The following is a 287,544-nucleotide window of genomic DNA, read 5'->3' on the forward strand; positions in this document are numbered from 1 at the left end:
CTGACAGTCGTCTCTCCATCGGTGCTCTGACCTCTGTGTTGGTTTGGACGACGGCCAGGAGGCCTCTCCCCGCCAGCACCCAGAGGCATGATGGGAAACTGGACATTTGAGGACTGGATTCACATTCACAGAGTTTACCTGCTCACAGACGGGAGCTCTGGTTGTTTTCAGAAATTAATGAAAACGTGATGTCCTCAGCGCTCATCATGTGATCTTCCGCAGAGGCTGGCGGTCTGAACCAGCAGCGACAACAGAATCTCGGGTGGTTTGGTCCAGTTCTGGTGAAGGTGACTGAAATAAAGAGAATGAACAATAGGGAGAATGTAAATGAATGTTAACAATGGACATGGTACTTAAAGAGACAGGAATTAAAATGACATTGTTCCTTCAGTGATTTGATATTTGGAGTAAAATAATCTGTTACTAAGTTTAAAAACATACTTCAGACACTGGTATAAAGAAATTAGATTAAGATGGAGTGATGGAGATTTTTATTTTTTTATTTATAGAGCATATTTCTATGCTCAACATACCTTGGTTACACAGTAGTACAGTAGAACAGTTTTTCTGATTTTCCGATTTTCCCTCCAAGCGTACCATGGAGCTAACATTTGACTTTTTTAATCATGTAATGTTTGTTTTCTTAATTTCTCAATTTCTTTTTTCCTTTTTTTGGTTGTTGTTGTAATGGGTATTTCTTTCAGATTATCTAAATTTCAAATATCAATTCTGAACAGTTAATTGCTTTTATGCACTCTGGTTTCCTCCCACAGTCCAAAAACATGCAGATTTGGGGATTAGGCAAATTGGACACTCTAAATTGACAGTGAGAGTGGGTGGTTGTTTGTCTATATGTGTCCCTGTGATGGACTGGTGGCCTGTCCAGAGTGTGTGATTGTCCTGGTCCAGACCTGTCACAAAAGCACTGGACTGGTTGCAGGTGATCTCCACTCTCATCAGGTTTGATATCTCCATTGTAAGTTGCTTTGGATAAAAGTGTCTGCTAAATGACATGTAATGTAATGTAATGATATAGTCATTGTTGTGTGGTCTCAGGACTCTGTGTCTCTAATAATGATCAGTGTGGACTCTGGATTTCAGATGATCTCTGGCCCCTGTTGGATCTGGGGCAGTTTTGGACCTGGGCTCTCAGCACCAGGAGTGGGAGTTGACAGTGTCCTGAAGTGTCTGTGGAGGGTCTGATCAAAACCACATCCCACAAGAAACCTCGAAGGCGAGGTGGGTCTGAGCTGAGGCCAGGTTTATTTTGATCCAGGATCCGGATCACGGTGAAATCAGCAGCTGGGTCAAGTTCCGGTCGTGGCTTTGTTTGGACAGATGCTCCTCTTCTTCTCCTGCTACTAGGAAAACACCTCTGGGTGGCGCTACCTGCGGACCTGGACCCAGAGGCCTCTGGAAACCCAAAAGAGGTCTGAGGGTTTGTTTATGTGGTGAGAACAGAGCCGGAGTCCTGCTGAGGTCACAGACCGTCCGTGTTCCGATAGTGAACTGTGTGAAATCACACTCACACTCACACACACACATACACACACACGCACGCACCTCACCCCGCCCCTCCGGACCAGCCCCACTGCAGCGGCAAGCGCGCTGTCCGCGAACTTCCCTCAGTTTGTCTCAGAGCCGAGCGACAGAACCTGGACACTGAGGGACCGATATCACCTGGTCCTGACACAGAGGACACACGAGGACAAACTCACAACGGTTGGGCTTATCCGGGACGGTTTAAATCTTTTTTTTTCTCCGCGGGCGCGCGGCGGTTTTACGCGTGTCCAGGTCGTTTCCACGGGTCTAGGAAAGTCCTGAGGGTTCCGGGTTCTTTTTAATCTTCTCCTCTCGAACATTGTCCTCGTGGCGCGCTCACGGGCTGACCGACCAATGACTTATTGATTGATCGATTGACTGATTGATGAACAGATGCGTCATGTGTCGGATCTGAGTCCAGTTCTCATCATGGTTCCTCTTCAGCTGCTGCTGCTGGTGATGATAATGAAGGTTAGTTCATGAAATCATTGAGTCTTTGATGAAGTCATGAATCATCAGAGACAAAGTTCCAGAGACAAAAGAGATAAGAAAAAAAACAACTGAACTGTGAAGTTAAAGTGGTCAAACTTGTTTTAGTCAAAGATCAAACTGAAGAACATTGATAAATCACTTTTTTTTTCAGTTATTGATAATCTATAGCTATGGTTCTCACACTGTGGTACGTGTAGGCTACCATCAGTGGGGTAGAAAGAATCAGTGGAGGAAAATCATAAATACTGTTCTACTGTTATAAACCAGGGTATGTGATCAGAGTGGAGCTGAGGAATTTTGAGTGGAGTGTGTAGAAAATTAAATTAAATTAAATTAAATTGAATTAAATTAAATTAAATTAAATTAAATTAAATTAAATTAAATTAAATTAAATTAAATAATAATAACAAGAGTCACCTTATCGCTCATTCCATCTTAATCTAATTTTACTATACCAGTGTGGGAAGTATATGTGAGGGAGAGGAGGATGATGAGAGAGGGATTTATCTTATTGGGAATATATCTGCCTCCTGTGAGAAGTCTCTTTGAGAGCTCAACATTTTCTAAAAAGCGTGAGAACCACTGCTTTATATGATTCTGCAAATTCAGCACAGACTCAGTGCGATACAATACGATACGATACAATTATGTTATACTTTATTTTTTCCATTGGGAAATGTGATTTGGGCTCAGTGTTGCTGCATTCAATAAATACAAGCTATACTCTTCATAATCACAGTTAATAATTAAGTAGAATAGGAAAATAAATTAAAACCATTTACATTCTAATTATCCAGCCAACAGCATTGCACAGACCTCAGTACTGCACACTTATCTCAGTACTGCACCGATCTTAACGTTGACAGCAAAATAGATGGCACAAATGAGTTTTTAAAAGGATTTATTCCATTTTTATTCTATTTTACTCTGTATCTTCCTTTGGCTGGTGAAAGCTCATACTCAGAGGGACAGTCAGAGTACAGGCTAAGACTCAGTATGGACTTCAACTCACTACAGACTCAGTACAGAGGTCCCAACTCTTCCTCCTCCACTGGTAAGGAGGGCACAATCTGGGGCACACGGCCTGCAAGGTGAGGACCCTCGTGATGCCATCTGGGCTAAAGGTGCTACCGTACCTGCAGAGAAGGAAAAGTTGGGACTTCCTAACCCAGGAAGACACCGTTCATGTCATGGTTTCTTCTAGTTCCATCTATCTGCAGTTGTCTTCCCAATTCTCCCAGCTCCTCAACAGGGATGTGGATGAGAATACAGAGATTGTAGCGGCTCCATTACACCCAACGACCACTGGTTGTGCTCCTGATGTGTGCATCGGAACTAAACCTGCTGATGCGTTTAGGTTAGTGCACTGACACAAGGTTACACTTGTTCAGGCTAGTTCAGGTGTAGCATCATGTAGGCTTTTGTCCTGAGACTACATCCACTTTTTCAAATATGTGAATTCTGCTCTAGATACACGTAGCTGTACACAGCTTTTGATACACAGCTGGAACACTTGTCTGGATGCAGATGTAGATTCTTTTATGGAAAACATGTTTTTCAAATGTATATGTAGTACAATGGATGTAGCCTGAGTCTGTTCTGAGCTGTGAAACTGTTGTCTGCTCAAACAAGAGTTAGAGCAAGGAGGAGGAGGGGGGAGCCAGTTCACATGTGGGTGACAGACATCTGAGAGGAGGGAGGGCGGGGTCAAAGGAGAAACACACCAAAGAGTGAAAAAGAAGACAGTGTTTCACATATGTGAACATATGTGTATGTGCCACGTTGACACCCACAGGAACACACCCAGGTCCAAGTCCAGATACAGATTCAGATTCAGATTCAGATTCAGATTCAGATTCAGGTCTGGGCTCTCTGACAGTCAGTACAGTCAAATTCACTGCTCAAAGGAGTCCGAGTTTACAGATTATAAACAAAGATCAGCGAATGCCGCTCATTAGTTTGTCTGTTTTCAGGTGTGCGGTGGCAGCAGAGTGACAGACTCACACACTGAGCGCCCAAGAATCAAACGTTACGCCATCAACCCGGTGGGACACAAGTGGACGCACCACAACATTACATACAGGTGGGAGGGCTTGGCCTACTGGTGTGTCACCAGGTGACCTGTAGGTTCAGGTGATTTTTGCCCCAAAAAACTACAGTTTCCATGATGCTCTGCAGTGCAGCAGTGTGTTTCAGCTGAACCTGCCTGATCAGCTGCTTTTTGATTAGACAGCCTGGATTTATCGATCAGATTCCTGAAGGCCGGTCAGTCTGCATAGAAAGTGGAGCTTTGGTGTTCAGACTCTGTGTTAAACTCTGCCCTATTGTAAATAAATGAAATAACCCAGATAGTGAAGGGGCAGAGTCTCTTTTTTGTCTTAGAATCATCAAGTTTCCCAACACTCTCAACGCTGATGACACAAGAAAGGCCATCAGCATCGCCTTCACCAAGTGGAGTGATGTGTCTCCTCTGACCTTCTGTGAGGTCACTGATGGAAATGCTACTGCTGACATCACCATAGGTACAAGCAGGAGACGGGGGAGTTGAGGTTTGTGGTTTTATGAATCTAAAATCATGGTCCCTGTGTCTGTGTTAGGTTTCTACACCTTCAACCACACCGACTGCTGGTCGTCTCCTCTCCACCCTTGTTTTGACGGTCTGAATGGTGAGCTGGCTCATGCTTTCCTGCCACCACGAGGAGAAATCCACTTCGACAACCACGAGTTCTGGATCCTCGGCAAGTCCAGGTTCAGCTGGAAACAAGGTATGAATAGAGAGAGACTCAGAGACGTAGAGTTAGGGCAGAGACAGCGACATAGAGATAGAGAGACGCAGTGACAGACAGTCTAGACACTGTGTTACGGTAACATAAGTACCACACAACATTGTCAACATAGACTCAACACCCTGAGGTTTAACGAGAGAAATGGAACAAGAACCAGGATCCACCTCAGGTCCAGGTTCTGTTATCTCCGGTGCTGCATCTCAGACACCTTTGTTTGTTCAATAATCTGGACTCGGGGTCAGAGATCCTCTCAGTGAACTCTCTGAACTAACTGCGTTCTCCTGTAGGTGTGTGGCTCAACGACCTGGTCCAGGTGGCAGCTCATGAGATCGGCCACGCTCTCGGCCTGTGGCACTCCAGAGACCCCCAGGCTCTGATGCATCCCAATGCCACCTACACGGGACAGAGGAACGTTGCTCAGGACGACATCTGGGGCATCCAGCGTCTCTACGGTAACCGCAAACATCTTGCTGCGCATGTGCGTCTTACTTATTGATGTTTTAGGTGTTTGGGGCTATCTTGAATAAACCTGGTGTGACAGAACTTTTTCACTGCAGATATGGGTTGGGTCACACTAATTACATGACATTTTCTGGGAAAATGTGTTATTTTATACTGAATATTTGTTTCCCGTGTTTTCTGGAAGTGTGCCACTAAAGTGATTGAGAAATATTTATCCTGTATGGTCATTATAGCATTGCTAATGACCATAACAACAAATCTAATGGTGGCCTAAGACTTATGAGCAGTACTGTACATATTACTTATATAATTTCCACTTGTCCCACCAGTAGGGGGCAGCCAGCATAATCAGTTGAAATCACAAAGGACTCAAGAAGGGTCCAAAGTCTGTTGTTTGTGTCTGATAAATGGATGTGTGTTTGGAGAAGAGAACAGGAGACAGAGGTGGGTGCCGTTGCTCTGAATCCAACATGTTTACATGAACAGGATATATACTGTAGTGAAGAGGATTAGGCTGCTACGTGAATATGGAAATCACGTAAGGCGATCCGTCATCCGTGATAGACTGATCTGATTCTGAGCGAACTAGTGACACGCTCTAATTGTGTTCTACATCATGTTTAGTGTTGAAATGTAAATACAGCACAGTACATAGTTTAACATTTTAGAGGAAGCTGAAGCTTCATTTGCTGTCTTAGAGCAAGGATAGGACAACATGTACTGTGGACATGCTGTTGTTCTATAAGTGGCTTCTTTGTGTGTTTGTGTTTAGGTTGTCTGGACAAAAAACGAGTTTGTGATCCTTGGGCTCGACTTGGCTTCTGTGAGCGGAGGAAGACTTTCATGAAGAAGAACTGTCCTCAGCGCTGTGACCTCTGCTTTGGTGAGTCTGACCACACGCTCATTACCTCCGAGTGTCGTATGAATCTCCACCTGCCTCTGGTGGGAAAGTGACTTTCTGTCTGTACTTCTGTCTCACCTACAGAGCCTCTGGAAGCAGTTGCCACGCCAACGCCGCCTCCAGCCAATGTCAAGATCAAGATGGTTCCGCGAGGGAAGGTGGTCGGTTTCCGGTGTGGAACCAAAAATCCGCGCTCTCCGCCGAAAGTCAGGTCAGTTGACTATCAATGTGGAATCAATGCTGAATCAGAAAGGCCGAGCCTGACTCATTGATGTCACTTCCTGTGTCCCGCAGCTGGTATAAAGACGGCGAGCAGATCCTGACCTCCATCCCTGGCTACATCATCATGAAGGGCCGCGACCTTCGCATCGTTGCCAATGAGTTCAACGAGGGTGTCTATACCTGTCGCATCCATCGTCGTGGCGACATTATATCTGCAAACTCCTGGGCGATCCGACTTAAACCAGAGGAGCCGTCCAACAGCTGAGGACAATGACAACAAGTGTCCTGACACATCTGTCCAACAGCTCAGGACACAGGCAGAGGAGGAGGACAACAACAACAATGAGTGACAGCAACAAACAATGGCAACTACAAACAAATTTAAGAGACAACAACTAACAAACATACTGACTCAACAACCAATTTTCAGAGATACTGTACAAAGGAGATTTGTTTACTCAAAGAAAAACTAATACAGTATTAATGGACAAGCCCTGGTTTGACTTCATGTCCATGTAACAATTTCAGCATCATGTCCTTGTGTTCTCATGTTCTTCAGGAAAACTCCTGGACATCATGACCTCATTCTCCCGCTTGGATCACTGCGTGTCTGTTTACGCATCCCTGTAACAGTTCAGCGGGCTGTCTTTCGTCCAGGACATCATGTCTTCGGTGTCTTCAGTGGGTTGTCCACACGAAGTAATTCAGCTCTGTTGAATTTAGACCATCTAATGCTGATGACATCATCCAGCAGGGCTCATGTGGTGGAGCTTAATCTCCCTGACCAATAATGTCAAACACCTGATCCTCTTTAAACTGATATTGCCCTCTGCTTGTCAAATGTGAAAACACATTTTGTATTTAGTTATTACATTTTTTTCTTTCTAGATATATATATATATATATATATATATATATATATATATATATATATATATATATATATATATATATATATATATATATATACATATACATATATATATATATATATATAGAACAATTCATAACGTTAGAATCTGATCATCGCTCAGACTTGGCACTGACTTGTCTCTTGAACTTTTTTTTATTAGTAGTAAAGTTTTTAATAGAAAATGCTGCGTTTATTGAAATTGATACAACCTTGTTGTTTTGAAAACTGAATCCATGATCATAATCTTCAACATTTGTCCGTGTCCCCCTGTGTGTTCCTACATATGAACAGTTACAGACGGAAGCTTTACACATGTCCACTGTTTGACTTCTTTCACCCACAATGCACTGCTAAGCTGTTGCCAGAGGGGTTTTCCTCTGGGGAGGAGTTTGAGCATCACTGAGATTTCATTTCACCTTTACACCACATGTTCTGTCTGTTCTACGATTCATATTAAAACAAAGGTCTAATTAAATGTCGTTTCAATATTTGTTGTTGCAGAGCAGCTGCAGACAACACTTCATGTGAGGGATGAGGATAAGAGACAAGAGGGTGTTTGAGGTAGGAACACATGTATCATATTTAAAGAACAAATGAACTGCTTAAATTCACTGTTAGCCAGCCTTTTCCAACAGGAAATTAAAGTTTGTTTGAACATTCTCCCACAGCAAAGTCATTAAAGAAAATCTGCGATTTTGCAACTCGGCTCAAGTTCATCAACTAGGAGTTCTTGATCTACCGATACATCTGTTAGTAGTTTTCAGGTGACTTAGGTGGTTAGGATCCTTAACCTCAATCTCCTGTGTCACAGTGAGCGAAAAGTGCTGATTTCCTTTATGAACTTTGGTGTGGGAGAGTGAGCGGATTACAAAGGGACACAAAGCTGTCAACAGTGAGATAAAGAAATGAACATCAAGATGCATCATTTAAATTTTAGTCATGTGATGTCATAAACAAGTAACCCTGTCTCAACAGCACCACCATGCTGACACTCCGAGCTACTGCAATGACATTGAGCTGAATCTGGTTGGTCCTGTGCTGTCATTGAAGAGAGCTATGGGCCAATCAGAGCACAGGACTGAAAGAGATGTGACTTCATCTTTGTGTCCCTGAGCCATGTCCTCACACTGGACATGTGGACAGTCCTGAACTATGACATATGAGACAAACGTGACATCCATTTTCAAATCAAACTTTATTGTGTGAACACGATTGTTCAGATGAGGCTGCACACAGTGCAGGCACACACCTGGTCAGCATCTCCCAACCTTCTGATTCAAAAGACCTTCATCACCTTCATCACATCCTCTGAGAAGGAGGAAGACAAGGACACCGCTGAGCTCAGGTCTGTCCTCATCCCCCCCCCGTCTTGTCCTCTTGTGGAGAAGTAAGACGCATCATTCTCAGAGGAGGACATACCTGAGCTCAGGTCTGTCCTTGTCCTCTAACTTGTGTCTGAGGAGGAGGAAATACCCGAGCTCAGCTCAGGACCAACTCTCATCACATAGAGATTCATTTATTTTGGCTGCGGAAAAACACGAGCAGGTTGGACTATGACTCTGCCCGCACCCCCCCCAAAGTTTAATCAGAGGGGGCGGGGCTTAAACACAGGTAAACAGAGAAAGGCACATGTATGGCTTGTTTACAGGCAGGAGAGACACTGAGAAGGTCAGTGGGTGGCAACACATTAAATCAACATAGATAACAGGCAGAGACGCTGGTTATCAGGGGGGTGATGTTCGACGGGGGCGGGGCTGGTTCTCAGGGTTTGTTTGGTCAATTCTGGGCAGGAATGTCAGAGTTCAGGAATGTTCTGGTGGTTCAGGTTCGGGTGGGAACACGACAATGCGTCTGACGATGCTGGCTTTCATGGCTCAGTCTTCAGCTGCTCTGCGTCGTTGCCCCGCCCCTTTTGGTGACATCACTTTACATGCCCATCCTGATGCTCTGGATGATCTGGAAAATGGCTGCAGAGAAAAGAGTCAGAAGAAGTAGCATTAAAAGGGATAGTTACATTATTTTTTGTAAATGTATAGTTGCACGATGTTCTCAGACACAAGAGCTGACTGCACTTTGATTAACTAGACACCAGAAAAAGTAATAACTTAAGTCGATATCACCTTACATCTACAATATGTTCACAAGAAAGAAGCTGCTGTTTGTTGATATTTTATACACCAAAGTCGTAAAATAACACAACTGAAATTACTATTATAGAGGCAGCAGTGGATCAACAAATCCTGAGTGCAAAGATGTAAAAATCACTCATTTTACCTATGGACTTTAGTGTAAGCGAGTGAGTAGTGAGCAGTCTAAAGAGAGATAGAAATGTTAGTTTCCTGTTAAAAAAATGGCTGTTTATAACAGCAGAATTAAGGAGTGAACACACTATTAAAGTATAGTAGACTTGGGCTGATGTAAAGTTTATTAAGTCACCATTTTGCTATGTGGCCAGAATTGAAACTTTTGAATTTGACCCCACACCACAAAGTACATAGTATATATACACAGGAATGTGTCAATTTCAGCTGTCAGAGTGAGCCTTCTGTTCACTGCCTCGTCTTTTTCACATCTGGTCTGATAAACCAACTTTATCTTTTAGCCCTGAGTGTATGTGTCCACACAGACACACAGACACACACACACCGGTTTTGCCAGGTGATTTTCTGTGTGAAGTCAAAATGACATTAATTCTGTGGTTAAGACAACAAACTGACCCAGGTCACATGAAATGTTAACAAAAAGCCAAGTGGTGATGGTGTTAGACAAACAAACATCAACTGTATCTCAGAGTATAAGTTAATTAAACACTTTGATTTAAGTAATCGCTATACAAAATAGACAAGAAGTGGAAAACTTACCGGATCCACAAACAACGAAGAGGAAGAGAGCAAGAAGCCAGGGACCAACACCTTTGTCCTCAGTCATGTTCCTCTGTGACACACACACGTACACACACATTAATTATACTAATCACAGAGAAGAGTCAGAGTAGTGACGTTGTTGTTCTTATAAATTAGGCGTGTGATTATTTATTTCCCTGAACTTTCACAAGACTCATCACAGCATTTGTAACTGCTGCTCTTTTCCAGCTTGTGTCCCCATTTAACCAACACACATCAAAAACGTATACACTTGTTGATGTAATCGTCGACTGATCGATCGTTGAAGTTTGTTTGTTTGTTCATTCAGAAACAGACCCATGACTCATCACACACAGTTGAAGTGATTACACAGTACTGATCACACACAGCCAGAGTATTGATGAGGTGTCAGTCCAGAGGAGCAGATAGTCTCGGTGTAAACCGGACCCGGACTCAGCCCCTCACTGTCCCTGGATCTCTAGAACATCCAGACTTTGATTACAATCTCGGTGTTTTAAATAGTTTATTTTAACCGATTTCTCAATTTCCGAGCGCGTTGTAATACTCACGTTTGACTTGGCCACGTTCCCTCGCTGAGTGATGTTCTTGCTGTGCTTCTCGTTCGCCATGCGGATTCTTTGCTTCGCCACCATTTTTGCTTCTGTCTCTCCGGTGTTTGACTCGCGGATTCGGTTACAGGTCGGTATCGGGTCGGTGTTCACTCCGGACGCTGACGGACTGAGAAACTCTCCAAATTGTCTACGTACTCAAAAACCAGAGGCCCCGCCTCATCTCCACCCCCAACGTCCCACAACTCCCACAGACTTCCGCGTAAAGCTGATGCCTCCCAAAACGAAATGTCCGGTCTTGTCCTTCAAATTAAATCCAGAGTTATTATTCTATTTTTAAAAATATTTTTAATTAAACATCGTACCAAGAGTTAATTGATTGTAAATCAATCAAATACAGGAAAGAAAACAGGAAAATATGAATTTATTTTTAAAGTAAAAACAGTGTGCCGTGCTGAATGCAGTATTGGTTTATGTAATCTCTATAATAATTTGAATCAGTTGTCAGTTATTAACCTAATGTTCTGCTCTTGCGTAAAACTATTTTTTGTTTGTTTAATATATTTTCTCCATCGTTTTTGTGACTTTTTCCTTTCAATTGTATGTATATTTGGTTGCAAATGTATTAGACCACTGCACAATGTAAGGTTTATGCCATAGCTGCCCTAAATTTACAAAATGATTTTTTATGTTGCTGTAACCAGTATGTAGAAGCTCTTTAACCGAAATTATATTTTTTACTGTTAAAATGTAATTATTATTGTTATCTATGAATTCTCAAATTTACTGTTTTATTAAAAAAACAGGGGAAACTTTTTTTTTTCTTTATTAAGATAGTTATTTACTTGTATTCCTGAATTAGTTTTTTGTTTTAATGCTTGACTAATTTCTGACTTCTCAGAGAAGCCCAGTGAGCCCGCTCAAATTTAGGTATAAAAATGTGAATCCAGTTTGTTATTTGACAAATAAATAATAATAAAATTTTAAACAAGTTTTTTGAAAGATTTCTAAAAATAGTTATGTTTTCTCGTTTTTAAGACACATGCACTGTATATTTCTGCTCTTTATGATGATGAATGTGAAATGATTTGCCAAAACATAATCTGTCGTTATAAGACGTGGAATACAACAACAAAGTAATATGTATATTTCACCTTTGACAGTTATGTGATTTTGTCCTCTCTTAACCTAAAGTTTTTTGTTCCCCTGCGTTTGCTTTTATTTTGAAAACGGAAGTTGTTTTACTCTCCATTGTTATAAAACAACTTGACGTAGCTGAAAAATGTATACATTTATTTTTTTTTAAAATGTGTCATTTTATTAAAAAATAAACGTGGTGTGATTTCAAACATCAAATGTGACGTCAAAAACGTTGTTTAGAAGATGTCCGTGTAGTTTTATTGACGACGTGTTACACGGAGAACTGTATGTACGCTGATGTGGCACTGACTGACCCGCCCCTCGCTGCCGTTACGTACTTCCAGGTCACGGCTCTTTCTTCTTCCGGCACACGCACGCATGAAAACATGGTGCCCCCAGTCCCGCTGTTAGCAGGTGGGTGATTTCACTTTTCATTAAATACTCTTTGTGCAATTGCAGTGAGATGAACCGGAACACCTGCGGCCACACGGTCACACTCAAACACTGGCCCGCGGCCCCAAGCTGACCCGCTGTGTCAGTGGAAAACAGGCTAAACCAAACTTGGCAGACATTCAGTCAGGCACATTTCAACTTTAATGCATTTTCGTCTTTGACACATTCGCTGTAAATGTTCTTTTAAGTGGCTGCACCCAACAACTCTGTTTATGTGGGTGAATGTAGGTTGTAAACAGGTAATATGCTGTGACGTCACGTCTGTTTTGGGAGTTCCCACTATCTGGGATTACAATTGCAGATTTCTGTGACGTGATTCTTACTAGTCAAAATTACAGTTTCAGGAAAGATGCAGCTCCCTGTTGGCACATTAAAATAGATCACAAGCACTGTATGCTGGTGAGTTGGACAGGGTTTTTAAGTCACTATTGTAACTATTTTTAAACCCCACGTGATATCGTATATTGTCCCTACACTAGACAGATATTTAGCTATCTGAAACTGAATTGTAGATATCTATAGTGAAAAATCCCAAACACATGAATGGCAATAATAGTTTGGATCTTACTAGCAAAAAGTGAATATATGTGGATATATGTAACCGTAGTAGTAACAATGACATTGCAGATCTTGATAGTGAATATCCTGTGTAGCGATTAAATGTGAAAATGGTTTGCTGTATAATGTTTGGGGAGATAACCTATTTACACTGATGTGTTAAGTTACAAACAATAAAAGGGTATATATAAATACAGGTCGTGTATCATTATATTTGGAACCTGATAGTCATCAACTGACTCAGCTTTCAGCTGGATCCATGCCCCTCATCAGAAACATCATCAACACAGATTGAATTAGCGCTACATTAGTAAATAGCTCAGTGAGGTAGGAAGTGACCTCATCAATGTTCACCCTCAGGTGACCATGATCACCTCACCTGTTTCTGTGTGAGCAATTTTTTAAGTAACGCTCTTTCCACAAATATGTATTGTTTCAGTGCGCGGCTCACATGGTACGTCTCTGCTCCATGGGCCTCCACAGTGTGAGCAGCATTCAGCCATCTTCAGGTAAAGACCACTCAAATCATCACCATCATCATCATCGTCATTGTCATCATTATCATCACCACACAGTGATAGAGCATGTGTTTGTGTGTGTGCTCTTTGTTCAGGGTCGGGGCCAGCAAGTGTGTGACCTTCAGTAGAGATGGGACGCTGTTCTCTTGCTGTGACGGAAACAAGTAACTATCAGCATGAACATTCGTGCATCATCTGTTTGTGAACAGGAGACAAACGAACATGAGACAGAGCTGACATTTAAGTGATAGTACAGGTTTTATAAATATGGACTGCCAAGGTTTCTGATAGGGCAAACAGTTGTATCTTAAGCTGGTTCCTGGTTATGGTATTGTGCACAGTGAAGTCAGGACAGACAATGTTTCAGTACCTCATACAACCAAACTTAAAAAACGTAACTATCCTTTAAGACCTGTTAATCACTTTATACAAGTCTGTCTGTTTTCCCAACTCTATGTCTGTCCTGTCTTTCTGTGTCTCAGAGTCTCCGTGGTAAAATCCTCAGATGGCTCCATCGTCTCATCCCTTGAACGCCCAAAGACGATTCTGCTGGAATTGTCTCCTATGAACAATGTCCTGGTCACCTGGCAACCATACAGCAGTAAGACGCAGTGAGATGAGTGAGATGAGTTGAGAGTTTACTGGATGAGTTTAGTGCAGACCTACTCATGTTCCACCAAGGTGACCTCGTTGCTATTGCTTGTTCAACCTGGGAACCATTTAAGAATCGGACTTCTGCAGATACCGAAAACACGTTTTCACTTGTAAAATGTCCAACTGCACAGTTTTAGGGACAGATATTTTACACTGTTATCAGGTCTTGTCTGGCCCCCAAACATTCTTGCTTCTACAGCAACAGAGATCTGGTGCCAGAGTGGAACCGGTTTTTCTGACCTGTAGTCAGTTCTTTGGTCAAAAAAACGTGAATTGCAAAATAGGTACAAGCTCGGACTGGCCCTGATGATGATGTTGGTTTAATGCAGTGGTCGCCAACATGGTGCCCGTGAGCACCTGTTTGTCCATGGGCAGTCAATAAGGTGCCTGCACAGTTTTAATGACGAAGATTTTACCTGACTGAGACAGAGTATGTGTGTGTTTGTGTGTGAAAAACCGATGAAGAGACAGTTTAATAAAACAAAAATTATACATATTTTGATTTCATAGGATCACTTGCATGTTCATATGATCACTCAGTAAAATATAATTGATATTGTTTAGAAATAAAACTGTGATAATTGTTAGGAGTAAGCACTGGAATTAATGTGCATGCAATTGAATGCATAATATTCATCATTTAGATGGTAAATTGCATAAAATGCTAATATGGTAGCCCTGTGTATTATTCTCTACCCACTCTCGGTCTCAAAAAGGTTAGTGACCCCTGGTCTAATGTGTCTGTCTCTCTGTCTCTGTCTTAAAGAGACCAAGGACAATCCTCAAGGTGAAGCGAATCTCCAGCTGTGGCAGATACAGAGCGGTCAGCTGATCAAAGCTTTGTATCAAAAGAAGGTCGACTCCTGGTCAGTGAGTGTGTGTGTGTGTGTGCGTGTTTGTGTATTTAACAGCTGCAGCTCCACATGATAAATGAGAGATGATAAAGATGTGATAAATGTATTCATAAAGTTTTTTGTTTGTGTGCATGTGCAGGTGTCCTTGTTGGTCTGATGATGAAACGCTCTGTGTGCGAAGTGTCAACAACGAGCTGCACTTCTACGAGAACAATGACTTCAGTAAGAAATCACACTGATTCTTGTTTGCCTTGTGTTAGCTTTATTAGCCTCCAGTTAGCTTCGCACACAAACTAATTGACAGTCGCCGCATTCACATTAGCTGTGCCTGGAGCAACATATGTATTTCTGCTCACATAGTTGTGGGTGGAGCGGAGATGCATCTTCATTGAGGCTCGGGTGTATTTACACCTGTGCCTACAAGTGGTCAGGCGCTATCTGATTGCAATCGAATCACAGGAAACTCATTTTAATGCCAGGTGTAAAAGAGGCCCTTGTGTGATTGAACACAGACCCAGTCTAATGTTGTCACAGGAGACCCATCCAGGATGCATTTTAATGCCGGGTGTGAACAGTCATACTTTGTTCCCCTATGAGCGGATCACTAAGATCTGACGATCTGCTCAGCTGTGTCCACACTCATCTCTCTGTTCAGACGTCATCTTTTTGTCATTTCAGACACCATCGCCAACAAGCTTCACATGCAGAAAGTCTCAGACTTTGCCTTGTCACCTGGAGTTCAGCCCAGTAAGGTAAAGGACTGCAGGAACATCTGTCTCACCTGTGTCCATCTGTCCCCCCTTATCTCTTTTTCCTGTCTGTCCAGGTAGCAGTCTATGTCCCGGGCAGTAAAGGAGCACCCTCATTTGTCCGTCTGTACCAGTATCCTGCACTCGGTGGACCAACTGCAGCACTTGCCAATAAGAGCTTCTTCAAGGCTGACAGAGTGGTAATGCAGTGGAACAAGAAAGGTGAGAGTCAAGGTCAAAGGTCAGACTGGAGTGAGACAGTGACACTAACTTGTCTTTGAACCTCTGAACACCGTCACAGCCACGGCAGTTCTGGTCACAGCGAGTACGGAGGTGGACAAGACCGGGGCTTCCTATTATGGTGAACAGACACTGCACTACCTCGGGGTGAATGGAGAGACTGCTCTGGTCCAGCTGGGTGAGTCCACTAACTGTACTGTACTGATTGTGTGACTTGTCCTCATATTACAGTCTTTGGCTGGACAACGGCATCAGGACTGATGAATTGTCTTTGTTTGTTTGAAACAGCAAAGAACGGCCCCATCTATGATGTGGTGTGGAGTCCAAACTCTGCCGAGTTCTGCGTGGTGTATGGCTTCATGCCGGCCAAAGCCACCGTCTTCAACCTAAAGTGTGACCCTGTTTTTGACTTTGGAACGGGACCAAGAAATGCTGCCTACTACAGGTGAGAACCAATATCCTGTCACACGCTTGCACACACACCCACATCTGTGGGATGATTCTACTTTCTCTTTCCAGTCCTCAGGGTAATATTTTGGTCCTTGCTGGCTTTGGGAACCTGCGGGGTCAGATGGAGGTCTGGGATGTAAAGAAGTACAAACAGGTAAGAGGAGAGGCTAAATTGTGACCTTTGTCCTTTACATCCATTCTCCTCTGACCTAAATCGTCTACGGTCTGACCTCGCTTTCTACTCTCAGGTGTCCAAACCTCAGGCTCCAGACTCCACCCATTTCTCTTGGTGTCCCGATGGTGAGCATGTCGTCACGGCAACCTGTTCTCCGCGGCTCCGTGTCAGTAATGGTTATAAGATCTGGCACTACACGGGCTCTGTGCTACAGAAGTGGGATGTGGAGGGAAGCTCAGAGTTGTGGGAGGTTCGGTGGCAGCCTTTTCCTGACGGGACCTTCCCAGAGCGGCCCATCAAATACCAAGCGGTACCCAGTGAGCTGGGCACCACGCAGCCCCCTCCCACACAGGCTTATCGCCCACCTGCACTGAGACACCTGCCGGCCACGCCCAGCACCAAACTGGTGAGGAAAGAACCATAACAAGTCAATGTGAAAATGAGCCTACTTCTCACTTGAATTATGATATCAGTAAACATTTTCCTGAGGACTTAAAGGTCTCAATTGCTAGTTCAGCTCTTCGTATGAAAAAACGTCCGTTTTTTTTTTTGTTGTGTTCCTATTTAGAGGAAGATAGATAATGAAGCACGACACATTTAAGTGGACGCCAGTGTAACTGACTGCTGGTGTCTGGTTGCAGTTGATGTCTGTAGTCTGTCTCACTTGTATATGTCTGTCTTACCCATCTGTCTCACTTGTCTGTCAGCATGAAGAGGAGCCTCCTCAGAACTTGCGTCCAGGTGTTTCAGGGGAGAAGAATCTTTCTAAATCAGCTCTTAAGAACCAGAAGAAACGAGAAGCCAAGAAAGCTGCAAAACAGGTCAGCTGACACACTCACCTGCTGACACACCTGGTATATGATGTGTTTTGATCATGTGTGTTGATCCCTCTGTTTGGTTCTACAGGAATCAAAGCCGGAGCCTCCGTCTGAACCCTCCCCTGTTAGTAGCAGCCAATCAGAGCCGAGCAGTGGGGACCCGGAGATGGACAAGAAGATAAAGAATTTAAAGAAGGTGACAAGAAGACTGGTCACATGACCCAGCGTCAGACTCCTATACTGTGCTGTGATTGGTCATTGCATGTTTCTGTGTTTCAGAAACTCAAAGCCATCGAGGAGCTGAAGGAGCAGCAGGCATCTGGAAAGGAGCTGCAGAAGAACCAGGTAAGTGACATCATCGTGACATGTGGCCTCTTATGTGGTTATTTCCCGCACTAGTCGATCTCCCTGCTTTATTGGTCGGTGATCAGTAGGAAACCAGAGGGCTATGCTACGTAGCATGTTCAACGATGCTAGGCTCTCTTGTGTGAGCTCACTTGACAAAACCTTACGTTCAAACGAGAGGTTTTGACCCAGTCAACCCAGGTTTTCTTCATCAGGCTATATGTGCATTCCAGTAAAACGGGGCATTTGTGTCACTGACTCCATTTCCACACAAATTGACTGAGCGTGTGTGGCTTTCTTTAGTCAGGAGTAACAGGTTATTATTATGTTGAGCTATGATCAGTTTAAAACATATCACAGCCAAAAAACACAACAGCTTCTTCACATGGCAAAATCTGGCTTAAACCTCAACATACCATGCAAACCCACTAATCCTGCTTCGTTGTACAGAAGTAATCAGGTCTGTCTGTGTGTGTGTGTGTGTGTGTGTGTGTTTTCTGCAGCTGGAGAAAATCCAGAAAGAGGTTCAGCTGCTGAAGGAGCTGGAAGAGCTGCAGATTGAACATTAGGCGCTGCAGGATCTACAGGCCTCTCCAAATCCCACAACTCTAAGAAAATTACAGGAATGCTTCTTCTTCTTTTTATAATACAAATGTTTAAGGTTTCATTTACATCTGACAACAGGTGAGCAGTGTGGGGCTAATGAACAGACTAATAATGTTCATGTCATTGTTCAGCCTTTGAAATCCTGGGTAATGTAGGTGAAATGAAGAATGAATATCACATATTCTGTCAGTTTAGGTTTACACCACATTAAAGTAAATAAAATCTTTAAATGAGTGTGTGTATATATCCATTTTGACTTCTTTTAATTTTATCAAGATAATAAATGTTGGTGTAAATCCCATGCAACTTCAACCTTGTGTGCCATTTAAATAACCCAGTTTTAGAAAGGTGTTATCTGTTGGAGCTCTTCCTGGTTGGTTATAAATGCTCTTTGGATGGGAACAAGAAAACTCAATTTTAAACGATAGTATGACCAAGACTTTTCTTTAAAATTTAGTTTTCTTTAAACTTCAAAGGGTTAACCAATTAAAAAAAAACTTGTGCCACACGAGAGTTCAGGTGAGATAATTATTGTTTTTTAGTTTCTTTTCTACATTGTTTAATTAAACCGTTCCTATACTTATTTAAATATGTATTAATATTACATTGAAAGTTGATTAGCATGGTCCCCCTAATCCCCACCATTCCATGAGAAATATTACAGCTGCTGTTGGGTCATGTAAATAAAAAAGACATGAGGTTGTGGATTTGAGAAGGTGTGCAGAGCAGACACAAATACACTCCTGAGCAAAATTTTAAGACCAGTTGAAAAATTGCAAGAATTTACATGTTGAACTGTTGGATCTCAACAAGGTTCAAAGTTAAAGACCACAGCCTTTAAAAGCCTAAAGCTTCCGTGCCATTTTCTGTCAGGTATCCACACTGTCATGACCTCCTGACGGCAAAGGTAAAAAAGCTTTCTCTCTTTGAACGCAGTCGGATTGTTGAGCTGCATCAGCAAGGCCTCTCGCAGTGTGTCATTGCTGCTGAGGTTGGGCGCAGTGAGACAGTCATTTTAAACTTTTTAAAAGATCCCGAGGGTTATGGAACAAAAAAGTCAAGTGGTAGAAAGCTTTTTTGCCTTTGCCATGAGGATTTTGAGAAAAGAGCCCCCCGGGGTTTAGAGCGAGGCATGGAAAAGAAGTGATGTTAGGGTTAAGGCCAAGATGACCCGGTAAGGCCATGTAACAAGTAAAAATATGTCACGATAAAGGCTATATTTCGTAAGCTTCGACTGCTATATTATTCAAGTCATTGGGCCTCAGTACGTCACTTCCGGCACACAGCCTCCGCCCCGTGTTCACGATGATGTCAATCTCCGCTCCTCAATGAATCCACACAGCAGCCCGTTAATGCATCGATAATAAGTTTGAAAATAAATTCTGATGAGCGACGAAATAACTCAAACCTGCTTTATCATAATATTTTAAAAATTGTAAAAGAAATCCCATCATTGCCTTCATGTATTCACATTTCTCATACCGTGTTCATATCGTAAGGTTCCCTAACAGTAGCGACGTTCCCGAGATGCCACATGACCGCGCTTTGCTGTGCTCGTACACAGCTGACAGAGGGGGTGGTGCTCTATCCAGTTCTTCTAACACGTCCATGGTGTGTATGCTCGTTTTTTATTACATGGGCGGTTGAAGTGGGCGGAGCACTTGACTTTCTTTCAGACTGGTGCAATATTCGTACTCTGACGGTGTACATAACAAACTGTCGCAGCGACCACGTGCGGAAACACAGAACCACGAAGTGAGGACTCTTGTGAACGTGGTTGTACTGTCGATTTTATTTTGTGTTGGTTAAAATCGTCAGACTAATCAAGTTCAAACTACATCGGGATCAGTTTGTTTTTCAGTCGTAGCGCACAAGAGGGGGCGGCACCTGCGTTGATGGCCGGTAAAGGCGTAAGTTATGAACAAACAAATACTAAATATCTTAATGTCTCATCAAATCACAGATTTAATGATTGATGATCAATGTTGATCTGTACTGTTTAGTGTCTGGTAACCAGGATCTGATGATGGAGGAGGAGAATTCCACGCCTGATGCTGTTGGTCTCAGTTGGTGTGACTCCTCCCCCCTGCTGTGGAGGATCGAGGACCTGAAGTGGTTCCGGTCTCAGGGTCTGGTGGGTGCTCTGCTGGGGTCTCTGCCCAGGACACCGCGGCAGAATGGACGAATGGGACGACCACTGCTGCTGCTGCCAGAAGAGGAGCGTCTGCTGACTGAGCGCTGTGCCGCTGCTGCACTACCTGCTGCTAAACATGTGAGTTAACCTGCTACTAATCGGATACGTCCGATTAGGCACTTAAGGGGAAAGTTAGGGGAAATGAACTGAACGTGCAGTGCGACTGTTTGTCCACTGATGGTCTGTTTTTGTGACACTTATTGATGTGAAAACATAATGGTTTTCTGGTCTAATGTGGTCTAGGTTTAAAACAAAAACTCCCTAGCATTTACATAAATAAACTAAAAGTTTCACAAATACAGTAGTGGGTGTCAGGCAAAGTTAATGTCTTATCTAAAACGTCTAAAGTGTTTTCACATCAAGAAGTTTCACAAAAAACAGATCAGTGGACAAACAGTCGGAATTCAGTTAATTTCCCCTTAAGTGCAGAATCAGATGCTAACTTCAGCGTTGTGTCAAACTGCTGTTAACCAGGCCAGTCAACCTGCTGCAAATCATCAACCAGGTTAGTTAACATGCCACTAACCAGGTGAATTAACCTAACACTAACCAGTTAAAACATGTGAGTTAACCTGTTACTAACATTGTAAGTCAAACACTGACCACGTCAGTCAACCTGCTGTTAACCAGGTGAGTCAACCTGCTGCCAAACACTAACCATATCAATTAACGCACCACTAGGTACGAACCAGTTATTTAACCTTCCCCAAGCCAGGTGAGTTAACGTGCCACTATCTAGGTGAGTTAACCAGGTGAATTTGTTGTCTGATTTGTCTCCAGTGTGCTGTAGAAGGGGCGGATGTTCATCAGTGTGTAAAGCAGTATGAGGCAGAGCAGCAGCAGAGTTATGAGGAGCAGAGGGTTCTCGCTCTGGAGGACAGGAAGTCTGCACTGCTCCGGGCGATGACCTCATCACACACAGGTGAGAGACAGTGTCACGACAACGACGACCTGACATGTCACCTGTAATCTGATGTTCTGTTTCAGACCCCCAGACCTCAGACGAGGCCCTGCAGCGCCGCTTGGAGGCCCTTGACTGCAGCTTTACTTTCCCTCTGTCTGCGCTTGCGGTCCAGCTGAGCACAGCGAGGGTGGGGCTAACTTACTGCCATGAGGACCGGGCATTCCTGCAGGCCAATTGGCCAATCAGGAAACAGGACAACCCGCGTTGTGAGGTTAGGTATCAGGTGTTCAGCGACCTGAGGGGACGGGGCTTCTACCTGACATCAGCAGGGAAGTTTGGAGGAGACTTCCTTGTTTACCCAGGTAAGCTAACAGGGTTTTTAATTTTGTCCATGTTGACATAATTGGATGCTTCACCTCACCTCTCATTTGTGGACCTTTTGTGGTATTTTCTTGCCGTCTGTCCTCAGGTGATCCTCTTCGTTTCCATGCCCACTTCATCGCCGTCTGTCTGTCCCTGGACGAATCTGTGTGTCTGCTGGATGTCCTCGCTGTGGCGCGTCTGGGCTCTAATGTGAAAAAGACGGTGCTACTGTGCTCTGCAGCGACGGACGGTAACGTGCTGTACACGTCGCTGCAGTGGAGTGGGATGGTGTGAAGACACGGAGCTGGACACTGAGGACCTGACCTGTCCACCTATCTTGCTTGTCCTCAGTGGTTAATGGTACAAACTGTAAGAGGAGACAAAAATAACTTGGACCTGGATTGCTTGCTGGTCTATGTCTGGAACAGTCCTACCTCTTAGTCCACACTCCAGATCTGGAGCCAGGTTTTGCAGCACAGGATCAGCGAAGAAGTGGAGACAGAAGTGTGTCCAGCAGAGGGTACACTCCACATTTGTCCACCCGAGAACAGAAGAATGTCATGATTAGGTGTCTCAAAACCTTGAAACTTAAAACAATATAAGCATCCCTTTTATCCAAGTGTAGACTGTTATATTTAACATCTGGATTATTCATTTCATTATTAAAAACACATGTTAATGGAATTAACTTGATATTGTCATATTTGAAGCGTAAACATGGACAAGTCCAGTCTGAGATTTACTGTTTTTTGCTATAGTGTAAAAATCATTAATTTAACAATGAGTGAAAACACAATAAACAAAGTCAAAGTTGAAACTGAGTGATTTATTTCATCCATAATGTACATAATAATTGGTAACATTTAAGAAAAAAAAAAGTTTGGTGTGGGTTCACTTCTTCGTTCTAGTTCAGAGTTCCAGGTGTCTGGAGGTCAGGGGATTGGGGGGGGGTTGTGCTCTGGGGTTATGAATCAGAGATTTGGGCCTCACAGTTGTGGGGTCAGGGCTCTGGGCAATTTAGGGCCAACCTCGTTGCTGTGGCAACAAGTTTCATGGTTCCACTGATCCACTTCAGTACAAGAGGTCGATGGCACCCCCACTAAGCTCTGCCTCCTTGTTCTCCCTGAAGGGGAAGTGAATACCTGTCAGACGGATCAGCAGGATGTTGAGTGCTTGGAGGAGGAAGATGATGAGGAAGAGCCAGAAGCAGCGGTCATAGCGCTCTGTGTGTGTCTGGAACATGAAGTTGACCTCGTTGAAATTGGCAATGCTCTCTGAGAGACGATGGAGCTTCACCTCGGATGAAAACAGGATCATCACCAGACAGCTACATACGCCTGTGGGGCAGGGGCAGATCAAATATCATGGATGTGACTCTAATTCTATCATATCCTGAGATTTTGTTGTTGTTGCATCTGTAGTGAACAGGTGTGATCAAGTGTTTCCTTACAGCAGATGAAGCTCCACAAGTAAAGTCCCATGGGGCCTTGCAGCGTCTCGTAGGGGTGGCCGAAGGCGTTGAAGAAGAAGAAGCCAGTCGCCACAGAGGAGAAGAGTATCACGGTGCCACAGAAGACGACGACGGTCACGTGGAGGCCGACGGGGAAACCACCCACGAGGTCTGGGAAAACTGAGAGGAAGAGACGAAAAAGCAGTAAGGACGCATAGAGGAAGCTGGAAGACACAGAGGATCACCTCATAAAATATACATGAGTTTAAGTCTATGATACCTTAAGAATATGTTCATTGCTTTATCTTAATACTCGAAAGCTTTTTCCAACAGGAAACTGAAATCATTTTACAGTGTCTTCACAGGGACAGAGCTCCTGTGTTCTCTCATTAGTTCCAGTCAGGTGGAAACCTCATTAGTGAGGAGGCAACAAAAGACGGCAGACTCAGAGTCCTGGACTAAGATCTGGACAAAAGATGGGACGTTATTATTATTATTTATCACATATTACGCAAGTACTCAATAAGTTGATCTAGATGGATTTCCATTATCGAGATAACCAAGAGCAATGAAAATTGCTTTTTATAAATGTGGTCAACATACCCTAATGATTTCATTTGAGGTGCCACAAGGGGGCGCAGGGATCATTCCAGTCATTAGGGAACCCATACTGATTTATAGTGATATTTTGAAAGATTGTTGTTTTTTGTTTTTGTTTGAATAATATATAGTTTGTAATATGTTTTTCTATTTACAAGTGAATATTTTTTGTGTTGTTTTAGTAATGTAAGTATTTGATAACATTTTGTAACATTTTTTGGCGTGAATAATTTCAGTAATGGACTTCATGAGCTGATATATCAGAAATGCTTGGGCCCATAACGATATGTATATTAAGGTGTCCAAAATGTGATAAAAAAGTCATACTTTAGTATGTCGTCCAAATTGTGACAAAAAAATCAAACTTTAGTATGTCATCCAAATTGTGACAAAAAAGTCATACTTTAGTATGTCGTCCAAAATGTGACAAAAAAATTATAGGTTAGTATGTCAAAAACAAAAAGTCATACTTTAGTATGTCTTCCAAAATGTGACAAAAAGTCATACTTTAGTATGTCTTCCAAAATATGACAAAAAAGTCATACTTTAGTATGTCGTCAAAAATATGACAAAAAAGTCATAACTAAAATGTCATAGTTTAGTATGTCGTCCAAAATTTGACAAAAATGTCATAGTTTAGTATGTCTTCCAAAATTTTACAAAAATGTCATAGTTTAGTATGTTGTCCAAAATTTTACAAAATTGTCATACTTTAGTATGTCGCCCAAAATTTGACAAAATTGTCATAGTTTAGTATGTCGTCCAGAATTTGACAAAAATGCCATAGTTTAGTATGTTGTCCAAAATTTGACAAAAAGTCATAGTTTAGTATGTTGTCCAAAATTTGACAAAAAGTCATAGTTTAGTATGTCGTCCAAAATGTGACCAAAATGTCACGAATGTGGACGACATTCTAAACTATGACATTTTTGTCACATTTTGGACTATTTGGACTATTTATTATTAATGTCTCTTCTTAGCTATGTAGCACAAAGAACACTGCTATCGTCTGCTGTTGGTTTATTGGAGGTTCCACACGAAAAGTCAAAGAAAATTGGGGATACCGCCTTTGTTACTTACAACCCTAATCTTGTGAACACACTACCCTTACATATCAGGGAAGCCAGCTCACTAGATATTTTTAAGAGGAGACTTAAAACCTATGTTTTTATTTCTTATTCTACCCTGGGTTGTGTTTCATTTGCATTTTAGTTACATTTTTTATATGAAAGGTGCTATACAAATAAAGTGGTTTTATTATTATTATTATTATTACTAAGGAAATGTTTGGCTCAACACTGATAATTGGTGTATCAGTTAAAAGTTGAATAACACATTCTTGTAATAAAAAAAATCCATTTTCCTCTATGAGGCTCAGATCAAAATAGATCTTCTAGTACATGGAGGTTTTGTTGTTTTCATATTTGTTGTGTCAATTTGTGTTGTGTGTGTTTTTACTGCAGCTTCCACACATGCCTCACATCAGTGAGTGTCTAATGAAGAGGAGCCTGAAGCCCACCGACTTGAGAGACATGACACTGGGCCAGCTCCAGGTTATAGTCAACGACCTGCACTCCCAGATTGAGAGTGAGTTGACCGCACGCACATACACACACACACACACATACACACACACAGGGAGAGAGAAAATCTACTTTCAGTTGCAGAAATGAGCAAGAGACCAAAATGGGGAATAACATGTACATGCATACTGACCCCTACTGTTTTCAGTGGATGTGAAAGTACTTTTATATATGTTAGTCAGTGAACAGCTCTCCCTCCCCTCTGAGCATTTACTGTCACCACAGTGTCCTGTACACATCATTGATCCTGCTCTTCTTACATTAAACTGCTCCAAAAAAAAATCCCCCCCGAGTCCAAGAAACGATGACCTCGTTTGCATTACAAAAACAGATTTCCCCCTCAAAACATCTTATTGTTTGGAATTTAGAGGCTTCTGGCAACAGCTGAAGGAAGCAATTTGATGTGTGTGAAAAATTACCGCAACCCTTGACATAGACATTCACTTAACACAGTTTATTGATGATTTCCTAAGTGGACACATTTTTTGACGTTGGCATGATTATTTACGCCATGTTTTATTCACTCACTTCAAGCTTTTTTTTTACACCAAAGAACTATTAATAAACTTAATAATAAAACAGAAAATGAATAGTAGGCACATTATGAATTCACTGTAGCGGCCGTTTGAAACCAAAATGATATGCTTTACTTTAATAATCACATGTATAATCCCGATTAATCAGAAACCCGGTTAATCGTGACATCCCAAAATACGACTGTACGTGTGATATTTGTGATATATGATCAAACTCTTTGACTGTCCGTGTCTCCAGGTCTGAATGAGGAGCTTGTACAGTTGCTGCTCATCCGAGATGAACTACACATGGAGCAAGATGCCATGCTGGTCGACATAGAGGACCTCACCAGGTGATTCATGATGCAGTCATCTGTAAATAAATCAGAAGTCATTAGAACAGGGTTTCTGTACTACTTATTGGACTACTAAATTCTTCCAGGTTTCTTATCCTCCTGTCCATAAGTTACTAAATTACTGTCAGACTTAGGATTTAATTACCAAAACACTGCTGGTGTCTGTACATCATGTATGTCATTAGTCCAACCTCCTGCAGCCATTTTGTTTTGCGAGTGATTGTACGTTGTGTTTCCACCTTTCCATGTTGCCAGGCGACGTGAGAATCAGAATCAGGAAAATCAGAAAAACCACTATACTGAAAAATAGAGAGAGGCTAAATCAGCATTGTGTGAAATCATCATTTGCTGATGGCTTGAATGTTACGCATGTTTGATGCAAAATTTGGACAATAATGGCACAAAGATTTGTCCGTGGGATTCGTGAGCGTTGCAAAGTCACACTCTGAGAAAGTGAATTCCTTGATTCAACAGCAGTGCCAGTGTTTGTGTGCCAAAGTCTACTATTGGCTTTGTACAAGAGACTGCACCATAGTTGTCTGCTTCAGTATTTGAGACACCATGAAGTACACTTAATGTCACAGAGGTTTGAAAAAAAATAGGTTATTTTCACTTGGGGCCCCAAAGTATCTTGAAAAGCCCCTTGTGGGATTGATTCAGGCCTGGGTTTTGTTCTTCGCTTGAGTTTTGCTGTCAGTGACGAAAATACAAACGACTGAGTCATTGAACGTATGTTTTCTTTTCTCTTTCTTCTTTTTTTCCCAGGCATGCTGAGAGCCAGCAGAAACATTTGGCTGAGAGAACCCTATCCAAATAAAATGCCCGTCCCTGCACTGCTCTTGTTCTCTTCTAAGCTTAGCCCTCGATCTGAAGCAGACTTTTCCCCTACTGGCCACTCAACCACTGTCCTGAGTCAATCCAAATCCTGCCCGCTTGTCCCAAGTATTTTGCTCCTCTCTGCTTCCCCTGTCTCCCCCCTCCGTCTCCCCCCGTCTGCCTTCTTGTCCAGCCCACTGACTGCAGTGGTGATAACAGCACAGAAGTCGTAGACCACTCTCGTTCATTTGCTTCTGTGGTTTTTTGCAGCGCTAAAGAACTGAGAAGCACTTCCTACTTTGTGGGAGAAGAGGATTGTGTGTTGTCATGGATTCTGTCCCCAGCTTCCTGTGCAGTGATCGGCCTTGCTTTGCTACTGTTTCTTTCAAACTTTCTACATCCGCCACTGAATTATAACTGTTCAAATGCAAAAATTGTGGGGGAAAAAAATAAAATAATAGCGAAAAACTTTAGTAGAAAGTCATTCATGCGAGAAAAAAAAGAAAAGAAACAACACTGTATAAAAAAATTGAAAAAAACTAACTTCTTCAGACCATTTTAAGTTGGACAGTAATTTAAAAGTATTTCAAAGTTGACCTGTTTTTATTCTGCACAAATGGTAGTTTTCAACTGAGAAATGTTTATTTGAAGGTGCTAAAAGAGTGTAAAGGAAACATGCCTGCCTTGTAGTGGAGTCGTAGCTTTTGGTAATACATTCACTCTAATTGCTCTTCAACATTTTGTGAATGTTGATTTTCTGACACAAGTCATTTGAAATGAATAAGTGTGTTAATATTGTTTTCATCCTGTTGTATTCAGAATCTTTATTTGAGGGAAGAAATGTTATTGTACAGATATGTAAAATAAAGAATAAACTTTGTTTCATAGACGCTGGTGTTGTGCAGTATTGTGGAAAATAACAGGTTTTCAGGCACAAATTCATGTACTTGCTCTGTACTCAAGTGTCCTTTCTCAAAGGTGTCTCGATAATTATATATATAAACATATATATAACCGCCTTTTTAACATCAAGATGAAGACACAACATGAAAGACCTAACGATACAATACCAATTCAGAGAAGCAAGACATTCCCCACTGGAACGTTTAAAAACAATCAATAATTTATGCTTTAAAATGTGAGATAGTTTAAGACGTTCACGAGAGAAAAACAACAAACACAGAAACATTTATTGGCAAACATGGCAATTGTGTGTCATCTTATGAGGTGTGTGTGCAGCAGTGGCGTGCACAGACGTTTCAGGGACCAGGGCCTCAAGTGAAAAAAAGGGGCACAGTTTCTGTGGCAAATCTTGTACTTAGAATAACTCTTCACTCATGCAGATGAACAGGCCAGACAAAAGGACGATATAAAAAATAATTATTGCACACTTGTTATGGGCCACTTAAAAAAGGAAATATAGAAATAGATATTAAGAAAAATGTCTTTTTCAATGACCTGGTCAAAGGGCAAAAAAGAAGAAATTGAAGAAAATTGTATTACAATATACACAAACTTCTCAGGCCACCATGAGCTGTAATTTGTTATCCACATTGCTATAATGAACATACAATAATAACATACAAAACATAATTAAGGTTTAAGTATTTAGTGTGACCTACCCTTACACTTAACAACAGCACGACCTTAGCTCTCTTGTTTATTGTTTAAGGTTTATTCTACTATTTCATGTCAACAAATATCTGCTGTGAAAATGGTTGATATCACCAGGTTTATTCAAGACACACACGTGTAGTAAGAGACCCCCCCCCACACACACAGCCATGAATTTACCACGACACTTAAAGTTGATTATGATTCACTCGCCATCATTTTGTTTTTCCCACTCAGACAAAGAAGAGACATGACTTTAACTCATCAGTGACAGTAACACATGATTCACTTCCACTATGATTGTCAGGTTTGCACTGAGGTTTATGTGCACAATGTGCATATTGTTTAAGAAATAATAATAATTATTATCTTTAAAAATCTTGGATTGTGTGCACGAAGAGTCATCATTATGTGTTTTACATAATAACATGTTAATCTGCAACTCTTACTCATCTGAGCCGTTAGATTACACTGATAGTTCATATGCATCATTCTATTATATTGAGTTTTCTTTGTCACACTTTCAGCCCACGTTCCTGTTCCTCAGAGAAAAGTTATTAGAGTTAATGAAAGCTAAAGAAATAACGGAAACTCAAATTGGGGAGAAAAAACGTCTTTGTTAACTGAAATAAAAAAATAGAAAAATAAAAAAGATAACTAGCTGAAACTGAATTGTGTGTTTACAAAACTAACTATAAAACAAAATAAAATTGGAGTGAAAATGTGCTTCATTTTTTTGTCTTACTATACACGTGTAGTATGGCTTAAACCAGGGGTGTAAAACTGGTCAAGATGGGGGAAAAAAACAACTGTTCAGTAGTGGGCGGAAAATATAACCTTAAAATTATAACGCAATAAAGATATTCATGAGGATATTTCACTGAATTTCAAAGTAAAAGTGCTTGTTTTGACATGGAACTGTGTATTGTTCACAATAATAATAACATTCAATACATCCAAATCAATAATAATAATGAAGTGCACAACTGTGATTAAAACACCTGAGAAGCTCATATATATACATATATATGTATATAGATATATATATATATACTTATATATATATATATATGCAATTTGATGTTGAATGTAATACATTTAATAATGTGAAAATTACAAACAAATGTCTTATTACTTTTATAGCAAATACATTTAGTATTATGTCTACACTCTTTCACCTTACTGTGTTTAAAGGAAGATTATAATTGTAAAGGTTAGGGTTATCGATTGGGGAGCCACGTGTGTATATATATATATATATGTATATATATATATATATATATATACATATATATATATATATATATATATGTGTGTGTGTATACAAAAATAGACTCTGACAGACGTGAAGACAACAAAGCTGGAGATTCTTTCTTTTTCACTTTTCAGAACCTGTGCTTTCTGATTCTTACTTCATTAAAAAAAGAGTTGAATAACTCATTTGTATAAGTAAAAACCTGTGAGTCCTTTGCCACCTATATGTAAATCAGCAATCTGCTGTAAAGAATTCAGATGCGCTTCCTCTTTCGATTAAACCTAGGAAGTGTAATCGCTGGTCGCAACTGCAGTGAGAAAATAAAACACTACCACAGCACACACACACACACACACACGGTAGTATGACTCAGGAGCACTCTTTGTTTCGGTATTGCCTCATCACCATGTCTGTCTTTCACTCATTCATCTGTGCTATGTTCACTGCTCTTGAAGGGAGTCCATTTCAGCGTGGGCAGTGGGAACGGTCACTCGTGGTTCAGAAAACTGAATATGACTGGACAGTTCAGTAATGATTAACATGTTATTTTTCATGCACAATATGAGGAAGCCCCCACACACACACACACACACACTTAGTGGGTCACTTGCCTCAAGGAATTCTCAGGTACTCAGTAATACACAACATGATTAATGTCACTGTGAGGAAGTCCCCACATCAGCTGCCTGAAGGAATACTCAGCAGTGGACGATCCTGCGGCGAAGCCAGTGAAAGGCCAGGAAACCACTGCAGTTTCACACTGTGAATGGATCAAATGCCCTGAAAAAGTGGCACAGGAGGCTGTGAGAGAGCTGAAGAGCATGACATCATCCACAAAAGTTTCACACCAGGGACATTCTTGCGCTATGACAGAGTGAAATTCATTCTAGATAATGTCACCTCACCCAAAGGTACAGTGGGCTTTAGTCATATCACAATGTTATTTTTCAGGTTGTCGCAGAAGAGAGTCACTTATCTGACTTTTGTGATGGATTAAAAGGTAGAATGAAATAACCAGAGGTGTGTAAGAGACCCCCCCACACACACACACAGCCATGAATTTACCACTACACTTAAAGTTCATTATGATTCACTCGCCATCATTTTGTTTTTCCCACTCAGACAAAGAAGAGACATGACTTTAACTCATCAGTGACAGTAACACGTGATTCAACTCCACTATGATTGTCAGTTTTGCACCGAGGTGTACATGCACAATGTGCATATTGTTTAAGAATTAATAATAATAATTATCATTAAAAATCTTGCATGGTGTGCATGAATGTGTTTTACATAATGGCATGTTAATCTGCAACTCTTACTCATCTGAGATTACACTGATAGTTCATATGCATCATTCTATTATATTGAGTTTTCTTTGCCCACTCCTTCTGTTCCTCAGAGAAATGTTATTAGAGTTAATAAATAACAGAAACTAAAATTAGGGGAAAACAACTTCTTTGTTAACTGATTCTTTTCTTTTTCTTTTAAAGATAACTAACTGAATTAAAAAACTAACTATAAAACAAATTGAAATTGGAGCAACAATGTGCTTCATTTTGTTGTCTTTGTAAATGTATTTCATTCATTCATTCATTTTTCTCTTTTGTTGAAAGGTTATATTTGAGACAGAATAACTACATAACAACATTATGTAGTTCAATGTGAATCAAACCTCTAGTTTAGGGGTTCATTTATTTTAATTTTGCTCATGTTTTTCCTCAGATTGAGCTCTCAGAGGTTACATTGTTATGTATATTATTTACTATTTATTCTGCAATAGTCAGGTCTTTAATCTGTTGGCTATTTGATTTTTTTTTTTCCTGGCACCCTATTATGCACATTTTGTACTTCAGGCTACTTTCTTGTAGACTTGTATTTAATTCAGTGATGGTTGTTTATCTGACCTCATACATATTTTAAAATGGCATCTTTTGCTGGGTTTTAAGTCAAAACTAAATAAAAACTAAAACTAATGAAAAATCCCAAACTATTCTAACCACTCAAAAAAAATGAAACAAAAATGAAACATTTTTTGTTTGTTTGTTTGTTTGTTTTGTTGTTTTACTCAGCTCATAACGTGAGCTGCTGGAAGCTCGAGGAGGAAATAACGTGGAACGTTTTAGTTTTCTTTTTTCTCCTGCAGGGGGAGGAGATGAGGAGGGAATCCCCCGAGAAAACATATAAATCTGTGAGATAAAAGCAGCAGCAGCAACACAGTCCTGCTCCTCTCTCTCACACACACACACATCTTCAGTCTGAGCAGAAACAACACGATGGTCAAGTGTAACTTGTGTAAGTCCGACATGAGCAAACTTTGTTTTCATGCAACAACAAAGAAAAACTGCTTGACACTGGTTTGAATGGACCTGCTCATTGTTGTTGTTTTGCTGTGCGCAGACTTCACCAGCTGCTGCTCCCTCCTCCTCCCGCTGCTGCTGCTGCAGCTGCTGACCCTCAACTGCCGCACCACTGCGGGACTTCCGGTCAACGCGGACAGGTGCGCGCACTGCAATCGGCTCTTCAAGACGCTCCTGCTGAATATCACAGAGCTTCTGAAAAGTGTGAGTACACATTATATCACCAGTCTTATATTATGGATCGGGATTAGGGCCAAATGTGAAATAAAAAAAAAAAAATGGATTTGCATTTTGAGATTTATGTCAGAAATCTGACTTTCTCTTCTCAGAATTCTGACTTTTTTTCCCCTCAGAATGTTTTAATGTGTTGTTTTTTTTTTAAAAAAAAAATTTATTTTGTCATTTTGCATTTCAGGATGATTTATGCTTCGGCATCCTGTCTGATAAGGTGGTGTTGGGTAAACCTGAGACATTAATGTCCTGCACACCCACTCCGGCTCAGGTGACAATTGTTTGTTTATCAAAAAAATTTAAATCACAATTTTCTATTTTATGTGTTAACTCCTTTTCCATGAATACAAAAAACACATTTGTGCTTATCTTTGAATGAGAATTGAAAAGTTTTTTTTGGTGCCAGAAACAACTTGTTCATGTTTAAAATGATTCCCTCCACAGAACTCAAGCTGCATGATGCAAAGACATTCATCCTTCAGTGAGGTACGCTGATAACACTTTTTTTTTTACTTATTCTCCAGATGGAATACCTATTTAAGTATACTTAAATAGCTTAAATAGTAAATAAGTACTGTGTGTGAAGTGTTATATGGCAAACCAAGGTTCATAAGTCTCTTATGTTTACAATGAAGTCATCCTGTCCCAGCTTTGGGCATCAGATGAATCTTGAGAGTCTGCCTTACCTTTTCTTGCACCATGGTATAAAAACTACAACATGGTATAAAACTACAAGTGCACTTTGTTTATTGTTTATTGGTCAGTTTGTCTGCATGTGCTAGGAATTGTATCTGTATAAAGAAATTCATAAATTCAAATATTTTCTTGAACTGACTTTATCATAGAAATAAGATTAAACATGTGTTGACAATAAAACAGACAGATTACAGATGACCTCTCTTATCGTCACTGTCTTGACAGAGTGAATGTTTGCGGAACATCATGAAGGACCTGGTTTACTACGAAGCTGCCATTAAATCTTACCTGAACTCCACGCTCAGAAGCCCTACAGAAGAAGTTGCTCTTCTGAGTCCAACTCTGGGAATAATAAAGAGCTTGAAGGTGTGTTCATCATGTATATGTGTCAGTGGTTGAAAAGGTGTGGGGGAGAATAGAAACAGGCTGGGAAATAACATTTTAACACAACCTAATGACATGTTCTTTGGTTTAACGCAGAGCTGCTCCCCGATGCCAGCTGAAGAGAACAAACCTTCAGAGGTATTTTTCCCAATTGCTTCTTTTTGAGTCTCCTGTTTACTCATCTCTAAGTCTTTAAGAGGAAATAAACCGGCACACGTGAGTGTGTGCACAGTTGCAGTCGTGGTCATGTCACATGTACTTGCCTGTGGTCTTTTAGGAAGACGCAGCTCAGATGTGGGGAGGGGACACCTTCAACAACAGACAGGAGATGTGCAAGATGATGAGAGGCTTCTACGTGCGAACCATCACCATCAACCGAGCCATGGGTTACATCGCTTCGGGAGACCACAGGAAGTAAACATCATCGCCATCACCACCGCCGCCGCCATCTCTCCAATCAATACCACATTGTCGTCTACACTCGTTTAAATGATCGCAACATTCACTACCATCACCTGTACCTGCAACTACTGACCACATAGTTCTCTACACTGCACCTGTCTGCATGATTTACTGCTCAGGCATAAGCTCGTCGTTCAGCCTCAAGTCAAAATATTGCTAAGGTTACAGCAGTGGAGGCCATGTTGGCCCTTATACACCTATGAATGTATTCCAATATTTGGGGGAATGTATTTATTTATTTAATATCTATTTATTACATTTATTTATTTGATGGTCTGTGATGTTATTTATTGCTATTTATTATTATAATATTTGATTTTTTTATATGTGGAAGTTTAAAAAATAAAGAAAAAAAACTTTTATTCAGTCAATATTTGCACCGTTGCCTTTATTCCAAATGTCTTTTGAAGGGACACAGACCTACAGTGATACACAAAGGCCTGACTTGGTCACTGATATTGAACGTAAACATTACCGCATCACATCAGCATGGAAGACCTTGACAACATTCACCATTCTTCATGCAGTTTCTGCAGTTATTCCAGAAATAGTGTTACGACACCCACAGCATGTTATCTGAAAAGTGGTTCCAACAAATGATTCTCAACTAATGATGAGAAAATGCATAATTGCGACATGCTTTCCTCAAAGTTTATCTCTAATTTCTACATCTATGAAATAAGCTTTGAAAACATAGGCATGACGCCTGGTTTCGACTCACACAAGAAGAAAACTTCAAAGTTGTCGTTTGTGCTTTCTATGAGTTCTACACGTTTGTACTACACACAAAAAAAGTGTATACTTAAACACAGGATGTGTGTTCCAGTCCCCGAAACAGCAGGAAATGGTTCATAATTCAAGTAACGACCAAAGACAAAAAAATAAAAAAACATAATAATGACACAGACAGTTTTTAAAAAAAACATTTGAAACAGACGTAAAAAATAGATTTGAAAATGTTGGTTATAAAAAGATATGTACAGGACATAATATACAAAAACATAAAAAAAACGTACGAGACACAAAATCGTACTTCAGTCTTTAACGCTTTGGAATGTCTCGTATGTGTTGGAATGCCTGATTTTTCTAAAAACTCCCAGAAATATTGTGTTTAAAAGTGAAAGCAAACACAAAGATTCCAAAGATTTGTCCTGATGTTTGCAGCGTCAACACTGCAGCACCTACATTTAGCTCCGTCACTGGCTACACAATTAGCTGCTGAATATCTTATTGCCCTCCACACATCCACCTACCTCTACTGGTCTTTACAGAACATGATGAAAATGCCTTGAAGTACAGCTTCTCTGCACTCACTAGATATTCAAAACGTTTGAAAATGAGGACAAATGCCTGTCACTGGCCAAGTTTATGACGTCTTCATGAAATGCAGAAATAAAAAAACAACTTATGATTAAGTTTCATGTCCAGAAATCAGCAAACAGGGGGAAGAGCTGATGTTTGGTCCAGAGGTCGACTCTGCCTCGCTGTTTTCCTGAGAGGGTTTTCTCTGTGATGCCGACAATTCGTCTGAGCAAAGATGTTTTCACTTAGCTGCTGGGTTGTTTATCATATCTGCAAACAGACACAACAAAAATCATTGTCTGTTAATGATCACCACAGAGCTGATTTAGTTGAGGAATGGTGCGTGCATGCATGCGTGGGTCGCTCAGTGGTCGAGCGAGTAATCTCTCGACTCGAAGGTTGAGTTCGATTGCCAGCTCCATGTCTCCATGCCAATGTGTCCTTGGGCAATACACTTAACCCCATGTTGCTCCTGAAAGTAGTGTGAAGCAGCTTTGAGTGGTCTTCGAGACTAGAAAAGCACTAAACTAAAGGATTTTTAAGAAGTGGCCATTAAGGAGGCAAGAAGTATAACTGTTTTTATATGTGGGAATAAATTCAGCATGTTAGGACTGAGTTTTGCCTTCAACCTCACGTTACATTCGTGGCAACAATATGTGATCTCAGGCTACATTGTCTGTGTGCAAGTGTTATATGTATCTGTTGTTTTTAAATGTAATCCTGCTGCTGACCTCAGACTCTGCTCAACTGTGAATCGTGGGTAAAATCGGGCTCAAGATCTTATGGCGCGTCAGCAGCTTTAGGTGACGTGTATGTCCCAAGACTATCGTCACAGCATTTGCTGCCATATTGATTATGTAACTCCTGATTTAATAGTACTTCAATAATAGCGTACCTCATGATACTCTGCGACATTGCTTCTTTTTTGTTTGACAGCATATCTCATTCTTTACTGGATGTCCACTAGTTCCATGGAAGTACAGTGATGAATCTCTGGAATACCCCTTTAAATAGGGTGAACTTTTTTAATTCTTCTTCTCCATATTCTCCTTGTGTCTGTGTATGTTTTCTGGTTTCCTCCTGCATTCCAAAGATTATGTCGATAGGGTTTAGAATGAATGCAAGTGTTAAAGGTCCTTTGTCTCTGTTTTTTGTCTCCCCTGCCCCTCCCCTCACTAAATATCTGCTAGGATTATCTGGTCCCGCGAGCCTCTTTTTGTGACCGTGATGAGTACTATCAGGTGTGTCTGCTGTTTATTACCTTGCAGTGTCTGTCGGACCTCGTTTGGCAAGTCATCCAGCTCCTCCACACTTTTCCACAGACGGCTCGCCGTGGCTTCTCCCGGCAGCTGTCTGCCCTTCCACTCCACCAGCATCTTCAGCTTCTGCATGGTCACATCTTTCTCTGCCGCCTGAATGTCATCCAGGTGCCTGGAGTTCAGGTCGAGATAGATGGCCACCTGTTTCCACTCCCTGCCCAGTTGCTTGGCCACCTGTAATAGCTGCTTCTCGGACAAGTCCTGAACCTGAGGCATTCCTGTCTTCACTCCGTCTGGAAAAAGACAAAAAACATGGGTCAACATACAGGTGGATCTGGAAGTATGATCAGTTCTGGACTGGTTTCTGTTCAGTCAGTAGTTGGGGGCCACATGGTTGGTGTAATGGTTAGAACTCTTGTCTTTGTAGCAAGAAGACCCAGGTGTGAGCCATGGTTGGAATAAGGGTCTTTCTGCATGGAGCTTGCATGTTCTCCCCGTGTGTGTGTGGGTTTTCTCTGGGTTCTCCGGTTTCCTCCCACAGTCCAAAAACATGCAATATGGGGATTATGTAAATTGGACACTCTAAATTGACCATAGGTGAGAGAGTGAATGGTTGAATGGTCATTTGTCTCTATATGTGGCCCAGCGATGGACTGGCAAACTGACCCAATCTATGTCTATATGTCTATACGCCTATGTCAGCTGAGATTGACATAGGCACCCCCGCGACCCTCCTGTGGAGGATAAAGCAATAGGAGATGGATGGATGGAAGTCAGTAGTTGGTAAATGATGCAGAAAGTTACCTGACTCGTCCTGCCAGCGAGGCTTTTTACAGAAGGCTTCGTCTTCTGATGGACTGCTGCTCCTCTTCCTGCCTGCAAGAGACAAAGGATACAAAACTTAATCGATTACTAAATTAATAATTTTTTATAAAATAAAAACACACTTTCTGACATCATATCTATGGTTTGTGGATTTAAAAAAAAAAAAAAAGACCATTTCAGGATGATGTCATTTTGGATTTGTTCAGACTGCTATAGATTTTATAGAGACAGATATAATAACACACCCTCAAATTTAATTCAAATGGGATTCAAATCAAACCGCTGATGTGCTGTGTCTCCGTTTGAAGGCTCTAGCTTGTTAAAATCAGAAATTGAAATTGTCCCTTGCATCACTCACAACACAATATACACACCGGCAAAGTCAGAGTACAGTGACAGCACTGAAACACCGCAACATATACCAGTCTCCTACATCGCACAAGACATGATGTGCCTACATTTTACCTGCACCCAGGACTGAAAGCTGAGCCACAAATATGGACACGATTATGTTGATACCAAAGCAACCCATGCACACTGGTCGGTCTGGACCAATAATTGTTAATCGCAGCCGTAATGCGGAGTCTGTCCTGCAGCATAGGAGAAATGTAATTAAAACAAGAAATGAGCTTACTGTTAGTCCTTTTCCTGGGCTTCTTTTCTGTCGTATCCACACAGTCACCTAAGAAAAGAGTCAAAACATATATAAACATCACCACTGTACAGTGGAAACAAACCATGTCCATGTCCTAATTGGTAATTCAAAGATGTAACATGCATTAATACCTTCTCTGATGGTGGAGGACCATACAGTCTGATCAGACTCAGTCTCTATAAGAGACAACTTAAAGGGCGGAGGCTGCTCAAAGTAAGCTTCAAAGTAGCCTTTCATCTTTGTCACCGCGAGAGTGAATTTCAAATCCTGTACAAAAACACATGAAGACAATTTACCGGCAAAGTCAGTGTGTCAGTTTGTGTTTACACTTTAAAGTCGACGCACAAACCTGGGGTTTGATGTCTCCCTCCGGCTCGCTCAGGAGACGATACGTCCCCTCGTCCAGTTTACACGTGGGAGGCTTTTCGATCCGGATGTAGCGATTCTTGTAGCCCCGCACTTGTTTGCATATATCCTAGTTTACATCACAACAGCAGAGAGGGAGGGAGACGACATGGGAGCAGGAGGTTAGTTTGTTTCTCGTGGGACCGAGCAACATATTGCACACAGTGATGGGGAAACAAAGTCACTAAGACACTAAAACTCTCTTATACAACTCAGCTCTTATACAAGGTCAGGAAACACCAAGGAGAAGAAGTGGGTTTTTAGTGGAGATATTAAATCAGGCAGTGTGGGAGCTAGTTTAATGTTTGTGGGGCAGTTTTTTCTACTTCAGAGCCACATCAGCAAAGGCTCTGTCTCCCCGCTGTTTTAATCTTGACCTAGTTACCACAAGAAGAGACCTTTCTGCAGACCTCAGTGATCGTGACGGTGGATAAGGATGTTAAAGATCACTGAGGTTAGATGTACAGTAATTGGGGCAAGACATTCAAGGCTGTTCAAGTAAAAAAAAGCAGAATTTTAAACTTCCTTCTAAAATGGATACGGAACCAGTGCAGAGATGTCAAAACAGGAGTGATATGCTCTCGCCGCGCGAGTTCCAATCAACAGACGTGCAGCCGGACTCAACACCGACACCGAGGACATTACAATGATCAAGTCTTGTAGAAACGAAAGCATGAATGATCCTCTCAAAATCATTCAAAGATAGGAAAGGCTTGAAAAAAAGCAGGTTTCGATCACTGAATTTATCTGCAAATCCCTTCTTGGTCAATTTTTTCTTTTACACCCAGATTAGTTACAATAAAAAGCCGCATTAGTGCGTCATCTGTTCCTCTGCACATGTGATGTTATTATTCACCACCTGCATCCTCCCAAACACATAAGCTCTCACACACACCAATACTCTCTTCCTGAGTCATTATAGAAGTTCACTGAGCTGACTGTTGCAGCTGTCACAGTTTAGTAATGCACTTACACACACACAGACACACACAGAAACTACTGGTCTCAGCGCTAACACCTCTTTCTTCTTGACCACAAAGCCTATTCTAAAAATAAATATAGATATACAAATTACGATAACATATATCGCAGGGAAAATTTTAAGGTCACTGAGTGACAGTGAAAGATGAAACAGCTGTATTTTAATTCAATCTTATTCAGTTAGATCTTTGTCTCTGTGACACAAACCTAGAAATTTGGTGCCTTTACCAAAAAAAAAAAAAAAAGTCAGCCAGTATCAAAACCAGTGTGAAACAAACAAGAAGTAAAACTTGCACTCTTTCTCTACATCTGCTCTAACTCTTGTGCATGTTGTAGGTGAGGCATTTTGCTGGAGTTTTGTCCAAAGAGAAACCACCAAAAACTTAAGGAGACTCAGGTGACGGTCTCATGAATGGAATATTTTTCGAGTTGTACACGTAAAACTTTTTCTTTTCTTCCGTTAAAAACAAATAATGTGGTTTTTGGAGGTTGATGAACAAAAAGTGGGAAATGGGATTTTTTTCTAGAAAGAAAGTTTGTAGCACTTACACATACAATTGCATAAATGAAACAGGTTCCTGTCTGAAGGTGGGATCACAACTCTCACATGTACATACACTTTTAAAAAATGAAAGTAAAACTATGACGGGAGAATTTCTGGAACACCCACCGTGAGGGACGGTGTCTGGCTTTGAACATGCAGGAGGCAGGACGGACACTTGCCACTCCTTCTCTGCGTTCTCACACACAGTCCCTTAGAAAAGAGGTAACAGGTTTCAAAAGCAACTACGGTGATCTAAACCTAGATTGACTGAACACTAACAACCATCAAACGCTCCGAGATCATGATTGAAAAGCCCTGTTTTCAACAAACAGTCTGGTTTGGGTCAGCTCTGTACATGACGTGATGCAATTATGAGTTTTAAAAAAAAATGAACGTTTGTGTTACAGATGTTACAGATCTAACATTCTACTGTAATTTCCAAGACATTGGATTTTGTCTTGGAAATTCCTTCTGCATGTGGTCTAACAGCATTATCAAAACAAACCGTTATCCTCAAAGATTCTGAATCGATTCAAAACTTCCAACTTCCACAGGTGCCTTAGTTTCATTTCAAAAGACCTGCACCATTACAGCGGAGCACAAAACAAAAGCCTCAGTTTTATGGTTACAATTGAGCCAATGTGTGTCATACCCTAACTTCTTATTCTCAGAATACTCTTGCAAGTTTAGCCTGAATAAATGTTTAAAAAGAAAAATGTTGGATTTGGTCTATTCTTGCAAACACTTGACTCTGATTTCAGGACAACAAGACATTTCTTAGACCTTTAAATTAATCAAGCAGCGCTATGTAGTGAATCAATTTTGCATCAAGAATCGAGTCGTATTGGGAGATTCTGAAAAATTGACACCTTTAATTATCATGAACCAAAAACATCGATGATGCAGAGAGAGCACTAATGAATATGCTGCTGCATTAATATGCTATTTTGATCATCACTAAACCAGTCCTTAGATTTTTCCCATTACTCATACTCATATATCGCATACACATATCGCTGCTCCCTACTCAATATAAAATGAATCATAACTTTGGTTAAGCCTGAAGATGTGACCTATAAACACACAAGCCAGGATGTCCATATAAGGACTTATTCCCACGGCAATTTATCAGTGTTGTGTACGCACTAAGGGTTAAGTTTTTTTTTATTAAAACAACTTCCCCAATTTTTCAGCGTCTGAAATGTGAACATGCTCTGGGGGTTTTTTTTTGGTTATGTGAAGGGTTGAAACTAGAAAACCAAATTGCTGTTTTGTGGCTCAAACAAGACACATTGTTTTGGAAACACCGCCTGATATGTTGTTCACGAACCCGAAATGGTATAAACCAAACAATCAAGTGATTAAACAGGAACATAATCAACAGATCCGTTATGTAATTATTAATCGTTAGTTGCAGCCTTACAGAATTAGCCGTCCATCTGTGCCCGAGAACGTCACCTTCCAAGCAAATAACACAAACCAAGAGTGGTGTCTGACAGCGGCAACTAAACATTAACCCTGTTTACAATGAGGAAAGCTCATACCTTTCCTCCTCCCTACCTAACCCACGGTGGACTTTCAACAGAAACACTGAGGTTACACGATGTCAGATGTCTTACTTACTACTGTCATTACTTGCTCTTTCAGACGAGACTGCAAAACAATCCCTGCTCTAGGTCAGCAGTCAACAATTTTCCTCTTTTTTTTTTTTTATAAAAGGCCACGAGTCACAACATAAGAAATACAGATCAGACGCTGTGTTTGTGATCATTTCATTCAGAAAAGGCCAAAGGTTTCTCTGTCACAACTTACTCCCTGTTACCAGAAAGGGTACGGCCAAAAATGCCACTGAGATGAAAGGGCACAATCCTGCTGGTTCAAGTCCTGAGTCCAAATACACAACAGGGAGAGAAGCCTTGAACATAGAGTGTACAGAATTTTCCGACAAAAAAAAACAAGGTATTTAATCCAAAAATACACCCTGTCAATCATCTTTAGTGACCCACTAAAAGTGTGTGGTGCTGTTATTTGAAGAGACACTGCCCCCTGCTGGTGTTTTCTCTTTGTTTTGCTGTTGAGCGGCAACAATTTGTCCACCGTGTTAAAAACCTCTAACCCAGGGGTGTCAAACTCAGCAGACACATACAGCACGATTTGATCTCAGATGGGCCAGAAAAAAATGTTTTTCCTTTGTTTCACATTTAATGAAGTCTCTTTCTACAAAACAAATTATGAACAACCTCAAATTTCTTCTTAAATGGGAAACTTAAGCATAATGTTGTTGAAATTGCACTTATACGTACAGCAGATCTACAAAGGCACAAAGAACTGAGAAATATAGTATTGTGTGAAAATGTCAACAAATTCATCCTGCGGGCTGGACTGGACCCACTGATGGACCGGTTCTGGCCTGCGGGCCATACATTTGACACCCCTACATGTGGAGTGGACAAAAGCTGTTCAAGAGGGAATGAAGACGTGGCTTCTTTTCTGTTTGAAGTCTGAAGTTGAAGAACTGACATTTCTCCAATAAATGTAACTTAACTGAGACTTAAGTGGAGTTACAAAGTAACCCTGGAGGTCTACAGTGCTGAGTTTGAGCTCTGGATCATTGGTGTCACCACTTCAGCTAATGCAAGGTAGAGCGTCTGGGTCTGATTGAGTGTGACTGACCTAATCTTTTTAACACGCCCCCTATGAAAAGCTTCTTTTCCACTGTTTCTGGTATAGCGGGGAGACTCTGTGTGGATGTTGAGCTGTAAGCAAAGTCAACTTCATTTATATAGCCCCCCCACAAAACTTGACAACAAAGTCAGACTCAGCAAAGCTTGATGACCAGAGGGATGAAGAAATTTTACGCCTACGACAAACACTTACTTTGATGTCAGATGAACTGTTAGTGGCCAGGTACACATGGAAACTGTAGCTGTTGTTGTCGCCTCCCAGCTGTTTATAGACCAGGACCACGCCGTGGTGCTCCACAGACTGGCTGGTCTGGATGATGGGACCCACAGGTGAGAGCGACGTCACGTTCCATTTCACGTGGCTACCTGTGTGGTCCACTGTCGGCTCAATGAGAGGACGGTTGCCCTTGATGTGTAGGACGCTGAAGGTCATGTCCTTTTCTGGGTCTGTGTGAAGATTATAGAAGTTTGAATAGTTTTCCAAGAAAACAAGTCTTTGTTAAACACAGGCCTAACAAAGTCTCTCTTCTTACCAGCGAGGCAGATGGAGTGAGGGAACTGAATGGACTTGAGAACAGATGCGTCCTTGCCGACTGTGTCCACATTGAAGATGGGTCCCGCAAACTTCCAGGAGTCTCGGAGGAATGCGCCAAACTTGGACCAGGACAAGACCGAGTACCTTATGAGAACTCGCTCTGATGCTTCAAACACCAGACCGGTGACCGAACACTCGTACGCTCCCTCTCCTTCCAGCTGCACCCTAAAAAAAAAAACACATGGTATTTTACGCCAGACTATTAAGGCCAAACAACAAAAAATAAAGTCGTAATATTATGAGAATAAATAATCCATATGCCATAAAGTGCTGGGTCCACTATTATTGGTTTGTAGTTTCACTCCTTCTGGTATCAGATGATTTCCTCCAAAACAGAATCAGTTTCTTGCACAGTCTTGATGCTAAAGATAATGTGGTGTTGATGTGACAAATGATTAAGTATTTCCTTATTTGTGAAGCCCAAATCAAAATATAACTTCACTAAATGCTCTGCGTTTGCAGGTTGTAGCTAATGACTTTATTCTTGTAACGTTGGGCTCTATTCTCGACTGTTTTAATGCTATGAGTTTATTCTTGAAAGATAATTAATACTAATACTCCGTCACAGTATAGCGATGGTACGGTATCACTTTTTTGTGTCCGATACCGATATGGACAAACTCTAGTATCTACCGAAACCAATATTAGTCTGACACAGTCATTTTAGACCATTTATGAACGTACAAAGCGGTTAACAACACATTTATGCTGAAAATAATTCTCCAACTGTGTAACTTGTGTATGTAATAAACAAACCCAAACATGACTCAGCTAAAATGATATCCGATTCAGTGGTTTTGGACCGATACCGATTCTGGCCGATACCGATCCCTAACACTATACGGAATCAATAAAGATGTGCAGCAGAGGGGAAAATATGGCACTCACTGTAATCGTCCCTTGGAGATCCTCCTTGGAGTAACGATGTCATTGCCATGGCTCTGAGAAAACAAAATGACAAAAGTCTATAAAACACTACAGTCAACACATAAACACAAACACACCAAGTGCAACTGTGGAAGGTTTCTGAGCTCACCTGATGGATGGCTCTGCATTTTTCACAGCATACTTTGAACTGCCTCTCATCTGTCACAGAGCACGACAGCAACCCACCTCATGTTATTTACAGAGCAGGTGCCACCATCTGTGATACAGTGCTGCACAATCATCTATGATCTGCTCACCTTTCCCGTTCAGAACGTCTGCTTCACGTCCAGCGGCTGACTCTAAAGGAGAAAATCATTCATATGAAAAACTTAAAGACGGAAGTGCATTGGCAGACATTTCACATCATTGGCTGCGAGTGAGGGTGGAGCGCTGCTCAGTCCAACATTTTGCGGCATCATTTTGTTTTATGGCTTTCATTAAGCTGCGGTTGTGGCCGCAGTCCAGTGAGTTACAAATACAGCCGCAACAAACGACGCAAGCAAAGTGACATAACATGGAAACAACAAACTGTTGCTTTGCCTGAGAAGGCAGATATGAATATGTTTATGTATATATATATATATATATATATATATATATATATATATATACATATATATATATAATATATATATATATATAAAAATATTATATTATATATTATCATATATAAACTGTTGTCTCACCGTGTTTCGACTCCTCAGCATGAGCATGAGCGTCTTCAGCTTCTGTGAAGAACATGTGTTTAAAAGATCTTCATCTTGTTAAAGCCTTGGGTTATAAGGATTGATTATAGGTTGTTATGTTTACCTTCTTCTTCTTCTTCTCCTCCATCCTTCTCAGCACAGCCTTCAGGGGGAAAAAAACAAAAAAGAAGGAAAAACAATGAGGAAAGAGATATAAAAAAGGTGCATTTTAACATTTTGGGGAAATACTGTAGGATTAGTCTGGGTTTTTCCAGCGTGGCTTTGTGTGAGAACATAAATGACATTTTCCAGACATTTCTCTACTTTGTGAAAAATTACAAAATACAGACGCAAAATCTCTGGTTTTGCCTGCTGCACGCTCAACCTGAACCATCACCTGAATATTCTGAGATGTTCCTGCTATGATGAACTCAAACAAATATCCTGAGCCAATTACCAAGGATATGATATTAGAGTACTGTAAATCATTTTCATTTTCGATTAATCTGATGATTATTTTCTCGAAGAATTGATTCGTTCTGTCCATAAAATGTTAGAAAATGTTAAAGATAATGATCTTTCTTTCTTTCTTTGCGATGTGGAGCAAAGAAACCCGACATTATTCACACAAGAAGCTGAAAAATCAAAGAAGTTGGTTTCATTATTCAAAAAAACAGAAACTGACTATCAAAATAGTTGACAATGAATTTAGTGCTGAGCAATTAATCGAAATGTTATCAAAATTGCGATTATTTTATTTTCAAATCACACAGTATTTCTTAAAGTGTGTCAAATTACCATTTGAGATTAAATATTGTCCTGATCTTTACACATTATATGCTACAAACTGAAAACAACATCTTTGTTTCTCACAGTAATCATTTTTAATAGGTTTATCAAATGAAAATGAGAATAATTATGGAATAATGACCATCCCTACTCATATCGCAATAACTGCAATTCGATATTTATATAACCTAGTAACCAATAATAATAATCAATGAATGGATTGATCCTTGTGTGTCTCTCACCGGAGTCGTCATCCTCCTCTTCATCCTCATCATCTTCCTCTGAGCTCTCGTCAGTGGACGTTCCCGTGTTATCTGTTTGAGAAAAATCCACATGAGAGCTGAAGACTTTGTCATAAACTTCCAAAACAATGACAAACAATGTGTAGTATTAGAATTAACATGTGATTTAAACAAGTGAATTGTTTTTTTTGCTGCAGATGAAATGTTGTGGAGAAAATGAGCGGGTTTTTCAGTGTTTTGTTGAGATATGTATGCTCACCTGAACTACTGCTCTCACCTTCTGTCAGATTATCTGTAAGAAATTAGTAAACGTTTAGAGGTTAGTGCTGTTTCAAATGGAAAAATGTGAAAAGGGTCTTGTATGTGACTAATAAATGGACTCTTAAACGCAGAGGTGGAAAGTAATGAAATACATTTACTTGTGTTACTGTAATTGAGTAGGTTTTTTTGTGTACTTGTACTTTTTTAAAGACATTTATTTGGGTTTTTTGGAAGTGCTGCACTTTGCTACGTTTTAAATCACATCCGTTATGGAGTAAAAAAAGATGTTGGCCTGAATTTAAAATAAAAATAAAAAATAAAATCATGCACCAGAAACTTTGGCAATGAATGATGGGGACATTATGTGATTGCTTTCTTTTATTTTGTCAGCACTTTCATTTGTACTTCAGCAAAAATCTATCAAAATAGTGATACTTTCACTTGAGTAGAATATTTCAGTACTCCTTCCACCTTTGCTTATAAGAGTAAAGCTGTTAGTCTGAAAAAGCATAACTCTGCAGTAAAAACAGAAAAGAGCTCCCAGTATGTAAATTGGGATCACAAACATCTAAAAAAACTTCCCTCACATTAGGCAAATAATAAAAGTTGAAGCCTCTTCCTTTCGATGTAGACATTTAGGTTTGTGTGCTGTATGTTTTTTCTGTAAGTCTTCCTCCATATTAGTCATTAAAAAGCCGTATCCATCCTTCCTCAGCTGCTAAACTGTGGCACCCTGTGAAGAAGTCTGGGATGAGTGCCATGCCTTAACATTCTGGCACATTTACACAGATGGGTCCAGAGGAAGGTGCTGCTCCTCCTCTCTTCGCAGCAGTGCAGTCACTGTCTGAGGACCGGGGCCATCTGGCAAAGTGCCCGGGCCGGCTAATGGATGGAACCCATCCTCTCTGGCCCACAGAGTTTTATCTTAGACTAACAAGCAGATGCTGCCTCTGCTCGATCTGTCTGCTTCACCTCACTTTGCACTCACACTCTCTCTCTCTCCCCATTTCTCTCTTCTTGTCCTCAAATGCCTCCCATGGCCACTCTCTTTCTCTCTTTCTCTCACAGCTGAGCCAGCAGGCTCTTCTCTTCACTCTGGCACGGCCCATTCCCTTTATCAGACTGACAAACAAGGTAGAGAGCAAACACCAGCCACATCAATGCAAGTGCAACCACACACACTCACACCTGTTTACACAGATTGGAGTGCTTTCATAGGCGCTGCCTGCCACCTGCTGGTCTAAACTACTAACAACACAGCGGATGTCCGTCACTATTTGTCCCTCCTTGTACTAGTTGCAAAGGTAAAATCATATTAATCCCAAATGTCTGGTTGTATTGTATCAATGTTTCATTGTTTAAGATATGTCTGATGTTTTTAAGATGGGGCACGGAAATAAATACATGACATACCAAACATATTTCACAAAAAATGTCATTATTGGAAAAATTAAGGCTCTCAACTTGAATTAAATTTGTTAATAATTCCAGTGTGTTTCACACAATGTAGTATACTGTATATGTTTCTAAAAACATTTTTTTATTGTAATTGGTAACCTAACCCATCAGGAGAGAAAAAAGGTCACATTGCCGTACATCCAATCAAAGACGGTTGCATGTCTGTCTATTATTACCAGGTCAACAACAGGCAGTTGTTTGTTTTTACTCTGAATGGTCAAATTATTTGACACTGATTTAAAAAAAAAAGTTAAAATCACTTTATTTTGATAATCATTGCAATAAATGTCAGACAAGCTCAAGAAATTGAATGGTGATTTTAAACTTGTTCATGAGCAGAAAATGACATGTCATACGCCTGAGGTCAAATATTCACAGAAACTGCGTGTTAACACTATACAACAATATACCAATATAAAGTCACAGAGATGAATCCATTAAACTGTGTGTTAGAAGACAGAAGACACAAGCAAGACCCAACCAGCTGCCATTATGTTATGTGTCCCGTGTACCTTATAAAATGGCCAGTGATTACACCTTATATTGACCCTTTTTAGATTATTATTGAAGAAAATTATTTAGTTCAATTATTATTCATGAATTGTCTACCGCTTTGTCCGCCACATGAGGGTCACGAGGCGGCTGAAGCCAATCCCAGCTGACACATGGCGAGAGGTGGGGTCACACCCTGGACAGTCCACCGCAGGGTCAACACACTCTCTCACATTACACCTACGGGCCATTTAGAGTGTGGGAGGAAACCGAAGTACATGAAGAAAACACGCGCACACGGGGAGAACATGCAAACTCTATGCAAAAAGGCCTTTATACAGACCAGGTTGTGAACCTGAGTCTTTTTGCTGCAAGGCAACAGCGCTAGCCACTACTCCTCCTTGTGGCCCTGTCCTAGTTTAAAAGAAACGTACTTTTGCAGTGGTTTGCTGTGTTAAAAATAGAAAATGCAAAATTAGGGGATGCAAGTTATTGTATGACACATGCATAAATCTCGAGCTCCTTTAAGGCAAATGATATGTAAATCAGGAAAAGCCAGGCAGAAAATATGGATGCAAGAAGAAAGGCAAATGAGAACATGCACTTTTTAAATGTCAAAAGGGTGCGAGAGGAAAAGAAGGATTCGGCAGAGAGCAAGAGGGAAGAGATGAAAAAAGGCTTCATGTTTACCTTTGTTTTCAGGTGCAGGGGTGTCTGCTTCTCTGCAGGAGAGACAAGGGAACATTCAGACAACTGTAAATCACCATACAGCCATGCACGACATGTGTCTGCAATGTGTGATGGAAAGAATGGAGTTTGGTGGCTGATAAACATTGTGCAGCTGCAGGCTCTTGTGGTTCATCACTTCTGCTTTTGTGTGAATTACAAAAACAGGAAGCACGTAGAAAAAGTCACTTTCTCACACTTATGACATCAACCCATCCTTCCTGTTGAATGACAGATGCAACACCTTTCCCACCCACACTCTTACGGCCTGACCCACTTTCTTTCAGAATAACGATGCAGGAAATCAGGCACAGACAGAGAGTGGCTGGGGTCATTAAAAACAACAATGCTGGTCTGGTTTGTGTGTGGACATATGAACACATTAATAATTCAGCAGCAGACACAGCAGAACTGCTGCGTGACTATTAACGTAACAACGTCTGTGTCCCGCTCTGAAAATGTGCTCTACAAAACTAATGTACAATAGGACAATAACAATCTGAGACATCCAGTTAAACTAGTTTATTTTATTTGCTGCTCTATGACAGGAAACTGAATATTTCAATAATGGTGAATATTTAAGGGTGTTGTGTTGAGGTTTGGAAGCAGCAACAGAACATTGTAATTCTTAATCAAGAAAATAAGGGAGAAATTAATCAGTAAAGCAATAATTGTGATTTGCAGCCCCTAACATGTATAAGAACAGTGATATTGGTGTGATACACTGTGTAATGACTGAACTGAGAAGTGAAATAACCTGTTGACACAGTCTGAGCTTGAACAAGAGTCAACACGCCTGAAATCCATCAGGGTGAAAAAATAAAAAGGAGAAAAGACGAAGAGCCAACCCCACAGGAAGAACAAGTTCACCAGCAGCAGGCGCGGAAAATTAGGTCACATATCACCTTGTGTCTTTTCCTGTATTACTACCTCAATTGTTTAAAGGCAGAACTGAATGACTGAAAACATAAATTACCCGCTCCAAATAAACGGCCTTTTATTTGGTGTCTGTTCTTCATGATAAGACGCTGTGGTTTTGCAAACATCTGTCCAGGAAACAGTGTGTTTCTTTGCTCCAAGGTCACTCTGTTCACGGCTCTGTTAGACACTCACACCAACCACCACCAACAATAACACTGAGGCTCATTAGTTGCCATGGTAGTCATGGTTTTTTTCCTTTGAACAGAGTTCTGTTTTTCATGTCTCATCAAACAAAAAAAACACACTCCCTGCATGAGTTTTCACTTTCTCTGCTGTCAATTGTTTCTAACTTCCTCTTATAAAAACACACAAAAGCTAAATATTCAGTGAGGATTTAAAGATAAATCTTTAATTTAAAGATTAAAGATGTGCTCAGATAAACAACTGTCAGTTCGTCTGTATCTACTACACACTCTCTACTCATTATATTTATACCTTTACAACATTCAAAATCTAAATGTTTATGTTAATCATATCCGGGTATAAACAAATAAACTCAAACACTAAACTACTCACATGTCCCGCATGAATAATAACTTGTATTGTGACTCAACTGAATATTTGAAAAGGTCTGACTCGAGTTGCATTCACCAGAAATGTAACCAGCTGTCATTATTAGTATTATTATTAATATCAGGTGAACGATACCCAGACAACAACACAATCATATTCCCATGGGGACGATGAGTCATCGCTGTAATCTCACCCACCTGTGGTCACCACACGACTGGTAATAAATACACTGTACAGTCAGACTGACATGAAAACACCAAGCTTCAAATGAGTTGACGTTGACGATTATCACAGGGTAACGTCAGATAATCCAATATGAAGTTTTGCTCTTAACCGAAAGTGGAAGAAAGTGGTTAGTTGTGGTTTTAAACCTTTCTTTGAGAGCAGGATTAGGATTAGTGTGTTTCAACATGTGTTTTACTCAACCTTTGCCATACTGACATTACAGAGAATTATATTGTGATATACAGTGCTTAGCAAATGTATTTTTTATGTTCCTGGAATGGTTAATACACTAGTATGTAGACGTTGTTTAACCAAAATTACAGTTTTAATGCTAAAACATGATTCTTGTTGTTATCTGTGCATTGTCAAATTGACTTTTTTTACTAAAAAAAGACAAAAATATAGTAAAGCACATTATTATTTCTTGATGTGGATGTCAAATTATAGTTATTTACTTGCATTCCTGGGCAGAAAAAGAAGTTATAGGGGTCACTTTGTGTTGTTATTTGCCAATTAAATAACAACTTTGTTTAATAACAACAGTTTTTGTTTCTTAAATATTAATTACTTAACTGTACGGTATGTTTAATTATTGTCAAGTTCTTCTGAGAAATAATGGGCCCTTTAAATGTGACTGCATGTTGATCAAAAACATGGCCCTTTTTTATTTGCATTAAACTACTAAACTGTAACAAAAGGTTAATGTTGTTAGTTACATGAATACTAAGGGTGTCTCAGGTCTTCTTTATCCTAAAGACACACACACACACACACAGCCTTGTGTGCAGCCTGGAGACACATTACTCCGCGAGTGAGTCATCACAGTGTAACAACAAAGCAGCAGCGTGCGGCGAAGACAACATCAACATCACGTCTTTGTCCCTTTCTCTGTTTACATCTACAGATAACGAGGAAGTCATAAATGACTGTTTGTTAATATTTCTTTAAAATGCACACACAGATGATTCCCAAAGTGAAACGAAAGACACCACTTCCTGTGTTGACGCGAGGCAGAATCCACAGCTGGTGCCATCTCACTGTCAGAGTTTTTACGCGCAAAAAAACGCACGAAGGCAGACAAACACTTTGTTTTCTTAATGGTAACAAAAAAGAATTCTCACCCGTCCTCCAAGTGACATGCCGCTCCGCAGCTCGCCATCTCCGCCACCATCCCTCTCTCTCTCCTTCACCGCACTCCGTTACACTGTATCCTTCCTCCAGCTCGTGCAGCGGCGGCTGCGCGTAAAAGCACCTGAAAGGCGATATGTTGCTCTCATCTGCCGATCGGTGTCTCGTTAAAGCGCTCAACTGTAACTGGCGCAATATCGATCACCGGAGCCTCGTGTCCGAACAACTTCTCCACAACACTTTTTCACCTTTGCATCACTTCACTAACAAAACAAAATAAAACGTTCGGATTTTGCGCATGAAGCCGCTGATAGTTAGCCAAAATCCATCCCGAAAACACTCCGTCAGTGTGGATGCATTGTTTCCTTTTTCACAAACGCTGTCCTTGTGTGTGTGTGCATGTGTGCGCGCGCGCGAGTGAGTGAGTAAGTGACGCAAACAGCGCAGATCTCAACGTCACGATGTTCCGATGCTGCGCAGTGTGTGACACAATGGCACCGCTTTCAGGATCAGCGGCGCTGCGCAGCTGCGGCGCAGCGCATGGACGCTCACCACTGTGCGGCACACGTGGGCGGGGTTCAACATCCCGCCTCAACATGTGTTTTTAGTGTTTTTACCCATCAAATATACAATTAAGAGCACATTGGAAAGCCAGTAATGAACAGATGTTTCCTGTTTACACATATACAAAAAAGCAACAGCATGGTCGTCCTTGTTATGTGATTTAAATAATAATATATGTTAAAGTTAAACAAATAACATTTTAGACATTTATTAAATCTACAGAAACTATCACACTATATGGTGTACTATATGATATGATGATGTATATATGTGATTAGCAAGTGTTTCATTGTTTTTTTCAAAATAAAGTGTCTGCACTGGGAGGAAATGAGGTTGTGCCACTGAACAGTCTTCAACCAGGCCAGTTTGAGCGGGAAAACACGCACACCACATAATAAGCAGCCTGCAGTATCAGGAGGCACCACTAGATGTCCCTTCACACAACAAAAAACATGCTCCACTCTAACGGTAAAACAATGACTCTGCAAAAAAAAAAAGGAGAAAAAAAAGTGGAGACAGTATTCATGTTCAGAAGACTCCGTTTCTGAGGTGATGCCTGGTCTGTGGCTCATGTGGTGAAAATGACATGAAAATGAATCACAAACACTGAGATCTCCCTTTCCAGCAGGGAGAAACACAGATAAGGGAGAGTCTCATGTGAGCGTGAGTGAGATCGAGTCAAGTGGGAGGAATGAGTGAAGGATCAAGGGCTTTCCTATTGATCTTCCACACATTGATCTGTTCCCTTTCTCCTCTCTCCATCCACCTGTCAGTCTTTTACAGATGGATGTGTAGTTTGAGAGGAGAGAGGGAGGGAGAGAGGGGGAGAGAAAGAGAGAGAGAGATGCCTGAGACAAACAGGAACCTTATCCAAGTCTCAGAGTCTAAAGGGAGAGATCAGCTCCACTGTGCAAGGGGAGACGGCACACAGATGAGACTCAGTGGCGAGACAATATCCCCAATACCACAGGAAATGAGAGGAGATAAATTGAGAGCAGTGGATCAAAGGGTGGAGGGAAAAAGAGAAGAGGGTGGGAGAGAGGAGAGGATAAGGTGACAAAGTGTTTTTGTGAAAAGGCTGACTGGGGTAAAGAAAATGAAAATGCAATATGAAATTGGTGAAATGATGCTTACTATTGGGAATAATTTGAGCTTGAGTTGCAAAAAAAGTATTGGCTTTCAAGAGAAAAGACCTGGGATCAATAAACATTTAGCAGGAATACGAATCTGCAGGCTGTACCTATATACATGTACATGTCTGTTTGCCAAAGTGGACAAATAAAGGTTTGATCTTATGATGGGGGTTAAACTTAAGTTACGCCAATTAAAGAGAAGAAGAAGAGAATATGAACACATGAACAGATCATCGTCAAAAGTATTTTACTCACAAGCACAAACGTGGACAGGATGATGGCACTAGGGGGACAAAATGAAGCAGAGTTTATTTCTATAGCACATTTCAAAATAACCTCAATTGACCAACATGCTGCACAAATAATACAGAAAAATCAAACAATAAATCACCAAAAAAGGAGAAGCTAAGTAGCTTTTAAATAAACAGTGTATGCATCATGGAAAATGTATTGCTCAACCAGCCAGGGACAAAAGATACATCACAGGAATGTTTTTATTTATTTATTTATTTGGACAAGGGTCTGGATAGACTTCATCCTCTGAGAAACATGAAGGTTTATTCACGTTTATGCAAAACCATCATGTAGACAGTGAGATATTGCTCAAGATATATACGTTTTTATTATTATTGTTTAACCTTTATTTTAGGATAATCCCACTGAGATTGCAAATATCTTGTCCAAGGGCGTCCTGGCCAAGAGGCAGCAGCAACAAACACACATCAACAAGGACGACTCGGCCAAATTTCAAAAAAACAATAACAGACAGACATTAGAGAACCAAACTGACAGAATCATAAATGCAGTGACAGACCAGTGATTTAGTCCTCAGAATGATTTTAAAATTATCCAGAGCAATTTTCTTTGAGTTTTAGGGATTGCATGTAAATTCTCCTACAAATTTTAGTCTTTAATCTAAAAGGTGAGATCAAAAGTTCATCTATCTGTGCATTTTAGTTTGAAATTAGACACCAGTCACTGCACTGTTTTCAAATGATAAAAGTAGCACACGCTCATGGTTTTGTTGCAGTAAGCATTTACAGACTGGAAAGACTGGTTATTTCTCTCTGCATATTTCTCTCTGCATGCGTTATTTCTCTCTGCATCTGTGTCATGTCAGATTATATGGTTTATAATAAATATTTTATATAACCCTATCTAGCTATAGATCTATTTTTAGAACAGTTCGTTGGAGAGGTCAACTGACTTTTGTGGCTCAGTTCGTCTTATTTATTGCCCTGTTTGTGTGTGTGTGTGTGTGTACCTGGTATTCCTTATGTTGTGGGGACCTAAATCTGTTTGCACAGCATTATGGGGACTTGTCTTCCTTATGGGGACAAAAATCAAGTCCCCATAACATAAAAGACGAGATTTTAAGGTGAAGACATGTTTTATTTAAAGTTAGGCTGAGATCAGGATTAGGTTAAGGTCAGGGGTCAGGGGTCAGGGGTCAGATTAGATCAGTAGTAATTATTATGGTTAAGGTCAGAGTAAGTGTCAAAACCAAACCAGTGTGTGTGTGAGTGTGTTGTGACTAAGCTTTTTTTTATATCGACAAACCTGTTTGGAAATGATGATGTCACGCACCCAAGAGGGTTAATATGAGCCCTCATTGTGCAGACTCATTATCCAACACACACACACACACACACACACACACACACACACTTGCACAGCACATACAGTATGAAGACAGTCAGGGAGAAAGAAAACCTGTTCATTAGTGCTCAGACATCCTCTAATATAACATATATGTATTCTCTCTCTCACACACACACACATACTTCATGTTGCTGTTCTCATCACATCGTCACAAAAGTCTCGCCCGCATCCACTGCTGTAGACCCTGCGAGAAGATGATGATGGAGGGAGAGAGAGAGAGAGAGAGCTGAACACAAGACAATTCAGAGCAACACGTTTGCAGAGAGGAGAGAGAGAGGCTCTGGAGATCGATTTCAGTGGCAGCGTCATTCAACCTTGTACCACCATTATGTATAATGCATAGGGCCTAAGGGTTGGCAGTCGTCAAAAATTCTTTTCCAGTGCAATCGATAGGTTGACCTCACCTATATGAGGACACAAAAGCAGTGTATGTATTGTGATTGGATTTACTGGGACCTGTTACTCCACTCTGTGGCCTGTGCTTGTTTCTTCTCTGTTATCTTATTGGGGTTTTTATTTCTGTTTTATATGTATATGTCTGGATAAACTGATATATTCACATTCTCATTCCTAAGTGTGCTTACATGGCAAAGGTGGTCCATTTAAAACCAGTGTTCCCAATATTGTCCTGTGTGAAATAAACGTGTACTCATATTTTCGACAGCATCACATATTTGTATTGATGAGCTAAATTAGAGGTCTGTGAACATGAGCGATCTCTCTGTATAACATCTTCCATTAATGATGGATCTACCAAAGAGTACATGAAGTTTTTAATGTTTTTAATGAAAAGCTTTTAAATATAAACTATGTCTGTTACATTCAAACTAAAGTCATATTAGTTCACACACAGATTCTGTGTATTTTCCATGTTTTCTTGGCACATCTGTCCTTGATATGGTCAGTGTTTGGATTTGACACCTACACAGTCTTACAAAAAGATCCTGGGACAATTACATTGTCCCTTATCACCAGATGGGGTTGGCCTTTATTGCTACACAGTTTTATATCTTAGCAGATGTCCTGTCTGGATGCTGGGATGTGACAGAGGAATAGAGGCCACAATTAAGGCAATGTCTACACTGTGGACCCTCCTGTCACATCAGTTTAAGCTCTTGTAAGTCTTAAACTAACCCTTCACTTTCGTAAGTATACTATTCCCAGTCCATAAGCATTTATTTTCTTGTCTTTGTCCTTTTATGTTTTTTAAGTGCCGCTTTCTCGCTGTGCTGTCAACTCCTTATTTCAGAGCCCTCAGGAAACTCCAGCACCACAGAAGGACGAGCACTTGGATGTGATGTGGGCGTTTGGTGGGAGGGACAGAACTGGAGGCCGTGGTATGTTCACCTTCTGCGACACAGACACAGACACACACACACACACACGCACACACACTCTCTTTCCTTTTAGAGTGACTCAGTGGAGTAGTGCGGAGGCAGGGGGTCAAAAATCCCCTGCCTCCGCCTCCGCTCAAAACATGTGGGAATGGGAAAACTTTGTCCTATATTTAACCTCCAGGTGTTTGGTGTTTGGTGTCTGGTGGGAGTGTTTACTGTATGTGTGTGAGACCCAGGATCTGAGTCACCTGCAGGCGGGTTTTGGTAGACAGGTTATCTCAGAGGGAGAAAGTGGCTGTTCCTCTTGTTTGGGCCGGTTTGTGGATTTCATTAGCCATGTGACATTAATGTGTCTGCATCTTAATGTCACACACGGATATAAAAGTTGAGAGATGATGGAAAATGTCACTTAGTGGCTATAATTGTGCAGCTACACAAGGTCACTGTGTTTTACCCTATCAGCAAAGTAACAAACCAGACTCGCTTAATGCAACAGAAAAACAACAGAACACTATTAATTCCTCTACTAATATTAATATAGATATATCTTTAAAGACACTCATGTCCTGACGGTCTGAGCAGCGTGAAGGAGCAAGGCAGCAATTTTTTCCAAAGGACTAAAGAGATGGGAGTTGATCTACAGCATATGTATAAAATGTTTCCTGGCAACATCATGTTCTCATTTGAAAAGAAAGCAACGATGCTGAGTCAAATCACTTAGTGCAATTACCCATTAAAATGGTATAAATAATAGCAGCGTATTATGGCTTAAGATCATCGCGAAGCCAACTGTATATGGTTATTCAGCGCAAAATCAAAAAGAGCCCAGCTCAGCACAAACAGCTCTCAACTCGTCAGATTTATTAACAGCACAGAGATTGATTCCTCCAAAGACATAGAGTGGATTTAACCCCTCTCTCAAAAAAAAAATGGCCAACAACAGAGAACAAGTTTTTAAGTGTTTCCTCTCAAATGTACACAGGATTTTGATTCATCTCTGAGCCAAAGAAAACAATGCTGGGAGAACAAGCTGCATCAAGGCAAACTTTCTTTCAAACATATTTATTAGAAGGGAACATCTGCAACACTTGTTGAGTCGAGATCTGACAAAAAGCATGTTATTGTCACGTTGTGAGTTTGAAAGTGTCTATCTATCTATCTATCTACACTCTGAAGTGTATTCCATGGCCAGCGCTACATGTCCTTCATTCTCGCCTCCCTCTCCACCACATTTGCTCCACAGAATACATAAATCAGGAAAAAGAAATGCGTCAAACTTCACAAAGACACCCACACAAACAAACGGAGAGACAAATATAGTTGCCCTGTACTCTCAACACACACACAGTCCTGTAGACTCCAGCTGAGCGATAAGATTAGAGGAAGTACGTGGGTGTGAAATAGCTGTGGTGTGGGACTCTGTGGATTCACACAATCTACACTGACGGCAGGCCCTGCTTTTTATTAGAATTCAAGCTGATGGGAATACACAGGCGCTGACGACACCCACGCACGCATCCTGCAGTCGTGGGTCTAAAAACTGCACACAAACACAGCAGTTACACGCAAATTAAACAAAACACTTGTTTTAGACAGTCAGACAAATCCATGCCCACAATCCATGAGATTCTATGAGCTCACAGCGCCTGTGATACTGTAGTATCACTCGCTGGCTGGAGAGGCTGAGCTTGGTCTCAAGGCCGTGACCCTGAGGTTGTGACTTCTGCTCTGGTGCAAACAAAGAGAAACCGAGAGCGATCAGTGGGTCCATTAACAAAGCCTGCAGCCTGACAAGGCTTCCTTTGTTTCATAATTAATGCAAGCGTAATAATCGTGACATTGAGCGTTGGGCGGTCCGTACATCAGTGTCTCTGACAGATGAAAATGAACGCTACCATTCATCATTGCACAGAACTAATGGACCCCATAAGACTAAATTATTAAGCACAACACAAGAGACCTTTATGCTAGATTAATGGAAGCAGCCATACACGACATTTTAGCACAGTCAGTGTGTTATCACTTTAATTGTCAGCCAAACAAGAGGCTACATCTTCTGATTATTGGGTTAAGTGAGCAAAGCTGGCTTTGTGTTGCTGCTGTTCACAGATTGTCTGTGTGTAAACTTGTCACTGTTTAACCTCAATCCTCTTTTCTCAGTCTAAGAGTGTAGATCCATGCTTGTACACCGCAGAGGCTCACAGACGTCATTGCACCTGATAGAGCACAGAAACGTTCTGCAAATGTCCAATGCAAGGAAAAAAATATGCCATTTCCTGTGGGATGCAGTTGCTCTCCAATTAGTTTGATGTGTTTCCTGAAAGCTGCTCCTACATGGACAGACAACGAGAAAGTGTATGTATGGAGGGGGTGGGGGGGTGTTCATTCAATTAATCTTACTCACACACAAGAACAGCACTTTGTGGTGTATTTCAGGGGAAGAGAGGGGGGAAAAGAGGCAGGATGTGGTGGATTAGAAACAGACTTGAGAAAGAGAAAATAAGAAAGAAGGAAAAACAAAAGCCAAATGAAGGGAATTTCTTTTTTTAAAATACAATGTCATCAAATCCTTGAGATCGGCGAAACGGTGTAAATACTGCAACATTATCTTATCATCATCGCTGCGTTGTGTAATTTAAACGCTGAGCGGTGTCAAGTTTTCCCTCCATGTTGTTAGTCCCTGCTTCGCAGACACTGTAGAGAGTGAAACGATGTGCTCGAAAATAGCTTTTTCCGTTTTACAGGTCAATAGTAGCCCTGTGAGTAGCAGAAAAGCACAAGTGCTGGGAAAAATCCTTGCAAATATGGACCGAACTCAGTGTTTTCTGGGCTCAACACTCAGCCAAGATCCACAGCTTATTGATTGTGTATTTGTTTATTTGGTTAGAGGGGCCCTGCGAAATGTGATGCTGCATAAATTAGGCTGCATGATGCAGCCCTTCTACTGAATTTCACATCATAATGCGCCAGTAATTACATTTGTTAAATAGTGCATTAGGCCTTGTTTAGGGAGGAAAGGAACACACAGAGGCTATTAGCGACATGAAGACATTTGGAGCAATAAGGGTTCACTACATGATTAACACCGTGATGACCTGGCAAAGATTGTCAAGGCTGTATCTCATCACTAAGGCCCCCCTTTTATTTAAAATATTGTTACAGGCTGTAGGCTTCTCTGTTCTGTCTCAACGTCATAAATCCTGCTCGCTGAGGAGAAAAAGTCATAATCCTTTCAGATCATATGAGGAAATATGGCTCTGAAAAGTGACCTTGTTCAATCTATGTAACAACCACTGCAGAAAACTACTTATACAGTCCGTCATTGATTCATTGCGAGACAACCGAGGATGCAGACTGGTTTAATTATTCAGTTAATATTCAGTACTTGTGGACCAGCTTACTGCTATCTGTCATTCTTGGACGTTATCCAAAGGGACAGCTTTAGTGTAAATTAACACTGTGGGCGAGGAGACTATCGTTTAAAGTGGAGATTTAGTTTTATGGTTATGTTCTTCTGGGCTGCAGACACACGGTTCTCTAGGATGCGGCAGGACTAATGTGAATCCAGACACTCTTCTAATGGGGCCCATTACAACCCACACAGCACCAACTATTCATTTTTTATGAAGGGGATAGATCTGTTGGCGCCTTATGTCAAGGGCATTCGTTACATTTTTCATTGTGTACATGCACAAACTTCAGTAAATTAGTGGATTTAAAGCACACTCTTGCCTTTTGGGGACGATGATCATCAAGTGGACCCTGAGGACTTTCAACGATCCTTCAGAGGGTTCCAGGTCTCCACTGGAAAACTGCCATGAAGAATTCTGTACTTTATGTACACGTTTAAGTTTACTGAACCCAACTGCTCTCTTTTTTTGTTGTAGCCTTAGATGGAGAGAAGCTATTTTACTCCATTGTTCCTACACATGCGTACATAAATACTACAAAAATGCTATTTTAATCGTTTTCCATGAAGCATTTGAGGCGCTGTAACAGATTTAAAGATACAGTGTGTAAAATAATTTGCAATATTTATTGATAAAGCTGCATGTTTGAGCTGAATAACCCTCATTCACCCTTCCCTTCCAAGTATACACTGGAGAACATCTGTATCCTTCCATTAGCATCAAAACTAAAAAGATGTTTAGTTTGTCCATTGTGAGCTTTTGTAAAAACATTCTGGTCTAAAATGGTGGACTCTGTAGAACTGACCAAACTCCTGATATAAATAACTCCTGGGGCAATAAAAGAACAACATAGAGTATATAATCAGGTGGAGGTACACTTATATTTACAATTTTTCTCAACTTCAACTACTGCCTGGCATTTAAAATCATAATTAGCTCCACCAGAACTGACTACATCAGTACATTAACTCAAGAATGAACCAGCAACAATTATCTAATAACCTTATATAACATTAACACCCATAAAGAATATTTCCAGCACAAGGGAAACATTACATTTTGTGTAACTGAGTACACTTAGTACTGCAAAAACACCAGATTATAGTTTATGAGCTGTATCAAGATCTCCTAATTTAAGTAAAAGTAACAAATAAATAGAGCAATTGAAAAAAACTTCATTCCAGGTAAAAGTACAGAAAGTATTAGCAGCAAAATGTAGTTTAAGTATTAAAGAAGAAGTTTGCTCCCTCTGACTATTATATGACATCATAAGAATTAAGCAGCATGTGGCTGTTTGAACTAATTAGTTCGGAAACAAAGTGTGTGTGTGTGTGTGGGGCGACTAAAGCCGTCCAATCAAAAATATCCCCCTCTTATAAAGTAAGAGGGTTCGGTAACTTCATTAAAAGGCCATCACTAACTCCACTGAAGGCATCAGTGAGAATGGAGGAGACAGAGGCCAGTGCTTTTAAATCACCTGTGATCCAAACCACATCCTGCATGGTGAGTATGATCCGATGCAATCAGGGAGAAGTTAAAGGTTATCAAACTGTAAGTCACACAGGTATCAACTCTCTTTTAATCTATGCTCGATCAAACTGTTGTATAAGATAACGATATATGTCTGTCTGTGTGTGTGTCTGTGTGTCTGTGTGTGTCTGTGTGTGTGTGTGTGTAAGGGTGCACAGGTGTGAGGACAAGTGTATTGCTTGATACCCAGTTTTTTTTGAGGGATGTGCAATATCTCAGTGGTAATCTGTGCCACATGGTTGAGTGGGGGAACGTGCAACGGGTGTGACATCTGTGCAATAGTTAAGATTATCGTTTGGATGCAAATGTGGCAGACATCTTGGCCGACGTGTGTGTGTGTGCACTATTTGGTAGGACATCGGTGCAATATTTAACATTGGTAGTTCTCCCTCTCTTGTGTGTGTGTGTGTGTGGCTGAGGAGGTTTACATGCCGCCCTATATGGTTAAAAAATGTTAAGTGTAGTTTGATCGTGTATATTCTGAGTATGTGCAGCAATCTCCCCTTGAGATTGAGGTTTTCTCCCGGTTCTCTGGTTTCCTCCCACAGGCTGAAAACATGCAGATTTGGGGATAAGGTTAATTGGACACTGTAAATGGACTGTACATGTGAGACTGGATGTTTCTATGTGTCACTGTGATGGACTGGCGACTTGTACAGGGTGTGCCAGCCTTTCACCCTATATCCTAAGTCCTAGGGTAAAGCGGTAGAAGACGAATGGATGTGCAGCAATGAAAAAACCTATCTGAAAAGACTGTCGTGGGGCAAGGAAGATCATTATTAACCGTTTACATTTCTTGTACTCACAAACTGCTCCTATCAGGTATGAAGATGCTTTCAGGGTCCAAATTAAATGCAGGAGGAGATACCTTAACAGTTCTAAAAACAACATTATATCATTTTAAATTCCAGAGTTGAGCAGGAAGTGAGTTACTGTGTTACATGAACCTGAATGCACTCATGTCATTTATTTATGCCCTTCATATGTGTATGATTTCTCATTTGGAAGCCTCTATGCCTAAGAATAATTTCCCTCGGAAATTCACAAATTCATCTCGAGATAAAGGCTTATTATTTCATATCGTATCACATCTCAAGTATAAAGTAGAACTGAATTGAAATTCAGGTTTCAAGTACCTCGAAATTATATAATACTCGAGTAAATGTATTTTCCTATGTGTACATGCTTCTCTAGTAATTCTATACCTGCAGTAAATGTTACACTTGGGGGAATGAAATAGTTGTGACACTGCTATCAGACATGGACCGTGTCAGTGGATTGTAGTCTTATAAGGACATTGGAAGCATGACTGAAACTCAGACTTGTTTTCTTCCATTTCTTTGGTGTTTGAGTCCATGTTTGTCCTTCAGCTGATGTGTGAGACCCATAACAAGTTTGGTTGGTTGATGGTCGTTGTATTAAATGACTCAATTGGCCTCATGACTTAACCGACACATGACTTAACACAACACAGACTTTCCTTTGGAAACTCAAACTGGACTCATTGGTGACTTAGACTCTGACTGAATCACTGGGGTCTCCGGACTGAACTTGGTGACTCAGACTCAAACACTGGGGACTTGACTCTTTGCACTTCATGGTTTTTCTTTGGTTTCTCTAGTGGAGACACTGGAGACCAGACTTGGACTTTGCTTTGGTGACTCTGAACTTTTGTTCAGTGACTTGTGAGTTTAGTAACTCCTACTTTTCTTTGGCGACTTGACACTGACTTTTCCTTTGGTGGGACTTGACCACAACAGAGTGGCGGAAAGTGATTCAAATGTTTTCATGTAAAAATGATGCAAGATTATTCAATGATGTCCATTACACACTGATGTTGCTCCCGTCTGTGCGCACAGCAGGCAGACAGACAGAGGGACAGACGGACAGGTCGTCCCTCACCTGCTGTCCCGCTCTGCGCTGCAGTGGCAACAGTATGAGAGCACATGATTCGTGCACAGCTGGACACAGAGGGAGATCTGCCTCAATCGCACCTTGCCACACTTGGACATTACAACATCACACGCATGGGAGACGCAACGTGCAGTACTTAAAATCCGGGAAGATCCAGGAGACATGATGCCCCGTCTGCCGGGCGGCGGCAGGACAACGAGCGGAACCACTGGCACCCTGCTATCGGCTTGTCTGGTCTCCGCTTGTGCTGCGCTCCGGAGCTGCGGGGAGGTCCAGTGCGGCGACGGCCAGCAGTGCTGCCCGCCCGTCGTGGCCAGCAACGGCAGCGCCGGTACCGCGGTGCGCTGCTGCAAACTCCCCATCCATATTTTTTTCGACAACGTGGGCTGGTTTACGCGGAAGCTGTCGGGAATCCTGATCCTGCTCCTGCTCTTTGCCATGGGCTACTTCATCCAGCGGATCATCTGCCCGCGGCCCCGCCGGCACCCGCACAACGACCGCGGCGAGGAGCCCTCCCTCTTTCACGGACACGCGTCAGCGTCCCAGGACTCCCTGCTGGACCGCTACCCAGAGTACAGCCTCGGGGACTTCACCTCCCCGAGTCTGCCATCTTATGACGAGGTGAAATACTTACCCACGTACGAGGAGAGCATGCAGGAGATGCACAGAGACCGATCCGACGACAACTTGCTGTCGGAGGCTGAGCAATGCGGACCGTGCGATGTGGGCAGCAGGGGGACAGCTGCGGGACCGAGGGCTGCAGACCAGAGGCGGGATGTCCTGCTGGAGGCGCCCGCACCGCAACACAGCCCTGCAAGGACATCACGGAACTCTGTGTGACGGGAAAAAACAAAAACAAAAGCTGCAGAGACAATATAGCATTCTTATTTTAATACCACCAGGGTAATTATCCTGCTGCAGAGACACAAACTCAAGTGCAATTATAATCCTGAATGTCAAGAATAAAGAAGGAGGCTGAGAAAATCTACGTGTTTTGTTAGATTATAGGGGATTATTGGCCTTTGGGATGCAAATGACCGCTTGGGTTAAGTGAAGGAGGTTATTAAATATAAGGGAGGGCGTTGAAATTGAGGCTCTTTGTGTTAGAGACAGATAATGTGGCTCCGCTATACAATCCCATTAAGTGTTATTTCAGCACTGCAATTTTTGGTGGCACCGTGAAACAGTTTTCCTTTTGTCAAAATCCTCGTCCTTTCTTCTTCTTCCTGCTAAAATATTCTGCTGGATTTATGAGATCTCCTGAACTTTATTTATTCTTTGTTGAATTTGCATCCAAAGGGGAAGATTTTTTTTTCCTCAGTAACCTCAGTGACCCCTTACGAGGGCTGAAAGTGTTGAATATCATTTTAAATACTTCACCAGTCAAATTTAAACCATGCTGCTTTCATTTTAATAAGCAGAAATTTAATATTCTAAGGAAATTACGCACACACACATGCAGCAGGCTTCAACCACTGGTATATTGGTTGGCCTAAAAAGCTCGTGAAAACTGCTCATCATTATAGATTCTTCAAGCCCAAGGTGACATCATATCCAGCCACTGTAACAGACAGGCTCAGTCCCAGTCACACTTATATTTTCAAGGCTGGGTGAGACGATTATGTATTAATTTATAGAAATATTGCTTTAAATCGTAATCAAATGACTAATCAACAATCAAGTAATTTACTGGCAAGACCTGAAATGGAAATTCAACATCATTTACAACTTAAGCAAAAGCACAAGCAGGTGCCAAACACAAAACAGTGGCCTCAACCTTTCAAAATCCACACAACCTATCAATCTGAGAAGCTCCATGACGGTTTTCTACCGTCAGAAAGACAAGAGTGTACCCTCACTGCGACAATATCAGCATATTAAAGTTGTCCTTTGACCACAATGAATCAAACTTAAATTTTTTTTCCTAATGTTTTGTGATTAAAACACAGAGGAGGCAGCTTGCAACGCATCGGCATATGCGAAACTACAGACGTTACAAAGAGAAACATCAAGCTCCTCGAACGCTCCTCAGACCAGAGGTCTCAGGGTGACTGTGGTGGCTCGTGTAATCCAACACTGCCAGATGCAGCAGCACTGATGGCTTTGCCTTCCAGAAGGACATTTTGCGGGAGGGTGGATTTTGCACTTGAACGCATTAAATCTATGTTTAAAACCTCCACTGATGGGAGGATGAGGTGGATCATGTGACCCCAAAATGCATGGATGAAGCATGTGAATGTGTTAGGTGTGAATATTGCTTGTCACTCTCCGAATCAGAAACATAAAGCGAGGACATGACAAAGGAGAGTATACACTAGTCGGTGTTCTTTTCCCAAAACCCAACATATTAAGGTTTCAAAACATCGACTGTATGTGCAGAAACTTATAGCTCACAGAGACAAACAGAAAACCACACAAGGATAAACACAGGAACAAATACGGTACAAACATGCACACGCACACAAAATGGATTTGTCAACGTCAGAATCTGCGTCACTGATCCAGATATTATATTGCCCACTGGACCAAACAACAGTTCAACTTTAAAGGTCAAATCAATGACCATTATCTTTCTCATTAATTCTGCATTATGTCCAACAGTTGCATTGGGCTGGCCATCAATTTCAAATATAAGAACTTCGAGTGTGCAATTACAGCCAAGTCAATTTGGTGTTTTGTAACTTCAAAATTAAGAAGAATATACAGTGTTTATTGTTCAGTAGTCATCACTGATAATTAACATCTGGAAAAAAGACTTAAATTATGTGATGTAAAGTGCAAAACTAGGCAGGAATACAACATATAGGTTGAAAAAAATCTAATATGTTAATATGCATTCAAACGTTCAAGAGGGATTGTTACGAGGCTTAATAATACAGAAAACCACTCTGATACAAATTCCTATTGTCATCTGCCGTGTGTCATCGACGATCTGCAGTAATGCATTTGAAATCTGACTCCCCGCCGAAAAGTCTTTTCATAGATGAGGGGTGTATAAGGCCTGGGCGAATAATGCTTTATCACACTGGGGTTATAGGTTTAGTAAGAAAGAGGATGAGAGGGGAATAAAATGTGAGGAAGATGAGGTCTAAGAAAGATTAGAAGTGGTTGAGATATGTTCAGGAAAAATAAAGAGTGATTTTGTCATTTTTTTTTCTGTTTCTGTAACATTTTTGGCATCTGTGGCCACTCACAGTTTCAGGGATCACGCCAATCACGTTTCACTGCGTCTGTTCACACCATTGTGAAACAGTCTTGCTGTAAGATCTTCTTCCTAAGTCCACCCTCTTGGTCCACAACACAAGACAGATGAAGGTCTGCTGATGCACTGGTCTTCTGCCAACCAGGGGGTGGAGCTGCATGGCAAGCAGTTGGTTTCATACCTCAGCAGAAAAGGAAATACAATAATAACTCACACAGAGGTTCACACAGAAACATTAGTCTGTAAAACGCAGACATCCAGAAATACAATCTGATTTTAAAGCTGACTTCAGATTAAATTCAGTGACAAATCAAGTGATTAGAGAAACATGAAGAACAGGGACAGCAATATAACAGAATATAACTTACATACTCAGAATTTCTGTTTTATTAGTTGAGATTCTTTACAGAAGGCATTTGAATATATATGTAAAACATATCAACTGTAAAAATATATCTTGATATAAAACAAACAGAAACAAAAGCAAGCAATATGCTAACATACTAAGTTACTTTTGACAAATGGAAAAAAAAAAGATTAGACTTAATCTTGAGCTTGATTTACTGAATTTCTTTTTGAGTTTATGATACTATGGACAGTAAAATCAGTGACCCACAGCAATGGGATGTCATGTATAAATGTGCAAATGTTTTATATTTCAAAGCAAGTTTATACTGTAATAGTGTGGACATGAAATATTCTACATTCAAAGTTTTCACACCTCCAAATGTTCCCTTTACGTTTTTCAAAATTAAAGCTCTGATGCCACCAAGAACCGATCAAGAACTTTGAACTGTGGACGGCGGCATTATTATTATTAGAAGAAGAACAAAAAGAAGAACAAGAGCAAGAAGAGAGTGCAGATGAGAACTGTGATGAAGGAGGATGAGAAGACAACTGTGATTATGAACTTTGAACTGTGGAGGGCAGCAACATTACAGCACTCACTGTACAGCCTGCTGGAAATTATTAGAAGAAGAATGAGAAGATTCAAGCAACACTGTATGTACAGTACTTCTCTGAGTAGCTGTGCTTAGATCTCATCACCTGGTGATATTCCTGCACTGCACACAGGAGGTGATTTGACAGAAGCAGGTAACAACAACAACACTGCACTAGAAAGTGGGTCAAACAGGTTAAAATATGACTGAAAACACAAAATGATTCAGAGGTGAAGTCTACTACTCAGTAAAACCCTTGTCATCCCAACCATGCATTACCATTGTACTCATATTCCCTCAGTCAGGTCTGATAGTATTGCTCGACAGATGAAGGGCGCAGTGTATAAATAATGTTACAATGTTTGTATCCATTGAAGCCCAATCACATATCAACAACAAAAATCACAAAAAAGTTATTCAATGCAGCTTTAACATACTTGTTACTTTTGAAGGACACTGAACATCACATGTGGAGTGGGGAGCTTTTATCCTGAGGGCAAATCAAACTGCCCAATGACCCAAAACGTGAAAAACACATTGGAAAAAAACATTTTTACAAAAGCTGGCGTTTCAGAGGAAAGTCTCCTGCACATTAACGGCGAGCTGCCACACTGCTCCTCACAGAGGCGTTTGCGGCTTTCTCTCGTTCTTTAGACAACTCCATCTCTATCTTCGCCTGGATTTTCTCCCAATCCACCTCCACCTGGCAGCGAGACAGAGGGACAAGATGAATTGAGCTTGGTTGAGCAATTTTACTTTGTTCAGATGAGCTTGGGACTGAAAATGTAAGGCAGCTAAATGAGGTGAATAACATGATAAAGTCATCATTTAGAGCTTTTTTTATTTTTTGGTTCAGCTCTGCATGTGACTGGATAATAGAAGTCAAATTTCCTTTCTGCAGACTGCATTTTCTTCTGCAGCCAATCAGAGAGAAAGCAGTGTATTAAAAGCTCAAGAGCTAAATCCATTGAGAAAAATAAGAAAAAGACTGCTAAAAATGGATCCTGTGTGGTCACAGCCTAAATAAAGTACTGCGGTAATCACGTAAAGCAGATAAGCTGGCCTCACTTACCCCTTCAGCATACTGCAGGAATCTCTTATTGGTCTCCTTTCTGCCAAATTTCTTGAGGAACTTCTCTCTATAGGCCAGTACGGTGTCCACATGAGTCTTGTGTTTGACTGCCAACTCTAGTGCCCTGGATACAAGATGACATGATGTAGATACACATTAATCCTGTAACGACAAGCATGCTTCTTCCAAACACTCACTCGAGCCCATATTTTTAACCTTTTCCTGAAAATAACCTTTACAAGGTCGTGTAAAGCCTCCCCTCCCCAAACAGCTAATACTGTCCTGCGCCCCCTCCAGGTGCAAAATCACACACAGACACACTTGTGTTGTACCTCTCCCAGTTGAAAAGGTCAATGTTGACTTGGATGGCACGGTAGATGAGGCCGGCTTGTAAAAGAGTGGCCTCAGCCTCCTTGACCTGACCACTGAACAACAGCATGTGGGCCAAAGACGACTCCTTGGACGGCTGCTCCTTTATACGTTTGATGTACTGCACTCTTGGTAACTAAAAGAAGAGACGGGGGGAGAGAGGGGGGGAAAAAGAGATGATGAATGAGGTAGCTTATAATTGGTCCCTAGGGCATAATTCTGCCAGAATCATTGTTGTTTAAGTAAATTCAACTGTGCGCTGTTGTGTAGAAAGACCTGGTGAAAGAACAGGGTGCTCGACTGAATTAGCCATTTACTAATGCTCTTACCTCTCCAATGGCAGCATAGGCCATCTCTGCTGTAGTCAGCTCCCTGTTTGCCAAAGACATTGCAGCAAGACACGCCCACAGAGACTGGTCCTGAAGAAAAGGTGATCAGAGACAGTCGGCAACACAACAGGACAATATCTCACCATTGGACACAAAGACTGGAGACAAGCTTTAGAGACAATGTTTTCTTTTTTTCACAAAGATTTGCTATACTAATACACCTACATATGTGATGCACACACAGTACATAACTTTCATTTACTGCAAATATTGTTAATGGTTTCAGACAACAGTGATTACAAATGAATGAATTAAATGGATTTTATCTGGACCTGCTAATAGAAAACGTATAAGATATATAAAAGAAGCGCATCAATAAACAATCACATACAGAAATCAAAACAAAACAACAGATCTAAGCTAAAGAAAAAAAACAACTCCATTGTTCCAACATAGACAGACTCAAAAGTGAGGAATATACAGTACAACACGAGTGAGTGTGTATGAGTGTGTACAGGGATGATACTGTTTTTATAGCACCTTACAACCTGTTCATAACATGGCAAAGTGCATTGATGTCATGCTCCAAGCTTTTAAAAAAACATGGATGACACATGCAAAAAGAATCACAAACAGCAACATTTGCAGGACAAAATATAACAAAAAAAACCTCTGTCACCATGTTATTTACCACGCAGCTGTGAAAAGTCTTAAACAACAATTGACCAACAGTTGAGCATTCTTCACACTAGATTCACCACAGTGACTGAGTAATCCCCCACCTCGAATCAATGCCCTTCACAAACGCAAACGGCTCTAATGGGAAACCACTCCTGGAAACAACAAATAACACTGACAGCAATCACCTGAAGCCATAATTTGAATCTCTGTGCATTGTATGTTCTATATTCCTGTATGTGTGCAGTGCATGGCTCAAGAGTGCTACATGTATTCTGTCTAATCAGCGAAGTGCTTACCGACAACATCAACCGCGATTCTGGGAAAGCCACGCTGCCACCAAACTTTTACCAGAAATAGAAGTGGGGGAAGGGTTGAGGAGAAAGCTCTTAAGAACTCAGTGCCTCTCTCCCTACTGTCCCACCCTCCTCTTCTTACTAGCGTCCATTTCTTCAGGGTTGTGGTTATTGCATCATCGCCCAAGCCAAGATGCAGTCTCACGCTGCGTTCAATGTGTGTGTGTGTGTGTGTGTTCATGCATGTGTGTGGAGAGTTCAAACATGTATATAGAGGAGTGTGCATTTATGAGTGGGGTCTAGTGGGGGCGGGGGGCTAAATCCGGTAAATGGTGTCACCAGGCTAATCGAAGGCTAATTAAAGCCTGCTGGTCTGCTCCCATAAACCTGTCGACTACCTTCTTATTTCACACTCTCTCTTTATACATATTTGCCTGCGTGCAAGTGACAGACACCACAGGATCCTAGACTGTGCAAGAGCCCGAGACTGTGCAATATATCACACTGTCTACATCATCTTATGCGCACACATACACCGGCCACAGCTGTTATTATGAACACCTGTTCAAAGAAAATGTTGATTGAAGTGACTTAGAATGTGACGTGGTTGTTGGTGTCAGAGGCCGGTGTGTGAATATCAGAAACTGCTTATCTACTGTGATTTTTAAGCACCGGCATCTCTTGTGAGCAGGAGAGGAGAATGACCAGACTGTTTCAAATTAATTTACAGGCAAAGGTAACTGGCAATAGTAACTCAAATAACCACGTTTTACAACCAAGGTATGCAGAAGAGCATTTCTGAACACGCACCATGTCAAACCTTGAAGCAGATGGGCTACAGCCACAGAAGACCACACGAGTGCCACTCCTACCACTATATTAACCTAATAAAGTGGCTGGTGAGTGTATACAGTATGTATGTATGTATGAGTAAATTATGGCTGTGAGTGACTAAAAAGATGTTAAGAAGTCATTTGTGAAAACAAATATTTAGTATGAAAAAGGATGTAGGGCAATGAAACAAACATGACCAGATGTAGGAGTAATGTCAGAGCAGATATGACAAAAAGTTCACTGGCACAGTTAATAGATAATTAGTGGAACCTATGTACCTTGGCGAAGCGGCAGAGGCGCAGCGCATCCTCCCAGCGTGCAGATGTGCTGTATTCGTGGAGCACGGTTGAGTAGGGAGGTACACTGCTATACACCAATGAACCGTCTCCTTGGCGTAATGTCACCATGGTACCGACATAGCTCAGTATGTGGGGGGCACGACTGAACTCACTTTGAAGAGGGCAAATACACACACATCTCAATTAGTAGAAGTATGTGGACTCCATACTACTGCAGTATAGAGTATATACACACAGTACAGTAATCTATAAGAGTTGATTTTGTAATTGGGTCCATCCTGCTTTAGATAGCAATTGTACTCATTTATAAAATATCTCTTGGTGTTCATCATTTGTACACCGCACAAAAGCCAATGTATAAGCCAATGCTAACAAAATACAAGCAAAAATAATAAGACAAAAAAGAAAAATAGCAATTTGATTTCAGGTTGTGTAAACATAAGCAGCCTACAAACTTGATTAGAGACTATCATTCACTATAATAAGTTTGTATTCCAACACCAGCAGCCACAAACCATGTAGAAATGCATTAAAAATAAAAATAAATATAAACTGTAAGTACAGAATAAGCATAAATAATAAATAAAAGTTAAGATGTATGTAGCAGAGACATGCAAAAGTAGTCCAGGACTGCCTGTATAGATATGCAGGCACACTGCCTTAGCACCTCCTGTACTGGCTGTAGCTGAGGATGTTTGGGCAAGAAGCTTTGTACAGTCTGACAGCTGCTGGCAACATGGAGCGCCTAAAGTACTATGTGTTGCACCTTTGGGAAAAAGCTGGAAGATACAAAAACCTGCTTCTATCGCTCTCTTTTCCCTGTGACTTCTCCTCCATGACGAAAGCCACATTTCCACCCTTTGCTGTTAAAAGCCTGAAATATTGGCCAGCTTTGGATTTAAAAATTAACTGCCGCTTCTATGATAACAGCCATCCATCACCCACGTGAATAGTGTGAGATGTTTATGGTAAAATGTCATAAGTGTAAGGGACTGTGAAAATCTACCTGCCATCCTTTATGTAAAGTGTTTTTGGCAGCAGTTCTTTGTCAGTGAAGACCGCACTGGGGTAGTACCACACTGTGAACTGGCTGTCTTGGATCCCACACAGGATGTTAGCGGTGTCATTCCACGCCATACTGTGAACCATGCTACCTGTGGTGCAGAAAACAGTCAACAATCTTCTTCATCCAGCGTTAGACGCATGTGAATGAACATATGAATACAGAAAGAGAGTAACTACACTTCATGTGAAGTGAGTTCCCTCCTTCCCGTCTCTCACCAATTTTGCAGATTTTGGGTTCTCGCCCAAGATGACGCACAGAGGTTAAGTAAAGGTCACGGTTCTTGTCTATAAGGGCAATCTTCCGTTCTGTGGATGGGCCACACTGGTCCAGAGCTATCTCCACCACCTCCAACTATAAATATATATGAACACACACACACACACACACACAGACACATAGTCACAGACATGCACACACAAAGGTAAGAGGGAAAAGTGGAGTGAATGATGGAAGGAGGACAAAGGATCAGAAAAAGAAAGGAAAAGGAGGAGAGTGGTTTGTACCGTGACCCAACAGCCTTCTGCCAAGAGTGTGTATGTGTATGTGTGTGTGTATGTGTGTGTGTGTGTCAGAGCCAGTTGGCCTTGCTGCAGCGTCTTGGAGCTGTGGAGTACTGGCAGACAAAGTCATGCTGACAAACAGTAACTACAGCTACCCCTACTTTTTTCCCTTCTCTTCTAATTCTTTCCTTCTTTTTGTCTCTTTCCCTCTAAGTTTGACCTTAAAGCCCTTCCCCCATTCTCTTTGTGCATCTTTATTGTCTCTTCCCATAGTATATTTTTAGCACAATTTCTATATAAAAAAAGCCTTGGGAAGATTGATTCATCTCCTGATTCAGCTCTTTTTTTAATTTAACTTCCAACTTAATATGTTGTTAGCTAACTTAGTCAGTTTTTCAAGAGCAATATGCTGAAATTAAATTTGCATGAGTGGTGGAACACAAGTAGAAGTGAAGTAAATTAGTACATTCATTTGAAATGGAGTTCAATTTAACAAAACCACACTGATGACAAGTGTGTGTCAAACTCTACTGACGGCACTGAGAGAACCATACATTGTACAACAGGTTACCATCATCTACTGTATTTGCAATGACAGAAAATTTATTTTCACTGTCCAACTTTGCATTTTTCTCACAATCCAGACCAGCAAATCTAATTGAAAACCTTAATGTAATAATGATATATTTTGGATGGTGTCTCACCCTCACAGGTATAGTGACAATCTAGCAATCTGTAAATACTCACACAGCCCTGAAGTCTAATCAGGCAAATAAGAAAATATGTTTTTGTTGTGACAACAGTGACAGTTGGTAACAGTGTGTGGGACATTTGTAATGACAATTTTGTTTATGACAAATAAGAGATTGTGTTTATGTCATTAGAACATACATGCTATTGTTAAAAGAAGGACACACATGACCCTTTGATAAGTCCCACTGCCCGTAGTTACTGTTGCTCTTTCAGAGCCAACATGGGGCTCCACCTGTGACTAACTGCACGTCCTGGAGAAATATTTTTTCGAAAAATGAAAACACAATCTCAGGAAGAAGTGGACAAAAGTGTCTACAGTATCTCAGCAACAGAATCAACATAGGATGAGATTAAGGAGCAACATTGTTGCTGTAACACTGGGTAGGTCTCTGTTAACTATCTAAATCATTAAAAAGCAAATATAATTTAATGATATATAAATATATCATTAAAAAGGCTGATATAATGTATAATGGTTAGATTAGATCCTCAGGTTTCCCTGCCAATCACCTTGAAGCAGACAAAATTCTGTTTGTTCTGTAAGAGCCCCTCCTAAATCTGCATTGTGGGGCAGGTCTTAGCAAAGGGTCAATTAAAAGGAACATTTACATTATTAGTTTTTAAATAATGCAAAAGGATTAGTCACCTTGTGGGTCAAGGGCTTCCCGTCACTAAGGGCTTTCCCAGTCAAGGCATCAAAGAGAAGGATGACTGTTGAGAAGAAAAGAGACTGTAGTAGAGGCACAGTGACAGTTCATCCTATTTATAACGTTTCATAGTGACAGAGGTTCCCTCACCTTTTTCATCTCGCTTATCCCGGATGGCAATGGTGTCGTTACTGAGCGAGACACCCTGGGCGTTCAGGATGTCAGCTCTCATGCCAGGGAACTTGGGGGACGATATCAGTTGACCCTCATAGGAAAACATATACAACCCTGCTCCATCCACAAGAAGAAAGTGTCTGGGTGGGGGAGACATGACGATGCAGTGGATGATAGCTGGGTAAGTGCATTGCATATACAGTATATCATATGAAATGTGGGGGAGTACAATTGTGTGCGGAGTGAGGAAAAGGGGGAAAAGAGAGAAATGCAATGGATGAAATCTTAAAGGTTGAAGAGACTTTAATGCTTAATGTACTGACACGAGCTGATAATTTAAACATGCTCATAAACAGCTTTAACTTACTCAGAAGGACTCAATTGTGATCACACGATGGTCACTAATCTATTTAGCTCTATGCTGAGATTCAGCACTGGAGTATTACACAAGAGCTTCTCTATAACAATCTAATTACCCTCAGTGATTTCACTCTCAGCCTTATTGTATGACAGTGAAGGGCAAGCTGAGCTACAGCACAGTGCCTGCGTGTGTGTGTGTGTGTGTGTCTGTGTGTGTGTGTGTGTGTGTGTGTGTGTTGGCTACTTGGTGAGTGGTCAGTGCACAGTAATGAAGCATTAGAGAAGCTGACAGATGATATGACAGACCATTCTCATACTCTCTCTCGTTGCACTGCTCCTGGAAAAGAGACTCACTTCTCTGCTTGCTGGATGAGGCTCACGGTTCCCTCCTTCAGCTCAAAGATGAGTGGAGTGTTCCAGTTTCTTGAGCTGCCACAAATAAACAAATACAAATTAGTGACAAGACACTCATTTAATAGGATTACGATTATAAGTGCTACTGGGTGACTACAACCAAAAGAACAAAGATTGGGGTAAAAAAAATATGAATGGATTTTTAAAAAGTCAGGCAAGTATATTGGTTTGACATTAATGACTTTTATTACAATTATTTAATTCAGTTACATTAGCCTTATTAGAAATGAGGGCTGAGCTGATACAACCCAGTGTTGGTTTTATTCTGATACTGGTCACAGTCACTGAATTGGATATCGGAAAATGAAATACTAAACAACTAAATGTTGCACAGACTGTAAAGATGTAAAATAAAAACACTTACTGCATTTCTTTTTTATGAGAGCAGAATATTTGTTTCACAATATTAGTATTATGAAATTGAAATGGCTGGTCATAGATACCTGCTAATGCATCAGCGCACATGTGCTGTTAACAGGTCAGTTGCTTAAAATATGTAAAGCAGTTTAATTGGCGTGTGTTTTTCTTTCATTTGTTTGCCAAACATTTGAGACTAAAATATGGCTACTTTTCTACATAGTTGCAATGAATTTTGTTATATTACAGTTGGGAGTACCTGTTCTATAAATAAAAAAAAACATTGGTTGCACAAAACCCTAACGAGAACAATTGTGAAATCATTAAATAAGACACTTCATGCCTGTGTGAACAGAGGAAAAGAAAGAACAGAGAAGGTTTGGCCTACTGACTTGTAAACATAGCACTGGAGGGAAGTGGCAACGACCAGGTGACCATATGCCAATGAAGCTTTGATGACTCGATCTCTAAACTCTAATATGTCCACCGCATCGTTGGTCACATTCCTCACCTGGTGGGGGAAAAAAGATGCGAGTTAAAACAAAGGGCTTAACATTCTCAGCAGGAATCAACTTTACAGTTCTGAGCAAACACCTTACATTTAAAGATGCAGGCAACAAAAGGAGAGACGCTGGCTCCACTTGAACACAGTCTCGTAGTGCGAATACTGCTGGGAGTGTATTTATTCTTAATACAGTATACACAGGAAACAGTCTACAGTATGTCCAAGTATACATAGGGCCAATGTGGTCAGAGAAAGACTTTTTTTACTGATTTTTTTTCACCTGCATAGATAAATACTTCCTTCCAGCTCTTTCTGCGTTTGAATGAAAGGCCCTTATCCAGCGCCAGGTGAAAGGTGGGGCTATTTTTACAGCTTTACAAATCTTCCTTCTTTGCTCCCTCCAGCAAGCCAAATTTACGTGCAACACAACCAGGAATAAAAAACATTTGACCGCAAGGTGGTAAATTTAGCTGGCTGATTCACAAACCACTGGCAGATGTGCACGTTTAAAACGGACTGTGAGGAGCAGAGGGGGAGGAGGGAGACAGAAAAGCGCCTGCGAGGCTGAAAATAAATGGATGATGATCCGAACTTTGTTTGGTTTACACAAACTGCACTTGGTAAAGATGTCTATGACAAATGAGTGCACATGTTTTAGCTCACATGCATGTGCATGACCTTGTTTCTGTAGGTGTGTGTGACCCTGTCTGAAAGTATACAAGAGTGTGTGTGTGTGTGTGTGTGTACATTAGGGTGTGTTAACCGCATTTAAACACTACCTTGTGGTTAGCGCAAGTGTATACAGTAGAGAATAGTAGAACATGGGCAGCAGCTAGACAGGCTGGTCATTGTCATTGCAGAGCTGCACAGTGGCACACTACTATAGGCTCCGACTATACAACGAGCCAAGGTCTGGGAGGCGTTCGCTTCTCTACATTCTCACTCATCTCTTTACAGTCTTCCTATGGCATCCATTGCAATGATTCCGTCAAATCTGTGGTAACACAGTCTTAGCAAAGCTCTGTCAATGTTTGTTTTTTTCTTTAACATGTCAGACTTCACTCCTTTCACAGACCAGGAAGCAACACAAGCATCCAGTCCACCAATATTCTTCGAACATGTACTTTAACTGTGCCATTTGTTGGTGGGCATGGCTTTAAAAGCGGGGAGTCATACTTTAGAGAAATACTTTAGTAATCCTGTTTGTTTTAAATGAAAATAAATACATTTTGTACATAGTCTTCCTATTTGATGTGCAGCTGCAGTGTTTTCCACTTATATGTACCACAAACATTTCTCAATTTTGGGATCAAGAAAGCACTTCTGTCTGTCTCCCTGTTCTGTATGCATGGAGAGAGGCAGGGAATTCCTGAATTTTTCACCACCACCTTTTGTTCAGTCAACACAATTGAGCAGGGTTTAAAAAAAAAAATTAATTAAGGGTTTTAGAAAAGAAAGGGCATATGAATAATATCCATTAGGGCAAGGGCTTTAATTTGTGATAGTTGAGGTTGAATATGGACAAATGACAATGGACATCCTCACAAATTAAGTGTACGTGTGTCCATCTACCTGCATGGTTCGCCTCTTTGTAAGAGTGACCACAAAGTTCTTCCACTCCCAGTGCTGCTCCACCACATGGGCAAAGATGACATGCCCATTGCCACAGGCCCCAGCCAGTTGAGTGCCATCTGCAGACCAGGAAATGGTGAACACACTGCCTGTGTTGGGCTTCTCCAAGGCATAGGACCACTGGATGAAGGGGGAGAGAGAGAAACAATATGGTTAATGGCTACAGACAGTTATCTACAATCTTAAACAATTACCTGGGGAGGCAGCTGAGGGACTATAGAAACAACAAGAGGCTTAGAAACAAGAGAGGGGGTGAGAGTATATGAGAGTGTGTATATGTGTGTCTGTGCGGATAATGTAAACTCTACTAGAAAGACAGGGGCCCAGTCAGTCAGTCAGTCAGTCATTGAGCTGTGACGACCTGTAAGAACTGTGAGACATTGAAGGCTCAGTCTTGCCAAGTCCAGCACTCATGCTCGTAAACTATACACTCTGTTATCCTCATCTGTTACATACACAGGGGGCAGGGGTACGGGGGTTGGCGGGTGGGGGTGTGTTATACATGAGCCCCCAAATTAAAGCCAAAAGCTGATTAACAAGATCTCTGCCTTCGTTTTATAAGAAAAGGTTTTGAAGAGGTAAAGAGAGGGAGGGGAGAATATACAGAGACAGAGAGAGACAGACAAAGGATTTTTCCCCTTGTCTACTGTGCTGTGTCAGCCAAACTATTCCACTCTCATCATCAGTGTTGGGAACTATCAGTATCTAATACGCCACCTTTCCCATCTTTCCATTAATTATCAATTTTTTCTCGGTATAACTGCACTCATGTTTTGATCTGTTTCCAGCACATCTTTCTTCTCTTAACACTGTCTTTCTACAGTCCTGTCCCAAAGGCATTCTGTCAACTATCACAGCACAGATACATTTTTCTGCTTTTACTCAATGCAGACTAGTTAAAACTGTCTGGATCCACCATCAGATAAATGCTTCCCGATTTACTATTTGCTAGAATGATCCCTCTAAAGTTGAGGTCGACATATGATTTATTTGGGGCCAATTTGTTTGAATATGTTATTTTGCTTTCCTCCAGCTGATAAAATAGTTTTATAATAATAAATGTCACACACAACACTTATTAACTTGCCACACTCTCTGCATTTAGTGTCTGCACTGCATTGTCTACTCCTATACATTTTAAGTAGAAATAATGTATAAACTTAATATTACATATGCACTTTAATGTAATTAATCATCAGCCAATCATTTAAAAAAAAAAAAAAAAATTGGATGATGTGAATTATTAAAAACTGGCTTATTAATTGGTCGACATCTACCCATGAGGTCAAAAGGTAGCAAGATTGGGAAAAACAACAAGTTTCACTTAACATCTTTCAGTTATATTGTAACTTGTGCTGATATTCTAACACGTCATCTTCCATTATGATCTTCAAACTTCCTCATGCTCCACCTGGCCCTCCTTGACCTCCATCTTGCCCAGGGTGCAAGTGGCTAGCTGATGGATCTGAGCTAGGCTAGGTGGTTTCTGTGCTGGGGAGGGGGGTTTACCACACAAATACCCCCATTCAGACTGTAAAATGCTTATGAAGGGCGAAAACTGCTAATGTTAGCCTACGCTGCCTGCGATGGAGAGACAAGTGTGGTACAACAGGCCAAGTGCTGTGGTGAAGCTCGGAGAAAAGGCCTCAGTGTGTTCGCTGCCTCATATCCATGCAGCTGCGGGATGTGAGGTGTGGCGCTATTTCCTCTCCGGTCCTTTTGACAGGGCTAGAGGTAACAGTCGGCAGGCTACAGGTTACAGGTCCACTGCTTTGATCTCGCTCCCTCTCCTGGTCCGTCTGTCGGCCTAATACACACACCACTCAGCTGGTTTTGGTCAGCACCCTCCCAGCAGTTAATGTCATATCAGGACCAAAATAGTTGTGGGAAAAAAAGACCTGCAGTCATTTGAACAAGGGATAGTTTGTTAAGTCAAATTAATTGCTGTTTAACTTATTTTCCCTCCTTTTCCCCATTACTTTCTGCAAAGCCAAGCGTCCCTTACTTGAAAGTTCTGTAAGAGGAATAACAGAAATTTGTCTTACTTAATATAAACATACTGATTTTTTTTTCTTTTCTTCAAACCTAAACAGAAAAAAGTGCTCCACAGCTAAGCAACGCAGGTCAACATTTAAAACAATGAGAATTTGCATCTATTTTTTGGCTAACGTCTTGAGATGGCTCGCTCCGTGTTGAAGCTCCCTTGCGTAAAAGAAAAGAGGAGAGATGGAAGAGGGAGGGATGAATAGATGGAGGGTCGGTGATGCAGGTAAATGTATACAGCAGACTGTGATGAAGCAGGACATATGATATCAGCTTGACGAACACTGCTGGATCCATGCTTACCTAATGCTTTTAACACATTGAGCCATTTGACTTCTAGAGCCAGCCGGCAAGTGTGTGTGTGTGTGTGTGGGAGAAGGGGGTCTGTCCTTGCACCGTTTTCTGTGCACACCCATCTGTGTGCAGTTTGTTAAGTTAGCCAGAAAGCAGAGATAAAATGAAAGTGAAAATTGATGAAAATGAGAAAACAACACATGAAGTCACACATTCATATTTCTCTCGTCAGTGTCCACTGACTAATGTGAGGGTGTGTGTGTGTAAAAGAGGTGAGAATCCTCTGGCATGTCAGAATTGTCAGCCAGTGTCTGACTATGGGACACGGTGTGTGTGTGTGTGTGTGTGTGCATGTGTGAGAAGGCGAGAGAGAGGGAGAGAGAGAGAGAGAGAGAGAGAGAGAGAGAGAGAGAGAGAGAGAGAGAGAGAGAGAGAGAGAGGGTGAATGACTATAGGGGTGCAGCAGAGGAGAAACCTGGGTCCTGACAACCTTTTTCCACACAGTATTTAGAAACATAATCTTCTTTCCTCTTTAATTCACCTTTCTTTCATTTATTCCCTCTCTCCTTACAGGTGACGGATTCAGATTTTCATGTGGCTGGGTGTACAATAAGAACCAGATCAGGAGAAAAACTCTCCGGGATGTACAGTAGGGAGTATTAAAGACGAATGGTCAGCACTATGGCAGATATAGAAAGACTAAACTAAAACATTTTCACAACCAAATTGTGTTTTACATCCACCATTTTGAAGGTGCTGGTTAGGTTAGTTATAAGCTCATAATCATAATAATTTATTCTGACTTTGCATGGAAAACATATAATTATAAGGTAACAATTGTATCCAAAGCCACACATGCATTGGGTGTGAAGCATCTATTAAGAAACATCTGAACTGAGGGGCAGCAAAGTCTCTGTCTTTTTTCATTGTAATTCCCAGCATGTGTCTAAGCATGATAGGTGATATGGAAATAGGGATTTCTTTTTAAATTTCAGACAAAAACAATTCCAATGTGAGTGAGGTGAGAAAGAGGTGGTAGGGATGAGGTTGTGGTTAGAAGAGAAGGGAAGAGCAACTGGGTGAGATGAATCAGAAAGTGGTGGTAGATTTGGCAACTGGTTTTATTGCAGCCAAAAGGGGGGTTAACTGAACAAGGCTGGAAGGAGATGCTGAGCTGAGGGGGAGATAGGTGGACCCTGAAAATTACAGTGAGCATACACAGAGAACATATACACATAGAAGCAGTGCATGGCCTTGACTTTATGTACACATTGCGATGCAGACAGATGTTCTTGTGGCAGAGGACCATATGTAAAAAGTGGATGTAGTTTTAGATTGAGAATAGCCAACAGGGGTGGCTCTGCTGGCTGCAACACAAAGTTTGTTTAAATGGAAGTCAATAGGGAAAATATGCCTAATTCATACTTTATTTACAACATCAGTTAAAGTGACACAGTGTAGGATTTCTATCATAAAATTGTGTCTCCATGATTATTTTGATGGTACATCAACTTACAACAGAGTGAATGGCTCGGGTCAGTGTACAACACTCTCCCAATTGCATCAAACCTGCACAGGTGGGGGCTGAGGGAGGTCCCACTGTGCAAGTTGTGCGGGGAGAGAGGAACAATGGCACACATCCTGGCAGGATGCAAGATTGCATTCAGCCAGGGAAGATACAGGTGGCGTGATAAGATCCCCACAGCGCTGGCAGACATCTTGGAGTGGGAAAGACAGAAAAAACAACAGACCCATGAGACTCAACTGCATCTATACAGTTCATCAGGGAGGGTGAGAAACCATCTTCCTCAAAGAAGCTGGAAGGTCTGCAGGAGGCACAGTCATGGGAGACAAGGGTGGATCTGGGGAGGAAACTTGTCTTTCCCCAGGTCCTCCAAACATCCCTGAGGCCTGACATTGTCATCTGGACTAAGGTGGCATAGAACTGACAGTGTCATGGGAAGACGTGAAGAAGCCTCAGAGAGAAAGGCCATAATGTACCATGACCTGGTCCATCAATGCAGGTCTGGAACAGGCTTTAGGGGTAGCTGTTCCCAGTGGAGGTGGGCTGTAGGGGTTTCCCCTTGCAGTCATTATGGAGGATACTTACAGGCCTGAACGTTGCAGCAAGGGAGAGGAAGATGGGGGACATGCAGGCTGGGGGAGGCAGCAGTAAAAGCAGTGATCCCCCAGTGAAAGCTGATTACCACCCGATGACATCTTCACTTAGCAGAAAGCTACAATCACTGATATGTGATTAGAGGTGGAGCATCTTCAGTAGATGCTTTCAGCAGAGAGAATGTTGTTCTTCCATCTGGTTCATAAGTGATGACCTACAGGCTGGTTTGCAGTAAGAGAATGCATCAAACTATAGGCCCAACACGCAAGACACACAAACATGTCTGCACACAACAATATATTTCCACCCACACACACACACTCTCTGTATACTTTATGTATGCATGCAAGCACTCAAAACTCATCCAATCTGTGAGAACACAGCCTCTGTAAGAAGCATGCTCGCCCTTTTCCCTCCTCCCCACTCTCTCTGCATTTCTCGACATATGTTTACCATTAAGACTGGCAGGTGTTATGGGCCTGCCCCTTCTCTCTATTGCTGCCCTGCAGCCTCAGCCAACACGGGGAGGCCTGTGAAAAAGGTTACGTAAAAAAAGCCATCTAAACTTTGAGATATATATACTGTATACACACACACACACATATATATATATATATACATATGTATATATGTATTATTTCTGCTGTTGTCACAAGCAAATTATTGCAGTAGCTACAAATGGAGGCCGTGCACACACAATCACAGGACATCAGAAAAAAGAAAGTTAAGCTGGACATGCTCTGTAAACATTAAACATGATGTAAAGAGCTGGGTGGAAAGTGGGAGAAAACTTGTGGTTTTTATTAACAGCTAAGTTGTTAATAAAGGTAAAAGACTGTATCGGACTGCAACGGTAAAAGTTCAAGGTGAAAGTGGTATTAAGCCATCACTATTTCATACTTGCACTATTATAGCCCTTTCCTTGGGGTCAAAAAAATTTTTTAATCCTGGGTTTTAACAGGTTTTTCATCAGAGGGAATGTCCTGAATCAGCATTCACTCACTGGTCAAATGCACGCAGGTTTGTATGAGTTTCAGCTACGACCGGTATCAGCGGGAACATAAGACCAGGGTGAACAAATTCATTTCTTCCCTCTGTGACGTCAAAAACATGTTTTTTTAGTGGCTTCATCTGCATTTAATGATGAAGCAGACCCAAAGATGACCTGCTGTATATCTTTTTATTGTGATGAGGATGTGTGTACTTAATACATAAAATATAGATGTGTTGTGGAGCACACATTTAACTCTTTCATCTTATATTAACATGCTGTGGAGAAGGTTATAAGGAAGACTTGCCTGGTGTAAACTGCCTGAAACAATGCTTAAAGCAAGCAAAGATAATCTCGAAACTAAGCACAAAAAAAGGGAGAAGCCCAATGACCGAAAGGGGAGCAGGGAAAATATTACAAACAAAGTCAAAGGGGAAAATTAAAGTGTGTGTATGTGTCACTGACTTACCCCATCCCCCTCTTCTTATATGCACTACCTGAAACAGTGCTCTGGTCTTCAAGACCTCAGCTGAGGGGAGTGGGGGTTGGCAGGGGTGGAGCTCGGGCCAAGGAAAGGGTTAATGACACATGTCTGGACTAATGGCTCCCAGTGGAGCTATCTGCTGATTCAGCCCCATTACTTCACAAACATTAAATATGTCTGCCCTGACCGCTCTCTGCTCCCCCCCAGCACTAATGCAAGTCAACAACTGACTAATCAGAAGGGGGGCATGGGATTTCCAGACTTTCTGTGCTTATCTAGCCCCTCATCTCTGACACTCTTGTCACACTGAGGCAAGCATCTCGGAAAAACTTGCAACTTTCATTAGTGCTGCTGACTGCTGATGGGTTAACCCGAGTCTGTGCCTCTAATAAAAGTGCATTTTATGTAGCTAGGTACAAAATTATGAAGGAAAAGAGTAATGTATGTGATTCCTTGACGGTGTATAATACTAAATGCATACTGTATTGTACAGTCACATTGGACTAAAACTAACAGTGATCTGTAGCTGTGTTAGGGGCTGTCAACATGTAGCACCCATGTGTGGAAAAAACCTGCGTCTGTGTGCATCCCCTTTTTCACCAACTGGTTCTGGAACTTTGTCTGGATAATGGAGGTTCAGAGTTTATTTCAGGGTCACCAGTTTGACCCACTTCTTTGGCTCCAGTGTCAAAAAACCCAATGCTTGCTGTATTCCAAAAGCTGAGATATTTTCATCTCAGTGATACATGGAGGCATTGCATGTAAATCGCCCTTAAAACTCCCCTTCTTTCAAATGTTTGGATGTGACTGTCATGTATAGGTTGCATGAAATTGTACATGATGTTACATAATATCACATGATATGTAGGTAATATATACAATAGTATTTGATGCATATACATATTCTACTGTATATATATTGTTTGTCCAGATGTTGTGTCATCATTGTGTTTAATGAAAGTGTGTATTGATGACCAAAACAGAATAAAATGTGCTCAACATGCCAGATCCTATCAACAATAGTGTATTTACACGCATGTTAAAAGTCCAGTTTTAGTCAGACTAAGACAATAATTAGATTTTCTTAATGTCACGTAATCATTAACTACAAGCTAGTCTTAGTCAGACTAACATATCTGGATAATGCGATTCATAGTCCGATTACTCCTGCATGTATATGCTTAGTCGGACTGAAGTCGGACTGAAGTCTGACTTCGCATTCTGCACATTCACCAAAAATACATCTAATTTGTATTACGATTAACATGCAGCTGGTACGAAACATACAGAACCACAGCACGATCCATCTTACCATCCAATTCGGCATTTATTTTTCCATGACAAAAAGGTCAACAGAAAACAGATTCAATACTCACTATCTTATGGTGTATCTTATGTCGTATTCGGCAAGTTGTCCGATTGCCTGACTCAGTCGGACTACGGCCGCAGCTCGATTAAACTGTGCATGTAAACGTACTGACTGTATGGTGATGTGTACTGTATTAATTTGTTTTATTTTAAAATGGTAAAGCGTGTTTTGATAAATCTTTCAGACACAGCTTTAGGGATGTGCCACTATGATCACACACTCAGTATCAGTCCTATATCGGATACAACCTGTAAATACTTTAATAAGCACAGGCGACATGAAGACAGACGTTTATCATATGACTCAGAACATGACTGAGAGCTGTACATCTGTGCTCATCCCGCTGCTTCACGCTGCAGTCATCATGTCAACAGTGTGGCATTATTTCAAGCGTAAAGAAGATCAAAACAAAACAACCATGCGCAACAAACCAATTTTGGTAAGGAAAACTTTAAAATATTTACATTATTTCTAAATTGATGGTAATAGCTAGGTGGTAAATGCATCATCTAAAATGTGTTCAACAGTTTCAAAAGGGGTTACAGACCAATATCTGTACTGGGTTATACTACAGAATGTGATATTGATATTGGATGTGAAAGGTGATATTGTGCCATGCCATCCAGCCAAGTGTTGAAATTATATATATTTTTTTATATTGTTCATTCCTCCTTTTGAAAATCTACCTTTGACTGTTATAAATGTGGTAAAATATAACATACATTGCCACAAAAGTCCCTAAACCAGTGGCTAAACTTGTACACTACTTTCTCGTTAGTTTGTCACTGTGCTAGTGGGGGCCAACCTAGTCCAGGGTTAACAGTCTTACATAAATCAGAACAGATGGCAGACTCTCTGCAAAGCCAGCTGGCTTCAGTTTGCCTGTGTGCAGCACAGGACCTGGCAGTGCAGGTACAGTGCGTAACTCCCTGCACATAATAAAAACACAACACACATGTTTGAGTGTAATGGACATTAGCCATATACAGGCACATATCTCACCATAAACAGACAGACACTGAGTGTATATGTAAAAAGATGCTGCCACAAATCTAGTGTCCACAACACAAGCCAAACAAAAGTGAAACTAAAAGGAAAGGCATTTGTTTTGAGAACAGGAGGAGTCGTTTTTTTTCAGATGAGACTTCATCAGTCTCTCAGAAGATTTGGAGACCTTGTAAACTAGCTTGCAGTGACCTCCTTCAAGGGGGATGGGGTTGACTTTATGAATAGGGAGAAGCCAAGCCTATGTCCAGGATTGGTCAGTATGTGTGACAACAGCTCTGTTTCAGAATATGCGTCTACCACCACAACTTTTCTATAGGTGAACCAAACAACCTGTATATGAGTGTTTGTTCGTTGCTACACACTCACAGATTTGTTAAACAGCCAGCTGTTCATGACTGCATCAATCAGTATTTTATGGCCTACACTGCAACGGCTACGTTTACGTTCATATCTTGGTAATTAGTGTAATCAACAGGACTGAATGCACAAATGTCGTAAAGGTAAATGATCAAGATTCTCTTTTAAGGGAGGAAAATTGGGAGCATCCATTTCACTGCAAAAAAGCTCAGCCCCCTGTATCACATTACATACAGTATTATCAAACCAAATGATGACTCAGGCATGTAATAAAAACCCAGCTTTCAAAGCTTCTGTAGTCCCAAATTAACACACACACACACACACACACATTTGTTTTTATATCTTAGTGAGGACACATTGATTAATTGAGATAATGGATTCCCTGGCCCCTTACCCTAACCTTAACCATCACAGCTAAGTGCTTAACCCTACCCAAAACCAGTCAATCCCAAACCCTAACCATAACCTAACCACAATTCAAATTGTAGCCCTAAAGTAAGTGTTCATAAATAATGTGCAAAGTAGAGTTCAGGATGAAATACAAATGGAATCTAATTTATTTGTATTATTATTATTTGTTCACAACACAACACATTGAATACACCCAACTGTTAGAGAAGAATCCAGTGCACATAAGCAAACTTAGCAGCACTTATGGTGTTTTCTCTGCCTGCTGCACAGTAAATCATTTGCATTCACTGACTCTGCAATAACACACAATAACTATAGCAATCATAAAAGCCCACTTCTAAATATAGGCCAGTGAGTGGAGTGCTATGAAATCTCTGTATTGAAATACCCACTTGGCTCAACCAAAGAGATACAGAGGCTTGGCCTGGGAGGAGTGTGGAGTGGCACAAGTTGGAGCTTAGGCAATACGACGGGAAACAGAGAGAGGAAGAGAGCGGGGAGTGTGAGTGAGGGGGAGCAACACAAACTAGAAGATAGCAAGAGAGAGAGAGAGAGAGAGAGAGAGAGAGAGAGAGAGAGAGAATAATGATCTACACATGGTTTCATGCTAGAGCCTCAACATAGTAACCATAGACACATGCTGGGGCCTCCTGGGACTCATCAGCAGGACACAGCTGTGCAATGGACAGCAGAATTCTATTAGTACCAACTATGCACACATGGGCTTGCAAATACACACACACGTGCAAACACACACAGAGGTAATTTGGGTATTTGTCTATGTTTTGACATGCTGCAAACGGAACAACACATCAAATCTTTTTACCTTCCAGTGGACGCTCTACACTTGTAACACACTCTTCTACAAGTCTTCACACAGGTGGAGTAAAAAAAATACTTCTACAAGCTCTTTTCAGACCCCAAAAACAACTAATCTACTGTAAACTTCATTGATCCGTCACCTTGGCTAATTTGAGAAAAAAAAAACCACAGGTTCCACCATGCTTAAATTAAACACAGGTATCCATAATGCAATGCAAACAAACAAACAAACACATTAAGCCAAGTGCATATGTGATGATAAGACATTTGGCTCCCTGTGTAGACACAAATTTCTAACAAATTACACTCAATGAAGGAGCCAGTCAGAAATCAGTAAATATCAAAGCCTATAGCACCATTCTGATCCACGTGGAAGCTGGGAGAAAGGAGGAGGAACCCTGAGGCACATCCAAAATGAAACCCTTTCTAATCATCCTTTACTGGACTTTGGTCCATTGCCTTCAGCCCAGCGCTTGTCCTCAATAACACCTCTAAATGAACTCTGGGTTGGCAGAATGGCTTCAAGCGATACCACAGTCCCACACATGCTAGGGTATTTGCTAGGGTATCGCCAACATCATCTCACAGTATCACCTTTTCACTCCTTATTCCATTTTATCCCACTTTCTGCTTTTTTTTCTGGAGTGTGACGTGTTTGCTGAGCTAGTAGAGGTGGTGATTTAGTGCCGTTAAGAATGATGACTCTGCCAGAGGGGCTGGCAGAGCAGTGTCTTGCTGTCACATGCTTACTCTTGCCGCGTGGGAAGGGTGGGAGGGATGAATGGAGGGATGGTGAAGCAAAGAAAAAAAAGGGAGCGGGACGAGCAGAGTGAGAGAGAGACTTGAGGGAAAGAGAAAACCACCGTCGTTTATGGAGACCAATACTCCAAGCCTCACTGCCTAGGCCAACTTTACAGGATATATTGGACAGTTCCACACTACCCTGCCCCCAACCCCTCTCTCTTTTCTCTGCACTTTTTCATGCTCCCCTCCTTTTTGGTTTCCAATAAGGCAAGCCTTTAGCCGAACTCTAGAGAGGTGTAAAAGTAATCCCATGTCAACAAGTGCCTTTTACCCTAACCCACTTCATGCACACAGGCACCGACTCAAACGCAAACACACACATACGCTAGCACAAAAAAGGGGGTCAATCATGTGAAAAAGGGACCGTAGTATACACACTGTTCCACAGAGTGCGCCAGAATAAGTTCAGCAACACAGAGAAGCTGAGGTTGTTGTGCACAAAAGGACCTTGAACACAAAGGAGAAACCATTATCTTCACATTCTGGGAAAGTAATGAGCTTCTTTGGGTGACACATTATATGTAAACGCAGTACTACATCATGTGCATTCTGCACACTCTAAACTCAGCCTGAACAGACCTGGTAATCTCATCACAATGTGTTAATAACAATGAGTTAAAGAAAACATATACATACAACATATTCTCACAAAAGCAAGAAAGAAAACAGCGGAGTGAGAGAGTTCTTTAAGGGTGAGACAGATCCAAATTGCCCTTTTTTTGGAACATGTGCTCTTTCTACTACTTCCCAGTGTACAGCGGGAGCTCCCTTATTACAGCTTGAAAACAGAAAGGAAGCATGCAGGGAGCAAGAAATAGCATGCAAAATGAGAGATTTTTAAGAAGGGAGGGAGGGGTAAAGCAAGTGGGAAAAGAGAGCAAGAGAGAGAGCGAGAGAAAGAGAGAGAGGAGTAGCCCTGCCCAGTTGCCTGGGGAGAAAACTGCTCTGCTGCTGACTCAGGACTCTCTTTGTTTGACAATGCTCCCTCGCTCCTACTCTCTCTCTCTCTCTCTCTCTCTCTCTATGACACACACACTCTCAGACTTACTGACTTTATACTCAGTCACCATTTTTTCTGATGTGCACATGCTCTTTCTTTGTCAGACTTTAGGCCAATAAGTTTACTTTGACTTATTTTTCATTTCCTCTCCCTGTCCCTGTTCTCGTGTGACGAAAGCAGACAAAGGCTCACGGTCTAATAAATCTACAGTTGTTTCTTTTGCCTTTTCATGCTCCACAAACAGTGGTCTGCAATCAGGACCAGAACTCTGAGCTGTTCTATTCTCCTCCAGCAGCAGCAGCAATTTCCAGATGTTGGCCAGCCAGTGGTTGGCAGCAAACTGCCGGTACAGGCTCAGGTATACAGTATCCTCCACAAAGATAGAGAGGGGGAGAGTGCTGGAGGGACTCATTGAGAAGATGGGGAAGAATGAAGTCTGGCAATTAGGGTGAAGGTGGCCTGTCATATCGCATGAACATCTACAGCTAGGAAAAGCATGAAAAAAAAAGACCACAAGTAGACCGGCAGTCTAACAGACAGTGAGAAGTGATAGACTCTCAGAGAGAATAATGGCTGGCAGCTATGGGGATACAGACAAAGATCCTATAGAAAATGAGGCTGTGTGTTAAAGACGGAGGGGAGGAGAAAGAAAAAGAAACAGAGCAAGAGCAGAAGTGGTCAATCCAGCTGGACATGTACCAATTTACAGCAATGCTGAGCAAAGCTTACGTATATCCTGAGGGGAAACCCCTCCACCCCACCGAATACACACACACACACACACAAAACACTCATCCCAAAAAAAGAGAGGTAAAGGGGACAAGGGGCCTTAGGAAAGCACTGATAAGCAAACAGTAGCACACCCTGACACAGGGAGGAGGCAGGCGATAGCAGTAAAATACTGTACAGTTAAAGGTTCAGGGTGATAGCATTAAGCCTCTTTCACACTAAAGTTACCCATTATTTATAAACCCAGGAGAAAAAGACAATTCACACTGTTGTCAGTGGTTTTTCTGGTGTTTTTTTTGTTTCCACTGTGTGTATGTGATGTCACGGATGTGCCTGAAACAAAACAAGAAGAAAAACAATGCCATAGCTCTCAGTGATAATGTCACAGTGGTTAAAATTAAGCATATTTTACTTTGGTCTCTTTAAATCAACAGTAATATTTACAGTAATTAAAACTTAATTACAAACACATTTGTTTATTTATATTAACTGACCTTTCACGGCCCACCTGCCCACACTTTGGAAATCACTGTTTTAGATGATTCAATTGATGAAATACTATATTGAGTACTGTTCCAAGTTTTAAAAAGCAAGGATCGCTACAAATATTATTGCTATTGGCTATGCTAACTGCCAGAAATGAATGCACGTTGCGGTGTTACACTGAAAATGGTGCATCAAAGCAAAATGAAAGCAGATGAAGAAGAAGTTTGTGTGTTCGTCATTTAGAGTCATTTAATCTGGGAGTGAATGGCGAGTAAATATAGTCCCACAAGTGTAAAACAGAGAATACACAGGTTTTTCTGACCACTGGCAATGGGGTATTAGTGACAAAAAAGTCACCCATCCCCTTCCCAATCGTACTAAAGTGGCCTGTGTGTACCAGAAAGGATGCAGTTCTTCTCCGTTTAAGTAATTTAGTTTCCACTTCAAAATGTAAAAATGGATGCTCTGCAAACAAACTTGTGTATTTGATTCCTGACAGCAAAAAAGTGACAAATTATGAATAGATTTAAAATTTAGCCATATGTTATGAGAACCTGGAAAAAGGAAAAAAGAAATACAACAGTAAATCAGTGATAGTCATCATTGTCAACAGTTGTGCGACTGTACAACAGTGGTTTTACACATTAACAATCCCTGCTCTTGAAAACAGTGCTGCCATTATGAGTAAAAAAAAATTAGATGCATAATTTATGACCATGCATCATCCAGAACTTTTTGAGGGTGACAGCTGTTATTACCATTTGGATTGAAAACAGCAAAGAATTCATTAAGAAGTAGGACTTAGCCTGGAGCCACCATAAAAACAGATGATTCTAAACAACTTGCCAGTGGTTAATTATAGCCATAAAATTAAAGACTCGACAGGAGAGTGACAAAGAGAAGATGTACCTGATTCATCAGGAGTGTGACATGGATCTGGATTCTACCAAATCTTCCATAAGGCAACATTTAAAACAGACCAAAAAAGAGAAAGGAGTAGCAATAACCAGCTTCGATAAAAATGAGGCATGGTTCTGAGGCTGTGTTTAGAATGACACTAGCCCTGCATGAGAAATACAGGCAGCTCATTCATTTGAATGAGGCAAGTTCAAAGGCAAATTCAGCTCAAGCTGAGCTCAACTTTTGCCACAACGCAACGTGACATCTTCTGGCAACGCAGAGTGATGGCCTGTGTTGTTTTAATGCAGGACTGATTTTTAGTCTGAATGCCTGCCTGAATGAGTATCAAAACATGGAGAAAGAGAAGCAAAATATCCCCCCCTCCCCCCCAGTACAAACTTCTTTAATTATCCGACATTTATTGTGATAATTGTTGATCAACTAGTTGTTGATAACCTTTTTGGCCATAAAGCCCCACCATATAAAGAAATATGGTTTTGACATTTTATTAAATCTCTCACGGCTCTCTTTTCATTGATTTGAGAACTTCTAATCTTGGTTTCAGTTCTTTAAACTCTTATGTCCTAAAGTTTGTCTATTCTGTCACAAGAGTAGAATGTTATCGCCTTTTTCAGCAATAAGATTTCTCAAACAATAAAAAAATTTGCAGAGCTGTCACTTAAAAACATTATTGCTGATCCAAGCCAACAAGTTCCATAAAAGAAAAATATGCCATATACAGTATGAGAATAAGCAACGTAACAGCACGCAGCTATATGTGAGTATGGGTGTAGAGTGGAAAGAGAAACACAAGTACAGGGAAAAGAAGGGGGAGGAAAGGGGAGAGAATGGGTGGGGAGAAAGAAGCAAGAGGGTGCTCGCTTGGCACAATGAGTCCTACTTGTTAGCCAGTGACAGTGTCAGGGATCGTGACAGGGTCCAGACGCTAGACACCAGCTGCAGCTCCTCGTAAATAGACTGCTGTCTCACAGGCACATTTGCACAGCAATAGTTGCACACACGCACACACACACACACACACACAGAGGCATGTGGGCACATGCATATACTATGGCAGGGCAGGCACATAGACAGACACTGACTTATTGTCTCTACCAAATCTTGTAAAAGGACAGTGAACCTCTTTGTGTCCTGTTGAAGCTCCTGTACTTCATGCACATGAACCGATTCAACAGAATTCCATCCAAAATAATGTAATTTGTATTCATAATACAATAATATATGTAATAATAACTGAATGTTGACGCTTCATGGAAAAGAAAACAATCTGTGTTTGTGACTATGTGGAACTACAAGGCTTAGCTTTCTTTCCCAGTGCTTTTGCGTTGATGTAAACTTTGTGTTGGTCTGCATGCGAGTGTGCATTCCCTTTCCCTCCACAGTGATAATGGGGGGCGGGATATGCTACATCTTCTCTGTCGTGCATGGAGGGAGAAAAGGGAAAAGAGTAGGAGAAAGTTTTGGGGGGGGGGTGCAAGCTGGACGGGAGGTGAATGGGTTAAATGCGCAAGACTGATCCTGCTGAGCTAGCAGCAATACGTTAAAGTGCAAGGTTTCATTGTAGCAGATACAGAATGAAACTCCTTCCCATTAGTCACGCCTGTAACTGAAAAGAGTCTCTGCACTGCTTAACCCTTACTGCGCTGCAAACGAACCACAGCAGTGACACAGGTGATGCTTTTAATTAGTCAATGCAGTTAATGGCTTTTTGTGTTTGTGTGTAAAGTTGCACAGACACTGATATAACATGTACACTACACAGTGACAAAGGGTGCATGTGCAAAGAAAGACACACACACACACACACACACCCTTGCTCCCTCTTTTTGAACAAGCCTTCTACGCCATGCAACAGTGCACACCGTCTCTGAGGGGCTTAGAGAGGAAGAGGCAAGCAGACCCTTCCTCCAGTTAGAGCAGGGCAGAGCCATAATCAGCATAATTATCATCATCATCATCACACTGCCTTAACCAAGACACACTACAGCAAAGTATGTGGTGCAGTGACGAAACAATGGAACAAACTAACCACATAAATGAGCCATAATTGGGGGTGGGGGGCGTAAGGTGTATTGGTTTGTTAAAAAAATAAACAAACATATATTATATTCATATGTCTGTGATAGTCTCACTAGCACAATCATTTTTATTTAAGATATTGCTGATGCAAAGAAAATTGATAGAAACCGTCTACACTTTAATGAATTCATCAACCCATGTCTATATTTGGACAGCTGCCCCAAACACTACTGAAGTTCCTGTTTCAGAAAACCAAAAGTGTGGTAAAGGGGGACAAAGAATTTCCCCAGTGACCCTGTGGATGTTCATAGAGTACACATTACATTAATGTAATCTCTCCAAAACGTACACCTTAACCTCTGGGGGATAATGTGTTAGGTCAGACCTCGCTCCAGCCTGTTTTTGAGCTCCAGGGAAAAAAAGCCATCAAAAAGGAGCATGATCAGCACAGAAAACCCCAGCCCCAATGGTTTGTTTTTACTACAACAGGCCTGATACAGCCATACACTTACAACTCCACATAAACTTGAAGAAACTTGAACATTTCATGAGGGCAGAGCAGGGGAGCTGGTGATATTGTTCCTGGCCTAAAGCTTAGCAATAATAAAACACTTACAATTACCATTTATTATTCTCTCATTTCTCCACTCATTGCATCTCCTGGGACCATAAGCACCAGGCAATAAGAACCACTGACATGCAGCCTCATATGGATTGTAGAGATGAGCAATGCAGAGAGTAGCATTAAGCCTGCACTAAGAGCTACTCAACCTTGTTGGTGATGTTACTGATGTCAGTGATGATGACACTTGTGAAGACAAAAACTCTCCCTTGTAACAAATTCAACAGTAATCTCGTGACCAAAAAAAGGCAGGGTTAGCAAAATTTGTTACGTCTCTCAACAACAGTATATCCAAGAAAATGTGGTCTTGTAACTCAATCAGTTAAGATGTTCCCAACTGTAATTATGCTTTTTAACACAATTGCCTGCACTTTTCTATTCTTTACACACATCATGATGATTGTCAGTGATGACATGTAATACCGATATCCTGAGCATGATCTGACAAGCAAATGGCTGAAAGGGACCACCCTGACGCACACTACTACTACTGCTACTGCTACTACTATTTGTCATTGTTGTCGAGAGAATTGTTTTGTTTCATTTCCAGACGTTTCCCACCCCTCATATAAACCCAGGGGAGAATTTGTACAACAGATATTGTATATTATAGGGAAAGGACATGCCTAACCACATTTCAAAAATGTTATAAAGGCATATGGAAATACACAAAACAAATAATTCCAATATAGGAAAAGTACATAAACTCCAATCGTGTGTTGTGCAGTGATGTATCACTGAGTATATTTGCTTGCTTTTATTATAAGGCCATAACCACAAACAGGTTTTTTTTGTGTGAGGCTTTAAGAAATACCTTCAAAATAGTGTAAACCTACAATTGCACAATTTAATCATCTCACAACTTAAACCACAGAGGAGAAACTAAACACTGGAATTGCATGGTGCAGCCTCTGACAGAATCAAAACATCCATTACCTTGTCACACTATGGTACACTTAAGTGATTGCCATCACACTTTCAACAGTCCTTGGTATTGCATGAAAATGGTATTAGACTGAGGAGGAAAACTAATTGCATTGTTAATGCAAGAGCACTTATTTTATTATTGGATGGATTGCCCGGATGACATTGCCAAGCAATATTGGTGTTTGGGATGTCTCAGTATCTGATGAAGTGAAAAAAGCAAACTTACACCATAAAAGAATTCACAACCAATCCGATTCCTTAACCAAGTCTGGCAGTTGTCAGTTCAGCAACTCTATAATGCTACAAAGTTGTCCAGTTAACCTGCTGCACCCTGTTTTATTGAGTTTTGAGTTCCTACACCTGCTAATTGTCAAAATTCCAATAACACAATAACAAAAGAATATGACATGACTTACTCCAGTCTTGTCACAGAGCCGCAGGGTGTTGAAGGAGCCCATGGCAAACACCTCTCCGTCTGGAGCCCAGGACACAGAGGTGACTGGGTAGTCGTGAGATGATGAGGAGTAAAGCAGACGGCCAAAGCTGTCCCATACCTGTTGATAGACAGCATGTTTTCATAAGTGAAACTAACAACAGCAACAACACACACCTGGACATCTAAAGGTAACTCTTAAACACTGCTCACCTTATATTTACAGTCTTCAGCACCTGAGAGAATGAAGTCATTGACTGAATTCCAGTCCACCTTCAGGATAATTCCATCATGAGCCTTCCACTAGACAGAGACAGAGGGAGAGAGTAAAGACAGTGGGACAACTGTATTTATCTGAACAACATAATGACACTATCAGGGCGAGTTCTCAAACAAATTCCCCATTTTAACGCGTCCAAAACAGTAAACATAAAAATAAACAACATAAGTTCAAGATGAGGAGCATTTATTAATTCTGGGTCTTCATTACAAGTGTATGAATTTTTCACATTGGCCTCTTTAAGGGCTTAATTTCCATTATGTATCATAGTATAGCTTTTAACTTACTGTGTTTTCTGTATTGCCCTTGCTCTATCTACATGCCCAGGGAGACACACACACACACTCATAACTAAAAGCACAAGGGTCGTGTGGATATTTAAGAGGCCATTTTCACCCATTGTATAGGGGATAAACATGCCAGGCAATGTAAAAACCCAGGTTTACCTGTGGTTTACCCCAGGTGGAACTCATATCACCGTGTTTTTCTTCGGGAGCGCACAGGGAAAATGGATGAAGTTGAATGTGTGAGAGTTTGTGTGTGTTGAGAGCAGGGTTGAGAAGGCTCACATTAAACACTCCACTGTTTATCTAAGGTCCCAGGCACTATTTAGTTTCAAAAAGAGTAATAAACAAATGTATATGTGAACAAACAAAAAAAATGTTTGCTGTGCGAGGTCCCCAGTGTACTGTATCTCGATTGGTAACTAAATTAAAGAAAATAATGTTACTTTATGAACTTGACGTTAAGATTCATTCATCAAGTGCAATAACCCGGAGGCAACACAATGTAAAATCTAACATGATGCAGTGATTCTGTGACACAGAGAGGCAGCAAAATGATGTGTCACTGTCTGTGAGCTAATCTTATTCATCTCACTTTCTGAATGAGTGATTCAAGAAAAAGAACCCCCCCACACACAATTAATGCATTTGAAAAAAAATTATTAATTACACATAACTAACAGGTTAAACAGCCCTGATGAAAACTTTGACTTATTTGAATATTAAACCTCTTAGAAGAATACATAAGATCATACCTGTAAGACTTTTGCACTGGGTTGCAGAGGCTTGATGACTAGCTGTTTTCCTGATGTATACAGTATTCTGTCTGAATCCGGACCCCAGGCCACAGAATACACAGGAGACCCTAGAATATATGCAAAGACATAGGTAAACATAGGATTGGCATGTCAAAAGCAGTGGGATCAGGGCAAAAGAGATGTAATATTTATTTAGATGTGAATTTCATGAGCACATGTGAATTGAGTGAGTTGGGCTAAACAATAGCTCAAAGTCACAGCAGTACCAATTCTTCCGGTCACAAGGTATCATATTCCCTCAAGAGATCCCACTTGATTCAGCATTTAGATTGAGGGCACACCCGCTGAAAAAACCTGCCTAACATCTACAGTTTAAGTGTGCCCACATGTGTTCCTGCTTTGTGAGGACAAGTTTGGCTACTAGACCTTGAGGAGTAAAAACACTTTGGGAAAGTGAGGACATTTTTGCAGGTCCTCGCTTACTGCAACAGCTTCAAAGGTTTGTTTAGGGAACGTACTGTATGTTTACATGACACGAAAGAAAATGAATTAGTCCAACAAAAACTGGGCTTTTAATGGTCTGACTGAAATTGAGCTAAATAAAATTTGATCAAACTACTACTGCATGTATACCTTCAGTTGGACCCGATTCAACACAGAGGAATAACACACATGTGAATAAAAAACATGGTGAAATTCAGACTGGTCCATATTTGGACTGATGAGCAAACATATGTTATGCTCTGTCAGCTTAAAGAATTGTACATTTTTAAGTTAATTGACGGTAGGACTAGCCGCAAGCTAAACCAGAGACCACCAAATATTAACAAGCTGAAAGGGAGCTTATCGTCACTTAGCATAGAGAAGGCAAACAAACGTCATTCAGTAAATCAATTCATCCCATTGGTGCTTGTCAACTGGGAAAAGAACAGTCGTCCAATTGAATGCTGTAGTTGAGCTACAACTGCAGCTTAGGCATGGGACAATACCACTTTTTTGTGTCCGATACCGATATCACAAACTCGAGTATGTACCAAAACCAATATTAGTCCGATAGAGCCATTTATTTTATAGACCATTTATGAACTATGAAGCTGTTCACAACACATTTGTGCTGTCATTTCAAAGACACAATTCTCCAACTATGAACAAACATTGTTCTGCCAAAAAGAAATAAACAGCCCAAACATGACTCAGATAAAATGCTTTTGATAGATTATTATTTACATAGTGATGCATGCAATATAAAAGATATTTGGATTGTACTGGACTTTACATTTTTATCTGTCCGATTTACAGATACTGACCGATACCGATTGCCATCCCTACTACAGCTCAACTCACAGAGACAGTCTTATAAGAATGCATTATACATATGTGTGCTGATGTTCACAGGAGGAGAGCTGTCTGTACATGAGTTACATTGTGACAATATGCATGTGGAGGGAAGCGGGACTGACGTTTAACTCCACTGCAGGTGCATGTGGTTTTTCACCAATGCCAACTGGTCACATGACCCAACTCTGGCAAAGACGATAAGAGGGGTTGAGACAAGTTCCGCTTGCTCACTCACTCCCAACCTCTCTCACTCTCTTAAAATGGGTCCCCGACAAGAGCAGCCCTCTTCTTGTGCCGTGTGCTCTGTGCGGTTGTGTGTTTGGAGTTCAAAGCTTCTGAAGAGAAGCAACACCTGCAGTGAGCCGAGTGCCATGTGGAGAGAATGGTTTGTATCTGCAGCAATGCCACTGTAATCCAGATGTTATACAAATCTGTACGTCTGTCGAGCAGCCCACCACAGCAGCTCAATCTACAAGCAGCAAGCTCGGGGGAAATGTTTTTACATACTAGGACTAAATTGCTGTCCCCCTGCCAGTTTTTCCACTGCACCCCTCATTCAGCACGAGTGTGCCATCCATTTTCCCAGAAGCCAATTTTCATCCACCCGCCACCCCATCTTTTTTTCTGTCCCACATCTGAGGAGAAATATGTAATAAGTCAAACAGGGCAATGAATCAATTAATAAGTCTGCCATAATGCTGGAGAGAGAAATGTATCATTAACACAGAGCAGGAAGACCAATTATGGCTACATTTTAACATCCTTACACATACAAACTGTGCATTCATACATACACATGTCCACACAATCACAAAGTGAAAGAGAAAAGAAACATGTATAGAGGAGGATATTAGTAATATGAACATTAAAATAAAAATCAGATGGTTTTAGAATAAGCCACAGCATTTTAGAATAAAAGCTGCTGAATAAGTCTTTCTAGACATAATTTAATCAAGAGCTTTGCTTTATGGAGGCCTTCATCTTGCTCTGCCAATGTTCATCAGCATCACAAACAGACAAACCAGCCAGTGTGAGCATTTCACATTTTGAAGTGGAGGCTTACTAACAAAGAACAACATCCTTTCCGGTATGCTAAGGCCACTGCAGTTTCCTGATGCGCCACGTAAAAGAGAGCGGTGGGCAGAGGAGTACTTTGTTTACTGCAATCTATAGTCTCACAAATAGATGTCAATAATTCTTACATACTGGCCCTTCAAATAATCTGGTTGCCGATATAGACAAATAATTAAAATCAAACAACATCTAAGAGGCACTTCTCTTTATTGTGAGATCTGGGATATTGTGTAAATAGTGGAATTACACTGTTCATATTCTGGGAGAGTTATTTTGAACACAGAAACAAACTGAAGCCAGATAAGGAGGTGAACATGTGAGTCATAGCACCAGAGGTAAAGTAAGGTTTCCTTGTGAAACAAGTCTTCTTAATCAGGCCTCTGCTTCTTGCTCGTGTAATCTTGAGTCCAGTAGGCTCAAAACAATCAGTACTCTATGTATATGTCTTATATGCATATGTGTTACTCTCTGTATATATGTACAGAGTACTCTCTGTATATGTGATATGGGTTTTCCAATGGGTTTTTTTCTCCATCAGACAAAATATCACCATTTAATGATAACGCAATATTTTCATTATTATTATTATTATTATTATTATTAATAATAATAATAATAATAATAACAATAACAATAATAATAATATTAATAACAACAATAATAATAATAATAATAATAATAAAATGTATAAACAAATACATGGAACAATTCATCAAAAAGTAAAATAACTTCAGAATGACAAAATAATGTTTTAGTAACTTAACATTTATTAACTGGCCAATTAACAATTAATAACCAGCATTACTAAAGATAAATAGAAAATATGTGTGTGCATCTCTGTAGATGGCGGTAAGGACAAATGTTGATATAAACATTTTTTGTGAGGACATTTATGGCTGGTCCTCACAACTTAACTTTGGATCTTTTGAGAGTTAGGACTTAGCTTAGGACATAGCTTAGAATTGGGTTGAGGATAGGATTAGCTTTAAGCATTTAGTTGTGATGGTTAAAGTTGGGGTAAGGGGCTGGGGAACTGCATGATTTGAGTGTGTGTGCGTGCGTGTGTGTAAGATAAACCAGAAATACAGAGTGTGTAATTGGTGGCAGAGTGTTGTGTTGTGTTTACTAAATGCCTGCAGCTGGCAGGTCAGTGACTGGCTTCACATGGCTTCTGCTACTGGTTGCCAGCTGCTATGGTTATGATCTTTAGTTTCAATCAGTTCAAAAGATTGGCTCTTTCACACACTGCCGTCCAATAAGCAACGACCACTTTACACGTACAGGTCTAAGTTTTTTTTGTTCTGTACATGTTTGCATGTAATGAGGAAAAATTAAATGCCAAAATACAGAGCTACTTAAAATTTATTTTAACTGAAGCATACCCCTGACAGCAGCTTTGATGATGTACATTACAGTACACACAAGCTACTAATTCACAATTCCTTATTATTCGTTACCTACCATGCTGGAGCCAAAGATGGACCAGTCCATCACAGACTACTTATAATGTAAGAGTTATTTGCAGTCCAAAAGAAAGACCTGTTGGCCCCGTAAATTAATGTAACTGGTGAACATACTGAAATACCTTTCACTTGCAAAATCAGAGAATTATTATTTCTATAGCTTCAGCTAATTAAATTGGCTGGCTGCAGCCATTCATTCAGACAGAAATCATGTCACCCACTAAAATTTCACCCCGTCATCACGGCTGTCATTTTCAATAACAATAATTGCTCATTTTTAGCCCCACTGCTTCTTTTCAGTCTATCACGGGTTGAAAATTACTGCATCTGCTGACATTGTTTAAAAAAAATCACTGTGCAGAGGATTTTACATTTTTAAAAGTGTGCTTCACTGTTTCTATGTAAATGTTTTGATGATAATTAGAATTATTGATAACAATATCAGCAACAACAGTCTTTAGTCTCACCTTGGCTGGTTAGTGTTGAGCGCAGCATACCACTTTTTGACCAGATCTTGATCTGTCCATCTTCTCCAGCTGAGTAATCAGAGAAACAGATTGAAATTAAATTCATGGTAAACGACGTACATAAGAAGCAAATTCACAAAATTTAAAGTTTAATCAAAATCTTTGATGGCAGTATAGATAAAAGAAAAATGTGTGAGCCCTGTTATCTTTACCTGTGATAAGAGCAGTGCCATCATAGTTCCATCTTCCAGCCAAAACAGCTCCATTATGTGCTTCAACACTCTTCTCAATACGCCCTATCTTTGAGACCAGGTGGAACTTTCCTGTAAAGAGACAAAAAAGGCATATTGAATAGAATTTCTACACTGTAGGCCTGGTTTAATGTGTGGGTCTATAGTCTGTATTCAGAAAAAAAAGTGCCTGCTCTAAATGTGCATCTTATATACACAATAAAACATAAATGTTCAGGTTGCTGCTTGAGGCAAAGTACAAAACACCAGTGTGAAGAAAACATTTACAGAAAGTACTATATATATATATATATATATATGAAGTAAAATAACTGAATCCCTTTACATACTAAGCAAGGTTATACCGTATGTTCCCCTCCTTGCTAAATTACAAACTATTAACATAAAGTAAATGAGTGAAAGTGAAGGTTTCTGTTTGTTAAATTAGGGCAATTTTCTGTTTGCTAGACACAGGGGGTGATCATGCATGGAGACAGCTATCAAAGACGCTAGCTCAACATATACTTTGTGGCAGTGTGTATTAAAGAAATTCTGAAAGTGCTGTGTAATTTCTGTTGGCCAAAAACTGCAAATCAGCATGCTGTTGCATTTTCCACTTCTAATTTTGGAAATCTCAACAAAAGTGGATGGTATCGGTCAAACAGGTAGAGAGTACACCTGGTGTGTACAGCTTTCAAATTCTACTAAGCTGAGCCACACCGGTACCCTGTGTGCGAAAGACATCATGGTCGCAATGGTCACAAGTTCAACTCCACCCCTGGCTGATGACATGTAATGTAATGTAATATAATTACATGTGCACACACATTTTCACACACTCTCTTAACTGAGCTGTTGTGAATGTGTTTCCCCCCTGGGGGAGGAATAAAGTCATTCATTCATTAACAGTCCTCGTCAATTTAGCCAAACAGTGTGTGAGAAAGGTTCCACTTTGTCATATATCTGCATACTTTTATGATATCTAATGCTGATGAGATATTAAACCTCTGTCATTTTATTTTTTTATTGTTGTTTTATTTATTCATTGTTGCTGCACCTGTTAAAATAAAATAAAATTACTATGACCCCACATTGTATTTACTCAAAGGTGATGAGGCTGTAGAATCCTCCCCCATGCTTACTGTGGTACTATATGAGTGAAGTCTACTTCCAATATGATATTATGTTGTATAATGTCAAATGATGCCTCAAATAAATAAAGTATACTAAAACTTAGATGTTCACTACAAATATTACGCTTTGACACAGTGTTTATAATGTGTTATCCCACTCAGCAAAAGCATATTTTTCCCCCTTGATAAAAAATGCTAAATTTTATTCTGAGCAATAATTAGATAATATTTGTTTAACTGGAAACAAGGCAAGAAGCAGAAGAAAGTTGCAAGTGAATTGTTACAAGAGTCTTCCCTACACTTTGGTCTGCCAGAGAAAATTGCTGCTTCAGTTTGTGGGTGTGTTTATGCAACCCAACACTGCCATTAGTGTTGTGACCACACGCTGCCTTCCATAACAGTACATCCATATTCTGTGTGTTTATATCTAATATAGGCCGGAGAACAGATATACAAAGCCATATAGATGTACGTCACCCAGAATGTTTTGCCAAGCTTCTGATTACAATGATGGAAAAACCAAAAAAAAGTGATCTGTACATTGAAGGTCTGCTTCAAAAAGAGGAGGGACTGACATACTTTTTAACAGTACCACTAAAATAATTAACTGAAGTGAAAATAGTAGAATTTACATGCTTCTCTCAGACAAATTTTATCTTATTTAAAGCAACTCCAGTTTTACTGTATAAGCATCAAACTAAAGTATATGATTTCCCTTTTTAACCATGAGGAATGACTACTGAATTGTTTGATTCATACAAAAACAAAACAAAACACTGAACAGAAACCAGTAAAAGTAGCACTTGCCAATGTCCCACAAAGGTACTGGAAGTTCTGCTTATCAGTGCTATCTGCAATACAAGGTTTCGTAAAGTTATTTTCGGTTTAACTTTAAGGGTCACATTTATCCTACTGTATGTCCTGAATGTCTCAATGAACAGTGAGCAGGAAAAGAAAACATATTTTACTTGGCAGGGGAAATTAACTAACTAACTATTTCTGTTGTACATATTATGTCTCACTGCCAGTCTGACATGTGATGTGCACTGAAATGTGAAAATATGACTCATATGTTATTGTCTAAGAAATGCATTATTCAAATTGTTATAAGGAGGAAAAGATCAACGCAGTTATTGATACTATCAATTGTAATACTTGTAGAATAAGTATTTGTAAAGCAATAAATCAGAATTGCTTAGCATAGCATCACAGACCTAGATCAATACTATTCTACATAACAGTGAAAAAATAAACGCGTTGGTCATGTGCCTGTTGACTGCCCGGGTATATTTTAATAAAACTGACATTGATTCTCTGATCGAACTCAGAAAAAAGGAAACTTGCCATCAGAGCTGGTAAGGACAAAGACCTCAGCCTGGGTCTGTTTCTTGACACCAACAGTTTTGGGGAACCAGTGAAGATCAATAGGGTAAATTTCCTCTGGCAATTTGACAACTAGACTGGTCTCACTGGACAGCAGGTTCCATTTGAGGATCTGGTGGTCCTCACTGCATGAGTACAGTTCATCTGCTGTGGTCCAGCCAACACAGCTCACAAGTTCCTCATGTGATCTACTGTTAAGGAAAGGAATCAATGCGTGTTATTGTTTCAGTTACATTCACTTTTATTTGTAGAGTGCCAAATAACAACACTTTACACACAGGGACTTTACATAGACCCAGTGGCACAAGGGGGCATATCCTCATCAGTTTTATTTTTCTGCCCCCTCTGTATTAGCTTTAAACATCTATAGTATAGAAAATACTGTTATTAGTGCTCTGTTAGTTTCATGTGCTCTTCAGTAGCACACTAATTACAAATGAAACTTTGAAAAGATAGCTGCTATTTAGACTTTCTGAATATATTCCAATGTTAAATCAAGAGGTTCTGTTTTGTTACAGTAGTTGTCCCCTAACAATTGTTAAAAACCTGGTTCCAGGTGTGACTTAAATTTTACTTAAATTGCTCATATGAAATCTAATGCATTTAATAATCTTATCGGAAAAAAAGGAAGGAAATTGTAGTTTTGGCACAGAAGAGGATTCGGGTCAAGTCATACCATATTAGGAGTTAACCAATTACATCAAAAAGTCTAACAACGACGATTTTAACAATATTACTCTTTAAAACAACAAGGATATGTTTTGGTTCCTTTAAGAGCCATGTTTTCAGTCTCATCGTGGATGTTTGCTCTTGATCCCTAAACAGAGAAGACAATATATATTCAGTTATACCACCCTGTTATAAAGCAAACACACGGACAGAAACAATGCGGAGAATGAAACATTTAAATTAGTATAAACCGTACCCTGTAGATTAGACGAGGCTTCGGTGACAGCAGCAGTGGATGAAACAAGCGTCTGCAGTTGCTACGTTACCTACCACTGGTTGCTAACGGGAATCCTAGCTCAAAGTGCTACCTAGCTAAAACAGACACTGCTCTGTCGTTACCGACTGCACCGTGACACAGTCACAAATGTATGCGTGCCATATAGTCCAGCAAAAGACACTCGAGTCGAGTCATCATTACAGGACCAAAGGAAGTCTGTCTACAGCTGTCGAGCTCGCTTGAGTTATACAGGCTAACTTTTGGTAGCACTCTAATCTGGGTCATGCTAAGCAACGTGAGTTATCGCGAGAGTTGCAAATCTCACTCTTTTACAACCAACATGTTTTGTTATTTAAAAACACAAAGTATATATATATGTGTATATGAAATGAAGATACATTTTTTAAACTCGTGCTAAAGCACAATAACAGAAATCCACTGACCAACCGAATAACATTTCATGAAATATAAACTTATCGTCGGGGCGGGACTTCGTTCTACTGTAACCAGGCAACCGTTTGAATACGTAGAAACATCAGGGGTTGAATGTGACAATAACCATACAGAATATTATACAACTATGTGAAAGATGAGTTCTACTTTGTGTGTTTTCGCCTGGTTATTCTTATCGCATCGTCGTTGGTTTGGAGAAGGGCGGAGTTGGCTGCGTCCCCTTTTTTGAATTTCGTGTTTTTTCTCCCCCTCCTCCTTGCCCTTTGAACGTTCCATGGTGCCTTGCGTCAGTTGGTAACGAATTTGGTTCGACAGCGCAGTTTAGGCGCCATTTACAAGTTGGAGTTTTCAAGTGAGAGCGAGTCGGGATGACACGGGGCTGAGTATTTGTGGATATATTCGCCTGATTTTTGGATTTACGAACAGCGTTTTTAACCATAATTTGGTGCAGAGGAGTCTTTTCACAGACCTTGTTCACTTTGTGGAAGGTACAGCGGAACAGTTTGGCTAAGATCAGTGTCTGGGTTGTGTCTATTTGCTAAAATGCACAGCGTTAATTTCAAACAAGACTTAAGAAACAGCATGCTAATTTGACTTTCAATGGAGGAAAAAAAATATTGAGGAACTTTATCAGTATCCCGAAATGTAAAGAGAGTTACTTGTGTTTGAGGTTTTTAACCGCGTCGTTGTTGTTCTTCGTAGTTGGGCACTTTCATCGCTGTAACACCGCATTTCTGGTTGTATGAGCAGGAGTTTAGTATTGCGTTAAGCTTGTGCCTAACGATGTCTTTGTCTGGTTGACGTACACGACGTAACATTTACATGACATCGGCTGAAGTTGAGCGCACGTTTCAATTCCGATAACCCCGAACTGTGCGTACAGGAAACGTTACAGCGCTGCTTTAGCATTATACAGTTAGCCGATATGTTAGCTTTAGCTTCGCAGTGTATCTTGACGTCAGATACGATAGCGATATCATTCTACGACCAGAAAAAAGGGTGCGTTAACGTGGCAAAGTTGACGGCGCGTTCATATATAAATAGATATTTTTCTGACTTTAATAATTTGTCACAGATGGCGAGTCCAACTTAATTGTGCCTAACAGCGTTACAATCAGATTACACTGGCTGTTTGAATGTGCTTTCCTGTAAACTAGCGAGTTAGGTTGCCTCGTCTACACCTCCGCCCCCTACATGAAGTAGAGAGGATGAGAGCCTGATGTTGGTGTCACTTTTAGACTTCGATCCTTTTACGACGGTGTCCTCTCTCTAGATAGCCAGTCAGACAACCTATGCTAGTTTGGGGACTTGTGTGCATGATTTCTTTTTCCATATGGGTTCTTTTTTAGGATTTTTACAACATTACAGTGGTTGTTAAGCGTTCATGTTTGTAACGCGTAAATAAAATACCCCCATATGCACAAGGCTATTAAAGCTACGCTGTTAGAGGAGGAGACTGTGTATTTCAGTCTTAGAATACTATATACAGCTGTAAAATGACCTTTGTCAGACCAGAATATTTTTTTAAGCAACCTCTTATTTTTCAGGTCACACACTTGCATTTAAATGTTGAATGCATGTGTGTAAGATATACGTTCATTTACTTAAAAATAATGTACTGTTTAACCGGTATATGGACGACAGTGGGATCTGACTGGGGGTAATGATTAAAGACTTACAACAGGCTGCTGCTGCTTGTGTGACCGACCAAAAGTGGAGTTTGGGAGATGGACAAGCACCACTCATTATGGATTTATTTTATTTTATACCTATGACAGCCTTCAGATTTCAAATCATGCCATCCAAAACTGCAAAGAGCTCAACTGCCGCCGCTAAGCCAAGAGGGAAAGGGTCGCAGCCTCGGGATGACTCGGAGGACGAGCCTGATGTAGTAGCCCCTCAACAAACCAAGTCTAATGGCAGAGAGGAGGCACCGCAGACGACAACTGGCAAGTAACAAAGGGTGTTTTGATGTCTGTGAATCTAAATAAGTTGTGTTCACTCAGTGGTGTTGCGTGTTTTGCTGTACTGGTTGTTGTAGTAGTAGCCAATTGGCGCAGCTGTGAAGCTCTTTTTTTCCTCCTTTCTCGGTTTAATCTCAGTACGTAGTTAGAATGGCTGATGTATTTTTTCTTCTAAAGTTTCACTCATCAATAAACGTATGGTGATTTTTGAGATGATTTTGAATGCTTATTTGAGCGGACTTCTTCACCGAAGCTCCACGACAAACGAGGTAATTTAATTTCTATATTTGAGTGTTTTGTGTAGTTGGAGGAGAAGAAAAAAAATACTAAATTCGTGTAACTTGATATTAAATGATGTGAATGCGAGGCTTATAGGATGCACAGTGGCGTCAAGTGGTTGTTTGTGTTTTCATAGATGTATTCAGATGTTGTCTGAGGATATCAGTGACAAACATCGACCCCCTTCATTGGCTTGTTTATGCTTATGTGAGCACAATAGATTTTTGGACAGGTCGTTGTGACTTGGAAGTGATGGCTTCAACTTTAAATACATGTGCATTTTTTTTCGCTGCACGTTGTTTCCACGTCTGTGTTTGGACTTCCAGTTCAGTGTTTGATTGAAAATGTGACGTTAATGGTGGAAATTCACACTTGAGTTATTTACTGTCGACGAAATTAATGTGGGGCGCATCCACTCTCGTATCGACGCTTCTTGTGGACATCGTTTGTATAATAATGTGGCTCCGTCATAAGCGACCATGGTCTCTTTCTGTTTTTCTTTTTTATATGTACATATTTATGGGTCTATGTTTCTCAGAACAAAGACAAATAACGCCTGTCAACTTTTCTCCTCGGGAGTCGTTGTTTGACCGCTCTCGCGACTTTGCCTGTGTTTTTGTTTGTTTGTGTTTTTCTGCTCCACCACCCCTCCCCCACGCACCACTGTCCCCCACCTGAAACGACTCGCAGAGGGAATAAAAAGTTGCACTTTTTTTGTCATGCCACAGATCCGTCTCACGGAGAGGCTGCCGAGGCGGTTGATAACCGAAGTTTGGAGGAGATTCTCGGCAGCATCCCTCCACCCCCGCCCCCAGCAATGACCAATGAACCGGGCGCTCCTCGCCTCATGATTACACATTTAGTCAATCGCAACTTTAAATCGTACGCAGGCGAGCAGATACTGGGGCCTTTTCACAAGGTACGACCGAAACTACCCACAAATGTTCAATAGTATGTGTGTGCGTGGGAAGTGCTCTGTGTATGTGTTAAGATAACTGATGAGCCACCATTTGTGGTGTTTCTCAATTTAAAAAAAAAAAAAAAAGAAATATTTGTTTAAATAAAAATGTATTGTCTTGAGCTGTGTGTGGTTTTAAAAAGTAAAGAAAAAAATATATGGTTGTGTGATAACATTTATTGAGATAAAAATTATTTTAAATTGGGGAATTGGAAAACACACTCCTCCATTTTGATTTAGTGAATGTATCTTACACAGGGTAGTGATCTAATGGTGTGCTGGCATTTCTCTTAAATTATGTCTGTCTTTGAAACTTATGCTTTTCACCTTCCTCTGATCCCCCATTTGTTTAGCAAATGTATGTTTATTAAAATAATCCTTAACTACACCCACTCATCCTACAGCATCCAGCACAATCTTATTGTGCTTAAATGTTAAGATATGCCTTCTAATGTTATTAAATTTATGGTAGTTGTGTTTGGATGCAGTATTTATTTATATCTCTATTGTATTTAATTTTTTATTATTATTGTTATTCTCTCTCTTGCCTTTCTCTCAGCGCTTTTCCTGCATCATTGGTCCAAATGGAAGTGGGAAGTCCAATGTGATAGATTCAATGCTGTTTGTGTTTGGATACAGAGCTCAAAAGATCAGATCAAAAAAGCTCTCAGTGCTGATTCACAGCTCTGATAAACACAAAGATGTCCAAAGCTGCACTGTGGAGGTGCATTTTCAAAAGATCATTGACAAGGTATATATATATATATATTTATACATATACAGTTGTGCATATCATGGATCTAATTGAAATGAGTGATGAGAAATACTTTCTAAAACACTTTTGTTTTTCTTGAATTAAAAAAAAAAAATCTTGATGTGCTCATGTGATGATATTGATACTTATCACACCAGTGACTAAACTCACATTGGAATCAGTCATGAGAGTTGCAGCCTAAACACCCACACATACCATAGTCAATTCATAATGTGATAGAAGTGATTGTGCTATTTTGAGTAATTTATAAATAAAATGTCAAGTGACTGCTCTACTAAATTTATTTTACTGTGGAAAGTCAGTAAAATAGGTGAGAGTATTAAAAGTCAAATCAATAGCATTTGGTCACATAATGTCACAACTATATGTAGTTCAGAGAATCAGAAGGGTTTTTATGTGTGATCTTCCACATTAGGTGTAAGTGTTACCCTGATCACTGTTAAATGTACTTGTCATTCTGTTTGTTAAAGCAGAAAAATTTAATTTGAGTTTTTGAACCTACAATGTAATTTTTGAACTTTACTGGTAGCACAATCTTTCATTTTTGACACTTATATATATATATATAATATTTTCAGGAAGTGGTCTAGTTAACTTAAATGATATACTTAAACATATTTTAATGAAATGTCTTTTTTTTACCCCAATTGAATACAGATATATATATGTATACTATAAAATGTTATTTTTTTTACCCCAAATGTAACAAGATAGAAAACACTAACAATATTGATTTTTCTATCTTTATTTATTTATTGTTGGTTTAGTTAGCTTAGATCTGTTGTGTGCTTTTCGAGCGGGCCTTCTTGATGGAGACTGTTTTCTTCTAACCATCCTCGGCTTATTTGTCAGTATTGCAAGTGTTATCATTTGATGTGTGCAGCTATTTTGAGTTTCTTCTGAACTGTTGTGCTCTAAGCTGCTCTCTCTTCTACCCCTCCCCCCTCTGAGCCAGGAAGGAGATGACTACGAAGTTATTCCCAACAGCAAGTTCTATGTTTCCAGGACTGCCAACAAAGACAATTCCTCAGCCTACTATATTGATGGCAAGAAAGCCACATTCAAAGAAGTGGGTGCCTTACTCCGAAGCCATGGTATTGACCTAGACCACAACAGATTTCTGATCTTACAGGTAATTGTAATTTTATTTTATGTATGTTCCTTCTTAACTGTTAGTCAGCTTTATTTTCTTCTCTTTCTTTTTTTAAAAAAAAGAAAAATCCCTGCTGTGATCATCCCATTCTGGCACATAATTCCTGCTCTTCTCCCTCTGCCCAGTTCCCAATTTTCTTTTAAATCAAATGTTTTGTGGCTACCTCAAAGCCAAGCCTTTCTTTGGGAGTAACCTGTTGCACTGGAATTGGAAGGGAGAGCGTGTGCCCTCTGCCAGCCCTTAGACTGCTATAGCAGCGCATCATGGTTTGAAACAATGTGGTAAAGTTGCGAACCATAATTTGCTGCTGTAGAATTTTAAGGAATAAATGCAGTTTTGTTGTTACATGGACCTGGACATGAGGAGGTGTATTCAACACATTTAGTTAAATGCAGGGTAATCTTTGATTGGGTTGACCAACCAGAGGGGACAGGTTGGATCTCCTTTCCCCTCTCTTCCCCTCCCCCATGTACCTGCCACGCTTTAGCAGCACGTAAATATTGGCGTGTGAGAATAGACCCCAACCCCAATATTAGCAGTGCTGCTTCAGTGCGGCTGGACCAAACACCCTCCATTACCATGGCTTTAATATTGGTTCAACATTCTTTTTTTGATTTTTATGATTTTTCAAGTTTTTATGAATTTTTTAATAATTTTTATTTAGCATGATGTTGCGCTGAGTTTCCCGATAGTTCACTTGTTACATTCCTACCCCCTTCTGATTGTTTTACATAGTGTGTGACCTACCCATTATTACTGATTAACCCACTGTTTATGGGGATGACTCATGTAAAAGCAAAACAAAATGGCTGATTACTTAATTTTTTTTATTTTTTTTTTTATTTTATTACATTTTCAGTTGGTGTAGTTTAGTGAATATGTCCCCCCCTCCCCTCCCCCTGTGGTTTTGTGGTTAGTTGGTTGACTACATGTGTTGTGCTTGACTTGTTGCGTTAGCATGTGTGCATGTTCCATCTCATTCTCCTTGGATGTGAAAGAGTTGTGAAATATTCAGCTCCCTGTCTATGACATGGGCTGCATGACTATGAGAAGAGGTTTTAGCTTGTTCTCCAAGGTCACTTTTCCAGGCCTCTGGCTAAGGGGAAGCTGTCTATTTTGTGCTCTCAGTGCAGTGGATGACATGGGGGACATACCCCCCTCCCCCTGCTCTTCAGGCTTCTCCTTCCTTTCGTGTAAATATAAATAATATGTGAGCTCCCACCACAACGATTGTAATGTAATTTGTAGTTTTTATATATGTATCCATATATATAACTATAGAGAAATATTATTCAAATCCAGCCTAACTAAAAATTAATAAAAAGGGACCCTGGTCAGATAAGTTGATTATTACTCTAGAGATCTCCAATGTGGGGCCAAGTGTATACATGTAATACTTAGAAATTCATGAATGGTATAGCAGCCAATCACTGTATGGTGGGATGATAATATGTAAGTGCTGTATTAAATGTCCTAATGTATGTTAAAAATATGCCATTACACTATCTACTTATTAATGAGAATACATCATTTTTATGTTTGATAAAGTAGTCCATTATCTCGTTTTTACTTTGTTTCTCAGGTGGGGAAAATATTTTGTGGTTTATAGTACACTGTGTGAACGTGTGGTCAAAGGACACTTTGTCATCACAATTTATATATGGATTAACGTGTTATTGTAACGCTCTGTGTTTGCTGTGGATGATTGCATGCATGTCTACTCTGTCCATGTGGTGTCGTGGACCTTACGTAGGGTGAGGTGGAGCAGATTGCCATGATGAAGGCTAAAGGTCAGACAGAGCATGATGAGGGCATGCTGGAGTACCTGGAGGATATCATCGGCTCCTGTCGCCTGAAGGAGCCCATCCACACACTGGCCCGTCGCATTGAGCTACTGAATGAGCAGAGGGGAGAGAAGGTGACACACACTCATCATCAGTTAACCAGCTTTCCCTACTACCGTGTCCTGACTCTGTAGACTATAGAGGTATTTTTAATGTGATTGTATGTTTAGATACTTTTGATGCAGAGATGAAACTAATAACTAGGTTGGTATTATACTATGCCAACTACTTCCCACATACTTGCATAAGAAACATCAAGTAGCATCTTTAATTAGAAGATGTTTTTTTAATTTCAGTTGAAAAATTTTAATAATAATAATAGTGTACAACTGTCATTGGAAATAACAAGGTACAATGTATTTGAAAAGATGAATAATATAGTTTTTCTGAAACGTGGGAGTAATATTTATTATGTCATCTCCTGATATCTATTATTGCATTGTGTTTACTCTTCTAGCTAAACCGAGTAAAGCTTGTGGAAAAGGAGAAAAATGCTTTGGAAGGTGAAAGGAACAAAGCTGTGGAGTTCCTCACCCTGGAGAATGACATTTTTAAACACAAGAATCATCTTTGCCAATATTATGTGTGAGTGCACAATATCTTTTTTTTGTTTTTGACAAATTCACCATTCAGTTTATGTAGAGCCAGCAGAGGCATAATAAGAGAGAACCTTTCACAAGGGTAGTGTGACCTTTTGATGTGTAAATAACATCTTATCTCTCACTGTTTGTCTTGATTTTTATATTGCCTTCAGTCACGATCTACAGAAGCGTGTGGTGGATAAAGAGCAGGAAAAGCAGAAGATTTTGGAGGACACCAAGGAACTCATGGAGAAAACTGCAAAGATCTCACAGGAGATGGAGAAAATGAACGAAGAGCTAAAAAATGTGGAGAAGTATGACTTTTTTGTTCTTTCCTTCTGCTTAGTGCACTTAGAGCTTATTCTGATTCACTTATAATGAGGATGTTGTCAGGGTCTGACTTGCTCTAAACATTAGTGTTAGGAGGCAACATTTCAGTTCAGGCTTCTCAACATGTCTTTCTTAAAATCTGAATATTGTTGCTTTGTTCTTGTACAAATTTTTTATTGAGAACTGAATTTGTTTATTTTATTCTAATTATGTATTTGATTGTTAAACGGCTGATGTGAATGTACTGGGTAAAAAAAAATGGTTTTCCTCCTCCAGGAAACAAAATAAGCTCAACAAGTACATTGAGACTCAGAAGCAGAAGTTCACCCAGCTGGACCTGCAGGATGTTGAAGTGCGTGAGAAGATTAAACACTCCAAGAGCAAGAACAAGGAACTGCAGAAGCAGCTGGAAAAGGACAAAGAAAAGGTGTGTTAGCCTTTATATCATGGTCCACTATTGTACAGTTCAACTTACTTACATTCATTTGTCATAAACATTTGCTGCTCTCTTGCAGTTTGGTCCGATTGTTTCTGTTTGACAGTATCACAGTGGGTCTTCTTACATCGTCTTCAGAGGCTTACACATTTGTTGGTAGAGAATTTCTAAATTTGCGTATATTTAAACTCAAGGTTACTTGTTTGTTTTTTAAAATGAGAAGCTTATGTCATATTTAAGCAATATATTGTGACACTAGTCTCTGAATTTGTCACAACATGTAAGAATTATGGGCATTAAAATATAATTCCTGTTGCTCATAGGAAATAAAAGCACTGATGTTTTGTGGTATGGAGGGAAATGGTGAGGATAAACTCAAACTACATTTTAACTTTAATTTATGTGACACTATTGATGTTGAGTGATTGTTTTCCCTACAAAGCAACATCACCTTACAGGTTTGTGTTTTACAGTTGTCCACAGAGCTATAAAAGAATTTCCTTCTATTTTTGTGAAAATTAAGCCCTCTCATTTTTATCAATTTAATACATTTAGTGTTTTTCCTTTACACAAGGCATGGCTTCTAATATAGATTTTTTTTTCTTTTTTCTTTTCTTTTTAATAAATGTGACTTGATGGCAAAAACAAGGCTCGAGTCAGTGAAATTGTGAAATCTTACTGTCATGATGTTAAATATGACTGAAAAAAAACCCTGCTGTGTCATTTGTAAAAGTGTGGAAAACAAGTAAATATAATAATCCATGTATTGCCTCTAAAATGAATTGATATAATTGAGAGAGATAAAAAAATGGATCAGATTTTATCAGTCAGTGAAATTTTATGGCAGGAAGGCCTGCCTGCCCCGAATTAACCACTAGGGGGCTGTGAGGTATCACACAAGTTTATTCTTCATGAGTGTTTGTGTGTGCCGTTTCACTCTTAATCAGGTTCCTCTCTCTTGGGCTAATGTTTCTCTAACTTGTGCACTTACTGAAAAAAGTTTGCATGCAGACCTAGAGTGAAGAGTCACCCTCACTGTAGATACACCTTCTCCTACCACCTACAAAGGCTGTACTCTGGACATGTCTGAGGGGGAGCTGGGCAGAGGCAGGCAGACCTCTGGGGAGCAGTGTTCTGCTGGGTGGCAGTCAACTATGGCCTGGCTTGTGTAACACTCCCAGCAGCCATATTCACATTTCACCTGCAGTTAACCCTACAAAACATAGACTATATTCACACACACACAGACCATTCCTTCCCTTGTTTCAGCACTGCCAAGCATTGTGTCAGTTTTCAATGTGTTTATAGTTTGTTACAGTTGTGTGTTTTGATCTGCTTCTGAATGTGTGGCACAGTTGCTTGTAACTGATACTGGCAAAAAAAAAGCACATTCGATCCACTTACTTCATACCTCGTTTTCAGAAAGTCATTACTAATCTCTTTCATCTAATCTCATTGAAGAATTAAAGTCCTATTGGTCTGCGGTCAGCAGGAGTGTGTATTAATGGACTGTGTCTTCAGTCTCAACAGGTGTAGCTCCTGCTGTTGTTTAGAAACCAGTCCGACACATCTCGTCTGTTTTTGTTTGTTTTCCTGTCTGGTTCGTCTTCCAGCTGGAGAAAGTGCGCAGTGTACCAGCCAACAGTGAAAAGGCCATCTCTGATGCAACAGTTCGCAAGGAAGAGCTGGAGCAGCAGAAGGTAAAAGAGGAGGACAAACTTAAGGAGGTCATGGAGAGTCTGAAAGAAGAGACCAGTGGCTTGCAGCAGGACAAAGAGGTGTGTGCACCTTGGTGCTTGCTTTCTTTAACTCAATATAGAAAACGTTTCAGATTGTTTCTATAAAATTCCTCATTTCACAATCCTTACATCTCATCTTGTATTGTCCAGACCAAAGAGAAAGAGCTGATGGAGCTCAGCAAGGCTGTAAATGAAACCCGTTCCCGTATGGACCTGGCTCAGTCGGAGCTTGACATCTACTTGAGCCGTCACAACACAGCTTTGACGCAGCTTAACACAGCCAAACAAACGCTTCAAACCACCTCAGACACTCTGCGAGAGCGCCGCGCTGCCATCAAAGATTTAGAAGTCAAAATACCACAGACAGAACAGGAACTCAAGAAGGTAAAACTAAATACAAGAGTGTTGTTAAGATGGCATTTTGTCACAAGTTGTGATGGAACCTAGAGTACTAACTACACATCTGCCCACAGGGTATTGAGATTTGTATGAACCTTTTCCTGAAATGCTTTCCCCTCTGAAGGATGAAGCGGAGCTCGAGCAGCTGATGAAGGTCGATAACAGCACCAGAGAAGTAGTGAGGGAAATGAGGCAGAAGGTAGATGAAGCCAAGAGTTCTCTGTCCTCCAACCGCAGTCGAGGAAAGGTCCTGGATGCCCTCATGCAGCAGAAGAAGAGGGGCACAATCCCTGGCATCTTGGGAAGATTGGTAAAAAGCCATACGTGAATATACAAGAGCTACTGAAAAAGAAGTCATGTAGCTGTGTTTCATTTGACTTTTAATTTTTTTTATTGCTCATTTGTGTTTCTAGGGAGACCTTGGTGCCATCGATGAGAAGTATGACGTGGCCATTTCCTCGAGTTGTGGTGCTCTGGATAACATTGTGGTGGATACAATTGACACGGCTCAGAAATGTGTAACGTTCCTCAAAGAACAGAACATCGGGGTTGCCACCTTCATTGGTCTGGACAAGGTAAAGTAAGACGTACTAAATCAACAGGTTGTCTTTGAAAAGCTTCTTTAACCTTAACAGAAATGTCTGATAAAATGAACGTGTTATTTAATAACTCCCTCTTTCTCTTGGCCTCCTTTTTCCAGATGAAGGTGTGGGAAAAGAACATAGCTCCCATTAATACTCCAGAGAACTGCCCTCGTCTCTTTGACATGGTGCGAGTGAAAGATCAGAGTGTGCTGCCAGCTTTCTACTTTGCCCTGAGGGACACCCTGGTGGCCCAGGACATGGAGCAGGCTACACGTATGGCCTTCCAGAGAGAAAAGCGCTGGAGAGTGGTCACCCTAAAGGGACAGATCATTGAGATGGCTGGTGAGTGTTCTATAATGTATGTCATCTGTTTACACAGATCTATCAGTATTTATAAATTAGATAATCTTAACGTCCCTGTGGTCTGGTGTGTACTTCACAGGTACTATGACTGGAGGAGGAAGAGTGTTGAAGGGCAGGATGGGCTCTTCTATTGGCACCGAGGTCTCCCAACAGGAGGTGAGGTGAAATTAAATAAGTATAAAATTGATTCTCACTTGTTTATTTGACTTGACACGTTCATGTACTTTTTACATGTAATGTTTGTAAAAAGGAAACCAATCTTTTAATTTTAACATATTAGATTAGACTGTGTCTGCTCCTCAGAAAACATTTCTGTAGTTTGCATTTATTGAGGCCATAGACTGTGTGAAAAAGTGGAAATAGCCTGGCGATTTGAAATGTAGGACATAAGTAATAGTTAGCCACCAGGGGGCGACTAAATAACTCCTGAGCAGTTTCAACTAGTTTCAACTCTTCTTCAATAGAACATAATATTTTTCCCATTTAAAAGGTAAATAGAAGAAGTATCGCAGCACAAATAAGTGGACACAAGGGTGATGGACACACAGGAGGGATTGGCTGTGAATTTCAGTTTTATCAACAACAATGGTTTGTTTTGCCACCAAAGGATTACATTAATCTTTATACACAAGCTATGCTGTAAGCTAATAATGCACCAACAATGATTATACACAGTCATGTGACCGATATAGGATACAAAATAGGATAAAGATCAATGTTAAATTATTAATATGCATGTGATTCACTCTCAGTGGAGACATACTTACTTTGTCCACATTTGGTGAAACAAGTTTCATAACTGTTTCCTGCTGTAAACTAAGAACATTTTACCTTGCACTTGAAGTGAGTTTGAGACGTCGGCCCTCTTCTGTCAGACAAACCACCACAGCAGGCCATTAGTGTACAAGACGTGATGATTTTCATGTGTTTTCTGCAGCTCGATCGTATGGAGAACAAGCTGAATGAGAAAGTGTTGAAGCTTCAGGGCTGCCAGGAGAGGAAGCTGCAGCTGGAGGAGAACATCCAGCGCCTGCGGCCACAGCTCCGAGACATGAAGAACACTCTGGAAAAATATGCCAACAGCATGACTGTACGTCAGAAACACATTCATCATTTGGTGATCTAGTCAACTCTCTTTGCAGTGAGCACACCTGTGTGTAACAGAGTATTTTCCCCGTTACTTTCCTCAGAGTCTTGCTGAACAGGAAACTCACTTGAAAATTCAGATCAAGGAACTCCAGGCTAACGTGCTGGCAGCTGCTCCAGACAAGGCCAAACAGAAGCAGATGGAGAAGAGCCTGGAGGCCTTCAAAAAAGGTAGGACCCTCCTGTAAACGGGAAAGAAACCACTGAGAACAATATTGTTGTTAGCTGATGAATACCAAATATAATGGAATGTGCAGCAAATGGCAATGACACCACAGTCACCATCCTTGCTAACTAGTAGTTAGTAGTACTAAATATTCCCTCCTCACTCTGATGTTTTGTAGATGTTTGCCCCTGGAATTTACAGCAGAAAGGGCAGTAAATTAGATAAAATAATGAATAATAATTAGAAATGATCCATTACCTTGACTAGAAATACAGAGTGTTGGAAAATGTACTTGCAGGTTAATCTCACTTTGGAACACGAATATTGCTTTTCTATCTCACCATCCATCGTTGCTCTGTTTTCTCCCCACCTTGCTTTCTCAGACTATGAGGCAGCATCCAATAAGGCTGGGAAGGTGGAAAACGAGGTAAAGAGACTCCACAACCTGATTGTCGAAATCAACAGCCACAAGCTGAAGGCTCAGCAGGACAAGCTAGACAGGGTCAACAAGGAGCTGGACGACTGCTCGTCCACCATAACCAAGGCCAAAGTAGCCATAAAGACAGCTGACCGGTGAGGTTAATTTCATTTAAGCTGTCATTTAGTCAGTGAGATTCTTATTTACATTTCTTAACTGTCTTTGAAAAGTGTTTAAATATATATATATATATATATATAGTTATTAGCTTAACATTTATTTCCAGGGTTTTATTTTACGAGTTATGAATACCTGATGTGATAAAAGGTTGTGGAGGCTTGTTTCATGGTTTCAGTCTTAGGTTTAGATTTGTTTCAGCCCTGAAAGTCTTTTCTCTTGTGTCTGTTACTGCTGAGTGTCTGGAAAACCAATCATCAACATTTTTGTCTTTGTGATGCTAACACTAGTGCCAGGTCTGTGCCTCTTTGGTCTCTGTTCTTCATGATTATTGCCATTGCTTTGTTTTGACTTGATCAGTGTTGAGGCAGTAGCGTGTAAAGCAAGCACTCTCTCTCTCATTGGTATCTGTAGCTGGAAAAGAGAGATTGATCATGTGACCACAGAACAGGCTGGAAGTCGTCTGTGGCAAAAATGTGTGATGTGGTTTGTTTGGCTCGATTCTGTGTCCAGTCAATTCAGAACACAGTGGAGCTTGTGAAGTGAAGGTGCTGAGGCAGCAGCGTGTTTGACAGCAAGTCTTGCTTTGTCTCAGGAGAACAGTGCAGATCTATCCAAAAGCTGCCCAGTCATGTTTGAATTAAGTCAACATAAATCAGGAGGATCTTGCCAAATCCTTTATTACTTCTCCAAATACTTTTTGGTTAAATTGACCCTAAACTAGAGTACTGAGCAGAAGTCTTAGGCCACTATTAGATTTGTTGTTTTAGCAATGCTAGAATGATCATATAGTATTTAATATTCTCGTTTCATTTCCTTCCGTATGCAGAATGACCATAAATGCCTGAGTGGCTGCTTGCAGAAGTATATAAAATAAATGAAAGAATGCTGAATGTGGGTGTATTTTCCTGTCCATGTCTCCTCTATAGTAACCTTAAGAAGTGTGAGGAGAGTGTGGACCGTGTGAAGCTTGAGCAGGAGGAGAATGACAAGTCGATGGCTGAGCTCACAGAACAACTGAAGAAACTTGAGGATGAGGCTGGAGAAATTATGAAAGCCTGTCAGGAGGCCGAGGTCAGCACACTTCACTTCATGTTCAATAAGAATTTTTTTTTCTGCTTCGATTAAACATTCTCAGCAGCTCTTTCTTTTAAATGTAGATAATCGAGTGGTGTTGTTTTTTAAGTATAACAAGCTCTCTGATTTTTAGGCTTCTTGAAAGTTATTATTTTCAACAAAGAAATCATTAAAACAATAAGAGTAATTGGTTGATAAAAATGATCGCTAGTTTCAGATATCAGATATCTGCACTTAAATAAAATACAATTTATTATTTAACGTAACATTTTACATTTTAAAAGCTGAGACTATTAGTTTAGTCAACGTAAACATTTAGGACCATGATTCTCGTCCCCCCTCTCCTCTGATTGCATCTCTGAAATGTAAATGCATTTAAACACTGACAGAAATAAAGGAACAACCTTTTGTTTTGTTTTGTGTTGACGTTTTCCTCGTTGTCTAGGCTGCACTTCCAGAGGTGCAGGAGCAATATCAGGGCGTGTTGAAGGACATAAAGGTGCTGCAGCAGCAGGAGCACGCCATGCAGGAGGAGTCACTCAGCGTCCGGTTCCGCATCGAGCAGATCGAGGCCAACATCACTGAACACAACAACAAGATTAAGTACTGGCACAAAGAGGTGGGTGTGGTATATATCAAAAATAACTATTAATTCAATCAGGTGATCGTATTCTTAGTAAAAAAAAAATCCCCTTATATTTTACACTCTGGACCTTGTATTGAGTTGTTGGAAGAAAGATGTCGACACTGGTGTTGGTGACTGTATATGAATTAACATTTATAACTGCTGACTATTGCTTGTTTGTGTTTAAGGCCGGTAAGTTGTCCCTTCATTCCATTGAAGACAAACCAGCAGAGGAACTCCCTGTTCTCACTGCTGCTGAACTTGAAGACATTCCTGATGCCAGTGTCATTATCAACAAGATAACCATGTTAGAGACCCCGTGTGCTCAGATGAAGCCCAATCTTGGAGCCATCGCCGAGTATAAGAAGAAGGTGTGAATATTTGTATTTGTATTTCTCCCTCTTACCCGTGGAAGTGGTCTTAATTAAAAGCTTAAAAATCTAACATTTATAATAAACTAAGCGCAGCTGAATTGTGTGTTTTTAGGAGGAGCTGTACCTGCAGCGTGTCGCTCAGCTGGACGAGATCACCACAGAGAGAGACAATTTCAAGCGTGGCTATGAGGACCTGCGCAAACAGCGCCTCAACGAGTTCATGACTGGGTTCAACATGATCACTAACAAACTGAAGGAAAACTACCAGATGCTTACACTGGGTGGCGACGCCGAGCTGGAGCTGGTAGACAGTTTAGACCCTTTCTCTGAGGGCATCAACTTCAGGTAACATTTTGGTTTTATTTTTGTGTCCTTCCAGTTGACATGCGTTTGTTTTTAATTAAACACAAATTCTATTTCCCACTTTTCTAGTGTTCGTCCTCCAAAGAAGAGTTGGAAGAAGATCTTTAATCTGTCCGGAGGAGAGAAAACACTCAGTTCTTTGGCTCTGGTGTTCGCTCTGCACCACTACAAACCTACACCTCTGTACTTCATGGACGAGATAGATGCTGCTCTTGATTTCAAGAACGTGTCCATTGTGGCCTGTTACATTTATGTGAGTATAGCCTGGTGGGTGTGATCTGTGACCAAACAAGCTGCAGGTTTCGCTTAAAGGTTTACAATCTCTGATGTTTACAGGCTGTTGTTTAGTAGCAGCGTTAATGTCCAAGTGATGAAAAATCTTAAAAGTTACTGTCCTTGAGGAAGCCTCTGAATAAGCTGACTGTCGTGGGTCTAGCTCTACCTATACTGTATTAATACTCTGGTACCACAATGGAAGGGTACTGAAAAATCTAAGTTTTCTCTCATATCATCCTCACCTCTGATTGGTTTCATTTTTCTGTGCAGGAGCAAACAAAGAATGCTCAGTTCATCATCATCTCTCTGAGGAACAACATGTTTGAGATCGCTGATCGGCTCATTGGCATCTACAAGACTCACAACACCACAAAGAGTGTGGGAATCAACCCCAAAACCATCGTGTTCAAAGAGCATGGCGCTGTCACTGCTTAAATCCGATTAATCTTTGCTGTCTTTTATTTTCCTTTTCACACATGTAAATATGTCTGTATCTTTATCTTTTACAATGGAAATGCTGCTATCATTTTACTGTCTGACTCAATAAATGTTTTCTATTAAGATATTTTCCTTCATTATTTTCATGATGTATTCATTGAAGTTTAATTACATTAATTAGTAAAGCGGCATCCTTACCTGTTCCCTTGCATTTCAAAGTCGGTACTGCGCACACACACTTGGTGTCACCCGCCAAGTTTGAAGCCTTTAAAGGAACCTGTTCAACAGATATGTGATTAACAAACATTTCATACATTTCTAATTCAAATTGGTGGGGGGATTCTTTTAACAAAAAAATAGACATTTGTCTAAAGTTAGTCTACATTCAGATTACATTCACAGACTTAATAATTTTGTTTAACTTTGACTGGATTTTTAAGTGTCTTAACAAGATGTCACTGCTCAGGTTTTATGTGGCACTTGCATGTCATATTTCACTCTACACACACAAAGTGTGCAATCGTGTTCATGGAGCTAACATCAACAAGAACTGGTGCCTAAACTTGTACACTGCATGGCTTACACATTGAATATGACAAACGCTAACATTTCAACAAATTTATGGTAACATTTTAAAATATATTTTAATCCAAAATGTATAAAACATGTAACCACTAAAAAGGTATTGCTAACATGTGTTGCATACGATTCATTCTGTAGTACAACTATTTCTGTAGAACAAGAGCACATTTGTAGATAAAGTGTCAGATGTATTGGTCCAGATGGACCAACAGGTCCACGGCAATAAAGCCATCAAGTGTGAGTAAGGTAAAGGTATCGTGGTGAGAGATACAGTGGAGAAGGAACATGATCTGTGGAAGCCTCCGGTGAAACCCACTGTGTCTGCTTCCATTCAGCAGGTTATACATTTCACACACTGCTCCCGTCGCTGTAAATAGTTTGTGTGTGTGTGTAAGAAGAGACACATGTAGCTGCACCGATGTCACCAGGGAAGCTACTGAAATGTCCCACTGCATGATGGGGAAAGTCAACTCCAGTCTCTGACAACAAATTTAAATGTAAAGCACATTTCTGCTTAGATTATGGCAAAGCAATGCTGAAAATGTATGGTTAGTGTTAGATGTAACACATTCTTAGTAGTTAGTTGGTACAAATCTACAGATTAAACACTTAATATCATAATCTGGTGTATGCAAAGTTGACACAGGGTGAAAGATGGAGTACACCCTCATCACAGGGCCAACACACACAGAGACAAAGAACCCCTCACGGTCAATTTAGAGCGTCCAAATAATCCACGCACACACAGGGAGAACCTGGGCCTTTTTGCTGTGAGACAATGGTGCTAACCACCATTCCACCGTGTCTGCTACGTCTGTGGCATTTAGATTGGAATGGTATGACTGAAAGATGGTCTTATATATTAACACATACAGTACATCATGTGCATGTAAAGCTCCAGCTTGTCCTGAATAAACCTGGTGTAATTGACTTTTTTCACAGCACAGATTTCTTAACCCTTTAACACCAAGCATATCGAAGACGACACATTTGCACAAGCGCACTTTGCATTACCATAATTACGCGATGGTATGTACTATTGGGAACAATTCCAACAGTTTCTGAAAGATGATAAGTTGCAAGTCAAAGCCAAATGTGGTTATTACGGTAATTCACTCACGCTGTTGCAGGAAGCTGGCGAATCAGCGTCTTTGTCACCAGAGAGGAGAGAATTGGAAAAAACACTTGTACAGTTTCCACTTTTTTTAGACAGTGAGACAAAAACTGAAACAAATGTTATACTATTTTCAAGTTTCAAATTTAACACAAAATCTGGTGTTTGTGTACAATTGCAGTGGGTTTTTCTTCATTTTTAAATTGTTAATACACTATTTTAACATACAGTAAACTGTAAATAACTGCCGCAACACACTTACTCACTGGATAATTTTCTGGCCCTTACATGGCTAAAACAACATTTTTGAGGCTTAGGTGTTAAAGGGTGAAAAAGTCAGACAAAAGGTTTTATCAGTAACATTACTTGTTACTGGGTTTCACTCCAGGTTTCTCCAAGAGAACCAGGGCCGTGCTGTAGTTCAAGCGTAAGGAAAGGTTGCACTGAACACTTGACATTCAACATTCCAATAAAGTGATACTGAATGGTGATAATAGCATTGCTATAACAACAACTCTTACGGTGGCCTAAGACTTGTGCACAGTATTGGAAAAAGGTTTGAATTATGACTATACAATACATGTTTTAAGAATTTGCCAAAAGCCTTTTTTATTTGCAACATTTTTGTGGTGTCACAGGGGTTGACTGGTCCTCAAGGAAACCCTGGGAAGTGAAGCTAAAAAAATGTTTTTAATTATATTCAATATCCGGTCCTTCACTTAAGCTGAATTTCCCAATTTACACATGCTCAGTCTTTAACAAAAACATGGAAAGGACCTGAAATATCACAACTGTCACCTGATAAGGATTCTGTGTTGGGCTATGTTTTAAAAAGTGTTTCAATGTGAAGATACAGGATGTTATATAAATATGTTTATAAAGTGCGACATCCAAATAACAAACAACTGTTTATATGGTATTTTACAGTTTTTCTTTTTCTTCAGGAGTGTAAACATTGAAGGTTTTACTTTTGTCTCTTTCAGTGAGTTTTAAATAAAGCCATCAGCTGCTGAACAGCCATGACCCTGAGTGAGGAGAGCTGTGCGCTCCACATCTCTAGGGCAGCCTCCATCACTGAGTACACCGACCGTACCAGGTCCCATATGGGAGAGATGACCTCACTGTTCAGGCAGTGGACTAACTCACTGAATGGAGACAGTAGAGAGAAGCCAAGTGATGTGGCTCCAACTGGGTTTAACCACATCACTGCCAGCAGCAGCAGCAGCAGCACGGGGGAATAAGGCTGCAGGTCACGCCGTATGCCCCATGCCCATCTGTTGGTGCCATGTCTTCCTGACTCGGCACTGCCACATCGGGAACAGCAGCTCACCTTGGGAACAGGAGCTTCCTCCAGGCTGCCTATGGTCACAGCAGACCAGTGCTGCAGGAGGAACTCAGCTGCCCGCGGGCTGATGGAGAGGTTTATCAGCGAGGGCAGAGGGGTTGTAATAAACTCCTCTACCCTCTCTCTGAGCAAATGCACCTTCTCCAGGAAAACCAGCGGGGAGTCCTGTGTCACTGATGTGCCCAGAGACACCAGGTCCTGCTGCTCCTGCTGCAGCAAACAATACTGTTATCAGTGTTGTAGTGCATCAGTGGTACCGTTCAATATTAATACCTATAAGTTGGAATAATTGGGAGTATTTTTTTTTCAACAAACCCATTTTCAGATTGTTTGTCAGACAAGACTAATCACTTTGGTACAATGGCCTGGGAGTTCAAACCATTACAACAAAATGTGAAACACTTTTACAAAGCTCGAGACAATGTACTTTTTTGAAAACAACTTTACAAAACATAAAACTTTCACAAATCCCAAGGATCCGAAGGTTGTTGTGTAGTTACTTTTTAGTAAGACAAACTGCCAAGGCAAGGCTTGTGGAATGACATTAAAACGTTTATTTTATTTTACAGAATTATCTTACACAGTGAATGTTACGGCAAAGTAGTAAAAAGACAAAGTCAGTGGCTCTTATTTTGAAAGCCAGGTTGAAAGGATGTGGTGCTATATAAGATGAGCTAAATGACTGCTGTGTTGAAAATGTAATATAAATGAGTAAATCAAAAACATAAATTAGTCTCAAACGTTGTAAAAGTGTTTCACATTTTGTAATAATGATTTGCACTTCCAGGCCACCGTATTTTGGACAATATAAAAAGTGTGTAAATGAGCCCTGAAACGCACCTGTAGTTCCTGCACTCTGTGGATCAGTGGTTCATATGCCCGTGATACCTCTGCTCCAGCTTTATCGAGGGCCTCCAGGTAGGCCTGTCTCTTCCTGGCCAGCACCGAGTCCAGTGACTGAAAAAAGTGATTCACTTCCTCTCTGTCCTGGCTGAGCAGAGCTTCACAGTGAGCCTTCTCCTGCTCCAGCTGCTCCCCAAGCTCACACACCTGGAGGAGGAAAAGACGGCAGTCAGCACAACTGGAAAGTTAATATATTGAATTATAATAACATACAACATTGTTCCCAGACACTGAGGCTGAGGACTGCCCACCTCTGCCCATCTCTTCTCAGAGAGTGTGGCCAGCAGTGACGACGGCGTCTCTTTTTCTTTGACAAAAGCCAACTGCAGGTCATCTATGCAGTGCCCTTGGTGCTCCCCGACAGTCAGACAGAGTCCACAGATCATCTGTCGATCGCGGATGCAGTAAATGTTGAGAGGCTGCCCGTCATGCTCCGGACAGGAGGGCGGGCGTGACACACTGTCCCGCTGGTACTACAACAGCAAATGAACACATGAGACAACAAAATTAAGCAGCAAAGAGACAGCCTAGCGAGGGGATTTTCAAATTGACAAAGTGTTTCAGCTGGAAAAAAAGAAAACAGTGGTTCTCTCCTACTTTCTCAATGATGGCCTTCAGAGACATGTTGGTGGGTAGAGCATCGACACCCCTGGGGAGCAGCCCCGTCATGCTGCGACAGTTGGGGCATTTAATCTGAAGTGGAGGCAGCCACATGCCGTGGTTTGTGGACTCTTGGTGTAAGCTGTTCAGGCAGGCCTTACAGAAGGTGTGTGAGCATGGCAGGATTCGCGGGTCAGAGAAGAGACAGTAGCACACGGAGCAGGTCAGGTCCTCCTCTATGATGTCCATGGTGGAGACAAGGGTAGTCTGGTAGGACTGCAGGATGAATGAAGCCCTACGTGTCGCACCTGTTCAGCGGAAACATATTGACTTGCTTCAACTGTACAGTGTTTACATCTTCAAGATAATACAAAAATGGGGCACTACGGGATCAAATGTTGAAAAACCTTGTGTCTGACTTTGTCACCCCACAGAAAAGTTTGTTAGTCACCACTTCACGCACACACATACTGGCCTGCTCCCTGTGGCAGGAACCACAGTCCATGAATATTGCTGTTCATCAGTGTTTCTATAGAATATGCATACATTTCCTGTTTAACAAACATAAAGACTAGCGACGTTCACCCGCTTTGGTCCCATCTGGTGTGTGTGTGTGTGCTTGTGTCTGCTGGATGAGTCAAACACACATACTGGCTTTTGTGGGGACCAGGGTCCACGAACATCACTGTTTGTGTTTGTACTGAATATTCAGGATGAAGCATGACATCACTTGTGTCCTAAACTGATACCACAACCTTGAGTATCTACCGATACTGATATCAGTCCAATAGTCACACTTTTGTCCTAATGCATTTACCAAGCTATTACAACGAAATAACTCTCCAACTGTGAAATTGAGAATTAAGTAGATTACAGCATGTGATATGTAGAATTTTTGGATTATATTGGATTTTATAATTTTATTTTTCCCTTATCTGTTCCAGTGATTTAGCCAGTATCAGATCATCTTTCACAGCAGGGGTCGGCTACTAATTCTGTTCTTCCCTACTTCATTTGCTCATCTTTAAGCATTTTAAATAAAGCGGCAGAGCTTTTCTGTGTGAACAGGTACAGCTATCATTATAGCCTGTCTTTGTAATTTTCTTTAGTGACCTGGACTTTGCATTTCCCCAGGCATCTCGTTTAACATTACTCGCTCATTGTTCTGCATGGAATCTTGTGTCAACAGCAAAGAGAGACAGTGGACAGTGTCTACAACAACACTTGTGATTACGACTCTACATTAGTTCTGCATAGGCCTAGTTTATGTATGTCAAGCAATCACAGGACACATGAAAGCGTAGCCGAGTAACAAACAAGGGCACATCAGCAGCGGGAGACATTTACCAAAACATCAATAGTTCTTTACTTCTACTTTCAAGGACCTATGGTAACCCTGGAAACAGAGTTGTTGTCTAATGAAATTCATTTTCAAATATTTTTCATCATTAATAACCTTTGTTTAATTTGGAGCAAAATCACAAACACAATCACCCCCAGTTGCAATATTTATGCACATTTGGAATGAAAACTTAAACACATTTATCTCCATCCTCTTGCTTTTGTAGTAGTTGTTACTGTACCTTACATGTGATATTCTGACAGGTCACAGTTGGGGGAAAAACAGGTTGAAATAATCAAATGAACAAAGGCCAACTTCCATTCGGCTTCCTCAGTTTGACGGTGCCTGCTGGTTCATGGTTACACTGTCCTGATTTACATGAACTGAACAAAGATGTAATTAATGTGATCAAAAAGGGGAAGTGTACTTTGATGTCTTGAAAGATATTTTATCTTCCATCTCGAGGTACTTTGAAGAGACAGAAGTGAGGCAGACCTCTCAGTGTAAAACCTGCTGAAGAATAGACGACGAAGAAAGAAGTTCCTGTGGAGGGCACCTCTTGGTGTACAGCCGGCCTGAGGTTATTATTTTAAGAAAAATAATTCTGATTAATCTCCTTACAGAGTTTCACAAAGATAAATCTTTTGTGTATCGTCCCATAACTACTAGACCTATCACTAATGGTACATAAGTGCTTCACTTTAAAACCGTGAAGACTGAAGTAATTGATTAACTGCAAATTTAGCTCCTGTTACAGGATCAGTTGTAGTGTGTGTTCTACAGTTACAACCAGTACCACACTGACAATAGGAGGCCTTATGTCAGCAAACACACAGGCCCAACTCCCACAGACACACACTTTGTTGTTGTCCATGATCATCTACACAACAAAATCTGATGTTGCCATAAACTGAAGCCAAGAAGGCGCCAAAATTCAAACAGGTAACAAACAGGTGGTCTGCTGCGACTTCATCAATATATCAAAACAAAAGCAGTAACTGAAGAAAGATAGAGAAAATAAATTATAAAAATTATATATACACACAGTATATTATAAAGTGTATGTCTGAGTTTCTCAATCCTGCTGACCCCCTGCCCTACATGTGTTAGATGTTTCCCTGCTCCAACAGTGCTTGATGAGCTGACATTTGAATCAGGTGTGTTACAGCAGGGAAACATCTACAAACATGCAGGGCAGTGGGTCACCAAGACCTGGAGTGAGAAACCCTGGTGTATGCTGTTAATGTTGCACACAACTTTAAATATGGAGGAAAATAACTTCACAGCTCATTTTCAATAAATGTCATTGTGCCACTCCCCGCTGTTTGGACAAGTTTGTGTGCAACCGGTACTAACCAATCTAACCCATCTTACTTTTTATTTTTAATCTACTGTTAAACGACACCGTCCTCTTTTTCCCTTAACAAAATAAAAAATAAAGCTCTTTTAGGTTAATGTTGCAAGACTTCTGCCACATTACAATCATTAAGCAAAGAAGAGATTCCCATTTTATCTTAACATTTAATCGAACACGCCCGAGTTCTAGAGATGCAACTTTGAAAAACGTGTCGTTTGTACTTCTAATGCAACCTGTTCGGCATTGGCTGTCGTCTTTTTCTTTGAATAACACGCATATTAAACTAGTAGACATAACTGTAAACATTTTTCAGCGCGTAACATCGGTTACTACTCACCGTTAGCTCGGAGTAGCGCCTCAGTCTGCGCCATAACAGAGCGTTCATTTCCTCCTACTTCTCGAGCTGCGTTCAAATGCTCTCAGTAAATTCCTACGATTTACAACAGGAAGCGAGCGAGCATTTGAAAAACACACACGCCCAATGTAAACTCCATACATTTTACTTTGGTTGATACTTTGAGACTATAAATAAATCAGTATATGTGAATATAGAAAAGAACGGTCCTGGTTTGTAACAACTTACATACAAGTGCTTCGAAAGCATCATTTTTTCCACTTGTCGTAACACGCATGGGTGAGGACGGTCTCACTGGCCAATCTGGATCTAGTTTCTCGAATTTGAATTCAAGCTCAACCGTTAGGAAAACCTGTACGTCGGCCGTTATACGTACACTCATCATCGACCAATTTATTAGGTACACGTTTGACTTAAATATCTGATCAATCACATGGCAGCAGCGGTTAACAAGGGCTGCAGGAGTTCAGTCAGTCATTATCTACCGCTTTATCCTCCACCAGAGGGTCGCGGGGGGTGCTGTGCCAATCTCAGCTACATCGGGCGATAGGCGGGGTACACCCTGGACAGTTCGCCAGTCCATCGCAGGGCCACACACAGCTAGAGACAAACAACCATTCAAAGTATCAGAATATTAAAAATAAAAGGGTGATTTAAGTTGGTTTGAACATGGTTTGGTTGCGGGTGCTCTTACAGAAACTGCAGTTTTAACGGATTTTTAAGGGGAAAATGACCAGACTGGTTCAAAATGGTAGGAAAGCAAGCAAGGAAAAGATGAAGACAAACTGAACGCACAACACGTCAAATCTTACAGTGGCAGAAGACCATGCTGGGTGCCACTTTCTTGGGCGTCCTGTGTACCTAATAAAAGGGCCAATGAGCAAATTTTAAGAAGGAAAATTAGGTATTTAACAGGACAATGTTAATCATACCACTTCTCCACAACAGATCACACACACATACAGTCTCACAATTCAGGTTTCACTATTTATTTTCTCAAAGACAACCTATCCTGTATAGCCTATCTCCCCAAAATAGTTCTTTTTTAGGGGGCAAACCACCTTTTTCGTCTTCTTCCATTTAATAATTTTAGATTTGAAACCACATGTTTGCGAACAAGGAATGCTGCAAAAAAAAATACCCCTATGTTCAACAGAAGGTTTATGAGCACAATGTATAATCATTTACTACAGTGTTCGAAGTTAACACAAAAATGGAAAAGGGTAAGCTTGGTACACCTAGCTGGTATAATAGGAAAGAGGAGTATGGGGTTAAGGACTGCAAAGTACTAAATGTACAGCAAACTTGTTCATGGGTTTATTTATTATTCAGGAGAACCCATTCACGACAACTCCTCAAATCCCCTTTTACCTTGAGAAAAGGGAAGTTCGATCCCCTCTAAGTCTAGCCGAGATAAATTAGCAGATTGATTACTGCTGCTCCTGAAATCCAAGTCATTATTTTCTCAAGTATCAATAAGAAGCATCATTGGATTACTCTAGAAATACAACAAAGATTGTGGTTGAGTGATGCATAATGTAAAGGCTGTTGGCCGGTCAAAACCCACAAAACTGTCCAACACCTTCAGAAAGACTTCAGGCCTCACTTTGCAGTAAATGTGCAAAACCATAAAGATTATTTAGCAAATTGGACACTAGTGAGGGGTAAGGGAGGGGGAAACATGTAACATTTAAGCACAGTTTTACTTAAAATGAAAATTACACTGTATCCACAGCCTAAGGAAACTAAAATATCCTAAAATTAACTGTGCTATTGTTTAGTACATGCAAAGGTTATGATTCACAATCCTACGTGAAATGGCCATTGTTCTCTTCTCCCTTGGTGATAAGTCAAAGCTATGGCAACAATACTGCAAAGCAGTGATTTTGCTGAAAATTGAAGGACAAATAATTAAGTGTCACAAGGAGAACAGGCCATTTGGTTGATTATAGTGATGGTGTCAGAATTTCACAGCGTCAAGCCCACGTCTGGTACTTAGGTTAGGGTTCTGGTAAGAGGGTGGAACACGATCATCGTCAATCACCTTTACAGAAGCAATGAAACTAAAAGCTGAAACTAAAAAAAAAGTATCATAAAAGGAACACACTGGAGGCAAAAAGAAAAGCCCAAAAGCCACCAAATGCATCTTCATACAATGCAATGCTGCTCAACTCATGCCATTAGCATTGTCCAGTGTCAATTAATACCAACATAACAATAACTCAGAACAAAAAATATAATCTTTGTGATGACGATTTGATTTCATATTCAAAGTTCTTCCTTTTAGGGATATGGAGGATCAGCCTCTCATTCAAAGGTAGAATTTCTTTCCTGAAACCTTTGATAATTATCTCATTGTTGCGTTTCTCAATTTTGTTTCTCTTCAGATGTTGTATTGTATCTTTTTCCCCACATCTCTGCATGCGTTCTCACCCAGCCTTGCATACTCCCAGTCACGCACGCAGCCAAGCACACACAACTCATCCGTCCATTCTCTCGCACACGCGACACGCGCAGCCGGACTCCTGGCCCCGCCCACCAGGGGGAGAGGATGGTGCCCCAATCAGGGCGTCTTGTTGGAGGAGATGAACCTGGCTCCTCAGCACTGAGTCCAGACATTCATACACAATGGGTCCATTCACACACATGTCTGATAGCGTGGCCGATTGGGGGAGGGGCACATTGAGGGTGGCGCCCTCTCTTGTCGGAGGACCGCAGAATTGTGATGGTTTGTTGTTCATCTCAGTTGATAATTATAGTCATATTCATTTCTTGATTTCATATTTTTGGATGTCCTTGGTTCTCCCTGGGCAGACATCAAGTTTTTTGTTTTTTTGTTGTCATTTGAAGTAGTTTTCCGAAGACGACAGCTCCAATAACACAGAAGTTATGTCAGCATGTCTCTCAACGCATTCGATGTAGATGTTTTGCTTTTTTTGCAACATGTAGCCACTCATTCTCACTCGCACCCACTCGCCATCTCAAACTTCATTTGGGCTGGTTCCCCTGGAATGCCAAATGAAATCCACACATTTTTCTCTCAGATAAGATGCAGCCATGGATCCCACGAGCTAAGCACAATGGACCAAATTTCTCACACTCTCGCTCTCTCTCGCTCTTTCTCTCCTAATTTTTTTTTATGTTGAACAGAGTGCTGCATCGTGAACAAAACTCCAGAATACCCCAGATGCCGTCTAGAACTGGAATCCCTCGGCTGGCACGTTGGCTGAGTTAAAGCCGTAAGTTCCACCCTGGATGGACTCTGGGACCAGGCTGGTGTCTTCATCAAGCTGAATGAGACAACGCAACACAAAATTTACAATGAACTTTGAACTGTGGAGGGCAGCCATTACACCTGTCAGAAAGTTGTGTTACGATTCCAGAGGCTCTATAATACCGACTAAACTTTGACAGGAAAACAATACGAGAGTAATTTTCAGAATCAATAATTAAATACACATAAGAAATACTCACATCGTCAGATGAGAAGAATTGATCAATAATTTCATAAGCCAATTTGTAGATATCTTCATTTTCATGATTCTGGAGTTGTTCCACCTTTTCCAAACCTGTGTAGAAAAAAAAAAATCCTTGATTCGAACATGCAGTTCCAAATTTTCTATTTAAAATCAGTGAAAAAAAGGAGCGGAAAAGCACAAGGATCTCACCACCACATTCTTCAATGAGGTTAGCAATACATTCAGCCTCGTCGTCAGCCATCTTGAGGATATTGCTGAGGCCATCAAGGACAACCTGCACGACTTGAGCATCCTTCACAGTCAGCAGGTTACAGAATGGAGGAATCACCTGCTTTTCAATGAGGTGTGCAACCTGTAAACAGCACGGGAGCAGAGATGTACTGTGTATTAGTAATCGGTAATGAGTTATAAGAGAACATAATGGAAGATCGTCGTGTTCCCATTTGCAAATTTACAGTTTTGTTCATGTTATATTTCTGTTTGGATTCAAATACAAAATTGACAATAACTAATTGTGACATGGGTGCGGATGACATTACAACTCAGCTGCACATCTCTATCACCTATTTTACTCTCATTGCTGTTTGATCTTATTAGTGATTAGATCAGCGTGATAGATCTTTTTGTTTCATTTAGTTGTTGGTCACTGCTTTGATTGTCAATATTGGACATTACAGCCATGTTTCTGAGCCTAAAATTAAGTAGTACAGTGTAGAATATTTCCCACCCGCTGTGCTGCTGCTTAAGAAAAAAAAATAAAAATGCTGACAATTCGACAAAAACTCGACACGGGTGCCTCGACAATCGACTCTCAAATTGTCGTTCCCATCCCTACTTTGAAGAAAAGGGTATTACCTGATCTTTCCTCCCACTTATCGTCAGGTTGCTGATGGCCCAGGCTGCCTCCTTCTGAGTGCCAAAGTCTCCCTAAAATGTTTACATTCAGCATGAGTAACACATTATGTAAATACATCCAAATGTCGTTCAATTAGATGCAGTTTGACCTTTTCAAGAAAGTTGCTACTCATTCAGTGAATTTTTGGACATGACCCAGCATAGATATGTGAATAGATGCAAACCTTGTCAAGCAGATGTATGATCATAGGGACTAGCTTAGCATCAATGACGGCCTGCACCTGCTGCTGGTTGCCTGCTGTGATGTTTGACAGGAACCATACTGCCTCCTGCAGGAGAGAAAGTACAAGTGACATTTTCTACCAAAGCTGAATAAAGTCTGATATTGTTGAGACAGGTTTTAAGGCAAGTCAAGTAACTGCCCATTCCTTTTAAGAAAGCTAGAAAACATTTGTCTCCGAGCTGGATCAGAATCCAGAGGTCAGCTCAGAAAGACAGACCTCTGGTCGAGACAGAGTGCTGTGGGTGGGGCAAGGGCATATCTTGAGGCTCTAATCATCGTTCAGGTCACAAAGGGGGCCTCATTTTATCAGTGACCGATCTCAGATGCACTCCAGCATCAGCAGCAACACATGGTTTCTGCACCCTTTGGCCCCCAACCCAGTTTATCATACACACAATGACATGCACACAGACTAATACCCTCCCCCTCCCCAACCCGTTCCACTAATTATAACTAGTCTTCTTCGTTGTCTTCATCCTCGCGGTTCCTCGTGTTTGGAAGTCCTGCAATTAGCCATCTGTCCCCTTCTATTATCTTCTCTCTCTCACACAACATTCACACTGGCACCAAGTCTCTGATTTCATCACTTCCAAATAACTGAAGTCACAGTCTGAGGTTTTGTCAGAGTGTGTGTAGGAGGAGGATAGAGCATATTTTATATACCTTGTTGATTTTCTCCTTCGGGTGAGTAAGGAGGGCAGGGAAGTGGCTGAGGGCGTCACAGTTAAGCACCACCTGGGTCTGTTCATCTGTACCAGTCACTATGTTCCCAACAGCTCTCAGGGCCGCAGTCTGCATGAGGAGAGGAGGTGTGAATTTGTTTAAATGATAATATGCATCTAAAAAAATAAAAACATGTCTTAGCATGATACTAAAACTCAAAAAAATGGGGGAAAAAACCTAAATGTGCGTTGAGCAGATGTTACATTTATTTTAAACTACATTTAATAATGTATCCAATGTTGTCATGACAACAGCACATAGCTTATATGTTGCATGACTCTTCTGCAATGTGTTTAAACAAAATTATAATCTGGAATCATGTTTTAAGAATTAACGAGGTTTATTTGTTTAAACCTCAACAGTGCCATACCTGAACTTTGACCTCCTGATGGCTGAGCAGAGGGACCAGCTGAGGGACAATGCCAGAGTCGATGACCATTTGGATCTGCTCGTTCCCGGCGTCCGTCAGGTAAGAAAGAGCCCACACTGTGTCTACCAGGATCTGGAGGCAGAAAAATGTCAAAATATTTAAATAAATGTTACTTTGTACTCAGTCTCCATTTAACATCTAATGGTTTGGCAAGAACTTTCATTTGGAAATACAGGACAGGAATCATCCATGAGCCGTTTCATTTCTGTATACTCACACTGACATCCGTATGGTGGATCAGCACACAGAGAGCTGGAAGAATCTGGAAAAAAAAAAAGGGAAAAAATGATTAGATGGAGAAAAATGTTATGATCTGATCAATAAATAACGACGGCTGCTGAGTCACTACTTCTGCAATGTCTGGAAAACCTTTGCTTATACCAAACATCAACATCAATGTGCCTTTATTTTAGCAGCAGACAGAACACAGGTGGCACTCAAATCTTCCTCCTCGCCAAACAATACACTTTTAACTCGTAGATTTCAGGACAGACATGATGGTCTCACTATTGCACAAAATGCTTCTTAAGTAATATAAAAGTACTCTCAAATTAGTTTTGTAACTTCTGGACTAAACTGGAACTTTACTACATCCAATAACAGAGTAATCAATATTAGCTCTAATATTAAAGTGATCTGGTGCATTTCCTGAACTAACAGGTAAATTCAATTAGGGGCGACAGCATTTCAATCTGCTTCCTATATCTGACCTAACCACTGTATATTAAAAAGATTATCATCTCATTGACACAATTCCTTCTTACTTAATTTAAGTGTTATATGTAGGTCTACAGGTGGAAATTAGCAACATTTAAATGTTTATCAATATACATTGTCCCTAAATTAATAAATTAAATTAAGGAAGCATCAGTCAGTTTCCGCTGTTTTTCTCAGTTATTCAAATCCTGCATGAGATGATGCACTGGGTAAGGATGTGATCATTCAGTGTCCATCCACCTTTAAAAACACTAACACACCCTTTACTCAAACAGTCCACTGTATTTCATAATCTAGCGCTTCTCACTCCCTTTCTTAACACGCATGATATGCTCACCTCTTGGATCGTCTCCATGGGTGGTGGAGGATCCTTGTGGCGGCACAGATTCACCATAACCCAGGTGACATTGCGGAGGAAGGTGATGGGGATGGAGGGACTGATAAAAGAGAGCAGGGGCTTCACCACACCCAAGCTGATCACATAGTCTCTGCACTGAGGGCCATCACCTGAACATAACACACGGGCAGGACATGTCATTTTTTTAGGACACATTTATTTCATTTCGAAACACACTCAAGTTTATAATGACGGTGACTCACCTATAATGTTGCCCAGAGCCCAGACAGCCTGTTCACACACATTCTGGTGAGGAGAGTGAAGCAGTCTCAGGAACAGCGGCACAGCGTCTGCACAGGAGAAAACAGATGAGTCTCAGTCAAGAATATTTTCTAGAGCTGATGTGCGGCTTTCGTTTAGGTGCTCAATAAATTCATGATCAAAACAGCACAGGTATGTTACTCTTGTGCACATGCCTCAACAGGTGCAGACACCAAGGTAGATCATAGAAACAACTGTAAACAGCAGCAAAATTAAGGCTGAGAGATTTAACGGAAGATATCTAATTTTGAAAATAAGTAAATGTGCTTGATTTAACCATGACAACCGACTACACGGATGAACACAATGATGTTTTCCACACAGAACTGCACTCCTCAAATCAATCATTAGTGGAGAATTCAAAATCTTACTAAAGCGCGCTAATACTGTAAGATGCACACTTGAAAGACATGGAGACATAAAACAGAAGTTGTGAAACAATGGCACTTACTGGACTTGACCACGGCTTGGGTCTGCTCTGAGGTTCCAGATGCTATGTTGGTTAAAGCCCAGGCTGCCTCAAACTGGAGAGATGGGCTAAAGGGAGGCAAGAGATGGATGAAGATAGTAGTACTTAATATTTAAAATGAGTGCGATTGAGAAAAAGTATCGAACATGCCAATCATGGAGAGTGAAAATGGGGTGTATATATGCAACAGCCACACTGTTCACATGTCGCCTAGGCTAAATCCTGCAGCCTCATTTACATACCTCTGAGGTGTACATGAACTCAACCTGATCTGAGGAAAGTGCCAACTTGTACTATAATTATCACACACCGAATGTGATGATTCACTGCAACATGCCGACAAACAGAACTGCAGCCCACTTACTTGTCATCTCTGTCCAGGCAGTGAACCAGTATAGGAAGGATCCCAGACTTAATCAGGTCGTCTATGGGAGGGTTACGGTCGCTGGACAACAACTTCCTACAAAAACAAAGAGAAAACAGAAGACCATGATGATACTTGCATAGCTGTGCTGACACATACCAGCAAAAAAAATTACATGCAGGGAGAAACAGGTTAAGAATGCGAGGCATCTTCACATTGCAAATCTATCATCTTGCGTTTGTTGGATGGTGCTCACACCAGCCTGAATGAACCAATTTTAATTTTTTTTGCAGCAGCAGCAGGTGTGACAGACATTTATATGTGTGAGCAACACTTTTACAAAAAGAGAAATAATCATCAGTGGAGTCCAAGAGAGCGATAGAGGAAGTGTAGCTTTACCTTGCAGCCTGAACAGCGCTCAACTGGACGCCCTGGTTATCACTGGTAGCATTCTACAATGCAACAAGAATGAGCTGGGTCATATACAAAATTAACAACAATATGTCCTTTGAAACAGCATGCTGTCAAATGTAAGCAGAACAATGGTTAAAATTACAATGCATAAATAAATTAAACATAAAACTTACTTGTACTATTGCTTCAAGAGAGGTGTTTTGCTAAAAAAGAGAAACATTTTGATAAGTCATCGGTCAAGAACTTAACATATACAGTAAATAAACTGAGATGTGAAGATTCTCTATACTGGTAAATATTCAAGTGAGAAATAGTTATTACTTTTAACCACATGTGAATACTATGGAGAGTGTGTATCCTGACAGGACCAGGAGAGGGTCAGCAGTGTGCAAGTGTGTTCACCAATTCCCTTACATTTAAACAGCCAAAATTGATTATTTGTGCATCAAGTCACCAAGCACCACTGAGAACAGTGACCAGGAATGGATAAATGCCATAAGGACAAAGTAGTGACTTGCAATGTTGTTTGAATCCAAGTGGTGCTTTGCTGTAACAGTCAACAGACTGGACGTGCAGACCAGCATTCAGCACAATAATACGCCAACTGGCATACTCAATTGATGTCCAGTACAGAGAGTTCAGTGCTGGGTGTAGAGAGAGAGCCTCAAGTAAAGACCTCGAACATCACTTTCAACAGCCTCCCCATGACTGCAAGTGTTAATTAATGTTCTTTGTTTACTGCTATTGATAAGCATACACACTGACCAACAGCTGTTGCAGCTCAAAGCATGTGAAATTTAACATTTTGGAAAGCAGTGGACTAAGAACTATCAGATAAGGAAATAAAGAAAAGGGTTATTTCATGGATGCCAATAAGCATGTACTTGCAGCTGTGTTTACAGTATTTACATCCCACAATTATGGTAAGTGATAACTATTGTGAACGCTTTTAAAAAGGTGTGACAAACACTCAAAGGGAGGAGTGAGGACAAAGCTGTGTGACGGTGAGGATTTAAGAGACATCTGATTGATCAACAATGGGATTGGCAGCCAAACACAGGGGTAAATTATTCATTTTGAGAGAGCTACTCAAAAATATGCCATAATGTTAAAAACCTGTTGATGCAAAACAATCAACGCTTTACAGTGACTAGTCACTTAGCTCCAGAGGGTTTGTGAAGTAGATGGCCAACACATGGTCCCACTGAGGCCTCTCTAATGTCATGCAGTGACTCAGAAGCATGTCTTGGTTGATATATTGCTAAGTAGCCCATTTCAAGTCAGCACTCTCACTGCCACCAAGCAGTTACTGTGATTAAATTTTTTGAGCTGCCGAGTGGCCATTTTGACCCAGTGCTGCCACCCAATGATGTGATTCCTGATCAACTGATCGATTTTCTGTGACTGTTACTGTAAAACACGGTGGTTGGAAGTGTGACAACACCTGCATATTGTAGAGGAGGCCGACAGACATTTACTGTTTGAATCTCAAGCCTCTGATCGGCCTGGAGTTTGAGTGAGAAACTACACACACAACCCACATATGGGTTCACAGTAGCATTAACACAAGTAGAAAGTCCATAATCCAAAAAAGAAAGCTCTCTAAAATGTAAATTAGCCAAGAAAACATAACTTTTTTTCTTAAACTCCCAATGAAGCACAGTAATACTAGGTCCACTGTAACATTTGTACTGGGGAAGGTGTAAAGGAAACTGGACTCTTACTTCAGGGAAATGGGACAACAACCAGTGCACAGGAAAACAATCTGCATTTTTGTTCACACTTACACCTCACCCCACTGGCACTGTGGAAGGAGAACTAAGGAGGCAGCATTTCATGTACAAAATGTAAGAAGCATGTCCAGTGAGAAAAACCCTTACTCATTCAATAAGTACAGATTTAAAAACTGACAAATGTGCTGCTTCATGCAGGGAAACTCTGGCATGTTTCATAACCTCATAAAACATGTTATTATTTACTAATGCACATTTAAGTGGAAGAAGATCAACTGTACCGATCTGAACTCTCCATCAACATCAGAGTCGTCGCAGGTATCTTCATGGGGCACATTCCTCCTCTTCAGGAGGTGCTCATCTCTTTTGTTCTGTGGTGAAGGAAGCAGAAATATGACTTCATGCATATTCACAGCATTTTAGGATAACATTTTCAATTCATACATGATACTATAATATAGCAAAACTAACATTGGCTGCCAGCCATTTTCAGAGCAGTGGTAGAATTGTCATATAGCACTCAATGAGTTAAGATTACCTTTCTGAGTTCCACCACTACCTCAGTCCTCTGTCTTCTCATGGTCTAAAGGAAAGAGAAAGAATATACATCACATTTCAAGAAACCTGTATTCCCTTGAGAGATAAACACCAACTAAAAATATGAAATCCAGCCACAGACTAAAAGTCTAGAGTGTGAGAGGAGAGCCGATCAGCAGTCTCAGTCAAGAACCCACACTCGATGTGTGAGAGCACCAAGCACCAGTCTGACCTCATGACTCAGCTTTAGAAACTGCAAGAATGCTTTATATGTCTTAATAGGAGTGCTGCAGGCCCATATTCTTTGAGAGATGCCATGTTTTTTTACTCATTACTCATAAAACCATAATGTACAAATTGCATTATGGTATACATTGAATCCACCCACAATGCTTGGGTGGATTAAATGTTATTGCAAAACGGTTATACCAGACTGCTTAGATTAAAATTGATTTACCCAATTAACTTTTGTTAATTCCTCTACTTTTTATTAAGCAGAAAGTAGTGCCTTCATAACATAAGAGCGAATGTCCCTATTAATGATAAGGATACCAAAGTGAAACCGAGTGAGACAACACGTTTCCGTTGGTGTGTCTCGATACACTACCTGCTTAACTGGATGTATGAGTATATCCAGTGCATATACATCTTTACATGCTGAACCGTCTGAAAAACAACTTCTAACTTATGGATACGAGGTGTAGCTTTGATCCATTTGTCATGTGATCGTGTTCACGAGCTGCCCGTTCGTGATAACCTTGTATTCGGTGCATGTGTCGCCGTTGCGTATTCACAAAATACATTTAATAATACACAACACGGTGAGATTTTTAAGGAATATGTAACTGCCCGGCGAAGAGACTGTCTGGTTTCCGCCATTGTTTTTGATGATAAAGACGGGGGATGGGTGGAACTGCAGCCACCGAGCTTAACGTTAGCAAGCTAGCACGCAGGCTAGCTAGCTTACGAATTAACACAATGGCGGTAATCTTCCGCTCACTGATAATAAAATATCACTCAAAGACAACCACGGATGTGCATTTAAAAATCACATCGAGTAGTCGAGTGACTAACACGCTGATCCAGTGGATGAACTGCTTCACTTAAGCTAGCATGTCCCCCGCGGGCCTGGCTAGCAGAGCGCAACCAGGGAAACTCTGGCATGTTTCATAACCTCATTGGATATATTTTTTTCACGCCATGAAGACACACAGTGAAACCCCGAAAAACAATCCACGCAATCAAAACCGGCGACCTCGACCGGGTGAACCGCGAAGGCCCAGACTGGAGCGCAGGGCTCAAAGTTCCCAACGGTGAAAATTAGAAACGACGTCACAGGGAAGCCAGGAGGCGAAGCTGGCCGCGAACAGAGGGGCAGCGGCGGCGACGAAAAGCAAGACATCCTCGCCACCTATTTACATTCACTTTTACCTCCAAATCGCGGCCTTTATTCTTGAAATTCTTCAGCCGCTGGTTGTCCAGTTTCTCGCTGTCAGCCATGTTAGCAGTTGTGGTGGTGGTGATTTCGGTTAAACTCGTGGATTTTAGCTGGTGAGCTAGCCCCGTTTTTTTCTAGTTCCCTTTTCTCAGCCGTTCGTTAGCGGACTATTTTTTGCTGCTGTGTGCGAGGTGCATGCTGGGAATGCCGGTGGTGGAGGAGGAGGGCGGGAGGAAGGAAGGGTGGGGAAACCCCCGGTACTGTCATTGGTTTCACTGCGGAACGCGCCATACATAACAACACGAGCCACATTTGCATTTAATCATTACACTCAATTTAAATTAAAAATGATAATAATAAAATGTATTGTATATTTTCCCCTAGATCCCTTACAGATAAACTCATAGTCACAGATTATATAAAGTACAAATACTCATAATACAAATATTATTGCTGTACTTAAACACAATTCACGTATCTGTACTCACATATCTACTTTGTTATTTACAGTATATTTCTAGCAACTTTTACTTTAACTCCACTACCTTTCCTCTAACTGTATTTGTTACTCATAATGGTCTGCATTTATATAGAGCTTTTCTAGTCTGAATGAGCTGCTTTACAGCCAGGAAATGAACCCACAACCTTCCAGTTGAAAGACAACTCACCCTACCACTGAGCCACAATAGTTCAATCCTAACTGCTCACTTTCAATTCTAAAACTTAAGTACATTTTATATCAGAGAATTACTTTTGATACTTAAGTACAGTAAATGTCATATACTTTAGGACTTTTACTAAAGAATATGCCAACGATACCACTCATCCCTGCATTCTCTCATCCACATAAGTCACTTTTAAGTACCTTCATGTATTCACGACGATGTTTTTCAGAAATTTGACTAATTAGTTAAGTTCCATTTTCTAACTTTACATTACTTTGTTTAATATGAGTATGAAAAACCCCACAATAATTATACATAAAAGTGTTGAGATTAAATTTGCATGTAAATGGAGGCTACCAAAGATGTAATTGCCCAACCTTTTTGTAGTAATTTGATCAACAGCAGTTAAACTGATAAGAGAGCCTTCACTGTTATACAACTTCATTGTTTCACAAACACACACGCAGACAAAAAAGGGAATTAAGATTGAAAACCCAATCAGTTTAAATGATACAATCCAATGCTGAACTGCAACTTAAGATGAGACGGTGAAACCTCTTCATACAAGAACCACCGCAGTCAATTCCACATGTTTATGATAACATCTTTATTTCAAGACAGTAGGAAGGCAGTAGTGAAACAGAGCCAGCATGGCGTTTAAATAAAGAAATACACTACATTCAAACAAATCCATCCATCAGTTCAAGAAATGTCTAGTCTTTATATATTTTACAGTGTAATATTAAAAATAATGCAAATAAGTAAAAAACTAAGAGAAACAGTCGACACATGGAAAATAAATAAGTCTATTTGGGTAAAATATACGGTGTACACTGTCGCACACATTTTGTGACATATCCATAGTTTTCTCAGATTTCACACTTCACACGCAGCTTTTCCCTGATAATCCAAAACGGATTATGGGTGTCTCACCCCTCCATGATCCTGTTAAACCTTTTAATTTACACAGATAAAGACACTGTTTCATTCTGTCAGTTCTGAACTTATTCTCCCGTGTTCTACCTCACTCTCTGGTCTCTCTGATGGAGGCTGAAGTCACCATGACCCTTTTTGTGAGAATACAAACTTTGACATAAGACACAATTTAAAAATGTGTCTCGAAGCTTCAATAGCTACAGTATGTAGAATATTGTCATGAGGTTCTCGAGAGGCTTAAAGTTTTTATCTCTCACTGATATTAACACTAATCAACGTGTTATCATCATTATTCCTCAGACCACAGAGTGGCCATGTGCTGTGGACTCACAGAGAGACAAAGGCATGAAGACACTTTTGTTCTAGATCTATCATCTGCTGCAGAGCACAATTCCTTTCACAGCTGTGATGCTGAAGCCTTTGGACTTCATTTTCACTTTGATGTCCTCTCGCGTCTGTTTCAGTGGGGTCTTCATCAGATAGACGATCCTCCTGAAACCTTCCTCGAGCCCAACGCCGGTGGTGGCTGAGCAGGGCTGGATGAACCAGGCCCTGCCCTCACACACTCGCCTCATGTCCAGTTTCTGGCAAAGTGCCTCTGGGCTCAGAGCTCCAGCGAGGTCCTGCTTGTTGGCGAGGACCACAAGAGGAACTCCTCGGAGACTGTCGTATCTCAGGACCTGGTATACAGAGAAAGCAACGACAAAAACACATTCATTAATACTGTGCAACACAAAGGACGTTGTATCCACATCCATGTCAGGCAAGAACCTTTCTTCAAGTTTAAGAGGGGCACTTCAAGATCAAAATGACCAGAAGAGTTCTGGAAACATCTGTATGATGAGTTTTAAATCCATTTGATTTGTTTTATTTTTCTAACATATCAAGTAGTGAAGGTTGACATGTTTGTACAATAGCCCAGAAGGAACACATTAACCCTCTTGAATGTCATGACCATCATGACATTTAGGCAGCCTGGATTTATTTTGATTTTATGGCTGTAGAATTGTCAAAAACGTGTGACAAGTACATGGCGCAAAGCTATATTTCTCTACTATCCATTCCTTGATCTTCTATTTTTTTTCAATGAAGTCTCCTTATTCAAAATCAGACGCACAACATGGTTCCCAAGAAGCAATGAAAATCATGATTGATTAAATAATAACATGTCCAAACTGGCTCTGATGTTTCGAATTTATGCAGATGCATGACACAGAGTGAGCACTCATTCAAAGACTATACAGATAGTGTTCACCTCTGTTTTAAAATTATCTGTAATCAATAATTATTTGGTTTAGTTACCCGATGAAGTTCCTTGCGGGCCTCGTCCAGCCGGTTCTGGTCCCAGCTGTCCACCACAAACACCAGTCCAGCTGTGTCGGTGTAGTGATGTCTCCAGTGGGGCCTCATCTTCTTCTGTCCCCCCACATCCCACACAGTCAGACTTGGGCTGCTCCTGTCTGTCTCCAGTGTCTCCACGTTGAAGCCCACAGTTGGCACGGTCACCACACTCTCATTGTACATCAGTTTGTAGAGGAGGGTGGTCTTTCCTGACCCGTCCAGGCCCAGCATAAGGACCTGCGCTTGTTCCCGAGTCTTGGATCCACAAATGCCCATGTCCCAGGAATTTGATCTGTCTGTATCCAAAAAAAAGGTTTTGTGAAAATCCAGTGACTCCGTCTGTTCTGAGTGTGTGCGGGGTTACTGAGTCTGGTCTCTTATGACCACTGCCAACAGTAAGTATGCTTTATGTACACACAGGCATAGCAGCCCCTCCCCCTGCTGTGATGAGATTCCTTTAGTCCCCTGCGTCGCTTTCTGTAAAACTATTTATATCCAAAGTGACGGTGCAAAGAAGTGTGGAGCTCTCTGGTTACCACTGCTCCCTCAGCGGACTCCCACCACCACACCTGCCCCAGATCATTCACACACACACAGGTTTGCACAGCTATTCTTCTGAGGACACTGCGTTGACCTCCATTCATTTGGACAGTCTAAACAAAGCCTTATCCCTTACCCTAACCAGCTAATGCCTAACCATAAGCACACATCTTAACTTAACCAGTTCCCCACAAATTAGGTTCTGCCTGATTAGGACCAGGTTTTTCTCTCCAAGATGACTGCAGGTCCTGACAAGACAACAAGTGTGTCAACAAACACAACATCACACTGGTTTCCATGACTTCAGAGGACACTGAATTGACCTCCAACAAAGCCTTATCCCTTACATTAACCATAACCAGTTAATGCCTAACCATAAGCACACACCTTAAGTTAACCAGTTCCCCACAAATTAGGTTCTGGTTCTCATTAGTTTTTTTATCTTCATGAGGACTACTGGTCCTGACAAGGTCAGTGTTTATGCCAGTAAACGTCCTAAAGAGGTAAAACACACACACAAGTGTATCAACACACACACATACACACTAGTTCCCATGGCTTCAGAGGACATTACATTGACTAACATTCATTTCCTGGAGACTTACAATAAATTAACTATAATTACTACTGACCTAATCCTGACCTTGACCCCTAACCTTAACCTCACCCTGACCTAAAACATGTCTTCACCTTAAAATGTAGTCATTTACATTATGGGGACCTGATTTTTGTCCCCACAGATTCAGGTCCCCACAACGTAAGGAATACCAGGTACACACACACAGACACACAGACACACACACACACACACACACACACACACACACAGGCAGAAGCCAGGAAGTCTATGTTTGGAGTTTGGCTTCTCCCTGACTGGACGTCCTGTAACAATGACATCACAGGAAATGTTCCTTACACTCACAATATGTACATGTAGATTAAATGTGCAACTTCCAGAAACCTCTGGACAAAAAGATTATTTTTAACCTGAACTAGAAGTTACAGTTACTACTTTTATTTTTGTAAAACACATGTACATCATCTGAGAGTTCCAGACTTTATTTGGCATGAACAAACCTACAGTATATATGACATGGACTGGACTGCAGGCTCTTTTGATGCATATGTTTATTCAAGTCCCAGTGTTGTTATTTAACAGGATAATGAATATGTCCAGGATATGAATTTATGCTTATATTATGCTACATTTTATAACTAATATTTTAGAAAATCTATCAAAAACTCAACATCTAAAAATGTTATTGATATTATTTATAAAGTGAATTCACCTTTTTATACTCAAATTTGAGCCGTCAGAAATGAATCATTTAGTATAACATTTGTTATTTTGTAAAACAGTAAATTTGAAAATTCATGGATAACAACTAGAAATTTATTTTAGCATTTGGGTTAAAGAGCATCTACATACTGGTGTATTACAGAAACATAAATGAATGATCAATGATTTTGATAATTATCAATGCTATTCATTCAGGTTGGCTAATAAACACTGTACATGTATTTTCCTTAAAAACACAAACAAAAAAACATACCTAACACAGAAAATGATCATTTGTCATTTTAATATTACTTTGATTTGATTTACACTTTTTTTTTTAAATGTCTTATTATTTTCTTTACAGTTTATTAAAGTCAACAAAAAAACAAAGTACAAATGCCACATAAACATTCATAATGTGAACCGGAAAAAAAAGAAGAATACCACCATTTTATTTTATTTTGCGATATACATCTCTGAAGTTAAACAATCCAGGAGCAGGCGCGGCGTTACTGTATAAACAGTAGTGGGGGTGATAGTAACATGAGGACAGTATATGTACAATTATGTTACAACGTCGAGTCTCGTGGAGACGTTCCTTCATCGATGCTATTCTACAAGCGCTGTAACGAGATGTGACACCGAGGTCGTGCAGTGTGCAACGTACGATCGACCGCATTGTATCAAAAACTGACAAGTAATTTTGGCAGCAGACTCCATGACAGAAAACCAACAATTAAAAAAAAACAAAAAACCCAAAAATAAGGCAAGAAAGATACATTTTCATTCAAAGGCTTGTTACATTTTCAATCACAGTTCAGGGAGACACAGATCGAGCAGTAATGATCGGGGATAAAGGACTTTTCTCGTGACTAGTAATTTGACAATAATACAAACTCACAACAGCAAGTCTTGAGTTTATTTATATCGCATGTGGATTGTTGTCAGTAATAATAATGTAGGAAAAGGCAGAAACACAATAGCATGTCAATATGTAGTTTTTAAGAGGACCGTAAAAGCTAAATCCACAAATAATGACTTTTTCTTGATATTATTTGTGATAACCTGTATGATGCAAAAAATCTATGTTTTTAAGTGTCACATAACTTTTATTAGCAGTTAAAAGACTTGTGCAATGTGGAAATGGGCAGCTTTAAAAGACTGTGTAACCCTTGTCAAAATGTAATATTACATTTTGACAAACTACAATATTATCTGACAGTTCCTACATTATTGCCTTAAAAGTTGTCAACAGTTAAAACGGACACAGAATACTAACAGCGATCGTTATAAGTGGACATTAAACTAAACTCAAGGGCAACTCAAGACAAAACACTCATTCACTCATTCTCATGTCAACATGTTCAGCAAGTGTAATGCAACTCTGCCGCCGCGTCTAATTCTGTACGACGTGGACGGGCATTTGTGTCGTTTATGAAGTAAGGGATGTAATCTGTGATTTATATGCACTGATGTGCACCAGCGACATCATCCGACGTTGATACACTTAGACGATGTAGAAACGGGGAGAGGGGGGGGTAAGAAAACTGAGAACATGAATGGGTCGTGTGAAAGTCAGATCTATTGTTATTGGTTAGCCAATGAACTGAGGAACACACACACACACACACACACAGGACAAAGCTAAATCTGTAAATTTGCATAACAGTGACTCATCTTCATCATTACTGTATCTCAAAAACGGAGGACTTATTTTCCCATGTGTCACTTTGACAGCAGTGAAAGTCAATGAGTGTGGCGGCGGTGGTCGATGCGTTGACAGGTCGACTTCTGTCATAATAATCTGTGATAGAAATAGTTCTTGATCAAAAAAAATGTATGGGGCGTTTTCTCTTTTTTTTATCTTAAGCGTATTCAAACATAACATACTGCTGATACCGTGTTGGGTAGACGGACTGGTCTACTGCTCGCTGGCTTTGCTTTTAAACTTCACCACCATGACCGTGATATTGTCAGGACAGCCACGGTAGAAGGACTGGAGGACGATGCTCTTGGCACCAAAGAGAGGCTCGTTCAGTCGCTCCCTGATGAAGCGGACCGCCTCCTCGTTGCTGAACGTGTCCCACAGGCCGTCGGACGCCAGGATCATGAACTCCGGCTGCAGCTTGTTCAGGTCAAAGGACATGATGTCTGGGTCGGCGATGACCACGTTGAGGTTCTTCAGAGGGTAGTCGCCCAGAGACCGGGACATGGCCAGAATGCCCTGAACGCGCCACGATCCACTGAAGCTGATGAAACCACCTGAGGAGGAAGCCGGGTGGAGAGAGTTTGGAAAACGACAAGCAGCAGGAAAACAGGAGAGAGAGAGAGAGAGTGAGAGAGTGAAAGAGAGTATGTTGAGAGGCAAAACAAAGGGAAGGAAGAAAGGCGAAACACAAAGTTGTTACTGCCATTATACCACAAAGATGACACAGATTACTTTTGTTTCCCTGAACCAGCTGGCAGCGTTTCTCCTCATGTTGATGAGAGATTAGAGCTTTTTGGTTCCAACATTACAACCCTGAGTGTAGTCCCTTATTCCTCATGACATATTTTCTGTAGTTAGTGGTCTGCCCTTGTTGGCTGGAGCACAGATTATGTTGCTTTTCCCTGTCTGTCGGTGTTTTTTAGGAATACATGATACTGAACGTTTTGCCGATATCCAATATGCTGATATTGGGAGCTCTTGGGCCGATCACCGATAGATGATAAATATCAGGTTTTTTTCCCTGTGCCCAACAGCAGATATACATTTTCTTCATTGAGCAAAATAAATAAATGTAAAAAAAATATTAGTTGTAGAGGTCGCCTTAGAGGTAGCTTATGAAGTCGACTGTTGCAGATCTTTGTGTGCTTGCCGATATCTGATAATCCATTTTAATGCCAATATCGTGCTGATAATATTGGGCATCCCTAGTTTTTTTTCTGACCTTTTACCTATGTGCTTGAGTGTTTTATCTTATTCCATCAATGTTCATTAATGTGCAATGTCCCTAATCTAGCATCTACCAATACTGATATCAGCCTGATGCAGTTATTTCCTACTACAAAGCTGTTTAGTACCCTTTAAAAAACATGATACTCCAACTGTTTATCAAGTGTTCCCGAAATAGAAGAAATTTGAATCATGTAGAGTTTCGTTCATTTGTTTTCACGATATTCAATTCAGTGATTTTAACCAGAATCAAACAGATACCAACACCGAGTCTCGTGTCTGACGCCACCACGTTGACGTCAAAGTGCGAATCATATTATGGATCCACACAACAGACATGTTTTCACTCACCCCGGTGCTCCCTGTTGCAAAGCAAATGGAATGAAATGTTTATATTGGACACATTTCAATTCATGTCACATCCTGAGAGTACAGCTGCATGTCCTCTGTGGCTTCAACAGATCTGCAAGCAGGGAATTGTACTGGAAATGGCTGAATAAGATGAAGATTTCCATACTAGGTCAGGATGCCTCCCTCGTTCCTGGCTCAGCCAGGTCAGCCAGGATTTTAAAAATACTGGGGGTTGAGAGTTCAGGCCACTGCAGGCTGTAACATATTGGTGTCAGCTAAGTCAAAAAAATCCCATTATGTGCATCTTTCCACTCCAAACTGCTCTTAAATAACTAAAATCCCCCAATCAGTTCCAGAAATAGCAGATGACTTGAACTCCTGTGTTTCCAGCAGTCGCCCCTTCAGCAGCTACAACTTTAGCTCGCTGTGTTGTAATGTAATTGTTGGCAAAGTGCAATTAGGGAAAAAAAGGGGGAGACTTTACACATTTCTAATGTCTCTGTTAAGCACCGTGGGGCATTTACTTTGGCGGTTAGCTGCTGAAAATGATACTTAAGCTAATAAATGCATTAATTAGCAAACATTTTAGCAACCACATTATCATTAGACTTTAATTGTTTGTCTTCTCATAATCACTGCATTATTTGAAAATGTAGCTTTCATTAACATAAACTATCAAACCTAGAGGCGATGACAGGCTGTGAGTGACTGGAGGAAAAGTGGCCACGCAGATTAAAAGTTATTTTTAACCCATAGAACCTTAGCCTTTTTTCTATTACTATGTTAAAACTATATAAACACACCTGAGCAAAAAATACTCAAAATGTTATGAATATGTGACCTATAAATACCTGTACCTGTCAGACGGAGTCTGTGCTCCAGTCACGGAGGTAGTACTGAATAAATTGTTTAAATTTGATTCTAATGATTCAAACAACTGCTTTACAAGTCACTTGTTTGTGTGTGTCGCATGTAAACAAAGCCATGATAGAGTAGGTACTGTTTTGTAGTGGAAAACCAACCTAAACTGTGCTGTGCCGACTCACCTCCCTTGTTTACGGTGAGAAAAGGGACGACACTTGGCTTTGGCAGTTTCCCCAGGTCAAAACTAAAAACGATACAGCAAAGTTGCTCCAAAATCTAGATGAATGGAGGAAAAACATCTCCATCTGATGCTGCGTATGGTGGTCAAGTACATGCTATCATCTCCCCCAAGAAATTCCACAAATAAATAAATACATACATACATACTGTAAGCAGCAACATAATACAGACAAATTCTCAGTACCCCATCACACCACTGGGTGGAGATAGTGAGCCATGCTCACAGTGAAATCTGGCAACAGGCCATCAATTTCTGCTCAGCAATGAGAAAATGCAGATAGAGTAGGAGGCAGAGTTATGCCTCCAGATACAACTTAAATACTGTGCACTGTCTGCCTGTGTTTGATAAAGTGCTGCTCTGGAAATTGTGTTATCATTCACCAGAGTCTCTGCTGCTATGAAACTTTACTTTCATGACAACAATCTGCATGTTTTTTTGATGTTCCATTCCAACAGTTCTGCTTCCCAGAATCACAGGAGAAAAGTAGTTGCTCTGGACTGCAGCAGCGTTCTCTCACCGGCTTTCTTGATCCTCTTGCGCTCTTTGAGCTGGTACGGTTTGTGGTCATGCGACAGAGGGATGGCGTTGCCGTTTTTATCGCAAAGGACTCCACGGGAGTCTCCGACGTTGGCCACCGTCAGCTCCTTATCAGACAGCAGGGCGACCAGACATGTGGTACCTGAAACACAGGGAGGGAAGGAAAGATGGGGGGAGAGATGGACCAGGGAGAGGAGAGGAGAGTTACTTCAGTGAGTAATGAGCACAACATATCTGAAAATATCTTTATGCCACGATTTGTTCAGGGAAATCAAGTGCGTTTATTTATGGATAAAATGACTAGACCAAGATGCTTGTTTTTCATGCATAAATCTTACCAGAGTCTGTCCATTCTAAAACAGCATCGTAATTATTACAAGTTATCCAAAAGGTTGTTTCTACATTTTCAGGAAGTATTTTTTACTCAGAACATCAAATATTAACAGTGTGATGCTGCTAATGGAAAATCAAGAGAGACACAAGGGTGATTAGGCTTCACCCTTGAGGGCTCATAAATGTCTGAACAACATTTTAGTGAAATCCAAATTGCAATGCAACCGCCTGCTTAAAAACGTCAGGAAACTGAAGAGATGAAAAACTCAGCACACACAACTCTTACCACACACGTGCAATAGCAACATGACTCCATGTGCAAACAAAGCAAATACAAGAAACTTCTCCTTGCACCACTGTCTCTGGTGCTTTCATTTCTTTCTCTCCTTCCTCTCTTTGTTTAGCCTCGCAGCCAGGCAGAACACGGTCTGCACTGGAGAATCTGAGGACTATTGTGCGTGATCCAAAGTCCTGCAGTGAAAGGACAGATCTGTCTGCTTGGTACCACAGAGCAAAGACAAAAACTGGAGAGAGAGAGAGAGAGGGGGGGGGAGAGTAGTACAGGGGTCCCTGCTGGGTTGGACCACACACACACACAGAGCAGGGGGTGGTACAGGGAAGAAGACGAGGGAATGGGCCAAATAAAAGACACCCTATGAGAGTTTAAAGCCCAAGACAAACGCAGTTCATCACTAGAATGTGAACGAAACATCGCGGTGCGATGTTGACCGACTGAGAATGTATGTCAGGCGTTTGACATTAAGCAGAATACATCCATCTTCTGTGTTCACGGTTACCCTATTGTAGATTCTAGTGACAGACAGACAGACACACACACGCACACACACACAGACTGAAATGAAAAGTGTAGGCACAGGAGGGGCGTAGAGCGATGGGAAGATGTATTGGGGGAATGAGAGAAAAACACATTATTTCTCAGAAGTATAGTGATCTTTTTATTATCACCCTTTTTTGTTTAGCTTTGAGTGAGGGAAAAGTGGTTAACAGAAAATGGGGGAGAAAAAAAAAGAGGAAATTGGAAAACAAAGTCCAAGACAGAGAGAAAGGAAGCAGCTGGAAGTGAGGACAAAGATGAATGAAATAAATATTGCTGCCACTTAATTTCAAGTGACTTTCACACTGTTTGTGAGAAATCCATTTCTATTAACTCCGTTGTTGCGTGCGTCCCTATGACCGCCGCTGCTCTGCTGTCCCACGCCGTCCGGCTAATTATCCTGCAGTTCCCATGGCGATCAAGATGATGAACCGTGGCGCTTTGTTCACACACACTCACTACCCAATTAGCCAAGCCATGCCAAGCACATGTTCAGTGTTCCCCCATTTAAATGGCACCGTGACCCAAATGTGCCCTGCGCTCATGCTAATTTTCCAAGCTCACCTTTGACTCTGCAATGAGATAAATAGCGCAGCATCTCAGCCGCTCAGTTAGTCTCTCCCTCTCTTCACTTTCTATCATCAGTGCAGTTCAGTCCAGCTCCACAAAACAAGACGAGACGAGATGGAGATAAAACGATTCTGCTTCATCTGAATGTCTTTGACTTGCACTGACTGCTTTATAAGAACTTAAAATACTTTCTATTAGGGATGGGAATCAGTATCAGTGTGATACTTGTCAAAATCACTGGATGGGATATCATACAGACGACAATGACGAATGACAGCCTGAAAACATGTAAATAAAAATCAGCTAAATCATTTTAATCATTATTTCTTCTCTTTTGGGGAGAACAACATTTGCTACACAGCTGGAGAATTGTGTCTTTGAAATGACTCAGCACAAATGTGTTGTTCACAGCTTCATACGTTCATAAAGGTTCTAAAATGATATCGGTATCGGTAGATACTCGGAGTTTGTGTTATCGGTATTGGACACAAAAAAAGTGTATTGTGCCATCTCTACTTTCTATAGTGTGCGTTTTTATTCCATTAAATTCCTTTGGTGTGTGTTAAATCTTGAGGTCAGTTTTGGCGTCCAAAGTGAGATCTTCTTCCTCTTACAATTCTTATGGCTTCAACACATGAACGTCACCGTTTCCTCTAACACGAGGTGGTTTAGTCACAGTGACAGTCAAGCCTGTGAATCAGACAGAAAAACAGAAATATTGTCCGATTTATTTCATTTGTTTTTTCACTGCAGCTCAGCTGCTGACAACCATCGGGATTGTCCTGTCTAACTCACTTCTATCTTTACACTCCCAGAAGTTTCTCTTTAATTTTAGATCTCTGGCTTTTTTCCTCTCAAAAAAAAATGTTTAGCAGTGCTTCCACACTTCCAATCGTCTTCCTCTTCAACCACCAAGTGAGTGTAGAAGAGAAAAAGGAGAAGAAATCCTTGAGGTTTACAGACTGAGGCTCTTTAAAAAAGAAAATATAAAATGCTAGTTACTATAATAACATTTCATCTGTACTGGCATCACTATTTGCTGTCAGTTCAGGTCAAATGTTGTTTCAAACACTGTGAACTAAGGAGGAATCAAGGCAGAATTTGAACAAAGTGCTGCAAACACACTTAACATGAGCAAATATTTAGTGAGGGGAGAATGGAATTGTACGGTGCTTCAAGTAATCCCACAGAAAAACAAAGATCAACATCAATCGAGCCTTAACACACAAGATGATTAATAGCAATGGAAAATTAAAACACTTGAACTAAAACAATAACAGCAAACAATTGTTAACAATTTTAAGCCATTTTAACAAATGGAGCGTCACTCTAAAGCTAAATACTGTATTTGACTGCATGTTGAGAACATTTTGTATTGTTTTAACCAAAGATCTACGTTCTTGTGATACCATATCGATATTCTCGTGTGAGTAATACAGAAATAATGTCTGCTGCATAAACTGAAGCAGAAGTATTTCAGTGCTTCAAGCAGATATTTGATTTCTTGCCAGTTAGACATTGAAATGGTGCTGTGTGTGTGTTAATGCTGGTGTTTGCTGAAAGGGCTCAGTGTTGACACACTCACTGCTCCATGTCTCTCAATCGCAAAGGATATTTTTACGCTGTGAATAAATACAATGAAACCGCACGTTTGATTTCTGTCTTTGTGAGGAAAAAAAAAAGATCCTCTAAATGACCTTGGCATTACAGGAACTTTCCTAATCTTAAACATTCTTACCATTCAACTCAAGAGGACATAGCCCTTCATGGCCAACAGCCTCGTCTACATATTGCTGCTTAGTGACTATTGATTCCAGACTGAAGGACGATGACATTCCGCTTGTGATGTGAGAGACACGTCACACATTAGACGCGTCAGACATACACTTTCACGAGCAGACTCCGAGGTCCTGGACATTCCATCTCCCTTATCTTTCTTCAGAGCCCTTTTGTTTGCCGATGAACGACAGAGAGATGAAGGGGGAAAGGAGGGGGGGGAAATATGATAGGCTGCTGTCGCAGTGACTCGGAGTTAAAGTGAGAGCGTCTCTCTCCATTTTCACTCTCTCTTCCTGCACTGCCAGCTTAATTTAGGCTTTGATTACGACACAAAGCAGGGGAGTCGTGCACCCTAAATGATGTGCTTGTTGAATCAGATACAAAACAGAATGCACAACAATTACCTCATCATCAGCCCCCCCCCCACCAGCTCACAAGATGCTGACAGGAGAGCAAATTCATACTGTTGACGAGACACACAGGCATTTCGCTGTAATGGAGCTTGGCTGTAAGTTTGTCTGTAAGTGCAGACGCTGTTCTTCTTGCTGTGTGGACTTTGTATGCAACAGGTCACGTAGCTTAAGTAAGCAGAAGGATCAGAGGGGTGGGGTGTGGGGGGACTGTTTTTGAGAGTAACACAGATCAGAAAGCTGGTGTTTATCTGCAGCGGAGGAAGCAGCAGAGCAGAGGAGAGGATGTAAAATGTAGAGAATATCTGAGTGGTAACGGTCAGCTGTCTTCCGCAGTCTGAACATTTATTTTTACTCTTTGAAAATCAGTGCATCATATGACCAACTCATGAGGACGTGAGGCCCTCAACAATGTGAGTCACATCAGCTGTGTGTGCAGCCTACTTATGGTTACTTACTCACAGTAGCAATCCCATTCCCTTATTTCACCCTCTTAAAGAAAATTCCACTTTATTTTTACTATATTGTATTTTATTCTACTCTATTCTCTTCTCATTTCTTTAACTGAGCTGTTGTAAATATGTGTTTCCCTCCTGGGGGAGGAATAAAGTCATTCAATCTTCAATCTAACTTCATACAAATTCTCTACGCCAATAATTAGCTGTGGTATTGATTTCATATGAATAGCCAGGATCTGAGACAATAAAGTCTGATGGGTTGAGAAACAGAAAAAGGCCAGATGATCCAACATGTTTCAGATAAGCCTAAGCGTTTATACAGATAACCTTTAAAAAGAGGTTTGTTTTACTGTTGGTTTGGAGATCTCAAACAAAGAAAAGAAAAAAACTGTCACATATTTTAGTATGACAGACGTAACATTGCAAGCAGAATCCAGGATGTATAGAACAAGAGTTCCTTTTTAAGGATTACATTGGTGAATGTATTCATTATCCTGTCTGTGAAGGTATTCATTCATCCAGAGGGAGATAGAGTTAATAATGTGCCTGGTATTGCCAACAGAGAGAGGTGCTAGACCCTTAGAATGAAAAAAAATTACGAACATCGTAAACAGCCATAATGATTGTCTCGATGCACTAAATTTACAGAAAGAGTACAACATCCCATGCTGTGGCCAGAAAATGTGCCCAAACTCTTATAGTAATGCTGAATTGTCTGAAACTTTCCCACTGTTTGCATCCTGTAGTGGACACATTGTCCTCTAAAGTGGCTGCAAATTTGGGGAACAAGAGTCTTGTTTGTCACTGTTTTCATGACTGCTGCACACACACAGGGATACGTTTACAGGAAGATCTGGATTAGAGACAATCAGAAGCCAAGATCCACCCCTTATCTGCCTTTCACTGGTTTTGACCATGACGCCATCCTTCCTCGACTACAAGTTGGGGCAAGTGCGTGTAGAGAACACAGGCTTCGCAGACAGCCATTAGGAAAGATGAAAGTCCAAGGCATAGACACACAGAATGTCAGGCGCCCCAGAGCAACCGATGACAAAATGTATTCGCACGCCAAAGATTTTTTGCTGGCATGTGTGACCTCACATTCTCGAGCCCGACAAGAGGCTTCTTCAGTTTTGTGAGTGTCACTCCCTCTATACAACCAAAACCTTTTTCACTGCATCTCCATTTTTCCCCCGTTTCATTGTAATCAGTGACCCCAGAAAAAAGAGAGAGACTGCCCTGCAGGAACGCCGATTTCTTCAGGTTAGAGCATGTCACTACTGTAATCATCTAATGAACTATATTTCAGCTCCTTCCCGTGAGTGTTCAATAAGTCAATAATGCTCCTGCCGTTACAAACGGAACAATCAGCTCCACTGTTAACATATGGCCTCTTCTAATTCCTTTAAATCTTGTAAAATCCTCCTTAAGTTTCTCCCTATGGTATGAATGTTACATGACTGAGGCTCATTGCTCTGCTGCACCTCTCCCTCACTGTTACTGCTTCTTGGCTAAACATCTCGAGAAAGCACTGGGAGAGCACTAACGTAACAGGGCTACTCAGGTTTCCACAGCATCAATACACTCCCCTATCTTATCCGGTGGTGATCTGGACCCGTAACTGGATCGTCATCAAAATCTAACACTTTTTTTTTTTCTTCTTCTTCTCTGGGCTATAACCCACATCCTCCGGAAAATCCCCCACAAGATTTCATCCAAATCTGGCCAAAAACATAACCTTCTTGCCTAAGATTGTAAACTTATTAGGAAAATAAGGCTGTAATGAAATCTGGAACAAAGTCAAACATGTTTATATATGAAGCTCATGTGTCTGTGCGTTACTTGTCTGTATGACTCTGCAGCGGGACTTCTCTCCCCAAAGATTTGTGTCTCTTTGCCATCTCTCAACACCCGTTATTTTGGTCTTGTTCATTATTTTCTTCCCTCTTTGAAAGTGCAACTCTGTATTTGTCCCCTTACCTCCTCTCCCTTCATTTTGCCCATCATACACTGCTCCCCTTCCTCTCTGCTCTACAGCAAAATGTCGTCTTTCCACGCATTCATCCTCTCCTCTGACCCGTCTCCTACCTTTTTCCATCCATCACTTTCTCTCTTGTTCTCTCTCTGGCGTCACTCCTCCCTCCATGAGATGCCTTCCTCCAGAGATAATTACTACAAGCCTTGTGACGATCAGCTTGTATTTAAACAGCTGAATAAGCAAGGCCCAGGGCTGCTGGCAGTCACTGTTCAACAACAGCCGAGTGAAACAGTGGAGTAGAAATTAATAGTTTGCAAAACACTGCCGCAAACAAAACAGTGATTTGTTAACGTCTCTTTGGTAATGATCAACACAATGTGGGTAAAATCCATCTGCGTGTGGACTCGCCGGTTTTGTAGTCACATGTTCAATCTGACAAAAGCAATGAGCGGTATCACCTATGTCACGTCAATTTGGATATCTGCTCAAACGTCTGAGGGCTGTCAAACTCAAATCTCACTCATCTACCGCTTTACCCTCCACATGAGGGTTGGCTGTGCCAATCTCAGCTGAGAGGGCGAAAGGTGGAGTATACCCTGGACAGATATTTTAGAGAATTTGTATCATAAGTATAACAATATTGCTAAGAATCAGATTTATTATTATAAGTCAGGGATTTTTTTGTTGTTTTGCTGTGAAAATAGAGGATACGCGTTGAACTGTCCTCTTGTTGAACAATCGCAACACTAAAGCTTCTGAAGGTATTTTGGTTTCTAGAGTAATAGAAAATGTGTGTATGCAGGCAGCGATAATAACTGATTATCTTCAAACAATTAGCGTGTCAAGTAATATTCATTCAAACTTTTTTTTGGAAAAGGTGACAACTCTAACTTGAATTAGAATTCATTATTTTTGCACACACAGCTATTCGTGATAGTGAACCCATTCTTTTTACACACCAGTATTGAACACACACAAGCATTGGGGATTGGTTAGAAGCCCAATTCCTTTCCTGTTGGCCATGCGCTGCCCATAATATTCGTGCACACCCACACACACCTGCTTCATTGGAAGTGGTAGACAGCTTGTCTAGCATCTCTCTGTCCAGTGTCAGAATCTGCTGCTCGAGGATGGAGGGAATAGAGAGGCCACCCCTGTCCTTTTTTTCATCCTTCTCCTTGTCTTTGTCTCGGTCTCGTTCCTTCTCCCGTTCATAGGTCAGCAGCTGTTGGCGGAGAGCCTCGGGCAGGTGGGCCTTGGCAAAGTCAGCGGCAGCCTGAGGATTGACAGGAGAAGGAAAAAAAAATCATCATCATCATCATCCCACATATTATGTTAACATTTATCCCCCCCCAAAAAATGTCTATTTCTATATTTCGCTTTAGCCAGTCCAAGGTCATGAAGTTCAAAAACCTCTGTGTAATTTATCTGATCAATCCCAGATTCATTTGTTTAAAGTTCAAGGGTGTGAATTAAATAAAATTGAATTAAATTTAATTAAATTAAATTAAATTAAACTAAATGACCCTTTGAAAGCAGAAGAGATGTTTCCTAGGCCACACAACAGAGACTTGATGTTCAAGTGCTCATAATGTGTCTCTATTTAGCTCCGTCTGCTATCTATACTTTCCTCTCCATCCCTCACCGTCTACATCTCATTCAGCTCAGGGGAAGGACTTGCATAACCCCCGACACCTCTGTGTCTTGAAAACAACTTATCTTCTTCTCACTTGTTATGTCTCATCAGTGTTGTTCAGCTTCCCTTTTGCAAACTCTGTCACTCTTATCACTTCCACTGACGCCCAAACGGTACATGTGTAGGTGCCCGTTTCTTTCTCTTACAGTCCATTCTCCCTGCCGTCATGGTGACGTGCAGTCCAAATCCACTGTGGATCTTTTCTATTTCCCTTCCTGACACTTGAAGACAACCGCCAGTGACATGTTTTTTTTTCATCCTGCAGTGACTGCGCAGCGAGCAGGACTCATAAACTCTGTGGAAAGCTAATAAACGGACAGAAGGTCCTCTGTCAGTTTAGGTTATGCCAATTACCGTGCAGTTGAGTAGTCTGCCTGCTACTCATTAAGAAAGCACGAGGGTCACAGGCACTTTTTTTCTCAGCTACATTCTTTTAAGTAAGTACATACCGATCAGGCTTTAAGAGAGAGTGATAGCATGGGACTGAGCCTTGGACCAACCTTGACAGAAACGGGAAACTTATTCTTGATTATTTGACCATCTAGCCTGCCAGCTAAGCAGATTGACACATCAAACATCAGGCTGCAGCATCTGCACCAGCTTACAGGATGAAAGGAGGTGCAGGGGAGGATGAGGGTGACGGCAAGGGATGGATGAGGATGAAGAGTGAGGGATATAGGGATGAAGACAAGATGGTAAGGATCAGGGAGTGGAATACAGGAGGAAACAAAATGGCAGATGAGACGAGTAGTTGGAATAAAAGCAAAGTGGGGTGAATGCAGACAGAGACAAAAAAAAAAGAAAAATGAGAGGGTAGAGTCAGAATAAACATAGAGCTACGGGATTGGCTTTATGGAAGGCTCCCTCTCGCTGGAACAAAGGAACTCAGATTCTTTGCTACTCAACGTAAAACAGTAGACAAGGTAATAATAGTGCTGAAAGTGAAGAGTAAAGGAATGTGCGTGAACAGGATGGGGGCCTGTTTGACAGCTAAGTTTAGCTAACAAACGCTATAATGGCAAAAAGGTTTTCTTGTAAACAAAAGTTTTTTTTTTTTTTACATTCAGTAGAGGTATGAACAAAGCAGCTTGAGTGCACTTCCTTCCTCACAAAACATTTGCAACTCATTTCATTGTTGAGTTGCTCGCGGTCTCCTTCTTTTCCTGCCTTTGTTGGTGCATCACTGCTGCCAACTCTAGATACGAGTCAAAAACAACAGCACGAGTGGTGAATGTGCATCCTTGAGCGTGATCACAAGCAGAACAGGGACACGCAGAAGCACACGTAGCACTTACTATATACGATCAAAAACTTCACAGTATACCTTTGAGGGCACAGTGTGTACAATTAAGCAACATCTGTTGGTGAAGTGGCCGCTTAGTCTCACCTCAGCCTGCCTTTCCAAACATGTAGGAGAATTTAAGGTAGCGGTCCGTTATGATTAAAACTCAAAATGTGTTGAGTGATAGAGAAGACCTGCTCCAGATGTAATGATAAAGGGCTCATCCTGTGGGAATGAAAACAATTACTTTGTATTCAAAAGCAGAAATAATGTCACCTAAATCTTGGAATCAATCTTGGATGTTGTGGAATCAACATCAAAAAGAGCGATGACAAAATAAATCTGACATCTTGACCTACTACATTACATTACATTACATTTAGCAGACGCTTTTTATCCAAAGCGACTTACAAGGGAATTAAGTTACAACCTGCCAGGGATGGAGTTGAACTTGTGACCATGAAGTCTTTTGCACACAGGGTACTGGTCTTAACCACTGAGCTACCCCACTACTATTAGTCATGCTACAAAATAAGTACCTTGCCATCTGATGAATTCAAAATCAATCTATGTCCCTTCCTGTGGAACGACCTCTTTTTCTGAAAGGTTGACTCAGTTGAGGACTTCAAATCCAAAGCAGAAAATCTCATAAGTCTTAACGTTAAGTTGGTACCTTTTTTTCTTTCAGGTTTTCTACCCATTCCACCACTGAGAAGGTCAACCTCAGTTTCACTGAATTGATTGTACCGAGCCTGTACAGTAAAGTCCACACTGCCCCGCAGACAGGATTACTGTAAGCTTTCTAAACACCACTGCATTTCTCTGTTTGTTTGCTCCCTCCAGCACCAGGCTGTGTGACACTCTCTCTCCCTCTTTCTCTTCCCTGCTCTCTCTTTCCATGTCTCTCTCTCTCCAACCAAACACTCCTGATGTAGGGTTCAATATTCACTTACCTTTTAGCCCTGATCTGATCTCCATCATCTCCCATCTAACAGTTAGGGAGGGTTTGTTGGCAGAAATTGAATACATTAAGTATGTTTGTATAAGTGTATGATTACTTTAAAATGAAATTGTTTGGTTTCTGTATAGCCTCAGAATAAGCCTTGTGTATGTACTTTAGTGCTGCCATCTTGCATTATAATGTTTCTTTGGCAACCAAAACAGACAAAGATCATGCATTTTGCATTTCAAAGCAGACGCTTACGACACAAAGGAAAAAGAGCAACATCCTTTCTGGTACGTGAAGGCCACCAGAGGCCACCCCTAACAATCAGTGTCACTAATTCGGAGTTCACCATGTGATTGCTAACTTTGTCAATAGCAGTGGAGAGTGTGTGGTGTTGTAATTGTGTTGTCGGGCTGCTCTGCTGATTACAATCAAGTGGCGACCAATCGTGACATTACCCATAAGAATCTGAATGCCATTAAAGTACTGACATTTGCAATTTTAGCCTACACCATGTTGACATTGTCTATTTTCCTCTATGCTGGAGTGTCATTTAGAAAATTGACATTATTGACATTTTCCTATAGACCATTTTTTATATACAGTCTGTGATTAGCATCATTTTCATTAATGGTCTATTTATTATTTTTGAGATCAATCATTTGTTCTGCTAACAGCTGGTTTTGTCTGTAATTATTCAGTCAAATATTTTGACAATCAATTCATCGGTTTGAGTGTGTTCAATAAATGAAACAAGCCTTCTGATTTTTCAGCTTCTTAAATGTGAATAGATGACAAAAAATTATTTTACAGGTTACATCATTAGTTGCAGGACTAGTTTGCAATATTAAATAACACAGAGATTCAATTCAAAAGAACTATGAGCTGAAGATAGCCAATGACATGTTTACTCAGATCAATTATCCAATGGAACGACAACATAAGCTTATTCATGATTTCAAAGCTTATTTAACAGAAAGAGTTTACTTGTGACCTGCAGCCTTAAGACACAGGAGATGTGGCTCAGAGTGTAATCAGTCATGGCTGTGCAGAGGGTATCACATTGGGCTCTCCTTCACACCAGACCTCACTTTAACAACACACAAGCACAAAAGCTTGTATGCACAAACAATTGCACATACAGTAAGTACATATCCCCCACACACACAAACCCAGTGGCCCCTTTCTCTCTGAAAAGGGCCACTGATACATGTCGATGCTTTGCATTGTCAACTCTGTTAGCACAAAACACCTGACTGCCGTCTATAAGCCACTTGATGCAGTATAAATAGTAAGGACATTCAAAAACACGTCCATCAATCTAATAGCAAGGCTGGTTGAAATGAGGAAGGACACCTGGGTTCTCCTTTGAAAATCACCCTGAGGGGATTTCTACTGTCTCTGTGACAGGTCAGGCAGACAAATGGAGAGCAGAAGACAAAAGTTGAACAGAGGAAGAGAGAGAGAAAAGACAGATCCTGAGATAAGTGACAGAAAACCATCAAAGCAATGCTGAAGTACAGAGAAGGCAGGGGATTTTACAATGGGAAGGACCGTTTAAAACGTTTCCCTTTGTTGTTTTGATCTGCAATTCAAAATACAAAAATTAACATCACAACAACCTCCACCAAGGAGAATTTCTGCCCAGTATTGTAAAATGTTCCTTGCTTTTAGTCTATAGATAGTACAAAGGATATCATTTGTCTGAAACTTATAATAATTAAAGACACACACAGACTTTCACTGCAGACATGAAGTCGTTTTCCCCTCAGAATGACATTGCAGGATTGTGTTCACAGAGTTGAGGAGAGCGCGATCGCGCAGCCGTCATTTTATTATCTCACACCTGAGCTCTGTATGTGTCAAGGCCATGCAAAGTATGAGGTTGTGTTAGGGATGGAAAAATGTGGATTTATTTACACATAATAAAGGATGTTGAGACTTAAGATTAATTCTTGACCTTGGAAGCAAACAAAAAACAATTTATAATCCATAAAAAGTCAACAGTCCTGTGAATAAAAGAAACACATTACTATTCCATGAACTCTACTGAAATTAGAATTTGAGTTTTAACTGTAGCAGTTTGACCAGATAAATATAGCAAAATTAAATAAATAAGAGAAGAAAAAGAGAGAGGAAGTATGACCCAGGAGTGTTTACACTGTTTTTAAAATGTCAGTGTGAATTTATGTTGATTGGTAAATGAAGTGTGGTTTTCACAATAGCGACGGAGTGATGACACTTGTTCTGCCTTCTTATTAAACACTGATTTATTGCTGGAACACTGTGAGATGTTGCTGAACGCTAACCACAGCACATTTAGCTTGGTGTTTTCAAATGGTCGGCGTGGATCAATCTGCTCTACAGTACGAAAATAAAGAGTTATAATCAAATGTAAAAATAGAAGTCAGTGCATTTTTCTGGATTTGATGGTAATGGAGTCATTTAAAATAGCTGCAGTTAAACTGCACAATTATCTGCTTAGGTTAAAGAAAATCATCTCAATAACCTGATGCAGTGTAATAGTAAATAGTCTGTATATATATAGCACTTTTCTAGTGTTGATGACCATTCAAAGCTGCTTTACCCATTCACACACATTGATAGCAGCACATTTTCTATCAGCCGGGATTCAAACCCACAACCCTCCAGACTCACCCCTACCACTGATCCCCAGTGAGAGCCTGAAGTCAGGCTGGAAATGTTTGTGTGGCCTTCAATAGACATTCTGGTACCCAAACATACATTTTTACCGTGGTATCCCAACACTAATTCACTCTCTCAGGCAACAACTCTCTCCTGAAACCACAACAAACATCTCAAGCAGAGTTGAGCTCACGGGTGGGGGTTGATTTGGGACCACAGTGGTGGTGGTGGAGGAGAGGTACTACTCTGAACTTCAAATTGCCTTTGACTGCCGACAAATCACACATAAAAACACAAGGACTGCATCATCTAAAGAAAACAAACAAAAAAAACCCCAAAAACAATCTAAAATAAAGCATTGTGAGCAGTATTTATATTAAAACACCAGTCGTGTCTGTAATGGCCGACGGTGCTGGCTGCCAGTGTAAAGAGGACAGAGATGACTTCTGTGCAGGGAAGGAGGATTTCAGAAGTGAAAGGCAAGGCTATAAAAGTGGATCAGGGCTGGAAAGTTGAATAGAAGTCCATTAAAAGTGGCAGGAAATGCTTCAGTGCCTTCAGCCCTCAGACAGACAGAGCTAGACATGAAACACTGCCTCTTTGCTAAACAGAGTCAGCTGTATCTCTTTTCTCTCTGACTGTGAAAGAATTAGAGGTGTAAGGCGGGAGTCATAAGAACATCTGGTACCCATGGTAACAGCTAGCCAAGCCTCCTATTGGCTGAACATCTGTCTCGTTCCATGTCCCCTTCAAACTCGCAGCAGTAAACAAAAGACCTGCCCTGCAGGACAACAGACTGCAGGTTGTTGACTCATTCACTTGCCAATAAAGCAGATTTTACAGCAAAGGTGACCGTCTAGTAAATCCAAGTCTACTGCTCTCAGTCACACAAACAGACACACACAGACTCGCAAACCCAGACGCACAAACACAACAGATCTTCTTTACTCATAAACTATTATGGAGGTGATTCACATTCTGGTCGTGAACGGATTTGCAGCGACCTGTCTGTAACTCCAACACTGTGCATCTTCCCTTCAGCCGTGTCCATTAGAGGAGGTGAAAAATCATATTAAATCCAAACAGTCCATTACGATTAGGCCATCTGCTTGATCCATATCTTCCGGCTGCCGTACCGCGTCATGAGAGCGCCACGTTAGGGTCCATGTTCAAGACCCCGACTCAATTATAGAGTGATGTTTGCTTCAAAGAAAGGACCCTAGACATCATCTACACGGCTCTATGCTGCAACAATGTGATTCATGTAATTGCTGAAGATGATTTTGAAATAAATAAATAAGCTCACAATACATAAACTGACATTCATAAATGTCATAAATTCCCCAGTGACAAACTGGCATCTGCAGACGTTTTCAGTGAATGGTTATTAGTTGTCATAAAAACACAATTATTTGGTTTGACTGTTTTGGTAAGATAACCACACCCTAAAAATGGAAAGCGCAAAACTCTGCCAAGGTTGCCCAGGTTCCAAAAGGGTCCATTCAGATGAAAATCTAAATTCTTTAGAGGAGTCGCCTCCAAAATCGAATAATTTCTTCCTTGAGTAATAACCTCCATCCCCAGAATCTTAAAGCTCTTTACCTTTTGAGTTATGTTGCTCTCAAACAGACCCTCTTGGTGGTGAGTAATTAGGTCCTTTTTTATACATCAATATAGATTTTAATAAAACATTTTATCTTGTCATTCCATGTAGAGTAAATGACTAGTCAGCTTCATATAGTATACACTCAGTATGCTACAATTAAAGTACGGTGTAATACAACATTCCTACAATAAATCATGTGTTAACTTTATTGTCCAGCTTTTGTGTTAAGGTTGTGATTTAATGGCATGGTCATTTTGGATGATGTACTCCTCAACACGGACACTCCTTGTATAATATAAACACAGTTCAACAGCACCACATATTATTACAGCCTCCAACATAACAATAATATATAATAATAATAATAATAATAATAATAATAATAAAAATAATAATAATAATAATAAAAATAATAATTTATCTTAGCGTTTCTTTCTTTCCATTTTAATGCTACTCACTAAACTCACTGGACACATTACTTGACACAGGGGACAGTGAATAAAGTGGCCTCCAGTGTGGTCTACTTCTGCTGCTTCAACGTTCATCGTGTAGTCATGTGTTCACACTTGGTTCTCTGTAAACCCTTGAAGTGATTGTCCATGAATGGCTATCCAACTAGATCAGCAGTTTCTAAAATATTCAGACCAGCCCATCTGGCACCAACAACCATGCCAGCCACATTCAAAGTCACTTAAAGATATGATATGCAACATTTGTGCCTCAATATATCTACAAAAACAAGACTAAAGTAGTGTACTTGCACTGGGCATAATTATTCAAATTCATAAATATCCTCATTTCTATTGAAGGTATTATTATTTATTATTATTTAAGGTAATTTAGCACATAGAAATCAGGGATTTATCCATCTGAGCTCGACAATCGGTTGATAAGAGGAGAGAGAGCTACACTTAGAGCAAAAGAAAAGAGGAAAAAGAAATATGGAAAAGTAAGAAAAGACCACAGATGCTTATCTTCAGAATGGCAGTAAATAACATTCACACGTCCATCTTGCTGCCCGTCGCTTAAATGCACACACGCGCGCACACACACACACACACGAGCAGCTGCTGCAGTGTAAATGTAGCTCCTATGAAAAGTAATGCTTGTCGTTAAACACTACAACCCTGTAATTTCTTGGGTAATAATCTGTGTAAATCTGAGAGCTAAGCAGTGATATTACAAAATCACAGATGCTGAATCTGTATTAGAGCACACCTGTGTGTGTGTGTGTGTGCTCTCATGAGGTGCTCTCTGCACATCACATGCCTTTGTCACAGGCCTCACTTAGAATAACTCCAGCTGGCATAAATCAGCATGGGCCATAGACACCACAGTGAGGGAAAAGAACAAAAAAGAAAAAAGAACAGATGAGGTGAGAGGAAGGGGTGATAAAAACCTTTTGAGATGTGATTGGGTTAGAAAAATAAGGGGAATGACAGGAGAATGGATTTAAAGACAAGAGCGGGAATCATTTTTTCCACTATGATCTCGCTTAACGTTCTCAGCCTCTACGCATTTTTATCTGTTATTGCAAACAGAAGCCCACAATAAACTACAACCCTTGCACGTGTCACCATTAAATAATGGTATTATGGAAATTTGATATCATTACTAGGGGTGGGAATCACAGGGTACCTCATGATACGATTTGCGACACCAATTACATCACGATACAACAATATATTGCAAGATAATCATATAGCGCTACATTACAATAGTGAGAAGTTATAAGTGCAGGATTTCTCTATTTATCCACAACAAAGAGAACAAAGTGCAGAATGTCTATGTATTGATTGTACATGGAGCATCTCCTAACGCAGATTTCTCTGCCATTATGCCCCTGTAAACTGCCTCTTCTTCGGCCAGGTAACTTCCTCCCAAGTTTCCCCCATTGATCTGAACAGTGCCACTGCGAGGAGACATGAAGTAGCTACGCCCAACGAGTAAAACTGTCAGGGACTGCTGACTTTATTGCAGCCTAATTTGCTAATATCGATATTTGCACTTGCGTACTGTTTGTCACATTGCACGAGGAAGGACGACGATATATATCCCCATATAAACACTTGACCAGTTCAAGACCTTGCATTCAGTCTTTTCCTAGCACAAACCAGTTGCTTTTTGTGCCTTAACCTAACCACATTCATAACCATGGAATGTTATCAACAACCTCATTTCCTAAAACTGGCACACACAGTTAAAACACCATCATGTTCATATGCACATCTGTACATAGGTAACACCATTTTGGTTCTGAAAATACATTCCTTCAGAGGGGTAATTGAGAATGCATATATGAATATATTGAACAATTTTGACAATTGAAATCAATGAGTCTCACGGAATTGCCAAATGTTAATAAAAATCACGTGTTTCATGCAGACAGGAAGCAGACTAAATTATAGCACATTAGCAATTTTCTTGTATGAACGGATGAATAGAGATGACTCCCTCTTTCTCTTTAGGACCCAGAGGGTTTGACTAAGCACTTCTCAGATATCCATCATCTCACAGATGTCCTTGTGCAGAGGACAGAGTCGGTACTATACAAAACATTTCTGAAATACACTTATACATAACAAAAGGTTAAATATGGACTCCCAAGTTGATGCTGACACATCTGGATAAGTAGAGAAGAGAAGAGAAGAGAAGAGAAGAGAAGAGAAGAGAAGAGAAGAGAAGAGAAGAGAAGAGAAGAGAAGAGCACTCCTCAAATATAAATGCTTGGTGTCTCAATAGGATTGTCCTTTGGCATCTATTAGAATTTCATTTGTCCTTCAGACCCAAACACCCTACTCTGCTCTATTTATAGACATAACATAACCCAGCAAAACGGCTTGCTGTGCAAAGTTAAATTTACCAAATTTACTTTCATTCTTCATTCTGATTTGTGAGGAAACAAGACATTTTTTTTTTATTTAGTTATTTTGAGTTAAATATGATGTGCTTTCAGTTCTCAAGTCTTTTGTTTTTTTAATGATTTTGTTTCATTTTCACGTTTCGAGGTATCCACGGAGTTATAACTCAAATTCTTTGCAAATAAAACCCATGTAACAGCCATGTAAAAAGGATCCTCAATGCCTCTTTCCTGGAGGAGGTCATTTGAAGGCTGAGCTACGAGTCACTATTGTTGTTTCATTTCTGAATAAACACACGTGTCAATATATGAGATTTAAAATATATGAATATAAATAGGAACAGATTTTTGTGAACTGTGCTCTCAACTAAAACCTGTATCTAAGTCGCAAAGAGGTCCACAGTCTCGTTTCCAATTCAACCAAATTCTTGCACAACGTCCTATATTTTACTTTTATTAAGCTTTTAAAAGGGGTTCGGCCTATTTTTCTGTTTTTGAAAAAGGAAGCCATTGAGAGATGTGCACCGTGACTCACACAGGTCTGGATCTGTAATCATTCCTCCCGTCCATATTGGCTGTGACAATAACATTTCCACATTCAAGTTCCAGTGAAAGAACTGGAGACGCAATACTGTGCATCCCAAAGTTAAACTGTGGTTAATGAGGCTTCAGTAATCTGAATTACAGATTTTTTTGGTACAAACAACCCCCTTTGTTTTTCTCCAGACGACAATAATGCGTTCAGTGTGCATATAATCAGAGGAGCATTGTTTTTTGTTTCTCCTGTGGTTCACGGGATATTTTTCCAACAGCTGGTTGATATTCAGTGTCTAATCCCACCGATTATGACGGCGGCGCTGTCACTGATCTTATTTTATCCGGGATGTGACACACGTATAACGGGAGGATGTGATACAGTGACACAGTTGTGTGAGATAGCAGCTAAAAGTTGAAGGAGACGGAGAGACAGAGAGGGATTGACGGAGGGAGGGAGGGTGTTTTCTGTTCCTCTGCTTCTATTGAATGTGGAGCACAAAAAGCCTAAAGGAGAAGAGCTAAGTAAATGTCAACTACGCCTCACTTTCTCACACACAAACACACACACCTCTATCTCAATCTTACACCCTTCCAATAGCTCATGCACTCTGGGGCCTATAATCTTCCCCTGCACCCGCACACCGATCTCTCTCTCACACTCTCACAAACACACACACACACACACACTTGGCAAGTGTTCTTATTTGTATTCCTGCGATCTGGAGTCTGCATTCTCTGGCACAAACTGATATATCAATGTCATGAATATTCATACACTTGTCAGGGTGGCGAGCTTCACCAGGCCTCTCTCTTTTCTTTTCTTTTATGATTGCAGACACTCACACGCTAACATTCTGGTGATGCATTGCTAAACAATGCTAACGCTCCATTTGCACATGCAGAATGTGAACAGTGAGGCGATGAGAGCTGCCACTGCAGGGTCTTTCATCATCCGCTAATGAAGCGTATCAGTGTGTGTGTCTGTTACATGTGCACCACAATATATACACACACACACACACACACATATAGACACACACTCTGTTTCCTGCTGTGATTGAAGCTACTTATCAGTCATTTCTTGGTTGATTAATTGGAACAGCAGATCTCAGATTAATCACATCTGTCTGAAAGCTATTTTGTGTTCGAGCAGCTTAGCTGAAGAGGCAGTGTCAGGGAATCGCAGGACTTGATGCTTATTTAAATATATCTAATATTGTGCAGCAAGTACAATGCACCACACTTGAGGGTTTTGGAATGCTCCGGATTCAGAGTGTCTCATGTTTAACAGTTAGGAGATGGACCTTGAAAGTCATCCACACATAACTCATGTTGACGTGGATGGTTATTGTTTCCTCCTCCATGGTATGAACTCAAACTCTGCTCTCTGTTGTTTTTCATGTTTCTCAGACTGTCTGCATGTCAGCTGGACCAGGAATTTACTTCAAACAGATCTATGTTGTAATAAATTCATATATTCAGTGTGTATAAAGGATACTTTATACACATTCTACTGGTCAAACATGCTCATCCCCCCGTTTTTTGAGAGTTCTTGACCAGTAGAAATGTGTTTAATTAGCGTTTACTCCCAGGTCACAAGACTGCAAAGCACATGGGTTTTATTGCCTTTGGCTCTGATAAGCAATAGTGGGAAAACTCAGATGAATGCACCCATTTCTTGGACTGCTGCATTTCTGGTGGTCATGCAAATCGGAGCAGTTAGGTTAACCATTAACCGTGAACATCTGTGGCAAACTCTGGACAGAGCTTGAAACGATCAACAGAGAGAAGGACCAGGTACACCTGCTTATTTTAGTGTGTAAGAGCCTTTAGTTACATCATGTTAATTATTATTTTCTTTTTTTTGCTGCTGGAAATCATCACGGCAATCCTTAGATGCCCTGACACTCTGCAGCCATGTTAACGAGACCACATTTGCCCCGCCCCCAATAAAAAACACCTCACCATTATTGGATTTTTAGTCAGACACTGATGTTGTGAGCTTCATTAGAGTGAGAGTATGAATCCCTCACTGTTTTATGTTGGTAAAAAGCTATTAAGGTGCTGGTGGTGTCGAGACAATTCAAGACCTCTGTCACCGTGCATTTGTCATGTGCCCTCGCTAACTTTCTCTGCTATGTCTTCATGGCTCATTGCTCCTGTGCTTTCTCTCTCTTTCTCCCTCTCTCACACACACAAGTCACGTCCACACACTCACGGCTCCTCTGATCTAAAATATCAATTTGCATTTCTTTCCACTTCACTGCGAGCAACTTGCGCAACCAGCTTAGCGATACCGTACCACTCACTCGGTGAAGAAACCTTGTCCTTGTTCTTTTTAGTCTCACTTTCTGCAGCTTCGACTGAAGGGATGATCGCGTATGTGGCCTTAATAAAAGCAGAACTTTGAATTCTGCCTTTCTCTCACTGTTCCCCTTCTTTTCTTACTCTTATCAGGTGGATGCACCCTCTGTATTTTTTGTAGAGAAATTTTGTAAAGGTATGTGTCCATATTATAATAAACAATTGGTCCGGTTTTTTTTGGGAGGAACAACCGGTGTGTGTGGACAGACAGGTTCTGATTTTTATCATCAGGAAATAGAAGTATGTCAAGAAAATGAAATGAACAGAGCTGGAGCACACAGCTTGCGGTGACAGATCGGTGTGAATACCCAAGACGTAGAAAGCACTTTGCTGTTTACAAATTGCCACCTCTGTTGTGCGAATGTTTGATTATTCAACGATGCCTTCAGTGAGGGCCAGAGGGAAACAGTGGGATAGGAAGTAGCTGTTCCCCTAATAAAGTGAACACGTTCCTCCAGCTCCTCCTTTCCTCTCTGTTATATTGTCCAGACCCCAGACAGATGTGAACGCCTCCCCGAACAATTCCCTTATGCACCAAATGCTGAACTTTGATATGACGCAGAACTCTGGCAAAAGGCTGAAGAGTTGCAGGGTTTGTTTTTTTTTTAAATGTTGTATCAAACTTTCTGACCAAAAAAAAATAAACCTGAACCAGACTTGAATGCAGATTAATCAAACTATTAAATCAGGACGTACCTAACCCAACAGGCTACCCTGTTTCTAGTACAGGCTTTGGTCATCTCCCACCTCGACTACTGCAATAAATCTATTATTTATTGTTAATGATTAACTGACTATTGTTTATGAACACATTAAACAACCCAACTATTGGACACCTCAGCTCAGATTGGGCAGTGATTCTAAGACAACCAGGCAGACTGCAGTGCATTCAAAATGCCAAGTGCTGCTTCTGCCATCCTCAGTCAACAACTTCCTGGCCTCCATTCATCCCTTCCTGTGTCCATCCATTCACCATTGCTCTCATCTCCATACAGCTGGCTTCCTCGGCACAGCAAGTCTTTCAATTAAACACCCCAAGCATGAAAAATAAGCCAACAGTGGGCATATGGTGCAAACTTACCATTCCATATTTCATATGCATCTAATTCCCATATACACGTACAGCATGTAGTGCAGCAGCAGGTGGCATGCTTATAATTGGGGCACACATAAATAAAAACCACATTGATGTTTGGATTTTTTTTCTTGCAGGAGACGCATGTGTGAATAAAGTAAAGTCTTTTCATTTTAATAACGGAGAACTCACTGGCTGTATAGTGCAGATTCTTGGATCGCTCCAACTCTGTTGCAGCCTCTCCTGCTGCATCAGCTCACAACCAGATCTCCTTTCATTTCTCATCACAGTCCTGTCATTTAAAATCCGCCCTGCTTGCTTATTCCGGTGCTTCCTGTCTGTATCCTCCTCCTCCTCCTCCTCCCTCTTTAACTAATTCACTTTCTCTCACAGTCACTCTGGAAACAGATGTTGCAGTTATCTCACTTGTTACAAAGTGCCTCCACTCTGTGTCAGTCTGATTAGATATACAGTCAAAGAAAAAAGAACAAAAAGAACACAACTAAATAGAGGTTCTTCATCAAGACCATCATGGCATATAGAGTATGCAGATGTGCACGTATAATTCATCACAAGGTTATTTTTAAGTTATTTTGTTCTTTGTTCTTTTGGGCAGTATTATGTGCGATGCTGTGTGTGTTTGCGATAAACTGTTAGTCGAGTCATCACTGTTAAGATATTAATTTAGGATTAGGAGATTCAGAATTGATTAATAAACCAACAACGTCTGTTCCCTTTTGTTTGCGTCATTTCTCTGACCCTTAGACATGGTGAAATTATGATTTATACCAGCAGAGGGTGCTAAATGTACCAGGAATAAATATGGAGCAAGATTAAGTGGCCTCTGGAGCCCCGTTTTCACCAAATGGTACAGTTCGGTTCAGTTGGGGACGTGGAAATTGACAACCTTTGCTGACTTTTGTGCAATAACAGTACAAAAAAACGAATGTGTTTTTCAGCGGAACTTTCACCTCTCAAAAAAAGCGTCTCTTCTTCTCATGATAAACAGCTACATGCCAAGAAGTCATGACGCAGAATGCTACATGTATTTTACTGTTTACTGTGTGATATTCTTCTTCTTTGTAAGAATTAGCAAGCTACACTGTGTTGGGCTGGTATGACGTTACTCTATTTACGCAGCTGGCGCATATTATGTAAATAGCTTTAGCTACATCAATTCTGGTCCTCGGGGACTCCTGGCCTGCATGCTTTAGATGTTTCCCTGCTCCAACACACCTGATTCAAATGGTCAGCTCATCATCAAGCTCTGCAGAGGGCTGACAAAGACACATTAATTTGAATCAGGTGTGTTGGAGTATAGGGCAACGGGTCCCCAAGGACGAGGAGAAAAACTTATTTACATATTCTGCCCACATGACCAATGGTGGAAACGCACGTAGAATCAGGCTGCACCTATCCCAACTGTATCACTTCACCACTTGAAAAAGACATGGGACATGGTGCTACTCCTCGAGGACCACTAGTTTTTCAAATACATGTAATGGCACGGAAAGAGAAGTTTACAAAAACCAAACTTCCATGGCAACAAACCTGTTCTTCTAAACCCGTTGACTGGCGGAAAACAAACTCAGTTCCTCCAGGTAATATCTGTGTATCACACTGACATCTGTGTCATCAGAAAGAAAACGTTTCTCTGCAGCCTTGACTTGACTGAACAGGGTGACACAAAGCAACAAACCACATTGTTTTATATGGCTCACATAACGCATGTGAGGCTTGTGTAAAATGTGTTTCTCTGATAGTGACCATTTAAATTGAATTGTCTAAATATAACCCATTCTACTATTGGTTAAGGAAAAGGTGAGAAATGTGCAGCTCTGCTGAAAATATTACTTTACTATACCTATACTATACCATATATACCTATAATACCTATTGTCTGTGTGACATAAAGCAAACATTCATACTTATAACTGCTGACAAAAACACCAACATACATAAGAGTCAATAGTTATGTAATCCATTCACTGCTGCTGCTCTCACACAGCTAAAAAGGGCAGAACTCGATGAACATCCGAGCAATAGAGTAGAACAGGGTGATATGAATAAAAACAACTACAGAGAAGTAGCTACTTTCAGCATATGACTCAGTCCAGATAAAAGACAGACTTGTGGGAGACTGAGACATACACCTCGTCACTCTGGTACTGGAGATACTGACTGAGAGGAACACACGTCTGCGTGAGATAAACATCTCATCGCTGATCACTGTGCTGTCTCGTCTTCAGAGTGCTAAAGACAAGGCAGAGAGAGAACCGAAAACAGTTGTCGTCTGGAAGCTATGTATGAAAATTCTCACTGACTGATGTTAATTTTCCTTCAGTTAAGACTTAATTTGATTTATTTCCACTGGTCAAATAGGCACAATATGTAATTTCTTGCTGCTAGGGAGTTCTCAATCAAAACAATAACAAAACTTTGATGACATCGGGACACAGCATGGGATCATGGGAATTGTCGTACTTGTTTGAATTTGCTGTGTGTTTGTGCTTTTTGGGGAGAGCTTCAATGGCAGAACATGCAGCAAGTGGTAATGAGCATTCATGATCCATTTGTGACAAATACAAACTGACAAAAAAAACAACTGCACACTGGCTAACTAGTAAGAGCGATTATTTCCTCCATCATGGTCATGTTTCATAGGGGGTTCGACTCAGAATTTACAGCAGAGACGGTAAAGTGGATGACATCATTAGAAGGTCAAAGGTGATTTTTCATCTTCTTAAATGTGAATAGTTTATTTATTTGCTCCATATACCAGAAATTGTTTTGTTTTTTTTGGTTTGTGGACAGGCGTGGTGGCAGAGCCAGCAGGCATTAGGCCACAGATCTGCAGGGCATCCAAGTTTCCACAGCAGGTGCGGGGCCATCGTGGAGCAGACCCACGGACCTTACGTACCTGCCCTGCTAAGAAAAGAAGGCATGACTGTCTCTGTCCTTCTCTGTGTGTATGTGTGTAGAAAATGTGTACACTGAAAACAACTGAAAATCAAAACATGGGTGAAGCAACAGTGGCATCACACAAGCCTTTTAGACTTCTGCAATACCTTTCCTGTGGTTTAAAGCGAGACAAATCCAAAGACATGGTGTCACGTTATTGGCCACATTCTTTACAACATGTCAAAGGAGTTTCAACAGGTTTTTCTGGGTCTTGGGAGGAGGTTTACAGACTGAAGAACAGACAGGAGCGGCTTAAATTAAAGATGCTCTTCAGTTGCATGATGGGAATCCGGAGATTTTGAAGTGTTACATAAAAGGAAGACAATTCAGAACACCCAGAATGAAGCTGTATCAAGGAGCCTTTCTGTGTCATTCCATGTTTCAATTTCATGAATGTTCAATATTAAAATCATGTTAATCTAACACTTAATAACACCTCAATAATGAAATTTTCAGCACAGAGACGTACAGTCTTCCTGACATAATACATGCCTCTACACACATGATCCCAAGCAGAGGTTAATTTATCAAGACAGTCAGTCTTTAAGAGACAAATGACGTGACAACTGTTAGTTTGTGAAGAGTACGGTACTGCAAAGGGTCTGCATCTTCAAACACTCTGTGTGTGTGTGTATGCGTGTGTGTGCTGTCATGGGCTCCCCTCAGGACTGAAGGCAGCAGACTCTTTAATATTTCAGTGCAGTGATAAATAAGTCAGACAGACTGCAGAGGGATAAGGTGACTGTGGTGGGTAGGGGTGAGGGGTTGAGAGGAGGAGCAGGAAGAGGGGAGAGAGAGAGAGACAGAGACTGGGAGAAAAGGAGGAGATATATATATACATATATATATATACACATACACATATACATATACATACATATATATATATATATATGAATGAATAAATAAATAAATAAATAAATAAATAAATAAAGGTAATACAGCAAAAGGTCAAAGAGGACATGGAGACAAGGAACAGCGTTACCCAAACATGGAGATCAAATGTATTGTTTTGTCCACAACCCAAAAATCAGAACCAGAAATATTTACTTTAAGAAGCTGAAAACTCAGAGAACTTGTATTAATTATTTAAAAAAATAAACCAAATGATCAGTTATAGAATAGTTGACGATTAATTTAGTAATCAATTAATCTATCCTATTTTATAGAAGGCTCTACAGTCAAATGAGTTTAGCCATAACCCTGCAGCTCAGGGGGAATATTACAGTATAATACAGACTGCACATTTTTGAGTGCAACATCTTACAACATTAACTCTTTATAGCATTATATATATCGTGAGCATACTTCGAAGAGCTAGATGAAATCACACCTAAAGAAAAATCTCTCAGAACAGAAAAATATCCAGACAACAAGAGAATAGACGCGGTGAGTGTGTAAGTTGAGAGGAAAGGGATGTGATGAGGAGACGGGAAAGAATAGATGGAGAAAACACAGACATAGTTTCTGTGGGGAAAGGTCAACACAGACGGAGAGCAAGTGTGAGAGACAAGATGAAAAACAGAAGAGGTGGAAGAGTATGTGATCATGGCCAAAGATAGCAGACTTCACTCTGACAGAATTATGATCAAAAGATTAAAAGAAAATCTCCCATGGTATTTTATTACTTACTCAAAGCTTGTTACAGGATGTTTCACCTGCATGTGCCCTCTCTTACACCAGGCACAAAGTGGTGCAAAGAGGTGCAAATCGAGAACATCTCTGTCTCTCACAGAGCTGCACAAATAGCACACAGTAATCATTTTATATATGTTTTTTGAATGACAATTACCATTCCCTCTAATATCATGAATCACATCGCTTGCATCACTTGCTCGACCAAAAGACTCAACTTGATTTCCCACTTGACTCTAATGACTCGACTAAGACTTGAGTAAAATGACTCGAAATGACTTGGTTTATGGAATATTTTCATTTTCTCAAATATTGAGTTGCTGATGTGACGATTTGTTTTTGAAACACGGAAAACACTGGGTGTCTGCGTTGGCCGCCTTGGGTACAAACCTGGCAACCAATTTGATACATCAAATCCCACAAAGGTTAGTACCACAGGAAGTCAGTTGGTTGCTATTTTAATCCAAGCCACTGAGTTAACGCCTTGGTGTATAAAAAGCTGGTTATGATAAGTGTGCAAATCCTGCCAGGTTTTTTTCTTAATAAATGATAATAATTGTCATTTTTCTAATGTCAGTAATCTTTACATTTAAGGCCATGTAGGTTTATTTATTTATTTTATTGATTAATAAATAATACATTTTTCTTTCTTTTTTATTTAAAATAAACAATTCAGTTGTATGGAACTGTGAAGTCACAGTCCTTATATTGTGTATACAGTGTTTCCATTACTGATAAAACTAGCAGTTCAAAATGACTGTCTTTTTAACAATGTTTAAATGTGGAATATCTGGGTAATCATCTTCATGTTCTATATTTGTACATCTTGACTTGAGACTCACTTGTGACTTGCTCCCATCTCTGCCACTTTCCCTATGCTAGGTGGCGATATGCCCCCTTTCAGCTTGTTAGTATTTGTTTAGCTATTAGCTAGTTGTTAGCATGTAGAGTGCCATCCCATGACTTCCTAAATTCAGACCATAAATTCAGCCTTCCTGCCAGTACAAACAATTTACAATGCAGTAATCATAGTAAGCCATAAATGTAAATGTGAGTGTTTTTTATCAGCTGTTGCCTAGCACCCAAATTTAAAGCCAAGCTTAAATGTCAATATGAAAATGTGTGTGAGAACAATGTGTGACTCGGTCACAACCATTTCTCATTTCCCTCAAACTTCAGACTCAGGCAGTCAGTAGATAGTCTGTCTCTGACTGGGACATGGCTAAGTGAAAGGGTTTACACTTAACTTGGTAGTCGTGGCCTTTAGCCACTGTTGACATACTTTAGGATTAAAAACAAAAGGTCAGACAAATCCAGATGGGAATAAACACTGAATCCATTGGAGAATTGTATTCATTTAGTGCATTTAATCTGATAAATGTGGGCTTCATCTTCAATCTGTTTCCAAATAGAGCTCAATGTGGTGGGTTTTTTTTTACCCCTCTGTGCCATCCTTGTTTCTTTCCGTCTCACTCCTTCTTCAACCTCATTTGTTTCCTCCTGAGGACCAACAAGTTTATCTAACCCTTCTGCAGCAGATGGTTGACCAGCAACACACACCGGTGATTGCCGCTGCTGCACTACCTCACAGTGGTGCCCTGAAAAAAACGAGGGAACCAAACGTTTTCCCAGAGGGTGAAAACAAACTCTTAGTCATAAATCTCAAAGGACCATAATCAACAGTATATGGCAGCGATCCAGCAAGACCTTGGATAAAAAAAGGTCACAGTCTGAGAATGCATGCAAAACACAAATACACACATTTTTTTGCACATAAGAGCCTTCTCTCCCCAATTTGAATCCCAAGCACAAATTCAAAACATGCCATTTGAGTCCGATCCTTTTCCAACCCTTGTTCGCCACAGAGTACATTTCAAGGTTTGTGGCTCATTGTTCCTCCAACGAGAACCACGTGCAAATATCAAACGTTCGTATCAGCTGCATTCCTTATGTCTGGTTGGATCGATGAAGACTGTGCAGCACATGTGTGCAGAAGACCAGCGTCAGCGTGCTAATTTTAAACACACTCAGACGTGGACAGACAGAGTAATGCATTCAAAGTGTGTTACAATGACATGTTCTTCAAGTTATATGAATATCAAATCAAAACGTGCATTATCTCGAGGTACTTTACAAAGGAAAGTCCAGACAACACGAGAGAGAAAGAGAAACCCCACAGTTCACACAGTGTGCAAACACTTGATACAAGTGGAAAGAAATGAGCCCTTAGACTTACTATTTTTTTAAATTATCTAAGCAAGTACGTTCAACTTCTGGGCATGTAAACAGATAAAAAAAAGAGACTTGGCAGACAAACAACCAGGAGGCCTGTTTTCATTTACTGGGATGCACCTGCCCTTCCCACAAAGCAATCTGGCCAGTGTGAGGAGAGGAAGAGCCACAAGTGTGAGCGTTAGAAAATTCATGACCCAGTCTCTTTGCACACACAATCATACCAATGTTGCTAAAGCCGAACAGCTGCGACTCTCTACCTTCTCTCAGCCAACATTCTTCTCCTGCCGTCTTCCACTGCCAAGACAGCCATCAGGCAAATGCCAACTGACTCATCTATTTTCCCAATCATACACAGACAAATAAACAATTGTGGAGCTGGCACTCAAATGTACAGTTCTGCAGTCAAATGTTACTGCACAAACATTTTTGTATGAAATGGTTGTCTATGTGGAGACTGTAGATTAAACAGAGCAGCCCAGTCAAGTCCAGCCATGTATTAGATTTGGAGACTGCTAATTAGTTACAGCCCCAAAACATGAGAATAAAGAATAAAAAGTGCACTTGTTTGTGTGGACAAATACAGTGAAGTACTGCAGCAGGCAAGTCGTTTTCATTCAGGGCCACACACACATTGGATTTCAAACATTCCAACTCAATCAGCAGGCTTAGCATTATAAAGGGGAACACATCACACTGGGTAGTATGTTGCACCAAATCGAGCAAGTGAGGGTGGCAAACAGCCACGGCCAGTGTGCACACAGTGGGGGTTTGAGGGGTTGCTGGAGGGTTGACAGCAGCTTGACATGGCCTTGGAGATGGAGATTTTGTGGCCCATTCATAAAGTGCCAACTGCTGAGGAGGACACACAACAAGAGTGGACGGGGAAAAAAAAAGGTGAAATGAGAAAACAAGGTGATGGGTGGTGACAGGAGGAGTGTTTGGTAACCAAACAATGTGTGCCATTACCAACTAAACTGCCCTTTTCCACAATGTCAGCTCAGAGGAGCCCCGCTGGGAGAAGAGGGTGAAGTCGAGGAGGACAAAGAGAAGCTAAACACCATGAAACTCAGAGTTTTCCAAACTGGACCACCTCCTCCTCTCACAAAATCCCCCACACACAAGCACCATCTATTGGTGCTTTTCCATTACACAGTTCTACCTGCTCTGGCGAGGCTCCTAGCGAGTTCAGTTGATACCAAAATGATTGGCAGAGTGTTGACAAGAATCAAAGCGAAAATCTCCAACATTAAGCAAGGAAATTTCTATAAATCTCAATATTTAACAGAGGAGTGACAGCACTGCCGAAAACTGAATCACAAACCGTTCAGCCACATTTCAGTCTGTGCTCTGGTCATGTAGGAAGTATTGAACATAATCGATTCTAATGATTTAGAACTGCTTTGCTCGTCACTAGTTTGTGGGGGTGGAGTGGTTAAGACCGGTACCCTGTGTGCGAAAGACATCATGGTCGCAATGGTCGCACATTCGACTCCACCCCTGGCTGATTGTACTCAATTGTACTCAATTCCATTGTAAGTCGCTTTGGATAAAAGCGTCTGCTAAATTACATGTAATGTCATGTTTATGCTGCTTATAAAAATGTGACATAAAACTGCTAAATTATTGAGCAGTGACAAAAGGCAACTTTGAATGAACCTACAATTTAGATCTTCGCCCCAATATACAACTAATTCCCCTAGAAATGAGGTTCAAACTGAATTTCAGAATGAAACTACAGATCAATATACAGTTTATACATTAAATCAAAGAAACAAATCCAGTTAATTGTCCATGAAGTAAAATACAACAACAACACAGTCAAACTGATGGAGGAGATTTTACAGAGGAAGCCATGAGACATATAGAGGTAAAATATTATTATGTAGGAGATTACTGAATGAGATTCCAGAGCAAGCTTTGCATGTATTTCTATGGAAAAGTATGGCAGTGGAAAAAAGGAAATTAAAGAAGCCTAATCCAGGGCTTCACATTGACTTTGCTTGACAGGAACACTCTCATTCGTCTGTTTGCTGTGTCTCCACAACTCCACTCTTCAGTGCCTCCATGTCAGCTCTCTCTCTACAAGGAAAACAAACTTCATCACCCTGGCACAAATTACATAAAAGGTCAGAAGACTTTTCAGCAGAGCCATCCAGCTCTCTGGTCTCCTCTCCGCTGCATAAGTATTTTCCAGCAGAACATGACCTGCTGTGTGCAATACACTTTCTGCTTCACTAAACATGAAGGAAGGGGTGAAATGGTGACCGTCAGCTTTTGCAATGAGTGACAGTAGCAGTGAGAGGAGGATGCAGGTTATAATTAGAGGTTTCACTGATCTCCATTAGATTTTTTGATTTTGCGCTGTGCAGTCAAAATGCAGAATGAACTGGTTAAGCTGCCAGGACATGCACTGTTGATGCTGCACCACCACACAGATCTAAAGGCCTTTCATAGATTAAAGCTGGCAAATAGTGAAAAAGTGATTCTTTTGGTTACTTGAGGGTGAACACAAGCTGCACTCACACACCTTTCGATGACACAAACCTGTTGCAGTTACAGCACAACATTAGAATTCATCTAAAAATATGATTCTGCCCACTGGCACTCACTGAATTAAAGTCCATTATTAATGTTCCTTCTAGCTCTGTGTTTCTCTCTAAAGAGAGGAGGAGAAGGAGGAGGAGACAAAAAAAAGAAAGTGGAAGAGTGATGGAATAACAGGCTGGACAAGGAAGGAGGACACTCGCCAGCTTTCACTTGCTGGTGTGAGGAAAGAAGCAGAGGGACATGTGACCGGGCCATGTTACTATTGGACTAGTAAGCATGAATTATTTCCTTACTGTCCTTTTGTGTCAGGCCGTGTTAATGAAGTAATCTCAGCCCATGTGTAATGTGTACAACATGTCTCCCCCGGTCTTCCCCACACTCACTCGCTCATCATTGCACAAACAGTGTTGTATTTCAAACATGATTAGCATCAGGTTATAAAGGTTGTGTTGAAAAGGCAAGCTGTACAAACTAAAGCTCTTCTAATACTCTTCTCTCACTTTTGGGGGGGTGGGGGTGGTTAGTTTTCCCTTCTATAATCTTGAAAAATAAAACAACGTCATTTAAAGTCCATCTTCAGAGTTCACGGATATTGTTGGCTTGTCAACAAATCCTAAATTCATCCATCTTCTACTGTTTAATCCTCCACATGAGGGTCGCTGGTGCCAATCCATCACACGGATAAGAGAGAAAACAACCACTCACACTCACACCTACAGTCAGTTTAGAGTGTCCAATTTGCCTAATCCCCAAATCTGCATGATTTTAGACTGTGGGAGGAAACTGGAGAAACCGTAGAAACCGGAGAACACCCCCCTCCCACACACACACACACACACGGGGAGAACATGCAAACTCCATGCAGAAAGACCTTGTTCTGACCGAGTCACTGCCTACAACAACTACACCAACTGTATGGCCCCAAAAACATTGTGTTACTTTAACACTGCATGCTTGTCTGCTGGTTGATGCTGATTAGGTGATATATTTGATATTTATGTCTTCTCTCTGGAATCAGTAAAATGGATATGAACCATAACAGTAAAATGTGTGAGCCATAAAACCAAGACAGTGAGCCAAAACTCCTAAAGCTCCACAGAGGGGAGGGAAAACTGCTGACTCAGGTGGTAATTCACTGCAGTTTCATGACTATGACCGAACCCTTTTACAGTGATACAACATACAAAAATACAATTATTAATCAGCGCTCTGTTAACAGTTTTAATATTCTCCATTGTCATTTACTGAGTTAATAACATTTACTTTAAAGTAAGTAGCTGTCTTAAGTCTATTTTTACAAACTAGTGCAGTACTCATTCCATGGATGCCACTTTTTTTTAACTGATAACTCTTGTATTTCTAATCTAAACGACGTCAAAGTTTGCACTGTACACACTTGTGCCCTTAGTAATTCACCTGCCATGTTTGAAGCCCGTCAATCCACCACACACTCTACAGTGTGTGTGGTGGGTCAGGGGTAGGACTGAACTATTAAATCAAAATCACAAAATGGGGCATAATATTCCTGCCTGAAGACTGAAGAAAACATCTTTATTTCTCATAGATCTGCACAAATCATTTTGAATGTGTTACTGAAATGAAAATGAGAATAATTATGTAAGAATGACCATTCCTTCTCATATCGCAATCACTATTTCAGTAAAAATGAATTGCAATTTTCTATTTCTACCAGTATCTCAGGCATTTCTCACCCTAACACCGCCAAAGTAAACACGGCACACATGGTGCCCTTAATAATCACCTGCCAAGTTGGAAGCCTGTCAAGCGACCCGGTGGACAGTTATGCAAGGAACAGACAGACAGAAAGACATTGGTTGCATTTACAGATGGATGTGCTGAGAGCAGTAACTGAGGATGTGATGTGCTGTACTGAGAAGCAGGTGTCTGGTCTTGCGAGGCCTTTGGCAATTCACTCCGTCACAATGAAGGCGCTGTGTGAACTCTCAACATCCAAGAAGGAGGAGCTTTTGATGCAGGCTTGCAGCACACATACATATTCACACTCTGAGCACACACTGCTGTCCCCTGGTCTCCCCACACTCACTCTCTCATTTGCTCTCCTTCTAATCCTGTAATGCCAACAGTGCAATTAGTCACATGCCAGCTCTTTCTTTCATCTCTGCACCGAGTGTGAGCTCAGGAGGAATTCAAACCGCTTAGCATCTTAACTAAATAGCACAAACAAGCACATAAACAGCTCACATTCAAACACCAATCATTTCAACTTTAAATGCCCTTAACTTTGAAAAGAAAGAGAAACCAAACGTTCTAAGTTCAAACTAGAGATGTTCCGATACTATTTTTTCCCTCCCGATACCGATTCCGATACTTGTGCTGTGGGTATTGGCCGATACAGAGTACCGATACCAGTGTGTTATAAAAAAAAAGATATCATATTACGCCTGTGATATGATTATCATTGGTGGTAAGGTTTGGCTCAGGTTAAACCCTCTGTAAAACATGAACAAATACAGCAAATGGACACCATTTATTTTTACCAGTGATATGTTATTTCGTTTTTTAGCTTGTACGTTTGTTTTGACTCTGGTCCAAACAACTAACTAGCTCCTTGTCTACAGGTGTCGGGTGATCAGTTCTTCTTCGCACCTCTAAAACAGCACAGCGCAACTCTTTCAAGAGTGGTGAAGAAGAACTGCGTCAGAGCTAACGGAGCTCTAATAAATTACGTGGTATCGGATCGGTGCATGGACTCCAGTACTCGCCGATACCGATACCCACATTTTCGGCAGTATCGGAAGCATTTCCGATACTGGTATGGGAATCGGAACAACTCTAGTTCAAACACTCAGGAACTGACTAATGAAGGTGAAAATGAAATGGCCATTCAGCCTGGATATGAAGCAAAGGTAACTTAAGGACAGGCTAAGAGCTGAATAGAGACAGAGGGGATTCCTCCAAAAAGCACTGTGTCCCTGTGGTTTTAGAATTTCTCTGTTTTCTTTTTACTCCTGTTTCCCATCACCTCCTTCACAGTTAGACACCAAATCTATCACAACCCACTCACCAACAAACACCGCTGATCGAAACGACATGAAAGAGTGAGCAGAGACAGAAAAACAAAAGCTAAAATAGGATGAAAAAATAGACTGAGAGAGAAAATCAGCTCCCACACTCAAGTTACAGGCTCTCATGGTGAGCGTCTTCTTTGTGCTCGACATTTAAGGTGAATTCACGGCACCTGAAGCCAGAACCTGACATACATGACTGACTCTCAACATGTCAGTGAGGGACAAATAGCTCCTGCTGATGAGAGAATCAGGGGTTATCACTTTCATGTAGGCTATTCCCATGTGTCAGCTAAAAAAAAAAAATCAATCTCCATTTAATAGATAAGCCTCACACGCTGACGTAACATCTAATATGACTGAGACTGCTAATGTCCACTTTAAAGCATAAGAACACTTTGAAATGTAAATTTGCGTTGGCGTGTGTGAGTGGTTATTTGGTGCAGAGAGGGATTTATTTATTTTTATTATTATTAAAAGACATTTCCTGACACAATCTTGCAATGACTATTGATTTATCTGCTAGTTAAACTTTATGTTCTAGTCATTTCTGTCGTAACTTTCTAACATGCAAACTGCTGTTGGATTTACATCCTGGTTTCATGGAATTTTAATTTCAACCTTGACCATGTAGCAAATGCTGATCGACATAAAGTTTCAGAAAATGTTAAAAACCCTTGATCGGTGTTTGCCAAACCTGGAAATGATGATGTTCTCGAATGTCTTGTTTTGTCCACAAACCAAAATGATTCAGTTTTAATGATTTCTTTGTTATATGGAGCACAGAGGTAAAGAAAATATTCACATTTAAGAAGCTGAAACAGTCACAAATCCTGTTTTAATCATGCTTGAAAGCGATTAATCGATTATCAAAACAGTTGACGATTAATTTAGTAATCGATTAATAGAGTAATTGCTTCAGCTCTAATCACAATGTAAAAAATGTTTAATATATATGAACTTAATGTTCAAGCATTGTGTAAACACACTTTGAGACACAACATAGATTTAATTGTTTTGGATATTTTAACTCCATTGTGTGACTCACTCAAATGAAACTTAAAATATCTACGTTGCTCACATTTATAATCAATATCGACTATCAATTTGATAATCTTAAATTGCGATTATGTTTCGTAGCATTTCCCTAAATGTCAAAATATCATGGATTTTTGCCATCTGTATAATTCATACTAACATATAGATCAAGTGCTTTTATGTGCTCCACATCGACATTAAATTCTCTTAAAATTCAGTTTGCAAAAGCATGATTGCTTTTGCTGCAACTACAGCCATCTTTACACTGTGATTTCTACCTTTGAAGGGCACAATAATACAGCGTATTATAAATGAATTGCTTTTCTTAAAACAAAAATTGAGAACATTTTCAGCCTCTCAATTAGAGTTTTTCACATTGAGTCCCAGTGATTATTCTAAATAATTACACCTGCACTTTTCCTGCTGTGCCATGTCAAAACTTCCTCTGTGGAAAAATACCTCGTCTCAAAAATATACTAAAAATATCACAAAAGTCACCTTTTCAGCAACTGTCTGGCATTATATGGAGTTACAAATCTGAGGAAAAAAATAATCAGCAAATATAATTAAAGCAGTTGTTAGCCTGAGCCCTCTGGGTATTTGCAGATGCTACCTATTCTCATGGGGCTTTGTTAAATCACTGTTCCAATTAGCTGGCGCGCTCAAACCCCAGGAAGACATTATTTTAAAATGTCCATCCATTACAGGATTTTTAAACAGTGTCCAAACCATAAAGCTGACACTGCTCTGAAGGATGTGTATGCAGGGTGAAGAGTGAGGGTGAGGAACTTTTCTAGCACAAACACTGACCATAGGACCAAAACCTGGTCCTGAGATTTTTTATTTTTGTTTTTATTTTTTAATAAATCTTTTACTCATAAAACTTGACAGAAACACAGTTAACAGTGTAGAGCTTTTATTTTCTTTGAAGGACGTGACTTTGATGTTGACTTTTTGTCATTTGTATGTATTTTTTTAAAGTGGCTCTTAAACTGATTGTGGTTAACATTAGAAATAACACTTCAATCCTATGTGTATTTGTATTAGTTACCTCTTTCGGACTTTTTCCTGGCACAAACATTGACCTTGTCAGGACCAGCAGACCTCATGGAGACCACAACCCTGATCCTGATGAGGCAGAACCTCATTCCTGAGGAACCGGTTTAGGCCTACACTGGTTATGTTAAGGTAAGGGATAATGCTTTGTTTAGGCTGCCCAAATGAAAGGACGTCAATAAGAGTCCTTAAAAGGGCAGCTGAGCAAACTTGTGTGTGTTTCTGTGTGTGTGGGAGTGAGTGTACAGGATTGGAGACTGACACCATATCCAGCGAAGGCAGCCTCTGCCTCACTCTACCTCTACAATAAACCCTCTAGCAAATGATAAATAAAAATAAGAATCACAACATTTTTGCTTAACAGAGAGCAGTTTGTGATTCTGAAGGCTGCTGTCTGGCAACCATTTCACACATTTTTAAAGAGGGTGTGGGAAGTTAAAACAAATGGTTGCCCATGGACATGCAGCGATAAAACTGCCTCTAACCTAAAAATCCTCTTTTCTTCTTCCTGCGCTCAACCATTGTGCTCTCCCACTCGATTTCAGTTTATCTCTGTCACATGTACTTTCCTCACTATTTATTTCTTCAAGTCTCTTAATCATATGTGTAGGAGCTGTGGTGGGGCTAACAGGTTAGGTCACCACTGGTGTCTAAAAAGGAGCTCCAGTGAAAGCCAGAAAAAAAAAAAACAGTTGAAAAAGGCCACCGGGGAAAACAATCCAATGACCACTTTTGGTCAAAAGCTGCAGCAGTCAGCAACGCAGCCTGAAATATAATTTCCCTAAAATCACAAGCTCTCAATGCTTTCTGGCTGCCTATTTTTTTAGCATGTTTTCACACACCCTCAATCAGACCACAGCAGTAAGATTGTAGGCAGTTGCCGTCAGGCCCCAAACAGCTTTGAGCTCTGCAGCAAGCACCCCTAAGTGATAGAAAAACATGTAGTATTATGTGCAACAGGAGGTGACAGACAGAGAAGAGAGGCAGTAGGATTCCCCGTCACAGTTTGATTTATTTCCATGTACTTCTGTCACATGAGTTCTGTACTGTGAGCTGAGGTCATTGTTCCAAGTCCTGAGAAACAATTCTGGTGTTCAGTCATGAAAGAACTTCACTATAAATCAGTGTTTTCAAACAAGGCAACATCTCAAATGCTCTTTATCCCTTTCATAAACAACTTTTCCGTCAAGATCCTTTTTTTGCATTGCCTAGTAAAGCTGTTTCCTTACTGCCCTCAATGTCACATTCATGCACTTATGTCTCCAACTTATGTCTCCAAGATGCCGACAGTATCGACTGTCGGCATCGACTGTTGGTATCGAAAGTGAGCAGCAGATCAATGACTCACTTCAGTCATGCTGCAACCATGCTAACTCATCCTGCAGTGTCTATGCCTCTGAAGAGCCCATATTTGAGTTCATCCGCTTCCTTCTAGCTATAATCTTGTTAGACCATGCTGGGGCCTAAGATGTCTGCATCCTGAAAAAGCTTGGCCAATGAAAATATGAGGTGGATGTTTTTGGAGCTGTAAATAGAGAAGAGGCAGCTCCATTGCCATCAGGATGAAACCGAGTAGTGTGTGCAGGTCAAAAGGAAGAAATCACGGGTTACTTCCTACACAGAATTTGCTTGCGTGGGCCTCTTCTCATGTCAACCAAGTTAAATAATGAATGCCCCTGAGTGAGTTACCAATGGGTTGACTCTACCTCATCTCGTTTGTGCCAATTTAACTCACAACGTCGTCTTGTGGCGCTACAGTTCTAGCACTCCTTGTCTCTACTCGGTTTGGTATCAGACACATGGTTTTCCATTACTTCAACGTGGACTTAATAGCACGGCTGCGAGAAACTGCAGTGACTTTGTCTGTTATACACGACACAAACACACAACCTAGTTCTTTTCAGTGTAATGAATCATTCAGAATCAGTTAATTAAAAAGATTAGTTCAGTGCTTCCTGCCTGACACAGTCATTGAACTGAAATACGACTGAACGGGTTGCAATTCAGCTCACGATCACCGACTTCTGACAGTGCTGTCGCGAAAAACACCAAACTCCTCTGTTAAATATTGGAGTATTATTGCACATTTTCAAATCTTTTTAACTGATCTACACTTCAGCATTGGTCGGTTTGATTCCCGCGTCGGACGTTGTGCTCATGACTCTTCCAGTGATGACACTCTCTGCCAATCATTGGCCGGCAGTCTGTTGACGCCACATTTTAGTATCAGCTCAGCTCGTGTGTAACCTCACCAGAGCAGGTACCACAAAAAAAAACTGAAATAATGGAAAAACGCCATTGGAGAACATAAAGTTTTTCAGACATTCGCTATTTAACTTTTTGTGACTTCATACCGCCACATTACAGTTTTTCTCTGTCGCTTTGGTGCTTTTCTCACATCACTATTAACATTTGCATAGCAGTTAGTGCATTTCTCAAAACAATTAGTGCAAACTGCAAAACCTAGTGGACAACCTGCAAAAGCACGTCACTTAAAATGGATAGTCCATTCCTCAAAAGCAAGTATTCATGTGAATGAAACTGCCAGTGTCATCAAAATGAGAAGTCTTGACAACATCGTTTATGAACAAGATAGTCAAATGGCTTTGTCAAGTTTTCATTATGACAGTTTACTGTATTCTCTTAGTGTTTCCCAAGAAACGTCAGAACTCGGTGACACTACCTGAAAATGCTCAAGACAGCACTATACACTACTTGTACAGCCATTTGAAAACTACAGTACAGTTACACATTGCTGTAGTTAGGGGAGTAAGTGAGTACAAGACACTGAATATGCACATTTCACATTTTTTTTGTGCAAAAGAAAAATACACTACAGTCACTTATTTAGAACAAACATAAGAAACACCCTTTTGGTAGAGCTGTGCACAAATGTGAACAATAGAATATCTTCATGTCATCCCTTGCAATGCAGCGAGGAAAGTATCTCTTGGAGTGGCGAATCCACCCTCTGCATGACTCTGCCATTTGCTTGACAGAATTTGATAACTAGTTCAACAATTTTGTATGTAATGACTCAAGCGATGAAATGAAGACTATTAGTTTTATTGGGAACAACTATTCAGCATCCATAAGTATTGTTCATTTTGACTGACATGACATAAGCAAATGATGTTATAAAACAGCAGAGAATTGAATGAAAGCAACTGATACTTGTCCAAAAGCATTTGCAACTTGTTCAGAGGAAGGAGAAATTGCTACTATGATGTGCACAAATGACTAAATGTTGTGGAGGTTGAACTAATAGTTAGGAGAATTTTCATTCTGATCTGAGAAAAGCACCAAAGCGACTGAGAAAAAACTGTAATTTGTCCTAAAATGAGAGATCAGATATTGCAGCAAAGGGGGAAAAAAGCGAGGGAAAGAATTATTCATTATTCAAACAGTGGGAGGAACGGAGAGTTAATAGATACTCAGCAGCTCATCTTTGCCCCATAGCAAGTTGATGCAGCTCCACAAAGTCTCACAGCATCATCACAACTATTAATTTCATGCTCATTTAAAACCATGCCATAAATCAAGTTGTCCATTACACTGCTAAACCATCAGCTAACAACAAACTTTTATTCTAAGATAAAACTGTGTCAGTTGGTCAAAGAGTAGGCCACACAGATGGACTGAAACTAAATATATAGTTTAGATGTTATCTATATGCCAACTCTTCTTGAAATGCGGCACAATTCAGGGAGTTTCCGTGACAAATTTTAAACACACAGTAAATTATTTATCATTGTTAACTGTGGTTTTAAAATAATTTAACAAACACTTGTAAAACAGAGAAACGTGTCACAAATCTGAGGTATTCTTAATGGATTATTTTGCAAATTGGAAATCTAGAAGATCTAAACTCTAATACAATCCAGAAATCCTAGATATTGCATATACATCACTAAGGACAGGCTATTCAGACGGGATTAGTTTTACATGGAGAGATGGAGTAAAGTAATTATTACTAGAGCTTCTCAGAGATGTTAGTCCTGTCCGAATGTGCCATGTTGGTAATCATTACCAGACAATGTGAGTTAGGTTTACGGTGACTTTTACCTGGGGTAAAAAAGGTCCTGAAAAATGATCCCAGGCGATACTAATCCAATACGAATAAACCAGCAGTAAATATGTGCATGTACCAGTAGTTTCTCTGCAGATTTTCAAGCATGGAGGCCCTTGAAGTAGCATTCAGTTACAAAGTAGGCAGTCAGACAAGTCTGTCAGGTATTTTCGGCATGCGAAATAAGCACAGGATTTCTGACTGACTTAGGCAAGTGCCTATAGTTAAAGAAGACTGGGCCAAATCTGTTGCAGAATCAGTTTTTGAAATGGCTTTTTATGGTTTGGTGGTAAATGCATCAGCACAAATGTGTCATGTCATGAACAGCTTAGAATGGGGTTGAAAGATGCACAACAAATTGGACTGATACTCTGGGTTGTTTTATTGATAACACACAAAAGTGATAGGAGCCATTCCTGGTTTGCACAGTGCATAAACATTACAGAATATTATATTGTGATATAGATAGTTATTGAATTATTCTGCAGCCCAATATGAAAATGTCAACTAAATATGAATCATCTTGAAAGGGTCTTGTTGGTTGGGGCATTTTGAAAAACACTGACGTCTGAAGGCATCTGATGCCACATTTTGGGGCCTCACTCAGCTTGGGGCCTCTGGATGTCCAAACACTTGTGTGTTGGACAGATTCAGAGACAACTGTGGGTGGAAGACACACAAAGGGCACTGTCTGTACTCACCTCTCCTCCGTGGCCATCAAACACAGCAAATATAGAGGGGTGACTCTTGTTGACGAGGTCGGTGAGAACCTCGAACCTGTCCTCCATGTGGTCTCGCCGGCCTTGGATGGAGTACACGGCCACGTTGTGGTTCTTGAGCTCCCAGGTCTTGGAGAACTCCGCGTCCAGGACGTCCAGCCCGCCGAACCGCTCATTCTGCATCATCTCCGCCACTTTCCCCTTCACCATCTTGACCGCGTCCCGACTGGACTTGACGATGGTCTTCACCTCGTCCGTGTGGAAGAAGTAACTCCACAGAGCCAGGCTGATGCACAGCAGGAACAGGGTCTCCGGTCTGAGCAGAAAATAACGCATGATGCGACCCAAAAGAGACAGCAGGGTCATCGTATCTTCTATCATTTATTTATTCAGTCACACGCAGGAAATCGCGGCAGGTTGTTTCGTCGTTCGCCGCAGATTTCAGTCCATCGTCGTCGGGGTGAGTTGTCGTCTGATATCGATGACACGGGGACATTTAACCGAGCCGTTCACACCGGGAAACATAAAGGTTGTTCTGATTTAACGGGTGACACTTCACTGCATTGCTGTTTTTTTGTTTCCTTGTACCAGACAAGCAGCAGCCAGGAGTACCAGCAGGAGGTGAGGTGTTGGCGGACAAACACGGAGCTCCGGCGGCGGCTTCCCTGCAGCCTTCAGCCCAGCAGTGAGTGAGCCACCACGGGCTGACAGTTTACCATTGGTTTCGCTCCCAGGACACTGGAAAGCTCTGCCGGACTGAAGACGTACGTTCCCCGTGTGAAGCTCAAGTTAAACCCGCGTGTGGGCGAAAGCAGAGACGTGGGCAGAGCCTCCACCTCCTCCTCCCCCTGTGTCCTGAAAATAGCGGTCTGTGCTGAAACCGTCACATTCCCAGCTGCTGCTGCTGCTGCCGCCTGCCGCTAACGCTACTGCCGCTGCTGCCTCACTGTCACACACACACACACACACACACACACACACACTACCACTGCTGCTGCTGAACAAGTCAACGGCGGTGCTGCGTTCAGGTGCAGCTTGTAACGTTCCTCAGACGTTGTTCTGACCAATCACAGTATTAGACTGCAGGTTCATCAAGTCATGTATTGGAAACTGCCAAAAAATAAAAAAATAAACAAAAAAACTAAAAAATAAGACGAAGGCGGGGCGCAATGAATGCTAGATATATACAAACAAATGACACAGTGATACAAACTATATTACAAATAAGTTATTCATATCATGAACAGTTGTTTATATATAAAGGTTATTTTTGTAAGTGTATGTTTTAATTGAATTAGTTATCTTTCTCTCTGCAATGTTTCTTCTTTGGGATGCACCAACAAAACAAACAAGCATACTGGATTATAAAGCAGATTTTGATTCTGATTTATTTATTTTATTTCTGTTTATTTGAAGCTATTATTTATGTTTATAATTTCATAATAACGTTTCAGCACAATGTACAGTAAATAAAGTAATCTGACAGCAGCAGCAGCGGTTGTTGCTTCAGGTGCAGGTCATAATGTTCTGTTGAAAATTAGTTTACTAGTCACTTCGCAGTCTGAAGTGACTAGTAAACACAGTCATGTGACTATTGAGGACAACAACATAATAAATACTAAATACTGAACAGTCACTGTGGGTGAATTCCGGTCCCAGTAATGATCTCTGTTTGACACATCTCTGGGTGATATTTCCAACAGGACATGAATGCACCCTGAGAATAAAAGCACTACAGGTGGAGATCACATATTTCAGTATTAATAAAACTGATTAAACAACATAAATAAAAGCATTGTGTCGCGCCAAATTACAATTTGGTTCATATGAATTACATGCGATTTTATACAGATAAAAGGGAATATGGTTGGGTGACTCATTAGCTGATCATGAATTACATAGGATTAAAAAGTTCAAACTGTTTAGACTGATGTGCAAAACCAAAAAAACACTTTTAACTTAAACTTGCTGCAGATTTACTTAATTTTAAATGAATGCCAGACTTAGTATAGAAAATACTGAAATTAAACCAGTTACACCATGTTTTTTGTTGTAGTTAAAATAGGTTAGATGCACATACTATTAAATGTGCGTTTACCCATGTTTAATATCCAAGTTATGCTATAATATGATATACTGTATATTTATTTAAAAACATTCCCCATATGTTCTATATTCACTAGTATGGTTTTACATTGTAATCTTGAGCAGGGGTCTCAAACTCTGATGACCTGGGGGCAATAAGGGGCCGGTTTTGTGGAAAAAAAGTCAAACTTTTGGGGGAAAAGCATCTGTCAAGTAGTGAAGGCCGATATAAGTTGAAAAATATATCACAATATTCTGTCATGATATCACAGAAACAGTATGTGTGGCAATATTTAACAGCATTCCAAAATAAGTGTCTATGTTAATATGGAACAATATATACTTCACAGTAAAAATACATAATAATAATAATTTTTTAATTAAAATAAACATACAAAAATAACTTGATCCTAAGTAGTAGGCCACATGAAATTGATTGGCGGGCTGCATGTGGCCCTCGAGCCCTAAGTTTGAGTTGTAGCAGGGCAGAATGGCACATCAAAATATGACTTAATGCTGTTAGTTCCCAATATTTGATTTCCAAAGCGTGCTCTTATTTTCTGTTATTGCTATAAATATAAGTACAATATTACACAAGTATTAGTTTACACTGTCCTCTTTTTTTCTAATGAAATTTGATCAGGCACTCAAAAATCAGTCTCGGGGTCCTTTCTGCCTACATGACGTCATTGCTCCGGTTCCTCGCTGCCTGCTGGGGAAAACGTGGACACCTCTGAGCCTCACCGTCTTCAGTTGACAGTTTGCAGAGGATCTATGACCACAACAACTTCGGTAAGTCTTTTTCAGAGTCGCCTTAACCATTTACAGAGACTTGACGCTTTTCGGTTGAAATGTTGTTCTTGTTACTTGTTGAATTACCCATAAAAATAGCACTTTAGCCGCTAATGCTAACTGTCCCCTGCGCAATCTGAAGCATCGATGAGCATATAATATGGTTATTTTAATGACGTAAACATGTGTTACTGTTCCCGAGTTTTCAGTGAATAACACTGAGGAGTAAAATTGCTTTTTTCTGGATTAGGTTATTGGTAGTAACGCAGTGCCTTGCTCTAAGCTATGGTCAGTTGTGCTGCTGCTGTCAAACGAGCTTGACAGATACATTTAAACCTGTATCACATTTGTGTTCTCAGAACAACTGACCTGTCGAAGAATGGAGTACATGCAAGCTCCTGCCACAAGCAGCCAGGGGAACATGTAAGTGCAACTAACAAACTGTTTATGTGTCTTGAAAGTAGTGCCATGCATTAACATGCATCTCAAAGGAAGAAAAAAAACAACACATGGAACTGCAATTTCCAGTGTGGAAGTTTTATTGAAGTTAATTCTATACTAAATTATTTGTGAGAAGGGTTTTTCAAATGTAAGTTAAAATGGACCTGTTTTAATGTGGTTAAGATGCAGAACAACAAACTTGTTTTAACAAATGGATGCTGCTGATTGTATACATTTCTTCTCTGTGATAATCTTGTCCAAATTCCTCAAGTGTGCACTCACAGCCACGTAATTACAGGCTTCATTTGGGGGCTTGAAATCCCTTGAAGGGGTTTGAATTTTAATGTTGTATTTTAAATATGTCAAAAGTGCTTGACATATGAATCAAGAGCTTGAAAATCCTTGAATTTTTAACTGTATTTCTGTAACAACAAATAACTATCTGACAGAGTAGTTTGTTTATAAGATGGAGCAATTAAGTTGCAAAATGAAAACTTCAAGTTTACTTACAGATGTGAAGAGATGACACTTTTTAATATCTAAAATTGTGTTTTCCTAAATGTTCTTGTCCTTCTATCATGAAACACAGCTTTGATTTACTTGTAGCATAACACCATCTATTTTAATGTGACTTAATAATGAAGTGAAAGTAATTTTTATAGTAGTAAAGTAGTAAAAAATTAATAAGTACTGTTAATAAAAAGCATATGTATAGTATTAAATTTATCCCAGCTACTAGGGCCTAAAAAGCTTGAAAACGGATACTAAAACTTAAATTGAGTTTAATTTGTACCTTATAAAAAGTGTATGAACCCTGTTATTAGGTAAACATGATGCCTTATCGGTCTGTTGTGGTCTTTTACTGCTTCACAGTTTGATGGTCTTCTGCATACCTTGGTTGTAACAAGTAGTTATTTGTGTTACCGTTGCCTTTCTGTCATCACAAACCTGGCTATTCTTGTCTGATTTCTGGCATCAGCAAGGCATTCACACCCAGAGAACTGCTGCTCACTACTTATTTTTTCTTGGACCTTTCTCTCTGTGTGAAAATCCCAGTAAATCAGTGGTTTCTGAAACACTCAGACCAGCTTGTCTGGCACCAACAACCATTCCAGATTTGTATAATCACCTTTCATTTTGATGCTCAGTTTGATCATCACCAGGTTGTCTTGACTGTGTCTATGTGCCTAAATGCATGGAGTTTTTACCATGTAATTGGCTGAGAAGATAATTGCATTAACAAGCTGTCAGACAGGTGTACCTAATAACATGACCCTTAAGTGTAAGAGTCGTGTTTAAACTGGATCTGTTACAGTGTTGCCTATATGTAACAAAAAGCAGAAGAAGAATGAAGAAGAATGTTAAGTTTAGAGTTAGATTGTAATTCCACTTTTTAACACCCTTTCACAAACTGTAAAACTTGTAAACTTCAATGTGTAATTGTAATGTAATTGGAAAAAAAGAAATTTGATGGACACTAACTGACTGCTTCTCTGAATTCTGCAGCCTGTGCTGTACCTGTGGCATCCCAATTCCTCCCAATCCAGCTAACATGTGTGTAGCCTGCCTGCGTACGCAGGTCGACATCTCAGAGGGAATTCCTAAGCAAGTCACGGTGCATTTCTGCAAGCAGTGTGAGAGGTGTGTAAATATGATCTCTAGTTGTGACTGTAATTTAGAGGTACATAATGTTTGTCTTTTTTTGTTAGTTGGAAGATTTTTAGACATGACTGTACATCTTCCTCTTCCATGCAGGTACTTGCAGCCTCCAGCCAGCTGGGTGCAGTGTGCCCTGGAGTCCAGGGAACTCCTGACACTGTGCCTGAAAAAGATCAAGAGCTCTATGAGCAAAGTGGGTGTCATTCTTCCTTAAGACCACAGCATGTTTATGCTAAGATGAAATCAACATTCCATGATTTCTCTCAGCCCTTCCTTATGTTAGGGACTTTTTTTATGATGTTATGTTGCTTTTTAAATATGTCATCTTGTCAGTAAGCCTAATTACTTTTCAGAAACAAATCAACCGTGGATGATCATATTCATCCAGTTTAATGAGAATCAGATTTTTTTCTCTATCAATGTTGGTATTGGTTTTATCAGTGAAGTAAGATCATTTTGAATATTTTATAACATCAAATAGCCCCAAGTTATGACTAAATGCCTAAATGATAAAGTCCTCACACAGGATTAGTTGATTTTAATAAATGAGTTAACACATTTTCTGGCAGTTGATCAAGTGGTTAATTGCCTTATGATTGTAGCTCTGGAAACTACAATCTTTAACCAACACATGTAACTGAAATGAACAACTATCTCTCCATATTTACAGTGTGGTATAGAAATTGTTATGAATTGCAATACTGCATCCACCTTTTAGCTTTATGCTGACTTGTCAGCATAATAAGCGCCATAGTACTTCAGAGTATGTTAATATCATGCATGCAACTTTATGGATTCAAACACCTCCCTCTTCACAGGTGCGTCTTATTGACGCTGGCTTCCTGTGGACAGAACCTCACTCCAAACGGATTAAGCTGAAACTCACCATTCAGAAAGAGGTAAGGAAAACAGTGGGTGTGGTCCGTGTGGGAGCATGACATTCAACTGGATTCTAAGTGATTGTTTTTTATCTAAAAAGATATCTGAGCTACGTTTGACATGTGATCATTGGCAAAAAAGTACAATGAGTGTTTGAATTTAAAGTTTTTGTTCAAAATAATGTGTAAAAAATATGATAATGGGCATGCGTCATGAGAAAATGACATAAAATACGCCTAGATAAACTTGAAACAGAATTTTTTTGTTCTTGGTTGAGTTGTCTGTGTTTGAGAGAGAGGAGTGTTGCCAGCACTTGACATCTCATCTCCCTGAACTTTAACAAGAACCTAAGCCTTGTGTTTCTCGCAGCCAATTCTTTTGTTATTGCTGTTGGAGGATCTGTAAAATACTCCCTGTGGGACAACTGTCTGTAAATGGCTGCGTAATAGAAACGTGGCAACAAATGTTTTCATCATAAAAATCTTTGTTATTGAATGATGCAGGTTGAACATATGGTATAACGTGTTGCTGCTTTTGTCTCTTCAGGTGATGAATGGTGCAATCCTACAGCAGGTGTTTGTGGTTGAGTATGTCATCCAGTCACAGATGTGTGACGACTGCCATCGCGTGGAAGCCAAAGACTTCTGGAAGGCCGTGGTGCAAGTGAGACAGAAGGTAGGTGTCATAGCTATATATATATGTGTATATATATATATGTATATGTATATATGTATATATATATATATATGTATATGTATATATGTATATATATATATGTATATATGTATATGTATATATATGTATATGTATATATATATATATATATATGTGTATGTATATATATGTGTGTGTATGTGTGTATATATATATATATATATATATATATATATATATATATATATATATATGTATATACATATATATGATAAATGTATATGTATATATATATATATATACAGTATATACATATATGTCTATAAATACACATACAGTGCTCAGCGTAAATGAGTACACCCCCTTTGAAAAGTACTATTTTAAACAATATCTCAATGAACACAAAAACTATTTTCAAAATGTTGAATATATATAAGTTTATATAACATCTGTTAAACTTAAAACATGAAAGTAAGTTCAATAACATAACTTAGATTACACATTTTTCAGTTTTACTGAAATAAGGGCGATGCAAAAATGAGTACACCCCACAACAAAAACGACTAAACCTAGTACTTTGTATGGCCTCCATGATTTTTAATGACAGCACCAAGTCTTCTAGGCATGGAATGAACAAGTTGGAAACATTTTGCTACATCAATCTTTTTCCATTCAAGAATTAGCTCTTTCAGAGACTGGATGCTGGATGGAGAGTGATCCTCAACTCTTCAGAATTCCCCATAGGTGTTCAATTGGGTTCAGATCAGGAGACATACTTGGCCACTGAATCACTTTTCACCTGTTCTTCTTCAGAAATCCAACAGTGGCCTTAGATGTGTGTTTAGGATCATTGTCATGTTGGAAAAGTGCACGACGACCAAAGACACGGAGTGATGGCAGCATCTTTTCTTTCAGTATAGAGCAAAACATCTGTGAATTCATGATGCCATCAATGAGATGCAGCTCCCCGACACCAGCAGCACTCATGCAGCCCCACATAAGGACACTGCTACCACCATGTTTCACTGTAGGCACCATGCATTTTTCTTTGAATTTCTCACCTTTGCGACGCCATACAGTTTTGAAGCCATCAGTTCCCAAAACATTTATCTTGGTCTCATCACTCCAAAGTACAGAGTCCCAGTAGTCTTCATCTTTGTCAGCATGGGCCCTGGCAAACTCTAGGCGGGCTTTTATGTGCCTGGGCTTTAGGAAAGGCTTCGGTTGGGACAGCTCCCATGCATGCCATTCCTCTGCAGTGTATGCCATATTGTGTCACGGGAAATAGTCACCCCAGTTTGTCTTTCTACTTCCTTGGATAACTGCAGTGAACTTGAATGCCGATTTTCTTTGACCCTTATCATCAGGAGACGCTCCTGTCCAGGCGTTAACTTCTGTGGATGACCTGGACGTCTCTGTGAGATGGTTGCAGTTCCATCTTTTTTAAATCTTTGTACCACTTTTGCTACAGTATTCTGACTGATAAGTAAAGCTTTGCTGATCTTCTTGTAGCCTTCACCTTTGTGGTGTAAAGAAATTATTTTCTTTCTCAGGTCTTGAGACATTTCTCTTCCATGTGGTGCCATTGCTAACAACATGAAATGGAAAGGGGTTTATAGTCAACTGTCTGCTGGACACCTGTGTGATGAATAATGAGACTCACCTGTGGTTGATTATTGTTAAATTGGACATTTGTAGTCTAAGATTTAGCCTTGCTCCAGAGACTTTCAGTGGGGTGTACTCATTTCTGCATCACCCCAATTTGAGTAAAACTATAAATTTTGTTCTCTAAGTTATATTATTAACCTTTCTTTTATGTTATAAGTTAAACAGATGTTAAAAAAACTTAGTCTTGTCAACATTTTGGAAATTGTTTTTGTTTTCATTGAGATATTGTTTAAAATGGTACTTTTCGAAGGGGGTGTACTCATTTATGCTGAGCACTGTATATAAACAATTTTTTTCTTAGACTAGACTCAACCTTTCAGCTTTTTTCTGAACATGGTGTGTATGCATTTTAAAATGTCAAATTTCATTCTGTATTTGTTGAATAATTAAAGTAATGTTTTTATTTTGGTAAAGGGAGAAGAAGAGGAGAGAATAGAACCATAAACAAAGTACAAACACATATTTTAAATTCTTAAATTATTCCTTATCCTTGTCTTGTCCTTTCCCAAACCGGTAATTCTGTGTTAATTTTGCCACTCTACATTAATGCATGAACCTGAGCCTTGCAGGTTTTATGTAAAACCGTAGATATTTGTCGTAGAATACTTAATCCTAGGTTTGCACATTTCTTGTTATCACTGATGTGCAACGTTAAATCATGCTTAGCTGCTGCACTTCAGACATAATAGACACTGGGAAACAGATTAAACCTGCCTGAAAGCACATGTAAACCTGACAGGTGTGAATTAACAGTGTAGTAAAGTCACTTACATTTAAGAGTTTAGCTGTAGGCAGCTGGACTTGCTTGAGATAATTTGAAGTTGTTTCACCTCACATCTGAACTCCAGAAGTGAAGAAGCCTTTCGGATGAGTGGTGAAATGTCTTCAACTTAAAAAAATGTCAGTCCAGTTGCCTATAGCTAAACTCCTGAGAGTACAATGACCTGGATGACTGAGGACCGCCATCAACATAAAATCACTAATGTCTGTTTTATCAGCAGCTCTTTACCTTCAGGATGAGTTTTTACCTCATGTACTTTCTTCAGCAAGAAACAAAGTCAATAGATTGATGAACCAAAGTTTTTTTTGGAGTGGAGCAGTTTTCTGAAAGGTGAAAGGTTGGCATTTGGTATGAGCTGAAGCTGTCAATCATATTTTTACACCAGTAATATAAACAAATGTTCATTGAAGGTGTTCATATGCACTACTGTGTATGTAGTATTGTAATATGCTGGGTTTTTCTTTTAACAGACTGTTCATAAAAAGACCTTCTACTATCTAGAGCAGCTGATCCTCAAACATAAGCTCCACCAGAATGCCCTCAACATCAAAGAAATCCACGGTGGGTCAATGGCATGTTTAATTTTTCTTGCATGATAGCACACATACCTTAAAAGGGAGAGGCCTGTTTGTTTTTTTTACTTCTTACACGGAGAAGTGGGAAACTTGTCTCATTCATCACCAGCATAATTGTCGTGTGCTAGAACTGAGCAGAACATAATGATGCGTCCAGTGTTAATTACCTCTTCTCGTACCAGACAGCAAGCCATGCGTGTGTATCACTGGCGCCGATCACATCATACAGCTGTCCTCGTGTGGGCCTCAGAGGGGCATGCGTAGTGCATCTAATCACTGCGCTGTAATCAGAGCAGGCATTCCATTACCAGATTCCGGCAATATACGCGTGCTTCATGCCCTGTTTAGACACTTGATGCCACACACACAGAAACACACATGCTATGCTTTGAGTGACAGCTGAGCAGAACACTGTGCTGTTGGACAGTCTGGCCTTATGTCGTCATTTAAATCATCACCACATCTCGGCAGAGCTTTAAAGCCTAAAGAAGGTGACGACATATGGCTGCCATATTTCTCCCATCAGAATTTGATCCCTTGTGTGCGCTGTTTGCATGCGAATGAGTGTTGCAGCGGTGATGAGCTATGTATTGTTCTTCTTTCTCAGATGGGATTGATTTCTACTATGGCTCCAAGCAGCATGCTCAGAAGATGGTGGACTTCCTCCAGTGCACCGTACCCTGCAGGTGAGCAGTGCTTCCGTCTGTTCCTGTCAAAACCAAGTCCCCCCATCCCTTTTTTCTATGACATGAATTTTGATGATAAGCATGGATTGAAATGGATTAAGACCATATCTATCCAACATATTTTCTGATTGTGAGTTTTCCGTTATTTAAAAATTGGCATTGAACATTGACATTTAATTGCAGCCTTTACAATTTGCTAATTGTGTTTTGAAATTGCAATTTGAAAACGACGCATTTTTCAGTCATAACGTAATTTCAGCAGTTCTGTTTTTATGAGAGATAACTCTTAACTGACTCTCAAGAATCAATTATTAATGGTTAACCAATAAGACTAAATGACATAGTGGCTAGGGCTGTTTCCCTGCCATGTTCTCCCCGTGTTTGCGTGGGTTTTCGTCAGGTTCTCCCGTTTCCACCCACAGTCCAAATACATGTAGAGGTTAATTGGACACTCTAAACTGTCCGTAGGTGTGAGAGTGAATGGTTGTTTGTCTCTGTATGTTGACCCTGTGATGGACTGGCAACCTGTCAAAGGTCTACCCCGCCTTTCGCTCTGTCAGCAGCCCCATGACCCTCATTTGGAGGATAAAAGCGGTAGACGATGGATGGATGGTGGTTATGTAATGCAAACACCTGCCCTCTCAAACGGGAGAAATCCTGCGTCTTTTCTCAGTCAAATTTCTTATTGTTGTTAAACATGTAAAGGTTCATATAAAAGGCTTATTGATGTGATAATACTGAGACTAAAAACTGCCTCTTTTCAAAGGTCAAAGACATCCCAACGCCTCATCTCTCATGACATCCATTCAAATACGTTCAACTACAAGAGCACCTACTCCATGGAGATCGTACCTGTCTGCAAGGTAAATATCGCATGTTTTAAATATTCCTCATTTTAGCTTGTTGTTTTTTTCCTCTCAGATGATTGACATCACACTTGTCTTTACACCTTAAGTTGTTTTAGAAAGCTGTCAAATGTTCTGTTAACATGCAGCTAAAACCCTGAGGCCGGCCAAAAATCGTTCATACGGTGTTTGTTAATGACGGACAGATATAACATCTTTGCAGGTGTGTGTTCATCATTTTCTGGAGGTGCTTGACTCACACTGGGTTTGTTTAGTAAATGGAAAAACAAGACTTTAAATTGTAGTCGTCAGGTGGTTTGTTCATTTTTTGATCCTGTGCCGTTTGTTTTTGTGTGTTTTGTTCCCAGGACAATGTCGTTTGTCTCTCGCCACGTTTGGCACAGAGCTTGGGGAACATGGGTCAAGTCTGTGTGTGCGTCCGTGTCACCAGCACGATCCACCTCATTGATCCAAACACCCTGCAGAGTGAGTATCACCACTTTTAACAGCTCCGGCTGAATTCTACAACAATTTACCTAGTTGAAAAATAGCTGCTGACAAGTAGAGTTAGCAAACATCATCTGATAAAATATTTATTTACATAGCAAGGTAAATGTTGCTTCACCCAATAAAAAAGTCCAATATGTCCAAGGTGATGCATTCAAATGACAAAATCTTCCAAAATAAAGATATTGTTTTTACTAGTTTGTGCACATTTTCAAATAATTTATGCATTTGGGACTTTAGCCAAAAAAGTATATTGCTATTATTATGTACTGTTTTCACTGAGCCATGTATTTTATGGAAATGAGGCAGCAGTGGAATGTACAGAATCATGTAGGTACAGGTTAGGAGCTCCAATTAATGTTTATGTAACATGTAATCTCAGCCTTTGATGTCAGAAAATCTGGTTTGAGTATCTGTGTTTCTGTTGCCTTCCTGGGATTTACACAAAGAACAGAATGGTGTAAAAAAAACAAAAAGTTCTATGGATGGTAACATCAGGTCAATCAAGACTGGACAGTGAATATTGGAAAATTGCTGCGTGGTTTGATGGATCTGCTTTTCTGCTGAGCCACACAGAGAACTGTGAATTTGGCTTTGACAATGTAAATCTACTCGTCGGCCTGCTTTGTGTCAACAGTTCTGGTTGGTGGTGAAAGTGTAATAGTGTGGGGAATGATTTATTGGCTTACTTTGGACCCTCTAATACCAATCAATCATGGTTTGAATGCCACAGCCGCTGCTTCTCTGAGCATCACTGTTGACTGCACGTATTTGTGGCCACAATTTACCTTCTTGTAATCAATACTTTCAGCACGAAATGGAACTCTGTCACAAAGAAAAATTCTCAGACTGTTTATAAGAACACGGCAATGAGTTCAGTGATCTTTACAGGAGTCTCTGAATCTAGTTCAGCACCTGTGGGATGTGGATAGATGAAAAGACTGGCGGCTTGAAAATAATGTGTTTTCATGGTCAACATGTGAGAAGATCTCAATATCCATCTCCAAATGTCATTGAATCGGTAGCAACTTAACTTTTTCTAACTTTTTGAATCTCATCTAAGAAGCTTCTTCATCTAGTTACCCATAATGCAACTCCTGAAGTCGCTGATTTAGAGCTAAGGGAGATGCAAGGTTTCTAATAAAATGTTAATTTAAAAAAGTCACTGAGGGCGTGAAACCCTCTAAACCTTGACTCGGCTGACCTTAGTCTGCTGACCACATGTCTGTCTTTGTTGCTTGACCTAACAGCTTCCCTCTGCTCTCTGTCACAGCATAAAACACAAGAGATGGGCATTTCAAACAAAGATGCCTTTTGGATTTTTGATTGGATTATTTTTCAAATATTCAAATATATAATTCAATCAGAGGGAAATTCTCCACTCCAAGAAAACAAACTATAACTAAGTCCAGAACATGACAGATAGAGAAAGTAATTCAGAGTGAAAAGAAACAGCTAATAAGATGCATTCAATGACCCTGGTAAATTTCATCACCTCTGTTGAGTCCAGACAATGCAAACCAATAACTGATGGGACATATTTCATTCATTTTTGTATCTTTTAAATATCATTTTGAATAGTTGCATGAACTGATTGCCTTTTCATAATCAAACAAACCCACTTTCCTATTATTATTCAGTGTGCATGATGTCATAGCCAAGTCAGCTAATTCAGAGGGTTTTTCTAATCAATGTAAATGTGGTGACAATTAGAGTTGATGTTTCCTCTCTGTCTGCTGTAATCACTCATGGTGTGAGAGGCTCAGACAATCCTCGGCAGAACGCTGACATTTTGGAAGCAGCGCACACGTTTTTCTAATTACTCTTCAAAGAGCAGGCTATTTTTGTAGCAGAAAGTTTCTGAGCTGGCTGGACAGCAGATACAAGCCTGGAGGCAGAAGTCTGTGCAGCACATTTGGGCTGCAGCAGAAAATTAACTCCAGGATTAGGGGGGGGGGTAGCTGTTTGTTTGCTTGTGTTTATTTTAATCGGCATTTCATAAAAACCTGTCATTCCTGTACAGTTTGTTGGGAATGTTTCCAAAATTAAAATGCATTGACAGGCAAATTATACTTCTTCTGGTTCCAAGAATCTCAAGTTTTGAAAGTGAGGAATTAAAATGAGAAGGTACTATATATCGTTTGTGCTGTCTGTCTAATAATACATACGTGAATACTGACTCGCTCTCTAGTTGCTGAGGTCGATGGGAACACGTACTGGCGCAACCCCTTCAACAGTCTCTGTCACCCACGGCAACTGGAGGAGTTCATTGTCATGGACACTGACATCATAAGAGATCAGAAGCTGGGAGCTGGAGCAGGCTTGAGGTCCAATAAGGTGAGTGTGTATCGTTGCAGAACAGAATTATTTAGCAACATAAGTGTCTGCCATTTATTACACGACCATGATACCAAACCTGTATGATTGACAAGGCTGCACAAAACGGCCCAAAATCAGCAGATATCGATAATTACTGTGATAAACAAATAATGAAAGTGAGTGTTGGAGAATCTCTTTTACCTTGGTTGTAATCTTGTTATGGGGAGAAAAATAACACAGATTTTTACAGATTTGACAGGTAAATCTAGGCAATATACACTTACGAGCCACTTTATTAGGTACACCTGTTCAACTGCTTGTTAATGCAAATGCTTGATGTTGATGCATTTAGGCATGTAGACATTGTTAAGGCAACCTGATGAAGTTCAGACTGAACATAAGAGTGTGAAGGAAAGATGATAATAGTGACTTGAATCCAGGCGAGCTGGTCCGAGTATGTCAGAAACTGATGAGCTACTGGCATTTTCAGGCACAACCATCTCTAGAGTTTACAGAGAATAGTCCAAAAAAGATTTTTAAAAAATAGAAGAAAAAGTCCAGTGAGAGTTAGTTCTGTGGACGAAAAAATGTCTTGTTTATGCCAGAGGTCAGAGGAGAAATACCAGACTGGTTGAAAATCATAGAAACGCAACAGTAACAACCGCTAGTTCTAACCAAGGTGTGAAGAGCTACTGTTCACTCTGTTTTCTCTGTTTGATTGATGCGTAATTATGGTCAGTGCAGCTGTATGAGCCAGCCAGAGGAAGAGAACAAGAGTGCTATGTTTTGAAATGATGTCATATTTTGTGTGTGTGTGTGTGTGTGTGTGTGTTTTCAGCACACTCTGGCTGAGGTGTGGGTTCAGAAAACATCAGAGCTGGACACCAGTCAGCAGTATCACTGCCGGACATTCCTGGGCCACCTGCTCAACATCGGAGACCTGGTGTTGGGGTGAGTATGAGGGATTTGCAAGATGATTGTCAGGTTGGTAGAAAATTAAGACTTTGAGTAAAGTTTTGAACGTCTCACCTCACAGGTTTGATTTTGCCAATGCCAACATCAACGATGAGAGTCTGAATAAGATGAACCCTCACCATGTTCCTGACGTGGTAAGACTCATGACCTATTTAACACTGACCTCTAGTGGCAGCATCAAATATTGCACTGCAATATTCTCAATATTATACTGGGGGGGGGAATGCAGAAACACACAAGAAAAAATACAAAACATACCAGTTGTGGAGTTTTAATTCAAGTATGGACTGTAAAAGGTGCTGATCAAGAAGAGCTACGACCGCAGCAGGAGGGTGAAGCGCAGGAACTGGAAGCTGCACGAGATGTCCAGAGACCGAGATGGCCTGGACACGGATGATGAGAGGTACGATAGTCATGGAGAGCACCTTTTGTCATTCTCTTATTCTCTCACAGTGACTGAATTTAAATTTCCTGAGCACTACAGAACCACTGAGTATCTGTAGTTGTTTTCCTGCCTGTTATTTCATGCCACATGCTTGTGCCGCTTTTCTGTCTCCAGACAATACCAGGACTTCCTGGAAGACCTGGAGGAGGATGAGGCTCTGAGGAAGAATGTCAACATCTACAGAGGTGAGTCGTTGCAGCAGCTGTTTTCCCCCAGAGGTTTCAGCCTTGATTTATTTGTGTTTGTATGTTGTCAAGCTAAGGCCAATTTACCGTGACCCTCCTGCTTCAGCTGCTGATGGAACATGTGGTGGTACAGTTAACTGTGGATGATTTATTGGCTAGTTAATGAAAAGAGTTTGATGGGTTTTTTTTCCTTTTTTTTTTTATTTCAGATGCATCAAAGATCCCGGTGGAGAGCGACACTGATGATGACGGAGCACCTTGCATCTCCCTGATGGAGATGCTGGAGGAGCTAAGTCTGTCCGATGCCACGGGAGGAGAGGGTGCCGACATGATGACAGAGTGACGAGGCGACATCCTGCCTCTGTGGCACTGAGCGCTGATCTGTACAAACAAAGATCCACTGATGACACAATGATACAGTTTCCATGCTTGAATCCGACAGGTTTAGCAGTGTTTTAACCATTTAGAGAAAAATCCACAGCTCATCAGAGCTGAAAATCTTTCATCTGTGGATTAAAATGGTAACAAATACCTTTCCTCCATGAAACTATCGGACCTGTAAACTAAAGATTTTCAGCTATTTCTAATAATGTTATACCCTTCATCATGATGTAGAAATGCAGTGCTCATAGGTCACTATATCAAAAATAAATATGTCATGCTCAGTTTTCAGAGATATTTTATGCTTGAGGATTTTTTTTAAAAAGACACAATGAATGAATGGATGTTTATTTCAAGTATAGTAATGAGAAACTACATGCAGTAAATAATAGTACATTTTTAATATCACTTATATTATTAATAACACTAAAAGATATTATAATGGCAGTAAACATGAACACCTTTAAGACAATTTTAAAAGAATGGAAAGAAGAAAAAAATAATCAATAAACAAAATAGTAAATGTACTTATTTGCTCTCTCATACCCAAAATGAAATACACATTTCTAAAACTTAGAAAAAGGGGTAGATAAACTAAGCAGAAAGCAACCCTAACAAATAAAACAATTAATGCTGAAAATCCACTAGAACTATTGCCTTGTCCCCTGAACAATTGTTGTGTTGCCTTTTACAGCCAGTAGGTGGCGCTTTAGACCTTTAGGGAAAAAAGGAGGGGGGGCCCATTTTCCAGTAAAGTGATCAAGCCTGTGCTGTGGTGTCATTTGGCTACTGTGGGCAACATTCAAATACTCAGCACCTGCAACACCTTTTCACCACCACCTTAGTTAAAGATTTTTAGTCAGTCACTCAGTGATTGTTGCCCACTGATGTGAAGGTTAAAGTAATCCCAGACCCCACAGGAATGTGTGTGTGTGTGTGTGTGTGTCACAGAGTGAATTTGTTGAAGACTTGAGGAGGTGGTGGAGAAGGAGCAGGAGACGGAGTCGGAGTCAGTATAATAACAGAGCAAAAGGAGGGGAATGTGTCCCATATGAATAGACCCATGCCTCTTATAAACAGAGCAATATTTGCAAGCCCAAGTTACTCTAAAATTAACAGCACCAGCATGTTGAAGCTTTTTAAGTGTAATATTTTTAATTCTAAAATATTATTGTTATCTGTGAAATTTCTAATTCTGTTTTTACAAAAAACGGTATAATTTTTAATTAAGAGCACATTATTTCTTGGTCAAGATGTCAAATTATAGTTATTTACTTTCCTGAACAGTTGAGTTGTTAGTGGTTGAATGTTATGATTGATTAATTTCTGACTTCACAGAGAAGAAGCCGGCTCAGATCTAGGTATAAAAAGGTGAATTCAGTTTATTTGCCAAATAAATTAAAGTTTTATACAAGTTTTTGAAACATTTCTAAATCTAATAGATTTGTTATTAAGCACTGTGTGTACACAGTAAATGAATAGTAAGTAAAATGAAACAGCACAATATGTAAAAAATATCTATGATAAATAAGAACATGAGTTATACTGTACAGAATTTGCTGTTATTTCCATATTATTACGGTTTATCCCGTTTATCTCATCATCTTCACGTGTGAGTTGTGGTGTCACAGACTGTCTGGGTACCAGCACAACATCGTCATGTTGGCTCTTTGTTTTTGTAAGAATCTGAGCTGTTCGGGATTAAATATGCCCTTAATCTGATTGACATGATGATTTCCAAAGTGCCTGCAGGCTTCAAAGCAGCTCAGGACAGTCATGTAAGACTAAATAAATAAATAAAAGTGCAACTGCTGTTACAAAATGACAACAAAAGAGTTGAGTGTGTCCACAGTGAGGAAGTGTCCGCTCACACGCTCACACACTGCGTGTCCTTGTTAACACAGTCATGATGTGTCTGTGTGTCTCCATGCGTAACCGCTGCTCTACAGCGTCTCTGCCCATGTTTACACATCAATAATGCACAATGTTGTCAAGTGTAGTGAAGAAGTGAGCAGGTCAGCAAAGTCTGGCAGGATAAGGAGCGATAAAGTTTCCTCACTGTGTGTCTGATTGCTCCAAAACAAAGAGACACCTTCACAGCTCATGCTTGAATTTCTTTTCCTGAGCTGAGGAAAGTTTAAAAATGCTGCACAGACAAGCAGCAGCAGAAACAGAGGACTGCACGAGCTGCTGCAAGAAAAAGACACACACGTACGCACACACACACACACACACACACACAGCCTCCACCTGCATGATCTGTGAACCAGGTGAGTCGTGAGTGTGAACACGAATGGTGGTGGGTGTGGTGTCGCTCCCACAGTGTGTATGACTGCGACACACAAACGAACACACACACACACACACACGTATATACTGGTGAGGCAGCTTTGGGTTTACACTAAACAGCGGAGCGTCAGCAGCAGCGGAACAGCAGCTCCAGTCTGCGGCTCGTCCTGCACTAACACAGAGCTTCATCATCATCATCATCATCATCATCATCACCATCATCAGTGACCAGAAGAAGAGCGGAGGATCAGCACAGCTCCATCTCTGCTGCTCACGTGAGTCCACCCATATGTCCGCAACGTTTATACTTAATGTTATATATCCACTGATGAAACGTGCACATATTTCTACATTATGCAGTTAGGACACCGAATTAAAACTTTTATTTTTAAATTGTTTACATTTTGAGGGCCACATTAGTTGATGGGCACATTCTTCTGAGTTAGGACACTTGTTTCGTTTAATTAAAGCCAATTATGAATTATATTTTAGTATAACGTTAGGCTTCAGTGTAGGAGTTTAATGTGGACAGTGGAGTTGAAATAGGACGTGCTACCTTGCTGCGCTGCTGTGCTGTTACTCAGAGTATTTTCTAGAAAGGCACCGTCTGCATTGTAGCGCACCTGTCGGCCCCGCCCCCCTTGTCCTCCACCTGTGCAGCAGGTTCTGTTGTTGCCCGCGGCTACGAGGCGGCTACATAAACACAGCTTTTCATTAGAATAGATGGAAAAAACAACAACCACACGTCACGTACGTCTCGCAGCTACAGATTATGTACAACCGCACTGACTTGTCTGTTAATGAATCTGTTATTAATTATTACTTAAATATGCAGGTGTGTCAGGATTGTCACCTGTATATTTTTTTTTTACCATCGAAAGTTGGGGACAATAATATGGTAACAATTTAAAACAGAGAAATAAGAATTGCATATAAGCAACAATTTAAATTATAAACAAAAGACCTTGAGCTGTACTCTGTGTTAATAATCTACTCCATAATTTCCTGAACTATATTCCCAGATAATTAGTTGTATAGTCTGTGTTTCCTAAACCTCAAAATCACGACATTTTGCCCACAAATCAAAGCGATTCAGTCGACTTTTATAGAAAAACGAAGCTACTCCAACATTATCACGTTTTCCATGCTCAAATGTCTGTGAATTCTTGACCCCCAAAATACTTTATTTTTACTTTCTCATTACTTGTCTTGTTACTGTGTGTGCGCATGAATCAAAACACCAAAACAAATAAACCTAATTGTCCAGGAGGACAAGTGTCTCTTGGTCCACAGACAGTAAAATGCAGAGGGACATAATTGTTCTATCATATGTTACTACACACACGGTAATAAGGAAGATTGTGATTCTGATATACTACTATGTAAATAAAGGTAGAGCGTTTACTTTTAAGTCCTCACACACACACACACACACACACACACACACGCAACATGTCTGTTAAGTGTCCCTTGTGTGTGGACACGCATGTGTGAGTGCTCTCTGTGATCATGTTGGACTCCTGGGTTTAATTTCATGGATATTTTTCTGTCCACACACAATAATCTCCCACGAGTCATCATGATTGCTCCCACAGGAACACACACACACACACACACACACACACACACACACATACTCCTATTAATGAAGAGACACAGGAATTTGAACATCATTTTCCATTGTGGTCCAATGCCCCTTTGATATTGTCTCAAACCTCCTTTCATTTGTTTACCCAGAGTATCAGTATATCCACAAATGTGTGCATGCTTAATTTCTGCTTATTTTAATTGACATTTCTGTAGCAAACCAGCTTTTATTTAATGTATGTTTTGAATTAATGAAATCATATACACGTCGATTAAGAAGAGTATTGAAAATACATGTAAAAAAAATTAGAGATTAAAGTCAGGATTCTGGGATTAAAATCAGAATTTGAGTTTGAATTCAGAATTGGAGATTGAAGTAAAAAATGTTTAATTCTGAGTAATAGTATTCTGAGATTAAAGTCAGAATTTGAGATTAAATTCAGAAAATCGCAATTCTGAGAAAATAGTCAGAATTTAAGATTGAAGTCGGAATTCTGAGATTAAAGTCAGATCAGTTTCTTTTCATATACCATGTATTTTTAATGCTGTGTGTCTGTTGTGCTTTTATTTTGTAAGGCACTTGGTCACCTGTGGGTGTTACACATCAAACATCTCCAACCTAAAATCATTAAATGCTGTTAAGTACATCCTGATAATCGCAGTTTTCTTAGTTGTTTCATTCTTTGAGTGTATTTGTTTATGTTTACTTTGAGCCACTTTCTCTTCTCTCTCACCAGCATGAGCTCATTGCTGTTTTTTAAGGTCATTCTCCTCCAGTGTGCCGTCTTTTTTTCTTTCTTTTTTTTTGATTGTGTCATGCACAAAAGCCCACGTCCTCACTGGAATCTTTTATCCTCCGTTCAGCCTGCAGGATGAACTTCAAAAACTTGCGGGAGTACCTGGCCTGGCTCTACTTCCAGTACTTGCTCATCACGGGCATCTATGTCCTGGAGCCCTGGGAAAAATCCATTTTCAACTCCATCCTCTTCACCGCCATCGCCATGGTGATCTACACCTCGTATGTCTTTGTGCCCATCCACGTGCGCCTGGCGCTGGAATTTTTTTCTGGGATCTGTGGCGGTCAGCCTGAGAGCACCGTGGCACTCATGAACTAGTGGAGGCAGCAGCAACCGGGTGGATTAGCATGAGATTATTTTCATCCAAGACAGCAGCGGTGGATCACCTGAGCTTTATCAAGACTGAAAACATGAAGATCTTAAAGCAAAGCCTTACTATCTTCTTTACATCCCTCTCCCCCTGGCCTTACCCCATGGTATTAGACACGTGACAGTCCATCACTTTCACATCCTCGCTGTGAAATGTCTTGTGAAATGTTGTTTGTCCTATTTTTTTTTCTTTCTTTTTTCTTATACATGTCTTGTGTGAGTATGCGCCACGTTTCGGGTTTGCATGAAAGGGTCTTACATGAAGTAATAGATTTGCATGCTCGTCTCACTACAGAACACGACAAGGCTCTGGTCTTTCCATCATGAGCTACAGAGTCTTTAAAGTTCTATGCTGATTTACTCACTTGCTAGGGACAGATTTTTAGTCATCATCAAAGTTGTGGAGGCTGAGATTTATTTATTTTAGTTGCAAGTAATAAGGAATTGGATTCTCAATTTCCCAAATAATTAGAGCTATATCCAATCCAATCCAAATTTATAAAATAAATACATAAAACAGACAGGATCCAGAGCCATGGGGACATTGGAGGACACCACTAAAGCTAAAAAAGTCCCAGGCCATCCAGGCTTTAATGTCTTAATTAGAGCTGTATGAATGACATAATCTGGATTATTCCACAACGTTGGCTGTGTCCAAAATCACTCTGTCTGCCACGTCGTCTCCATTTGCCATAACAGGCCGTGAACCCATAATGTGAAATGTGAATTATACGCAGTAGCACTGCAGTCGTCTCCTCCCAAAGAGCACTGTGTCCATGTATTTTAACTTTCTGTCACGAAAAGCCCCATGATGCAAAGTGCCCAAACCTCTCAGCGGCTATTCAGCATTCAAGTTATTTATCGCAACAAGGTTTAAACGAATACAGTACAAGCAAGTAAAACCGTGTATCAGGAAGTACTGAAAGACAGGCAACAATAATATGGAACATTATTCAATTCAATTTTATTTGTATAACACCAAATCACAACATACATCATCTCAAGTCAGTGTACATAGTCAGCATTATTATTAGCAGAGAAATCCAACAATGCACACAAACAGTGGAAGAAATCTCTGACAGAACCAGACTCAAAGATGTGCAGCAATCTGCCTAGGCAGGTTGGGGTGAAAGGAAAAATGGGGGACAGAGAGGACAAGAGGGAGGTGAGATAGAGACAGGAGAGAGAGACCAGGTGCAGATATATAACAGTTGCATCAAGTTATAAGTTTAGACAAGACAGTTTGAGTCAGTGATGACGTGTTTATAGAACTACAATGTCATTTATACAAGCAGCAGCAGAGGTTGTTTTTAAAGAATTATACTGATATCAACTTAGCATAATCATAATAATGGTGATGATATGATATGATATTATTAATAATAGCCTCGAAATTGGATCTGGATCCTGCAGCCTGCAAGATGAGGGCAGAGATAGAGACGACAGGAAGGAAATACTCAAACCAGGGAGAGAAAGAACAAAGTTAATGACAAATAATGAAGTCATATTCATACCCTGAGTGTGAGAGAGTGAGTGCACCACATAAAATTCCCCCAGCAGTCTAGGTGTATAGCAGCATAACTAAGATGTGGTTCAGGTTTCCTATAACTATAAGCTTTATCAAAAAGGAGGGTTTTAAGTCTGCCTCCCAAACTGTCACTGGGAGCTGGTTCCACAGCCATCCATCTCCATCTTCTTCCGCTTAACCGTCCCCTCACAGGGCAAACACACAGAGAGGAACAACTATTTACTCATCTACAGTCCATTTTAGAGTGTGTGATTAAGCTCTGCATGAACGAGGAAAATGGAGAACATGGAGAGAACCCACACACACAAGGAGAACATGCAAACTCCACACAGGGAAGACCCTTGTTCTTAACTTCACTGTATGTTACTGTATGTTGAGCAGAGAGCAATGACTTTAAAAATCAAAAGAACAAACTAAACAAAGCTGGAGTGCAGGTCATACCACATAAAATAAAAAACAACTATTTACTCATCTACAGTCCATTTTAGAGTGTGTGATTAAGCTCTGCATGAACGAGGAAAGTGGAGAACATGGAGAGAACCCACACACACAAGGAGAACATGCAAACTCCACACAGGGAAGACCCTTGTTCTTAACTTCATTTGTAGAGTGTAGGTAAAGAGAAGGTGGAATGCTTTTGAATACAAAGAGACGCTAATAAATCTACCTGCACGGAAAAAAACTAAACAAAACGAAACAAATGAACTATTTTCATTTAACTACAGATTGAGAGGGTGATTTTACACTCAGCCTTGTTCAGACTCAGTCATTCTTCAGTTATGTGTCTTTTTACTTGCTACATCTGTGACGCCGTGTTATCTCTCATTGCGAAATGATTAAAGAAAAAAAAGGGAAAGGTACAGAACTCAGCCCTACATTTCTGACATGCACTTAACGATTCACATAAAATGACCAAAAAGTCAATGATCTTCAAAAAGAGACCTGATAGATGAGACCAAACTGTCGCCATGTCAGGATCAGGGTTGTGTTACACAGGCGTGGCGTGTGTGCACGTTTAGTGATTTACTAGTTAAAGTGAGTAATATGACAAAATAGCTGCAACAGTGTGTGCCGAGCCCTGTCTTTATCTGCTTGTTTTTTAACTGCTGGTATGTCAGGAAGCTGTGCTCAGCACTGAGCATGAGCAAATATTGGTGCAACACACCTTTGTGTTTTAGGCTTGGCTTTGATAATGATGCAGCTTTTACTCCACCGTCCGGCTGCTGAACTCAAAGTTCAACTGTTTGATGCCAAATGCGAAACAAAAAGAGAAACCACACGCAGTCACATTGGCCTGCATGAAAACAAAAAAAGCCTAGAACCAAGAAACAGTCTTCCTCACCTATAGTTGATCTATGTGAGCGGGAAAGAGGAGGAGGCGTAGTTTGTGATGAGTACTGCTTTTAGTTTTTGATTATTTGTGCTTTGGGTCGAGGGCTTGCTGATTATAGTCTGAACATCATCTATATTTATTTATATGGCGTTATATATATTACATATGTATATATTTGTATACACTGGTAAATGCTTGGCTGGTTACAATGTCAATTACCAAACTATTTTTTGATCGTTTATATCTGTCTATTCTCATGTGGCCATAAATTTCAAATCATTTCTTCACTTTTGTTCCCCCCCACCCTCCGCCTGAAAAGTGCTTTTATATTGTTTCCAATTCAATGTCATTTCATATTTAAAATAGTCCAGACTTTTCCTCCAATATTAAGAATCAGACTTTTGTTTCGTATACCATTCACTGAATAAATGCTTTATTTACACATGAAAGCGACACGCCACTGCAATATTAAGAAAATAAAGACACTTGGACAAATCTCCTCTGTCTCTCTCACTCATGTTTTTTATTTTTTATTTTTTATGTTACTGTATGTTGAGCAGAGAGCAATGACTTTAAAAATCAAAAGAACAAACTAAACAAAGCTGGAGTGCAGGTCATACCACATAAAATAAATGCACACGGAGAGTCACCAAACCAGTTTTGCTCAGACTTGGAGCGAAGGAATGAATGCCCAAGGGCTCTGCTTTCCCTCCTGCAGGTACCAGCTAATGTGTGCCCGCTTTGTTGGAACAGACACTATTTAATCCACCGTGAAGAATGATGAGCAAATTAAAGTCCTGTTGGTTCAGTGTTGTCACATCAGGTGTCTCCATTTCCTGCAACGCTGACAACATCAGTGGTGGACGAGGAAGCAGAAAACTGTTTTGGTTTGCAGGTTATAGCCAAATGGACTGGCCCAGGATTTTCCTGTTTTTTTATTTAGTTGATCTTTCCTTGCCCTGCCTTGCCTTGCCTTGCTTTGCAGGTCTCTTTTTGAAAGCTTGACCTCAAGCTCTTTGAAGAAGTGCCTTCTGTTTTCACACGTTAATTTGTATGACATGAAGGAAGAGGTCAAAGGTTATCTCCCTAATGGCAAGTTGTAAAAAGAGTTTTCTGCAGACTCACACACAACGGTCTGGGGGGTGGGTTGTAGGCTATTGTTTTGTTTCTGTTGTGTTTACATGTGTCCTGTGTCCCAAAGAAAACTTGAGGGAAATCCTGGCAACTGTTGAGTCCACAGACAAGAGTCACATGACCTGGAGAAAAACACACTTACATACACACTGACACTGCTGCCACAGCCAGGTCTCAGTTTCCACGTGAACCCCAGAAATGTGGACCAAGTCTTCTTCTCCTTGTCTGTCCCACTCACACACGACGTCACACAGGTTTGTGCAGCTGTAAGAACACTGCATACATTTGTACAGCCTAAACAAAGCGTTGTCCCTAACCCGGCCACAACAGTTAAAGCCAAACCCTAACTATAATTCAAATTGTTAGCCCTAAACAGTTCCTCAGACATGAGGTTCTGCCTCATTAGAACCAGGTTTGGGTCTTCATGAGGTCCTGACAAGGTCCGAAAGAGATCACAGATACAAATACACACACACATACAGTGTTAGTTCAACAACAAAAGAGGCTGTGGCGAGCTATTGTTCAGCTTTTCCTCAGCGCTGGTGTGTGACAGTTAATATTGCCATGGTTCTAACCTTCTGTTTAGCTTTAATCTATGACAATAGACATATTTTGACACAGACACACGAATGTGCTTGGATTAAATTTGTTGATGAGCCTCTCTGTTCTCTGACATTATTGAAGTAATTATTTCACACTCTCAAAAAGATAGTATGCTTTTCAATATCACATTTGTATCACCTACCTACCGAGGACCGACCTACCTACCTACCTACCTAACTACCTACCTACCTAACTACCTATCTACCTGTGTCAGGTTGTTTGTTTTTAAATCAACACAAAAAGACCAAACCTTGCTCTCATCATAAAATACAGTATTATGGGGTCATTTATTGACTTGTTTTAAGGGAATAGTGTTTGCATTGCTGGCTGTGTGTGTGTGTGCGTGTGTGTCTGTTGTTGTATAAGGTTTCAGGCGAAGGCTTGGTCAAACACTTCAGAGTGGTTTTTTTTACAATGATAAGAAATGAAAGAAAATGTGATTTAACTGAGAAAAAACAAAGGTGATATTAAGTTATTATATACATCACAGTTAAACCATACAGAGAAAAACAAGGGTTGTAAAGAGGCTGGTGCCACTGAACAAAAAAATAGATTAGATCAGACACAGTGGTCCAAATTTTTGATACGATTTGGGAATATAATCAAAATCCCAACACGGATCAGGTACAGGATCACATTATTGTGCCTCGACTGTAAATCACATGTCACATCAGATTTCTTTCTAGGCTGATCGCTCTGTGTCACAGAGAGCGTGTGCTGTATGGATGACTGTGCAATTATTAGTAAAAAAGAGAGGAATTCACTGAATGACACTCCCTCCCAGCCCTGCTGTATGTATGTGTGCGTGTGTGTGAGAGAGAGTTACAGATCAGTCAATATGATCCTGGGAGTGGCTGAACCTGATAAAAAACCTGAGCCCAACAAGGCATGAAACCACAGTTAGAGCCAAACCCTGAAAAGATAAATGGACTTTCACTTCTTATTAAAAAACCTTCTGCAGTCATTGCTTCACAGGGCTGTATAAGGAAGAGTGATGTGGTTTAATAAAGACATAGTGCATTTACTTATAAGAGCGTCGTCACAATATCTTCTGCATTTTTTGTGTCTTCATTTTAATACATGACACAGTTTTTGTCAGATCAAATGTCTAAATGTGAGCCTTGAAACACAAGACTGCCACCAAGTGGACACATCGAGAAGGACTCTCTCACTCTCACTCTTACATATTGTAATAACAAAAGAGTCCTTCTTTGCAGGAGTGATAATATTACAAGATGATCCAGTTTTACACCAGAGGGCAGTGTATTGCACACTGCTTTAGAGGAATGTTAGTCAGGGTACCAACATGAGTTGTTTGTGTGAAACTCACAAAGGAGACTTCTGTCATTTCTTCGCCACTTGTCTGGTCTTCACCGGGTTTGAGTTTCTGTTAAGTGCTCAAAACAAGTGCGTAAAAACACCTAAACTCTGGGGGGAGGGAACTGTGCAAACACGGTCACTTTAGGACTGAAGTCGAGTGACGTGAAGGCAAAGGCGAGCAAGATTGGACTGTATTTTTATTTTTTCAATATATTTGCTCGTTCATTTATGACTACATACAGTAAGGGGCAGCCGGTGTAGTGGGCACTGGATCTCAGAGGGCAGCAGAGATAAATCAAGGGGATGGTAAACTTAAGAGGTTGTGTTGCATTAGTAGAAGGATATGTGAGGAACATAGATAATAAATCCAAACATCTTTGGATATACAAGTCAAGGTCTTCTGGGAGTTTAGTTTATGTTTGAATTTGAATAGTTTTGACATGATTTCTGTGATAAATACAGCATCAACTGATAACTACCAGTAAATACATTTACTGCCCACTTTATAAGGTACACCTGTTTTACTGCTTGTTAATGCAAATGTCTAATCAGCCAATGGTCAAGACCAGCTGCTCAAGTTCAAAATGATCTTTACAGTGAGGGAAACAAATGTGATTTCAGTGACTTTAGACGTAGCAAGGTCGGCTGTTCTGAGTGTTTCAGAATCTGCTGACACAGAGAACATTTACAGAGAACATAAAAAAAGAGAAACTATCTAGTGAGAAGCACTTTCTCTGGGTGACAATGCCTTGTTGATTCCAGAGGTCAGGCTCACCAGACCAAAATAGATGTTTCTTGTGTGTCACACAAAGCCGGGGTTCACACTACACAACTTTCACAGGTGGTACTGATTTTGAAAAGACTTGGAGTTCACACTAACCGACTGTTTTCAGCAGACAACTGACAGACAGGGGATCATACATTTAACGACTGCGTCTGAAGAGGGATAACACACGACATGATTTGTCAAACCAGCTGAACGCATCAAACTTCCTGTTGTCTTTGTCTTTTGATGCTATGTCCTGTGTCCCGTCCATTGTTTTTCTTTGGCTGGTGGCAACGCGTGTTTGCAGCTGGGTCAGTAATCAGTACAAATTACCCGACAACATTGTTTGATTGACAACGACTCAGGTGTGTTACTCTCACACACTAACAGATTTAATTCTGACTGTGCCCAGCTAGTGCTGACTGGAGCAGACTCTGCCCAACTGTGAATCAAGGGCAAAATCAGGCACTAATGTCTTGTAGTGTGTCCTCAGCTTTAGGCGGATTACAGTTTATTTCCAGTTCAGGCAGACAGACCATAAAATCTCCTCGTCAGTCTAAAGTAATACACCAACCTGAAATTTCGTCATGCTTTTGACCATGCTGTCTTAGTGAGTGTGAGCTTCTTCAATCATTTGTGGTATAACCCGGGATTGGGTCTGGCGGGCCTAACAAAATCCTTTTGTCGACCAACTTTGGCCTGCGGGTCCTATTTTGGACATTTCAGGTATATACATTCACTGCAGCTCCAACATCTCCTGAACATGAATGGGGTTAATGAAAGGTAATACATGTTGCTCGTTCTGCTCGACTGCACCTGCTGGGTAAGTTAACTCTTCCTTATCCACTGAGTATATAGAGTGTGTGGCTGGAGGCCGAGGGCAAGGCAGGTGCCAGTTTTGAATGAATGGACAGGTGAGAGGCGCCCGGCTCCTCTGTGACCAGCTGGGCACTGTAAGCTGACCGCTGTTGTTGTGTGTGGTCCTGAATGGAGTGGAGAGACTCCAAGGTCGAGGTCGGGCATGAAGAAACCCAAGGGAACCCCACTTTCTCTCAGTCTCAGGACTCGGCCCGCATATCTTACACGCAGGGGCAAGTCAGGGATACATCACCTGAGCTGCTGGGAAGGAGGGAAAAATGTAAACGGAGGCAAGGAGATAAAGACGAAGACGTGTACATGGGCAGATAGACATAGTTTAGACAAACACAATCTTCTCCTCCTTAGTAGCTCCAGCACCAAAACCCCTCTCTGTTTCCCAAATTAATTTCCCGTCTTCCTGCTCACTCATCATAGCTGGTCATAGATCTCTCTGAGGACATGAGGTCTTCGACGAGTGAGGCGTGTCCGCTGCTCCTCAAACATCCACTTCCAACGGCAAGTGGAGGCTTTCCACCAGACAAACAGCAGCAAGCATCATTTTTTTGATAAAAACCCGACGCTATCTTGTTTCACCACCAATAATGAATCATTGTGTGGCCGCAGTTTGAATCATAGTTTGCAAACGTAGCTGCAGAAAGTTGATCAGAGCGAGCAGGCGAGCATTACAACTGCACTGATCTAAGGGAGATAAGCTGGTACCTAACAAACAGCTCAGGTTTAGCAGGTGTTGACTGAGGAGATTATCAGCACTCTTCAGACTTAAGCCTTCTCCTGGATCTTCACCAAATACCAGTAGCCCGGTTTTAAAGCAATTTTTAATTAACTCTGGCACATGGTCATGAAAGTCAACCTGTATGAATCTGCTTAGAAATATATAATAAAAATGGTTGGTACCTTCCTGACTGCAGCTTCTTGCAGAAAGCTGCACAATCCTTCACTTAAAAAAAGGCCATTGTAGTGCACTGGCCTCTGTCACAGACCCCTCTTTGCTGGGCTTTGTCCCACTGCAGGAGCGCAGGTAGCAGGTTGGATGTTGAAGAAAAGCCTCACGTATCAGGTGACCCATTGCCCCACAGCCTTTACTCCTCGCCCAGCTCGCAGCGATGGAGTGCTCCTGGCGGCCGCTGTATCCCGTGTCACAAAAGCACCTTTCTACACAAGAGGCCTCAGAGAATGGGCCACAGCACAGTGGTTCACCTTGGGTCAGCTCCAGCCTGCCGTAGTTGGATTTCAGACCTCCCCCCTTGCCTCCAGAAAACAGCCTCATTGGTGGGGATGTTCTTTCACCCAAGCCTGGCAGAGATATCAGAGAGACCTGGAGCTCCTGCTGCTGCTTCCAATACACCACCGGACAGGATGAGTGACCATACGACTTACACATAACTGGGTGAGTCAAGTCTTACTCATTACTGAGCTTATTTCGTGATATAAAATAAGTAAATCTAAATCAGACTTTTATTCTGAAAAGCTGCTGAATGCACTGGTAAATAAATGAGTATAGACAAGAACAACTGATGTATGAAATCAGCTTTAGGTCAAGTGCAGTCTGATCCACCGAGAAAACGGAGGGAGGTTCAGAAAAGTGGAGAGACAGAGAAACACAAATAATCACCAGTGAATATGAAAGAAAAATGTGCATGTAAATGAAATCATCACTTATCAGTTCTTTGTCATATGATTTGATCCTTATTTTGTGTTTTATCGTAAAGAAGGGGGAGACCGGGCAGGCAAACACTGAGGGCAAGCTCTCTTTTTCAAGGTCACCCTGCAAAAACACATGTATTCTAAAAACATTACATAGTTAAAGCAAAACTGAAAAATTATATATCATACTTAATTCATAAAACAAAAAAATCCCTACGTTGATAATGTGGTAGTTTACAAGAGTCAGGTCTGTGAGCAGATGCAGTGTGAAGTTAATCTGTGAGTAATTAGTCAATTTTCCACTAAGTGTTTTGTAAATGAATTTGTCTGCAGTGTTGTTTTTCTGTAGACAGTGTGTGTGTATCCTTAACCCTTAGTGGTCACACAGCATGGATCTGTGCCGCAGGTGCACCCGTGATAAATTGCAGTGGGAATAATAGACAACTCCTTATATGGACATCCTGGGTGTGTGTGTTTCTATGTCACATATTCAGGCTTTAAAAAATGTTGAGCTGAGTCAAAGTTATGATTTATTTTATATCACATTTTAGTAGTGATATAATAGCAATAATTGTAGCAATAATTGTGCAGAAGTAAAAAAAAAAAAGTTTTCTTTACTTTCTGTTCATAAAAACGAGCCATGTGAACTTTGAACTATGACGTATTTCCAAATTTCACATTCAATGCAATTTTAAACATTTTGAGTACTTTTTGCTCAGGTGTGTTTGTATAGTTGGTGAAAATGAAAAAAAAATGTGTACATTCTTATAGCCTCTGTATATACCATACGTTTTAACATAGTAAAGCAGGCAAAATGCTCTGAGTTACCACTTATGAATCTTTATGGCAGTCAGACAAAGGTGATAAACTGCATCATAGTGTGAAAATTGATGAATGCATGCAAATAATGTCACCATAATCCAGCTAAGATAAACTGATGATGATTTGTTTTCTAGATTTTTGAGTACATGCTTTGTTTTTGTAGAAAAATGCCAATTTGAGGGAGTTATTAAAGCACAGTTTGTAATTTATAGAACTGTGCCACTTCAAAGTATGTGCACATGTGCATCCATATATGAAATTGTATATGTATGGAGCATATTTTCTATCCACTCTTCTATTAAAAGTATGTTGTGTAACCTCTCAGTCAACCATGAGGATAATCTGGTGTCAGTGGACTCTTGTGGCCGCCGTGGTGCTCACGCTCACCGCGGTGTCCGGTGCCGAAGCAAAGACGACACCGAAGCCAAAGTACCAGTTCACCAAGAAGCCCGTCTCTCAGGTGACACAGCAGCACAGTCCAGTGACCATCAGCTCGCCCAAGACAGTCAAGGTCGGGGCCACCGCAAACCCCGTGGAGCCCCACCCACTGCCACTCACAGAGAGGACCACCCACCCCAACCATGTCTTCCCTCAGTACCACTCTGTGAGCACTGAGCCCCCTGGTGTTGGTCTTGAGAACTACACACTGGATTACAATGAGTGCTACTTCAATTTCTGTGAGTGCTGTCCTCCAGAGAGAGGCCCCCAGGGGCCAAAGGGAGACAGGGGCCTGCCAGGTTTGTGTCTATACCAAAAAAACAACGCATTAATAAAAAAAATGTAAATTGTTGAACATCAATTATATTTTCTTATTCAGGACCACCAGGCGAGAGAGGTCTCGCAGGGGCAGCAGGATCACCAGGACCACCAGGTGTGAGTGGTCCTGTGGGATTAAAAGGAAACAAAGGTACAGTAGAAAAAATACAGCCATGACAGACACTGATCATAGCAACTTATCTTGGGGATATAAGGCTGCTGTTTGTGCTTGTTCTTGTGCAAACTTACACAGAGGAACTAATGAGCTGCAGGTGAGAAAAAGAGGCGTGGAACAACAGGTGAGGGGAATGAGCTGGTTGCACAGGAGGGCAGTTAGTGATGAGGCATAAAAATAAAACGTGTATAAAGTATTGTGAGCGCTTACAAAATGCTGCTTTTCAGTCTGGGGTTTTACTCTTGAAAGAATTGGAACCAAAAGAGGAAGAAATTATTGATTCTATTTTTATTCTAATGAAACTTTTTGTGACTTTCAACAAGAAACACACTTCAAACAAACTTCCTTCATTTATATGTCCGTATTATTTTAGTTCACCTAGATTAGGGATAAATATTGATGGTGTTACATTGGCTATTTCTTAGGAGATCGAGGTGACAGAGGAACCAGTGGGACAGCCGGGTCACCGGGTGTTCCAGGGAAACCAGGACAAAAAGGTTCAGATTTTCCTGCTGAATCAATTAAATAAAATTAGAGACTGAATTATTACTTACACGATTTTTTTTCTTTTTAATTTTGCAGGTGATTTTGGCTCAAAAGGTGAGAAGGGGGAAACAGGGCCACAAGCTGTCAAAGGCAATAGTGGCGAGAAAGGGGAACCAGGCCAGATGGGAAGCCCAGGTGAGAAGGGAGAACCAGGAAAAGAGGGGCCAGCTGGACCTCCAGGAGTGGCTGTTGAACTAGGTCCAAAAGGAGAAAAAGGGGACAGGGGGGAGTGTAGCACATACGGGGAGAAGGGTCAGAAAGGTGAGCGAGGAGATCCTGGGCCCTCTGGCATCCCAGGACTCATGGGCATTCCAGGAATGAATGGCAAGCACGGTTCCCCAGGTCCGGTAGGTGTCCGAGGGGATCAGGGACCTCCTGGACCTACAGGAGAACCAGGAGTGCGAGGTCCACAGGGACTACAAGGCATGCGAGGGATGCACGGGCCAAAGGGGGACAGAGGCTATCCTGGGATGAGAGGTGAGCGAGGCATGCGTGGAATGAAAGGGGCTAAAGGATCGGGAGTTCCTCAGAAACGCTCTGCCTTCAGTGTGGGCATCTCTCCAAAAAAGTCCTTCCCTCCCTCTGGCTTCCCAATCCGCTTTGACAAAATCTTCTACAATGAAGAGAACCATTTCAATGTCACGTCCAGCAGCTTCACCTGTGTCATTCCTGGGGTTTATGTCTTCTCCTTCCACATCACTGTGCGCAACCAGCCGCTGCGAGCCACACTGGTGGTAAACGGGAAGCGGCGGGTGAGGACCCGGGACTCTCTGTATGGTCAGGACATTGACCAGGCGTCCACTCTGGTGGTGCTGCAGCTGGCACTGGGTGACGAGGTGTGGATGGAGACACTCAGAGACTGGAACGGGGTGTACGCCAGCAGTGAGGACGACAGCATCTTCTCTGGGTTTCTGCTGTACCCTGACACGCCCTGACTCTCAGCAGTGATAGTCTCTTCTTCTATCACACTGATCCGCCGTGAGCACACACTGTTGATGCAGCTTTAACATACTCATGAGCTACTCTAAAGCTGCAGTGTACACCTGTCTGAATATCTGAAGAGTGCGTTGTAGGAGCATCTACTTGTGTTACTGTGGTTTTTGTTGGTTTTATAACAGTTGGCATCTGTCTTCTCCTCCTCTTTTCTTCTCCCTTTCTTCCTCCCTTGTGTGCAGAGAAATTAATGGAATCCTTCACACTCTCGTTAAAGGCAGGTAGGACAACATTTTCTCCCTCAGTTACATGAACATAGAACAAATATAAATGTGTATGGCATTTTAGAGTTTTGCAAATGTACACTACTCAACAAAATGTGTAACATTAGTTTAATTAGCAGAAATGTTACATATTATATCTTCAATAATTAACTTCTCAGTACAAATATGAGTCACTTGTGATGCTTTTCAGTTGAGAAGTCTTGTAATTTAACATATTTTGTGTTACTTAACCTTTACACATTTTAGCCTAAAGTATTAATTTTACGAGTTGAGTTGAGTTAGTTTATTTCACAGTCACATGTTTTCACAAGTAAGCACAGGTACATTTGTGTTGACACATTTAAAACACACATTCTTATCAAGTAAATAGCAGCATTCAGCACATAAAGAAATAGACCGGAAAGGTGCAGGCGGAAGCTCAAGCTTATGTTACCTGTCAGCGTGTGATTTATAAAACAAAAAACCAAAAACCCTTATAATCAAAACAATAAAACAAAATAAATAAAATTAGTTAAATGTCATGTTTACCCCCATGTTACTTATTTTACCCCCAATCATGTTCCATTTCAATTTCAACATCTCATTCTGTCTGTTTTGCCCTTTCTCACACCCTGACCACAGCCCTGACCACTGTCCTGACCTCTGCCCTGACCTCTGCCCTGACCTCTGCCCTGACCATTGTCCTGACCTCTGTCCTGACCACTGCCTCCTCTCTGACCTTTAGGTCACTTCTTACCAACATTTGTTGTTGCTGCTGCCCACTAGTGGACTTTAAAAGTATTGCAGGTGGACCACGCTGAGCTGTAAAAAAATACTGCTATTTATCTTTTACTATTCATTTAAAACATATATTCTAATATATATATAAAATCAAAATATATTACAATATGTGTAATAAAATATGATATTGAATCTTGTTATTCACATTTATTCTATTCACATAGATTATATCATGTATGTGTTGATTATATAATGACATCACTGTTTGCTTTATTATCACTCTGGGGAGTGACATGTATAAGCTGAGTGACATGTATAAGCAGTGACATGTATAAGCAGTATTGTTGTACAGCTGGGTTGTATAAAGAGTGTTTTAAATAAAATAAATAAATAAAATAAAATGAAATCCAGTAGCACATACCATTTAAGGAATGTTTAATTTTGATGCCAACACTGACAGTTTCATAGGAAATCATATGGTGAATCACACATTAGTGTAGTTCCTCATTTTCACCAGCGGGGCGCGCACTAGTCACACACAAGCGCCACTCACGGTCATAGTTCCTTTGTGTGTTTTTTCCCGGCTCACGCGAGAGAGAGCAAGTTAATGTTAATAATTAAATGAAGAGTGGATAAAACTGTATTTGTTTTGTGCTTGTTGATTTGAGTTCTCGATTCTGAAAGGTATCCGCACACGTGAGAAGGTTTTTGGTTGCCGCATATCGCCGTTAAAACTCCGGTGAGTAGTAACCATTAGCGCGTAGCATAGCAGTTGCCGACCATGTCTAATTACTCACTCATTTCATGAATATATCATTATTATGTGCCGTTATGCTTCTGAGAAAATCAGCAACCGGGGCTGTGTGGATAATTGTCTGTGCTAATCGAGCTAGTGCTATGTGTAAGCAATTGGGCTATACAACGTGTTACTGATATATGACCTGTGCTATTGCTATATGCTAGTTAATGCTACAGAGCTAAAGGAGTTGATATTGTGATCTAAAACACCTGCAATTATGTGCATTTGAGTTTGTGAGAGACAGTTATTCAAAGAATAACTCTATTCTCAAACATGATTGATATGTGATTTAATTCATAATTTGTGTGCACTATGACTATGTGGTGGTTAAACATTTCATATATATACCATTTTGTGTGTAGGCTGTTTAAAAACTCATTTATAGCTGTATATGATACATTGTCAATGTGAATGGTTCATTGATTTAAGATTAAAAAGAGAGGATAAATACTGTACAGTTGATGATGTTTTAAAAGATGTAAATAACAGACCTAAAAAAAACTGCTGCTCTATGCAGGTTGGTTTTATTTTTGGTGTATGACTCGATTCTGATGGTGAGCCCAGACCAAGGAACATGGAGCAGAAAACCGGCTTACATGCGTGGAGGGTGTGGCTTCGGCAGGAGCTTCATCGAGCATCTGGAGAAAGCTCATCTATCACATCATACAGATAAGAAACAAAATCACACTACCCGGGTAGATGAACAATTACACAACCATACATTGACAGATAGACACACACGCTCTGGACACTGACTTATGTGGACAGTTGACTTTATTTTTGGACTTTATTATTTTTCTGTTTTATTTACATTTTGAACAGCATTCATATTGTACATTTGTTTATTTTGTTGTTTACAACTGAGGTTGTTTACTGGTAAATTCCAATATAGAGAGAAATATAAATTCAGTCAAAGCTGAACTTTTTCATTTGTTGCAATTGAAGAGTGGCTTCCTGCCAATAAAGAATAGTTTTGTTACTCTTTTTTTATCTGTTGTCCATGTCATATATATTCTCCATGAGCAAAACTATATCTTATGATCTGGCCTAAATTGAAAGCACTTGTTACATCCGTTACATAAAGCACTGGGTTTGGTTGATAGACATGGACTGGAGAAAGCAGAGAGCTTGGAGGACCTGAAGATTTGGATGATGCTCAGAATGAAGGTGCAGGTGCTGCAGTGGAGCCTGGACGGCTGTTGATTCAGCTGCAGAGAGAAATTCAGGAGAAAAGAAAAAAAGGTTGAGGATTTTTCAAGAGTTGGGACTATCAGAGTCAGAGACAAGTTGACGGCAGAGGCCCAATGCACAGTGTCTGTCTGTCACCAGGGTTAGGGATTTCATTCATCCATCTTCTACCGCTTTATCCTCCACATGAGGGTCACGGAGGGCACTTTGCCAATCTCGGCTGACATAGGGCGATAGGCGGGGTACACCCTGGACAGGTTGCCAGTCCATCACAGGGATACATTTAGAGACAAACAACCATCCATTCTCATAGTCACACCTACGGGCAATTTAGAGTGGGCATATCCAAAGTCAATCACAGCCCTTGGTCAAATTTTGTATGGCCTGTAGCTTTGGATTTATGTATTGTTTGTGGACCGGGAGGGAATGTGACAGAAAAGGTTAGGTATTTCACCTTTAAGGATGCATCACCTGCCCAGAGCTTTTGGTTCACTCCATGCGATGAGTCCTAACTGAGCCACCCTGGCCTTACAGCTGTACTGACCCGGGGTCCGTCTGACCAAAGTATGGTTCTCAGACAGTGCTGTTCCCATTTTGACGCCATCCTTGTAGAAGTAGTAGCTTACGGGAGGAGCGGGCGCGGGGACGTTGTACTGAACGTGGCAGATGAGTTTCATGTTTTTTGCTCTCGGGTTATTGTCTACCACAATCTCCAAAATTGGCTCTGACAGATGCTCTGAGAAAGAAGAGAGAGAACATATTATTGTATGCATATTGCACCTGTTCACTTCATCTTAAAAGAAAGTCAGTGGGTGAATTTTCTGCAACAAAACTCACCTAACACCTTCACTGGAGCATCAACTGAATTTGCAGAGTGTGTGCGTCTGTCTTTGTCCCAGGACACACGGCAAGAGTACATTCCTTGGTCTTCGAGGGTCAAGTTGTTCAGATAAAAATGTGGGTTACGGCCTTCCTGTTTCATAATTTCCACGCCGTCCTTGTACAAGATCACTTCATGAAGTGGGAGGTTGCCTCGAATGCGACACGTGAGCTTCAAGGTCTCCTTAACAAAGCCTGGATTTGGCACTTGCAGAAAGGCCCATCCTCCTGGGGGAAGATAACAAGAGAGGGCAGATAATACATTTTGAGATGCAAGACCAACACTGACACCATTATCCTGGAGAGAGGGGGTATGAACTCAGGAAAAAAAGGGAGAAGGGGCTTGATGGAGGCCTGATCTTACCGTCGACGATGATCTCCATAGGCAGACTTTTGAGGGTGTGTATTTTTCCCACCACAGTGTCCCTCACTCCCTGGCAGTAAAATTTCCCACTATCTCGAACCCTGGCTTTCCACCAATCTAGCTTCTGCTCAGACTGTGGCAGCTGGTCAGCATCCTTAAACCACAGGTAAGTCCACTTGGAGTTATGCTCATCAGGAACGCTGCATCTCAGCTGGAAACCTTCCCCACTGAAGATCCTGGAGTCTCCTGACACCATCTCCACTACAGCTGCAAACGACGTCTCATGGGGAACTGTAATGATGTAAAATATAATAAATGAATATCTTTGTTGTGTCATTGAAGATCAAATAACATCCATCCCGGTGACAACCAACCAACTGTTATGGGTTAGAGTGGCTCGGTGGTACTCAATTCCATTGTAAGTCGCTTTGGATAAAAGCGTCTGCTGAATGACATGTAATGTAATGTAATGTAATATTATGCAACCATGTAGTTAAATTTTCCATATTTATTGTATGCCGTTATGTCAGTATCAGTATTTGCTTTCTACCATACACATAAAAATGTCACTGAACTTTTGCAGTGTAATCGTAACAATGAGCACTGAAACACACCAAACCAACAATTACTATAAACACAAAAACAGATTTTGTACGGGCACTGCGGGATTAAGGAACATTGAGTACGTACCCACTTCTACGAGCACTTGTTGCACAAGTGTAGAAATAACTGAAATGAAAATGAACCACATCTTTAGTGATGAATCATAGCTCCACAATCACTTTGTGACAAACAGTGAATGGAGTGGAGAGAAAACTCACCAAGGAGAAAACATTTCGGGTCCATTGTGATTGTGAAGACAGAGTGAGAGGGTGGTGTATTTATTGACAATAAAAGGGGAAGTGAAAATCATTTTGAGCTTGAAATTTTCACACAGGATTTCCCCTTTCCCAAAAACATCTGTGTCCTTTCATTTCCCCATGCTGTTCACATTTTGACATCATGAGACCAAGACAACACCTAACAATTGATCAACAGTACCTCGCCATTGTGAGGCTTCAAACAGGATGTTCTCAGATGGAAGTGGCCACTGAGCTTAAAGGGTCACAGGGTGTCATCAGCAGGTTGCAATAGAGATACAGAAAGATTGGAAGAGTCACAGAAGGGCATAGAAGTGGACGTCCTTTGACCACATCCCACACTGATGACCGCTTCATTGTGAACAGTGCCCAGCGGAACTTGATGTATGCCACACAACTCCAGGCACATTTAAGGGAGGTGAGAGGCACCCAAGTGTCACGTCATACCATTCGAAATGACAAGGGTACCGGACCACAGCAAAAGGCACAGGCATCATCATCTTGCATGGGCCACGGAACCTCAGTGCTGTTCACTGGTGAAAGTCGATTCACGTTGAGCAGAAATGATGGCCGCCAACGATGTTGGAGATGTCGACGAGAACGCTATGCATCAGTCAGACGAGCCTTTGGTGGTGGGCAGGTGTGTCTAGTCAATACAGAACTGCCCTACACTTTGTGAAATGGAGTGGCCTGCACTTTCTCCAGACCTGAATCCCATAGAAAACCTATGGGACCAGCTGAGTCGCCGCTTACAGGCTCATAAATCTGTACCCCAGAACCTCAAAGACCTGAGGGCCGCCCTTCAAGAAGGGTGGGATGCCATGCCTCAGCAGACAATAAGTCGACTACTAAACAGCATGAGATGTCGTTGTCAAGCTGTAATTGATGCTCAAGGGCACATGACAAGTTATTGAGATATCGTCATTTTTTTGTTGTGGTATACCCACCACTGTTGGCTTTTGTTTCAATAAATAGTTTGAGATGAGGAAATCGCCATTGCATGCTTCTACTTAAATGCCCTACTTTCATGATATAATATCACTGTGGCGTGAACTTTTTACGTTTTCCATACATTTCACCCAAAAGCTGAATATCCCTAACTTTTTGTGAGTATTGTATATATAGGATTGTTCTTGTGTTGCTCTAAAATCATATCCAAGCTTTTATTCCTGGCTGTACAGATAATGTTCAATGTTTACCAGCGTGAAATCGCTAGCAAACCGTTTCCAAACTATGAAAATCATTTCAGAGAAATGTTTCACTCGGCTGCAGTCGGTCAGCTTCGAAACAAGTTCAATGACAGTCACGGCACACAGGAACAGAAACTGCACACATGCATTTTCCATTTTTATTAACCATCATCACACGCATGGATACAAATAACACTGCCCCCAATAAGTTACAATTAAATAAAAGACAGTATTAATTCATATGATATAATAATGTAACCTGTTAAGGTTACAAAGATGTTTCAGACCTTTTTAAAAAGACCTCAAAAAATGGCTTCTGCAGACAGTGCAAAAAGAAGTTATTCAAGTTATTTTTTTGCAATTAAAAGCTTATTTTAAAAATAACTGCACACTGACTATACTTGTGCAAATAAAAGATTAAGATCTAATAATCGGAGGAATACAAAATAAATGTGCCATAACATTACAGCTCTCCTCAACATTTCAGGATCACCTCACTGTTGATTAACAACTATATTTATTTATATACTACAGAGCAACCATTTCCTTCATTCCATGAACAATTAAAATCATACCAATACAAAGTGCTTTGAAATTAAACAAAAATGGTCAGTGTGAAGTTGTTTAAAATTGATTTTTGTCTGTTCTTTTTCGGGAAAACAGCATCAACTAATTCATCCAACAAAATAATCATAGCAGTCACCTAAAAGCTGATTTACTTTGCTACATTTTTGTTTGACAGGACATGCTTATGACACCCACTAAAGATATGAATGTAGATGACAAATGTTCTTATTCAACAGTTTGGATTCATGTAACGCATCTTCACACTACTAAAAGGAGAGTACTACTGTAAATATTACAGGATTCATGTCTACTATTGCATTCAAAGAGAGTTGATACCTGACTTCTATAGAAAAATAAAATCACTGTACATCCAGCTTATGTCTGCAGATAAAGAGGTCATGGCATGAAAACAAGAATAAAATATCCACTCTCATATACACACACAACAGGACATAATGCAACACACACTGTAAGAATAACCTCTGCACACGGTCAACACATGTTTTCTACTAAATTGCGTCACACCTAAGGGAAACACACATCTGCAGAAATCATGAGCAGTAGCTGGAGGTTTTTTTCAGTGAGGGGAAGTTAAGATTCGAAGCAATACCAATTTCCCAAAAACTCAACAGACATCACTCCATTGGGCAACAGGGACCAACCATGTGCCCTCATTTTATACCTGGGAACGCAGTAATAGTATGACATAAAAACATAATCTGGAATAGAGGTAGACACTTAAATCAGTCCAACCAATAATTCAGGCTGATATTTTTTGCCATTTATTTTTTTAATAATCTGCATAGGTTAATTATTTATTATTAAGCCAATTACAACTTGTTTTTTTAAAATGACTTGCTTCATGTATTAATTTATACATTATTTTTTGTTAAAAATACTGTATATGTCTGCACTGTAGTGCAGATGTGAATTGTAGAGAGACTATCAGTGTTTTCAATAACTGAACAGTTCTATTTTATCAAACGGGGTAAAAAAAGAAAAAGAAAATCAGCACCATTGGTGGAGAGGTGGACACTCATCAGTCCACCCCTCATCTGCAAAGTCGAGGATGACAACAGGAACGTTTTGAATTCATATGAGGCACAAATAATGATGATGAGGAGGAGGTAACGAGATGACCAACTCACATGGTTGAAGTGGATTCAGTCAGGAGCAGGTTGAAGTTACATGGATATTTTAACAGGACATCTCCTGATGACAGTCTGTAGAAAGGTTCCCTGGACTAAGGGGACACTGGGGTAACACTGAGGAGTTAAGGATGGAAAAAAAGAAGAAACGAATAGAGATAAAACATCAGGGCTTTGCTGTTAATCAAAGACAACCTATATGGAGTGTAAGTCTGCCTCACATGACCTGTTGTAAAGTGCCTGTTAAATTCATAATCCACCTCTATTATTATAAAGAAAATTTACTTTTCAGACCCTCCAGGACACATGTTAGAAACACACCCTTGAACAGCCTGCTCTTCATCTTCTCATGTTGGAGTGATTTATTATTGCCTCAGGATAGAGCCATCACTTTTTTATTTCAAACATGGGGCGTAAAACTAGACAATTTGAAATAGTACCCCTTAGGATCCAGTAGAGGCCACTCATACCGTATCATAGGACAGTCCGTACTTTACATGCAGTTTAAGAGATGGACGGTGAGATGGATCGCGCTGTGGTTCTGTATGTTTCGTAGCTGCTCTACATGTTAATCGTGATACAAATTAGATCGAGCATGGCTCTTGTTGTTGCTGTGTTCTACTTCCGGGTCAGTGTCCCGGGAGAAAATTTTGGTGCATGCGCATAAGTCCAACTCCAGTCCAACTAAGTGTATACATACATGCAGGAGTAATCGGACTATGACTCGCATTATCCATTATGTTTGTCCGACTAAGACAAGCTTGATATTACTTGGAGTAATGTGTTTACATGACATTAAGAGTGTAAAATTACCAAATTAGTTCAGGACTTAACATGCATGTTAACACACTGACTGACTGATTGTACAAAAGGGACCTGTACAACCCAAGTGACTTTGGCACCTTGGAGATGCAAGATCGATTTTCTTTTTTAAAAAGTGGCAGCCCTATCTGGGGATGGACCATGGCTAGTTAGTCCGTATACTAATATCAGTATATTTGTTAAAACCAATTCACATTCGAGAACACGCACACAAGCTGATCAGTCAAAGGTAGTAAATACTGTATCTCTGAACCCCTAGTAACCCTAAATCCATAACATCACAGCTGTTAATTTTTTACATTCTGCTCACAGTCTTCAGGGCCATTCTCTTGCAGCATCTAAAAACGCATGAAAGGAGCCACAGTGTCCATTGTTACTAAGCAACTAATACCTGGGAGCTGCTGAGATGACTGAAGTTGCTGCAGCTTCAATTAATGAATTAATCCATAGGAGAAGAGAAAAAAAAATCTAAACAAAGTTAATACCAGTGCAACTTTTCCCACACAGCCGCTTTGCTGTTCAACATAAGTGCAGAGAAAAAAACGAAAAAAACAAACTTGGTGTATGAACCCTCTTATCGACTTATTTCACTGTCGATAAAGACCAGTGTGACCTACTTCTTTGGCCTGGCGCTGTGAAAGCACCAGCAGGGTGCATCAGATCAGTGACACGGACGCACGCAGGTCTGATGCGTGTCTCCAGTGAAAATGCTGCATGTGGACGGTCTTTAGTTTATCTTTTTTATCCAACTTATGTCATTTTATTTAGTATGATTTATGAGTGATTGCCATATTTAAGATGAGATAGACGCTGCTCTCACATCAGTCTGGTGATCACACAAAGGTGACTCTATAGGTAACACACAACCATATACCTGTCTTGCTTGTATGATTAAAAAAAAAGGGTTTATGTGGGCAGATTTTGTGACTTTTTACAAACCTGATTGGAATCAATCACCTACCCTGCAAAAAAAAAAAAGCTAAAGTGCACTTTCCCAAACACTAAACTATTTTGTTTAATTATTTGTTCCTTTACTTTAAAGTGTATTTTCAGGGTCTCTAGGCAAAGGATGTAAGGAACTTGGATGACTTGGATGATGGAAATACAATTCATATCACAGCTGCTGTTTGTGCATACACACAGCAAAGTTGAACAATGAGGAAAAAGGGCGAAGGATGCAGTAAAGCCTCTAGATTTCTTATCAACCAGCAAACACTTGTGGTTGCAGTGGTGGAGGCAGGAGCTCGTTCTCCACATTATCAGAGTCAATAGCTGACGAGGCCGCAGACGTCGTCCCACTAGCCGCGGTTGCAGCAGGGTTTTGTGCCTCTGGTGAAAAGCTTTCCAGAACACTCTGCACCTTCTGCTCTACCTCATCTGTCCAGTCAATCAGGTCGCTCTCAAGTTGTCGAGCCTTCTCTATGACTCGCTCTTGCCTTTCCCCGAGCCCTGTGAGCAGGTCCAGCCGTTTGTGGACCTGATTGAAAGCAGTGCCACCCGGGGAGGAGGAAGAAGCTCCACTTGTTTGTGGCCAGTGAGGGGACGCTTTGCCCGACATGTAGAGATCAAACTCCTCAGTGCTCAGGTTCAGGGACTGACCATCCAGCTTCTCAATGAAGGCCACTGCACAACACTGGGGAAAGAGGATGAAGTCATCAGTTTGTGGCTTCAGGTTCACTTAGATCAGGGTGATGGTCATCCTAACTAAGACAATATGAAAACTGCTGACCAATCAGATGACACCAGAACAAATATTTTTAAGTCTCACTACAATTCTACAATGATGTAAGACATTAAGCACAAAACAGTAGCATTGTAAACTCTCTCTGCCGTTGTTTTCCGTTGTCTATATAATGACACTTTTCCATTAACAGATTTCTAGCACTACTCGGCTCCACTCGACTCTAATCGGTTTGCTTTCAGGCACGTTGTTTTCCATTAGTACCTCCTCAATGTGGACAGGATAGTCATAGCACGGCTGTGACGTAGTTTTATACATGACACTAACACAAACTAATACTGAATCATTAGAATAAGTTAAAAAGGTTTGTTCACCCAATCATTCAGTACTTCCTGCATGACTGGAGCACAGACTGTCTGACACAGTCACTGAAATAAAATATGGCTGAACAAGTTGTGATGCAGCTGTGTGACAGACAAAGATGCTGAAACTGTGGTGGAAGATTCAGTTTCCATTTTGCTGTGAGATGTGTGCTTGTGTGAAAAATAAGCAAAAGATCTCTTTCCAAACAGAGCTGAACTTAAGACTCATCTGAGACACCTGACTCAGGGAGTGTGGACGCTTTGCGCACCACATGCAGAGACATACACCAATAAACCGCACACAGCATCAATACATGTGAGCATCCCCTCACCAAATTAGTGAAGTAGTAACCATCCTCTCCCGTCATGAGTCTGCTGGGGTTGCAGAAGCGGGTGATGTACTGAATGTTGGAGTGTAGTCGTGGAGGGTTTGCTTTCAACACGATGTAGATGAGTGTGGGGAGGAAGTCGTCAGCAGACGCAGCCTCTTTCTTGCTGACTTTGATGGCGTTGAAGATGTGCTTGCTGCAACGAGTGATGCAAGCCAGTTTGTCCTTGGGCACACGCTTTGAATCCATTTCAATTACATCTGTTGTGATGCAGAACATTTGAGGCAATGACAAAAGTGTGTAAGTTGTACAAAAATCACTACCGCCAAGATAATGTGGACACGTTCTAACGCATGCAAACATTAGTGCTTATACCTGTGATGGCTTTGACGACACTGTCAGAAACCTCTGGGATCTCCTCATCTACAGGAACACACAGCATCTCAATAGTGACCCAGTGCAAGTCTCTGAAACACAAAACAATAACAATTCTAATTTCAATAACTTTCAGTTGTAGTAATTTTATTTGCAGCTGCAGGGAATTAATGACAACAATCACAGACAATATAAACATTTATTCACTAAATTAATCGTCAACTAATGTACTGTTCAGTTTGAATGTCTGGGATACATTTTTACTTCTACATTGGCATCCAGTCCTTCTACGTGCAATACTGTATATACTGTACACAAGTGCAATATACATATTTATGCTGTAAATATCAAGTCCATACTATGTATATTCTGCTGTCTATAATGTACATTCTACATGCTATTTTAACTCTTTTTTTTTTATAATGGTCTAAGTGTTAATATCTTTTTATATTGTAATTTTCTTTTTTATTATTTATTATCTTTATCTTTACTGTCTTGCTCCTGTAACAATGTAAATTTCCCATCTGCCTGACAAATAAGGGACTATCTTATCTTATCCTGTGGAGTACCTGCAGATATGTCCACTTTTATATATAAAATCTGTGTTGCTAACCTGATTCTCTTCTGAATGGCCAGGTCTTTGTTCTCATCATCTGTGGTCTCAGGACAGAACACTTCCTTATAAAGACGGGTCATCATGTATTTCTCTACTTCATCCATAATACTCTCTACATGATCTGAGGAACCTATGCCAAGAAGAAAATTAATATACAGGCCGAAGACTCTATACATTGCATGTATTCTTGAGTGTTCAGGAACAATCAAGTCACTGATCAGCCGTACCTTTGAACTGGGTCTGGAGACGATCTGAGAGGTTCTGATAGAAGTCTTGCACACACTCCGACAGCTCATCAGCGGCCATGTCCTTCAGTAAAGAATGAAAGGATTGACAGAACACATCCATCAAACTCATCATCCCTGTACTCAAAAACCTACGCTGGATTCCAAGCAAACAACGTGATGACTACAAAGTTCTCTGTCTCACCTTTAAGGCACTTCACAACCTTATACCTTTATACATGTCCAAATACATTTTCATCTATACACACATTCATACTCTCCTATTCAACTCCAAATCCTCCTTACTCCAACCTCCTCCTGCCCATCTGACAACCATCAGGTTCAGAGCATTCAGGTTTATGCTGCTTAGGAACTCTACTCCACAATCCATTTGTAAATCATGCTGTCTGCTAATGTTTACCTCCCAAAATCAGCATTATCTTTATCATTTCATAGCATTATCTACCCATTTTAATTGGCATTTTTATCTACAGTATACTGTTTATCTTACTTGTTTTTTTCTTTGCTGTATTTCTTAGGTGACCTTTAGAGTTGTGAAAGGTGCCTAATAAAATCATTATTATTATGCAGCCCTTGGTACCGATATTGATAATGTTATTTGGTTACGAGGGGCAATTATTAGACAACCAAAAAGTAAAAACAGCCAACATGAAATTAACAACTTTTGCATGTAATGTATATAAAAACATTTGTGTTGTCACTTAAGCAAATGTTGACAGCCAGTTGTGGTCATGCAAAACTAAATGCAGCCACTTAACATTGTTGCTAAATGGTTTTAATAAATATAAAAGATATATATAAAAGTATTTGAGCTGTAGCAATTTAAATTAACCTTCACCATGTTACTGTAAGTAATAAATAAAGACAGGTGGTGATGACACTACAACAGAAGCACTGATAAAAACAATGTCTAAAAACTTGATATCACCATTTTTTGAAACACTGAATTTCAGCAGAGGTTAAGCCACAGATAATCACAACAATTTCACAAGAGACTTCACAACCATCCCCACCCAGGAATAAGTGGTTCCTTGCTATAAGCTAATTTCACACATCAACGCCTCAAACCATAATGAGTAATCAACTTCAACTCACTCGCTTGTAGACCATGGTCTCCGTGAAGGCCCGGCACTGTTTGAAGATCTCCCTGCCAGACTTCAGAGGCTTGAGAAAATCAATGAACTCTCGGGTTGCGTGATCGCTGTCCACAGAGGAATGTCGACTTGCAGAGGAGCTCGGGCTCGGGCTGGACTGTGTATCTAAGGAAGCAGCATCTTGAGGAGGAAATTTAATGTTGTGTTAATTAAAGCTACAAACACTTGATTTTTTTTTTTTTTAAATACATATTTAGGTCAAACTGTCGTAATTGTTTTGTTTTTTTAATGATGCAGGTTGAATTTGTGGAAACATGGACTGGTTTAATTATTTCATGTTGAAGATAGACTTAACAAGTTGATATTGAGTCAAACGTATTATCCCGTTGTTATCCAAATCTTTAATATCATAAAACAACTCTGAATTTTTTTTTAAAAGTGCAAAAATAACATATTTAGATAGAAATCATGACTGAAATGTTGCAATTTTCAATAACTACCATTTCATATACATCCAGATGTCATATATATACCTTTTCTTGGTGGTGTTTTTGTGGAAGGAATAAAAAACTTTGTGACTGTGTGAACTTTGCTGGACTTTTCTTTTGTTTTTCTTTCCTCAAACTTATTGAAGGGAGTGATTGTTGGCTGAGACTGGGCCTTCTGATTTCTGCTTGCATATGCTTCCTCCTCCTCTCTCTGAAGCCTACAAAGGAAATAACAATAAAGCTATATTAGTTGTTAGATGAACAGCAAGCTAACAGCAGACACGGAGGCAAGAGAACAAATGAATGTCAGACTTCAGAATAGTTGTATTGAGGACATATGATGGACGGACAGACCTTTCTGCAAGTGCCCAGTCTTCTTGAATCTGTTTTTGCTTTTCTCGCTGATTCTCCTCTCGCCAGCACTTAGAACAAAAGCCGTGCCAGGCATTGTTGCCATAAAAACCACATCCTTTCTTGCAAAGCAGCTCCGATTGGTCCAGATGGATACCACGCCGCTGGCTCATCATCCTTCACCAGAACTCAATAGGACTGCAGGCAGAACCAGAGGTCAGAAGAGTTTTACAAAACCAGCAGCAGGCACGGTTAGCATCCAAGTGTCAAAAGTGCATAGTTATGTCGTAAAAGCACACGACCCGTGAATTCTCTGCTGCTCTGATATGATTTATGTCTCGGGATGATAACTTGCATCGGATGACAGCGAAAGCAACATCGCCACTTTGTTTTCTGCTGGTTAGCATTAGCTAGCTGATAGCCAGCTAGACTCTCACGGTATTGATCTGACACGGATTAACGCCAACTATTTCGAATAATACAATTCCAAAACAAATTAAATCTCTAGATGATCCCGTGTCGTTATTGACAAACGGGTACACTGTTGTTTGACTGCTACGTCTGTGTCACACCCACAACGCGAATCCACAGCTAGCCAACTAATGTTTGCCTATAAGCTAATTAGAAAGCTAAGCTCGGTAAATAGCTAATTTGTCACTGAGTTCATGGAAATGCTATGGGTTGTGAATTATATGTCAACGTACATTCATATATTCACAGTGTGGAAAAAAAAGCAAACTCTGTCGCGTAACGTTATCCTGCTTCAGTCCACTGGTGATGAATGTTTACGTAAAACAAACAGCTAGCCTCGTCCCACAGCCATTTTGTCTGACAGGCGTTTCTTCTACTTGTTGTATGGCAGACCGGACGCCTCGACTGCGAATTGCTGCCCCCCTCAGCCTGGATTGTGTCATTGCCATACGTCTATATTTGCAGGATTAGTTCGGTTGAATGTTACTCACCATTTGCATGTTAATTATTTACTTCAGCTCTTAAGAATCCATCCACACAATAATGAAAACCCTTGCAAACAGGTATGATGGGGGTACAAGCCTTTTCCTTTAATGTGATGTCATCAAAGAAACTTTGAACTGTGTGGGGCTGAGCATCAGTGTACAGCCTGCTGGAAATTCTTTAAAGAATACAGCACATGCTTAATCTGTTGTTTCAATTGTAGCATGATATTAGTTTGTTTATTTCTTTGTTTAACTTTGATAAAAATGTATTTGTAAATGCTTGTCTCTGTGTGGTCCAGCTATTCTGCTCATTGTCTATTTTTCTCTGGGTTCACTGGCACTGAGAGCAGTGTTAAATTGTCTCATAGTATTTTGTCACCACCTTGTGGCAGACTTGTATACTGCTCACGTATCTTATATGGTAAATAATGTAATGGTTATGGGTAAAAAGTAAAGTAATTTACTTTTAGCTGAAAATATTCACATTTAAGAAGCTTAAACAATTAGAAACCTTGTTTTAATCATGAAAAAAAACTCAAACTGATTATCGCTGATCAAAATAGTTGTCAATTAATTTAGTAATCGATTAATTATGGATTAATCGATTAATTGTTTCACATTAATTTGTAACACATTCATTCCTTTATTTAGAGTTTGATTTATAACATGGACGGCTTGTTTTGTTTAATCAAGTTTTACTTTGATCTGGGTTTAAGACACTGGGAGATAGTCCTGTCCTTAAGTCACATAAATGGTATTACAATTAGGTTGTCGACTTTACGTAGGCACCTGAGGACTTTGCAGTTGTTCAGAAGGAAAGCCCATTCAGATCTGCTAGACATAGCAATGTTTCTCCAGGATCAGTTGGATAGATATGGCATGCACCATGGATACAAGATGATGCATTTGAAATGCATTCAGGCTGGCTACCTGGTGACTCAAGAGACGATCAGGAGACTGCTGAAAATACTTATAGGTTGGAGGTTCTGGAGGAATTAGCACGAAAACCAGAAAAAAATGACTCAGAAAATCAGGAAAAGAATTACTCAGGAAAATAATTACTCAGAAAAACAGGGGAAAAAAAATTCAAAAACAAACCAAAAAATTACTCAGAAAAAACAGTGCTTTTTTTTTTTTTATCTCCGTGGTTATTATTACTGTAGTTTATAAAACAAATTCACAAAATTGAAAAATGCATTTTAATCTATTTAATTTATTATCTATTCTATTTAATTATTTATATCATCTTTCACTACTACTTTATGTTTGTTCAATTCCCATCAAAGGACTTCGCCTTTGATAGACAAGTGTTGCGGACAGATGGAGCCACAGACTGACAGACAATAATCACACAGTCTCCAATAAAGTTTGTTTTCATGAATTTTTAATGAGAACACAAACAAATTACGGTTTTCTCCATTCCCAATACTTTTATTTTTTTGAATATACACAAACAAATCAATGGATTAAGGTGGAGTCTCCTAATTGATTAACCCATGAATGACAGCTCTATTTCACACCACACTCTGTGTGCAACATTATACGTGACACTATTCAAACAAAAAGGTTCTTGTCGTATATAGAGTAAATATATTTATTTCACATTAAAATGGCTGACATAATGTATGTACAACAGATTTGAACGTTTATTTACAGCATTTCATACTGGAAAGGTTAGGCAGTGGGGTCCAATAATATTGTCATTGGTGTCAGACATTTTCTCCTAACCCTCTTCCTCTTTTTACCATAATTGTCACTGGTCGACCACTCAGGGTACATCTGCTCGTGGTGATGTCGAAGTCTGTCTGCCTCGATGAAATATTTGAGCTTTTTCTGCTCAGTCAGACGCCTCCATCTCTTTCCGAGCTCAGTGTTCACGAGAGCACAGTTTTTGACATTGAGCTCAGCAGTTACGTTTGACCTCTGCTCCTGCCTGAAGAGCATAAAAGCGTTAGGTGGCTTCTTTATGTAGGGTTGCTCTTTGTCATGCTGCTGTCTGGAGGTTTTTCCTCTCTGGGTGGTGGGGATGTTCAGTAAAGGAGTGGTGGGAAGAAAAGCTGGAGTGAAGGTCTCAAGTGGAAAAGGATAAACCATCTCTCCATTCACTGTTGTAACAGGAATTAAGTTCTCCAACATGATGTGAGGAAACATCACTGGATGCACATTGCTGTTCTGTTCCTGATCCTGTTGGCTGCACAGGTGAGCAGTGCAGGATTGAGGCTGGAGGTCCTGTTGACTGCACAGGTGAGCAGTGTAGGCTTGAGGATGGAGGTCCTGTTGGCTGCACAGGTGAGTAGTACATGCCTGAGACTGGAGGTCAACAAATGACTCTGCAGGGCCGGTGGGAGAAGGTCGAGGAGAAGAGAGAGGCTGGGATTCACACTGTGGAACAGGTAGAGGGTGGACCGTCTCTCCCAACAACACCTTTACAATGTCCTGAAGAGGGTCTGGTCCATAGGGGTCACACCACTCATTATTGATAGGGACTTGTTCAGCTTCATCTCCCACCAGCTGCTCCAAAGCCGTTGTCGGGAGAGGATCTTGTTCATGGTGGCCACGCTTCTTTTCTTTAACAGGTGGCTGGTCAATTATTTCTCCCTGCAGCATCTTCACAATGTCTGTGACAGGGTCTGGTTCATGGAAACCACACTCCACAGCAGGGACAGTAAGAGGCTCTTCTGCCTCCTTAAGCAGCGCCTCTATCATCACCTGGAGAGGGTCGGATCCATGTATCATGGCTTTTTCCAGCTCAATTAGTTCATCATAAAAGTCCATGGTGGACTCGTTTTCTGCTGTATTTCCTCTTAGGTTGCTTTCTCCTGCTGTTGCAACTGCTCTGTTTGTTTGACGTTAGTATGATGACTATATACACAAATAGCTAGCCGCTACTTATATTCCCTGCCTGACGTCCCATTGCCTTTAATGCCTTTATTGTGCGCACGTCTCTCATTGGCTGGAAATATGAAACGTCATCAGACGTACACATATGGCGCTGGCGACCGTTAAGCACAAACGCTTACCAATGCATTAACTTCACACATTTATTATATTTCTGGCGTTGTATTTATTCAGAAATAGAGGAACTGTATAAAAGATAAACACGGGCTGAATACAAACTCACTCGGACTCAACGTCGTGTCACTTTTTTAGCAAACCGTACAGAAAAAAGCCGTTAGCTATATGCTATCATGCTATCTGTGTGACGCGGAGCGGTACGCGATCATGTCCGCTATAAAGCATATGATCCCAGGAAACTAAACTACTTTTACACCACTTTCTCCCAACAATTTCATTTTACTGAGTGGAGAATGTTGTGACCTGACATGAGAACTATTATTCGCAATCAGATAAAGTTTTTGGCTTTTTCTTACTTTGCCTCAAAGCCGTGTCACCTGCTCCTGGGTCACTGAAGAGACACCGCTGATTTGGAGGAAAAATTAATCCGCTGTCAAAGACCCAGAAAAGTAAAGTAAAGTCCTACCACACTCTCTTCCCTTTCTACGTCTGCCATCAGTGGCGCCACAGTGGCGTTAATAACTGTTAACGTGATCAACGGTTGAAGAAGGTGAGGAATAATACAGCTCTATTCTCCACAGACAGAATGCCCGGTTGTTATTTGAATTTAGTTAGCACAATTAGGCAAGCACATGGGGTTAAAGGCTAAAGATGAACCTAAATGTGATAAATATATAACACAATTTAACAAATAATACAACAAATGTGAAGTTCTGGTGACCTGAGCAGATAAAGAAGTGTGTGTGTTTATGTTCGTGTCAGTGTGTGTGTGTGTGTGAGTCTTTTGTAGTGACAGTGTTTTATTTCTATAATTAAATCACACATGAAAAAGTCAAGCACCACAGCGCAGCAGCCCCCATGTTGGCTAATTAAACACTGCCATCATACAGTATATCCTCATTATTTTTGCTCTGATATACATTTGAAACTCAATTTTAGGCCCCCCCAAACATGTTTTCAGACAGAATGAATCCATCCACAGACCAATAAATGCTGCTTACAAATAAAGGATTTTCAATGCATTACACTGGAATAGTTCATTTTTTGAATAGTGCAAAGGATCAAGGAAGAATTACAACTTCAATGAATGAATGGCCTCAAAATTGACTCATCTCTGCAGTGCCCAACCATAACTTAACTTAAGCCTAAATGACAAGGGAGCACATTTCAAGACAGGAATTCCTACTCAAATAGCCAAGTCTGCTGGATCACAGATTAGAACACAGATCTGAGTGCTGCTGGAAACTGTCCTCCACAAAAAAGACCTTTTACCTTTTGGCATATTCTGAATTGCACATTTTAGTTGCTTTGAAGTTGTGGTTCGCCATCTGTGCATCATGTTCTGCATCATGTTCTTTGGGATTGGACATGTCATGGTCAAAAACAATATTTCAGTTAAGAGAGTTAAGTATAGTTTCGTAATTTCTAAATTATTATGATTATTTTGTCAGTATGTAACTTATCATCCAAGGTGGGGGATGTCAGGCAGTCATCCTCACCAGCACCATCTTGCATTTGTGTTTAATTGCTATTTTCATGTAACCTGCATTTCCACAACAAATGTGTCAACAGAATGAAGCAATAGCATATGGACACATTAGAAAATCCTATGCAGCCTTTTCGACTCACCTCTGAGCTGCAGACAGAGGCAGCCAGATGTGTAGGGGGTGGACATAGAAGAGGGAATAGAGAAGAAATAAAGAGGAAATTAAGTATCTGCTGTTGTATTCATAGATGATAAATCAATCTCATAATGTGGTTGCCAGACAGTTTGGAATGCACTGTGAGCTATTCCCTAATCCCAGCTCAGTATGGCTGACAGTGAAGGTTAAATGAGAGGTGAACACAAAATGCAAGATATGGAAATGAGGAAAATAGAGCAGTTAAAACAGAGCAAAGAGAGTGGAGAGGTTTGGTGAAATGCTGGAGCTTGTCAGGAAAGGAGTCTATTCTTCTTGACAAGTGCTCAGATTCAATCACAAGATAGCACTTTTTCTAGCATGCACAGGTTCCTCGATTTAAGGCTATCTTCAGGAGAAAGGGAAGAAAAAGACAATTCACTTCCTTTGGAGAGAGACAATAATGCCATCTCACTCCTGTAGGTTACTCTTTGCACAGGGTGCAGGATGCAAATAGATTGTGTGATCATCTGCAACAAGTTTCCCAAATGAAGGAGAGACAGGAGAGAACAAGCTGATGGTGGATATAGTTTACAACCACAGAGAGAGAGAGGGAATACAAGAAAAAATCACAGATATTAAAAATAGGTGGAGAAAATAAGTGGAAGAAAAACGAAACATGAATGTTTGCAAATATCATTGAACATATGGGTGTACAGGTGTGGGGGACAGGTGAGCCGGGAACTGCTGTTAACATCTTTCATCCAAACAATGGCGTCTTTGCATTAGGGGCCGGTCCCACCAGGGGGCGCTGCTGTGCAGGGGAGGATTATAAGCTTTTGTAAATGTTCCTGTGTCAAAAATGTCATTGAGCACAAATTAATAATAAATTCAACTTTGTCCCCAATGAAATGTCTGCAGGTTTCATTTGATGAACAAAATTTCCTCTGTAGACACTTTATGTATAGTGTAGGTGTGTGTGAATAGTTTGTTGTGCCCCATGCTGCACCTGCAGTGTTGTGCAGTGGAGTTGATAATGTAGTTGTAGTACTATGTAGTAGTACATATTGTTTGAATTATAGTGGAATTTCTGTAATGCGTAACCGGCGATACGCGTGTGGATGTGTGTGTGGGGGACACAACCTCACGTGGGCTCCCTGGGGCAGCTGTTCATCGGTCTGTGGTGCTGAAATGGCTGTTTGGCTGTGGTATATTGTGTGTGGTGGCTTTGTATATTGGGTGTGCGCCTTTCACGTCGTGCATTGTGTTTTTATTGTTGTCACGTTGTTGTTTCGATCTTGAGTATTTGATATTGTGAGATTTAGAACACCATTTGGTGGTGCTATTGATATGATAATATATGTCATCAGATTGGCATTGTTTGTGTGATGGCATTATTCTGCAGCTCTCTACATCCACTCTCACACTCAATAAGAATCAATTTAGAGTGTCCAATTTGCCTAATCCCCAAATCTGCTTGTTTTTGGGCTGTGGGAGGAAACCGGAAAACCCAGAGAAAATCCACACACACATGGAGAGAACATGCAGAAAGGCCCAAACTAAACTAAAAGTGTGTTTTCCTGTTGCAACATCTCCATTCCATTTAATTAGGAGTAGAAACTGCATTTGAGCTTATTGATCCCTGTAAAACAATTATATCGGAATAATACATCTATTCAGTAAGAAGACGTGCATTGATTGTGTGGTGGAAAAGTGGACACTACTGTTGATGTAGTGGATGACATGCCCTTCTTCATGTGGTTCACACATGTACTTTCAGGTTTTTATTTGTGCTCTTTAATAAATAAATAGTTTCAACATTGTTTCTCTCTCTCTCACACTCTGTGTGTGTGTGTGTGTGTGAGATGAGTGTCTGGTGCCTGGGGTGAAATCAGGCAGATAAAAGGCAGTGATGAGGTCGGGATTCTCAGCATCCTGACAGCTGTAGATTAAATTAAAGAACTTCTGACAAATCAAACAGATTTTCTCTCTCTATCTCTCCAACTCTCGCTCTCTCTCCCTCCCTCTTCACCTCTAGAGCCCTCATCAGGCGAGCTTGTGTGCGGAACTTGAAACAAAATGGATTTCATCTTTAAGGGCTTGGGCAGGCTTTGAAACAGCACCAGCTGCTGGGCCTGCTTGTCTCGCTTTCGTTCTCTTTTGGACTCGTTTGGTTTTTGCCTTTTTTGCAGATACTTCAACAAATTTGAGCCATATTGTGACAGATAAAGGTAGAGCATCAGCACTTCAAACCCTGACAGTAATTGAGAGATGAAACAGCCACATTTTTGCAGGTTCTGAGAGGACTGCCTCGATTGGCACATCAAACGCTCCCACTCGGGATTCCAGGGAATGGCAGTGATTGGAGTTCCACTCCCACTGGATCTAAATGCTGCCATAATAAGCAGTTAGTCGTGTCAAATGTGGTCCACTGGCAGTTTAACACACTCTGAGATGAAAATACAAGTCAAATATACCCATTTTAAAAGAAAACCGGCCTACTCTACGACCACAGAGATGTGTCTGTCACTGAAATAATGTCCAGCCTGTGTGGTTGCCTCTCTCACACAGATTAATAATGGAAGGCTAATTCAGACACATGCTGCCTTTTAAAGGGAGTACATGACATCTGTGTCAAATCTTTTTTTGATTTATTATTTCCTTGATGCACCCTTACATGGTTTTCGATGGCTGTCACTCAGTAAAATTCACTGATTGATGACAAACGACGGAGTTAAAATGAACTTCATATACTACTGTAGGGCAGTAGTTACACTGCAGATGCTGGTGTTTGATCACCTGACTGCCCTTAGATTATTTACATAATGTTTGACAGGATTGGGCCACACAGTGCATGTAGTGGTTAGCACTCTTGCCCTTGCAGCAAGAAGACCCCGGTTCATAACCGGTCAGAACAAGGGCCTTTCTGCATGGAGTTTGTAGAGAGTGGAAGTTTGTTTGTCCCTATGTCAGCTGAAATTGGCACCAGCGACCCCTGTGACCCTCATGTGGAGGATAAAAGCGGGAGAAGATGAGTGTTAGTGTGTTTGACAGGATTATTGTGTAGGTAATTAAACAGGTTAGTGGTATTTGATCATTTTTGGGGACCAGTCTACAAAGCTTTGTGTTTTCTGATCCGTGTACGACTTTTCTTAGCCCAAAACACACAATAGAAACAGAAACAGGCCTGCATCATCACTGTGTGAAGAAACGTTAAATGCTGTCCACATAATTAAAAAAAGAAGAAAAAAAAGCTGCTTATACTGGTTTAAAATATGAAATGAGAGACCACGTATAGTATGTTGTATACCCCTGTGTGCACAAGCAGTTCTTCAAGTCTCTAAAAAGATTGGATATTACAACATATGATGAGTGTATGTATTTATTATACATGGCTAATAGACAAACTGCAGCACAGTACAGGTGCCATAATGTCTTCAGGTTTGTCACTAGAGAGCAGTATTGTGCAGCAGGAGAATGCAAGTGTGTGTGTTTGAGAGAGAGAGCGAGAGAGATGGAGAGAGAGTATATGCTGTACTTGTGGGCTCAAAAAGACCAAGCTTCAGCAGCTGGCCAAACAGACTGAGCAGGGTTCAACAGGAGCTGTGTGTGTGTGTTTAGCAGGAGTGAGGAGGAGGAGTGAAGCAGACTTCTTCTCGCCCAACTCCTAGTCTCTGCTGCTCAAACCAACAGAATTAATAGACTCGTTTGCCAAGAAAAACACTCTAATCAGTGGGTTTCCTCTCATTAAAAGTTAATTAGTTTGACACGAGTTTCCTGCATAAGAAAGTATTGGCCACTTAGAACTCATTAGAGCCAAAGGAAAACATTGCACTGAGGAGAGCTGATGGGGAGGGAGAGAGGAGGAACGGGGCACACACACACACACACACACATACGAACACTGTAACGTACAGTATAGAGGGAAGGACTCATGTGAGCTGGAACATAACCATGACTTTGGTCTTCAAAGATGGGGTTTCATATACTTTATGGGAACGTGCATGCAAAAGCATGCAATTTCAGGTGTTTATCTTAGATGCAGTATACAGTACACTAAGCATTTTATTAGGTACACAGGACACCTTATTACCAGTTGTCTTCTGCTGGTGTAGCTGATCTGCGTGTGGTGTGTTCAGAGATGTACTTCTGCATATCTTGGTTGTAAAGAATGGTTGGTTTTTTTCATAGATATACAACACTGAAGAGTTGTGTTTGTTATAATAATATAATATATACAGTATATAAATTTTTTTTTACTTCCATTAAATCATTTTACTGCATGTATTCCATACTGTTTAAGTGAGGCAGGTGTGGACAAACTTAAATTATATATTATTCTTGGTATTGCTGGTTGAACATACAAAAACTGTACACTGGTACCATATGATTATTTAAAACATGCTGAGGGCTCAACACTGAAAGACACATTTCAAATGAGAATAGGGGACAAAGTGTCAGACAGTCTTGTATAAACCAGAAAAGTATCTTACTTTTGACTTGGGTAGAAGTTGAAGTCACTTTTTATAATATTGCTAAAGTAAAAGTCTTATAATATATGACATTTAATGTAAGTATCAAAAGTAATTTTCTGATATAAAATGTACTTAAGTTTTAGAATTAAAAGTAATGATCGAGCCATGGTGGCTCAGTGATAGGGTGAGTTGTCTTTCAACTGGAAGGTTGTGGGTTCAATTCCTGGCTCTGCTACTCTGTATATGCCCTTGAGCAGTTGCAGCGTGTGAATGGGTATGAAAGATGTGTTAATGGCAAAACTTAGTGTTCAAGACTAGAAAAACTCTATATAAATACAGACCATTACCAACTCTTCTTCTTCTGATTTTATTTGGTAGTAAGGAGTAACAAAGATAGTTAGAGGAAATGTAGAGGAGTAAAAGTAAAAGTTGCTAGAAATACAAATAACAAAGTACCGATACGTGAATTTTGTACTTATGTACAGTAACAAATGATTTGTACTTTCAACACTGGTGTTAGACCACACAGTTTTACTGTTTATTGTCCCCCCTGACAATGAAATGGGATTTTTGCTCCTGGATGAGAACATATGCAAGAATGTCTGCAACAGTAAGAGAAGATTATAACAAGACTGTCTTTTTACACTAAAACAAACCACGTCTGACACTGTTAAATAACGTCGACACACACACACATACACCCTCCCCCATTTCCTCCTTCTCACAATCTCGCCGCTGTTCTTCAGCCTCACTGATCTGTCCAGCCTGCTCAGACTTCCTCTTCTTAATGAATCATGAAGTTTGACTTTTACTCCTTTAATACACTGTGTTTTGCAGAGAATGGGTGGAAAGTGCAGCGTTTGTTTTCCTTTAATTAGCCAGGCAGGTTCCTCAGGCACGGGGGCTGAACAAGTGAGAGGGCCCAAGCCCCACAGAGTACAAGCCTCAGATGAGGAAACGTGGAGAGGCTGGCCACTCCGCCAGGTGTCCACAAGACGAATGGGTGCGGGCACAGACTGAGACGGAGCAGGAAACATAGAGGCACAGTGCTGCGAACTGAAGAACAATGATAGGAAACGTCCTGGAGAAAACACACCAGCAGGTGATGAAAGACGGCTGGAGAGAGGGAGGGAGAGCAGGGGAGAAAAGATGAAGAGTGAAGGAAGGAAAGAACCACACAAAGAAAAGAAAATTCAGAGGTATGAACTGAAGAGGAAAGAATGTCATGCTGTTAGATGAGGAGAGAGAGAGAGAGAGAAGGTGGATATTAGAGAGAGCGAGAGATGCAGAACAAACTCAAGCTGTGAAACCATGGTTCTCAAGCTGTGGAACTTGTACCACCAGTGGTACGCAAGCAAGTGCGTAGAAAATGAAACAAATCACTAAAAACAAAAAACGCAATAATAATAATTAGAGTCACCTTATCTCTCACTCAATCGTAATCTAATTTCACTATATCTGCCTCCTCTGAAAAGTCTGTATAGCTGACTTTACTCGGCCTGTTTACACCACTGTATTTTTACGTTGGCGACAATGGTGTCACTTCGAGAGCTCTATTTTCTCGGATGGTGCTTGGTATAAAAAAGTTTGAGAACGGCTGATCTATAAGACGCTGTTTGCAGGTGAATCAAGTTGCATTCATGTGTTGAAGTTTGTGACATTCTGACTCCTTGACTCATTTAACACCAGATGATGTAGTGGCCTTATTACCAGTTGGTATTTCAGCGACTTTTCTATGATGAGTCAACAAAGTTGAGCTTTGTCTTTTGACATCATATTGCCATCATGTCCCACTTCAATAAAAGGGCACTAGTTGTAGATACGCTGGTTAAGGGTCGTCCCACTATCAGCAGCAGCACAATAAAACTGTAATATGCTTTCATTAAGTCATTAAGTGAACTCAATTTACACCCCTCAGTCTGGGTCTCATCCGGCACGATAATGCTTCCAACAGTCTGATTAAACAATTAGTCATCATCCTACTTCTCTGTATACTCGGAAAGGGACTGCGGCCAACGAAATAGGCTGTGTGATGGAGTCTGGCCAACGCTGTGTGCGCTGTATATTATTATTGCTTACCTTACATGTGCCTCTGTGTGAAGTGTGTTGCCAAGACAAGGCTTCAGAGCCCATGTGAGTCTCATGTCCTACACACAGCCGTCTGCATTCTCCTGCCAAGCTCACCTGCACTCCTTCACCTGTGCTGGTGACCAAGTGGTGCAGTGCAGCTCTGCGTGTAAACAGCTTTCGGCTGAATCAAAGAGAAGTGGTGCGTAACACTGGTGTGTAAGAAAAGGGTCAGTGTGCGGTGCAGCGTTATACACTCACAGAATGACAGAACAGAGCCAACTGGTGACTCTGTGGTAAGTGTTTAGTGCAGCCAACCACGTTCCTGTAGCTACATATACTGTATCATCCCAGTAATCGCTGCAGAGTAATGCCACACATGTGCAGTACGTCAGTCTGTGTTGGTGTGTTTTTATGCTGGCACTATTAGGATTATAAATATCTTTTTTTAGTCCGTATAAATGGAGTTATAATAATTTATTCTCACTTATTTCTCACCATCAGATATATTCATATACGCGATTAAGAACAATAAATATAGAACAAAGTAACAATAAAAATAAGTTGAAAGAGATAAAACGTCTCTCAGTGTTGCTCCTTCAGTGCATTCATACCCATGATATCCATAATATCCAGCCTACACTCTCGCAGTTAAAGCTTTGGGGACCTTTAAAAATCCATACATACTTTTTTTGACTAGATCGAAAAAACATTTTTTGATTCAAAGAGTAAAAATAATTGTTGTTTAGAATATTGTAGTATTGGTGGATATATAAAATGCGATCTCTTTTTTTTTTACTTGCTTTGTGCTTTGTGTTGTGAGACGCTTCTTTCCAATAGTAATGTTTAATATTTTTCCTTTTTTTACACACTTTCTAATAAATGATAATCAGGCATCATTACTGCATGAATTTAAAAACAGCGTCCCTAATGAAGCACACGGCGTGTAAAGTGCAATCTCAGTATATTGTTAGACTAATCTGTAGAAAGAAAGAAAAAAAGAAACTGCACTTATATTTGGTTTGTTGGAGAAAAGCTCTGAGGACCGAGCGATCAATGCTGCCTGGCAGCACCTACATTTCACACATCAGAAACATTTGCATTGTTTGATTGTGAATAAACCAAGTTTAGACATAAGAGTATTAGCCCTTAGGTGGGCCCTGCGCTTGTCTTTTTTAAATATATATATATGTATGTATGTATTTTTGTTTAGGTCAAAGCAGGGTTATATTTGGAGAAAGTGATATTCTCTATTTACAGAATGAATTCTATTAACCAAACAAGAGGTCACTGGCTGTGGGTAGCATGTTGGGGCTAAGGGAGTGTCTGCAGTTGAACAATGTCAGCGTAACCTCTGCTTTAACCCCACATATGAGTGCTATTGATTCACTCACTTTGAAGAGGTCCTTGAAATTGTTTCGATGTGGAACTGTTGTGGCAGTCTACTGGGGCATCTAAGGCACCGGTCCAAATGAGAATGTCTCCAAGCTGGAGACAGAAAGACAGACAAACTCGCAGAGGTTGTGAAAAAAAGAAACAGAGACAGACTTACAGACAAATGAAAAAAAGGGAGAAAAAGAGTAAAAGAGCTATAACTGCCCCCCAGAAAACTCCTTGTTTCAGAAACAATGACTTTCCCGCTGATACAAAGTGATGCCTGAGCTGTTGCAATATCCATGTCTCTGACAGAACTCAGGGCGTATCAGGCTTATTGCATTACCTGAAAAAAAGGGAAAGGATAGAAATAATCAAAAATGCATCAGAAATAATGCACTTTTCAGACTCTATCCATCATTGTTTCGGCACCCTCGATCCTTTACGAGAAGTGAGTGAGTGGAGGGAGGGGGGCGAGGTGCATGCTCCCGCTCCAACAGCCAAAAAGGAGGATGGGTAATTAAATTGTGTGTCGCTCTCTAAGAACTAAAATGAATGAAATAGATGAATGCTATTGCATTATGCCACAATCGTGACCTGCAGAAAACTAATGGCAGAATAATAGTTTTAGGTACTGGCTCTATTTCTCTGATGGAGACAGCCACTTGAGTGAATATGCAACCATACTGGCAGTCAAAACGGTTTGTCCTCCACCTTGACTATGTAATGGTCTGGCTGTCTTTTAGCAGCATGTGTTTGCCTCTCTGTCTGTCTGTCTGTTGGCCTGTTCTTCAGTGTTCATACTTTTCTCACAGCTGTCTCTCCGTCCGTCCATCCACCCACCATTCTCTCCCAAGCTGTCATGCTCAGATCAACCTATTTACCAGGGCAACATGAAGTCCAAAGTGGCTGAACTGATGTAGTTTTTTTTTTGTTTTGTTTCTGAAGCGAGCAGCCAAACCAGTGGTGTTTTTCTCTCTTCAACATGCCTCCCAGAGATGGGGGCTTGCTTTGTAGTTTGTTGACTGTAAAGAGCTGGTAAAATTGTCCTGAAATCCTGAGCAAAAAGGCATGTAAATAAAAGATCAAACTAGGCCTGTGAGCAGAACCAGCAGCCTGGTGCTCAGTGCAATAACTCACCACGTGTCACCATGTATTAACGTGATGCGTTCAACCGGGGTGGAGAGAGGTAGCCAGGAGCTTTTTCCAGCTGCTCAGTAGTATGGTAAAATCACCTAAGGAGATACAGCATATTCTGCCGTGTAGAAATGGAGCTTATTGAAGCTTTGAAGTGTTGTAAGTTGCTCAACGGGAATCACTTGTTACACAGAGATTAAAGAATCCGAGTTTGCACACACACTGAAGGTGTTTTCTGTTTGAAGCAGGAAGGGGAAAAGTCTTCAATTAGTTTTTAAGCTGCAAAAAACATTAGATTTGATGAATGCTACAACATGGCTGACAGTTCTGTAGCCTCTAATTTTAATTGTTGAGTAGGTCTGTAATAAAAGAAAAATTGTGTTAAGTTCAGTGGGAAAAAATATGCTGTGTAAAATGAATCTGCTCTTCTTAAGAGAAGCCTGGCCAGAAGATGGCAGCACCCAGCTATGGTTTGGCCTCCCCTGATCTCCACTGTGTCCACTGTGCTGTTTCCAATGATGGATAGAGATGTTTCATGGCTGTGTTCACTACACTGTGTAGGTCACTTGGCTGATTGGGGGCCTGGTCCTCTTCCCTGCTCTCTACATTTAAACACGCTGAACCAGTTAACCGCTGCGTTCCTGGATCAGCCTGCAAATCAACAGCTGATCAGCCAAATCGCTCATGACACATTCTGGCAGTGAATACTAAACATAACTTAACAAATAGCTATCTGGGGAAATAAACGAGAAGATGCCAGCCGTCTCAGAATACACAAGTAGACAAATATACATAAACCTTTTAAGTGACTGCTCAAACTTCGCAATAGCCTTGAAGTAAAAGTTGTTTTCCTATTGTTGGATATAAACAGCCAAGGTTTATTTTTGTTTGTATATGCTGGAGGGGGTTGTAACTTTGCTCCCGTTGGCCCTGTTATTTGATTTCGTCTTTTACAAAGGCCACAGTCGGAGCTCATGTCAAAAGAATGCATGCAATAACAAAACAAGCTCGGCTGATAAATACCCTCAGTTCAGTTCAGTGTGTGTGTGTGTGTGTGTTTAAATATGTGAGTGTGTATCTTCAGGGCTGTGCTCTTAGTGATCTTCCTAGAGTGCGTCTGACAGAAACAGACTTACACACAAAACCAAAGCAGCTTGAAACTCAACCCTCTAATGATCTTTAATGATACCTATCAGTAATGGAACACACACACACACACACACACACACACACACACACGCACGTGCTGGTTTTGCATTCTTTGTGTAGACACTCACAGACATAATGCTTTCCCTAGCCCCTTACACTAATCTTAACCATCACAACTAAATGCCTAACCTTAACCCTTCCCCTAACCCTAACCCTAAACCCAGGTCTTAATCATCAAAAAGGCTTTTAAAGTTGTATGGACCAGACAAAATGTTCTCACAAAGATAGGTTTGCTTGACAATGGGTCCACAGACACACACACACACACACATGCTGATGCATTCTTTGTGAGGACGCTCAAAGACATACGGCTTTCCCTAGCCCCTTACCCTTAACCATCATAACTAAATGTTTAACCTTAACCCTTACCCTAATCCTAACAGTAACCCTAAAACCAGGCCAGCTGTGTGTGGCCTACATAAGACATGTATTAGAAGTGAGGACCCTCATTCCCCAGCCCCTTACCCTAACCTTAACCCTAAAACCAGGCCTTTACAGGTGTGAGGACCAGCCGGATTGTCCTCACTTTCCCAAAATGTCCTCACTCACTCACGTATGGTTTTAAACGTTTTTTTTATTGGTCCTCATAAAGCAACATATACATGAATAAACACACACACACACACACACACACACACACGAACCCCTCCAGGAGCAGCAGCACCTTCCCGACTGTGGAATTACAGACAGGCAATAATCAGGTCAGCCCGCAGGTCCTCGGGGATCGGAGGTGTTCATAAACATTCCTGCTGCTCTTTTGTGTTACTTCCTGCGGTAAAACAGCAAATTTCGAGCCAACACAGACTGTAGCGAGTGCGCTGCTTCGCCCCTGGGTACACAGCATCTCTATGTGAAGGTACACACACACACACACACCTTCTCTGGGATATTAAAACACACTCAGGCTTCATGTAGACATATCATCAGAATATTAACCACCTCATTAGCATAAAAAAAGCCTCCTAGTCATCCACATCTGATTTGACATTTGGCATTGAAATCAGTACCTCGACTTAAAATAATATCTAACAGCATTATACATTTCTTTTAAAGACTGTACACATGTGTGCGCATGCATGTGTGTGTGATATTATTTGAGGTTGATACTTGGAGCCAACTACCTCCTCCTCCATGTATGAACCTTCTACAAACAAAAGACCAAAAGAATACAAAGGCATGAATTCAGTGCATGCCTCTTTTTTTTCTTCTTTTTTTTCTTCCAAGGATGCTTTTCAAAGATTTGACTCTTGCTCTGGAGTCAAACAAAAACCTTTCAGTAAATTGATTAGTCTTTTCAAACTTTTCAGGTTTTTCATGCAGCGCAACGTAAAAAGAAAAAAAAGTTAAATATTCCACTTGCTCCAGCTGGAAAGATCACAAACATGAGTTTTTGATCTATCTTTACTGGCGTCACTGACTTGAGGCCTGCTGCAGGTGCACTGGGGGTTGATGACTCTTTACCTTTGAGAAAAAGAGATGTTTGTTTGACAGCTGTATGCTCTTTCTCTGGAGTAGAACTTTTTTTTGCTTTTTGTTGTGTTTGTACATTTGGCATCATCTCATTCTCTGGCAGGTGAGGACACTGACAGAAATACTCCCTGCAAACTAAGATCAGGCAAGATACAAGAGTCATTTCTGGTTAAGCCCATTTCAAACTCTTGCCGCTCCATATTTTACTTCACTTACAGTAACTTTTGTTGTACTCGCTGTCATTCAGCTGGTTCTGTATTGTGGTCTGAAACATTTTCCTAACTGTCTTCTTAATGCACTCAGTAATGGAGTAAGAGTCATTTTTATTTTCATAATCGATTTATCTGTCGATTACTTTCTCAATTAAATATTTGTTGGGTCCATATAATGCCAGAAGATGTCGATCAGTGTTTCTCAAACTGATGACGTTCTCAAATGTCTCATTTTGTCCACAACCCATGATTTTTCAGTTTTGATGATTTATTTGTCAAATGGAGCAATGAAACTAGCACATATTCATATTTAAAAAGCAGAAAAATCAGAGACCTTAATCAATTAATAATAGAATAATCGCTGCATTCTGTGTTCTGAAACTATTCCCTGTGATCAAATACAATGTATGTGCAGGAAGAGTAGACCAAAACATAAAGACATTTTTAAATTCCGTCTAATATTTTTAAGTCAGAACGGTGCAAAATTCCAATAATAGCCCATGAAGAAATTCATATTTATATATTTGAAAGTTAATTGGAGGATAAACCGTTTGAGGTGCGCCGTCTCATTTTCTTCTGTTGTTGATGGCAAATTCCTTTGAGTAATGTTGATGTTTTAACAAATTGGTAGACACCACCATATCACACAAGGACCCCACAAATACAAAACAAAACTTTTTATTATCTGCTATTTTTTATTTATCAGTTATTTATCCAGGAACGTTCCACTGAGATACAAGATCTCTTCTTGCAGTCCTGGTCAAGATAGCAGCACAAACGACAACAAATAGTTATGGAGAGAAAAAAACGAAACAATTTCAGATATAAAACTCACAAAAGATTATAAAAGCTAAAAGGAAGTAATTAAAGCAGATTGAAAAGAGAGACATAATCAAGGTGCAGAAGTGTACTGGTCAAAAAGGCTGTGTAAAACAACAACATGTTTCATTATGATTTCCATAAAACGCCTTTAAAGGTGTTTAAAGAAGGCTGTGTCTATAGTGAAATTATGTATTTACAGCATTTATGTTATTTCAGCATGGATTTTTTTCTTTTAACACATATAGTCACTGATGCGATCTTTTGTCCACTCAGCAGCATTCCCCCCCCCTTTGCCCCTGGTCAACCTGTCCTTCCCTGTAACAGGCAAACTCAGATCTAAATACTGTCCAGACCCTGAGAGCAGTTGGGCTCCTTGTCTCAGTGTCAACAAGTCTCCAGCAGAGCTATGTAAACAGAGCAGCCACAGCACAGGGCAAACTGTCAGGCCCTGATTACCCCCAATCACAAGGAAATATGAAATAAATCACAAGTGATTAGCTCTGCTCTGAGGCTTGGCATCGGTTTGTAGCTGTGGCCAAATCTGAGGGTCAGGTTTAATGCACCATAATAAACAAGTCAGGCTGGCTTTGTTTGTTTGCGTACCAGACTACACAAGGAATATTTAGCTGTTTTGATGATGGAGCTGAGAGGAGATGTGCTGTGTGTGATGAAGAGGCAGAAGGCGTATTAGGTTACTTTACTTACGTAAAAAGTAGCAATAGGAAAATATACGAATGTTCCACAACAAAGTTCTCTAACACCACAATGGTTTCAGGAGTACTGCGTGTGCCAAAGACGGAACAAATCAGGACTCATGAGTCATCATTAAATGATGTCTTCGACTTTCACAAAATGAGATAAAATTATTTTGCAATGTAGAAAACTACTGTAAAAATAAACGTGAAAAAAGTAGCACGAAAATGTGAATATGTGAATACCTTAAGAATAATGTTATATATTTTGTTGTGTAGTGAACTTACATTAGCCACAACATTTCCAACACGCGTGTCTTTTTAGAAGCATCTGTCTCTGCTGTAACTTTGGAAGCAAAACTCCCATGAAACATCTGAATGAGGAAGAACTGCATTGTCTTTTGTTTTTTAATTTTATTGTACATATTTATTACAACTGGATCACCGGTACTCATTGCCGTTTGTGCATTCTGCTGCCGAAGCTCTCAAACGCACAAGAGAACCGAACGAGACAACAAGACAGCAATACCCATGATCCCATGCTGCTTCCCAGTGTCTTCAAACTAGGTCTTTTGTTTGTTTTAAATGAGAGACCCCTCGCGGGAGAAATAACACACTGTGTGTTTAAACGTTATTCTTGAGCAAATTTATAGAAAGAGAGACGATTAAAAAATGAAGAAAGAAGGTCTGTGCAAGTTCGGGCCTGAATCTGACACGGTCTACTGTTGGTGTTGGACTGAAGCACTTGTGGTTGTAGTGTTAAGATGATGAGCAAAGTGTGATAGTCCCATTATACTGTAGTGTGTCACTAAAGTATTATGATTACACAGCTCAGTAGAAAAGAACACTGGCAGTATAGAAACATGTGAAAGCCTGCCCCACACTAGAGGATTTTTAAATCTGACGTGAGTTTATTAAAAAGGTGGGAAACCACAGAGATAACGAATTTTGTAACCGATGTTTTAATCCTGCGAAGGCACAAAGGAGACGATCCAGTCAAGGCGCAGGACCACACACTTGGTGTTGATTTGAGGGCGGAGATTCCAGGGTTTTGGGATCTCAGAGGGATTACCTGAGCGTTGTCAGTTAATAGCTGGCGTCTTCGGATGTTTTGTGCTGAGAAATGCAGATGAAGTCGTGGCTGACAAAGACAAAATGGTTCTAAACATCGGTTCCCTGGTTAACTCGCTCTCATTAGCTATTGCGGCGTTCTGCTCACGCTCCAATCGCTGTTCAATCATAAATATCAAACATGTTTGATTTGAAATCGGGAAGACGGAAAGACAGGTCTGTTAACCCCTCACACTACAGGATAATTTGGCCAGATGATCTGTTCAAATCATCCTTAAATCTGAAGGCACCCACGCCACGACTGTCGGAAGGGCTGGGAAGGCCATTAAGTAGCCATTATTTGTGTGAGAGACGTCTGTTTTTGCATTACTGGTCAGTAGTTCTGTCGCTTTACACAGCAAACAACTTAATACAACTTAAGGTAATATCGCTTCTTAAAAACAGGTATCGTGTGTGTGCAGTCAGGGGTTGCTGTAACATTAAAGCAAAAAAGCTTTAATGAAATGAATGAAGTTTAAGTAAGCACAGACTCTTTGTGCAACTTTTTCAAGTATTTGATCTAACTCAATTCTATCTAAGTAGAGTAGAGGTATGTGCTGCTACCCAAAGAAGATACACTACACAAGCTTCAAGCCTTTGCACAGAAGTTGAAGCATAAGAGAGAGAGAGCAAGAGAATGAGAACACGCATATAGAGAGAGTAAAAAAAAAACTCCAGGGAATTTCTGATTTGCCCCTTTGTTTTAGAGGTTTATTTCACTGCTGGAGCAGAATGTTTACCATCATGACTCAAACCGCTTGTATATCACCTCAAATGACCACTGAAAACATGAAGACATGCACAAATTGTTGACTGAAACTATGTACAACAAAGTTCTTGCATCCTGATTTGAAGCGTGTTTATAGAGCGTGACCTCGCAGGTCTCTTTCTCATCTCAGTCCAAATGTGGTCACACCTCTTCTCCCTCGGTGCCAGCATCTGTCTCCCTCTGACCACTTCTCCCCTTGCCTCACAGCTGCGTTACAAAACGCTTTAAAAAAACATCTAAATTAGAAATCTCTGCCCTGACCAGTGTTATTACAATCTTTAACATGCCAGTAAACACTGATGAAGGCGAGCAGTAATGTGACCTGGATGTGGATTTATGTGGCCCTGTAAATGCCTGGCGAGCTGCTGGGTGGGTTTGTTGATGGTGTGGGCAGACTGGGCTGTTGTCAGCCTCAACACTGTCCTTCTGATCTCTTTCTCTCTCCCTCTCTCCCTCCTTCCCATTGCTAACAAGCCCTTTTATTTCCTTTCTGGGAAATCTGTTCTTCATAATATCACACACAGAGCTGGAGTGGGAAAGTGGGAAGACGCCAAGGCGAGGCAGAGGGAGTGAAACGTAGGAAGTCTTCCAGACAAAAAAAGACTTGATTCCTACCATATTTCCTTTCCATGTGGATGTGGCGTTCTTCCAGTGATGAGGATGAGCTGTGTGTGTGTGTTGGTCAAAGATATAATTGAAGGTTTGTTCTCTCGCTGTTGATGGATCCGTGTTAAACAAAGCAGGCAAAGATGAGATTATACGCAAGTATGGATGAGCTCTGGCACCACCAGAACCATAAGACCATAGACCAAAGAAAAATTAACTAAACAGCCACCCTGAACGGAGATCACATTTTTACAGGATTAGACTGAAATGACCGTTTATTATCTTCACAGTACTCGGGAAGCATGGTGAGGTTTATTGTTCGTTGCATCTCGTTTTGTAATTGAATCCATTTTAGTTGTTAAATAATTCCACTCATTCCACTGCAACTCATACAACAGTTTCAGAGATGATTTACAAAGCTTTTTTTTTTTATCCGTCACCTCTAGGGCTGATGCAGTTAAAACATCATGGGTAAGATTAAGGGATGTTTGTGGTAAACCAATGCTCATCATTGGCAGAATTTGTCAGCCTCGGATGTCGATGGAGAATTAATTGTTGACCCACTGACGCGTCCAAAAAATCCCTATTAAGACATCTTAGTGCCGCTTTAATGTCGTAAATTTTTACCCTTCACACCTGGGAGACGATGATCAGTATGATCATGGTCCATTGTGATATACCAGTATATAAAAAATCAATCATACATTTAGCACAAAGGTATCTTACCTTGTGCTGCTTTGGTTCCAGAAAGAACGCGAAACAAAAGAAACCTAACACAAACCTACTTCAGCCGCGCACGTTATTGGTTATAGACTTGTCTTGTTACTTCTTATTTGGTTATTATTATTACTATTATTTTTTTAAATAATAGGATGCAGACTGAGAACCAGAAAAGTGTACTATGCCATACCCACCCAACATAAAGTATTAATAATCTATTTTTAAGCTACTTTGGGGCAGTAGGTCATATCAGAGTATCACTGTCACCTTATAAAGTTGTTTTTGAAAAAGCACATCAGACTCGTGTGGTAAAAATTAGGCCCAACATTCATTGTCCTTTTAACTCTGTTTTGGTCTCCATCAACTCCTAATTTAACTACTGTCCTATTTAGTTTGCAGCTGGGTATTGTACAGATGATGGGAGCAGGTGTGTTATAACATTTCTTCAGTTGTGTGATGAGTTTCTGTGTATTTCACATGATAGTTATTTGATTTGTTGTAAATACAGAAAGAAAAGTCTTTGTAAAACATCTTTGGGCCGCGTTTGGGACTTTTGAGGGTGAAAAAAATAAAACCCAAGAAGAGATTGAATCTATTGAAAAAAGAGGGCAGGATTAACGATAAAATGAATGACAAGCTTTGTGATGGCAGGAGGCAGCAGCAGCTCAGTGAAGAGCCCAGCATTCAGCTTGACCCTCACTGATCTCTGCTGTCTATAGCACTGAGAACCAAAGGAAGCTGATTCACTCTCAAAAAACACATCACTTGTCAAAAGGAGCTGTCAGACACTAAGGCAGGAAGGCACTTCAATTAGAAGATACAAAAGTAAGCCTGTTATCCTGGATGTGACATTTCTGTTGATCTGGCATTTTTCCTCCAAAAAGAGCACAGAGATGAGAGGGAGAGCAACTAAAGGGGAAAAGAGGAAAGAGACAGATAAGAGGATTTAGGAGTTATAAAACAAGGTTACAAGAAGAACATACATACTAGAAAGTTTCATGTATGTTTTCTATGTTTTCATGTATGTTTTCTATGATTTAGCCCATTACCTACAACCTACATATCCATTACAGCAGCTACAGATTACAGGTGATGAATCACAGTAAAATAATTATGTATTGACATTTGATTTTTCGAAATTCATAATTAGGGATGTGGTTGTTAATGCTGCATTTATAAATGCAGATAATGTTTCAGTGTCTTTCAATTTTTCTTCGCTTTCCACCGTTCTTCCACTTTTCCCTAATGCCTCTCTTCTCCTCTCCTCTCCTCTCCTCTCCTCTCCTCTCCTCTCCTCTCCTCTCCTCTCTGTGTTCCGTGTTCTGTGTTGAGAGCACAACAGTAGAATTTGTTTTGCTGCCTCTCATCAGATTAGTGTTGATTTTTCTGCCGCCAAGCCGCAGTTCAGCAGAGTGGATGAACTTCTTTAACTGTTTATCAGAGGCACATTTACACTGCACCGCTCCGCAGCCTCGCAGTTTGTTACCTGCCATTTACTATGAAATAAAAATCGATGGATGCTGAAATGTGATTTTACGGCTCGCTGTTATTGAGACCAATGATGATTTCCTGTGCAAGAGGATGTCAAATGTCAGTCCCATTGGTGTGCGGTTTTAACAGCAGAGAGCAGTATTATACAGTACAGTAACAGTAGTTTTCAGATTTGTTGGCATAACTGTGGTTGATATTTGTATCCAAAGAAAAAAAAAGAAAAATCTTCCAGTACTGCAACAGCCTTGTGGTCTCACGGTAGTTGTCAGAAATGATAGACAGCAAGTCAAAGTTCAGTATCACATCATATCAGTTGTTGCTGAAGTGACCGTATACTGCACTCCCATATCCCTTCAGACTCTGTCATTTACCAGACTACAAGGGTTTCTCGGCTGCCCACAATAAAAACAGTAGTTAATTTGAAGCCTCTACACTCAAGTGGAGTTCTGTGCCAGACAATGGTGACACAGTGTCCTGTCAGAACAGTAATGACTGAGATTTACACTCTATTATTAGAGCTGGGCCCCCGTGACCTGCCCTCAGAGACTCCTTCCTCTCTAAACCAGATCCAATGAGAAAGAGGACACAGACAGACACCAGATCACAGACCAGCCACAGGATCGCATTCTGATTAGATATAAAATGACAGTGTTATACATGGGCTTATATCAGTAGATGTGTTTCCCATTAGCCTGTTGTAGTTTAATTGTCGGATTTGTGCAGAAAACCACATGAATGGAAACAAAGAAAATCTGAAAAAACCTTGAAAAATCACATTTAAGTTGGTGAATTGATAGCCTAGACACAAATAAGTGCAATGGAAACTGTTGCTGGACAAGAAGAGCAGAGAAAGAGGAATCAGTTAGCAGCATCAGACAGCACAGTACCTCAACACTGTAATTTATACCGTAGTGATCTTTGTCGTTCACTATGCCATTATGAAAGTCTAGTCTTTTGTCAGTGCTGTGTTAGTTTTTGACAACAGAAGCTACTATATTTGGAATAGCAGGGGAAGAGCCTGAGTAAGACATTGTCCACTGCGCTGAAATAAAAAAAAATATGGGAAATGTTATTTTTACCATGTTTCCATCATCATCTGCTAGAAAGTGAGTTTTTCTGAAATAAGCAGTAGTTGGCACATAAGTCCAGGTCACCCCAGAAAGAAAGAAAACAAGGCTCAATTTTATGGCGTAAATAAAGAGCACCGATAACTGTTGTCTCTATGTGGTCTCGTTTTTGTTGCTGCTTCAGTCTCCTCATCAGTCCTCCTCTCACCCACTGTATCTGCTGTATCTGTAAGGACAGTGAACTTTAGAAGTGGGGAGGGACATTTCAGTGACGTGATTTCCTCTTTTATCTGCAACTACATTTTTATCCAAGATACAGTCGATGAAAGGAAAGTTTGTATGTGATTTGTCACTTGTATTTGCTTTTGTTTTTAAATTCATCTCAATGTGACTCCAGAATCTCTGTCAATAGCAAAAGTGTACATTTGTGTCAGATGTCTGTATACACAGTTCCCAGACTCAAACAAGCACATTATGGCCTCACCAGGTGTGTCTGGAGAATCTCTTTGGTGGCTACAAAAGGGCAGGGAAGAACACTGCAGATTTATCCTTCAGTTGTACATAACCATACATGTTTGCACACACACACCAACACACAAACGCACTCGACTTGAAAGAGTTGTAAGCTCCAGGGGTGTGATGGTTGTGGGAGCACAGGGTCTGCAGACACTGGAGGGACAAAAGGGAGGCAAAAGGAACAGTAACGAGGGAGACATATGGGAGGGCAGGGTGCGAGGAGGACAGGGAAAAAAAGGTCCACTGTATCAGCAGGCGGTTCAGAGCCGCCTGGCAATGTCACCGTGTCATCGCCATGGGAACACTGAGCTCGCAGACTCTTCTGGACTAATAGGCAGTTGTCAAGGCAATGATAAGATAAATGCTGTGTTTGATGGAAACATAGAGCGATGAGCGTGATGGGCACCAAGAAGCCTAAACAATCAGCATAAAGCTGCCGAGGGGAGAACCGTAGGGGCGGAGGTGTGGGTGTGAAAGGTATGAGTGAGAGACATAGACAAGATAGAGGTGGTGGAGACAGGGTAAGGGGAGAGACAGAGGATGGACTCCCACTGGACAGACAACGTCAAAGCTCTCACTCTCTCTCTCTCTGTCTTGCTCTCCTCTGTTCGGGTCTGTCTTTGTATGCCGGGCCTGTTGGCGTCTTTCTCTTGATTTCTTGCTTCATTCCCCCTCTTGCTATGTGACCTGCACACAAACACTTGACTGTAGAAACAATCTAAACCTGCTGCTATGTGTGCATGCTATGCTCATGGACCCACACGTGTGTGTGTGTGTGTGTGTGTGTATAGGGGGAGGGGGTATGTGCTTATCTAATGCTCAGGATTGAATTCAGTTAGCCCCAGTGGGATTGGGTTAGGAGATGTCAGAAAGATAGATGGGCATCATGCCACAACACCGCAGCCCCCCCAGATCCCTTAGATTGTTTTGCATGTGTGTGTATGTGTGTTTATCATACGTGTATATGCTCACATAGCACATCACACCCATCTACACATGAGGCCAAAGCATTTTGCAGGTCATATGTGTTTTGCTACACAAAACAAAAGGGTGATCATTTTGTGTGATCGTTTCCAGATAGAACATGTACATTATACAAGATGGTCTTTTCAGTTCCCATCTAAAGAAATGGTCACGCACATACCGTGTGTTGCATTATTAGTACGTGTCGCACAATTTGCACCGCGAACAGTGCTACCGTGGACTGTGGCTTTTTCACCCAGGTTGATTGATGTGTCCTTGGACTCTAGTAGCTGTTGAACCCGTCTCACTGATCTTTGTTCCTGAGGAGAGTTCCTCTGTTTGCCCCAAGGATGTTCTCTCATGATGAAAACTAAAGGCACTTCCAGCTGTAATCTAATGTTCCATCAAGAAGAGGTCGAGTAGAAGCAGAAGCAGCTTACTGTATATCTCGATGTAAACGTGTGCATTTAAACGCTGAATCACTTAAACCTCCAGTTTTTGGCTTCTGATTGGGCCCTCCTGACAGTTTGTGGTCATATATTGATTTGTCCGCAGTTGTTCAACATGTGATGTCTCTTTCTCAGTTGTCTTTGTGCCACCGTTTCACACATATGCATACACACACACACACACACACGCGCATGAAGTCGTGTGATCACAGCTCTGAAGGATATCACAATTTAAGTTCAAACTCTCTGGATCTTATGAAAGGTTTATGACTTAGACATAGGTTGTGGGTTTCTTTTGTCTTTGTCACACACAAATGCACTCAAACAAACACACAGACTACTTATATGGGTGTGTATGGTCTGTATGATCTTTTCTCCAGAGAGTCTGATGGAGTCTGATGCCCTGCAGTAATGGCTAGCCATACCTGGTCATAGCAGCCTTCTCATTGCCTCAGGCAACTGCTAAGCAATTCCACTCTGAATACAATGGGCTGCAGGCACAGGTACACACACACACACACACACACACATGCACACGCACACACGCACACTTCCAACAGACCTCTTTCAAAGCTTCTGTCCAGTAATGAATTTCCAGACCTTGGAAAGCTCCTTCTGATACACTTCAAACAGGTACTAACAAAAAAAGACAGACGACTCCTTCATCTTGCCCTGCCTCCACTGTCTGCATCTCTTTCGCCTCATGAAACCCAGACAAGCGCATTTATGCATCAAGACCACCAAAATCCATGGCATGTGCCTGCACATATTCCTCACGTCAATTTGAAGAATATGAAAAGCTGTTCCTTTGTTGGACAATCTTTATGACTAACCCTTATGTACAGTATCTCCCCGTCTCTCTCCCCTGCTTCATCCCTCCCCTCTCCTCAGCACCAGGATTTATTTTTACTTATTTGCTGTTTGACACTGGCTAGTTGTACAAAGGAGTGAGTCGCTGAAATAACAGGATTCACATATAAAGACATGCCAATCACAGGCTTCAGTGAAGACAGAGAGAGGGACAAGTGAGGTGCAATGGCAGCCTCTCTAACCATCGTTTTGAAAAGGGAATACCTTTCTGTCACACTCACTTCACGTCTGCCAGGTCATCCAGTTTGAGTCAGGGAATGGAGACACACACTGTCACACACTCAGATACCCACACTAAGCATCTCACGAAGGTGGCACATGCTTATAACGAGCCAGCTCACATTTTTCAGCTCATAATTTGATCTAAATTGGATGATTTTGCACCTCATATTTTAAGTGCAATGCCAATATTCTTGCCAATGCAGAAGTTAAGGTGGCTGTATGTCTGACTCACAAGTAGCAGACTGGACTTTCCATCCTGCCACTATTAACAAACAAGACTTTTAATGTAAATGAAGGTTGTTTTGATTCCCAGTTTGACCAAGGCCCCTCTCTCTGTCAGGAGTCTGCATGCTCTCCTCTTGGCTCTGTGGGATAAAGTTTGGTGAATATAGGTGTGAATGTGAGTGTGAATCCTCTGCATTACATCTAGAAAAGTTTTTATTTTGTTTTTATTTACAGTGAGACGTGTTCAAAGTCACAAGTGTGCCATAAAACACCCAGCGGACAACAGAAGAATCACCGTCAATGTCACCGTGAGTACAGTTTTTTTACCTTTAACCTCAGTCCCTCTTTCAAAGTCAGCAGCTACGGAAAGATTTTAGATTGCTGCTTGAATGGTGCACATCGCAATGTCATGCTGGAAAAGGTGCAGAACAGTGCAGAATGGTGCAGAACAGTGCTGACTCAGTGATCATCCATTTGGCATTTTTACATTACTGCTAATAAATGCCAGACCTGAAAAAACAAATGTCATTTGACCTGTTGGTGAATGCTGATTAGTTCTATTGCAGATAAGGGCCTTATCTTGACCCAGTAATCAAATGGTGAACTCTCAACCACTCAAGAATTGTTACCCCATTTTACACTTGTTTGTGCTAAGCTAAGTTAACCCTCTGCTGGCTGGAGCTTCATGTTTAAGGTATAGATATGAGAATGGTATGGAGCTTTTCATCTTATCCTGTGGTAACACTACATGATCTTTTGGCCTTTCACAATTGTTGCTATGCCACATTAGGTGATCACAGAGCCATAAATTCATAAATTCCGACCCAACCAATCATCACCGCCAATGAGGTGACATTAAGACATTAGGCGTGCCCATCGCATATCGTGGACCCTGGCATACTCGCACATCAGGGTCATGTCGTATCTCACTTCACCATCGGGTGAAGAATACGATGCTAAAGCTCCCTCGGACGCGTCTGGTTCGAGTGGCTCATCAGCTGATAGGCCCGTCAGGCCGGGTGTCGGGGTGTCAGCTGCTTCGAGGGTCAATAGGTCAAGGCTCGTATGACTGTCCTTGGCGACTACTTCTTCTGTTGTCGAAATGTTTTTTTTCTTGGTGAGCGGGGTTAATACTCCACCTACAGTTGGGGTGGACATTCAGTTTGCACATGTGCTGTCCATGCACACCCAACACGTTGTGCGTTAATGACACAATTCGGACGTATACCAGGGCCTTAAGAGGAGGAAGGGTTGAACCATGGGGCAGGGCTTGGCAACACCTGGAAAACCGTTAACAAACAATGTCTGTCAGATTTAATTATAATTATCCCTAAAAACAGTTTTTTTTTTTTTTCGGCATAAGAAAGCTAATGGCAGTTTTACAGTTTTACAGTTTTACCGTTTTACAATGTCATTTGTGGTTTTGCATTATCCTGTATTTATGTCCTTTCATGGTGCCAGTAATTCCATATATGTTCATTGTAGTCACAGGTTTCGTGTGATTTCCTTCCTTAATTCATTTGCCCAAGATGGAGATTAGTCAGAGGTATGTGTGTGCGCGCGCCTGTTTCTGTGTATATGAGGGCAGGTTGGTAGTGTAAATATAAAACCTTTACTTCCTGCTGTCTTCTCAGTTATGGCAGCCATAGAAACTTAATCTGTCTGAACAGTACAGTTGCCTGCCAGCCTGAGCTTACCTCACCTCTGTCTCCCTGCCGCTTCTTTCCTGCCGTCTTCCAGCTCTTTCTCTCTCTCATCATCTCCCTGCACTCCCTCACTCCTTGGCACTGTTTCTGTCAAGTCATTAGTGTTTGCACACACAAGCACAAACTGTGTGTTCCTACACCTGACTTAATCAGGTTAGGCACGGGCCGGCAGTCTTTAAATCCTTGTTATGGGTAAAAAAACCAGGAAACAGTGAGACAGAGAGATTGAGGGAGAGAGGAGCAAAGGACCGGACAGAGCAGGTGGGACATCAGTGGTGTAGGGTGTACTGGGCATCAGCCATATTTATTTTCTACTGTCATTGTGGTGGCCCCAATGTGATTATCTAAATTCCTCGCCTTTTTTTTGTACCTTGACCTTGCGTGTGGAGGGTATTTTCCAGTCAGCAGAACGCTTTATCTCTGAGAGCAACAATCAATGAGGATAATTAATGATGCCCGCCGCAATGATAGCCTCAGCAGTCATTACCAGGCATTAATCCATGCAGTCAGAGGAGGGTCAAGGCCGGCCGCATCACTCACCTAGGGGCGGGGCGCAAATTAAAATAATCTACACACCGGTCGCTCTGTCAGGCCTTTTCTGATGCATTCACCTCTGTTGGACCATAATTAAAGATGGCCCATTGCTAGGTGGTGGGGCACCAGGGTGACAATCCACTGCGATGTCTCTTTAATATACAACACTTAGCCTGCAGGATGACACTAACAGCAATCTGCAGGAACTCATCTCACCTGCAAGCGCGGAGGGGTGGGTGTTCTTCTTTCTCTAGATATGCTGGGACATAAATCAAATGCACAACATGCAATTTTCTAATAACGTTGCGCCATCAGAAATGTGATTTAGCAGTAAATATAATTTGGTCTGGATATGAGACGTATCAAGTGGATGTATTATCCTCGCAGTAGTGCTGTGCGGTGCTGTGCTGAGGCAATGAAATCTCACAGAGACGTGTGTTAACAGGTGATTCTTGGATAACTCTGAATTCTGGCGACTGGTGTAATGTCTTAATATAAGATGTAAGATTTCATACAGTGATAAATGTTGCTGAGCAGATGGTGGCTGCACAAAAGATTTAACATTATATCTGTAAAACACATAAATATCAGACTAGAAAGTCTTTGTTGTCATTGTTCTGACGAAACACTGAACATTTGGGCGGCTCCATCTTATCAACAGCAGATTAAACACAAGTATAATAACAAACAGTAAGTATTGTTATAGCAGACAAACACAGCCCTTTATCTGCCGATGATTGGCTGTAGCATCACATCAGGGGGAGGGAAAAACAGAGCCTCTCGAGTGCCCACCTTGTTGTCAAGGACATTTACATTCACCGTTTAACATTTGGAGGTGAAATTCAGCTTGATTCCATAATTCATGGGTGACATTTTCATTGTACCTAAACTTTAGGCTAAAAATTGGAAATGTGAGATTTAATTTCCTGTAATGTTTAAATTACTTTTTGCTTGGCCGGCGTCCAAAACACTGAGAAGCGCCGAGGGGCAGAGAAGAGATGTTTAAGCAGAGGTTGCTCTTACTGCCAACGGAGGAGTGGAGAGAATATATAATAATGAAAAATGCATTCATCCTCGGCTGCCATTCCTCCTTTTCTCCCTCCTGAAAAACATGGCTGTGGAACAGCATGTGTGTGTTAAGTGAGACAGAATAAAGTACGTGTCACATTCAACATGCACAAGCAAAGTGGAGAATAAGTGCATCAAAATCAGGAAACCTCCAGTGTATCGAGTCGGAACTTATCCTGAATGATGAGGAAAGTAGAACTGCATGTATCAAGAAGGGCGACTGGTGATGATTGACAAGCATCGGTTATATCTCTCTCCCACGCACGATTATGCCGTCTCTATCTATCCTCCAGTAGCTCGCTCACCTTCAGCTCTGTTCGGTTAAAATGAAGCGAGCCATGCGGGCACAGCACAAGGCAATCTTGTGATTTCTATCAAATCCGACTCTCCAAGTTGACTTCATATGTTCTTGCTTTAAATTTTCCTCTTATTAAACCTATTACTAGTCAGGAATCAGAGGGGCCTACAGGTTAAGAGATGAACTCCCATAGAGGCGAACCAGAAAAACTCTCATTGTAAGAAAATGTTAATAAAATAAATAAATAAAAACAACATACTGTAAAAAATTGGAAACATTTAATTTCAATAAGTGATGTGCTTCCACTTCACTGAGGCTCCTCAGTGTAAGTATTTCTCCTGATTAATTTCAGTGAAACCTGGTGCTGGAGATAAATGTTTTATATGCCTGTGTGGAGTAAACACCGCCTGCAGATTTCAGGAATAAGGCGGTCATGTTATGTAGAGCATTTTACCAGTAGCCATTCTCATCGCAGAGACATTTTCTTTTAGCTTACTTTAACGTCACATCACTGGTGATTCAAACCAGCAAATTAAACACAGGAAGGGGCATAAATCTCTTCCTCGTCAGCCAATATATGCCACTTCCAACAGTTTTTATAGTCTCATTTTTCCCAATATTGTAACTGTATACACTGTAGTCACAAATAAATTGACCTGGGTGCTTGGATATTAGCTGCAGGTCCATTAAACAACTGTCAGTATTCATTTATAATTTATCAGCAAATTCAACGCATTTTGAATCATTTTTTTCTCTCTGTTGATTGTTGCTCTCCCTATTCCCGTCCAGTAAGATATACAATTGAGAATTACAGAGATTAGTGATATGCATGTAAAATGTATTCTGATTATGTGATTCTATGGACTGAAGATCCTCATGCAACAGCCTACTGCACATTTTTGTTTCTGCCCGTGTTTTTACAGCCAAATACAAACTTTATGTTGTTTGCTTGTTTTCCATTTATTTTCTGATCTTATTTGGAAAACGGTTGTGAGGAAGTGGGAATACAGCAGGAGCATTGTTCATTCAGTAAGAAAGCATCTTTCTGTCTGCACTGTCTTTACATGCTGCAAATTAATCTGAGGATATACATGTTGTATTATATCGCACAAACACTGGAAGGTCAAAAGTGGACACTGAGCAATTTAAGATTGAGATAATCATTTGTGTGGGCTTGTGTGCATGTTTATGAGCGTGTGCTTTTTTTTTGTTTGTGTGTCTTGTCTTTTTGTTGCTCCTCTCTGTGTGCACTCTGCTCTTGTCATCAGGTTCGCCAGTGTGATCCCTGATATCGCTCAAACCTGCCAGGCGGTTAATTAGAGCAGGCATCCAACCGCCCTGGCTTCATTTGACTATCGGCCACCGAGCCACTTACTCCACAATTTCCTGCCTGAATTGGAGGGCTTCACTATCGCTCACCCAGGCAGATCGGATGTTTCCCTTTATCTCCGACATAAAGCCGCACGAGCTGCACCCAAAATGAGGCGGCCCACCGCAACAATACATATACTGTACATCATGATTACAAGCTGAGGGTGTGAAAGTTGAGACTTAGGCAAGCTTCAAAGCCACGGCAAAACAAAAGAGAGGATTGTTTTTCCCTTTCTCTGTGTGTGTGTGTGTGTCATGGTAAAAAAAAAAAATGTGTCAAGTTTGTTTTTATTTAAGCAACAACTTAGTGTGTTTGAGCGTGCCTGCACTGTGTACACAGTATTTCACATTACAAATTGTATGTGTGCCCTTGTCTGGGTGTGCACACGTGTGTACACACACACACACACACACTGTCGTCCATTGTGTCACAGCACCTTTTAACTTTTTATGGTTTTCTCTTCATTAATTGAAAACATGACGGGGTGCTTTCGGGGGCCTGATGGATGGAGCAGGAGAATTGAGAAAGCCATTAGCTCGACTGGTATCACAGCCTGTCAAGCAGTCAATACACACTGCTTTATGTGTCTGCGAGCAAAGATGGAACAATTATCCCTTTTATTAGGCAGCCGCGGCGTACACAGGCACACTCCCGCGTGGGCGCATGGCACGCACACACTCAGTGAATTGCAGACAAGAGGAGGGCAGCAATAACGATCAGCTAAAATCAGTCATTCATTACTGTCAAGTACACATGACTCTCGGCTTATTAAAAAAACAGCATAATAAGGAGGATGGAGATCGAAAAACTTAATTAGTAAACAATTGTGATTAGTAACCTTTGGAATACGTTTTTCTGACTTTGACTTTTAGAGCGACGGTTTCATAAATCAAATGAATCGACAAGTAACACACACAGTTTGCATTTCATTCCTGGTTCTGCACCGACAAACTATTCCAGTGTCTGTATCTATACCAACCGCTCCGCGTCTATTTCTCTTTACTGCACGGTTTCCAAATGAGAACCTGCCTATCTCCGGATCTCTATCACAAAGCTGTTCTCTGTGTTTATTACATGTTAATGAGTGTTAATGCATGATAAAACATGCAAACACATCACGATCGGGGAGCGATGAATAACACCAACATCTATCCACAGTGTCCCTGGCCTCCCAGTCCAGGGTCACGCCTGCTCAACGAGCGGCACCGAGCAGCGAGGGGTCACAGGTTCATGACCCAGGGGCCGGTTTTAGTAATAGCAGGATCCTACAGGCTGTGTGTGGAGGGGATGAGTGGGGCTGCGATCAATACAACAGGTACGGGAGCAGCAGAGAGATGGTGTCGCTGGGGAGAACAGCATCATCAGAATCCACACACCGTGCAGAAAGCAAGTACATTTGACGGTATACAGAGAAAGACACACAGACTCCATCTCACCAAGATTTACCAACAACATAAAGCAGGTTGAAGATTTTCTGAGGAACACTTTCACTCATTTTCGGTCGTCTTCTCTCAGTGTGGAGACGTGCACCTCCTGCATTGTTGCACCCTCTGTTGGGGAAATGTCTGCAGAGAAGAAACCGAAAGTATCGCTCTCATACATACAGAGCTCCCGAATTTAACGGGAGCTCTATTTAACTCGGGACATGGGGTTCCGGCAGCAGCTCGGGGCGACGGTTTCTTCTCTGCAGACGTTTCCACAACAGATAAAAGTGCCGTACAGCTCCGAGTGTCCACACTTGCCCAGCGGAGTCTGGACGATGGCAAGTACGTGATGTCATTTGAGGAATCTTAACGCTGATTTTGGCAAAAGTTTAAATATTTCAATGCGGTCGACTGACGTGATTTGTGCGATAGACGCGATGGCCGTGATTTTGACGCACCACTGTGCGCCAGTTGCGCCTGTGCATTGTCTTTGTATGTAAAGTTGTCGCGCGGTAAATTACGGGGCGTCCAGTGTAAACACAGCATTACAGGCCTGTTCACATGGGGTGACACATCTGTGTCTCCCTCTAACATTTCTGTTACTAATTCATTTATCATACAGTCTGTGTATTTGTCTTTTTTTTTGTATACTAATCCAAAAATGAGATAACTGGTAAGCTCAGGAGATGTCCAAAGTGCAAAAATGATAGTCTTTGTGTTGGATGCTCTTGGAAAACTAGAAAACTATTTAGTTCAGAACAAGAAGGTGATCCATGCACTCCAATAAACAAAAAAACAGGAATGAAGTATTAAAAAGGCAACTGTTGTAATTGTTAGTGATTGTAAAAGGATTCTATGTCGTCTTTGTCAGGGCTTTATTCAAATCCGGAGACCGGAGCAATGAGAGTCATCATCATCTTACGTACATACTGTATATGTGGAAGCTACCTGCACTCTGAACTCCATGTCACTATGACTTTAAATAACCGATCTCAACCACTACCAGTTTTTGGGCTAGTGGTATCATTCCTAAAGGGTGGACCTGTACACATCGGTTGAGAGAGAATTGTTTCTTCATCACAGCTTGTCTTCATCTTGAAGCCACGTGACAATAAGAAAGAACATTGCATGCTGTATGACCTCCATGTTTACCCTTTGTTTAGTGTGTAGCATTTCTTCTTCTTTCTTTGTGGAATTTATTGGTAGGTTACATTCACATCCCGTTATAACATCGTGTTATTTACGTAGTTTTCGCACTGTCTGGCCTACACTCCCCTACTGTGGGAATGTTCTCACCATTCCAGACTCAGACTGCACTAAGAACCAGCAGAACCACCCTGTACTGCTTCATAGAAACGAGTCTTAATACTTGTTGTACTGTAGCTCAATGCAGCATGGATGCACTTCCTGTTGGAAATCATGTACGTTCACTGTAGACAAAGAAACGCTCAACAACTTCATTTACTTTTTGTTTACTCATATGTGAACCAAGGCATTCCAGTGTCAGCCAGTGTCACAGTCGTAGACTAAAGCTCCTGTTGGAGAAGGCCTTGTTTGTGTGTTTCCATGAAAAAAAACAAAAAACAGCATTGATGGCAAAACAAGAAAAGGAAGAGAAGGTTAAAAAAGTATTTTTTATTTTTTTTAAACCACATTTGCCATTGATATATAAAGCAGTGGAGCACTTTACATAAGATTTATTGCCTTCAAGCAGAAATATTATCTTCTCCGGGTGCCATTCATCAACCCGGCCGTGAGACGCTGTGAATGATACCACCAAATTATGTAGATCAGCCATGTCTGTGGGGACAATTCAATTTGGTAACCTTGGTAACCCCAGGTACCCTGAACACACAGGCTCCCTGACACGTACCCATTTTTTTGGCACATTGCTAAGCAGTTTTTAAAGAAGAAAACACACAAACAAAAATGTTCAAATACATATTTAATACAAATAAACACGCTGATTTGTTCCTTTTTTTGCCGCAGAACTCCATTGTTGAGTGAAAATACATGACTGAGTGACGACTTTAGACTGGATAACATGTTCTTTCATTGCACTTATTGTAGGTGTTACTTACATTGTCCTGCAGTGTGTGAAAATAATCCCCCTACAAATGCAGATTTTACTCTCATTTGCTGAAATCACTTATTGGAAATTATTATTTTCACGACTGTGCATATTTCCGACCTCTTATTTAAGATCCACATCTTCAGCAGAATCCAGTGAGCATAATCGCTCTGCCGGAACGGAGATGTTTTAAGATATTGAGAGAAAAATTATAACACAATCTCGACTTTTGTTACCATTTTTCAAGGGCAAAACATACAGCAACTGTAATTGAGAAAATGCTGTTGATGTTGATCATTGTTGTCGTTTCCTGCTGTTCCATTTATTTAAAATTGTGAAAGATGAAAGTTGTAAATCCATTATACCATTTTTACATAAGCCATTTTTAGTATTGTGTGTTTATTTTCTCCAGGTATATAATCTCATAAATTGTTTGCAAAATAAGAGTATGGATTAGACAATTACAGTAGTTCAATGATCAGACTGGATGTTATTACAGTTTACTTTTATTTTATTTTTTTCACCTTGAATCACAGCCATGTGCTTTGTACCCTGTAATGTTGTTGCAGGGTTTTTTTTTTTTAAAAAAAGAGTCCTCTGCATGTCCTCGATCAAACGCAAAACACCGGCAACCTCCACGTCAAAATCCCCCTCTGGATTCAAAGCATTTTTTTTTTATACAGTATTTATCATACATTTAATTGTTTTGACCCTGATATGATAGGGCAGTTTCCTCCGCTGTTCAAAGCTCGCACAAATATTGAGTTTAAAAATAATGCGGCTAGCTCTGAGCGCAGGTAGGTGTATCATAATTACCAATCGTCTGTGAGCTTCTGTGCAGAAACAGGCGTCTTTCCCCCCACACTCACAGCCGTTTACTCCAGCGCAGGGCTGACTCAATTATGATGCAAAAGGGTGTTTTTGAAAAGCCTGGCTCATTTCTAATTAAGCCACACACTCATACCTATTTGTAGCTCATGTCCTGACATAATGCAAATGCTATGTAAATTAACTGCACTGATCTCCTGCTAGCTGCACACTCGCTGCTCGTGGGAGACGAGCGGGGCATTTAGTCATACTTCACACTACTTTGGCTGAAACGCAGGCGAAAGACACGGAGACATACTGACGCTTAAGTTGGAAAACAGACAGCAAATAAATTCTTTTAACTGTTCGCCCCATCTCCAGCTTCCTCCTCCTCCTTCTCCTGCTTGTCAACATATTGATCAGTAGTGATTTCAGCTGCCTGAGTCGTCCTCTCTGTGTCTTCTTCAGATGCCTTCACAGGCTACAACCTGCCACGCCTCCAGCCTGCGGGGCATCCAGAGGGTGGCTGTCTGTTCTCCCCTCCCTTTACTGCAGCCCATTAACACGCTCACTCTGCCGTCACTAAACAACCATATATATATGTGTGTGTACACGATGGCTGGTTAGGTATCTGACTGACCGTATCTGGAGGTCATGGCCCCAATTGAGGCTCTATACGATCGGCTCCAACACCATATATATATGTGTATATACATATATATATATATATACACATATATATATGGCTTAATATTTTGTGTGCGATGATCCATCACATTTTAAAAGTTCAGTTGAACTGAACCTTGATTTCAAAGATTATATTGCAAATTAATTCAGCTTCTACTTATATAATGAACATCACTTCAACCTAGATGATGCTGCCTATAATAATAATTACTATTCTTGAGGATAAGGATAGGAATGAGGATAAGTAAGACTTTTTTAACATTTTTTTATGTTGCAGAAATTACAATTTTATGATGCGAGGTTATGTAATATGCATATGTACATTAAATCCATCGTATAAATCAAATTAGATTTCACTCATGACCTTGGAAACAGCAAATGAAAAAACATTGTCACAAAGACCATTGAATATAGCTGTGGAGCTTTTTGTTCATAAAATTGTTAAATATTAAACTGTCCCTGTTTATCTATGCAGCTTAAATATTTATTTGTCAAATGTCCAAATTATCTAATTTGGCTAGATATTAATACCTACAATTTTATGACTTTGATTTCAATATGTGACACATTCAAAATTATTTAAAAAGGATACATAAATAACTCTTAATTAAATCAATGTATTAATATTAATAAAGGGACAGAATGAGAAATTCAAATATTATAATTCCTTGACACATTGTAAACACACCTGTGACGTAGTGATAATCATCTTCATTTTACAATAGCAATAGTAAGTTTAATGAAGTACAAAGCCACAGAATAATATGAGCAGATATGAATAAGGTGATAAAGCACAGCAGTGAGTGCTCGGTGGGATGAGACCACAGACTTCATACAGTACGACTGTGATGTTTTCCAACCAAATATGATGAAAAGAACATATCTTCCCCATCAGCGACATGAATTAGTCCTGAAATGGTCCTGAGTGCGAGCCACAGTTTCACTCTGAACCCGAGCACAGACAAATGTACAGAATTTTGAATAGTTTTAAATATCCCAACATTTCCCATTTCCTGTCATTTTAACCTAAACTTAACATATATTTTTTTTTACACTTAATCTGCCCAGGTCTAGACTTTGCCCTGAATAATCTGTGCCACTAATCCTTTCTTTGTATCTTGTCTCTTGTTTTTGTTCTCTATTTCAGTATCTGTGCATTTATGCTCAGCCCATTAATTGTGCCAGAACAGTGCCACATGCCTCAATGAAAATAAATTGCTTTTAATTTGGGCTTCCCTTTTTGCCACGGCCGGCATCACTTAATTTCATTAGCTCTGAACCTGTAGAGCATTTTTTCAAAAGCGTCATCTCATGGACGCACTTGAAAATGAAAAGAAGGCCCCCCTTCTTCTGTTCTTTCTCTCTCTCTCTCTCTCTCTCTCTCACACACACACTCTCTCTGCGCTCCTCAATTAACAGAATCGTTTCCTTTCAACTAAAATGAATGTTATTGAAACCAATTAGCATGGACTGGAAAATCTCTCATTAATGAGGGGAGTGTGGGTGAGTAAACAGGAATGAAAAGATGAAATTAGAGAAGAGGCTCTTCTTGTTGGCCTGGAATAATGACATGCTTAGTCGCCTAATTGTCTGGTGAAAAGCGCTGCTGCGATCCTAACAGATTGCAGTGTTCATTAGGCAGCAATGGGCCACCTGCTGCTGGGGCGGCGAGCCCGCGGTCCCCGTACACGTGTTTATCCCAGGGGGCACTTTTTTTGGACACACCGCTCGCTATGAAAAGCAAATGAGCTTGCCAATATGCTGCAATGTTGTGTCCTTATTGCCAAGGCACAGAAGCATGATATGTCAAATCAAATGGAATGAATGAAACCCGATCGCGTGGAGCTCGAGGGTTTTTCCCCCTCTTTTTCTTGATGGTGTCGAACAGGAAATGACCTATAAACATACACAGTTTAGCAAAACTGTGTGATTGCGTCGTGAAAATCCTAAAGATACGTTTTCTATTCATCATTGCTGTTATCGTATCTCATCACAGGGCTTTTTTATTGCTGCTTCTGAGGCCCAGTTTGTACAGAGTGTGAGGGTTGTGAGAGGGATAATGGGCCTCTAATTGCAGCGTGGATCAGGTTGGGAGGGGGCAGCATTCTCCCAGCATTTATCCCCCTCCATGAAATATTTAATGGCTAGCCTGGAGAAACAAACTCTACACACACATCATCTAATTCATAACCTGGAGATAGTCTTAGGCATAAGAACACAATACATCAATACTCCATCCTCTCCGTCTTTGTCTCTGCTGCTCGTATTATTCCTGACAACACAGAAACCAAGAGAGAGAAAGAAAGAAAAAAAAAACCCAAAAAAGACTGGGGGATTTAAAGTAGCCATTCCTAAGTGTAATGTTAATTAATTCATAATTAATTCCTGCATTAAGACTGAAATGGGGAGCACATATTGTTGAGCTCAGTGGGGTCTGCTGCTGTTGCTTTGAGGCAGTGCGGCAGAGTGTGAATTTTAAAAGCGCTGTGACCCTTTGGTGTGACTCACTAACAGGAGTCATCGCCGCTGCTTCTCTTCAGCTGCTGTTTTCAAAGCAGCGTGAGGTGACACTGTCATACGTCTGTGTATGCATGACAGTGACAACAGTATGGAGTATGTTTCCATGACAGTATACAAACAATAAACTTTATTGAACAAAGTGTGTCCGCCTCCGCTACGCTTGGTGGTAATATGTATGCATATGTCACATGAAAAACAATGAGATGAACGGTGAGATGGTCCATATTGTGTTCTAAAAGTGGGTCTTCTACGTAGCTTTCTCTCTCCCAATGCCATCGTGTGGTTTGTTCTTTTCTGGCAACAGTAGTGCAGTTTATACGTCGTCTCCTTCTACTTCCGGGTCAAAGACTGGAGAGGAAATGTTGGTGCATGTGCAGAATGCCAAGTCCGACTCCAGCCCGACTAAGCGTATACATGCAGGAGTAATCGGACTATGAATCACAACATACAGGCTAATGTTAGTCTGACTAATACAAGCTGGATTTTAGTTGAACTAACGCGTTTCCATGACATTAAGATAACCCAGTTATTTTCTTAGTCCGACTACAATCGGACTTTTAACATGCATGTAAACGCACTTGAATGATTTGTTATTTTCTGATGTCATGTTAATGTAGTGATTGTCAGTCATGTGGTCTAACTCTTCTGTCACAGCTCCACCAGAATGCTAATAAGTCCCATTGTTGTTGCATGTTGCACCGTCTACAGCTGTTGGCTATAATTATCTTGCAGAGAACTTTAGAGGGTGTCAATTAAAATGCTGCTTCTTTTTAAATGACCTCATCTTTCGCCCGTGTATCCCCCACCTCCCCCCTCCTCTCATCTCATCTCTCCCTCTCTCTCTCTCGATGGAGGTGGAGAAGGAGGGGGAATGGATTGTTTTAGGTTGTTTTTAGTGAACTTATAGTTGTTTTATTTGTGTTGGACATAACAACAGTGCAGTGTGTTTCATGTGTTCACTTGCACAGTCTGACCACTAAGATTGGTTCATGAATTTCTAATAAAAAGGGGGCGAGTCTGTCCCTATGGACCCTGCTGTTAGGGGCAGGGTTTAGGTCTCCCTCTTCAAAAGGCTAAATGCACGCTAGATGCTGTCCTCCGCCCTCCCTGCCTCCCCCCACCCCGTCCACACCACCTGCATCCTCCCATAACCCAACAACCCCACCCTCCCACCCTCACTCCTGGGACGATTCAACCCCAGAGCTGCAGGTTTTAGCCTCTCGATCTCTGCACACCACAGCGCTGCAGAGCATCACTTAGATATATGTCTTTGTTTACAGTCATAAATACTAAATACAGACACACTAATGTATGTGAATGACTTGGGATCAGACAACGACAACAGTGGTTTTCAGGCTCTAGAAATCCTCCACAGACGTCAATATTTTTTCTGTCTATCCAAACAACTCAAGTATGAGAGGAGACTGGATTCGACTCAAAGGTTTATCAAAAACCTCATTTGAGTTGAGTTTAGTTTGCAACCAAAAGCATATTTCTTGTTGTGTGTTGCAGTATTTTGCGGTTCGACAGCTGGCGTCAAACCCCAGCGTCCAGACACGTGGCTACAACATGATTGTGGCCTTTGTAATACAAACACTGATTATATATATATATCTTTAAGGGTCTTTGGGGAGTTGAGGACAAGAAAGCACCTATCTTCTCTTCTCTCTCTCGCTATCTCTCTCACTCTCTGTGTCTCCCTTGAGATTTCTCCTGTTTAATTGATTTACTTTGTGCACACTGTGACACACCCATTCACGCGTCCGTCTAATCGAGTGCCAGTGGCACATGCTGGGGTCCCTTTGCTCCCTAACCCCTCTAACACAGATGGGTTATCAGCTGTGACATGACAACATGCCAAAGCCAGTGTGTGTGTGTGTTTTTTGTATCACATATTATAAAAAAATATGAATCATGGCTCTTTTTTTTTTTTTTTTTACAAAACTGAAAGCGTGGTTTCCTATTTTGTGCAAATAAGTGGCAAAACCGAATAATTCAGGAGAAGAATTCTTGATTTCTAGGAAGGTCCTGATTGTTTGTCTATAGTCCCAGGTGTGCGCATATGCTTAGTTTGGTTAGAGCAAAATTCCTGGACTGGATATGGGTTCACAAGATATTATTTATGTGTAAATTTAACTGTAAAAAAACAACAACAACAACGAAAAAAAAGACATGTTCGGTGCACAAAAGCCTTTAGAGTCTACAGTTCTGTAAAGCCAAATGTAGTGAAGAGGAATAAGTGGTAACATGAAGTTTAGCAGGTAATGTTGAGCATGATTACTGTCTCTCATGAGTGAGTGTATGCTAATGTTTCTATAATCAATCTATAATCGAGCTCTGGTAGCTGACGTCACGCCTGTGTTGGCAGGAAGCCGTGCTGTTCAAATCTATAGATATAGTATAGTATAGGCATTGTAAGGGCCACCTACAATGCCTAAGTTCTGTGGTATATTACTTGATCTCTGTGGATTTAAAGTGCACAGTGAACTCTGACAGATATAAACTGGAACTGGTACCACTCATTTTAGCAGAATCTTGGCAAACGTGGCAGTGTAAACAAATGGCGCTTTTCCACTATACAGTTCTGGCACGACTCTGCTCGACTCTACTCGGTTTGGTATTTTCCATTAACTATAGTGCCTCGTTAACATGGGTGTGATCGTCACAGCGCGGCTGCACGAAACTGCTGTGACGTTGTTTCAGCTCATGATCAGCAGTGCTGTCACTAAATACACCAGACTCCTCTGTTAAATGCTGAGATTGTAGATATTTCCTTGCAAAAAGTTGGAGATTAACCCATGTTTTCAGGATTTTTAAGTCATTTTAATATTGGCTCAGCTCACTTGGCGAGGTTGCCAGAGCAGGCACTAAAAAAAAAGCACCACGGACCTTGTTCTAATGGAATAGCAAAAAATATATATATTATGTCGAGCCGAAGCGCCAAAAGTCTGAGTCATGTGACGTCCTGAGCTAAGGATTTGTAATTTGATTTGCATGTATTTGGTCATAAAAGTGAGCACTGGTAAAGTCAAAAGTAAAAATGTGACCTGCTTTTTAATCTGGAGCAAAAATCAGTCCTAAAGTAGTTTTAAAGTAGTAATCCAACAGCCTGACTGACATGGCCATCACTATAACCACAGCAGCTCTTACAAGTGAACCAAATAAAGAGCAGAGGTGGAAAAAAGGGACAGACGTGTGACAGGTGGAACACATGGGGATCAGGAGCGGCCAATAGGTATTGATGAATGAATGAATAAGGAGTTATTGAAGAGCCCATTGATTGTGAGCCAATTCAGGATTAATGGATGCCAATAGGTTGTCTTGGTTCGCAAATAGTGGATTAGGGCCAGAGGAGAAGGTTAGACTGAACCCTGAAGTGTCCTCCATTTCCCTTACTACATCCTGCTCTTCTTTATCTCAAAGATTCTGTCTTTTTTGTGTGCTGCCAGGCCAAAATGGGCCAAAAAAAAGGGCCACCATTAACAATTCCATTTATTTCTGCAGCTTTGTTTTAAGAAATCTACCATCTGAGCCTAAACAGTTGTGCATGACTAGCCTTTCAGAATATCTCCTAGTTTTCAAACTTTCTCTTCCTCTGTGAACTGATAATACAACTCCAGCTTCCTGGTTTTATAATCTGACGTTTCCTGTCAGCTCACTGTTTCCTCCTGCTTGAGTAAACTGAGTGCAGAGGAGGAAGCTGCAGATTGTTTTAGTGGTTTTGATTAGAGGGAAGTGTGTCTTTATACACTCTCTCTTTGACCTCAGAAAACAATTATTGTCTCCCGGCAGCCCTCGTTCCTGTCACTTTCCTCCTTGTGGTCCATGTTACTCAGATATTATTAAATCATTTCTAAACTGAAATATTTATTTTATAGATTCCCAAGATTTTTTTGGACTGATATTCACAACTTGATCCGCTGACCTTTTCTCTAGTGCCACACTGAGATTTGAAATGATTAAAAGCCCCAACAATGTTTGAATGGGTTAGCATGAAATATGTCTAAATTCTTTTTTTAGCTTCACCATAGGATCGACTTTTTAAATGCGTCCAATACTTAAGTTTATGATTAGTTATAATGTGTGGTATAGGTATAACGTGTGCATGAAATAGTAATTAATAATATTAATATCAATCGCATGATTTTCTTTGAGTGCTACGTCAGCAAAAAGGGACGCAAATAAGGCTGAAGCTGCACGATTATAGTGTGATTGAGTTTTATTTTAGGTTGGGAATGAGTTATAAAGATATTCTCTAAAGGCTGGCATTGCAAGGAATCATGATTTCCAAATTATTATATAAATTAATATTTTGTGCGCACGTTATATCTATTTTGTGGCTTTTTTGTGAATGTGATGGGCATTTCTAATTTATATTTAAAACAGTTTTAAAATGTTTACTCACTGATGTACAGAGAAATGATGGACATTAGATACTTATACTGATTATTGACTAACAACTTGTCATTTAATCACTGATAATTCAAACAACCATCACAACTGTTGCTGTTAGCTCTTATTCTGTGCGTCTTGAATCTCTACATTTGCATAGTAAACATAGTAAAAAAACAACACAAAAAAACGATTCTGTTAAGTGGTTCATTGTAGATTCAAATGTACTTTGTCTCCTCTGGGTTTGCTTTTATAATGTCACATTTAAAGTCACAATATGAATCTAAATACATACAATTGAATTATACTGCGCCGGGGGAATATTGTATTTCTTTCATTGAAAACACAAAAATGTGTCGTGATCTGCGGCTGTTTATCTGAGAACTTTGCATCAAGAAGTTGAGCCGTGATAATCCACTCCAAATACACTTTGACTCTGCTTTAACTGCAAATAGGATTTGGAAAAATAACATTGTGATTAATGCATGCTAACTACATAATAGAACTTAGAAATGTAATTAACAGTAAATCCCTGCCCCTAATTGGTACAGCTCTGTTATTCATTACAATCCACTGAGGACAAATGGGATATTAGATGCATATTAGAGGTATTACTTTTTTATGATAGTAACACAGCTTAAAGAGGACCATTTATTATTTATTGCCCCCCCTTCCTTGTTTTCACTTGGGATTATAGAAGTGAATTGAGCGGTGGATGTTAGTTCTACTATTTAAGTTTTTAAAACAGCTACGCTTTATACCGGAGGTGCTACAAACTCTCGAATGCGGAGTTTTTAAGTTGGTTTGTTTTTCTCTTTCTCATTCATTCTCGTTCACAAAAAAGACACTTTATTCTAGAGCTGAAACTCACAATTATTCTCATAATTGATTAATAATTCAATTATTACTTTAGGTCAATTATTTTATCGATTAATCGTTTGGTCCAGAAAATGTTTATCAGTTTTTTTCCAAACCTGGAAATCACAAGATTCTCAAATGTCTTTTTTTTTTTTGTCCAAAAACCAAAAAAACCTAAAATTCAGTTTTAGTGATTTCTTCGTTATATGGAGCAAAGAAACCATGAAAAAAAACAGAACATTTGTTTTAATTCTTTAAAAAACACTCGATTAATTGATTATCAGTATAGTTGATATTTAATTTAGTAGTCGATTAATAATTGAGTAATTGTTTCAGCTCTACTCCATTCTCAGTGTTAAAAAGAGGAACCAATTAATAAATGAAAAGGAATTTTGCTTCATTAAGCAAAACTGTAAAGGCTGTTTTCTCTTGACCTCATGCATTTCTTTTACATCCACAGAAGTAAAGTTTAAATGTTAAATTTAGTCCATTAATGTTTTCCTCCCAGAAATCTTACTTGTTACAAAACTTTAGGATCACAGATTTCTCTTTGTAAACCATCTGACATCTGCACGTGTCGGTTACTGCAGAGACTAAAGCGGCGGAGGCAGCAGGTCCCCAGCATTAATGTACAGCAACACTTGTATGGATGGTGTGTGAGTGTGTACACGAGTGTGGAGGCTCGTGAAGACAGATTGACCACAAACTGGGGGAAGGAACAAGAAAAACAACAAGGAAAACCCAAACATAGGTGAAGGAAGGACTGCAGCTTGTTAGGTCACGATGGTCGGCACCAAACCCCGCTATATCAGGTTTCTATATACTTTAAATTCCTTAAAATAGTGTAAAACATGAAAACTTTTCACATAAATAAAAAAAAATGGGAAATTTTTTAAATGAGTGAATTAATGACAAATAAAAGTTTGCTGTCAGTTTTCACAGACAGAATAAAAACAAAACAAAAAAAAGAAAAATACTTGGATTCACACAGTTAAGTAGGCTTGAATAAAACACTATCGCTTATCTACATTGTTGAAACGAGCAGGCTTCCCATAGATGCCAGAGGTCCATAACACACATGGCACACACACGCTGTCTCACTTCCTACAATCTTTTGTCACCCGCTCCAACAAATGTCCCATGTAGGACGAGGGCAGGACACCAGCCTGATGGGAAAATGGGAAATGGGCTATCATCAGGCTAACATAAGGAGCTGCAGTCTACTAATCAGATCAGGAAGCTGTGTGTGTGGACATTTTCTGGCATAAACACTGACGTTGTCAGGACCAGTAGTCCTCATGGAGACCAAAACCTGGTCCTAATGAGACAGAACCACATTTCTGAGGAACTGGTTAAGTTTAGGCTAAATTTGAATGGTTGTTAGGAAGATTAGACATTAACTAGTTGGTATTATGTGTTGTTTAGTTTGTCCTAATCAAGGTAAGTCACTGGAATAGCAGCGCAGCCCTGTGTGTGTGAGTGTGTGGCCTGTAAAACTCACCAATGACAGCCGTGTTTTAGGAGGCACTGGACTGTGCAGGCCCCACTTGGACACAGCGAGGGGCTTTTGCGGGTCTGTGTGCACGCCGTCGTCTGAGCATGAGTCAGCTGTTTGTGGAGGAGGGTAAATATTTAGGTCCAGGAAAGGAAACACGTATTTCCCCTCTGTGGCTGCAGAACAATAATTCCCTCCCTCTCCTGCTCTCTGTGTCTGCTTCTCAGAATAGCAGTAATTATCACACTTCCCTGCATTCATGCGAGGACCTCATTGTACTGACAGTTAGCCTGCAGGCCACAGAAACAGAAAGAAAGTTAAAATGAATGTGTATTTCAAGGGTTCTCTACCCCTGGGCCAGGGACCAGCATTGGACCTTGGGCTGGGCCAAACCTGGACGCAAAACCGCATAGGAAGCAAGAATGAATTGTAATTTATTTTGTTTTTTATTACATATTTGTCTCTATATGTGTCCCTGTAATAGACTGGTGACCTGTCCAGGGTGTGACCCCGCCTTTTGTCCCATATCAGCTGAGACTGGCACCATTACCCTCATGTGGAGGATAAAATGGTAGAAGATGGATGGATGACAGTGGATGAC

General features: G+C 40.6%; 20 protein-coding genes and 2 long non-coding RNA genes across 26 annotated transcripts; 11 read left to right on the plus strand and 11 right to left on the minus strand.

Annotated features, from left to right (window-relative positions):
* Positions 1-1,410: 1,410 nt before the first annotated feature.
* mmp23bb (matrix metallopeptidase 23bb) lies at positions 1,411-7,287 on the plus strand. Its single transcript, XM_044031566.1, has 8 exons — positions 1,411-2,013; positions 4,008-4,117; positions 4,417-4,556; positions 4,632-4,799; positions 5,108-5,272; positions 6,055-6,165; positions 6,268-6,394; positions 6,478-7,287. The coding sequence occupies exons 1-8, from the start codon at positions 1,936-1,938 to the stop codon at positions 6,668-6,670; spliced, it is 1,092 nt and encodes a 363-aa protein (XP_043887501.1). The 5' UTR covers positions 1,411-1,935; the 3' UTR covers positions 6,671-7,287.
* Positions 7,288-8,494: 1,207 nt separating this feature from the next.
* Positions 8,495-10,943, minus strand: LOC122772965 (stress-associated endoplasmic reticulum protein 1). The gene is made up of 3 exons (XM_044031300.1): positions 10,752-10,943; positions 10,180-10,252; positions 8,495-9,285 (listed from the first exon to the last, which is right to left on the minus strand). The coding sequence occupies exons 1-3, from the start codon at positions 10,833-10,835 to the stop codon at positions 9,245-9,247; spliced, it is 198 nt and encodes a 65-aa protein (XP_043887235.1). The 5' UTR covers positions 10,836-10,943; the 3' UTR covers positions 8,495-9,244.
* Positions 10,944-12,248: 1,305 nt separating this feature from the next.
* Positions 12,249-18,545, plus strand: eif2a (eukaryotic translation initiation factor 2A). Its single transcript, XM_044032312.1, has 16 exons — positions 12,249-12,305; positions 13,342-13,411; positions 13,516-13,584; positions 13,903-14,021; positions 14,841-14,940; positions 15,068-15,150; positions 15,607-15,680; positions 15,755-15,899; positions 15,979-16,095; positions 16,206-16,362; positions 16,437-16,521; positions 16,616-16,948; positions 17,250-17,363; positions 17,449-17,556; positions 17,640-17,705; positions 18,209-18,545. The coding sequence occupies exons 1-16, from the start codon at positions 12,278-12,280 to the stop codon at positions 18,272-18,274; spliced, it is 1,734 nt and encodes a 577-aa protein (XP_043888247.1). The 5' UTR covers positions 12,249-12,277; the 3' UTR covers positions 18,275-18,545.
* Positions 18,546-19,000: 455 nt separating this feature from the next.
* On the plus strand, positions 19,001-22,589 carry tsen34 (TSEN34 tRNA splicing endonuclease subunit). The gene is made up of 5 exons (XM_044032313.1): positions 19,001-20,221; positions 20,315-20,583; positions 21,286-21,427; positions 21,493-21,771; positions 21,879-22,589. Exons 2-5 carry the CDS (start codon positions 20,335-20,337, stop codon positions 22,064-22,066), a joined length of 858 nt encoding a protein of 285 aa, XP_043888248.1. The 5' UTR covers positions 19,001-20,221; positions 20,315-20,334; the 3' UTR covers positions 22,067-22,589.
* clrn1 (clarin 1) lies at positions 22,578-23,460 on the minus strand (the record flags this gene model as incomplete). The annotated part of the gene is made up of 2 exons (XM_044032308.1): positions 22,578-23,109; positions 23,223-23,460. Coding segments are annotated over 2 exons (504 nt in total), but the record flags the coding sequence as incomplete, so codon positions are not given.
* Positions 23,461-25,148: 1,688 nt separating this feature from the next.
* Positions 25,149-27,981, plus strand: LOC122773017 (schwannomin-interacting protein 1-like). The gene is made up of 3 exons (XM_044031383.1): positions 25,149-25,409; positions 26,180-26,273; positions 27,042-27,981. Exons 1-3 carry the CDS (start codon positions 25,223-25,225, stop codon positions 27,091-27,093), a joined length of 333 nt encoding a protein of 110 aa, XP_043887318.1. The 5' UTR covers positions 25,149-25,222; the 3' UTR covers positions 27,094-27,981.
* A 4,256-nt stretch (positions 27,982-32,237) lies between these two features.
* Positions 32,238-34,360, plus strand: il12a (interleukin 12a). The gene is made up of 7 exons (XM_044032309.1): positions 32,238-32,256; positions 32,362-32,525; positions 32,737-32,823; positions 32,997-33,038; positions 33,474-33,614; positions 33,729-33,770; positions 33,910-34,360. Exons 1-7 carry the CDS (start codon positions 32,238-32,240, stop codon positions 34,048-34,050), a joined length of 636 nt encoding a protein of 211 aa, XP_043888244.1. The 3' UTR covers positions 34,051-34,360.
* Positions 34,361-34,456: 96 nt separating this feature from the next.
* Positions 34,457-45,106, minus strand: si:dkeyp-97b10.3. The gene is made up of 13 exons (XM_044032333.1): positions 45,082-45,106; positions 44,958-44,999; positions 44,529-44,570; positions 44,381-44,430; positions 44,233-44,285; positions 43,283-43,509; positions 42,943-43,196; positions 38,485-38,610; positions 38,267-38,402; positions 38,115-38,162; positions 37,460-37,531; positions 36,658-36,948; positions 34,457-35,666 (listed from the first exon to the last, which is right to left on the minus strand). The coding sequence occupies exons 7-13, from the start codon at positions 43,180-43,182 to the stop codon at positions 35,638-35,640; spliced, it is 942 nt and encodes a 313-aa protein (XP_043888268.1). The 5' UTR covers positions 43,183-43,196; positions 43,283-43,509; positions 44,233-44,285; positions 44,381-44,430; positions 44,529-44,570; positions 44,958-44,999; positions 45,082-45,106; the 3' UTR covers positions 34,457-35,637.
* LOC122773566 lies at positions 45,103-52,256 on the minus strand. Its single transcript, XR_006360902.1, has 5 exons — positions 51,766-52,256; positions 48,890-48,921; positions 46,248-46,280; positions 45,989-46,060; positions 45,103-45,120 (listed from the first exon to the last, which is right to left on the minus strand). It is a non-coding gene; the product is annotated as an uncharacterized LOC122773566 (long non-coding RNA).
* Positions 52,257-63,484: 11,228 nt separating this feature from the next.
* LOC122773548 (uncharacterized membrane protein C3orf80 homolog) lies at positions 63,485-65,222 on the plus strand. The gene has a single exon (XM_044032310.1). The coding sequence runs from the start codon at positions 63,485-63,487 to the stop codon at positions 64,160-64,162; it is 678 nt and encodes a 225-aa protein (XP_043888245.1). The 3' UTR covers positions 64,163-65,222.
* Positions 65,223-65,958: 736 nt separating this feature from the next.
* ift80 (intraflagellar transport 80 homolog (Chlamydomonas)) lies at positions 65,959-105,256 on the minus strand. The gene is made up of 20 exons (XM_044032328.1): positions 104,928-105,256; positions 104,761-104,819; positions 103,964-104,185; positions 101,469-101,579; positions 101,257-101,325; positions 96,912-97,021; positions 95,806-95,895; positions 95,576-95,713; positions 77,691-77,870; positions 76,006-76,124; positions 75,197-75,271; positions 74,459-74,622; positions 74,308-74,372; positions 72,624-72,759; positions 72,349-72,496; positions 71,322-71,493; positions 69,236-69,325; positions 68,870-69,042; positions 68,538-68,661; positions 65,959-68,168 (listed from the first exon to the last, which is right to left on the minus strand). The coding sequence occupies exons 2-20, from the start codon at positions 104,795-104,797 to the stop codon at positions 68,058-68,060; spliced, it is 2,334 nt and encodes a 777-aa protein (XP_043888263.1). The 5' UTR covers positions 104,798-104,819; positions 104,928-105,256; the 3' UTR covers positions 65,959-68,057.
* Positions 105,257-105,711: 455 nt separating this feature from the next.
* Positions 105,712-121,989, plus strand: smc4 (structural maintenance of chromosomes 4). Its single transcript, XM_044031763.1, has 24 exons — positions 105,712-105,889; positions 107,180-107,350; positions 108,373-108,563; positions 109,162-109,353; positions 110,333-110,509; positions 112,284-112,448; positions 112,832-112,959; positions 113,129-113,269; positions 113,562-113,712; positions 115,335-115,499; positions 115,611-115,844; positions 115,984-116,169; positions 116,273-116,434; positions 116,560-116,785; positions 116,886-116,962; positions 117,744-117,896; positions 117,997-118,123; positions 118,502-118,691; positions 119,643-119,787; positions 120,236-120,409; positions 120,604-120,786; positions 120,902-121,134; positions 121,222-121,405; positions 121,699-121,989. The coding sequence occupies exons 2-24, from the start codon at positions 107,197-107,199 to the stop codon at positions 121,861-121,863; spliced, it is 3,903 nt and encodes a 1,300-aa protein (XP_043887698.1). The 5' UTR covers positions 105,712-105,889; positions 107,180-107,196; the 3' UTR covers positions 121,864-121,989.
* Positions 121,990-124,145: 2,156 nt separating this feature from the next.
* Positions 124,146-129,978, minus strand: trim59 (tripartite motif containing 59). Of its 2 annotated transcripts, XM_044031303.1 has the most exons (6): positions 129,693-129,978; positions 129,447-129,539; positions 126,408-126,718; positions 126,062-126,283; positions 125,748-125,957; positions 124,146-125,117 (listed from the first exon to the last, which is right to left on the minus strand). In XM_044031303.1, exons 2-6 carry the CDS (start codon positions 129,478-129,480, stop codon positions 124,542-124,544), a joined length of 1,353 nt encoding a protein of 450 aa, XP_043887238.1. In that variant the 5' UTR covers positions 129,481-129,539; positions 129,693-129,978; the 3' UTR covers positions 124,146-124,541. The 2 variants fall into 2 exon arrangements, with proteins under 2 accessions (XP_043887238.1, XP_043887239.1); XM_044031304.1 differs by having other exon boundaries at positions 124,146-125,114; positions 129,447-129,978.
* Positions 129,979-130,437: 459 nt separating this feature from the next.
* Positions 130,438-141,769, minus strand: kpna4 (karyopherin alpha 4 (importin alpha 3)). The gene is made up of 17 exons (XM_044032109.1): positions 141,558-141,769; positions 140,128-140,172; positions 139,871-139,960; positions 138,030-138,059; positions 137,842-137,894; positions 137,443-137,538; positions 137,061-137,146; positions 136,552-136,638; positions 136,289-136,458; positions 135,452-135,496; positions 135,175-135,306; positions 134,745-134,873; positions 134,023-134,127; positions 133,799-133,870; positions 133,133-133,295; positions 132,939-133,033; positions 130,438-132,754 (listed from the first exon to the last, which is right to left on the minus strand). The coding sequence occupies exons 1-17, from the start codon at positions 141,624-141,626 to the stop codon at positions 132,659-132,661; spliced, it is 1,563 nt and encodes a 520-aa protein (XP_043888044.1). The 5' UTR covers positions 141,627-141,769; the 3' UTR covers positions 130,438-132,658.
* A 1,050-nt stretch (positions 141,770-142,819) lies between these two features.
* On the minus strand, positions 142,820-144,880 carry LOC122773529 (ADP-ribosylation factor-like protein 14). Its single transcript, XM_044032289.1, has 2 exons — positions 144,468-144,880; positions 142,820-143,845 (listed from the first exon to the last, which is right to left on the minus strand). Exons 1-2 carry the CDS (start codon positions 144,780-144,782, stop codon positions 143,537-143,539), a joined length of 624 nt encoding a protein of 207 aa, XP_043888224.1. The 5' UTR covers positions 144,783-144,880; the 3' UTR covers positions 142,820-143,536.
* A 1,537-nt stretch (positions 144,881-146,417) lies between these two features.
* On the minus strand, positions 146,418-192,851 carry ppm1lb (protein phosphatase, Mg2+/Mn2+ dependent, 1Lb). Its single transcript, XM_044032288.1, has 4 exons — positions 191,918-192,851; positions 158,676-158,892; positions 151,234-151,395; positions 146,418-148,587 (listed from the first exon to the last, which is right to left on the minus strand). Exons 1-4 carry the CDS (start codon positions 192,314-192,316, stop codon positions 148,247-148,249), a joined length of 1,119 nt encoding a protein of 372 aa, XP_043888223.1. The 5' UTR covers positions 192,317-192,851; the 3' UTR covers positions 146,418-148,246.
* A 1,855-nt stretch (positions 192,852-194,706) lies between these two features.
* nmd3 (NMD3 ribosome export adaptor) lies at positions 194,707-208,109 on the plus strand. The gene is made up of 16 exons (XM_044032526.1): positions 194,707-194,812; positions 195,172-195,235; positions 196,760-196,894; positions 197,009-197,105; positions 197,731-197,811; positions 198,338-198,466; positions 201,365-201,455; positions 202,077-202,155; positions 202,922-203,018; positions 203,369-203,486; positions 205,699-205,844; positions 206,665-206,777; positions 206,863-206,935; positions 207,098-207,204; positions 207,361-207,431; positions 207,641-208,109. Exons 2-16 carry the CDS (start codon positions 195,192-195,194, stop codon positions 207,772-207,774), a joined length of 1,515 nt encoding a protein of 504 aa, XP_043888461.1. The 5' UTR covers positions 194,707-194,812; positions 195,172-195,191; the 3' UTR covers positions 207,775-208,109.
* A 1,833-nt stretch (positions 208,110-209,942) lies between these two features.
* Positions 209,943-213,953, plus strand: sptssb (serine palmitoyltransferase, small subunit B). Of its 3 annotated transcripts, XM_044032528.1 has the most exons (3): positions 209,943-210,082; positions 210,222-210,376; positions 212,553-213,953. In XM_044032528.1, exon 3 carries the CDS (start codon positions 212,561-212,563, stop codon positions 212,801-212,803), a length of 243 nt encoding a protein of 80 aa, XP_043888463.1. In that variant the 5' UTR covers positions 209,943-210,082; positions 210,222-210,376; positions 212,553-212,560; the 3' UTR covers positions 212,804-213,953. The 3 variants fall into 3 exon arrangements, with proteins under 3 accessions (XP_043888463.1, XP_043888465.1, XP_043888462.1); XM_044032530.1 differs by lacking the exon at positions 209,943-210,082 and having other exon boundaries at positions 210,094-210,376; positions 212,426-213,953; XM_044032527.1 differs by lacking the exon at positions 209,943-210,082 and having other exon boundaries at positions 210,094-210,376.
* A 6,207-nt stretch (positions 213,954-220,160) lies between these two features.
* otol1b (otolin 1b) lies at positions 220,161-226,454 on the plus strand. The gene is made up of 5 exons (XM_044032470.1): positions 220,161-221,804; positions 223,209-223,620; positions 223,701-223,790; positions 224,240-224,311; positions 224,397-226,454. The coding sequence occupies exons 2-5, from the start codon at positions 223,215-223,217 to the stop codon at positions 225,293-225,295; spliced, it is 1,467 nt and encodes a 488-aa protein (XP_043888405.1). The 5' UTR covers positions 220,161-221,804; positions 223,209-223,214; the 3' UTR covers positions 225,296-226,454.
* A 1,401-nt stretch (positions 226,455-227,855) lies between these two features.
* Positions 227,856-230,392, minus strand: LOC122773655. 2 transcript variants are annotated; one of them, XM_044032481.1, is made up of 6 exons: positions 230,349-230,392; positions 230,218-230,256; positions 229,528-229,818; positions 229,122-229,391; positions 228,739-229,020; positions 227,856-228,304 (listed from the first exon to the last, which is right to left on the minus strand). In XM_044032481.1, exons 1-5 carry the CDS (start codon positions 230,371-230,373, stop codon positions 228,752-228,754), a joined length of 894 nt encoding a protein of 297 aa, XP_043888416.1. In that variant the 5' UTR covers positions 230,374-230,392; the 3' UTR covers positions 227,856-228,304; positions 228,739-228,751. The 2 variants fall into 2 exon arrangements, with proteins under 2 accessions (XP_043888416.1, XP_043888417.1); XM_044032482.1 differs by having other exon boundaries at positions 227,882-228,304; positions 228,756-229,020.
* Positions 230,393-235,007: 4,615 nt separating this feature from the next.
* Positions 235,008-240,511, minus strand: rabgef1l (RAB guanine nucleotide exchange factor (GEF) 1, like). The gene is made up of 9 exons (XM_044032469.1): positions 240,360-240,511; positions 239,659-239,853; positions 239,350-239,522; positions 238,818-238,996; positions 237,705-237,786; positions 237,475-237,607; positions 236,862-236,953; positions 236,490-236,746; positions 235,008-235,747 (listed from the first exon to the last, which is right to left on the minus strand). Exons 2-9 carry the CDS (start codon positions 239,829-239,831, stop codon positions 235,316-235,318), a joined length of 1,521 nt encoding a protein of 506 aa, XP_043888404.1. The 5' UTR covers positions 239,832-239,853; positions 240,360-240,511; the 3' UTR covers positions 235,008-235,315.
* Positions 240,512-256,251: 15,740 nt separating this feature from the next.
* LOC122773661 lies at positions 256,252-268,003 on the plus strand. Its single transcript, XR_006360907.1, has 3 exons — positions 256,252-256,363; positions 266,775-266,897; positions 267,946-268,003. It is a non-coding gene; the product is annotated as an uncharacterized LOC122773661 (long non-coding RNA).
* Positions 268,004-287,544: the final 19,541 nt, after the last annotated feature.

This window comes from Solea senegalensis, linkage group LG8, assembly GCF_019176455.1.
Source record: "Solea senegalensis isolate Sse05_10M linkage group LG8, IFAPA_SoseM_1, whole genome shotgun sequence".
In the NCBI taxonomy this organism is placed as follows: Eukaryota; Metazoa; Chordata; class Actinopteri; order Pleuronectiformes; family Soleidae; genus Solea; species Solea senegalensis.

Excerpts from the sequence above, each read along its gene's own strand:
- mmp23bb (XM_044031566.1), top strand. The coding sequence starts at position 1,936 with ATGCGTCATGTGTCGGATCTGAGTCCAGTTCTCATCATGGTTCCTCTT. Across the intron at positions 4,557-4,631 it reads TACTGCTGACATCACCATAG|GTTTCTACACCTTCAACCAC; the intron begins GTACAAGCAGGA and ends TGTCTGTGTTAG. Across the intron at positions 6,395-6,477 it reads CGCTCTCCGCCGAAAGTCAG|CTGGTATAAAGACGGCGAGC; the intron begins GTCAGTTGACTA and ends TGTGTCCCGCAG.
- LOC122772965 (XM_044031300.1), bottom strand. The coding sequence starts at position 10,835 with ATGGTGGCGAAGCAAAGAATCCGCATGGCGAACGAGAAGCACAGCAAG. Across the intron at positions 10,253-10,751 it reads GGAACGTGGCCAAGTCAAAC|AGGAACATGACTGAGGACAA; the intron begins GTGAGTATTACA and ends TGTGTGTCACAG. Across the intron at positions 9,286-10,179 it reads CTTCGTTGTTTGTGGATCCG|CCATTTTCCAGATCATCCAG; the intron begins GTAAGTTTTCCA and ends TTTTCTCTGCAG.
- eif2a (XM_044032312.1), top strand. The coding sequence starts at position 12,278 with ATGGTGCCCCCAGTCCCGCTGTTAGCAG. Across the intron at positions 16,363-16,436 it reads AGAAATGCTGCCTACTACAG|TCCTCAGGGTAATATTTTGG; the intron begins GTGAGAACCAAT and ends TTCTCTTTCCAG. Across the intron at positions 16,522-16,615 it reads ATGTAAAGAAGTACAAACAG|GTGTCCAAACCTCAGGCTCC; the intron begins GTAAGAGGAGAG and ends TTCTACTCTCAG.
- tsen34 (XM_044032313.1), top strand. The coding sequence starts at position 20,335 with ATGATGGAGGAGGAGAATTCCACGCCTGATGCTGTTGGTCTCAGTTGG. Across the intron at positions 20,584-21,285 it reads CACTACCTGCTGCTAAACAT|TGTGCTGTAGAAGGGGCGGA; the intron begins GTGAGTTAACCT and ends ATTTGTCTCCAG. Across the intron at positions 21,428-21,492 it reads GATGACCTCATCACACACAG|ACCCCCAGACCTCAGACGAG; the intron begins GTGAGAGACAGT and ends GTTCTGTTTCAG.
- LOC122773017 (XM_044031383.1), top strand. The coding sequence starts at position 25,223 with ATGGAGGTTTTGTTGTTTTCATATTTGTTGTGTCAATTTGTGTTGTGT. Across the intron at positions 25,410-26,179 it reads CCTGCACTCCCAGATTGAGA|GTCTGAATGAGGAGCTTGTA; the intron begins GTGAGTTGACCG and ends CCGTGTCTCCAG. Across the intron at positions 26,274-27,041 it reads GACATAGAGGACCTCACCAG|GCATGCTGAGAGCCAGCAGA; the intron begins GTGATTCATGAT and ends TTTTTTTCCCAG.
- il12a (XM_044032309.1), top strand. Across the intron at positions 32,526-32,736 it reads TCACAGAGCTTCTGAAAAGT|GATGATTTATGCTTCGGCAT; the intron begins GTGAGTACACAT and ends TTTGCATTTCAG. Across the intron at positions 33,771-33,909 it reads AAGAGAACAAACCTTCAGAG|GAAGACGCAGCTCAGATGTG; the intron begins GTATTTTTCCCA and ends GTGGTCTTTTAG.
- si:dkeyp-97b10.3 (XM_044032333.1), bottom strand. The coding sequence starts at position 43,182 with ATGACCTTCAGCGTCCTACACATCAAGGGCAACCGTCCTCTCATTGAG. Across the intron at positions 38,403-38,484 it reads AGGGAGACATCAAACCCCAG|GATTTGAAATTCACTCTCGC; the intron begins GTTTGTGCGTCG and ends GTTTTTGTACAG. Across the intron at positions 35,667-36,657 it reads GGTCCGACAGACACTGCAAG|ATATGATAAACAACCCAGCA; the intron begins GTAATAAACAGC and ends GTCTGTTTGCAG.
- LOC122773548 (XM_044032310.1), top strand. The coding sequence starts at position 63,485 with ATGATGCCCCGTCTGCCGGGCGGCGGCAGGACAACGAGCGGAACCACT.
- ift80 (XM_044032328.1), bottom strand. The coding sequence starts at position 104,797 with ATGAGACTGAAAACATGGCTCTTAAAGGAACCAAAAC. Across the intron at positions 104,186-104,760 it reads GCTCTTAAAGGAACCAAAAC|ATGAGGAACTTGTGAGCTGT; the intron begins ATATCCTTGTTG and ends ACAGTAGATCAC. Across the intron at positions 71,494-72,348 it reads CTTTACATAAAGGATGGCAG|TGAGTTCAGTCGTGCCCCCC; the intron begins GTAGATTTTCAC and ends CCCTCTTCAAAG.
- smc4 (XM_044031763.1), top strand. The coding sequence starts at position 107,197 with ATGCCATCCAAAACTGCAAAGAGCTCAACTGCCGCCGCTAAGCCAAGA. Across the intron at positions 116,963-117,743 it reads CCGAGGTCTCCCAACAGGAG|CTCGATCGTATGGAGAACAA; the intron begins GTGAGGTGAAAT and ends TGTTTTCTGCAG. Across the intron at positions 118,124-118,501 it reads CCTGGAGGCCTTCAAAAAAG|ACTATGAGGCAGCATCCAAT; the intron begins GTAGGACCCTCC and ends TTGCTTTCTCAG.
- trim59 (XM_044031303.1), bottom strand. The coding sequence starts at position 129,480 with ATGGCGCAGACTGAGGCGCTACTCCGAGCTAACG. Across the intron at positions 126,284-126,407 it reads TGAAGGCCATCATTGAGAAA|TACCAGCGGGACAGTGTGTC; the intron begins GTAGGAGAGAAC and ends TTGCTGTTGTAG. Across the intron at positions 125,958-126,061 it reads CTGAGAAGAGATGGGCAGAG|GTGTGTGAGCTTGGGGAGCA; the intron begins GTGGGCAGTCCT and ends TTCCTCCTCCAG.
- kpna4 (XM_044032109.1), bottom strand. The coding sequence starts at position 141,626 with ATGGCTGACAGCGAGAAACTGGACAACCAGCGGCTGAAGAATTTCAAG. Across the intron at positions 136,639-137,060 it reads CCAAGCCGTGGTCAAGTCCA|ACGCTGTGCCGCTGTTCCTG; the intron begins GTAAGTGCCATT and ends TCTCCTGTGCAG. Across the intron at positions 136,459-136,551 it reads GGCTCTGGGCAACATTATAG|GTGATGGCCCTCAGTGCAGA; the intron begins GTGAGTCACCGT and ends TGTTATGTTCAG.
- LOC122773529 (XM_044032289.1), bottom strand. The coding sequence starts at position 144,782 with ATGGGCATTTGTGGATCCAAGACTCGGGAACAAGCGCAGGTCCTTATG. Across the intron at positions 143,846-144,467 it reads CCCGCAAGGAACTTCATCGG|GTCCTGAGATACGACAGTCT; the intron begins GTAACTAAACCA and ends TCTGTATACCAG.
- ppm1lb (XM_044032288.1), bottom strand. The coding sequence starts at position 192,316 with ATGATAGAAGATACGATGACCCTGCTGTCTCTTTTGGGTCGCATCATG. Across the intron at positions 151,396-158,675 it reads TACCACTTCCAATGAAGCAG|GTACCACATGTCTGGTCGCC; the intron begins GTGTGTGTGGGT and ends CCTGTGTTTCAG. Across the intron at positions 148,588-151,233 it reads CAAGAGGATCAAGAAAGCCG|GTGGTTTCATCAGCTTCAGT; the intron begins GTGAGAGAACGC and ends CTTCCTCCTCAG.
- nmd3 (XM_044032526.1), top strand. The coding sequence starts at position 195,192 with ATGGAGTACATGCAAGCTCCTGCCACAAGCAGCCAGGGGAACAT. Across the intron at positions 203,019-203,368 it reads AGATCGTACCTGTCTGCAAG|GACAATGTCGTTTGTCTCTC; the intron begins GTAAATATCGCA and ends TTTTGTTCCCAG. Across the intron at positions 206,778-206,862 it reads ATCGGAGACCTGGTGTTGGG|GTTTGATTTTGCCAATGCCA; the intron begins GTGAGTATGAGG and ends CTCACCTCACAG.
- sptssb (XM_044032528.1), top strand. The coding sequence starts at position 212,561 with ATGAACTTCAAAAACTTGCGGGAGTACCTGGCCTGGCTCTACTTCCAG.
- otol1b (XM_044032470.1), top strand. The coding sequence starts at position 223,215 with ATGAGGATAATCTGGTGTCAGTGGACTCTTGTGGCCGCCGTGGTGCTC. Across the intron at positions 223,621-223,700 it reads GGGAGACAGGGGCCTGCCAG|GACCACCAGGCGAGAGAGGT; the intron begins GTTTGTGTCTAT and ends TTTCTTATTCAG. Across the intron at positions 224,312-224,396 it reads AGGGAAACCAGGACAAAAAG|GTGATTTTGGCTCAAAAGGT; the intron begins GTTCAGATTTTC and ends TTAATTTTGCAG.
- LOC122773655 (XM_044032481.1), bottom strand. The coding sequence starts at position 230,373 with ATGGACCCGAAATGTTTTCTCCTTG. Across the intron at positions 230,257-230,348 it reads CCCGAAATGTTTTCTCCTTG|TTATTTCTACACTTGTGCAA; the intron begins GTGAGTTTTCTC and ends TTTTCATTTCAG. Across the intron at positions 229,021-229,121 it reads TGCTCCAGTGAAGGTGTTAG|AGCATCTGTCAGAGCCAATT; the intron begins GTGAGTTTTGTT and ends CTTCTTTCTCAG.
- rabgef1l (XM_044032469.1), bottom strand. The coding sequence starts at position 239,831 with ATGATGAGCCAGCGGCGTGGTATCCATCTGGACCAATCGGAGCTGCTT. Across the intron at positions 239,523-239,658 it reads GACTGGGCACTTGCAGAAAG|GCTTCAGAGAGAGGAGGAGG; the intron begins GTCTGTCCGTCC and ends TTTCCTTTGTAG. Across the intron at positions 235,748-236,489 it reads GTTACTACTTCACTAATTTG|TGTTGTGCAGTGGCCTTCAT; the intron begins GTGAGGGGATGC and ends CTCTTTCCCCAG.